The sequence below is a fragment of the Pieris napi genome, chromosome 6 (genome assembly GCF_905475465.1).
Source record: "Pieris napi chromosome 6, ilPieNapi1.2, whole genome shotgun sequence".
NCBI lineage: Eukaryota > Metazoa > Arthropoda > Insecta > Lepidoptera > Pieridae > Pieris > Pieris napi.
In genome coordinates this window covers 4,491,566-4,779,923 of record NC_062239.1, presented here as the reverse complement: position 1 = coordinate 4,779,923, position 288,358 = coordinate 4,491,566, and the positions used below count along the sequence as shown (strand labels likewise).

General features: G+C 33.4%; 9 protein-coding genes across 15 annotated transcripts in view; 5 read left to right on the top strand and 4 right to left on the bottom strand.

Annotated features, from left to right (window-relative positions):
• Window positions 1-73,691, bottom strand: part of LOC125050257 — a 106,815-nt gene extending 33,124 nt beyond the window's left edge. Inside the window, exons 1-2 of the mRNA XM_047649985.1 lie at window positions 73,654-73,691; window positions 73,525-73,576 (exon numbers count right to left, since the gene is read on the bottom strand). Coding sequence (XP_047505941.1) covers window positions 73,525-73,576; window positions 73,654-73,691 — 90 coding nt within the window. The remainder of the gene's footprint in view (window positions 1-73,524; window positions 73,577-73,653) is intronic.
• A 25,074-nt stretch (window positions 73,692-98,765) lies between these two features.
• LOC125050575 (uncharacterized protein DDB_G0283357-like) lies at window positions 98,766-102,048 on the top strand. 2 transcript variants are annotated; one of them, XM_047650504.1, is made up of 5 exons: window positions 98,766-98,898; window positions 99,130-99,629; window positions 100,961-101,173; window positions 101,402-101,664; window positions 101,746-102,048. In XM_047650504.1, the coding sequence occupies exons 1-5, from the start codon at window positions 98,890-98,892 to the stop codon at window positions 101,817-101,819; spliced, it is 1,059 nt and encodes a 352-aa protein (XP_047506460.1). In that variant the 5' UTR covers window positions 98,766-98,889; the 3' UTR covers window positions 101,820-102,048. The 2 variants fall into 2 exon arrangements, with proteins under 2 accessions (XP_047506460.1, XP_047506458.1); XM_047650502.1 differs by having other exon boundaries at window positions 101,402-102,048.
• A 1,041-nt stretch (window positions 102,049-103,089) lies between these two features.
• LOC125050574 (putative uncharacterized protein DDB_G0282499) lies at window positions 103,090-106,797 on the top strand. Its single transcript, XM_047650501.1, has 4 exons — window positions 103,090-103,168; window positions 103,240-103,952; window positions 104,064-104,276; window positions 104,361-106,797. Exons 1-4 carry the CDS (start codon window positions 103,124-103,126, stop codon window positions 106,255-106,257), a joined length of 2,868 nt encoding a protein of 955 aa, XP_047506457.1. The 5' UTR covers window positions 103,090-103,123; the 3' UTR covers window positions 106,258-106,797.
• Window positions 106,798-126,444: 19,647 nt separating this feature from the next.
• LOC125050290 (tyrosine--tRNA ligase, cytoplasmic) lies at window positions 126,445-128,352 on the bottom strand. Its single transcript, XM_047650030.1, has 2 exons — window positions 128,177-128,352; window positions 126,445-128,093 (listed from the first exon to the last, which is right to left on the bottom strand). Exon 2 carries the CDS (start codon window positions 128,078-128,080, stop codon window positions 126,509-126,511), a length of 1,572 nt encoding a protein of 523 aa, XP_047505986.1. The 5' UTR covers window positions 128,081-128,093; window positions 128,177-128,352; the 3' UTR covers window positions 126,445-126,508.
• A 2,383-nt stretch (window positions 128,353-130,735) lies between these two features.
• Window positions 130,736-166,396, top strand: LOC125050321 (RNA polymerase II elongation factor ELL). 2 transcript variants are annotated; one of them, XM_047650072.1, is made up of 14 exons: window positions 130,736-131,103; window positions 138,405-138,452; window positions 152,000-152,098; window positions 153,027-153,184; window positions 153,458-153,874; window positions 156,346-156,416; window positions 156,544-156,700; window positions 157,886-158,112; window positions 159,309-159,425; window positions 159,963-160,059; window positions 160,547-160,718; window positions 161,178-161,315; window positions 162,318-162,353; window positions 164,009-166,396. In XM_047650072.1, the coding sequence occupies exons 1-14, from the start codon at window positions 130,969-130,971 to the stop codon at window positions 164,060-164,062; spliced, it is 1,926 nt and encodes a 641-aa protein (XP_047506028.1). In that variant the 5' UTR covers window positions 130,736-130,968; the 3' UTR covers window positions 164,063-166,396. The 2 variants fall into 2 exon arrangements, with proteins under 2 accessions (XP_047506028.1, XP_047506029.1); XM_047650073.1 differs by lacking the exon at window positions 162,318-162,353 and having other exon boundaries at window positions 130,737-131,103.
• Window positions 166,397-171,034: 4,638 nt separating this feature from the next.
• On the top strand, window positions 171,035-182,360 carry LOC125050320 (death-inducer obliterator 1-like). Of its 2 annotated transcripts, none has more exons than XR_007117128.1 (13): window positions 171,035-171,380; window positions 171,840-172,061; window positions 172,236-173,470; window positions 174,133-174,250; window positions 174,637-174,819; window positions 175,532-175,728; window positions 176,541-176,707; window positions 177,764-177,870; window positions 178,252-178,362; window positions 179,029-179,117; window positions 179,500-179,584; window positions 180,171-180,274; window positions 181,676-182,360. XR_007117128.1 is itself a non-coding variant. In XM_047650071.1 (13 exons), the coding sequence occupies exons 1-13, from the start codon at window positions 171,214-171,216 to the stop codon at window positions 181,700-181,702; spliced, it is 2,838 nt and encodes a 945-aa protein (XP_047506027.1). In that variant the 5' UTR covers window positions 171,035-171,213; the 3' UTR covers window positions 181,703-182,360. The 2 variants fall into 2 exon arrangements, 1 of the variants encoding a protein (XP_047506027.1); XM_047650071.1 differs by having other exon boundaries at window positions 180,145-180,274.
• Window positions 182,361-183,569: 1,209 nt separating this feature from the next.
• On the top strand, window positions 183,570-247,373 carry LOC125050099 (uncharacterized membrane protein C20F10.07-like). Of its 3 annotated transcripts, XM_047649701.1 has the most exons (12): window positions 183,570-183,734; window positions 184,711-184,832; window positions 185,485-185,575; window positions 189,181-189,291; window positions 226,032-226,142; window positions 236,822-236,979; window positions 240,184-240,287; window positions 241,089-241,286; window positions 243,414-243,534; window positions 244,189-244,349; window positions 245,790-245,918; window positions 246,582-247,373. In XM_047649701.1, the coding sequence occupies exons 1-12, from the start codon at window positions 183,616-183,618 to the stop codon at window positions 246,681-246,683; spliced, it is 1,527 nt and encodes a 508-aa protein (XP_047505657.1). In that variant the 5' UTR covers window positions 183,570-183,615; the 3' UTR covers window positions 246,684-247,373. The 3 variants fall into 3 exon arrangements, with proteins under 3 accessions (XP_047505657.1, XP_047505659.1, XP_047505658.1); XM_047649703.1 differs by lacking the exons at window positions 183,570-183,734; window positions 184,711-184,832; window positions 185,485-185,575; window positions 189,181-189,291 and adding an exon at window positions 202,702-203,052; XM_047649702.1 differs by lacking the exons at window positions 183,570-183,734; window positions 184,711-184,832; window positions 185,485-185,575; window positions 189,181-189,291 and adding an exon at window positions 206,461-207,401.
• LOC125050100 lies at window positions 216,894-221,057 on the bottom strand. Of its 2 annotated transcripts, XM_047649705.1 has the most exons (5): window positions 220,754-221,057; window positions 219,602-219,787; window positions 218,644-218,725; window positions 218,103-218,220; window positions 216,894-217,003 (listed from the first exon to the last, which is right to left on the bottom strand). In XM_047649705.1, exons 1-5 carry the CDS (start codon window positions 220,841-220,843, stop codon window positions 216,964-216,966), a joined length of 516 nt encoding a protein of 171 aa, XP_047505661.1. In that variant the 5' UTR covers window positions 220,844-221,057; the 3' UTR covers window positions 216,894-216,963. The 2 variants fall into 2 exon arrangements, with proteins under 2 accessions (XP_047505661.1, XP_047505662.1); XM_047649706.1 differs by lacking the exon at window positions 220,754-221,057 and having other exon boundaries at window positions 219,602-220,056.
• A 4,455-nt stretch (window positions 247,374-251,828) lies between the features above and the next one.
• Window positions 251,829-255,167, bottom strand: LOC125050451 (G-patch domain and KOW motifs-containing protein). Its single transcript, XM_047650314.1, has 6 exons — window positions 254,757-255,167; window positions 254,278-254,554; window positions 254,102-254,190; window positions 253,521-253,692; window positions 253,112-253,244; window positions 251,829-252,484 (listed from the first exon to the last, which is right to left on the bottom strand). The coding sequence occupies exons 1-6, from the start codon at window positions 254,873-254,875 to the stop codon at window positions 251,844-251,846; spliced, it is 1,431 nt and encodes a 476-aa protein (XP_047506270.1). The 5' UTR covers window positions 254,876-255,167; the 3' UTR covers window positions 251,829-251,843.
• Window positions 255,168-288,358: the final 33,191 nt, after the last annotated feature.

The following is a 288,358-nucleotide window of genomic DNA, read 5'->3' as shown; positions in this document are numbered from 1 at the left end:
GTGAATAGAAGAAAATGTGAAAAGCTGTCCGTGGCTGGCCTCAATTAGTTTAATTTTTCTTCAGAGATAATGCCATTGCGTGACTTTGTAATAAAAGAAAAGGATCGCCATTTGGCATAAGATAATTAACTTTTAATATATAAAATTCTCGCGTCACAATGTTCGTACCCATACTCCTTCGTAACGGCTCGACCGATTCTTATGATTTTTTTTGCATATTCAATAAGTCTGAGAATCCGCTACTATCTATATTTCAAACCCCTAAGTGATAAGGGGTGTAACCCTAAATTTTTATTTTTTAGATATTTTTTTTTATTCTTTTATGATACAGCATACAAAAATACCCCTCTACGATCAAACCCTATTTTTTATTATTGTAGTTATTTTTATTGATAAAAAAAAATGTTTCCTAGAAATAATATCCATGGCAAAACAAACGTTTGCCGGCTCAGCTAGTACTTTTATAAAATTTACTGATATAACCAGCCACCAATGAGCAAAATGTATCCATCTTAAAGGAAACTAAGAAAATTAAAAAGAACACAAAGTTTTCATAGTCCGGATATTAGCGTGAAACGTAAAAAAAACCTTCCTACATTGAAGTGCTTTGTTCCATAAAAATATTTATAAAACGCGTATCTCAAACGCATTAACCCCTCAAGCGCACATCAAAAGAAATTACGAGATAAACTATGAAAAATTATACGCATCACGAAGCTTAAAAGTACCGTGTATATATATTACGATATGGGGCTGTAAGGGGCTCGCGTACATGCATTTATCAAGTTGATGGCCCAGTAGTCGATAGCTGAAGCGTTGATTTATAAGTGTCAGTAATGCCCATTGCAAAGTGTTATGTCGTAAATATTTTACGTGTTGACAAAGAAGGTAAGCTTTCGAGTCGTATATCTAGTTATTATTAATAAACAAAGGAAGTTTATACCTCAATTAGTTATTCTGATTGAAGTGAAACTTCTTTAGGCGCATTAGGGTAAAATTTTGACGGAACGTCACGAAGATGTGCAGCGTTTTTGTCGAATAAAAGAGGGAGAGCGATTGAGACCGATTGAGAGACAGTGAGAAGGGTGAATTACCTTATAGAAATACTATTTTTAAAATTAAAATTTCGTAAAGAGAATTTATGATATACATAGTAGTATTTTATATTTTATGCAAAATAATTTATTGAAATCTCAAATGACGAATTGTAAATTAAAATGCTAAGTGTTTTTATTATCGAAGAAATAAATTTAAAAAAAATTTTTATATCTTAAAAAAAAATTTTTCCCTTCCTCTAAGTCTCGGAAACTTAAAGTTTTATATTTGTATAAATGTGAACAATAGTTGAAAATTAGTCTGCTAAAGAAGTTTCACTTCTGACATATTATGTATGTACTTTGTACGCACGCACTTTTTTTGTAAATTAGTAATTTTTTTCAGTATTTTATGCCTCAAATAAATACCTGACACACAAAGCGACGGAAACGATTATTATTCCATTTCCTTAAAACATTATACAAAAAATCTTTACATATTATAAAATGATGTCGCCCGCCCGTGTCTGACTGTATGCACACGATAAACTTAAGAACTACCCCATGGCTTTGTCCAATGAATAGTGTGATTCCTAAGGTGTATTCATTATGGTTTGCAGGGTTTAAATATTGTTTTATTATTATTTTTTTTATAGAACAGGGGGCAAACGGGCAGGAGGCTCACCTAATGTTAAGTGATACCGCCGCCCATGGACACTCTCAATGCCAGAGGGCTCGCGAGTGCGTTGCCGGCCTTTCAGGAATTGGTACGCTCTTTTCTTGAAGGACCCTAAGTCGAATTGGTTCGGAAATACTTCAGTGGGCAGCTGGTTCCACAAAGTATTAACTGAATTATAACGATTATTTTTGAAGAGGTCAGGAAATTCACGCGGCTGAAGCTGCGAGCGGAAGCTAAGAAGGTACTTACTAAAGTAGGTACTTTATATAATACTTAGGATTATATAAGCAAAACATATCAACACTTTTTTTCATATAGTTTATTATGAGAATTATTTTGAATATGCAACATTTATGTTTATTTATCTAGACGATTACCAGATACAAGCCACCAAATTATCACTTGGATGGTAAGTGGCGCGTGGGTTGCCTAATGGCATGTCCTATTTGGTATTTTCATAGGCAACGATAATCCAAGGTAGACGTGTCTTTTATACCGTGAAATAGTCAAATAAAGTCCCATGACGCAGAACTTGAATATTAGAGGGCTTTCAAAGTGACCTATTTTTATTTTTGGTCTGGTATAAAGGCTCGGATTACGTCTGTTAATAGAGACACCTACTTTTCATTTCAAAGACCAAAAGAATTCTTATGTCATCATGTGTTGTTATTGCAATAGAGGTGCCAAATGTTGGGCCCACGGTAATGATATAAGTAGAATCTTTTTGATAGAAATTTACTTTAATTTGGTACCGAATTATTTTTTGACTTTACAAATGAATGGTCTTTATTATCACTAACAGGAACAAATTAAAGTTTTTTTGCCGTTTTAATTTTTCAATCATTTTTGTAGAAATATCTGATAAAAGCCAGTAAAACTGAAATCGTGTATTCTGTATCTATGGCTCCGCAGGATCCGTCTCTTTCAATCACATCGTAAATACAACTTGAGAGAAAGAGATGAATGAGTAATATTTCTTTAATTTAAAAGATTAGTTGTGATAAACTAAAGTACTCATTCATCTCTTTTCCTCATTGACTCTATAATAATTATATATATTAAGGAATAAGGGGTTTAGTCATAAATACTTTTGCTCCTGTGGACAGGTTCAAAGAATAAGTAAAGTTTGTTTTTGTCTAGAAAAATATATTTTTTTAATTATGTTAATTTAAACGAGTGTAAGTCCTTTGTTTATTTTATAACTAAGAAAGTTGTAATTCCTTCTTGGTTCAAAAATTCGTGTTGATTTTATCGATTTGCGTGCTCTGCACGGCGCATGCCAACCATGATAAATTCTTGAGCTTTATAAACATGAAAAATAAAACAAGAAAATATTATAATATTGTATTAAGATTGCTATGTATATATTTCAAACTCATTTTCACTTATTTATTTAAGTGTTAGCAAGTGATTTTATTCAATGTTTACTTGGACCAATTGATAATTTTTTGTATGAACTTAATTATCGTAATTAAATTTCGTGTCAGGTATGTTGGTAATCATTTTTTGTTAGAGGTGCCTGATAGTGATCAGCCTGACACACGTAGCAAGAGTTGGAGTTCGCAAGTCACTTTTTACATTTTACTGTAAGGATTTTAGCTTGTGAAAGTTTTTCACCGTAGTTTTAGAGACATTTCAATAAAACAATTCGTAGAATTGTCAATATTCGATGTTCATACTTAAGTCAAATCCACTGTTGCACTTTCACAAACAAACAAATGCACGACTAAATGGAATTTCCTTTGTGATCGATGACAGAGGAAATCCGTCAACTTGTATCAAAGCATTAAAAGGAACGAAACAATTTGCGTCAAATTCACTTGTTTTTAACGTTTTTCGCTTTTTTATTTAAACCCCACGTGGGGTCTTTTTGAGTACCCCAAACGCAGCAGACTGTTAACCCTTCAATGTTTGCAAGCAGTATGTGTAGTTTATGCGTTTAATATTGCCATTCAGTTTTGTAGGTATCTTTTAATATTGAAGCTATGCTTTTAAGTTATTACAACGGGTTTATTATACGTTAGGGGCTAAAGCGTACTTTGTTAATTATTTAATTTTCAATATTAATTACTATGCTACTTAGTTATTAAAAAACGATAAGTTATTCCTTTATGATTACAAGAAAACAATTATACATCTGTATAATTATATAAGGATATTAAATCCAATTGTTTGTTATGGACTTAATATTGTACAAAAAACTAAACAACAACTTAAAAGGCCGGCAACGCACTCGCGAGCCCTCTGGCATTGAGAGTGTCCATGGGCGGCGGTATCATTTACCATCAGGTGAGCCTCCTGCCCGTTTGCCCCCAAAAACTATTATGCAAATATTTATAATCAGTTCTGTATTAAGGTAAATAAAAAAAATAGGAATTGATATTTTTAAGAATAAGTGATACTTTAGCACATGTGGAAATGTTTAAAAAAATAACTTTCAAGTTAAAATTAAATTACAAACTGTTTTGCGTGCAACAGATTAAAATATAGTAGGTACAGCTTAATCATGGCAAATAGACTTCCTAGAATTAGAAGTAAGCTAGACCGCAATATTCCACAATTCGCGAGGTAAGCCGGTTTTTAGATTAGCCCATTTAAATCATAATGAATAAGGATATACAGTATTATTAGAGTGAATTATACAAGTAAAATATTAATTGCTATTTAATTTATAGAAATACAAGCGTAGTTTTATAACGATTTTATTAATTTTTACCTCATTTAAGAAATCTATTCTAACTTTAAATATGTAGTTTTATTTAAGTAATAACCTATGTTATCATTGCAGCGTAAACAATAACATAGAGAAGACGAAGTTATTGTTAAGTTGTAAGTTCCAAGACTAATTTTTATTAAATAAAGTTTGAACCCAACAATGAATGCCAAACGCAAATACATAGCAGGGAACTGTTGAAACATCTGACAAAAGCTTAGTTCGAGTGTACTTGTAGACACTCCCTATGTCAGCGAAATGTCATCTATAAAAACACTTTGACAGTTTTAAGGACTTTTCTAATGTTTTAGATGTTTTGCGAGACAGAAGAACGATATTCTGTAGCCCGCTTTTAAATCGGTCTAAAGTCGCAACCCGACGACTCATTTAATGGATATAATACGTTAAATATGAATTTCAAAAATCGAACTCTGCTATTCCAAATTTAAAATTCATAGAGGTTACAAATATAGAACTTACTTGTTCACAACACAAAATAAAAAAATGGCCAGTTATACTTTCATACCTAAAATATGTGTTATTTTAATTATCTATCACTGATATCTTACAGTGCAATGCTGTTTGAACTTACTTCCAATTTAAAAATGGAATAGCTGTGTTCGATTTTTATACCTCACAGAGATTAGAAATAAATGAACTTTTCAACCAATATCATAGGAACATAAACTAGGTACGCAGCGGTGCTTGAGCAAAAATACCGATTTCAATTAACTCCCTTGTTCGACGACAGCACCAATTGCCTAGGACACGCCACCTAAATTGCTAGGAACCGAAATATATTTTATTTTCCCGTAAGCACGGTAACTAGCGCTGACATTGCAGCTTTTAGCGAGACCCCTTAATTGTAGTTTTTTTTTGCAAGCGTCGTCTATGTATTGCTTTAATTAATGCTATTATACTGTGTCAAGTGGGAATTGTCTGACGATTATACGATATATATGTGAGAATAGAGGTTCTTTATTATGCGCTTTCTTTAAAACACGATCTATGCAGTACTACCAATCTTAGGTTAAGATTCAGAATCAAGGCCAAGGGTAAAATTCCCGTATTGGATTTTGACATTCGAAAGTGAGACTCAAGTCTTGACTCTGAAATTTACCCTTTATGAATCATGGCCTTGAATTTCGGCATCTGTTTTATTTGCCAATTTGTAAGCACGTTATCATTCATTCTTTTTCTTTTTTTTAATCCATCTGCAATCAGCCTCATGGCTTTTATCAGATTTAGTTATCATCATGTCACTGACTTTTTTATCTCTTAATAATTTTACGGCTTTATTATATGGATTACAGTTAGTACCGCACCGTGTTAGTTACTTTCGTACGGTTACCATGCTACCAAATTCCGTCGTTTGACCTAGTCCTTAAAATTTAAAAATTCGAAAGGTCCTAAAGTTTTGATACGATAGTATCCTACGTAGAGTTGTAAGTTAAGAAATTATATTAATTATAATGGTCTATATGGCGTCTCATTTTATATTTTGTGCTTATAGGTCTGAGTCAAAGTTTGTCTATTAAAAAAGTTCTATACCTACATAACTACGAAACTATAGAGCAAAATGGTTACAAATGTATGAAATTGGGCTTCAGAATTCCCTACTTAAGTCGTAGTAATCGCTTCCTGAGCTTGTGTTAAAAATATGACGGTAGACGCAAAAAGTTCGTAATTGCTATAATGGTACTGCTTTAGCGTGCTATTATATTTTCACCCTTGACAATTGTGAAAATTGTCCCCTTTAAGGCTTGCTAAGGCTGTCTCTGTGGCTCAGTAGTCTAGCTCATGGGTTATTGGACCCCGCCTATCGAAATCGCGCCCATGCTGTTCTTTAAGGTAAAGGTAGATGATTATATAGATTCGTACGGTAAGATCTAATAGTTAATGTAATGGAGATATTTTCGTATGGAAAACATGTACAGCGATACGTGGGTATATTTGGAACTAAACGGAAACACATGTCGTTCGAATTGAATACGGGTACAAGTATGAAAATGCGATCGCTTTTAAAAACTGACATTATCGTAAGCTTAATAAAAAATGCTTAAACAAGTGCCTACTAATTCGAAACAATCATTTCGCCGGAAATCAAATTGGTATTTTCAGGTGCCGTTCTCCAGAAACGGAAGAAGAATATTGATATGAGCTTATTAACAAGCAAGTGACCTTACATGTGGTAAAAGTAAACCTATAAAAACAAGTCTAGATTATGTTCATTTAGCGTAATATACTTCCTGTTTGCTACTTCCTGATATTCACGCAGATTATATAAAATGTGTTATAAACATCTGAAATTACTTTAGGTACACTAAGCCTCTTCAAACCCGAACTTCGTGAGTTCGTATCCAAGGGAAGCCATATTTTTTTCGGATTGTTATGAACAGGCTAATAACGTACTAGTTTACCTTCCTTAAATCACTTAGAATTTTATTAGAAAAATCAGAAACACTTTTACACATAGATATATGGTATATAAATATTTGTCCCGAACCTTACGGGTTATTTATGTTCACTATATTATGAGTCTGCAATTATTATGACAAAGTCAGTATAAATATTTACAATACAGATAATACACAAACAGGGATTGTTTACGTCATTTAGTAAGATTGTGTCGTATTATCAAAACAAACATGGTAACGTTTTCGTTTGAAACGTTTCACGAACTCGTTTAGTAGTCTTGAACTAGTTTAGTAAATACTTATTTATAATAATACTAGCAGACCGGCCAAGCGTTGCTGTGGCTAATGTTTTAGTTATATTAGGTACATAGTAGTAACCTATTCAAGGGAAACGGAGAACACCAGTCATGGGGACCACCATGCTTTTATGGTGGTTATGCCGTTAAATTGTAGCTTATGTGAAACGTTAGTACTTTCTACACAGCGCCATCTGTTAGAGTTGTATCAAATAATAAACAAATGCAGTAGAACCTCGATAACGTAAACCTCGGTAACATAAAAACCTCTGTTACTTCAAAAAATACTATGTTCCCTTCCCATCAGAGCCCAAAACCTCTATAACTTAAAATACGCAACCTCTATAACGTAAATAAATAATCTCTGTATAGGCCCTCAGTAACTAAAAGAAATGTTTCCACAACCTCTATAACATAAAATTGTTTGTGAATGAGTCATTTTATAAGAGTGTCAAAACAAATGGTTTCGATATTTATTGCTTGCACGTGTTTACTAATGTATTGTTAACGTAAACAATACATAACCTATTGTTTGCTTTATCTAAATTCTTCAAAGCTTTGCGGCGGTTAGCTTTGTGACAACGACTTACTTGCATCATAAGTTAATGTGTTAATGTATTCTCCTCTCTATTTGTCATTGAAAATCAAATCGATTTAGAAACAGTGAATTTTTTAAAACAAAAGAAAATCACAGATTTTTTTAAGTAGACTAAACCGTTAGTTGTTGTTTTATTTTTATGTAATGTAAGTAATGTGAATAAATATGATTACATATTTAATTTTCCATCCTTCTGATGCATTCAAGTAAAAATGGGAGGAAGGGTACATAGAAACATGTACATACCTCTATATTAGCCTTTACCTGACATAGAACCTTGATAACTTAAAACCTCTATAACATAAAATATTTTGTGTTTCCCTTGGACTTTATCTTATCGAGGTTCTACTGTATTTGCAATAAAATAATATTGGGGGTATAAATTGAGATCCTATCTTTTAAGTTGGATCAAACTACACACGGTGTGCAAATTTGATTGATATCGGTTCGGTAGTTTAGGAGTCCATTGAGGACAAACATTGTGACACGAGATTTATATATATTAAGATTAAGATATTACTACTTAGAAATACATATATTATTTAAAGAACTTTTATAAATATAAACCGTTATAATGCACATAGGTGCATATGGAGGACCTGCTTTCACATGAAACCATTCTTCAGCTCTCTTTTGTTTATTATAAATAAACGAAGTTTTAAAATAAATTTTACGAAGTATATTTCGATACTTCTTAACTTTCTAGCCACTTAGATCTCAAATGTCTTGTAGACTATCAACAACAGATGAGAGTCCTACGATCCAGACGCACTCACTAGAAAATTGATATAAACCTGTTGTGGGGAGGCTCCGTTTACTCAGGTGACGATCTGACGTATGTACGAGGCCACCATACGACCAACACTAAACCTTATAACAACGGAAAAAAGTACAAAATACAATGACAACCGTGAAGCCAGGAAAATGCATTACAACACTTGAGTATAATGTTGTTCGCAAGTGGAAAACAAGTAGTGCAAAATAACCCGAGCCAGAACGTATCTCACTTCTTAAATATTTAAAGAGACTGTTCAGAACATCTATCAAGTGTCTGAAATTTATCAATGTTTAAGTAAATCGAAAACGTTTTTAATATTGAAGTTCTTATTTATGATATTAGATTTTCAAGTACATTTTTGTTTATACATAAATATCACATTCTAATCTAAAAATGTTTCGAAAGTTCGCGTGTTTTAATTGCAGGTAGTCAGTTTTATAAATCAAATTAGGTTTTAGTTTTAAATAAAATATATTTTTGAATAAGATTTTACTATACTAAACTGAGAAAATATTCCTTATATTTTATATTATATAAGAAATTATTATACCATATAAGAAAGTATAACTATTATTATTCTAACATGATTCACCTATTAAATGAAAAATAAGAAATATTAAAAACTTTTTGTTGTATTATATAATTTGTTAGAATTACTACTCCTCATACAGTCTATATTTTAGCAGATCCGTAGCTTTATATGAGTATACTTCAGCAACTCCATACACACAAAATGCGATACCAAAGCTATCATTTGAAGGTCATGATATAACTAAACACTGCGAAATACCGATAATTTATCAAACAATCACAGAGTCAATTTGTCAAAGTAATTGAATGTATTAATTCAAAATTCGAACGCACGAGAAATGTCATTGTAACGAAGACAAATCAAAGTGTCGCTGGCCTGACGGACCGTGGTCACAAGACAGAAAGCTATTAAGTTGAGATGGCGGTATTTGTCTTGCCCCCTGTATCCCCTAAAGGTGGTAAATAAATTCTTTCCCTAAACAACATTAGTAGAACGGTGTGTCTAGAGATGACTTGTCTTCGGGGATAAAAATATGAGAAGTAGGTTGTAGGAAAAAAAAATACGTATTATTTATGTGATTCTTCGGATTTAGGAGATTCTATTTTCAACTCCTAGATTTATTTTGAAAATATTGAATTAAGGTCTATATGCGAGCATACAAACTCCGAACAATACTATCTCCGCACTACGTCGTAGTAAGAGATGAACCTCAATACTTCTTAAAGATAAATCAGTCTGTTTACACTTTTTAATATACAGTATGAAAGAATAGGCGAATTGTGAATCGTGTGTTCTTGTGAATAGTTTAGTCTATATTATTATTTGTATTTTTAGTAGTTTTTTTTTTTTTTTTATAATATATCACTTTTCTACTCCCCTGCCATTTTGTCCAGGGACCTTTGCACATCACACGTCTCGCGAAAGACGCCCCGGCTACATCTGTAATATTTTTGTTAACAATATTCATGGGCGAGCCGGGACGCAATTCCTCGCGAGACCCGTTCTTGGGGTTTTATTTGCCGCCTTTATATATTCCACAATTTTTTCGCAGAACCGTTCCAGGCACGATCTGTGCTTTATTAACATGTCCTGTAGGCCGTTACGGTATACAGTCATCTGCATTTGTTGCTCCAGGTCGTGCCTGGACGATGCGAAAATAGGGCAATGTATGAGCACATGTTCTACTGTTTGTTCTTCATCGCCGCAGTCACATGCTGGGCTTGTCCTAATTTTAAACCTATGAAGGTAATGTGCAAAGGCTCCGTGCCCTGTAAGAATTTGCGCCATCTGGGGTGTGAAACGCTTCTCTTTTATTAATTTGTACGCAGTTCTAACATTTGCGATAAATAATTTTGTAGTTCCAGCTGTTTCACCCCCCAGGTAGCGTTCATTCCATACATCTAGAGTCTTTTGCCTTATCTGATGTTTTACATATGACAGGGGGTATGCGGCGTATTCAGGTTTTGACCTTAGTCTTTCCGCCGCTTCTTTTGCTAACGTGTCCGCCCTCTCGTTCCCTGGCGTACCAACGTGCGCCTTTACCCAGAAGAGGCTTATATGAGTTCCTCTTTTGCGGCACTCTTCCAGGCTCCGGCGGATCTCGGCTACCTGGGGATCGAGAGATCGTCCACTCACAATAGCATCTAATGCTGACCTAGAATCACTGTATATTTTAGCGTCACGCTTATTTTTATTTATGTGGCTAGTCGCGTTTCGTAGTGCCGTCAATTCAGCTTGAAAAACTGTGCAGTGGGGCGCCATCTTAATCATCTTGCTATTTATTTCCATTCCATCTTTCCATTCCGTCCAAGCGGCACCCACTCCTATACTTGTTTTGCTGCCGTCCGTATAGATTTGTGTGCCGCCGTGTCCTTCGATTTCTTCCGGATTGGTGAGCATCTTGTAGTCCAGTTTTGTTTGTTTCGCCGGGTGTGGGAGATCTACGTATTTCACTCTCCTCTCTAATTCTTCGCCCTCCAGTATTTCCGTGCTGACCCCCCTTCTTATCTCGTATAAGGCAGCGGCTTCTTGAATACGGAGGTCTAGTGGAAGTATCCCGGCCAGTAGGGTTGCTGCGTGTAATGATGTCGTCCTATAAGTTTTTGCTACTTTTTGAGCAAAGCCCCTTTGAAGATGATTTAGTTTTCTGCGTACACAGATTTTATTTGTCGCGGGAGCCCACACCGCGGCCGCATACATTACGATTGGTTCAATAACGGCAGTGTACGCGGTCGCGATAACTTGCTGGTTTAGTCCCCATTCGATCTTCGCGGCTTTGGCCAGCTGCTTATATATCTGGATGGCCTTCCGGCATACCCTCTCCACATGTCTGTTAAACGTGAGTCTAGCATCCACATCAACTCCGAGAATTCGAATGTGGTTATCCATCTGTATCGGTACATTATTCATATTTAGCCGTGGGGTATCATACTTCAGTTTGCGCGTCACCACCATGGCTTTGGTCTTGTGTGGCGCAAACTTCAGTTTGTTTAGGATACCCCATCTATGTATCCGGTTCAATGTTAGGTTGAGGTTCTGCTGGATCTCACTACCGGTCTCTCCTTCCGCTATCAAAACGACGTCATCCGCAAAAGCCTGGACGTACTCACCACCATTTCGCAAGTCCTGTAGGAGCGGGTCCAATATTAGATTCCACATTGTTGGTCCCCCTATTGAACCCTGAACGCAGCCTTTGTTAGTTACTTTTTCAACCGTTTGTCCAGCGTAGGTTAATTTTATTTGTCTTTCGTGTAAGTAACTATCCATTACTTTCCTTAGTTTTAATGGGCATTGTTCTTCTGCCAGTCGGACTCTAATTTGCGGCCACCAAGCGCTGTCAAATGCGCCCTCTATATCGAGTGATACGATTGTTAGTATCTTCTTTTGTTTCAGCTTTGCGCGTATATGTGTGACTGCGTCATATAGGGCGTCTTCAGTGCTCCGCTGGGGCATGAATCCGTATTGGATTTTCGAGGTTTTCGGGACTAGATGCCACTTTAGCCGAGCGATTATCATTTTTTCGTATACTTTGCCTAGAAGAGGTAGTAAGCCTATGGGTCTGTAAGACTTCGGGTTTGTATAATCTGTCTTACCAGGTTTGCGCAATACAATTATTGTAGCCTTTTTCCACAATTTGGGGAAGTACCCTAGCTCCAGGCATTTATTTAGGACGGTGAGGAATAAGTTAGGCGCCGCGTTTATCGCGTGCCAACTTATGTCCGCCGTTATGCCATCTTCTCCGGGGGCCTTCCTCGGGTTGAAACTGAGAGCGGCGGTTTCGAGTTCAGTCATTGTAAAAGGGGGATCATAGACTAAGTTATGTCCCTCTTTATTTACTGTGTTTGCTCTTCTTCTTATCAATTTGTGGTCTTCAGTTTCATCCTCACTAGTGTCTTCCGGGAAGAAGGTTCTTGCCAAGGTCTCCGCTGACTCCCTTTCGCTAATGTATCTACCGTCCCTGCGAAGTGGTAAATCTTGGACTCTGGTCTCTGTCCCTCTTATCACTCTATATATACCTTCCCACATTGTCTCTCTTTCCTGTTTCTCGCAGAACTTTTTCCAGCTCTCAGTTTGGGCTTGTTTGATCCGGTTTTCATACTCTTGTTTTAATGCAAGGTATTCACCTACAACCTCTTGCCTTCTGCGTGCTGCGGCACATCTTATCCTTCTCTTTCTAGTCTCAACCTGTTTCTTGAGCACCTGTAGTTCTTCGGTCCACCAAACCATTTTTGTTTTCTTCCCGGTTTTAATTTTTGGAATTGCTATTTCACTTGATTTAATTACTACATCTGTGAATTTTTCTACAATTTGTTCCAAGTCTTCAATTTTATCTGTCTTTGTTACGACGTCCTCTGTTAACTGAGAATTTTCTATATTTCCTAACATTTCTTCCTTGAATTTTACCCAATCAGCTTTTTTACTGTTGTAAATTTTTGTTTTACTCTTTCTCTGGATTCCTTGATGCATTTTTGCATTAATTTTGAATAATATGGCATTGTGATCCGATGAAACCATTCCTATGTCTACTCTCCAATCTTCAATCTTTCCCAGCAGGTCACTCGTGCACACTGTTACGTCTAAGTGGCTGACTATTCTGGTTCCTCTCCTTATAACCTCAAATGTTGGTTGCTTCCCATCATTCAGTATGTGCAGGCCAAGCTCTGTTACCAGACTTCCGAAGGCTTGTCCTCTATTGTCTATTTTTGGGCTTCCCCACCACGGACTTTTGGCGTTTGCATCACCCCCTAGCACTATTCTACTATTGAGCTCATTCACCGTCGTTTCCAGGTGCTTTAGATAGGGTTCTATACAGGCTGGGTCTGGTTCCATGTAGAATGAGATTAGTGCAATGCCAGTTTGTGCCGTGGTCTTCAGTTTGATAGGCACTACATTAGTTGTTGTTAGTGCGGGGTATTGGGTAATACCAATATCCTCGTCAAAAATTAACACTGCTGCCTTTATTACTTTACCCGCCGGAGGATTCTGGCACTGCACCACTCTCACTCCCCTATAGTCTTTCACCCTACCCAGGGCTCCAATGTATGGCTCCTGTACTAGAGCGACTGTTATTTTCCTCGATTGTGCTTCACAAATAAGTTCACTCATTGCGAGTCTTTTCCTTTGCAGGTTAATCTGCACTATTTTTATCGATTTTACCGTTGGCTGGCCCTTAGCAATAAGCTACTCTGCTTCTGGCCAGGCTATCCCACCTCTTCCTTACTGGACAATGAACGTCAAAGGCTCCGTGGTCTTGTCTCTCGAAACCCATCCTTTTGCAGTTTATACAGGTGGGTTTTTCAGCTGCTTTATATTTGAGGCACTTCTCCCGCATGTGGGTTCCTCCACAGTGGGCACAGGAACAGACCAGATCGTCCTCTTCTTTGCAGTGCTTTCGCCCATGGCCATAGCCCAGACATTTCATACACTGCACCAGAGGGGACTGATCTCCAACCCACACCCTTTGAAGGTCCACATGCACTTTTCCTGCGCTAGTCAACGCTTGCCATAATTTTGGTGAGACCTGAAGAATGACGTGACCCTCATATGGGTTCCTCGCTCTGCGACGGTATTTTTCTGTTATCCTCCAGTCTTCTTCTCTTATGTGTTCTACTATTTTCCTGTTTTGTGTTCGTATTGCCTGCTTTATATCCTCTTCTGTATTGTAATTCAGCAAATTCTTTAGGATGATTAGTGGGTCTTTGTTTTCGACTTCTTTTACTTCCAGGTGCTCATTTTCACTCACTAAGTTTTGCTTGAGTCTCTCCTTTTCTTCTAGATCTCTACATCCAATTATTACTTTTCCGTTTTTGATCTTTCTAATCCTATCCACTCTAATGCCTCCCTCTTTAACATTTGCGGCTTCCCTAATTCTATTTATTACTTGGTCTCCCGTTTCCTTTTCATTTCGTGGTGCTATTATCATGGAGTGCAGCTCTACACGTCTGTTTTCCATGATAACACCGTGTTTTGGGTTGGGTGGCCTATCTCTTCTTTGGCCGCTCGTTACCTTGGCATAGGTGCGTCTCCCCTCCAACACTTGTCTCATCATTGTTGTCTGTTCTTCTATTTTTTCTTCTAGTCTCTTTTCCTTTCCATTTTGCTCACTAATATTTTCTTGGAGTAGCTTGGTAATTTCTTCTAACTTTTTAGTCTCCTTCCCTAGTCTTATCAGCTGCTCCTCCATCCCGTTTGATTTCACCTGTCGTGTGTTATCTATTTTATCATTGTCTTTTCCTGTTTCTTCCTCGTTTCCTTTGTCATTCTTTTTCTCGTTTCCCTCCCTTGTCTGGGCCTCTGCTTCTTTAACTAGCTCACAGAGTCGCTTGATAGCAGTGGTCACAGCTATTTTAATTTCACCCTTTAAAGTACGGGCAGCGTCTAGATGAAGGAGGGCACTTTGTTGAACGGCTGTTGCCTCAGCAGCTTTGCTTCTATATGTTTTTGCGTTTGAGTAGGTTCTGACCTTCTTTTCCTCATTTGTTACCCCCTCCCACTGGTCAATGCTCTTCCTGACACCTGCGGCCACTACGGATGTCTGCACACTAAGCTTATCTTGTTTATTAGCCTCCACAATGGTCGCGGAGTGTGGTTTTGTCGGTGTGCGCAACCCAAACATTTCTTTTTTACTGCGGTGTGTCTTTTATGTTGCCAAAATTAAGCCCTATAGTAGTTTTTTTGTGTGTATATATGTATATAATTTAAACATTAAATGCAAAAACAGCAAAAGTTTGCTTTTGTTCCACGTATGGATTCTGGACTTCTACGAAATTCGAAATTTAAAAAAAATCCAAATTTTCCTCTCTTTAAGCATAAAAGGGCTTTAAAGCGCTGACTAAAGTGTACTATGCTAAACTTAGACGTATCGATCAAAGCTATGGAGAATCGCATGTTCAAGTGTTTTCATGTGATTGGTATGCAAATAGCTGTAGAATGAATACGAAATAACATGCACGTTTTATGGTTAGTATTACTACTAGAAATTTGTGGAGTCAATTTAAAAATCCGCTGAGAAAAACCATCATAAAACACCGCGTTCTATCTGAGTTTATATGAAGTTGACCGTAAAGTTTCGAAATTCAAAAATAGTGAGTTTTCATTCAATATCCAATTGCAATTCACTTCTATTTATTCAAATAAAAGAAGGACGATACGTGAAGGACATTTCAAGTTCATAGACTTGTAATCCGAATCTTCTAGCCACACTGTCTAGAAGTTATGACCCATAACAATAATAGAACATCATAAGTCGAGCTATAAACAACTAACGTTGCGTGTTCAACACAAAATTCTGAAATAAATGTGCTCCAATTTCCAAGTATGAGTCATCCTCGCGACCTTCCACATAATGACAGCCTTACATATCGACCGCACAGTTAATTTAGTTGCCTTTATATAGAAATGAATCAGATTCTATTCGTTTATACACAAAAATAGAAATTAATACACAATTTTGCCGCACTACGTCTGGCCGGATCCTTGAACGGAAGTATAAAATTAATTACGCTGTGGCGAGATCTTGTTTATACTAACAATTTTTACTATTTATATTTTGAATATGGAAAACAAAAAACACATTACATCACTCAGATCACACATGGTCAGTCAATTCCGCGAACTTTGTATGACCAAATCTTTATTCTGTTTTTATCTAGGGGCGCGCTATTTCTATTGTCTATGGCATAAACATTTTATACCTTGTGATCATACGTTACGTCACATGTAGCTTTATATCCCATAGATAAAATTATGAAAGAATAACCAGTGGCGCAACAACCTTTTAGGTGTGGGATTTGGTTACCTGTCTCGCAATCATTTGTTTTTTATAGTCAAGTAGGTTATGAGAAAACTTTGAAACTTAGGTAATTAAAAACAAGTTTTTATAATCCTTAAGAGCTTCATAAACTATTATTTGCGACCATAATTCGCATAGTAAAATATTTTATTGCTACTATAAGCAACCTAATTGGTAGTATAACATCGTTACTTGAAAACTAATAAAAAAATTAAAGTCATTTATATTTTTTACTTGCAAGTAAGCTTTCTAAGCACCCCTTAGTTTATGGTGAAATATTTCATTTTATATTCATTTTTATGACCTTCCTTGATGAATTAAATAATAGTGTCAAACAAAGAGCATTCAAAAACATCGCACATCATTTTTGTTTGAGCTTTTGTGATTCAGCTTACATGATCTCACGCTAGTTTTAAGTAACAACGTAAATAGCTTGTTCTATGTAAAGTGAATCACGAACAACCTTCGAGCCAAAAATGGTATAATTATAACATCCCCTGACTCAGAACTATATGCAGGTTTTATCGTGTCGTAAACTTGCAGTATATGGCAAAACTAAATCGCATGTACATAATAACTGGCTTCACATACCGGGGTATGTAAGAAAAAACAAAAAAAGCCTTTTTTTATATTGTTCTATACCTATTTGTTGAAAGAAGTAATCGAAATCTCAATTAAGAAAAGGTTTTGCATTCCAAGATGGAGTTGGAGTCTTCAACGGATGTGAGCAACCGATAACCAGCCTTGTAGTGCTGAACCCCAATATTTGTTAATGAGCTATCGGAGACGTTTCAAAACAGTGTATAAATGTAATGTTTAAACTAATGAATAAAGCTTTTTATAAATTTGACGAATATTTAAATGATCCTAATCCTTGGGATTGATTTGCTCCAGTTCAAACAATTTGTATAATTAAAAACTTAGCGATTAAAAAGAGTGGCGGAGAGTTTCTTGCCAGTTCTTCTCGGCCGCTCTACGCCCTTGACTTGCGAACTGGTAGTCAATGTAAATTTAGAATTAATTTGACTTATTTTCTGACGTTCATAAGTGTACTTGTTTACCTATATGAATAAAGTTTTTTTGACTTTGAGTTTATACGATCTAATAATCACTAAAGCTTTATTGAGATAGACCCTCGCTTTATTATAATCATAAATCTATTTTATTCTACCTTTTAAGAAAAGTTCTCTCTAGCGAAAATTTACTCCGAAAAAGTTACTTGTGTGTGTGTGGTCTAATGTCGGGGTAGTGCACTATTAATTTATTAAATCTGGCCAGACGACTGCGGCAGATGTCTATGGTCAGCAAACCATGATGGAAAAGCTAGCTGCCAAACAACCAAGGCATCGCGCTAGGCCACTGCTGCTTCACGACAACGCTAGACCATACACTGTACAACAGACTGCTACCAAATTAGAGAAGCTTTAATTGGAATGTCTAAGACATCCACCGTACTACCCGGACCTTGTTCGAACAAATTACAATTTTTTTCGAAATTTGGATAACTTTTTGCAGGGAAAAAATTCAACTTTGATGGGGCAGTCAAAACCGCCTTCAAAGATTTTATTGATTCCTGTCCGAATGGTTTTTTTAATAAAGGGATCAATGAACTACCTATAAGATGGCACAAGTGCATACTTTGATTAATTAAATATATTATAATTAAAAAAAAATCTACTTTTTGTTCATCCCATACAAAACGCCAATTTCATATGTAAGGCCCAAATATTTAAGAACTACAAAGTTAATAATTTAGAACGACGCCATATCAGTGAAACAGTTTCCGTAGAACCCTTTTAGTTCTAAGAACTTTTTCATCACCACTGTTTCTAAAAACTACATCCGTGAGTATGATTCAAAATTCAAAAACAATCATAGCTTAAAAATCTCCATCCGACATGTGTCATAAATTCCTCGAATATTAAATTAATACATGACAAATATATTACTGACGTCTGTTATTAAATTACTTATTAATATTATTAATTATTTAAATAATACGCGTATCAGAATCTAGTAGAAACATTATTTTTCTTGTTGTAATCATGAATGATATTCAATACCACGCCTTTAGATTTTTAATTAGCTGCGTACATCGTTTCGCCTTAATATGATTTTTTATTTAGCCTACCTTTTTGGTAGCTATTTTTTAGCAGCATGAAGACTTCTCATTCCGGAAAATACGTAAGTACTAAATAAAAACCTTCCTCAAAGCTCAAATAATAAAGTTAAAAAATACTTGAATTGTTATAGCCTTATTCGAGATTTGCGTTTTGCAACACATTTTGCGATTCATTTTTATTTACATACTAAATTAATACTACATAACAACTAAATAACTATACAGTTGTGTACGCTATTGTCGTCAATTCGTTTGGTTCATTTTACTCTTTTTTTGTGTTGTGGCTATTAATGATATAATAGAAATACCGGTCAACAATTACTACCAAGGAGAAAAGTTTTTATGTTTTACTTAAGCAACTGTATTATTCATGTCTCTTGGAAATACATAGACATATAAAAAACTCCTACATCAATTTTGCTCAAATATAAACCTCCCTAAGTAAGAACAATGTATATGCTTTAAATCACATAATCATTTTAATCTGACTTATAGTTTTCGAGAATTGTGAACCAACATACACACATAAAGAAATTCAACAAACGTGCTAAATTATACTCGAATATTACATATCAGACACGGTTCAAACTGATAAACTCCTTTTTTAATTTGGTTAAAACGAAAGGTATTCAAAAATCACATAATTATTATTGTTCACAAATTATTTATAAACCTTTGAGTGTCATTGACCTAGGTAGGTTACAAATTAAAGTGCCTAGAAACCAGTATGAAAAGGTAAATATGTTTTGTTTACATTGGAAACAAAGCTTTAAATTACTGAAGTCTGGTTATACAAACAATAGCGTACATTATGCCGCAGACAAAATAACGTGAGTAATTTCTTCAGGAAAAATATTTATAAAAACATTCTTTGCAAGTATTCATATAAGTGGAGCGGACATTTTTCATTTTCTGTAGTAAAACGGTATTCGTCATGATGCGAACTGATCTCTTTGGATTACGAAGATTTATTTTTCTGCATGAATTTTACACAAAATATAACGCATCTCGTGTAAAGATTGCCGAAATTATGCTCAGGGAGGTTTTCCATGACCGAGAAAAATGGTTATAATTTGTAATGTACCGACATTACATTAAAATCATTCACGTACATACATAGCCATAAACAAGTTATTAGGGGCATCATAGCCTAGCGGTCTTATTAAGTGGCAGCTTGGTGAGGGGTACCGGGTTCGATTCCCGGTTCGAGGGCAAGTTTTAATTTAATTTAAATTTGTTCTCGGCCTTTGGGAGGGTTGTGCGGTACCGGGCGAGTGCCTAAACCGTACATGGAGGACATGGTCGAATTTCTCAGGCAAAAAGCACGAATTATAAAAATCTTATACAGTAGAACCTCGATAACTTAAACCTCGGTAACATAAAAACCTCGGTTACTTCAAAAAATACTATGTTCCCTTCCCATCAGAGCCCAAAACCTCTATAACTTAAAATACGCAACCTCTATAACTTAAATAAATAATCTCTGTATAGGCCCTCAGTAACTAAAAGAAATGTTTCCACAACCTCTATAACATAAAATTGTTTGTGAATGAGTCATTTTGAAAGAGTGTCAAAACAAATGGTTTCGGTATTTATTGCTTGCGCGTGTTTACTATGTATTGTTAACGTAAACAATACATTACCTATTGTTTGCTTTATCTAAATTCTTCAAAGCTTTGCGGCGGTTAGCTTTGTGACAACGACTTACTTGCATCATAAGTTTTTTGATCGTTGTCCTGGAAACATCGCTTTACTTACTGTGTGATAAAACTGTCTTAAAATGAGTACAAAAAGAAAACTAACAACCCTCACCTACGCTGATAAATTAGAAGCTATAGAAGCAGTGAAAAATGGATTGAAAAGGAAAGAAGTTGCGGCTCAGTTTGGAATACATGAGATTACATTGTCTATCATCATTAAAAAAGAAGCTGAAATCTTGAAGAAACAAGAATCAGGAGAAAGTCTTCAATGTAAAAGACGAAAAATTGCCGAATTCCCTAATTTAGAACAATGTTTGTTTACGTGGTTCAAACAGTGTCGAAACAAAAACATCAGTGTTAGTGGACCCATACTGAAAGAAAAAGCTGAAGAGTTCGCTAATTCTCTGAAAATCAAAAATTTTAAAGCCAGCAATGGCTGGTTACAGAATTTTAAGAAACGGCATGATTTAGCCTTTAAATATGCGGCGAAAGTGCGAGCGTTAGCAAATCAGTCTGCCAAGAATGGAAACCTTGATAACTTAAAACCTCTATAACTTAAAATATTTTGTGTTTCCCTTGGACTTTAGCTTATCGAGGTTCTACTGTACTTGACGCTGGCTAATGCACATACCGTGCCAGATCCATAAAAAAAAACAAGTAATTGTCTTTGGTATAATGAAAAGAAAATTTGCTCGTAATATTCAAGGTCAATACAGAGTATAAAACTTTATTGATATTAAAATTCGTATCAGTGTGACGCAAATTGCGACCGGAATTGACCTTACAAAAATATTATGCAAATGCAAAACAAACCGACTGGATTACGAATAAAATTAATGTTGTGTTTTATTTATCGTCATAAATTCCATTTACTTGAATATAGCTTAGTACTTCGTGTTATTTCCATAAAGAATAGACGATAGACAGTAAAGCATTATTAGCGCAACAGTTTATAAACTTGTCTATGTTCATCTGTAAAATATCTATGGATAGAGTTTCTTATGATCTGTGACATTGGTGGCAAAATCAGAAACGATAGCCGTTGGAAGAAATGTTACATTCTTTCAACTATATCTAATTTATTATTACATCTGGAAACCCACGAGCACAAACTCTATTAGGTAGATTACTTACTTTAGCTGTCTTTTAACGTCGCTTTCTAGTCAATGTATCAATATAATAGGCATATCTGCATCTGTTCCATAAAAAATACTACTATAAAAAAAAATGTGTGCGTGTACTAGGTGTAACGTAAGTACACGTAAGAAGTGAAACTTCTTTATGACCTTATTTTTCGAAAAATGGTCTACTATATGCAACTTAACGAAATTGGTTAAATAAAGTTTAACAAAAGGCTTTTATTATCATAGTCTCATAGACATGAATACAAATACAATTATTTCATTTTACCTTATTACTACTAAGATTATTACAGAATTTCATTAATTGTAATAGACTTATTACTATCATTGTTATCGTTATTATATATTTTTTTTATTAATGGCTTCGAATCTCTTCGGATCAACCGTGGTAGGGACAAGAAAAAGATGGCGCGTAACCGAATAACGTGACGCGTAACGAAAAAATGTTACACTAAATTTTTTTCCAACCCCGATAAAGAAGTTTCACTTCAATAATACTGTCTCCATTCCTAAAAAAACTTAAAAAAAAGCGTTGCGTTGGAAACGAATACTTTGAAATATCATGGTTAGTCTGCCAAAATCTAATTTCGAAATGGTCAAAGGCAAGGTCCCAGAAGACTTAAGTTTTTTTCTCCTAGAACTTAATTGGATTATTTTAGACTTAGGCATCACGACATCTTGCATGTCGAATCTGAACTTGTAATTCTTATTAGGCCCCATGGGGTGGGCATCACTAGTATTAGGATAAACACGCAACTATTAAATCAGAGTAACTTTGATTACAACTAACTCTGGCTAAGTACAAAAAAATGCTTATTTGAAATGAAGGGTTTTGACAGGAATCTAATAAATATTGGAGCAAGGTCAGATCAGCCTTCGGTTTTGGTTCGCGTCACTTAGTCAATACTAAATTTTAATAAAGACCTGCCACCTAGTAACCACGTACACGTTTTACACTTCGTATAATGTACGTGTGAAGTACCTGATTTAGATTGTATTTAAACCTGTACATATCGACTGACTTTACAGCATCAATTAAATAATTGTGATAAAGTGAGAGCTGTTTTTTTTTTATAAAGACAATTCACACCAATTGACCTAGTCCCATGCTAAGCTAGTGAAGCTTGTGTTATGGGTACTAGGCAACGGATATACATACATATTATAGATAGATAGACATATAAATACATATTTAAACACCCAAGACCTAAGCACAACACCAAATGCTCATCACATCGATGTTCGTCTCAGCCGGGGATCGAACCCGGGACCCATGGATTCGATGTCGGGATTCGATTCGGGATGGATTCGTAGTCAGGGGTACTAACCACTAGACCAATGAGTCGTCAAAAGGCTCCAGAAGGTTATAACCTCTATCAATCAAATACATAGAATATGATTTATTTATTGCTATATCAAACTTTGTATAAGATTCTAGGACGGAAGAAGTTCATTCCTAGTATCCTTTCTAGTAAGGTATTTATATACAAGGGTACCTATATTAATATACAATCTAGTATTGGAGCAGCTTTTGTGTTTATCAAATGTCATATACACACAATTTTGTTTTATTTATTACTATTAAAACAGTTCAACGAATTCAAAAAAAGAATGTGACCGTAAAATCCACCATAGGTACACAACAAAACCTATTGATCATGTATAGATTTATGTTACACGAATGTGTGCGAAAGTGATAAGAGCCCAAGATGAAGAGCCTTAATAAAACAGTTTCTGCTCACTCCACCCTTAATTAGTCCACTATTGTATAAGCAACCTCTCTTTGCTCAAAGGGAAGCACGTAACATGCGCTAGAAATAAAAAGCACGTTAAGAAAATAGCTAACACAAAAAAGGTTGACGCATTTTATTTCGATTTGATTTATTTGACACTGTATGGCAATTAGTTAGATGTCCTGTTCCTATTATGTTTTAATAAGTTAGGTAGGTAAGGAAACAAGAATATACAATTAATTATTTCAGAAAAAAAATTCCAATAGGGGTTTGTTGAAAGACTTTAAAGGTAGTGTGATTTTGTTATTTATTTTACAGAATAATACAATCTAAATCAAGGTATATATAACATTTGAAAACCACTATGTAACAATAGCAGTCAGTTAGGAGCGCGACAAATGCATATAAAAATAATTCTTTAACTTGTTTTTTATGTTGGTTACGTTAAGATATCTAATAACTGTTTACTATATCTATAATAGACAATTAAAATATATACTTCCTGTTCCTGAGTGTAAATATATGTTTTCATACCTTATTTACAACTAAGTAGAAACTACTTTTGTATTTCCTGAAATCGAATGCAGAGACTTCGTGTTAAATACATTAAATTAACTAAGTACTTGCCCGCTAGAAATTTAAATGGTTTAAGTGGAAAGATGAAAAATTTACGTCGGATTAAATTGGATTGAGATAAGATTTTTTCCAGTCTCATAATTTTTATGTTTTTTCATACATTCATAGTTTCATTGCATAGTATATGTACGTAACACTACCTTAAAAACCTTTGTCTGCTTTTTAATTTTAGTGGCTATAAATTTTACAAATAAATTTAATCTGCAATTTTTGTTTAACAAGTATATATAGTAGCTAACAAAAGAAAATTCGAAAAGTTTTAGCATTTGAAACAAAATTTACTTTTTTTCCATAAAAATGTTATTAAGATTGTATATATAATATATATAAACATATATTATTTTAATTGTGTGATAATTGCTTCAATAATTATTAGCAATCGATAAAACATTAAACTCTGAAAGGAATTACTAAAATCTAGGAAGATTTTTCGAAGTTTACCTCAATAATTCTTTTTACCCTAAATGAAGACCACTTAATCTGCAGACGGATATTGCCTAAAATAAGATCGCGTGAGTTGTAACCATTATTCTAAGCCACCTTGCACTTTGGCCGACAGTCTAAGTACTGAGATCTGTGATGTCTTTAGCAAAAATTTACCCCACGATACGAATATCGTAATTCATACTTGAAAAAGTTGGTTATATATATGTAGCGGCACCTATAATCTACAGCGACAATCTTCTTTTCTGAGTGCTAAGGATATATAGGAGGTGTGACAGACATTCCCACTGAGATAGACCAAATGAAATGGAGATAGACGGGTAATATGTGGTCATATATGGTCATGAAAAATGGAGCAAAATATTGACGGAATGGTACCCTAGAGACGGAAAATGAAGAGGGGGTCGACCACACAAGAGATGGGAGGACGATCTAACAGCAGGCTACAACTGGAGGAGAGTCGCAAAAGATAGAGAACAGTGGAAAGGGTAAGAGGAGGCCTTTGCCAAGAGGCACACCGAACTCCGAGATATACTAGAGTGAAAATATATTTAAGTTCATATATAAAATTACAGAGTTTCGGAATTTAAAGGCTTAATTATTATTATATTATAAGGATATATACAACTTCCCGACCTTAGCCACTGAGGTCTTTGGGCATGCCGGTGCTTAGACTGGTTAAGGACCTTCCTTGGTCCTCGTATAAAAAAAACATTTTCCACTTTATAATGGACAAACAAAGATTTATATTAGCCCGAATTAGATTATGACTGCAGTACTGATTTACTGCCATACACAACTACTACTGTACAAATAAATAATAATATATTTTTGTATTCGATGGCCCCTTTATCTAGGAAGCATATAATATGAGGGTGAAAACACGGGGAACAGGTTGTTAACAATATCTATCCATACGTTTTTGTACTGACCAAATTGCAAGTTCATACTTGATATTAGGTCTATACATCATCCGTAACAAAGTTGTAAGGTATCGGTAAATTAAGAGGGAGATAAATCACTCTGTTGAATATTATAGGGCGAATGAAACAATATGATACTTTTTAGTAAACAAAGAGAATGGAAAATTTATATGTATTTTTTTTAAATACGTTCCAACAATTATACCAATACCATTCTGATTTTTTATAAAGAATAGTATCGTATAGTATGATAAGTAGAGGGAAAGAAATTTATAAAATCACAATGCCCAAGTATTCGTATTTACAATCAATCGAATCAAAATAAAGAATGTAAAACAGAACATTAATTTTTTCATTCATTTGAATACAGGCAAAAATATGTTAATATTATTTCTACGTTTAAACCAGCACTATACCTCCAATTCTGCTGAAAGATCATAAAGAGGCAGACATATTTTTGTGTCTGTATCAATGATTATTATGCCAGTATATTGCCAGAAATCGTCTAAAAATTACACGCTACGAGGAGTGTGTACCCTCTCAAAAACTCTAAGCCTAAAATAATAATTTATATTATTATCACTTTTCTTTTAACCTTGATAATATTTTTGCAAAAAATTTCGAAGCGCAGTCCACATATAATCGAAAGGTCAAACACAAAAACACGGATGAGTCATTGTCTTATCTTCTGTTTGTAATACTCGTGTTGTTACTAACAGAGAAGTGAATGAACCTAAATGGTCTTTTAAATTTTTACGTCAAGAAATAGTGGAAACAATGATTGAACTATTCTGGCCTTAATTCTAAGTGCATCAAAATCAAATAGAACCAACTAGAATATTCCTACGTTTGAGTGTTTCTTGTATTTGGAATAAAATTGGATTATTTTTGTACTAGGACGTTTAAATGTTAGTACCAATCTAGGACGCCTCCTAGAACTGTTTATTATTAAGTAAGACTATGCACTATAATTACTATGAATAACTAATAGAACAGAAGAAGAAATCAGGTCCTATAATAGATCATAACGGCGACTAATAATTTGACGGCTCATTGGTCTAGTGGTCAGTACCGCTGACTGCGAATCCATGGGTCCCGGATTCGATCCCCGGCTGAGACAAACATCGATGTGATGAGCATTTGGTGTTGTGCTTAGGTCTTGGGTGTTTAAATATGTATTTATATGTCTATCTATCTATAATATGTATGTATATCCGTTGCCTAGTACCCATAACACAAGCTTCACCAGCTTAGCATGGGACTAGGTCAATTGGTGTGAATTGTCCAATAATAAAAAAATAAATAAAAAAAACTAATAAAAAACAGTTACATACTTCCATAATTTATACTAGCAGGAAATAATTTTCAAACCAACAAGGGCACTGTCATGATTCCATACGTAAATACATTTATTTTTATTTAAATATCGTACATCTTAATCTTAAGTCTGTGAATCATCGCTTTGTCCGAGTATTTTTATTTTGTTTAATCTCATTTGCATAATAAAATTCCAATGTCAATGTGTCGTATGCGCACTCAGACGTCATACGCGAGTCACGTGATACGCTGAAGAGTTTTCCATGTGTCTGAATCATACTTGGTGTGGTACAAGTCATAGGTTTTAGCAATTTTTTGTTTAGTATAACGGGGTTAAATGGACAGGAGGCTTAACTGATAAGTGATGCCGCCGCCCATGGATATTCATATTGCCGGAAAGCACGCAAGTGCGTTGCCGGCCTATTTAAAATTGGTACGCTCTTTTCGTGAAGGACCCCTTATACCAATATTTAACGGAAACTGTTTTAATAATATATTCTTTAATTATTACCTAGCTTGAATATATGGCAAATGGTATCTAATCTATGGAACACGTGCGAGTAATATTTTTTATCTGTATACTGTATAAACACATATAAAATATAAATTAAAGAAACAAATACTAATTATTATTATTAATTATAAATCTCAGTTTGGAAATTACGGTCACTAACAGAAGGTAGTTCGCGTGAGGGTATATATCTTAAAGAGAAATATTTATGTATAATCAACATAATTTTAAATAGTATGTATTCGTTTCGCCTAAAAGTAGATAATTGCCTATGGAGTAACTAAAGTAGATAATTGCTTGAGATTGAAAAGTAAACAGAAGGTGGCCTTGAACCCTGTAGTTTTCCAACTAACAACGTTGTTACATAACCACACTTACGTAGCATTGTTACACCCGTTTTAACACATCATAAGGGCGTACTATTCTAGGACAGGTTCTAACGTAAATATTATATATTAGTATAGCTTAAGTCGAACATGCCTTGTAGTTGAGAGCGATACATATATACCTACCTACGTATACTAATCTGTGTAACTTGGTGTCGCTGTCAACGTATTTAATAATTTTTATAATCACGTTTTTATCTCTACATTTGTTTCTTTTTCTCTTTGTTTTACCACCGTTTACACGTCACGCATGTTATTTTTTGCCTTACTTAACCTTGTTAATAATGTTACTAATATACACTATTCCGTGTTATTCTTTTTCACCGCCTTACTCATAGAGGTGAAGCGTTTGATTTTCTTATTTATTTATTGATTATTTTTTTCAATTACAATAATAGAAACTGATGAGGATGAGGTGATGAGGAGCATTATGTAATGGTCACCTGCAGCCCATACCTCACAAAGGATTTGAAAAAAACCTTGGTGATTTAAAAGAGTGAAGAAGAGTTTATTACCAGTTCGTCTCATCCGATCTAAGCCCTTGATTTGAGAACTGGCAGTAAATGTAAACTTAGAACCATTTCTTTTTACGTTCTTTCGTGTTACACTAGGTAACCTACATGGATAAATGATTCTGATGATGTTCAAGAGTGCGCCCTGAGAAGAACAAGCCAAGAAACATGATATTTCCGATCATGCTTATAGTTAGGTTTAAAGACTTTTTTTCTCAAAAATAAAAAATAGTTAATTATTATTATAGTTAATTATTTTGCACATATTAGCATCAGTCAATTCCAATATTATATTACATTATAAACAAATATATTGTATGCTAATCATGATTTAAATTGATTCACGGACGTTGTACGTCACTGGAAATTGAAAAAAATATTCCAGTGACGTACAGCGTACAACAAATTAAAATGTTTATAATATTTGTAGTGGATTTTTATTACAAGTGTACGAATATGAAAGCTAACTTTATATATGTCACGAAATACGCTACAACCTTTTAGGTCTTGGCCTCAAATTTCTGAATATGTTTCGTGATCATTTCTCCTAATGGGCAGCACCGTCGACTTTTTGAGTCTAAGGCATGCCGGTTTCTTCACGATTGTTTCGTTGACCGTACGAGCGACTGTTCGATGCGCACAAAGGCAGAAAGTTCATATGTGCACAGCTGGAGATTAGAAGCTACCTAAGGGATGAGATTCGCACGCCGAAGCCACTACTACTACCGATTAAATAAGTTTAATTATTTTTCAGTCATATCTATGATGTGCCTAAGTTGACTAACAAATCTTAAAGCATTTAAACACCGAAATCCTACCCATTTATCAATCCGGTAAACAGGATACAAATCGAACGAATTAGACAATCCTTTAAGTCCTTAAAAATTTATGCCGACCCAAAACACTTAAGTGCCTCAACTTTCGATAAAATACAAATCCATTCCCTTTCGAAACTTGTTCGATACAGTCTGTTGCTTCCCACAGGAAAGTTCATAAAATACTGGGATGATTTACACCCTTATCCGGAGGTACCATTAAGATTAGCTATTCATGTTAAGAACACCTGATACTTTGAAAGCATTTGACAATGTGGAATCGAACGCATCTCTCGGGGCTTAGAGAACGTGACTAATACTGGTCAGGACACGACTAAAAGAAACACGCTCATTAATGATAAATATTCACAGATTGAATGGAAGAACTTGTGCTATCGTTTTAGATTTAATCAAACTAACAAAAGATTTTGTTAACCTGTGTGTTTAAATTACTTGAAAAACTCTTTACCTTTGACCCACATGTTTACATATTTACCATTTCGCGTCTATTTAAACATTATTAACATTTAAAATAAATATCTAAAATACTATGAGGTTAAACCAGCTTAAACATGCAAACTTCTACTATAAAGCTCGTTGAGACGCTTGGCTCCATAAAGATTTAACAAGATAAAACTTTCTACATCTGTTAGGGCAAGACCAGAACATGTAAAATTGATTTCAAGAACTAGTCAATACAGACAGATTCTCAAGAGAGTTTGTCTATGTCTAGTTGCCAAATCAAAAATATATTTTATTCAAATTGTACTTGGAAAGTTCTGTGAACTTCAACAGCAATAAGACACATGTTTTATATATTTTAACGAACGTATAAAAAATACATTGCATAATGAAATAATAAAAAACGTATTATTAGGTTATTACCATTGTTTGCTTGAGTACTTTACAGCAGTCGTCAGCGGAACACGTTTAACCTGATGGAAAATAACTCAAAGAACGATTAGATGCGTTATAATGGTAAGGTAAGTAGACATTGGCCACTACAATCAATGTTTAATTTTAGTTTGAAACTTAATTATACTATTCCGTAGTCCGTTTAATTAAGCGACTATAATTTTCCTGGGCGCAGGGCTCGACCGCCATGTTGAAACACATGTGTTACGTCATTACACATGCTCGACGTGTACAAGTTATTGATGTGTGCTATTAGGTGCGTATGTACTTGATAGTTTGCCTATAACTTGATACAGATTAAGCTATTATATACATATTGGAATTATAGGCGACGCTGCTATGGTAATTTTGTTTAGTGTTTGCTATTGTAAATGTTTTTGCTTGCTTTAACTCATGGTTTTTTAGTGTTCAAGTTGATACTAAGGTGTACTACTAGAACCTAAAACGTCTAAACATTTGCATTTCTAATTGTTAGAACTATGTCTTTTGGAACAGAGTTTGAAATTCTTTCTGATACATATATCGGAATAGGAATTTGCTAAAAAAAAGGTTAGATCGAGAACGAAGTCCCCTGCAGTAGCAAGATAGACCAACTGAACAAATTATGTTGTTTAGAATTTATTTTAATTAACATTGATTTTCTCAGCAGCGCTTTGAACTTACTATCAACTTTATGATTATGAGTCATCTGTATTAAACATTTTAGTCTTTCATTTTATGGACCCATGTAATCAAAACACAAAGCTATAAACAATAAACTTTTTTACACAGTAAGACAATAAAGATTAAAATACAGCAATGTTAGTCATTTTATTTCATAGTAGCAAAAAAACAAAATCAAATATGTAATAGCGTAGCCGATATAATAGGGTTACCACATTTAACATTTAAATGTTCATAAAAATTACAGTTATTTTTCTAAATTACAGTGTGTTCTATGTAATATTAAAGTGAAAAGATTGCGACGTTAGCAATATTTATTTGTATATTTTTATTTATATTGTATTTTGATAATGTATTTCACGATGTTATCGGCAACCCTAGCCAATGTCCACACTCCAGCCTCCGTGATCGCAATAAATATATCGTAACACGCATTTGCAGTAACAAAAAATAACGAGACACTTTTTGTTGTGCAACGACCCGAGAAAGTTTCGCAATCAACAGAAGAGGAACATGCCATTTTTTACCAATTTCTATTTGAATGGACATCCAGTATAGTATTCTGCTTTAAGAATAAGTATACTTGTTTCGTGAACTAACAATATAAACCTATTATGCATAGAAATAACTTTTTCTAGTATTTATTCTACTCGTAGTGTCTATTCTAGTAGTAACGTCAGCATAGATTATTTTAAATAAAATATAATAACTGGTATTATTATGAAAAAGCGTGGGGCGCTCTGTGCCACATTTTTCGTCTATCGAGCAACCCACGCTTTTTCACAATAATACCAGTATTTTTTGTTCATTACCATTTTCAGCATAAATTAGGAATTATTTTTCACTTTTTAGTTTGATGTGCTTTAAAAGCGTGTTTTTTAGTTTTTTTTAAATATTTTTTAGTTTAATTTTTTTTTCGGATTATTGCATTGTCATCGATCTTTGACAGGTGCGCAAAATTTGAATAAAATCTGTAAGTGGGTCAAAATCTACGGGGGTTATATGTATTATTAATGTTCAACAATTCTTTGCTCTTCTCTCTCTATTAATAAAAACAAAATAGTCTATGTCAAATTTTATTCACGCTATGGTGGCGCTTTAGTTAAAACTGATAACTGAAACGGAAGAAAAAGAAAGGAGGAAGAAAATCGAACATGTCGTATTGCTAATTTCAGTGTTTTTAGTTAAATAATAATTTTGAAATTTAAATATAATAGAATTCGATCACAAAGAATGGTGTGTACAAGGTAAATGAAATCTCTCGAGTTTACGGTCCAACGTGGAGAACATTAAACACGAAGTGAGGGTATAATGTGATTTAAGGCACAGGACAGACGTGCCACCTTAATCTTGGCTCTCCCTTGGGCGTGATTACCGATTCCTTAACACTACGTGATTTCCTGAGTTTAAAAAAAAACACAGAAATTATAATTCCACTCCGAAGATTGATTTTAGAAGAGGCTTTGTTAAAAAAATAATTCATTACTTCAATATTTTGTGATATCTCTCTTACTAAAAATATAGGTTAGCAAAAGACTTACTTTGTTTAGTACCTCAAATAAAATACTATAAAATAATTATTTTTATTAAAAAGTACTAATAAAAAAATATAAATTTTGTGTTTCATACGGAAGATTTTAATTGGTTATCCCTTTCAACGTAACTTTAAGCTCATCAAATTACATGACATTAATTTTCATAATTAGGTCAGAGGTTGTTGGACACGGGATCTCACCTGTCAACGTCATACTAATTATTTTGATATGACTTAAACATGATATTTATCATGCTCGGTATAAAATGTTGGTAGCCTGGACCAATTAATTTGTTAAGTAATACCTACTATCAGTATCAGATCGCTTAGGGGTAAGTTTAAGTATTATTTAAATAAAAACCGCCGAAACGTATGTGAGCCAACATCTAGGACGTTCGGAATTCGAATTCTAGTACACAACCGTTTCAGATCAAAAAGAAAAAAAAATATGACAGCGTTTTTTGGTAAGTCAACGTTCTTGTTTTCTCACGATGTCTCCTTCGCCGTATAAGCAAGAATTATTATCCATGGAACTTTGAACTCAGGTCTGAGAATAGCATGCTTCTCCACTGGTCTAACACTTTATTTCGTATGAAAAGATAACTTAAAAACATTGTTAAATTGCGCTCAATATAATTAATTTAGTAACTTAGTGATACCTTAAGAATTTAAAGTAACCAAATGAATAAGGAACAATTTGTAAGAAACTACGAATTAAAAAAGTATTCAATTAATTCAGGGTAGAAAAAATACAAAGGAAACTTTTACCTTTGGAGCCGCAACACCGATTGAATTCGCTTACCTGAAACAAGACACTTCATGAATATTCTAAATAGCTTTTAGTTTAAAGTATATTGGAAAGACTTTTATTGAGGCGATTTCTTTGAGCTTATGTCTATTTAACCAACCTGTCTTCCAGAAATTTTCTCATAAATTTATATGCATTTTCAGCACACAAATATATAGAATTTACAATATTCTTAAAATAAAAACAAATTTAAATTCCCTTTGGCAGTATACCTTTAATGCTAGCAGCATTTTCTTTTTTCCTTATCACTATAGTTTATGAGACCTCTATATCTAGCTATTTTCAGAATAAATTTGTTCGCGTAGTAAAAAGGTAATTCGAACAAATATTAATGTAAGTGCTTAGATAAAGTAATTTGGGATTGCATTGCATGGCCGTCTGTGAGAGAGATATAATATTTTCATAGTTATATTAACAATTGCCTATATACAAGCAGAATCTGTGAGCAGAATCAAAAACATCACTCGCACTTCACTTTGGTAAGAGCATGTTTATGAAAGGTTTTGCTTTGATTATTTGTTGAACTTTGTTAAATTTTAACTCTTCTCCTATCAAAATGCCGTTGAGTATTAATTATGTAAAGAAATAATATTCATACAATATGTCTATTTAAAAATTCAGATATGTGTACGACGTACGTATGATATTTATACTTAGTAAAAATAATAAATAATACTAAATTAGGATTTTTAAAAGTATATGATTTAAATAATATAAATAATACATTATCAAATATATAGTAAAATAATATGGTCAAAATTATAAATCTTTGGTTAAATTTTTGATAGTTAAGACATTTAAATGTCAAAATTAAGCTTCGAACGGTTTAAAATAGCTTACGTAGAGGTGCTACGTTAAGTTTGCTAAAATATGCTAATGCAGTTTGTTTAGACCTTAATTATTTGCATAATTTGAATTGGAAATGCGACCACTTTTTTAGCTTTGAAAGCTTTTACATTATTAGATTGTTACAGTTATTTTTTTTTGTTCATCATTTTGAAAACCTTTTAGGTGAAATTAAATTTTAAATTTATTAATTTCAATGTTTATATTTTGAAGGTTAAAAATTTAATATTATAATACCTCTTCAGACCAAACTATTAATAGATAGTTGTATGTAAAGTAACTGTGATATTAAACAGAAGTACGAACACACTTCGTTCGAATTATGTACATTACATGCATAGAGCGGGTTGAATCGTCGGCGACCAGTCACTTTCCGAGCGGCTTGATCCCTTGGCGTTGCGTAGAGATGTGGGGTGACTCTGCATCTTCCACCGCATTGAGCACATAGAGTGTTCAGAGGTGTTGTTCGGATTAATCCCTGCAGCTGAGTTTCATCATCGGACGTCGCGGCAGAATACGATATTCCATCTGTATCACCTCGACGACATTTTTAAGGCAGTTTTTGCCTCGCACCACCACTATGAGGAACCAGCTGCCCCCCAATGTATTTCCGAACCAATTTGACTTACGGTCCTTCAATAAAAGAGCGTACCAATTCCTAAAAGGCCGGCAACGCACTTAAAATGAATATCTTCTCGGGCTGTTACTAACTGACATTCTCATACATCTTCGCATTCTATTGACGATGAATGTAAATAATTTTATCTTGACATTGTCAAGTAACAGAAATATTATTAGGAACATTGCCGCCCCCATCTAATCATTATCTTAATTAATAATATTGTATAATTGCGCAAAGTAACGATGACACGAAGCTGAAACCAGATACGTGATTAATTACGCCTTCCATCGATTATGACGTTGACATAATCCGCTGATATACCTATTAGTAACTCGTCAGCTGCCTCATTGTTGTGTATTTCGTCTTTCTCTTTAGTTGTCGACCACATTAGATCTGAAGATAAGATAAGGGTTAATAATGTTCTTACTTTTAATATCAGTAAGAGCAGAGGATACATTTGTTTTCTGAATTATTTTTTTCTCAAATATTTAAGGCTAAATAGCCTTTTTGTTTATTAAGATAATTCTAGTAATGTTTAATTAATAGATACAATCTGTACCATATGGGGAGACGAGATTCCTTCCAAATATATAAATGATAGTTTTCGTAGATACTCGAACAAAACCCTTATTTGGAACTGTGCAACCTCGTAAGTTTACATCGGGACCCGGAAACCTGTCATCAGCGATACAATATAATGTAATATCCTGGGATATTAATTACACACAAATTTGCATCACTTTGTATGAATCAGGCGATGACTCGCACTTTTCGTGTCCTTAAAGCAAAGGATTCAAGACCTTTGAAGACTTCTCAAGATATCTTGAGTCACATGCAAGTCATGCATGAGGAATTCTTGGATAGTACGTTGGGTAATACACTGTTCTACATTATGAATTAGTAAAATCATCATTTTTTATTCATGTATGCATATGAATTTACATTTAAATGAATATCTAAAAGTGAATTTTCGAGTGTCTTCCCTATATAAAAGTCTAGTGATAGCGATATATAAGAACGTAACGACCGTCATCTGTTTATAATTGCGCTTTTCCGCTGAAAAAAGTCGCTTAATTGTTCCACTCGGCCACGTACAACCATCTACTACTAATATACAGTAATGACGCCTGCTAACGATTACTTGATGGATTTTAAATGCATTTTCACACGACGACAGTTAAACTGCTAAAGCAAATGTTTTACGACATTTGGTCTTAGAAAATATTAACCATACAAAAATCCCAAAGGTTTAATATAACATTAAATACTATTATTACATACAATACGTATTAAATACTTTTTGCGTGGACCAAACTCTCAATTGTTGAGGTTGTTGTTTGAGAATCAAATGATTTCGCCCAGCTGCAACAAAACTTAGCATTATGGAGGTTAATAGGCTCTTGTATAACTTATAAATGTTTATTATATTTAATTACAGTTTAAATGTAAAATTCAATGACATTCTTGCGTTTTGAACTGGCAAAATATTTTTAGCCTGGACAGCATTCTGGCATGTGTACCGTGGCCCGCCCAACATGAATTGGTTGGCCGTTTTAGGAAATGAGTGGGCAGACCATGCCGTCCTTGATTTTACGATCTGGCCACAACATATACATATATTTGCACACCATACTCGTATTTGATGATATTAGTTGGCGAGTGAAGCCAGGAACAACTAGTTATAAATTAGCTTAGCATCATGCTTTACAAATGCTTCATTTTAATAATGGTTTTACTATTCATTGTACAAGCATTGTCTAGAACAAAGCCTCCACTTTTCAATTAACTAAGCCGAACAATAGTTTAAAAAACCATTTCCATATCTTTTATATCTCTCATTATGTCTTTTTAGATGGTAACTCTTGTCAAATCTGGCAAAAGATGAAAAAAAAACGTTATATTTTAAAGCGCCGATTTCTGTCATGATTTTTTAGTAAATAACGCAAAGTCACACGTACCAACATTCACATAATTTGCAATTTACTTTTAATATGGAAGATATATACTTGGCAAAAGTATAACCATTACTTAAAATGGTTCCTAAGCCAATAAGTAATTATTACTATCATTGCTTCTGAATAAATAAAATAAATTTTTATTTAATACTAGATGACCCGGTGAACTTGATATCACCTACATAATATTTGTGTCAAATTTTAATACAAAATTTTTAAAACTGATTAACGGCCAAAATTAATAACGTATCCTCAAACTATGATTATAACCAATCTTGGACTGATTCATATCTAAAGACCGATCTCCAATCTGCATGCCAATAAACATTTCTGCTATCCGATTGTTTATTTGACAAAAGATTGACAGCAATCTTTTGCGTGATCCTTGCCTCTCGACCGCGTTTCGTTCAATGCAATATGTTGTGTTCAAGCATACCAAAAGTTTGCTGTTTTTGGAACGAAATAAAATAAGTAAGACTAATAGGGTCTGTTTCACAATGTATGGATAAAGTAGCAAATAGCTATGCAACGTTTTGTTTGTTTTTTTGTTACGAACAAATAAAGTTACAAAATTCTATAGAAAAACATAGAACCTTAACCTTTTTGTTGGTCATTTAATATTACTTGTAACGAAACGGGCTGTCATTTTCATATGGTATTTTTGTTTGTTAGGTTATTGAGTATTTTAGTACATATTATTACACATATAAATTTTCTCTGAGTAGTTTGTGTATCTTGTTTTTGTGATTCGAGGTTGGTTCTTTAACTTAAAAAAATGTCTACGCAAAAACGTGAAAGAAGCGTCAATTTCAGCCGGGAAGAAGTTGACCTTCTAACTTCGCTTGTTGCTGACCATAAAAATATATTAGAAAATAAAAAGAGTGACTCAGTCACCTGGCAGGAGAAAGAGCAGTGCTGGAAGACGCTGGAGGCGCTGTTTAATAGCACAAGTGGGGTAAACTTTCGCAGTGCTAAAGCTTAAAGAGGGCTACAAGAAAAAAGTCTGCCTTGATACATGCTGAAACATATCGTACAGGAGGTGGCCCTAGTGCTGCTACTCCTCTTACCCCGATCTCTATCGAGGAAAAAGTCAAAGACATGATATTGTTGTCTGTCGAAGGAAATGAAAGTCAATTGAAAGGAAGAGCTTCTAAATAAGAGAAAGCAATGGGCATTTGAAGAGGAAGAAAGAGAGCATAAAAGATAATTATGGGCCATAGAAAAAAATATATTGTTAAATAAATTAGAAAAATAATAGATTTTGTGCCTGGAGCGAGGATGTATTGTATTAAAAATTTGTATTTTTATTTAAATAAAAGCATTGAATTTTTATTTAATTTATCTCAAAAATGTTGTAATTTATAAAATATTATAGTAATAAAGCAATATAATTACTTATAAGATTACTTCGCACACTTGCATTTCCCACGTTGTCAATTGCGCTTTGATCAATATCATCAGCTTGTTCATCTACTTGTTGCAGTAGTTCAAAATGTTCATCTCGCATATCAATAGCAATATTGTGCAACACTGCACATGCCACTATCACGGCTTGTACACGAGATACTTGAAGCAAAACCTTTTTTGACAAACCGATTTTGGGGAACCGATTTTTTCCAAACACCATATTATGTCCTTTCCACCACATTTCTGCTTCGTATTTGAGATTCGTTATAAAGATGTTCTGCTGGAGTCTTGAGGTTTTGAAGTGGATTTAGTAGGTTTTTTTTTTACAAAAGTTGATGAAAAGATGAAACCTGCAAGAAGTCATATATGATAGACATCACTTTGTGTAAAAGTGTCTCCAAAGCTTCTTTTGTTAAATGTGAATTCGGCGTCATTCAGGCCCTGGATATAATAAATTCTTGTCTTCTTATGTCTTCGCACAGAAGTACGTTGTCTTCTTCCAGCTTCAGAATTACTATCCCAATCGGATAATTGCATTTAAACTTCCAAATCACTATCACTAGAACTGGAAGATGACGAAGATGAATAAATTTTCCCAATGAATATTAAGTTAGGTCGCAATCCCAAACCCAAATCATACGAGTTTCACCGATAGCAATCCGAGATTGATTTGGCCAATCGAAGCACTGTCAAAATGGACAGATAGGTTGTTGGCATGAGTAAACATTCATTTTCATACAGAGGGCAATCTTCAATCTCTTATCCGCCCTCTGAACGATTGGTTGAATAATTAGATTGGTATCTCAGTCCATGTATTGAATATTGGCATGCTTTTCTTTAGAAATGGATTGAATTGTCAGTCTATGACAGCTAAAATTGGATTGAGATTGCATATTGGTTTTGGCCGAAAGAGATCAAACTTCATTTAACAGCTTTGAAATAGGAATTTCTGACGGCATCTACGTATAACAGAAGGCATAAATACCAAGTGACACCATTTTATTTCTAACAAGACAAAAGACATCAAATATTTCCCACCTAGGAACAGTTTTATTGGAAAATTCAATCGGCGTTTTTAGTTATTATTTACATTTCCTATCGTTTAAACATTCCTTGAACTTCCACAGATATTTCAAGATCATAATTAGCCAAAACGGTCCAGACATTCCAGCTATAACTCCAGCTAAGACCAGCCTCGAGTTTCAGCGACAGGTCACTATTGCACAAAATAAAATTACACACAGAACAAATTTCAAATTTGCACAGTAATAAAACCGTAGGCACTTTTCGGCTAACTGAAAAAATTAAGAATTGCAAAATATCAAGATAAATCTAAAATTAATTTACTGTATATTTTGCTGTATAAGCTAACGTTATCACGGTTGCAAATGTTTACAAATCCAGCTTATATTTTCATTTGGGGGAAATTTATTTCATACTTTATCGTTGCTGACCGGACATTTTCCGACAATGACCGCTGAAAATACCTTTGCGGGAGATGTGCCTTTATAATAAACTGAGATGACCGCATGTTTTTGTGATGTACTTTCAAAAGAACGCCTTTTTTGATCCCATTGAGATTTATAACGAACTCCAAAATTGTATAGCAGTGTATTTATTTTTTTAGAATTAATGGAAAATCACTAAATTCTTATTTTTGATAATTCATAATAAAATTATGTTTTAAAACTCACCAATTTCAGGTACATTTGTATAATTATTTAGGTTCCTAGGTACCTAAATTCTACATGTCTCCAGAAATGCGTGGAAACTCAAAAACTACTGAACCGATTTTGATGAAACTTGGGCTGTTCCCTAAGTCAAAACTACGTAGTTAAATTTTTATTCTCATATTTTATTTATTACTATATATTTTATTGATCGTTTACATTCGGTATATAAAAAATCACGCTACGACCGTATTTAGCTGGACTAAACACGACTAGTAATATTGTTAAAACTTTAGCTCATTAAAGGTCCAAAGGTGGGGCTTAATCACTAAATGTTTAGTTAAAGCAGGCTGCAAGATAAAAGTAATAACCATTTCATTTAATTTGAACGTTTTGCGGTTAAATAATTGTTTAACGCTCTGGATTAGTACGGTTTGAAAACCATTAGAATTGTGTAAGCGTTTTCTGTGTATGTCGTTTCTAATGGAGAATAATTAAATGTATGAGGGATTGACAATATAATACTGTTTGCATAAAATAAGCTTATTGGCTTATTTATCTTTAATATCGAAGAAAAATAAAAAAAAACAAATTTAGTAAATTTCTAAATTAAAAGGTTTTTTTTTTCATGTGGAAAATCAGTAAAAACAAACTTCTTAGCCTGTATTTCTTCATCTAACGTTCAACAGTCACCATGACCACGCACGCTGTAAAGCACGCGAAACGTCGGATAAATTTAAAATTTATCTAACATTTCAATCTTGCGCGTTATTTTCTACCACTGAATAAACACTAGATAAATCAAGAAAACACTATTCGATTAACCAAAGAAACTTGCTAAGCAGCAGGAGATATAATAAATAAAAAATAATAAGAAAACTTTCCCTATTCCAGTGTTCAGACATCACGTCGAGAGACGGCAATTTAACAATTTTGGTTCATAACTTGCATCACAGCCAAACGATAACAGTCTTTAAGTTTAAGACATTAGGGTATTCTTTTGTATATCATGTTTCCAAGTGTGGCACATAAATCGTTATATGCAACCGCCTTAACATTCACTTTCCACAAGCACCACAACTTTAGAAAAAGCAATCACTCAGCGTGTAATCTCTTAGGATTTCCTGAGGAGCGTGTGCACCTTGGCACCCTAGAGATGAAGTGCGCATGGAGCTCTTTGTTTTTTAAACTGTGTTATAAACTGATAAAGTGTGAACCCCAAAGCTATCGTAATCTTGAAACCCCCTACATTCCACTAGTACATAAAGTGATGCCAAAATGTTTTCACTTTTGACACCGCGCTGTTGAACGCAACAAAGAAAGAAAGCAAAATTATAATCTTCAAGTTTCTAACTATCAACACCCCGTCAAAGGCGTAATATTGTCCTCACACTGCGTGAAAAATGGCAACACCCCAAGCCGCCATCTTGGTATTTTGTTTTGACACTTCACTTTAATCACTGTGTGAAAACATAACAGTCGCGTTTTCATTTCGAAAAGAGCAATGTTTTACAACAATCGGGAAAGGTGTAAAATATGTGTTGCCTTTGTTAAAAATGTGTTCTTTTCATACGTCCCAATCACAAATATTTCAAAAAATAATATTCAAATATATAAACTATAAAACTACAGGTCCGATATTCAATTATTGCTTCATAGCCATAATTCAAAATTGTATCATTGAATGGGAGATTTATGTTACATTTTCCGGTTAGGAGGATTCGAAATTAAAACGAGTGGACGATTATTATCGAGTTTCAATGCTAATGGATCCGATGATTGAATCACGTACGATATGAAATGAATACAGTTGAATTCAGTCTGGCCGTCGGCTAGTGTACTCTATGGACTGTGGTCTATAATCACTATTGTTTTAGGGTTTTAACACGCATCACAAGCGCTGATTAATTAAAATGAGCTGCATAATTTATACTGATATATATTTTATGCCTTTTTATCTCCTCGTTGATATATTGTTTAATATTTAATATTCTACGGATATGAAATATTTGTAGGGTAAGATCACATTTAGTTGAGTTATGTAATCACACAAGGCAAAGTGGCAGGTAGAAGGAGACCTGGCCGCAGACGCACGTCCTGGTTGAAAAACTTGAGACAATGGTTTGGTCAAAGCACCAAGTCATTGTTTAGAAGCGCGGCATCCAAAATTAAAATAGCCATGATGATCGCCAACCTTCGCAAGGAGATGGCACTATAAGAAGAAGAAGAATCTGATCAAATTGATGTAAATTTTTTATAACCGCCCCGTTAAATTTTGCTTCACAGCGTAACCACAAGTTTCAATATAAATTAATTATTGAAACACATCTTTAGTAGATTTTAGAGGGTCCATAAGATAAACAGCCATTAGTTAATCCAAGGGCGGGCCCGCAGTAATTCAACCGGCTGTAATGCGTATAGCCTACCGTTTTAATGAAATAAAATTTGCATATTATCAAGATTTATGTACGTAAGGATGGAAGAAATTGGAAAACAATGATGTTTCCCAATTAACCTTATTTGTATATGGGCCAATATTGTAAAGAAACATGAATTGTAGAACAAAAAGGGGTTTAGTATCTATTTATTGACGGAAAGAGAAAAGAAGCACAGCCTACCTTTGTACGATATCATAATTTAAGCAAGCAAGTTACTTCCCGCCATATGTACACTTAGATCTTTCAATATTCGTAATAGATTTTAATTCAGTTTTCATCAATAGACAGAATAGTAAAACAAAGCTTTCTTATACAAATATCTTTATGACAACACTTTACGCGAACAAAGTATTACGGGCGATAGCTAGTTGATCAATAATTTTGAAAATTTCTTCAATACTATATTATTTGCTTTGAACGATCAGATGCATTTATTAATTTATTTGCTCTGAAGAAGAAACCTAACAACTCAAATGAGACTAGTCGCATTACAAAAGTGTCTGATTGCATCATCAGACATTTTTTTGAAGCCTAAGTCACTTTTGCACTTGAAACTTCCGTCTCGAAGTAATGAACCAATTTAACTTCCGTACAGATTTTACATCTTGAAAGAGAGCTTCGGACAAATGAGTAAATAGAATGTAAAATGCAAAGCCACCCTCATCAGTTGTATTCAGTATTCAATTTGTGCAGCGTCTACGACGAAATTATATTAAGGCCAACTTGATCATTAGCTTCTTGATCTTTTATTAAATTAAGAGACAAATCTTAAGCCTGCTATGAGAGTACGATTGTACAAGTTTTAAAGTTATAAAAGACTATAAAATCCATCTTCACAGCTAGTTTTTATAACCATAAATATTGAAAGCACATTTTAAACAGAATATCTTTTGTAAGCTGTAAGCACCCCAATTCAATTGTTCGTAAAATCGAAAATTATGACCAATTCATGGCAAAAATGTCTGTTACACAAGTCATAAGTCGAATTTATGATATCTTTATACTAACAGGTTAGTTAACGTTAGCCTAAAGAAGGCTAGTTCTAATATATGGAAAATATTATGGGGATGTTACTATGTAACATATTATGTATTCATAGGCTAACTAGACCACTAGACTTTGGCTATATTTGTGCAATTTTTTTGCTATTTAATTAAAAATCCCGCGAAACGATATTTGAACACGATTTCTAAAAAAATTAGATGTTCGGAAAGTCGAAAAATGTTTAACAAAGTTATGCATTTTTTAATGGTAAAATAGACAATGATGTCTATTAGCAGATTCTATCCTCACAATATCGAACTTCTTCTGTGGCTCAATCGAAACAATATTTCACCTACTTTTACTTTGATTACAATTTAACAAATATAGTCCTATTAATACATTCATCTGCAAACAGGAAATATAATGAACATGAATAACGTATTGTTATGACAAATACATTTTGAATTTCATGGAGTATGTTTGCAGCTACGGTAATGATACGAAATTAGCAAAATATATTAGCATAACAAAAAGCGTCCCGCCACTGAAATATCTAATAAATTGTTGACATTCTGCAGATTTTGAAATCTCAAGTATTTGACGCGTTCAGTTCGAGCCTCATACAAAAGCTTAATTGGACGATTAAACTATTGTTCTTGGCCCCTTAAATCATGGGGATAAGTTAGGAGGGGCGCCAGTTAAGCTCGCCTTTCATTTTGAATTTAATTTCATTTTCACCCTCTCGTCTTAAGAAAAGAATGACCGAAAGACTCCGTAGACTTAAGGGATATGACAATAAAGGTTTAATAAAAACGTCTTTTTTTGACAGTCGGCTTTTATTGTTGGAGTATATTTAGAATGGTTCTTTTTATGTTCTGTGATATTATTGAGCGTGGGAGCTTGTTTTATATTAAACATATTTCAGTTATATCCGCATGATTCGTGGTCGTTTTCAAGTGTGGTTTGAGCTTATGCAAGCAAGAGTAAATTTAATAAAATATATTTTGTATCTAGCAAAATGTTGAATAATAATCACAAAATGGGTCGGATTAGTTTTGGATCGATCTCTCCGCTCTTATATAAATTACATTCATTCTCATACTATCCCCATTGAGCAATATTACACCTGCGTCGGATGAGTCTAGATAATTTCATGGTTTATGTATGAAACCTATGCTAGTGTATTCAAACTTTCGAACTGAAATCATATATTCATACGATGCGTCGTTTATTCATAAAATACTGTCTGCATTCCATTTCATGGAAAGGAATAATATTTCATTTGATTATTATGAATATTTCTTACACTTTTGTTTTCATTAATAATTTATTATTGAACAAAATTATATTTTAGTTTAGCGTACATAAACATGGGGTTACTTAAATTATAAGAAAGACATCCGCGGCCATATCGTAAACGGGCGATCTCTTCCAGGCAACAAACTTAGCTTTTAGTTAACAAATATACTTAAAAATAAAAACATAGAATTGAAATAAATAAATCAACCAGTCATTTTTAGATATATTATAGTAATCATAGACATAATATTAATTTTCTGTTCCTTACAAGTGATTCCTAAACTTAAGATAAAAAAAAACGAGCCATTCTTAATCGGTTCAGGTGGAACGTTTGAATCCCGACTGTGTCCCAATGGTATGTGTGCAATTGACATTTGTATATGGAGAAGACCATGTCTTAGACCAAAAGTGGAAAAAAAAAATTAGGTACATAAGCAAAAAATCATCTATGAAACAGTTATCATGTCAGTCTCAGCTCAAAGCCCCGTTGAGTTACGAAATTTAATTCGTATTATTTATCCTATAAAGAGAACGTGCCTTTATATTCAAGGCTTTGTGAGATAAAGCTATAGATAATTATCGTATAGTTTCAATCCCCATTCATAGTAATAGTTTAATTTGCGAAAGTTATACCGAAGTACGAACTGAGACGCCTCAACCTAATTTAATCACATGTCTATCTGAGTACTTATCGGTTCTTGAAATACTCCATTAAACTGAGGTAGAGCGAAAGCTCTAATGAAGCTTTCACGAGCTTTTTACTTACGGGCTTTAATTCAATTACCAAACTATATTTATCAAGTTTGTAATTTTTAATATGGTTTTTCTTATATATAGATATATCGGGTATAAGACGATTTTATCTATTTACATTTTCCATCGACACTAAAATTATACAAATACTTGACTTATTTACACATAAATCAAAAATAATTAATAAAATATATTTCTCAACACGCCACATTACTACTAAACGATCTCTTTCAGGCAATCATAATAAAAGGAAAACCGTGATAAAAAATTAAATCTATGGTTATACACCATGGTTATCAAAATTTTAATCATCTCCTTTTATATAATTTCCTTAAATAAATACTTTTCATTAAATTCTTTAAAGGAATTACTCGTCTTGATTTATAATACAAAATTAATCTTATCGTACGTATAACATTGTTGGTACTTTATTTAAATTACCGTTTCCATATTGTTTTCAAAAAATCATATTATAATTATAAATTGATTTCAGATTTACTCTGATTTTATCTATCCCTCATTAAATCGTACCAGAGAGTACAGCAGTGTATACACTATAGAAATGTGTAGAGTACTTCGATCTCATTGTATAGTTCTAATGAACACCAGTCCACAATCGGCGTTGGTTTGTTAACACAAGATCAAGCAATCGTCGGGTGTAATCCAATCGCACAGAAAGATCGAATTGCTCACAGCCTTATTGCCACTAAATCTTCCTCGGAATTCGTAAGCTTCCAAACACCCAGAGGCTATTGCTCTAGGCTTTTTAGGCGTAAAGTATACAATATTATGTCCTCTCACGCATGTAATGTGAGATTGAATAAGTTTTGTCATGGATTTTGTTGGGACCTATTCAGATTGCATTTAACCTGGGTCTATTTTAAATTTACCTAATGGGTATTTCTACGTTGGGTTAATACTTCTGTATGTATTACTTCGTAGAATAATAAAATAAATCTTAGATATATGGTTACACAAGTAGGTAATAAATGTAAATAAGTTTTACATATCTATGATATAGAAATTTTAAAGTCCATAAGTATTTCAATTTATATTATTATGTATATTTTTTTATAAACAAGCAGGCCAGTCAGATAAAAGTGCTGAGCGTCGGAGATTTGTAGTATCGCGAGACTTGTAAATGCAACTGTGGTAAATATTCAATTTCAACTTACTTTTAGCGAAGTGTATGCGTACTTTCAACTACATTTGTTCTTTTCCTCGCTTAAGAAGGCACGGACAAGTGTAAACAGGCAGAACTTTTCTGAAGTTTTCACTTTAGATCATCTTTTTTATTTAGTACTAGCAAACTCGGCGAACTCCGTTTCGCCACCAGATGGCTTCGTTTTATGTAACATTTCGTTTGGTGATCCCGCTTTTCTGTTGATATTTTTCCTGAATTTTCTTTGCTATAAACCTCACGGAGCCCGAGACCTTTCCAACGAATGCAAAACCGTGGAAATCGGTTCGTGCGTTCTGGAGTTATTGAGTCAGGAAGGAAAACCCGACTTATTTTTATATAGTAGATTTCAAGTTATTTCCTATTATTTATAATTGCGTGTTAAAAAACCTAAAAACGATAAATTGACTTCGTCAAAACCTCAGAGGTATCTTTTAATCAATTGATCCAGTTCTATACGTAAGTTATATGTTAACAGGCTTTGAGGGTATAAATCTACCGCGCCAATAACCTTAACATGAAATGGAAGAAAATGTAAATAAGGGAAATTGTAAGGATCGTTGTAATAGAGTTTCAGTTTATCGCGATGGTCTCGGTCGAAAAGCGTCCCAATCGATGCCTTTAGGCCCCGGGACATTTCCGAACAAATATTTATCTTATTGAACCTTTCGCGTTCTTATTGCGGTGTTAACAAATAGCGCTGTTTGTTTCGTAAGCGCTTTATTTATTATATTACAAAATATTATGCAAAATATTATACAAAATGTATACAATAGCGTAGAACAGCTGATGCGCTTGGCGAAAAATAAGAAGGACCGAGCTGACCGCCAACCTCCAGTAGTGGAGAGGCACTTCAAGAAGAAGAAGATACAAATAGGTGACATAGAAAAACACAAAGAAAGACACATTAATGTATACAAGAGCTAAAAGACGGCGTGACATCTCTGCCTGTGTTTTACTCATATAAGCCATGTCTTATAGACGGAACATTTGCATAAAATAGTTTTAGTTGACTTTTATAGTATAACATAGATCTCGATCTTCTACGCTACGGTGCCACAGGCAGACAAACAGATACACAGACACGTCAAACTTATAGCTCAATTTAATGTTTTATTCTATCTTTACAGTTATAACTATTACACAGTTACACACAAATTGGTCTAGATAAAAAGCATTAAAAAATATAAGTAAATACCTAAATCTCATAACTAATAATATAGAAAGCAACTTAGGTTAGATGTTAGTGAAGACACATGTAGAACTTTTTTTAAAACTTATAATTAATATTGTATAACATCATAACGAAGTGAATGCTATTGAAACCAACATATTGTCAAACTAAAATATTGGAATGTCAAATTTTAATACATCTCCATTTGACGAAGAAAATTCGCACCCACAGTTATTCTATACACGTACCGACGAATTTGTCATATTGGATTTTAGAGACGCCCATCATACGTTCCCTTCCTGTCAATGCGAGAATGAAAAACTGCTGTTTGCACGAAAAAAACACCCTTACATAAAGCAGGTTTAGGGTTAAAGTCCCGTGACATTTCAGTATAAAATTTAAAACTTCAATAATGGAATTTGTTTTTGCTATTACGATAACTGGCGAAGTATAAAATTAGTTAATGTTACCATTCGTATTATAGAAATAATTCTGGCACGTAATAACTTTATTTTTAATTATAAACTTTTAAGTTGAATTTATAACCAGCCAGTTTTAAAGCACCAATATACCCACGTCAAAAAAAACAAATACTTGGATCCTTACATAGACAAAAAAAGTAATTGCCAAATGTTCTAAGTTGTTCTATGTGCTTTTTAATAACCTACAAACTAAACGCAATAAAAACAAATGAATAAAGTTTTTTCCTTAAAGAATCTACAGAAAAATAAACTCACACAAAAACATAAAAAATTAATACCACGTTAATTTTGTACAATTAATCGTTTATTGAGATTAATTGTACGGGCTCATAATCCACCTGTTTGTAACGCTGAGTCAGTGTTCTTAGTCAGGATGACATCAATGAATTCACCCCAATACAAATCGACATATTATCCGCTTTCGGAGTCGCTTTCACAATGTTTTAAAGCGTGGACTCCTATTTAATAAGAAAAAGAGAATGCAACAAAACATTTGTTCTTAATTCAAATTTCGAAATAACGAATCTGGACTAATATGATCCTCTTTTTTCAAAACGCAAACTTCTTTGTTAAATAAAAAATATTAAGGGAGTCGTAGTCGTGAGAGACGTGGTCTCTCACCAATAAGCTAAATTTTTATTTCTATCTCGATCTTCGATTGTATATCTAGATCACGTTTAGAAACTCTAATCTCTCTCTAGCAAAAAGAAAATAATATACGGTCAGTAGGGATCGTTATTAATAGTTAGTCGACGTTAGGAGTCAATCTAACTCCAAGCCAAACTTTACCGCCTCTTGTACTTCAAGTTGCATTAGTTTATGAACTAATGAATTAAAATAGACTTATGGCTTCAAGGTTTATCAAAATAGCGAGAGGGCATTTTAAACTCAATCAATGGAAAATCAAAATGCGGAAAATGTGAGGGACTCAAACGGAGGGTTAAATTCGCGATATCGATTCGTTTTTATATCTGCTGACGTTTTTCTTTGACAGATTGACGACATGCTTCGGTTGGTATCTCGTATTATATAGTCGTAAATTCCCACAGATTCACGAATTTATCGGCTCCAAAATATATGTTGTGACGTTTTCCATAAAGCTTAAAATTTCCATCAAATATTTCGTATGAATGTATCTGAATTATGTAAAAATAAAATCAAGCTTCTTGTATTGTTGTAAGATTTTTTTACTTAATATATGTTCTCACTTTAATAATACAATAGAATAGAAAAATTATCATCTTTATCTTCGCTACCTATATATATGTAAATGAACACAGAACATTTGTCTACTTAGCTTTCGTCACAGTACCAAAGACAAGTTGCTTTTAGGGGCTTCGCGAAATAAAAAAAACAAAAGCGCAACGGCCTAAGAGTAAGCTCTACGTGATACAACCTCATTAGATTGCAGAACCGCAGTTAATGTAATTAAGGCGGATATGCCTAATCAAGAGAAGTGCAATCTTCAGAGCTGAAAACAAAACGTCTATTTTCAGTACATAGTCCAGTAGCACAAGCCACTCACCATACACAATGGCAGATGACTCGTAGAGCCACAATCAGGCCGCGGTGACAAAGATGAAAAACCAACTAGTCGTTCAACATATCTAGCGACTAGTTTGACGTCAACTGAAAGAATTATTACGATTTTTTGGTAATTTGATAGATACAGTGATGGCAATATACTCGTATGTAGAAGAGTTTAAGAGTTTACTTACCTGTAAAGTTAACTAGAATTCAGCTATTTTAGAATATCTCTGAGACAAAAGCTATATTTTACGCGCAAACTGAAAGATATACATCTTACGGTGGTGATTGTATATAATTGTTTTAGGTAGAAGGGGAAATAAAGGTGGTTTTGAATGTTTTATTTACCTGTGATGTTAGTGACATTGAGGCATTTTACATAGATAACTTTTGAACTTTAATTATTTAAGAAAGTTTATATCTTTTTAAAACAAAATGACAGATGAAACAGATGCAGAAATGTGACACCAAAATCTCTGGATGAAATCATTTACAACTAAAATGATTCGCTTCCTTCCCAACAAAATGGCGACACATTAATGAAGTGCAATATGTATTGTGGATTTTGGTTATCTATTCCCAATACTCATTATTAAGAGTATTTTTTCGCATGCTCACCCTTGATGAATTCCGTTGAGGGGAGATTGAGGAGATAACGGGACATTATCGAAATACCGATGTCCTCGTATTAAAGCGGGAACACTGAGAGTTAAATGGCGATTTATTATCTTTGGGGCCGCGTAAACTTGCTCATTTGAATATTTTGTTCATGATCATACTAATACTAATTCCTAATAGATAAAGTGGTTCTTATGTGCCGTGGATTGTAATGGTATTTTACCTAAACAATAATTAGTAACGTAATTTTCGGGCTCTATAAATTTCTGCTCACGAACACATTGCTATTTTTATAAGCGCCGTGATTATCACTATGGAGTTATAGCACGGTTCTCTTTTTAGTATTTTTTTAAACAGGACTCAAACGGGCAGGATGCTCATCTGATGTTAAGTGATACCGCCGCCCATGGACACTCTCATTGCCAGCTCACGAGTGCGTTGCCGGCATTTTAATTGGAATGCATTTTTGACATACATAAATTGAGTCTTCCATGATCTTATAACGCTCACTTAAGTCATAATGGAAATATTTCCCAACGATAATATTTCCATTCCAAATAAATAAATTAAATTTTTAATATGTATATGAACGATAAGTCCTTTTATTATTCGTCTTACTTTGAATTGAACGTGTAGCTTTGAAAATATTAAGAAACTCCGTTACAAAAATCAAGTACGAAGAATTTTTCTCATTCACTTGGGTAAGCTTGTGTTTAGTGAATAGGAAAATATTTATGTATTAAATTTCTAACGTACGAAGAATGTTTAATATAATATCTTATTCATATCTATAAGTCTTTTAAAAAAGTTCAATGACCGGTTGATATATTTTATTACTAGTCTAGCTCCAAAAAACATGATCCAAGTTACACCTAAACTAAGTAGTGAATACTATAATATAAGAGATAATTTTAAATTCTCCCGATACATTATAGGTAGCATTAAGGTAATGTTATTAAGAAAAATCACATTTACCCAATAGATGATCGTACTTTGTCCAATAACAGGGTAAGTGCCGTATCTATTTCCGAAAATTATGACGCTATTAAATAAACATATTGCGTACCGCGAATTTCTCATAAAACCAACATATTGGGCCTTTATTACTCTTTAGTTTCTATACAAGTAGGGCGGCCAAGTATTTTATTAATATGAGACACTATTGTTATTAATATTGTTTCTTCTAAGTGATTTATAGGTGTGATGTTGAATACTAAACGTAAAGTTGATTACGATTCGAAATATTGTAATAGGTTTAATTTAATCACAAATCAACGCAGGCGAGCAAGCCTTTCAAATATTTCCAAAATAGATATGAATACAAATAATTTCCCATGTCCAAATTGGATTTCAGATTTGTCTCAAATGTGTTTGTGTATCAGTTTATTAAATAAAATTAATCTACTGACATAGGTAACTAGGTACAGTTATGAACATCAGTATAAAAAAACTGGCGACCCGTCTTGCTTCAGTTACCAAAATGTGCTTCTTTGAACATATAGCACGCAGAAATCCTGATAACTTGGAGAAGCTTACGTTGACCGGTAGTAGAAGGTACAAGACCCTGAGACCAAACCCCTGTTCGCTGGACCAAGTCCTTACAGGCCATAGGCTTAGGCTTTCCGAAGAGACAGGGGAATGGAGGAAGATATGCAACACTAACACGACCTACAATAATGAAAAACGCTACTAAAGAAAAGAATATAAAAAACTTTAATGATTCCAATTTTATATATAGTAGATAATATATTAACTAGTCTATAATTAGAAACCTTATTTATCAGTTATCCATGTAATATCTCAGCATGGTGACCCTACTATCATGAAACTCAATGTCGATATTTCTTTGGGGCCTTTATTGAAATTCTGCGCTCGTGACAAAGTTTCCGATCACTTGGGCGGATTCCGCAGTGCCACTGAGTGACTCTTTGTAGATTTAATCTGATTTTTTGACTCATCACTTCGGACTCGAACTGAATATTGATACAGAGCCAAAAAAAATGAATCAATCATTGATTAGATTTTTTATATTAAGATAAGATATCAAGGGAGACGTACAACAGGTAGTTTTAACAATGAGTTACTTTTATCTGTACCTATAGTTTTTAACTTCGAAATACATAATCTAAAGATCTTGGGTAGTGTCAAAGTGAAAGTCATTTATTCATATAGGTATGTACACTTATGAACGTCAAAGAAAAATACCTATTAAATGCTTCTGATTTTACATTTACTGCCAGTTCTCAAATCAAGGGCGTAGAACGGAAGAGAAGAACTGGCAATAAGCTCTCCGCTACTCTTTTTAATCGCCAAGTTTTTTGTTTTACACAATGTTTGTAAGGAGCTGCAACCATTACACCATGTTCCACATGACTTCTTATCTACTACTATCAGCAGGAGGAATGGTGAACTAGGAGCACGTATTACTGGTGGAGATTACATTCTCGTAGGAACAACACGAAAATCATAGTCGAAATATTGAGTAAGGTTCACCTCCATACTATGATATACTTCTTGTAAACTACCAGCTCTACACTGAAATAAATGAAAAGCAACAGCTTACCAAAACATTCATCAAGGAATACCACAAAATAGGCTCTTTAACATGTAAACGCCATGAATATAAAACGAATCGTTCCATTTTTAAATCGACAGGAAATCCATTATGTTCAATATTAGACCCTTATTAGGAAAGTTTTCAAACGCGTGTGCATGTAAGGGTACAGTGCCCTTAGCAATTGTACAACTCCCATGGCGAAGGGACCTCGGGCCCTTGTGGGTTATTGAAATTCTTAAGTGTTGAAATGGCTTGTTACTTCCAACCTAACATCAATAAATAATACGTAGTTGTTCTACGATGTGCTTAAAATATTTATAGCTATTTGTTTACGCTTCCTCCCTGCCCTGCGATTCTGTAACTCACTTTTCGAACTCACACAGCGGTTTTCGCATCGGCGGTCGCTCTCAAATCAGTTGTGAAGCAGTCATTTTATGATTTGGCATTCTGGTAAACAATAAACTACAAGCTCCCACCTTTTCAAACCGCTGTGTGAGTTCGGAAAGTGAGTTACAGAATCGCAAGGCTGATCTTAAAACGATATATAGAATTAGAAAACAATTATATTTTTATAAAATCAATAGTAGTATATGCTACTCAATTTGCTTATTACTTGACACCTCTTACGTCGAAATCAGTCTAACCACGGCCGTAAATCTTGACAGGATTACTATTTATACATAGTAAAATGCACCTTAATATCAAGAAATAAAGAATATACCAGAATTCAAAGTAATAATGAATCGTGGTAGCTATCACGGTATAAATTCTATTCAAGAAGAAACCAGGCAGAGTAAATGGATTTTTGATAATAATCATTTAAGTGTGTAATTTTAAATTAGGGTTAAATAATTAAGCAGTGGTACAAAATAAAGAAAATGTTTATTATAAGTTAGAGACACATTGGCGAGAGCACAAAATAACAGAACAGTAAAACCTCGAACCTTCCTCTTATCAAGACAGTGTTGCCTTACAAAAATACAATCAATTATTGTAGAATTGAACACTAACATGTAATAATAATAAAAGTAGAGAATCAAATCCTCGACTTCAAGTCGCGTTCTGAATATACCTACATATCTTCATGGAATTTCCACCACTACTTCAAGGCGGTTATGTTTTGGAAACAGTAGTTTGAATTTTTGTAGAAGCTCAGTAAAAACCAGATGCATAAATTATTAGAGAAGTTTAAAAGAAAGTAAAACTTTTTTGTCATAAGTAATCAAAAAGTCTGAATGAAAACTCCTGGCCCTTTCAAGATTGACGATGAAAATTAATTGGATATTTTAATTCGCCACCAATAAACGGGTCAACGGATTTTTCAGTTCAATGAGCTAAGCTGTTCCGCTAACAAGTTGATCTAAATTAATTAGAGCTTTGAACTATCGCAAAAGCGCAGCTGCATATTAGCTGAAGTGATTATTGTAGTGTGTAAATTATAATTAAGGATTGTAAAAATTCCTTTACAAGGCCTTTATTGTATTTTAAGTGATTCAAAATGAAACAAAAAACATACATATGTATATGGAATAATAAAAATATAAAAATTAATCGCAAAATCAGTTGCTCAGCGCAACACTCGAAGACGTCTGGATCAATTCGAGTAATGTTTATTCGCGTATTCCTTAAACTCTGACGGAGGTTTTTGTAGAGAGAAAAATTGGAAAAATTGCACGGAAAGTCCTATGGGGTAGCGTAGTAAAATGTACTATAAAAATCATATTAAGGCGAAACCAGGTTCGCAGAGGAAGCTAGTACTTAATATTAATATGATTAGATACTTTTTAAATAATACTTATTATGTGTCTTTTGAAAGAAGGTTATTATCAAGTTACGTTCAAGCAATAAGTTCGACAAAGATTCAAGTTTTTCATTTTCATATAAAAGAACACCTGTTCTCTAATCTTTCGATGAAACCGCAATTCATAATTTTCTGAAAGAATTCATAATTTTATGAAGTAATACATAATATTGCGTCTCTCGAAATTTTCCTTTTAAAAATATATTACATTTAACAAAAGTTTTAAGCATTGTTGTCCGAACTGGCCAGACCAAAGTATTTTACAAACTTCCTTAATTACCACAATTTAACAAGACTGAACTACCTAACTTTGCAAAACACTCTGAACAACTTTACATGATTTTTAAGCAAAATATGTTTAATGTTTATATTTTATTTACAAATACAGTCAACATGGTATATCATTCAAGATTTGATGTCTGACTTCATCACAACTAGATAGAATGAAACGGGGAATCTGTAGATGCAACAGAGTAATTTGACCTTTTTTTTATGTAATAGGAGGCAAACGGGCAGGGGGCTCATCTGATGTTAAGTGATACCGCCGCCCATGGACACTCACATTGCCAGAAGGCTCGCAAGTGCGTTGCCGGCCTTTCAAGAATTGGTACGCTCTTTTCTTGAAGGACCCTAAGTCGAATTGGTTCAGAAATAATTCAGTGGACAGCTAAATTCATAAGTAAAGGGTACGACACAAAATAGGTTTTTGGCATACGGGAATCATGCCTAGCGCTAAGTCTTGAAGTCATAAATTTAAAGTAAGCTTTATGTTCGGGAAAATTGAAAAAAAAAATTGTTTTAATGTTATACTTTACCACATCGTTGCTTGAGTTGTCATAATGAATATTATTATTTAAATAAAAAATCCCTGTGTCAAACGACCTCAAAGTTGGAAGAACTCAATTTAGCTCACGAATTTCCGCAGGGGCAAAAAACTACATAGAAAATGAAGCTTTGACTCGTGATTGTAGTCTAACAGTACAAATGTTATTCGGATCAAAGTGCATCTCAAACACTAACGAACTAACAACAAAGGTTTAAATCAACTTACTTGAAATGTAACAAAGTTCGTCAGCTACTAATTGCTACGTAAATTTCGCTTCGTTTTCGGCTTACCTGTAACAATTATATAATAAAATAATGAAATATATTAACAAAAACAAAAATATACCAGTACACGTTAAGTATATAATTGTTTAAGGTTCTAAACAACTCAATGGAGCATGGGGTATAGGGCAGAGACATATCTGCGTCTATTGGAAGCAAATATTCTGTGCCAACCTGAAACATTTATCATTTCACCGTCATCAAACCCGATTCTCACAACGTTCCTATAATGAGCGTGATCAACCAAAAGAAAATTTTGCAATTGAATTTATGATTCCTAGACTTAAATCTTTGAGATAAGAACAGCTTACGAAATTGCAAACATTTAATATATAGAAGACAAGACAAATATACACATTTAATTTGACTAGAAAATATTAAATCATAAAATAAACTTGGCACATTTTTTATAATTAAAATGGATTATTGATTTATTAATTCTCATTGACCTGCAAATACCAAACAACGCGTCGTCTTCAATAAAAAACCTTTAAGTATGAATAAGTTATTATAGTAGACCTGTATTATAGTCTAATATTTTCTTTTTACGAACTTTATTTTATAATTACTGTTAACTGTTTCATGTTTGTCTTTAAATGTGTATTCTGTTTTTAGCTATTATTGTGTATTATGATATTTAGAAATCAAATAAATATTTCAAAATTTGAAGCTGAAATCGATAGAATGCATGACATTAACTTGGTAATGTTCTTCGTATTAGATTTCACGGTCACCATGAATTTACAAGAAGCTCCTACATTACCGCTGAGAGCAGCCGACAGTAGAAATTAGAGTTGGCGTTCATGAAAACCCTTAAAACGCGATCCAGGATTGTACCCGAGGGAAATTATGGACTTCGCACCTGACAGAGGCAAATTTTAATGTTACAGTCGCCCCACGCTAAGCTTACGAATAAATTAACACGTTGCTGCATTTCTATTGAAACTTTGTTTCGTTTACGACCTTCCGGAGTTAGTGGTAACTAAATGTCTATTTTAAAACCTCTTTGCCAAATTTTGCCTGGTAGCATAGAAATACGAGTCAAACTATCGAGATTTTTACTTAAGGCTGGTTGAGAAGTGACTTCATTCTGATACATATAGATTTGAATTGTTATTATATATTTATTTTTCATGTGAAATACAATAAATATATCATATAAAAAAAGGTGTTTGAAACAATAAAACAAAATTCAAGTCCACAAAATTATAAAAGCATGACTGATGGCAAAGTGGTAAACGACTTGCTGGATCACCTAAAGTTACAGTCGCTCATGGACACTTACTCTGCCAGAAGGCTCGCGATTGCGTCGCCGGGCCTTTAAGGGAGACTCAAAAACACACGTTGCATGATCACATGATTCAGAATAATTTATTTACACTTGTATTAATTTCAAGTTATTATCACATTTATAAGGACGTAAAGATTCATCTGGCATCTATTTTTCTCCAGTGGCATTTCTTCCAAAGAGCTGCCAACATAAGAAACATGATTAGAGCAGTCTAAGATGTTGTCATTGGAGAGTGGTAGAAATATAAAATATTGTTTGCGCTTAAGATGTTTAAAAATAATAAATCTTTTAAATAAATTTAAATTTCGTGTACCCTCTGGATTATCCCATTTGTCCCTCCTATCAGAAGAACGTGTTTTGGCTAAAACCAATAACCAGATTTAGGATTTTCATTAACGAGCTACGTTTGGATATTTACACATATCCGTGTTTGTTATGTTCGCTTATAAGTACTCAAGTCACAGTAATTCTTGTATTACTCTTTATGTACTAATTCAAGTGTTCGTAAGATTTTGTAAATAAATAAGTAAAAATCTTAACCGGTTAATAAGTTTTACTTTATACTAACTTGGAATAAAATTCTAATCGGTTTAAACTTTTTCTGTTCTGAAGCACAAATGATGTACAATTTTAAGTAAACTCAAGGCAACAACTGTCTCACTACATATACATATATGTACTCCTAGTACATATAATCCAGCCATACTTGGGAAGTGGTTAGGACTTAACTTCAAAGAGCGAGTAAGACAATTTTCTCGAGAAATGAAGCGTTGAATATGAAAGTTAGTTGCAAATGACCGTCGCTTCATCCGGCGACAGCTTTAATAACAATAATACTCGTAGTTTAGACAAGGGTATGAAGTTATGTTTGAAAATGCCATGCACAGGATTTAGAAAAAAAATAACCATATCTAGATTAAAGTCGATTGTATAAATTATTTAAATGAGTTTATATATTCAGAATGTTTTTTTGACAAAACTAATTTTAATTAAGTAAATAATATCTTCTACAGTCCCTAGAGCTCCGATTAAAATAATTAGGAAAATTCACAGAGCGGAAAGCGACTTGTTAACTATAAAAAATATGTATAAATTATATTCATCACGTTAATTAATGTCTGTTTCAAAAAGGATTCTACGTATTAACAACCATAACTCATGCATAAAAATTAACAAAAACAATTAAAATTCTTTAATTAATTTTATAATATGGCAATAAAAGGACCTCAATAACATTGCTATTCACCACAACGCCTAAGCTTTATTCGCGGCAATAACACGCACATTGCTCATAACGAATTTTTAGGCGCTGTGTCGATATATTTCACTCTCATACGAATATGAAAGTCATACACATTTTAGGATTTTTAATTAACATTTTTAATATAGCATATTGTTCTATAGTCGTGGCTTAGACGTAATATGAAAGGCAGAATAAGAAAAGTATATTCAGTTTAATTAAACTTAAATCACCTGTTCAGGCAGACAATATTTTTTGACAAGATTTTAATTTAAGGAATATATTTGTTATGTTGGTCAAGTAGCTTCAGCGTGTGACTCTCATCCCAGTGGTCATAGGTTAGGTATATTCCTACGGAAGTGCACCAATGGGCTTTCTTTCTATGCGGCTGATCACCTACTTGCCTATTAGTTTGATCATGATACAAATACAGAAATCTGAGGCCCAGATCTTATTAGGTTGTAGCGCCACAGATTTTTTAGTTAATAATTGGAGATTCAAAAATATTTGTAATGTAAATAATATAAAGGTCTTGTACATTTAAATGACCGCTCAAAATATTATCATAAATATAAAGTAGGTATTAAACAAATTTCAAATCAACCCGACAGTCTCCTAGACAATTTGCAAATGCTTTCCTGTCACGTCTTGCGGATAAGTCGACGAAACTATCTGAATATTTACAAAGTTGGAAGGACCTTTAGTTTGTGATGGACAAACTCGGTTACACCCCGTTTATTGAGTTTTCTTTGATACTTTATTGTGCCTTAATGTTAACAAAACATTGTTGTTTGTAACGATTGAAAACGTCATACCAGCTTTATAATGTATTATTATATATTTTGTATTAGTTTAATCTAATAGGTACTTTTACGTAGAACATATATAGGGAGGCTCTTAATCTAAACAGTTTACTTTTGATTTTGATCATTGTGTACGTTGGTACATACTTTACAAAGGACTAACGTGAAGTTGCGACCCGAAAAATAACTCCTTACCTACATACATAGCAATATAAGTGCAGCTGTGAGGTAGTATTTTTTAACCCCTGATATTATCAATACACAATGTATTTCTATGTAATGTAATATTCTTAAATGCACAGTTTGGTAATACTTGCTGAAAAGGTGACGTAAGTTAGTATGTTTTAAACCAATAAATCTATGTCATAAAAAAGTTGATCTATTGAATAAAAATTAATGAAATAGATACAGAAATAAGGCGATGGCCCATACATCATAGTAGTGCCGATGTTTCATCAGCCCACATTATAACACTCACTTTAAATTATTTATGTTGTTGCTAAGCCAAAGCCTACGCCTCAATAAAGCTTATATGCTTTTAATGCATAAGGGAAAAGAACTGCTATATATAGTAATTACAAAAAGTTGGCTATTTAATAAATTGTATGTTTAAAAGCCTAGCACTAATTTCACTTGTAATCAATCAGCTTGTGTACGAGCTTGACGGTATCCATCAGAAGAAAATAATATCTATATTCTGGCACGTTTTTGGCTATCTTTATGAAATGTTTACTAAGTTTATATTAAAATACTATTCAATATATAGCTTAATACTAATAATATCGATGTAAAGAATGAATGACAAATGATTTATTTATTGTTAACCTACTTAGAACTTTATATTATATCAAGTATATCGAGTGTTTGAAAGCCGTTTTTCACCTAATTTTAAAACCACGCTATGTTTTACTTGCAATTGATAGCTAGGGTGTTTATTTACAATATTTACAATTGGTTGAATGATTATTTAAGAAAATAAACGCCTACATACATCGTATATCTATAATTAAGCTATAAAATTATGAATAACATGGTATCAAACATTGCTTCAGAGCTATTTAAAATCAGTTTACCCTCTATAAAAAGTCCAATATTATGATTGCAATCTGTACTGACCACAGACAATACAGGAGCGACCCCGTGCTGAATAAAATATTATATCAACACATGTCGCAGTCTGCCAAAATGTGGGGATCTTGTTTACCGAATACTAAGTACTAGAAGTTTGTTTTATTTTTAACTCCAAAACCAGCCGGTAGTAAACAAAGAAACTATGAAAGCTTTAAGACTGCTTTAGTCTATGGTTAATCAATGTTGACCGGCCATTTACACAGATTATATTATAGTGTTCTAAATTAAAAACTCTACGTGAGCATAGATTCAACCCTCTCCACTTTGTAACTCTAACAGCCCTTTGGGATGTGTTTGATATGACAGGAGTTCCTTTGTGATTGTTAAAAAAAACGAAATGGTATTTTTGTATTTTCGTCCCCTCCAAAATGAGCCAACTAAACTAACTTTTAACGTATAAATGTATAAAAACCCTTAATTTGACACATTTCAATTTATTTTCTGTAGAAAACCCATCTTAAGATAATCCCAAATGAGATCCCATTGACATCATCTGGTGTCTGCACGAGACCCCACAACTACAGATTAACCTTCAAAAGGGTGCTTCTTTATAACCTACTAGCTGACCTGGCTAACTTCGTTCCGCCCTACAACCTTATAATATCGTTGTTACTTTAATTTAACTTATTTTAGGATTTTATTAATGTTAAGTATTACATTAATACAACTTTTTTGCAAATACAGAAATGTTTTATTGCTTGCCATTGCGAAAGAAGAATGGCAGTTTTACACATTAGGCATCTTCTCTCTAGCGTCAATATGGCGATACTGCATGTTAAGCACTTTCTGATATCCAACATCTTTTGATCAGGATCAAAGCATGGTTATGCATCTCCTCATTCACCTCAAGATCGGAATTTCTTGAACTGACACGAATTCGACGTAAAATGATGCGTAGTTTTGTCAACAGATGGTTTTTGCATTCGTAAAAATTTATTAATTAATTTATTGTTATTCGTTAACTTATCCGATATTTTATTGCTTATTCTGCTATTCGGGACGGAAACAAATCCAACAAATCAAAAACCATGGCAATCGGTCCAGCCGTTCTCGAGTTATAAGTGTTGTAACAAACACGACTTTCTTTTATATATATAGATATGTACCTAGCTAGCGGCCTGTTTCAGCTTTGCGCGTTGATAATAAGTATTTTAAATTAAGATGTGATATTTTAAAGGAAATATATTTAATACAAATAATAATATCTCGTCCCTAAATATTAATAAAATATTGTTAACAGCAACGCATTTATAAAATATATGTAGCATATCTCTCGCAAAATTGTTGTTCTTTATTAACAAATTATAATCGGGCGCAAACATTTGACAAGACTTGACCATTTTCAGTATAATTAAATTGTTAATTTGTTATAAAAAATATTCTTAATCTCAAAAACCTAATAAATACTTACCTGTTAGGTGATACATAATGTATAAAGAAAATGACCTACGAGTTTCATAAATACACTTACATAAATGACCAAAATTGTCAAACCCTGGATTTAAATTTCTATGAAATATTACCACGTACAACGCGAATTATAACGATTAAACGTATCATAATTTAAATTTGGTGACGTCACCTCTCGAGAAGGGTTTTGGGAAGCACCCTCCAGCAATGAGTGTACACCCCAAGCATTATACAAAATAGGCTGTGGGCCAGAGAAAAAAAATATCTGTTCTAAAGTTAATATTTGCTTTTTATGTACGACAGCGTATAAATATGAATTTATAAGAATATTTAGAGATTATACCCCCCTAACAATACTGTTTTCGCTGGTCTGAAATTTGTTATAAACGTGGTTAAAACGGAGCAATTAGATAATAAGAGTGTGACCTTCTTATTTATAAGTCTTCTCCACAGCGTAAACACAATTTGGTAAAAAGCGACAAACCTTTATATTAATTATATTATACTCTGTGTTATATTATAATCATAAAGTTATTTTGTTATTTTTACAACTTATTTCCTTTTTCTTCTTTCCCTTCTTAAGTGTGGCTTTGTTTGTGCTAAATAAATAGGCATGTGATTGTTCTGCGTCCAGAATGCGTCTATGGAGAAATAAAAGCTGCTAATAATTCATAGCCCCACGTAAGCGTTTAGTCATATTTAGTGGCCCACGGTGACGTGGATTTTTCAATCACATCTCGCTTGAAGCGAAAACGCCTTCAGTCTTCACCCTCAATCGCTGAATAAATTGGGAATGTTTAGTAATAATTTAGGTGATGGATTATAAATGTTACGTGGCTTAAGCGAACAAATTACTCATATGAAGTACCTTTCTTCGTTCCTTTCTTCCTTTTTGTGAAAGTACGCTTTTATTTTAAGGACCAAGTGTTTTTAAAATTTGATTTAATTATCAGTGTTCAACTCAAATTGATGTGTGTAGTGGTTAGAAGGACTTTCAACCCACAGTTCAAATATATATGTGAACGTAAAATTGTAAATAACGTTAGATTGTAATCTATCTCGCGAGATTATAAACTGTCGAAAGATTGTGAACCTCAGCGTACTGCTTACAATTTAACGTTTTACTCTAACGTATCACTTCGATAGATTACAATCTACCGAATAATAATACGTTAAATTGTAAGCAGTTCGTTGAGGTTCACAATCTTTCGACAGCTTACAATCTCGCGAGATAGATTACAATCTAACGGTGTTTACAATTTTACGGTGACATATACAACATTGTGAGGAATACGGCATATCTTAGACCCAATAATCGACTACTAGTGGCAAAGACCATTGATCACCTTCACGCCTAAGGCCAAAACATTCAATTATCAGTACAGTAAGACTGTTATTAAATATTAAAGAAGTATTTTTAAGCAAAATAATAGTAATTTCCTTAACGAGCGACGCATTTTTCAGACTTAATTTCCGAGACCCCGCTGTCACGGTTGAGACAAAAGATTGATACACTCATTTCATTAGTGATAAATAATTTTATGTTCGTCGCTTAGTCATTTACGTCTTAACTGTTTAAAAAGGAATATTAATTTATATTGCAATCAGCGACGGCAAGGTGTATATGAAGGCGGATAAAAAATTGCACGATTCTTATTTATTTAAGCTTTTTATAGAACAGGGGAAAAAGGGCCGGAGGCTCACCTGATGCTAAGTGATACCGCCGCCCATGGACACTCCCAATGCCAGATGGCTCGCGAATGCGTTGCCGGTCTTTTAAGAATTGGTACGCCTTTTCTTGAAGAACCCTAAGTCAAATTACTTCGGAAATACTTCAGTGGTAACTAAAATGTTTAAACACACTATATAGATATTTAATTCAACTTTCTTCGTATACGGCGCATCATTTATGATTCACACTATGAATTATTTGTCGTGAAAGCAAATATTTACAGTATGTAAAGGATACGTAATTAAATAAAAAAAGACAATCAAACTTTACAAACAATAATATAAAAGCCATAATGTAGTGCTGAATTCCTTTTTAGTTTACAAAAAGTGTGTAACTAGAAGCTGAGGACTTTTAGGAAAAAAGTCTGGCCCGCCTCTGTGGTAAATAAAAAGTTTGGTTTAATGTTTAATCAAGAGGTCCTGAGTTCGACGTTTAGAACCAATAATTTAATTTTACGACGAATAGGCTAAGAATTTTTTAAACTATCAAATATGGCCTAATATAGTTATTTAGGGGTTAGTAAATCCGCACTTAATAGCTAATAAAATACAATGTTATAAGTATTAAAGTTGTGTTTAATCCTCTGTAAAATTGTATATTTAAAAATATATAATTTAGAATGAACGCATCATTTGCAGTTGAAAACATTTTAAGGTTATACATAAATTTATTTCACCTGACACGGGTAAATTAGTGGTAAATTTATATAAATTGCGTTTATTCACGCATAATATATTCCGTGGAATTCCCTACTAGTCATTCCTTTGCCCAAATCATTACAAGCTTACGAACCTTTTTCAATAATATACTTTGAAGATTATTTTCCTTATCATATAATATTTTTAATACCATTAAAGAATACCAATCCTCTCATAAGATTTTTTCTAAACAGCCAGTCTTTTTTAAGTCGTACTGGCTGAAAATCTGTTCAAAATAAAAAGAAAACTTTTTAATAGTTTTATTCTGTGGAAAGTTAATATGTGTAATGAGTATACTTAGTACTTGGCGCATTTTGAAAAGGTAAATTTTTAATCTTTGCCTTCATAATGATAATGTAGTTCTATATTTAGGTAATCGTATATAAAAGAAAGTAATTCTCACTCCACGGAGCTTTCTGATGAGTGCAAACAAGCTGAGTGGTTTCTCTTGTATCTTTTAAGGGAAAGAAATTGCTATCAATGAACGATGCACATAGGTATATCAATCTTTATTAAATGCGTCAATTTAAGGTTATTGCGGTAATATAGGTTAATGTTTCTGTTTTATTGATTTTAAAGTGAGGTATTTTATGATATAATTAAAAGTTATTTGGTTAATTTTCAATTATTTATTTTCGCACGACTGTTTTTTTTTTTATATTTTGAAATAATGTATGTAACGAATAAATGATTAATATGACATGGAGTGATTTTTAGAATCACTCCATGTGCATTTTCTTTACATGGATACAGACAATAGTACAAATATAATTTGTATAGAAGTGCTACAATACAAAGGAAAATTCATAGACCACGGCTTATGTTTGAATTACAAACCATAGAACAGAGTTCGAAATTTGAAATATTGCTTGATAGCATTCTGTACAATACAGAACACGGTGGTTTACATTCGAATGATGCATAGCTGTGATAAAATTCGAAATTTGAAATCACTGTTTGTGCACTTTATTATTTTAGAGAAAAGTTAGCTTATCGATAATATTCTAGTACGATACGATAGCCGAGAGAAGTAAAATATATATAAACTGAAGTACGAAATGCACAAGTCGTTGGCAGATGCTCAAGAGGCAATCAAATTAGGTGTGATTATCCCAAACTGTCGATAGAGGACAGGATGGCAATCTACGGATTAAATTCTTCTTGGGGAACGGCATCGTTTCACGCAGATAGCAATACACAGGAATGGTTTTTACCCAGTTAGTAGTGCAAACATTTACACGTCGAATTGGGTTAATTTACAGTTGCAACGTTTCACTTTGCTGTATATAGTATAGGTATAATGCAAAGAGGATTTATGGTGAATATTTAATACTTTTTTCATGAATTGGTTTTATAACTCAGTATTATATTATTTACACGGCGGTTGTGGATCGGTCAGTATATTCAAATTGTATATATAACAAAATGTTAGACGATGTTTCGAAGAATAGTGGGTAACTTTTCCTAACACTGAATTTCTTTATAGCAATACTCACAATGCTGGCACATGTTTGAAACAAACTAACTTGAATAAGAGATAACTGTTCTGTGAATAGTATTGGAAATTCTACATTTTTAATACTTTTCATAGAAGCTGCATATGGTCGGTCCTACCATATGCAGCTTCTATGAAAAGTATTAAAAATATACAAGTTAGTTAACACCGTTTCAATGATTTTTGTTGTTTCAATGAATTTAGATTTGTCTTCTTTCAACATAACCTTACAACAATTAGACAGAAAGAGAGAGGTTTAATAAAAAATGTTTTTTTATTATTAACTAGCTGGCCTGGCGAACATCGTACCGCCTAACAGTCGATTCTTTATTTTTTTTAATACTTATTCTGCTATTCGGGACACCGGTCAAGCTAAGATATAAAAAAGAAACAGAATGTATTTGTTGATAAGACAACAAATACATTATGTCAAAAAATAAAAATTTACCTTTCAAATTGACTTATAAGTCAATTTGAACTTTAAAGAAGTTTGAAGTCTCTCCGTAAGAACCATCCTCGTACTTCAAAGAATATTATAAAAAAATGAATTGGCCAAATCGGTCAAGCCGTTTTCATGTTATGTCGTGACAACGGAATACGGGTTTCATTTTTATATATATAGATGAACCACGATCACGTGCAAAACACTGTAAGAAAAAGTCTCTTCTAGTTCTAAGTTCTTTGTTTTATTAGTCGTAACATTGGTATTCTGTGCGCATATGTTTTCTGTAATTACCTTTCTATGTACCACGTAAATCCTATTTGATCGATTACATGATTTATTTCATTTTAAGACCATTATGATAATGAATCATACATTTAATTCCTCGTGTCTCACGTTAATTAGTTATTGATTTATTTATTACGCTTTTAAAGTTCTAACATACCACAGAAAATGTTTAAAATATTGTAATTTAAATTAATATAATTATAACGGATAAGACACATTTAATTATTACTTATACTAATTTTGAGTTTAGTAGTCTTTTATTTTAATTATTTTTTTGAATAATTATACAATTATTACCTTACTGAATTCCTGTAATAATGTATGTAAAACCTGAAGCTCCATATTTGTTCACACCACAAAATAATACCAGTTACCAAATAAAATATGTCAGGGACACCGCTATTGACCCGACTTTCAAGGCAACAGAGATTAAAGAAATGTTTAAAGAAATACAAAAGAAAAATAAAAACTCATTTTACTCGCAGTTAAAACCTTATTCAGGTCACAATATGTATTAAGGCTTTCTTCCGCAAAGTACTTACGAGCGGCGATTACGTTTTCAGTACATTTAAAAGTATGCAGGTAATTTAACTTCAAATATTTTCAATTAAAAAGAAATTTGTTCGATTTTTAAATACAATATACTTTCACAACTGCTGAGCGTAGTTGAAATATAAAATAACATAGGCAAAATAATAAAACCTCCTTACTTTATGTTTATAGTTTATGAATGTTTTTGTTGATGACAATATACCAGGGAGCTGGTCCCGCTACGCTGGTCCTACGCTAATGTTATATAGAGTAAAGATTTGTTTGCATTACGCTCCAAAACTACTGGACCGATTTGAATAAAACTTTCACCAGATACCTACATTACCGCTTATAAATATAGAATATTTAAAAACAAAAACAAACAAGTAATGCAGTAAAAATAATAATATAAACTCCGATATCCAATACGGAAACTATTGACAATAGAGGAAGGTGATGTACTCCAGCTTTATAAAAGACACCAAGCTGGGACTGACCGCCAGTCTATTCTAATTAAATACAATAAATTAGCAGTATAACACTAAGCTACCAATTCTCTCAATACATTTTAAAATAATAAATAAAGACGCTCCAGCCCTTAAAAGTGTTTAGCTTCACATTTATAGTCAAGTCAGAGATCAGCCTTCATAGACGTCGTCACGTATGAGCTAATGTTAATTTACAAAGAATAATTCATTGGTGTGATATGCACGGCTGGAAGTCACACCTAACTAGTAACTCTAAAATATGTTCTATTAAAAAAATATCTAAATATTGCAATACCTTGAATAGAATTTATATAAGATTACTAGCTGACCGGGCAAACGTCGTTTTGCCATGTATATCATTTATAATAAAAAAATAGTTGATCTTATAGTACGGGAGGTAGCAACGTTTGAAAAAAAAGAATTTTAGGTCAGCTGATTTTGTGATATGTCTTCCTTCTTGCACTTCCGGTTAGAGTCTGGGCAATCTGGCTGGCGGTAGTGGTTGCGTTCATTAGTGCGCATCCTATCTGTCCAGGTAAAAATCCTGGATTTTAAAAGCATTTTAAGAAGCGTAATTTTTAATTTTTCGTTTTTAAATACGTCTACCTGACATACTTTTTTTATTGCCAGACATTTTTCACGTTGCTAACTATGTGCCAGACGCGATTTTAAGTTTTATTTTTATAAAAATTTCAAAGCATTTTAGAATGTCTGTAATTTTAATATTATGTTATTTAAATATAAGAAAAACTGAAAATGAATTTGCCAGACATTAATTCGGTTGTTAAGTCTTGAATTAAAATGATAAAGTTTTGCAGTATGATGAAGCATTGCATTTTAAGAAGCGTAATTTTTGATTTTTCCTTTTTAAATACGTCTACCTGACATACTTTTTTTATTGCCAGACATTTTTCACGTTGCTAACTATGTGCCAGACGCGATTTTAAGTTTTATTTTTATGAAAATTTCAAAGCATTTTAGAATGTCTGTAATTTTAATATTATGTTATTTAAATATAAGGAAAACTGAAAATGAATTTGCCAGACATTAATTCGGTTGTTAAGTCTTGAATTAAAATGATAAAGTTTTGCAGTATGATGAAGCATTGCATTTTAAGAAGCGTAATTTTTGATTTTTCCTTTTTAAATACGTCTACCTGACATACTTTTTTTATTGCCAGACATTGTTCACGTTGCTAACTATGTGACAGACGCGATTTTAAGTTTTATTTTTATAAAAATTTCAAAGCATTTTAGAATGTCTGTAATTTTAATATTATGTTATTTAAATATAAGGAAAACTGAAAATGAATTTGCCAGACATTAATTCGGTTGTTAAGTCTTGAATTAAAATGATAAAGTTTTGCAGTATGATGAAGCATTGCATTTTAAGAAGCGTAATTTTTGATTTTTCCTTTTTAAATACGTCTACCTGACATACTTTTTTTATTGCCAGACATTTTTCACGTTGCTAACTATGTGACAGACGCGATTTTAAGTTTTATTTTTATGAAAATTTCAAAGCATTTTAGAATGTCTGTAATTTTAATATTATGTTATTTAAATATAAGGAAAACTGAAAATGAATTTGCCAGACATTAATTCGGTTGTTAAGTCTTGAATTAAAATGATAAAGTTTTGCAGTATGATGAAGCATTGCATTTTAAGAAGCGTAATTTTTGATTTTTCCTTTTTTAAATACGTCTACCTGACATACTTTTTTTATTGCCAGACATTTTTCACGTTGCTAACTATGTGCCAGACGTGATTTTAAGTTTTATTTTTATGAAAATTTCAAAGCATTTTAGAATGTCTGTAATTTTAATATTAAGTTATTTAAATATAAGGAAAACTGAAAATGAATTTGCCAGACATTAATTCGGTTGTTAAGTCTTGAATTAAAATGATAAAGTTTTGCAGTATGATGAAGCATTGCATTTTAAGAAGCGTAATTTTTGATTTTTCCTTTTAAATACGTCTACCTGACATACTTTTTTTATTGCCAGACATTTTTCACGTTGCTAACTATGTGACAGACGCGATTTTAAGTTTTATTTTTATAAAAATTTCAAAGCATTTTAGAATGTCTGTAATTTTAATATTATGTTATTTAAATATAAGGAAAACTGAAAATGAATTTGCCAGACATTAATTCGGTTGTTAAGTCTTGAATTAAAATGATAAAGTTTTGCAGTATGATGAAGCATTGCATTTTAAGAAGCGTAATTTTTGATTTTTCCTTTTTAAATACGTCTACCTGACATACTTTTTTTATTGCCAGACATTTTTCACGTTGCTAACTATGTGACAGACGCGATTTTAAGTTTTATTTTTATGAAAATTTCAAAGCATTTTAGAATGTCTGTAATTTTAATATTATGTTATTTAAATATAAGGAAAACTGAAAATGAATTTGCCAGACATTAATTCGGTTGTTAAGTCTTGAATTAAAATGATAAAGTTTTGCAGTATGATGAAGCATTGCATTTTAAGAAGCGTAATTTTTGATTTTTCCTTTTTTAAATACGTCTACCTGACATACTTTTTTTATTGCCAGACATTTTTCACGTTGCTAACTATGTGCCAGACGTGATTTTAAGTTTTATTTTTATGAAAATTTCAAAGCATTTTAGAATGTCTGTAATTTTAATATTAAGTTATTTAAATATAAGGAAAACTGAAAATGAATTTGCCAGACATTAATTCGGTTGTTAAGTCTTGAATTAAAATGATAAAGTTTTGCAGTATGATGAAGCATTGCATTTTAAGAAGCGTAATTTTTGATTTTTCCTTTTAAATACGTCTACCTGACATACTTTTTTTATTGCCAGACATTTTTCACGTTGCTAACTATGTGACAGACGCGATTTTAAGTTTTATTTTTATAAAAATTTCAAAGCATTTTAGAATGTCTGTAATTTTAATATTATGTTATTTAAATATAAGGAAAACTGAAAATGAATTTGCCAGACATTAATTCGGTTGTTAAGTCTTGAATTAAAATGATAAAGTTTTGCAGTATGATGAAGCATTGCATTTTAAGAAGCGTAATTTTTGATTTTTCCTTTTTAAATACGTCTACCTGACATACTTTTTTTATTGCCAGACATTTTTCACGTTGCTAACTATGTGACAGACGCGATTTTAAGTTTTATTTTTATGAAAATTTCAAAGCATTTTAGAATGTCTGTAATTTTAATATTATGTTATTTAAATATAAGGAAAACTGAAAATGAATTTGCCAGACATTAATTCGGTTGTTAAGTCTTGAATTAAAATGATAAAGTTTTGCAGTATGATGAAGCATTGCATTTTAAGAAGCGTAATTTTTGATTTTTCCTTTTTTAAATACGTCTACCTGACATACTTTTTTTATTGCCAGACATTTTTCACGTTGCTAACTATGTGCCAGACGCGATTTTAAGTTTTATTTTTATGAAAATTTCAAAGCATTTTAGAATGTCTGTAATTTTAATATTATGTTATTTAAATATAAGGAAAACTGAAAATGAATTTGCCAGACATTAATTCGGTTGTTAAGTCTTGAATTAAAATGATAAAGTTTTGCAGTATGATGAAGCATTGCATTTTAAGAAGCGTAATTTTTGATTTTTCCTTTTTAAATACGTCAACCTGACATACTTTTTTTATTGCCAGACAATTTTTACGTTGCTAACTATGTGCCAGACGCGATTTTAAGTTTTATTTTTATAAAAATTTCAAAGTATTTTAGAATGTCTGTAATTTTAATATTATGTTATTTAAATATAAGAAAAACTGAAAATGAATTTGCCAGACATTAATTCGATTGCTAAGCCTTGAATTAAAATGAAAAAGTATTGCAGTATAATGCTTGTAGTACGAGCATAAAAAGGAATATAAAATTAGATTAAAATTAATTATCAACACTTTATTTAAATTGTCCTAATTACTAAATGTAAGTTATGAATAATTCATGCAACGTAAAAATGTCTGGCAATAAAAAAAGTATGTCAGGTAGACGTATTTAAAAAGGAAAAATCAAAAATTACGCTTCTTAAAATGCTATGCTTCATCATACTGCAATACTTTATCATTTTAATTCAAGACTTAACAATCGAATTAATGTCTGGCAAATTCATTTTCAGTTTTTCTTATATTTAAATAACATAATATTAAAATTACAGACATTCTAAAATGCTTTGAAATTTTTATAAAAATAAAACTTAAAATCGCGTCTGTCACATAGTTAGCAACGTGAAAAATGTCTGGCAATAAAAAAAGTATGTCAAGTAGACGTATTTAAAAAGGAAAAATCAAAAATTACGCTTCTTAAAATGCAATGCTTCATCATACTGCAAAACTTTATCATTTTAATTCAAGACTTAACAACCGAATTAATGTCTGGCAAATTCATTTTCAGTTTTTCTTATATTTAAATAACATAATATTAAAATTACAGACATTCTAAAATGCTTTGAAATTTTTATAAAAATAAAACTTAAAATCGCGTCTGTCACATAGTTAGCAACGTGAAAAATGTCTGGCAATAAAAAAAGTATGTCAAGTAGACGTATTTAAAAAGGAAAAATCAAAAATTACGCTTCTTAAAATGCAATGCTTCATCATACTGCAAAACTTTATCATTTTAATTCAAGACTTAACAACCGAATTAATGTCTGGCAAATTCATTTTCAGTTTTCCTTATATTTAAATAACATAATATTAAAATTACAGACATTCTAAAATGCTTTGAAATTTTCATAAAAATAAAACTTTAAAATCGCGTCTGGCACATAGTTAGCAACGTGAAAAATGTCTGGCAATAAAAAAAGTATGTCAGGTAGACGTATTTAAAAAGGAAAAATCAAAAATTACGCTTCTTAAAATGCAATGCTTCATCATACTGCAAAACTTTATCATTTTAATTCAAGACTTAACAACCGAATTAATGTCTGGCAAATTCATTTTCAGTTTTCCTTATATTTAAATAACATAATATTAAAATTACAGACATTCTAAAATGCTTTGAAATTTTTATAAAAATAAAACTTAAAATCGCGTCTGGCACATAGTTAGCAACGTGAAAAATGTCTGGCAATAAAAAAAGTATGTCAGGTAGACGTATTTAAAAACGAAAAATTAAAAATTACGCTTCTTAAAATGCTTTTAAAATCCAGGATTATTACCTGGACAGATAGGATGCGCACTAATGAACGCAACCGCTACCGCCAGCCAGATTGCCCAGACTCTAACCGGAAGTGCAAGAAGGAAGACATATCACAAAATCAGCTGACCTGAAATTCTTTCTCGAAAACGTTGCTACCTCCCGTACTATTAGAGGGGTGAAAGTTAGGGGCTGTATGTATTTTTTAATGCTGTATCATAAAAAATATATATAAAAAATTAGGGGTGGACTACCCTTAACATTTAGGGGGATGAAAAACAGATGTTGTCCGATCCTCAGATATACCCAATATGCACACAAAATTTCATGAGAATCGGTCAAGTCGTTTCGGAGGAGTTTAACCACAAACACCGCGACACGATAATTTTATATATGTACTATAGCTTACCGGGCAAACGTCGTTTTGCCATGTATATCATTTATAATAAAAAAATAGGGGTTGATCGTAGAGGGGTGAAAATTTGGGGTTATATGTATTTTTTAATGCTGTATCATAAAAAATATTAAAAAAATATATATAAAAAATTAGGGGTGGACTACCCTTAACATTTAGGGGGACGAAAAATAGATGTTGTCCGATCCTCAGACATACCCAAGATGCACACAAAATTTCATGAGAATCGGTCGAGCCGTTTCGGAGGAGTTTAACTACAAACACCGCGACACGAGAATTTTATATATTAGATTACGTCGATAAAGACCCCTTTACCACATTGAAATTCATTGTACCTAAATTTCAATACCTGAACCTCTGAATATTCAAATATTTTGTCGAGTGCCGGTAGTGGTTTGTTAACACAGCATTCGTTTGGCACCGCAATTAAATGTTTTTACTTGGCTTTTACACAGTTTCTTAATGATTATTATAGTTAATTGATTTAATTAAAGTTGAAAGTAATAAATAAATTCAACCATATGGGGGTCGGCCCTTTCGGAAATTTGTTTATTTGAATTGTTTTGTATGTAAATGGGTAATTTTTATTAAATATACTCAATTATAGTAGAAATTATAGAAAGGTACAGAAAATAATTTTTACTATTCTAAAGCCGTTTAAACGTTTTTTTGGTGTCATAATCACGGATTGACTTGATAAATATGTTTTATCTTCAAGAAGGACATTAATTAAATTAAAAAGCGTTTGCGCAACGATACGAAACAATTTTGTTTTTAACAACACAGCAGCGACTACATTAGTAGTCTTCAGGTCCCTCAAACTTGAAAATATTCAAGTTTTCATGATATGTTATACATTCTCTATAAACTATACCCCAAGGTAAGGACAATTTATTTATTTTATATATTCTTCCAGTAATTTAATATACACGGAGTCAGGGTGAATGCAATTCAAATGTTGGAAATAATAATACCGTTAAGAATTGAATTTTCAAATTTTCATGCAAAGTCGTATAGAAGGCCGTGTCTGTCGTTTATAACATGAAAATATCCTACAATATTATTAAAAGCAATGCGCCTACTTCACTACAAGCTTTACATCAAATAAAGTCGGAGTTTTTACGTGGCTACGCATTTTATATTCCCGTTCAACAAGCTGTTTACTAAGTACAACGTAATACGCCTGAATACTTTTGCTATATTTATATATTCTCAACAATAAAAAAATGCACGTGCAAATATAAGTACCTGAGTACCTTTAGCATAATAAAATCTACCACACAATATTTTGAACTTTTTTAAAATGCTTTAGTTTATTTACATTCGAAATTCGTCGAAACAATAACGGTACTTAACCTCTTTTAGCCCCTATTTTAAAAGAATTCAGCTTCAAAAATACTTTACGTCTCAACCGAGAAATTTCTCCAAAACATGAATACAAACAAGAACTAAAAACATTTGTACAGCTTTCGCTTCGAATTACGAACATTCATTACCTTTAAAGAGTTCCCGTTAATAGCTCCACTTTTGCCACACACGACTTCACCACTTTTGATTGTTTATCACCGATATCTAATGTCCAGTATCCGATTGTTTTGTTATCGTCACTGGATTCAGGAGATAACCCTCCGACTGCCGCGGGGTGACTGTTAGTGACACTCATAGCTACGGTTTCACCCCGATGACGTCACCCTAGACCAATAGGGGGAGGTTTTCCACGCATGCGTGGCATACCAGCCGTCGCGGCGCCTATAAAATCTCAGAACGGTAAGAATCCTAGCATCGAATAATGCATCATACATTGCCGGGGTGCCGTACTGATTTCAAAGTTTATGCTAAAGACGCGGCAGTGAATAGCAAAGGCGGGATAGGAAAAATTTTGTTCAAAGCTTCTGGGAGTGACAGCTTTGTCCGCCCCCGTTGGGCATTTCAAAGGCTAACATTCTTTTTGCGTCTGTGGACGTGGCGCGCTTTTCAAATAATTGAGACGTATATATGATTTAATTTGCCCTTTGCGGGGCTTAACATTTTACACTGGGGGAAATGCATAGTAAATATGGCGATGAAAGGATTTAGAGAAGGGGAGCGAAAACAAAATAAAAAAGAAACGATCGAACCTTTTCTCGTATTGCTTTTAACATATTATGGACAATTTGCCATAACAAGAGGCCAATTAACATGTCGGACGCGAAGGTAATTCACGTTCAATAAAGCTTTAAAAGTTTATACATATTCAGTATATGTAATGCTCATTTACAAAAAACACAACAATGTATAAAAAGGGAAAAATTACATAACTAAGTTAAAAATATCCATCTCATCCGATCCATCCATCCAATTAGCTCGAATATTAAAAATAAATATTAGAGACCGGAACTTCCTTTATTCTCCGCAAATATGGAACAACCACTAATAATTGAATTCTTCTTATCTTTTTAGAGTTTCTAAAAACATAAGAAATGTTTAATGCATATGCAGTAAGTCTGAGAATCGGCTACTATCTATCTTTCAAACCCCTAAGTGATAAGGGGTGTCCACCCCCACAAAAAAAATATTTTAGACAAAAAATATTGTTTTTATTTTTTTATGATACATACAGCATACAAAAATACATACAACCCTTAATTTTCGTCCACCCTCTTCCATCAACCCCTATTTTTTATGTGTTAATTAAAAACTTATAACTTGAATTCTGAGGTATAGAGAAAATCACAGAAAAACCTAAAAAGTTTTCATTCCGGAAAACCGAACAGTTTCTGGGGTAGCACAACAAAAAATTCCATGTTGGTATGTACTAAAATGGTATGCTAAGTAAAATCACATTAAGGACAAACGAAGTCCGCGGGGCAGCTAGTTTACTATAAAATTAAAGATAATTCATGAAATGCTACAATTTCTAAACCACGCCCCACTGACTTTTAATTCAAGCGCCAAATTATATATAGTTATATACACATAATTCTAACGACCTTTCCAACTGCAATCGAAAAATAATCGGACAGACGGCTTTCCATGGATTTAAAAGTAATCCAAGTGCTTTTTCACACTCAATCACTACGAGCAAACTATACGTAAGGTTTTAATTTGCCATCCGTCTTTCAACAATGGACCAGTAGACGGTGGAAGGCAATCTGAGCTCTTTTATGTTCACAACATAGATGACGTGTTATTTCTGTACGGCTTTGATACATTTTTATGTTTTGAAATAAAAGCATTGCAGTTTTTTTGTTTTAAATTAGAATAGCTGTGTGGTTGCAATGGTCTGTGAAACAACAGAGGTTTCTAGAACTTTTTTAAAATAAGATATTTGATATGAAAACTTGTGTAAATCTAAATACGTTTTTATAAATAAATATGTCGTATGTGATATTATAAGTCATATAAAAGCTATAATGATATATAAGAATCATGTCAGTACATACTTATTAAACAATGAGCCAGATAAGGTTTAAAAGAGGATAAAGTTTTAAAAAAATATATAAAATATGTTTGAATTAATAACACTATTGTCTTAATATGTTTAAAGACATAATTGGTACTTTCGTAGTAATAATTTCAGCTGTCCTTATAATTAAGGAAATTAAGGCTTCAAAGTAGAGAGATATTATAGAACAATAGATTTGTTAAATTAAAAGTTTCGATCAATCTTGTCATATATGGTGAAATATTCTAATACAGAGAATGCAATTAATTTTATCTACTACAAGCTCCCACCTTTTCAGAATGCCAAATCATAAAATGACTGCTTCACGACTGATTTGAGAGCAACCGCCGATGCGAAAACCGCTGTGTAGTTGTCTTAAAAGTAAAAGTATTTTAAAGGATAAATTGGCGTAACATATTGCAATGCAATAATAGACTTCCTTAGAAAACCATAGACTTCCTAATACCTGAACATTTAGTACTTTCTTGTCATTGTTTAGGTATTTTCTCTGTAAGTTTTAGAGCCATCTCGCAACACTTATTTCTAAACTCGCTTTAATTAATATATATACCAACTTGTACCTATTATTTTTACATTCCTAAGTCTCACTTTCTTACATTTAAATATAGTCTCTTTTAATAATTTCTATTAGTCGTGAGAAAATTCAATCACCTTAAGTCCTATACATACATTGAATGATATAGAATATAGAACTTTGTTTTATTCATAGAAACACAAATATATGTACTATAAAATATTACTAAACAAGTGCAGAATACAGCTTGTGTGAAGTAGAAGTGAACACACAAACACAAAAAGTTATCATATTACATATCTGTGTCTCATGTTCTAACTTCAATATTTTTATATAATATACATATAAGAATAAGTAAAGTTATGTAATAAATTTATATTACATAACTTAATAATAATATAAAGCCTGCACAACTTTGCAACAAAAATTTGTTGTATTTTTTTTCTTTGCTCTGGATTTGCACGGTTGCAAGATACCTATGTAGTTTCAATGTTGACGTTTAACCTTTGGATTACCATTGTTTTACTTGAGAATTGAACCCAGTCCAGCGGCCTAAACTCATAAAATAAACGATTGAACTAAAATGAGATTTAAAGTTTGTATTTACTGAAACGCTACAGATCCACCGCTTCAATGAACAATTCTACAATTTATTTTTTATAAATAAGGTAGTGAGCCTTTTGAATATAAAAAAATATAAATTGACAAAGAAACTATTTGAGCTTTATTATTATTATCATCCGCGGGTTCAACGCATTGATGTTAAAATGGTTATCCTGAATAAATCACATATCAAGACAAAAACAATTTTTAAATTTAAGCTAGTAGTTTAATTTGTAGTTTTTAATGTTTGAGTAACATTCGATATATAAATATAAGACCACGATTATGCTAAGCGTTTTTAACACTAAAACTCGTGGAAATTGCCGGGAAGTGATTTATCGTCAAAATAGCTGACGTTAACGTCATAACTCACCTACGACAAAAACCCGGCGAGACGGACTAAAGAGGCATAATTGTTTCCTTGGGGATAAACGAAACTACGTCAAATTTACTCAACTTTACTACCCGATCCCTTTATTCAACGATCAACTGAGCGTTAGTTGGCATCATATACAACATTTGTACGACACACACTAATGTCATCGATACTTAAGTAAGGCATGTCCTTACGACGTTCTTTCGTCGTGCAAGTACCTCCGAACAAGCGTTACACACATATAAGGAAAATTCTGTAGGTGCACAGTCGTGATTTTATAGTGTCCTATCGCTAGCCATTTCGATACCAAAATGTATATGATAACTTTGATATGTATTTTACTAACCCAAGGTTTATATCATATTTAAAAAGAGTTTCATAGGATAATAATCGAACAGTGTAAATTTGTGTAGTTTTAAAATCGCTCATGAAGCGGAGCAAATTTTTTAATATTGTTCTGTCCATTGTACATAAAGTTAAAATTAAAGTAGGCTAAAGTCGAATTGACGTAATTTTTTACATCTTCTAAATTGCCGAATGTGTTACCCTATATCGTCAACAGATTAATCAAATGCAAATAAAAAGTGAGTTGTATGGGGAGCGTAGTTCTCGACAGCTAATCCTAGCGACAGGTAAGCTGAGCTAATTTATCATCGCCGAAACAATGGGGTGTTGAGCGAATATATAATCTATGTAGTCGAGGGTTCGATAATGATATAACTCTTCATGCTATAGTATTAAATACAACAATACAGTTGTAAGATGAATGTGCGTTGAATAAATGTAATTCGAAACGATTTGAGGCAGTAGAAAGGAAATTCACAGATTTTATAAGACATTTAAATTCTCCTATACGTAAAACTATCCACAAGAATACAACCAGCAACTCCTTCTATCTGACGATTTTTTGAAGTTATACTTCTTCAGGCGCGTTATGAAAAATTTGATGAGAGTGAAATTTTACGATGCGCGCGCAACGTGACACAAAATTAACAGAATGAAGTTGCCCACGGAAGATGCTAAGGCATTGGACATAATTTAAAAACAACATTCGAATAATAATAGAATTTATGTTGCACCTAATCTAAGAGAATAATAATAAATATTTATTAATTTAATTTTTCAAACGTAAACTGAACTTTATTGACTATAATGACTCCTTTTCCAGTCTTTGATTATTTAATTGTAAATAATTATTTGCATGCAATCAAAAACTATTTTTAATAATGCCAAAGAAGTATAACTTCTTACGCGCGTACATAAGTACACGCACCCTTTTTTATTTAATATCTCAAGACAGAAGAGAAGTGTAGGTACATGTAGTTATTGACCTTGTATGATTTTTTTTTTGTGTTACGCGTGACCTCCATGGGCACTGTTTTTCATAACATTTTTGTTTCTCAACTTCATAGTTAAAGTACATTTATAATATCTATATCTCATTATGCTTTGGTACTTTGTGAACAAAGGGTGGGTTTAGCCAGCAGAGCCCTCTAGGGCTTACTCGTTTCAGAAATCTGAGTAAGCCTATTTATTGATCTGATTTTAGCCTAAGGCTATGTACAATGTTCTCATTTAATATGCACCATGTATTTTTGATACGTATAGTTAATGACGTAATCTGTTGTCTTTGGTACACAAAAATTTTCTTTAAAGCTATGTATTTTTGCTATTTTGCCTGTAGGTCATGTTTGTAGTATATAAATGTATTGTGATTGTAATTAATATATTTCTTAATATGTAATCTAAACTATTATATATTTAACTAGCTGGCTTGGCGAACATCGTACCGCCTAACAGTAGATTCTTTATTTTTTTTAATACTTATTCTACTATTCGGGACACCGGTCTAGCTAGTAAGATAAAAAAAAGAAAGTTGATAATACAACAAATACATTATGTCAAAAAATAAAAATTTACCTTCCCGGAACCCCTCCACTAACACTTGAACTTTATGATAAGGTATTAAAGTTCAAATTGCCTTTAAATATTATTACAAATATTTTGTATGGGAATATTGAAAAGTGTTGTTTTTAGACTTTTTCACTCATTTTTTTTAATTTTTCTCTCCGTAAGAACCATCCTCGTATTTCAAGGAATATTATAAAAAAAGAATCAGACAAATCGGTCAAGCCGTTTTCATGTTATGTCGTGACAACGGAAAACGGGTTTCATTTTTATATATATAGATTAAACCTTAGACAACATATATTCTAGCGTGGTAATGAATTAAGAAACATAACGAATTTAAGCCCGGCAACGCACTTGCGAGCCTTCTGGCAATGTGTCCATGGGCATCGGTATCACTTTACATCAGATGAGCCTCCTGCCCGTGTGCCATTTTTTATATTAAAAAAAGGACGAACGGGAATAATGATATTTATAACAAACCTAGAGATGCTGCCCGCATTGGAAAATAAGATGTATTTTATAAATTATGGATATTCAGCATCTTATAAAAAAAATTGAGGTAAACTATACCGTCATTTTTTATATTATTTTATGGTCATCTAAATTTTGAGCTTACCCATGATTTCTCTCGCCTGTGTAGGTTCAAGACCTCATAAATAACTTTTTCACCAAAAAGAAATATGATACTGTTGAGAATTTTTTGTAATAAATCACCGAGGTATGCGAATAAAATTGTTAACAGAATACTAATGCGTTATGGCCGTTTTAATTACCTGAGAACTATAAAATCTTACACAGTGTGTATAAAAACAATTTATACCTTTAAAAAGACTTAATTTTTTAATTACCTACTTTAATATACCTGATACTCATCTTAGATTTCTTACGTATAGATGGCCGTTTCAAAAATTCAGTGGTGAATCTGAAATATACTTCTTCGACTTTAAAAAGCTAAGGATAGAGAAGGTTAATTCCAATTTTAAGTTATTAGTTTTTATGTTAATATTTAGGATTATTTACACTCATTACCTTATGTAGATAATAATAATCTAATTAAAATGTAATAAAATATTCATTGTAATACATAATTACTTAAAACACGATTACGTTTTTTTAGGAATTACTGTGGAGATCCACGAGATGTTAATAATAAAGTAAGCAACGCTTTCAAAAGTTGGTATTTTAAAAGACATTTTGATAGTCTAAAGTAACATATATCAGATATAGTTCCACATTAATAATTTACTCTTCCTTTACGTTACGTTTGCTGGGGCACTTTGAAGCATGGATCAAGACCGGGCAGTTAAGGAACCATCGACAGAGTGGAGAGGATCTGCTGGACCACAGGAGCGTTGGTAATTTCTCGTTTCGGAGGCCAATACACATTTTAAATTGTTAAGAGCCAGCGCTGTGAGACTACTTCCGTATAGTTCTAAATAAAACATTACGTACTACTCGTACGTAAGTTAAGTACAGTCACATTACTATAGATATAAGTGTTGGATCAATGTAAGACTGATGAAGTCCATATTAGTTACGTCCTACCTGACTTACTTTATTAAAAAATCATTGTATAAATATATATCATTTGTTACGAGCGATAAGTACACTGGTTGGATCTAGACTGGCGAACATGAATACATTACAAACAAGGCAAATGGTTATAACTGATACACACAAGTGCAATATTATTGTATTAGTGATTATGGTGTCACTACATAAGTATTACGTTACAAGTTATTTCTGCCTTTTGTTGAACTCAATTCGAAGCTAAATTAACTTTGAACCAAAATCAATATTAAATATAAAACTTCCTTAAAATTATTACAGCTATTATTGTATTATTAACATAACTTAAAGCAATCGCGGTCAGTATGACAATGTGACATCAAGTTAATAATTATACATAACTAGCCATCTATTGCTACGAGTATGTCTTTTCTCTAAATAAAAAATGTACTAGTTCATTATTCTTAATTATTTAATAAAGTAGAATTCTCGTCTTCTTAATCGTTCTCAAAACTCAACATGTATAATCGACAATTTTTTCTATGAAAATTAATACGTAAAACGACTATCATTGAGAATGTTGAAATTTGATATGAAAATACAGTTGTCTTAACGTCTTTTTGAGTGGAACTATATTTAATAATTCTTGAATATATTAAAGAAAGTGTGATTGTAATAAATTATCAGACGCCAGCATATAAATCTATTTGGACGTCATTACAAATGTTCTGTCTTATAACCGCCACTGATCCACTAAAGCTTACCTCATAACTTTAATTGCGATTACCATTTTAATATTGAGTTTCTATATCATCTAATACAATGCAGGATATTAAAAGAATTTCTTAATCGGCGTTAGATGACGTCATAATTTTATATTTTTGTAATATATTAGATAATGCACTCTTTACAGTACAACCAATTATTACGCAAATATTCGCACGTATAATATTCCGGATGGCGTTAAATTTAATTTAATTTATAAAAAGGGGACGATGCTTAATTGTGATTGGTTATCGTCAATAGACCAATTGTAATCAAGCTTTCCAGTTAAAATTTAATTGTGCAGCTTAGTTTAAACGTGAATGACAAGTCTAAGCGTGAATGAACACCCAATCTGTCAAAATTCTATCAACGTTATTGACGGAACTGTTCATCTAAGGTTTACAATTAAACTTGCCCCAGAATCGCAGGCTCAAGGAATAAATATTTAAATAATATTCCAAGTATCCTAAACATAAAGTTTTAAAAAATAATTTATATTAAAAGTTGACTGGCAGTATTAAAATAGGTCGATATTTTTTTGCAAAGTAATATTTCCTGACTGACGTGAATACGTATGAAGATTAAAAAATCTGATCCATTACCTCTGGTCAATTACACTTAATAACACTGTAAAACTATATCTTTTATAGTCGTTTATTAAAATCGTTTCGATTCAGCAATCAACTCGCTGATTCCAATTGAGACCGTGTTCCTGTTATGAACAGTTAGGTCTTTTGAAGGCTTATGAATTTTAGTGATTGTCAGTTTGCTTCGGCAATTTGTTCTGAACGATGTAATTTCATACGACGTGCTAATGGAGATATTTAATCATACTTTTATCGTACAAAGAGAAAGTTTATTATTAACGTTTAGCAAAGGCCCATAAGTATCATAAGGTGAATTCAATAACGACATATAGCACTTTTATTTTCTAATTGTATGGGCTCATTTTAGCGACTGAATTAAAAGTAGTTTAGAAAGTAGAACAACGGCCAGTTTTAATCAAACTGACAGACAGACAATTTTTGTAGCCAGAAAAGACAAAAAGAGACCAAAGAAGAACCTAAGAGACCAGTGCTAAAAGAATGCTTTGTCTATGCAGAAGGGTGGTCCGAAAAAATAACCAGATAGTTCGGGTCCTGTATTACAGCACATTCTAGAGATTATATAGTCTTGCGTTAGTTTTGCTTTTTAAATATACTAAAAGAGTGCGTTGCACTTCTAATGTTACTTTATATTGCAGGGCCCGAACTATCTGGCTATTTTTTCGGACCACCCATCTGATTATAGCCAAGGCATTCTTTAGCACTTTACTCTTAGGTTCTTCTTTGGTCTCTTTTTGACATTTTTCATCGTGAAATATCGTATGTAAATTTATCATAAGCATTTTGTTTGTGCACGCCGTCCGCACCACACTTTAGTTCCAATTTGAGTAACTTGTTACTTTTTTTTTCTTATGTGTGGCCTTGTTGGTGCGACTATAAATAAATAAGATTAATTTAATCATATTCTTGTATCAATGCATTGAATCAAACGTCAATATGGATTTGGGGTTGCTACATATGTTAGCTGTATATAAAACAGAGTTTAGAGTTCAATCTTTCCTTCTGAATGGAAATAAAATCAAACATAAATCGAATGACGACTATAGCGAGCATTCTAATTACTAGCGACATGTTTTGACTTCGCACGGCAGGATTTTTTTTATATTTTAGAAATAAATTTGATCTATTTTACTCCGAGATAACGTAGCATAGTAGTTATTTATTTATTTGTTTTAAAAAGCACAATATAATAATGTAAGAAAATAGTAAGACAGAAAATATTGAAGTAAAGAAAGCTTTAAACTTTTTACTGAGTGTTTAAAAATAACCATTTAATGCCATATATTCGGAGAGCAACACCAACAGCCTGTAATTTCCATCCAAGATATTTAAAGATATACAAAAATAACAGAAAAAGCTCCACTTCCAATATAATGTCTCCTAATCTAGGTCTGAAGATTATCCTTATTAGTCTTACTAGTTACTACGGAGGTGTTTTTCATTTTACCTTTCTATATATTAAGAAAAGCATGATTCTCAAGTTTTTGACTGATAAAGCAATTGCAATGTCAAGTGAACCAAGATAACATCTATAGGCAAGGCATTGTACTAAACACGCTATAGTATTCAGTTTTTTGCAAGTCACTAAGTAGAAAAAACGACCAGAGCACATGATAGCACTTACCTGTACATTACTTGAGATGATTGATGACGGTTTGATACAATCAGAATTTGAACTAGAATTACTGCTTTTGACTTTGTTACATAAAGCAGTTTATTATTTTCGTTTCATATCCCGTTAATATTTTTTATATCTGGCAGAGCAGCGGCAACTGATAAACACCCAAACATACTTACCAACATTTGGCCACAACGCTTTGGGTGTTACGAAGAAATGAAATTATAAAATCACAGTTTGACATAATGTTTTTTTTTTTTTTTTTTTTTTTTTTTTAGAACGGGGGGCAAACGGGCAGGAGGCTCACCTGATGTTAAGTGATACCGCCGCCCATGGACACTCTCAATGCCAGAGGGCTCGCGAGTGCGTTGCCGGCCTTTTAAGAATAGGTACGCTCTTTTCTTGAAGGACCCTAAGTCGAATTGGTTCGGAAATACTTCAGTGGGCAGCTGGTTCCACATAGTGGTTGTGCGCGGCAAAAACTGCCTTGAAAAACGCTCAGTTGTGGAACGGCGGACGTCGAGGTGATACGGGTGGAATTTCGTATTCTGTCTCGACGTCCGATGATGAAATTCAGCTGCAGGTATTAATCCGAACAACTCCTCTGAACACTCTCCATGGTAAATGCGGTAGAAGATGCAGAGTGACCCCACATCTCTACGCAACGCCAAAGGATCAAGCCGCTCGGAGAGGGATTGGTCGTCGACAATTCGAACCGCTCTGCGTTGTATACGGTCAAGTGGAAGGAGCTGGTACTGGGGAGCCCCCGCCCAGAGGTGAGAGCAGTACTCCATGTGGGGCCGAATTTGCGCTTTATATAGTTGCATGCGGTGGCCCGGAGTGAAGTACCGCCTCGCCTTGCTGAGCACACCAAGCTTTTTGGAGGCTAATTTAGCCTTTCCCTCCAAGTGACCGCGAAACTGAACGTCGTTCGATATGTCAACGCCAAGTATTCCAATGCTGGCTGTGGCTTTAAGAAGAGTGTTTTCGAAAAGAGGAGTAGCGACAAAGGGTGTTTTTTTAGCGGAAAACGCGCAAACTTGTGTCTTCTTGGGGTTAAATTGGACTAGGTTTTGTCTGCCCCAGTCTGAGACTCCACGTAGTAGAGTTTCGACTTCAGACACAAGTTTGTTCCGGTACTCATCAACAACTGCCCGAGAAATACCTGCCCGGCCAGTGTAAAGAATATCCCCAGTGCTGTCATCCGCATAGCAGTGAATGTTGCTAAGTTGCAACATATCATTGATATGCAGAAGAAATAGGGTCGGGGATAGAACACAGCCTTGTGGGACCCCAGCGTTCACGGGTTTAAGGTCGGAACATGCTCCGTCGATGACGACCTTGATGCTCCGATCGGCCAGAAAGCTGGAGATCCAATCGCATAATTTCTCGGGAAGCCCATAGGCTGGAAGCTTCGAGAGCAGTGCTCTGTGCCACACCCGATCGAAGGCTTTCGCTATGTCCAAACTTACCGCCAACGCCTCCCCCTTGGACTCAATTGCTTCCGCCCACCTATGGGTAAGGTATACAAGGAGGTCACCAGCTGAGCGACCACGACGAAAGCCGTACTGAGAATCGCTAATCAACTGGTGACCTTCTAGATAACTCAAGAGCTGGCAATTAATAATGGTTTCCATTATTTTGGAGAACAAGGAGGTTATAGCTATTGGGCGATAGTTGGACGGATCAGAGCGATCGCCTTTTTTTGGGATCGGATGTATCGAAGCGGTCTTCCAGCACTTCGGGACAGTGCCGAGCGAGTACAGGTACCGGAAAAGGCGCGTTAAGACCGGAGCCAACTCAGGAGCACAAGTACGCAGCACAATTGGGGGGATACCATCCGGCCCGCTCGACTTATGAATGTCCAAGGAAGATAGTGCTTTGCGGACAGCACGTTGCCGGAATGTGATTTCCGGCATCGAGGAATCACACCGCGAAATGGTCGGTGGTGATCTCCCTCGGTCATCCAAAGTCGAGTTGGACGCGAAGAGACAGCCCAAAAGGTCGGCCTTCTCCTTCGCAGTGTGGGCCAGAGAGTCATCCTCCCTGTGCAGTGGCGGAATGGAGGGCTGACAAAAATTCCCCTGGACAGCTTTGGCGAGAGACCAGAAGGCTCGAGTCCCTGAAGGGAGTTGGGCCAATCTCTCGCCAAATCTGGCAATGTGCTCTGACTTTGCCTTAGTGATTTCTCGTTTGAAGGACCTGGAGGCTGAGTTATATGCTGTTTTAAGTTCGCTGGTATTGGCATCACGAGATTTCGCCGCTTCCGCCCATGCCTTAAAGCATTCTCGCTTTCGACGCGAGGCCGCCTTGCAAGAACGTTTAAACCAGGGCTGAGACTTGCCACCGATCGGCACCGCAGAAAATGGAATAAAGAGTTCCATGCCCTGCAGAACCACTTCGGCGACAGAGGCGGCGACGGAATCTGGAGCTTCCGGCGAAAAGCACATAGGCCCCCAAGGGTAGGACGCAAAGAAAGACCGCATCCCGTCCCAATCTGCTGACTTATAGTGCCAAATACGGCGACAACCCATAAAGCGGGGCCGTGAAGGGCGCGTAGATGGCACAGTACTCCGGACCACACAATGATCTGATGAACCCAATGGCGGGTCAACAGAGACTTGATAGTTCTCCGGATGTGAAGTCAGCAGAAGGTCCAACAAAGAGGGTTTATGACCATCCACATCTGGTATTCGCGTAATCGCAGGGACCATTTGTGTCAGGTCGTAGGCTAAAGCAAAGTCGTGAAAGGATCTTCCCGCGTGATCGGTAGTTTCAGAGCCGAGCCAGTCGGCATGGTGGGCGTTAAAATCGCCAAGTATCACGATTTCAGCGGTAGGAACCCTTTCGAGCAGGGAATCTGTAGCCATTTGGATGTGCTCAATGAGTCGGTCAGTTTCGATATTTCCGCTATGGGACCTATACAGGCATGCGTAGAATCGCGGATGGTCATCGCAGTCTACGCGCAGCCAGAGGTTAGATAGGTCCCTTCCTTCAAGCGTCCCGAGGCGACGAGAACAGATATCCTCTCTGACGTACACGCAAACTCCCGCCCGCGGCACAAATGAATGTTCCAATTTGTACCCCGGGTAGGAGAGGTAGGAAGTATCAGCCGGGGAGGAAATCTGAGTCTCGGTAAGAAAGAGCAAGGCCGGCTTCGCAGTCTCTAAATGGTAGTGGACTGCGTTGATATTGGTATTGAGCCCCCTAATATTTGTGAAGTCCACGGCGAGTGTGGACGGGGGTGCCTTTGTAGGTTTGCTCCGTTTGCCCCGAGAACGAATTATGTTATTTTTTCCGAGCGCAGAATTGCCCCCCCCAGAATACGAAGGGCAGCCTGTGCGTCCACCACCGGGCGCAGAGTGTCCCGGTGTTGGACGCCCAGAGGGGGATTCTCCACCGCGAGCGCGTGTGGTACCCCCCTGGGGTAGATTCTGTCTTTTTTTCTGCACCTTCATATTTCTTGTAGAGGGGGGGGGGGGGGGAAATGGGCTCCGGGAGTCTCTCTCACCGCACGAAACGCGAGTACAATAAGGCAAACTTATTGCATCACTTCACGCCGGTTTTCTGAGAGACAGTGGTACTGCCCCGGTCGTGCCTGCCCATTTGGCTGAAGCCCGAAGGCAACAGCATGGCACTCCCACTAGGAGCATGGCACTCCCACTAGGTTAAATGTCCCATATTACCTATGGCATATTGAATGATAAATAGCAATAAAATTAGTAAATTTGGTACTATGAAAATGTCAATATTGTGAATACCTAACCACTTTAATAAACTTAATTTACTAAAAATATATTTTCTTTAAAATCTTAAAACCTCCTTTAAAACATGAGGTTTCGAAGAAATATTATATTTTAGCCGCTTTTCTGTACTTTTAGTCACTTTTTCTGGATCATAACAAGGATATACTATTGTGTCTTACGAGAGAACTGTTAGCAGTAATCGAAATGAAAATATTGATAAGGTTAATACGTTTTAACTTCGATATTCTTGAATTACTAAAAACAGGTTTTCTTAATAGTAGGGATTTACTAGTGATTCACAGTTACGAATCTCACCAAAAGATAAATGTTTTTGTATTCGCTCCAGAGCAATCGATCTTCACAAGTCATGAAACATTGAAACGCTTTTTGAGCTCTCTGTACATATCAGTTTAAAGATCTATTTACTATCGGCATTTTATTATGTTTTATAAAAGGCTCTTTGAATCTATTAATATTAAAACGTTCTTAATTTTCTGTTTCTATCTACCTACCTATCTTTTTATAGCAATCCTTTTCTTATGTTTCATAACTAAAAACCGCTTGAATTTATATATTTTTCCTCAATAGGGTTTGAATGTTCCAGGTAAATAAATCTTTGATAAAAATGTCAAAACTCAAAATAACTTTATTCATATACGTAAACAAGTACACTTATGAACGTCAGAAAAAAATAATAAACTGAAGCAGAACTGGCACAACTCTCCGCCGCCAATCGCTAAGTTTTGAGTCATACAAATTGTTTGAACTGATACAAAACAATCCCAAGGATTAGGATCATTTAAATTTTCGCCAATTTATAAAAAAATTTATTAAGGTTATTCAGTGTTAGAAGTTGATTAAATCTTTTTTAAAGCGAATTTGAAATAAAAGAAAATAAACGAGCACGTTGTTAATAAATTGGAAGGGTAATAATATTAATAAATATTTATATTATGAAAGCCAGGTCAACTGGGGTCAGTTATTCATCCTAAATTTTGAATCCGTCGGTCATGCTACGTCAGGTATATTTTATACAATTCCCTTGTACATTGCTCCTTATTTTATTGAATGGCAATTTATCACAACCTTTAATGATATGACTTGCAGTAAAATTTATTGCAACGCTAAAAAAAGGCTACGTTCATCAAGTTTTGAGCTATATGGCAAAAATAAACGCATCTTTATTTTTATTATCTTCTTTAAATTATATATCAAATTATAAAAGCAGTGGAATTGTACGGACATAGAAACACGTCATGTTACTCACCAGCGACATATTTTTAAACGATTTTGTTTTATTTTTTGTTATTTTAGTTAAATCTTCTTTATAACGCTGAATGTTTTCTATCTGCGATGAATGGTTGATCTGTGGTCCAGGATTTCTATAGCCCTATTATTTATTACAAAGGTAGTTTACATACCTATATTATGTAAACTTATTAAGAACTTGTGAATAATTACGGACTTAACTATGTATATTGTATACACTTCCTCCATGCCAAATTTCAGCTTTGTGTATAATGCGGTTTTCGATATATCACCATGTTCTTTTTTTAATGGAATTTCGCTGTTATTAGGCTAAGGGCGCAAAGGGCCTTTACAGATATCATCATGGCCTTTTGCTTTTATATATATAGATAAATATATTAACCAAAAACAAGAAATAATTATGTTAATAATTTTTATTAATGAAGGTTCATTTGAAAAAACTTAATTTTGCACATAATTTTATATTATGAAAAACGTAGCATCTATAAACAGACAATTCACATTTTTATAAGAAAAGTTTCAAATTAAACTAATAAAAATGAGCATTCCTGTTGTTTACGCGTTCGTGTTGTTATTACGTGTAGATTTCGTCAATTTTCTAAATAAAACTTACAAATGTTGAGGGTCTACCAGCATATCATATTACTGTGTATTATTTACCTCAATAAGTTACTTGAACGTGCCTTGAATAAATGATGTATCTAGTAGTTAAATGTAGATATGTATATAGACGGTATTTCCTAAAAGATTCTTGAGAATAATTAGGGTTTTATCATCGGACGTCGAGGCGGAATACAAAATTCCACCCGTATCATCTCAAGGTCCATCGTTCCACAGCTGACCGGTTTTTAGTCAGTTTTATCCGCGAACCACTATGTATGGAACCAGCTGCAGCAGCGGAAATAGTTACAATTCTTAAAAAGCCGGCAAAGCACTCGCGAGACCTCTGGCATTGAGCGTGTCCATGGGCGGCGGTACCACACAACGAGTCTCCTGCCCGTTTGCTCAATGTACTATAAAAGAAATGCTGGTTTAAGATGTTCAAATATCACGCTATCATAAAGCGAAACTATACTTAAAGGAAAATAGATTTACAATTAAGATTTGATACTTGACGATATATTTTGAATCCGTCCGTTACTCAACAATAGTGTATGAGATTTTTTCTAATATATGCATTATTGAATTCCGGGACTCAAACTTAGAAACATCCTGCTTTCAATGTTTGGTGCATTTTCCAACTTTATTATACGATCACAATATTGCATAAAGACCTTGAGGTCAAACGGAGGTTGTAAAAAAGTGCTAAGGTTAGTAAATTGTTAACTAATTATTGTGATTAATGGCTATTTTAAATGCATGGTAAGCTTGCAGGACAGTTGTACTCAAACAAAAAAGTTACTTCCGTTCCGTTCTAAATGAGTGGGCAATTTTGTTCCACCCAAACTCAGTTTATGCAGGTTTTTTCCTTACCTCATTTAAAATACAAAAAAGGAATGCTTACTCGAACATTATGAGCTCATTTGTGTAATTTATAGAAAGGTTTCTCCACGACCAAGATTTTAAATGCAGTTACCGAATAACACTTTATAGACTAATTAGTATTATCCTTAGACGCATCAAGTACCAACATTTTAAGATTTTTTATTTACGCTCCCGCGGCAATGGACTTTAGTTAATAGAGTATTTGTTACAAATTTTTCGAAATAACATTGTCAATGTAACATTTTGAAAATAATTAATAGATATGTTTAGATAAAATAATATCAAAAATATACATATAGTGTTTCTGATTGGTGTGACTAAACTAAAATGCTAAGTTTGAAACTGCTCAAATTTAAAATTGAAGAAAAACACTATGCCAATAAGAACAGATTCACGCTCATACTTTCTGTTCGTCGTTATTGAAAATATGAATACAATATCTCAATGGCGAAACATATCTTCATTACTGATAAAACCATAAACAAGCTTGCTCATTCATAATTTAAAAAAAAACTTTCAAAAATTAAAATAAAACTAAACTCCAATAAAATCCTACAATGATCACATTAATCAATCAATTAGCATTCTATCTACTAGTAAAACCAATATTTCCATTTTTAATGTGACTGAACTATCAAAAAATATCAAGTAAACGAAATTAATCAGTTTTAATATAACTAGTGTTAACATTTTGTATACATGATTCACAGTTCATTGACACGAAACTGGTTCCTAAATTACTATACTTTGCGTATATTTTGGCGGTCATCAAAATATATGGCAGTCTTCGCCGAAGTGCGTATAAAGTCGCGGACAGCAAAATAGGTCAAAACTGTACATGTGATTAATCAACCGGATTCCTTTCCAATATTATCATTTTTATTAAAATCAATATTTTATTAACGGCTTGCGTGGTGCGGTTATGAGGATGACTTTAGCGCGGATTGGATAAAAACCAATCTCTCCCTGTATATATAAAATAAAAACTACAATCAAAACTTTTCTACACGAATCAGAGAGTAAAATTCTATTGACACCGGATATGTATATTAACATTTACTTTTACATAATTTTCGTGTAATAATAGCGTATAGTTCATATCATTAGAAAAATTCCGTGACCGTCTATCTTCGCTATAATGGAAGAGACGGAACGCCTTATATACGAACTATATATCTAAAGTAATACGTACGAACTTAATTCGTCAATGGGTTTTAGCTAACTACATTACACACGTAAAATTTAAGAAGATGTTGACTTTTCACCTTACCAATATGAAATATAAATATAATTGAGGAAATATTTTAGTAAGCGTGAAGACTTTGACTTTATTTAGCAGTAGTAACAATTTATTTTTTCTTTATAACAATAAATTGTAGTTTGTTTGTTTAATTTCTGTTATCTCTTATTTATTAATGTACTTCATTGACTTATGTTTTCTGTTTCGTATATTTGTATATTTTGCTTAACAATGTAATCTGTTTTTGCTTGGTATATTGTCTAAGTGTTTCCTTTTTTAATATATATATTACTTATAAATAAATAAATGAAAAAACTGATTTGTAATCTCTCTGTGTCAACATCTGAACTTACTACTGTAAAAACGGATTGAGTTTCACTGCAATAATCTATATTCAAATATCTTTTTACGAAATTAATACACACGACATAACATAAAGAACATTTATATACTAATTCTATCGACGAGTCGAAGTTGTCTGGCCCATTATTATACGTCATTCTATTCGCACACATTCTATCAGCTATTTTTGAGACCCCAAATTTAATTGGTCCTGAAATCATATCGGCCCCCTGTCAGTTTCCTTATGAGTAAGGACAGGTAGTTGCTATCTCAACCCATACATTACTCCACAACAGATAATGATATCAAATTGCATTCGTGTCACGTTTTGACTGCTATAATAAATGATTATTAGTGTTAATGCATCTTTTAATAAAACCAGAAAGGGTTACATTTTCGGTTATAGCTCGGTTTAAACAATTTTGTTTAAAATCTTTTCATCATTAGTCGAAGTGCTAGATATATTTAAGGATTTAGCCAGACCTAATAAGCCGTGTAGGAAACTAAAGCTGTCGTTTTGCTCGCATAGCGCGTAAATATGCAACCAACATTAAGAACTTTTACTCAGACCCAAAGGATTTTGTTTTGTTTTTAAATGCAAAGAAAATGAACGCATTGTCGAAATTTGTCGTGGCTTACGCTTTCAATCTATTCGTATCGTTGATTTCGTTTAAGTTCAGCAGAATTGAAAGTAATAAACGTTTTCAGGAGCTTTCAATTGCATAGCACAGTAAGAGTGTTCTTGAAGTGTGTGCCAAAGCATAGATCCCGAATAACGCAAAACAAAATAAAACTTCGCTTTAACTGACTAAATTATTTCTATTGTCGATTCCCACACGTTGTGGTTAGGAAAAATTGATTAGTTCAGCAATTTTGTGTTGCATAATAATTAACGATAATTAATTATTTACGATAAGTGATAAACGGCATTTATATTGTTTTTATTAGCGTAAACACGGTTAGATGAGATTAAAATAGGCATAATTTAATAATAATTTCTTAGAACAACAGCAAAAAGAGGTTTTATAAGGATTACCTGTCATTTTTACTATACTTTTGGCCTTGGTACGCATATAAACGTTTTATGTGAGTAGTTTTTATTAAAACGGGTTAGTTATATTATATCGGTTGTAAGGGTATTAAGAGTCGAGACATAGCACTAAATATGACTCCATCAGAAATATATTTAATTAGACATATGGAAGTCATAATTAACACTACGCTTTGACTCTGAATTTTAGGCTTGGATGCTATGATAATTAATGAATAAAAAAATATATAAATCAATGGTTTTTAACGCCATTTGCATTGAATTTTCATAGGATTGTAACGACAAGTATAAACTTTTAGGTGTTGCTATTTGTATTTCAAATGATCACAGTTAATCATTCTCAGTAAAACCTTACAATTTTTTTTACAATAGACTGCTTTCTTGAAGACATCTTTATAAATCTGCTAACCACTGAGGTTTCATATATCAAAGGACACTTAACTTTTAGGGCTTCTGTCTGGATTCTGGAGAGTTTATATGGGATGCGAGACATGACTATGGGCAAAAAATAACCAGCACTGCTACCCTTGGTCTTCGCCTCAGATTTTGTATATAATTTGATCATTATCAATTGTCGTACTGGTTTCCTTAATCCTATAAGGTAGTATTATTTACTCGGATAGAAAATCTATTGTTGTAAAAAGGAGGTCATTATCTCTACAGTTTGACTTGTAATGTATAGGGAAATTGAGAACATCTTTATTATAATAAATTTTATTTAAAGCCTTTCTATATAAAGACGTTTTGACACTTCTCAAAACGAGATACGTTAAATAAAATATATTAATATTCCATATTTTTTTAATAAATGATTTGTTTGTACAGGACTAATTTTTATTGACAGTTTAAAAATACCTCGTTACTTGCACGTATTTACTCAGTACAGTAGCCCTTACCGTTGAATAAATAAAGAATAATCGAGCCCAAGCAAACACCTCGTTTCTTAAATGTGTCAAAACGACCGTTATAATGAAAGACAGAATGAGAACTTGCTTTAAAAACCCACAAAATTATAAATATCAACTTTCTGCTGTATCTTAATCAATTAAGTGAGATATCAAGATCTTTAATCTCTCTTAAGTGATTAATTAATGTATAAATAGGTTTAAAATAACAATTTACGTCGTTCATAATAAGCATTCGTTCAATTACTTTACAATCAATACTTAAACAACTTCTTTAATAGTTAAGATTCAGAAAGGAAACTTAGCGCAAACTATCACTTACATACGTATCCAATACTTTTTGACGTTTGGGAGTGAGACTTAGCGTAAGTGTGACTCCTGAATGTCAACATCGTATTGGTTATGCTCAGACTCAGCTCCCAAAGTAGTATTTGCTCTAAATTACAATAGGTTATTAATAGGTTTCTTAGAATAAAATATATTCATTGAAACATTCAGGAGTTTAGTTTAATTTATTTACATTATACAAAGCAGCAGGAGTTAAATACTGTACTATGTAATAGATGTAGTTAAAATTTCTATGTTGTTTGATGTGAATACTTATATATAATTTATCAATTGAATTCCAAAGTATCATTAAATAAAAATCCTATACGTTACAGATTAATAAACTCGGGTTCTTATATTCGATACCGTATAATTTTATTTGCCAATTAAATGATCACAATGATATCATCATCGTCTACTTATAAGTTTATTAGACTGTAAGTGATAAAAATTCCTTTATATGATTATTAACTTTCAGTTCTTTATAGTACTAGATCGTGTATTTGCATGTTTGCCAATATCAAAATGGACTATATGTAGGGTTTAAGATATTTATTTCTCATTAATAATACAACAACATTCACTTACAAGAGAAAATCTACTAGTAAACTAGTGGACAAAGTACAGAAGTCTTAAGAAACACATTTTTTTTAAATTAAGATTATATAAGATTATATAGGTATGAGAATTAAGAAAATAATAAGAGATGTTTTTTTTACAGAACAGGGGGCTAATGGGCATGAGGCTCGCCTAATGTTAAGTGATACCGCCGCCCATGGACACTCTCATTGCCAGAGGGCTCGCGAGTGCGTTGCCGGTCTTTTATGAATTGGTACGGTATTTTCTTGAAGGATGGTATTTTTTTTTATTTTATGCGACCATGGGACATTGCTCAGTACGTTTATAGATCACAGTTATATATATGCCCAGTATGTATTGTCACGCAAGAGTGAACCTAAGACTTAAAGGATAAAAACCACCTGTTGCCAAATACATTCATTACAAGTTTCATGTTCATTATCCTCATCATTGTTGATCTCATCAATCTAATATATAAAATTTTCGTGTCACAATGTTAGTTCCCATACTCCTCCGAAACGGCTCGAACCATTCTAATGAATTTTTTTATGCATGTTCAGTAAGTCTGAGAATCGGCTACTATCTACATTTCAAACCCCTAAGTGATAAGGGATGTCCACCCCAAAATTTTATTTTTTAGACAATTTTTTTTTGTTTTTATTTTTTTATGATACAGCTTACAAAAATGCATACAACCCCTAATTTTCACCCCCATTTTTTATTGTAGTAGATAGTTATTTTTATTGAACTAAAAAAATGTTTCCTAGAAATATTATAAATGGCAAAACAACGTTTGCCGGGTCAGCTAGTATACATACCATATTAAGAAAAAGTTTAGGCAGTCATCTACCGTTAGTTCAATGTGACATATAATTAAAATATGATTAATTTATAAGCTATAAAAATATGAAGACCACGTCCATGAACACGAAATGCATTCTTTTTCTAATAAAAAAAATCTCGAAAAGAGGAGTACAACTTAGTCTTAGGATTCAAACAAGTACCTACATAGTCAAAATTCAATTAGCATTTAACAGCTGGAAATATTTTTATTTGTCTCTGAATCTATAATAAGTATATCTGAGCAAAGAAAGAGTTCTATCGCATTTGGTAACTAGTGTCTTTTTGCAGCAACAGGTGTTAGGTTAAGTTTAATACTTCTCATGTAAGTGACTATTGTCTGTTATGAGAATAAATGTCTTTAAACCTAATGCTTAGTTGTCGCTGACCTAATATTATATAAGACAAGCTTAAAGATGAGACTGACAATTAAAGGAAGTTGTTCGATAATTAGCATCCTTAAACAAATGCTCGGCGGAGCATGTTACTGAACATTTAGATATATTTTATTATGGATTAGGCAAAAATTTTAGAACGAGAAGGTCGTGGGAATGTTTTTTTTATAAACTAAGGCGTCTACTAAGTACTATGCAAATCACGGTACCAAAAAGATACCCGATAATTTATTACCGATTCATTAATTTTACCACAAACATTTGAATGATGATAGTATTAGCATACCCTGCCATTAAAACAGCGATAGGAGGTTGAAATAAGTGCAATAAATAACCCCATACAAGGATTTATATAATTCAATAATTTTAAGAGCTCTTATATTTTTTATATATAAAGCGAATTCAGCCGCAAATACATTCCAAGATATCCCAGTAACTCAATAATGTTTCATGAAGATTCCGCCCAATACATTATGGGACAAAGGCTGAGCAATAAACTTGGGGATTGGCCCTTATCGAGGGGCAAAATACTCATGTTTTCGAAGCCTTAAATTTTAGGTAATGAACTTGAAGATATTTCTAAGGTTTATTAGTTTCCAGGAATAAAGCATCGAATGAGTACATCTTCTGATTTAGGCTCTGTGCGTATCTTTATAATTGTATTGTTTTCTTTATTTAAAAGTAATTAATTAATAGTAATACATACTTCAATAAATATTAATAATTTAAAATTTGAATTTAGAATATTGCGATAAGATTAACGTGAGAACTCTAGTTTTTTAATCACTTAATTCATAATTAGAACACCGAAAACAAAATATAAGAAGTTTAAATCTTGGATTGCAAAGTGTTTATTTAGCGATGCATTTAACGCAGTCCCTGGTTCCATTTATACTGACGGGCCGACGAATTAGGGGACATCTCAGCATATATTAATGCATTCCATCCTTGATATGACTTTTATTTTATTGTCAAGATATAAATCCACTTAGGACAGGACGATAAGCCTAAAATCAAATTATGTGCTTCATTACAACATTAGTCGAAGATTCTTTATAAATTACTAACAATGTTGAATCTTAAAATTAAACGCACAATAAAATGAATTATGATTCATACCGAAAACTTTGTTACTAATCCATTGAAAAATAACAAAATTTACCACAATTTTGTCTTCGAATCTGACTCATTTCTAATTCCAATTTTTCCTGTATTTTTGGGTAAGCTTAGCTTAAATTTGAAAATGATAAACCATAAATTACCCTATGGATGGCATGAATTTAATTTTTTTCAATGTAAATTGCTGAATTTATTTTAATCAGAAAACCTTTTTTTTAATTAAAAAGGCACAAAGCTCCCTTTGAGGTGGAAACTTGCAGATTCGATGGCATGGTTAGGAATTTATATATTTATTAGACTGTTAAATTACTCCAAGTTCTCAACATACATTTGTATCTACAATTTTTCTTTTAACGGAACTTAAAACTTGCTAAACGCGTAAAATAAGCCGAATAGTATAAGAGGCTTTTAAATTTTTTTTCATGTTATTGAGATTCCAATAAGGTATTATGTTATGAAAGCTTACACATCGTTGATTTCACTTTGTGTTTTTCATTTTCGATGCGGAAAAACGAACAAATATGTTCTAACGATATCAAGTTATTGATTTTCATAAACCAATAACAAGGTGTTCTGTGTGTAAACACAATCACATAATCAAAATTAAATGACGGTTTGAAATAATCTTTGATCTCAGGTATAACTTGGATCGCTTACATATGTTTAGGAAAACACTTCAAGAAATCCATTTAGTGTTCTGTTTGTTAATGTGATAACTAAGTTTAAGCAAGTCTAGATTAGTCTAGACTTTTAAACTAGATTAAGGCATTAAATATTACAGAAAAAATAATTTGTTAAATAATCAGTTGATTTGAAGTTGATGAAGTATCTATGGATAGTCTATGGATCCGGGTATAGAAGTACTCACTTATCACGAAACTTAGGTAGAATTTATATTAGTAGGAATATTTAGTTTGGCTAAAACACTCCTCCACACAACGTAGATTTTTATTTTATTTTATTTATTGCTAAAGCTTGCTAACGCATCGCACACTGATACATTGGAACAAGAAATTAAAGTAGGTACTAAATAAATAAACATATAAAAAGATGTATCTAGAACGTTATCACGCCTGAAATAATAAAAGGTAAACTTCGGTTTAAATATCACACATAGATTAAAGCCTGAAGAAGCAAAAGCGTTTATAATGAGACTAGTTAAAAACGCACCATTCGTGTCAATTTGCAAATTAAAGGACCAAACATTCCCATGTTGTTTATGAAAAAGATCGTCTATCAGACAAGTTATTTATACGCAGCAAGTTTAGCGTTTTTTTATTATAATAAATCTTCATTTCAAGACCCGGTTAAGCTTATCAACCCACATTGCTGTAAATAACAAGATGAGAAGTCTGTTCACGTATTTTGAGGGCTTGAAGTACCGACGACGAAGCCTGATTAACCGATAACTTAATTTGTTCTACAATACTACTTTATGTCAAGACTGACGATGCTTTAAGCAGTTTAAAAAGCTTTTTTGCGGCGATATCTACTGTGGAAGTAATTATAAGCTGTCAAAGTGCTGTCAAACCAAAAAGCTCGTTTGTAGCTGGTAAATTAGATTACTACTTTGTTTTGTTTTTTCCAATTTTTACATTACTACATTTCTTATGGAGTTTATTGTCAATCTAAATAAGATGGTCACAATGTTCACCTAAAAGTGATCGATTATCCTCTATCTTTAATAGCTTCTCAATTACTAAAACGTTCAACATTAATTATGTCTAGTGTAATATTTTCTCACCGCGTGTTTCTCTTGGTTAAAAGTACAACTAACTCTGAGACAACAGATCATATTTTTTAGTTAAACCTAGCATATGTCCTTTATAGCAATTAGTTTGATTCACATATATTATCACATTACCTAACCCACTTACTTACTCCTACGATATTTTATGAATGACTGTACTAACCTTGCAACTCATTGATACTAGCGAAATTATTTAAAATTTTATTGGAAATGTTCACAATTCCAACAATAAGCTCATAATATAAAAACTGCTGTGTAAATTTAATTCGCTAAAATAAATCATGATGTCATATCTTTAGAACTAAATGCGTTTCCCTAACTCCAAAATTTAGGTATCAGTGAGGTCAATGTGTCGTGAGGCCCATGAGATGAGCAGCGAGGACGAAGGATGATTTTCCTATAAAAATCTCGGAGGACCCCAAACAGACACAGTTTCGAACACGACGCGGACTCGGAAGGACATCAAGATGAAACTGGTGAGTCCTTGGCGTTCAGTGAACAGTGCTTAGTGAATTTATTCGTGTCTTAAAATTTAAATATTTAGTTAAAAGTGCGAGTGAACAAACTAATTCTTAAATTAACATAAAATAATTTATAACACAGACTTTAATGAGATGCTGTTTTACAACGACTGTTACCTTGTTAGCAATTAATTAGAAATCTTTTATTTTGCCTATCCTTACTATTTTTTATTTCTATTGTTACAGCTTTGCATATTCGCCGTACTTCTTGCTATTTCGTTAGCGGACGAAATAAAGCCTGAAGAAAATATAGAGAGCCTGCTTGGATTGCCATCAACGGAAGTCGACCCTAAACCAATCGTCATAAGCGAGACGCCAAGAAGAAAAATAAAACGCCGCGTTGTGCGACCAAGGTTCTACGGTTCAAACACTCATCAGAACAACTACAACCAACCACAGAACAATTACAACAACCCCCAGAACAATTGGTCAAACAATCAGGATACCTGGAACAAACCAGACCCTCAGAACAACTGGTCAAACAACCAGGATTCAATGAACAACGGTTATCCTTCAAACAACTGGGAAAAGCCCACCAGTGCGCCAGTCCAACCTGCTTGGACCACAAGTGCTCCGGTACAGTCCACATGGCCTCAGGCTCCAGCATCCACTTCTTCAACCACTACGCCTATCCCAGTTATAAAGAACGAACACACGATTGGTGATAATGGCAGCTACAAATACGAGTAAGTAAACGCATGTTTATTTTTTAAACGCTTACCCAAAAAGCTAATTATACTTACCGTGAGAACCAAATTAGATTTCATGTTATAGATATATTTTAATTTGATTCAGGTGTTTGAGTTAAAAACTCACGATTGTTTTATGAAAAATCAATAAAAAACGTTTATCAAGCATAAATTATATGAGAGGTTTTGTTTTAATAAAGTTGCGTTAAATCATGTTATTTGTTTATACTAAAATGAAAAGAGAGAAATATTTCAATTTAAACTTTTTGTTACAGTCAATTATAGAATTAGTAGTTATTTTCGTAATTGTGTCGTAAAATTCGGACCGACTTGAATAAATCCAGACTGAGCTTTTTACCTGAACTTTCCTGTTCAAGGTTATTCGTGGTAGCTTTATTTTGGCAAAGGAAATAAACGCGTGGTCGTAACGACCAAAGCCTTTCTCGGGTTTATTTATGCCGACCGCGCCATAAATTAAGGGGTTTAAAGAATATGAGTGTGAAATTGATTTTAAAGTATAACCAAATAAAATTTATTTATTTTTAAACAGGGGTTCAAAAACACGAATATTTTTTAAGATTTTTTTGGGCAATGTAAATATATTATGTTAATAACATAGAAGATAACTTAAACACAAGGTGTACACGAAGATAACATTGTTTTTCTTATATTTAATCAGGTTATACCGTCACGTTATTTGACTCCTTTGCGGATTTTTAAAACATTTTATTACATACCGTTAGTAAATAATTTAAAAGAAATTTCACACTTGTAAATTACAAAAATCTATAAAAAGCAATACTAGTAACGGTTTTCGCTATTGTATACATTTGCCATAAATATCCGCAGACAGCCGGTTTTTTTATAACTAATTTAACTGTATTCGCAAGCTTAATTAGCATAAAACGTAAATAAATGTAGCCAAATCCTTTTAAAAACTATAACTGTATAATCTAATACCTTTTTCTTTATGCAAAGTTCGACGTCAAAATATTTACATACCACTTAAGGTGTAATTATAATAAAAATGCCCGCATTCTTAATATCTTTCGCATGTATTATCAATCTTTAAGTGTACGTGAAATTGTACTGAGCCAATTTAATAATTGCTTTTCCCTCTCATATATCATGTAGCTTTAATTAAATTATTGTAGCTTGTATATGTAAACAGCTATTTATCTAAAAAAATATCAAATAATAAACTTTGTGATCATCTTTGCGAAAGTTGAAAATGCCGGGTGTATTTTTTTGGATCGTGCATTTGCATGCACTATAATTATTATTTTATTATATAGCGAAACAGTACTTATATTATTATTTTTATTCAGATATGAAATCGCTGACGGCACTCACGTTATGGAGGAAGGTTATGTGTTAAACCCCAACACTGAGAATGAAATTGTAGTGAAAAAGGGCATGTACTCATTCAAAGCTGCTGATGGCAAAATATACACAGTTACCTACTGGGCTGACGATACTGGTTACCACGCAACTGGTGCCCACTTACCAACACCCCATCCTATTCCAGCAGCGATTCAGGAGTAAGTACTTAAGAATTATTATTATTTAGAAAGGTCAGAGACATTAAGACATTACAACTATCATGTATAATATAATTATAATTAGGAACACGAAAGTTAAAGTTAAAGTCATACCATAAACAATATAAGAACTATAAACCAAAATCAATGTTATGATTTGTGGTACTTATAGATATATATCTAAGTCTTGTGTTTTATTGATTACTTATTTTTTTATTGTTTTCACAGATCCCTTGACGCCCAAGCTGAAGCTGAGAAAAACAAAGAGCAAGCGCTTAACCCACCTAAGCCAATCAAACCACCAACCCAAATGAAACCCCAGCCCCAACCTCAGCCAAAGCCACAACCCCCACAGAAATACCCCAATCAAGAATCTACCTACCCCGGACAACAGCAAAACTGGCAACAAGGCTATCCTAACCAACAACAAAACCAAGGTTATCCTAGCCAACAGCAAAACCAAGGATATCCTAGCCAACAACAAAACCAAGGCTATCCTAGCCAACAACAAAACCAAGGCTATCCTAGCCAACAACAAAACCAAGGTTATCCTAGCCAACAGCAAAACCAAGGCTATCCTAGCCAACAACAGACCTACCCTCAAGAACAACCAAACTTCTACCCTCCTCAATCATACGGAAAGTAGTTACCAGATGTTAAGTAGGTTACGAGTCGCAAATTAAATGTTACCTCAGTTAGTTATCTTGGTCTAAATTAGGCCTTTTTATGAGATAATCTATAATTAAGGAATAGCAGATATCTTGATCACGATATGAATTGTGAACTCGATGTCTGCATGCGACGAAACCATTTGTGATATTGATTTTCGATGCCAGTTCTAGATTTAATTTACTTTTAATAAATGATTCATATAACATACTCCTTTTATTTATCTAGCTTGAAAGGTCAGTAACTTGTCAATTGCCTTTGGTTTAAGCTCTGATTCTTTTCACACCTGAGAAAAAGGAAAACTTTCTTAATAAAACATTCAGTCTCCAAGTACAACCGACCGAGCTACCTATTCATCAAAAAGTTTAAATGAATTCAATAAATATTCTTATTCTTAGTACCTTTAATACTAAATAGTATTTAATGTCCATAACAAACATTATTAAAGGGTTAATAAATAAGTTGCGAAAACAGTTCGAAACTAATTTTGTAAAAATAAAAGAACAGATTACTAATTTATCAAAATCGAGGCCGCCCTTTGAATATAAATATTTTAAAAAACCAGTCTTGCGGGTCATTGACATTGGTCGTTATAAGAACTGCATCATTTACACTTTCAGAATCACGCTTTGAAATAAATCGGATTCTGTTTAGAATGTCCAATTTATCGAAACATTTATCGGGATGTCCCTTTCAAATAAACTTTGCTGCGGTTGTACCCTTTTTTAATTAATAAAACAGCAAGGGCCACAAAAAGACGATCGTATGTCATTTTGTTTGCAGTGTTTTGTTTTTGCAATATCTAAATATTTATCAAAGCTAATTCTGCATTTCTTTAAAATAATTATGCGCTTTTATATAAATAAAATATGCACTATAGTGTGGATTGTTTATTTATATTACACGGGAATGACAATGCTATGAGACTGATGATTGACTGAATTCTAAACCTCCTCCTTCAGGATTTTTGCACTCGGTTATAAACTATATTCGAGTTTTTTAAACCGGTAGTGGCCACTTGGAAAGTATTGTACGTTACCAATTACCATATATTATTTGAGCAGCATCATGCTTACAAGTAAAAATTATATTACCTTCACAAAATTAGAGAATAGTAGGATAAGTATTTATTATCTCAGTTCCGCTGATACATCTAACGCTCTATGGAGAAAACAATCCGCACGAGATTTTCACGAATGCCTGGACATCGCGTGCATATAAATATATTAGGAATTCATTTTCATTATCAGTCTATTTTCTACTAGGGTTTCAGTGTGACGTATGCTTTATTGTAAAATAATAACAGCTTCAATTAAAATGAAGCTGGTAAGTGGAAGTGTTTGTGTTTGAATAAATATGCAAATCAAGTGGATACTGAATTTATTATATCATTTCAGGTAACACATTTTTTTATAATAACAAGTCTGGCAGTGCTAACAAAATGTCAACGAACACAGGATCAATTTCCATTTCCACCGCAATTTCAAACACCTAGTTCAGGCATAATGGTTTCAGACAGTTCAATTTATTTGCCACCTGAGCCCCATACGCCAATGCCGTATTTTGCTGTCAATGACATGAACAAACTACCATACCAATTTTTGCCACCCAGTGCCACAAAAGCACCATCGGTTTACCCGTCGTCACACCAAGTTGTATTTTCTTCTACAATGAGACCAAACTTTGATGATGAGGACGATGATGATGACGATGAACACCAAATACTAATTTCGTCACCAAAACCTGTATTAAGACAAAATCAAGGATCATCACCAAAAAATGTAACTGAACAGATGCATGAAAGGAGAGACATAAGAACTCTTCCTAAAATGTTCAGTTTTGAACAACATCCTCAAAATAAAATTAACGGAAATCAGCCAGCATTATTTCAACACGTTACAACGCAACAATCACTCAATCAAAACACAGCTTCTAGACGCATGATACTAACAAGTGAACTGCAGAGAAACGATGTTAATGACCATTCAAAATCATATAACTCACAATTTTCTCAACTCCCCAATATATTCTTTTCATCGACAATAGAGCCATCTATTCCTATACTACGTCTCTCCAACGAAATGGACTTAGATGGTAGCTTCAGTTACGAGTAAGTACATTGAGACATTGTTTATAAATAGTTTTTATTTTCAATACAGCTTAATTCATAACTCGAAGTTTCAATATATTTTAAATATAAATCAAAATTATTTTACTACAGAGCGTTAGGTGCAGATCAGACCCATTACGTGCAACATAGTCGCATGGAAAATATGGGCTCTGGCAAGGAAGAACAAGTAGTAGAAGGCTCATACTCTTATGTCGGCGATAATGGACAAACTTATACAGTCCATTACATAGCAGATTCTAACGGATATCGAGCCAGTGGAGATCATCTACCATCACCACCACCAATACCGGAGATCATACAGAGGTAATAAATATTAATATATACAAAATTTATATATATATAGTTTTGTTTCCAACTGAAGACGACCAAAACCTATTTCTTTTACAGAGCTGTTCAGTATAACTTAGCTGAAGAGGCAAGAAGACCTCCGAACATGAGATCTTCTTGGGAGGACAATGATTCAGACAACGAAAATAACGTAGCAGATAAGGATTCACGTTATGCACCTACTCGGGGATTATTTACGGGAAAAACTCCAGAAGCGTTTTCATTTGGATTTGCACAAAATTCTAACTTACAAAATAATCAAATTGTAACTGCAGCAACTTCTCACATACCAAAAACAAACTTTGATATTGCTGTGGAATTAAGTAAAGCCAAATCAAACCCAATATCGCCACAAATAACATTTTCAGCTTCACAGGGTACTCGGAATCCCTCTTCATCGTCACTATCGCAACAATCACCATCAAGGACAATATCAGTAGAAAAACAAACATTGCCACAAATAATGAACTATGAGGCTAACTCAAGAGATATGGATCAAGAAAACAAACCGTTTTGGAGGTGGCAATACGGTATGAATGTTAATAACGCTGAGCAAAATCCAAACAAAAATACAATATCACGATCATTTGCTGAGGGAGATGACGTTATTATAAACTTTAATGACATGACTCCGCAACAATATACAGATATGATTCAAAGACAATTTTTAGGTCAAAATGAAGGTCCAGTATATGATAATAGTTTAAAAACCTTTCCATCATCTACTCCAAGTTCAATAGTGACTCAAGTTCCTAATTTTGTTACAAGTACAATGAAAAATTATAATGAAAACGAACACCAGCAAATCAAATATTCGACTCCAAAGAGCAATATGTATTCATATACAAATAATAACCAGGATTTTAAAAACATGAATAATATACAAACTCCACCGGACATCAGCAATGGCTATTCTACCTTGAGAACTGAACATGTTTACTCTACATCAACCGAGAGCATTAACAATAATAACAAATATAATGAAGAAATAAAAATTCAGCCAAAAAATCCAACGCCAAATTCATATCCAGGCTTAATTCGACAGCAACATTTTTTACCACCAAATCAAATTGTAACACGGTCCTACGATTATGAAGAACTGGCATATGAACCCGAAAAGGTTACGAAATCGATTGACTTACATTTCAATAATAATGAAAGACACAACACAAATCAGCAAAATTTAAGCATACCACCGAGTAATTATTGGCAGACATTTAATGATATCAGCAGAACCACAACGGCAACTCCTTTTCAATATAGCACTTTCAATAACATACAACAATCCACCGACATAACAAAAACTGAAGAAAAGAGTAGCTTCAGACCAATAACTTTCACAAAAGATCAATCAACCACAACAACAGAAAAGAGCATGGAAGAATTACTTCAAGGGAACATATTTTTAAAGAATATTATTCGTAGTAAAAAAGAAGAAAACGTCGAAAAATTTGAGGCTGAACCTAAGGAAGAGAAAAATAGTTTTAAAAATGAAGTTAAGATTGAAAAACCTAAACACATTCAATCTCTTATCAAGCCGCAAAAAGAGTTAAAAACTTTACAGAAAAAACTAGACATGAACGATGTACTCAATTACATCGCGATGAAAAATCATTTCGAACTTGCAAAGACGAAGCCCAAATCTCTAAATAGCAATAATTATCAGAACAAACCCTCACCCAACTTCATTCCATTACGGGAAGATAAACGGGAAAGCGGTGAAAGGATTGAACAAGAAAGTAATACTCATAGAGCAGTGAATCAACAACAAGAAGAACTACAAGGTATGATAAAGAATTACAAAGTTCTTCAACGACAAAGGAATGCCGGTCAAAATCTGAATCATTACACGGAAACCCAGCAAAGACACGTAAAGACTTTTCAGTCTGACAGTTTACCCCCCTTGGGACGGGCAGGCCCTTCGATGAAAAGCTATTTGCCTCCAGCATATTTATAAATTAGATGGAATGTGATTAGTTTTGTAAATAGTTTTCCAAAATGCATTTACTAATGTAAGTATTAATTAGTGTATAAATGTTCATGGAATTATAACGTTTAACTTATGATAAATTAAACGGTTGTTTAGTTTAATATTTTGATGTGAAAATTGACTGACCTAAATATCATTTTAAAAATAATTCAATCATATTTACTCGCCTAATTGTTGAGTATCAAGAATGAACCGTGTCAACAACAGTCATTTTGAATGAACAGTTGAAAGATAATTAAGTTTATATTGAAATTTCTACAGAAATCATATTATTTCGATTTCAACTTTTACTATATTTTCAAGAAGAAAACTATAAGATACAGATACGTACAGCACGCAGTAATTTCACTATCAAAGTCGAAAGCGTGTAGCAGTTGCATTCCTCGGACTCAGCCACAGTTGCCCTATTAAATATAATTGTGATACATTCTACTGATAAAACCATATACAGTAACTCTGAATCCTTGAATTTGTTTACCAATTCATATTAAATACATTCTTTTGAAATATTTGAGTTTTTATACACATTTTTAATTCCTATATGAATTTTATTATTTTCGTATTTTATCACGAGTCATATTGTACGTGTAGAAAAATAACAATAATTTTATCAAAATTTGTAATACTACCAGTATTACTACTATCATCCAATATAAATCCCTAATACTACCAACATCTATTAGGTGTTTCTTGATGATAGATGTGTAAGCGAATCAACGTAAATATAAAACATCGTAGATGAGATAATAAGTAATTTTAAATTTTATCTAACCACCCATGTGTTGCTGAGGCAATCGACAGTACATAATAGAACAATTTTTGTATTTTCGTAGATTCCATTCAAGGGGAAAATAGGTATATTCTATTTTAAATCGAGACTACGATACAACCTTACAAACGATACAAACATTCATTCGAACCACTGCATAAAAAGCCGGCAAAACAGCTGTAGGTAACCCCACCGGAGTTGCAGGTGCCACAGTGCCTGCTCGTTTACATATACTTTTACTTATATAAGACAAAAGCCAATAAAACACTAATGACATCAAAGCACTTTAATACGTTTAAAATATTGTTTATTGTATTCAGAAAATTAATTACAAAAATCCAATTCGCAGCGTCTGAATCAAACAAAGAGTTAGAAACAAAAATTGTGCCTAATCAAAAACTTAACTCAAACTCGTCCACAGACAGTGAACCTTGTTATTCAAATTGCATGTTTTTTATTTGATGCTTAATTAAGCCGAAATCTACCTCCTCATTAAGCATTCACGAATTCCTAAACAACGGTATTGTTTACGTAGACAATTTGCACTCTATCGAATAGATACAGTTACTTTCTATATTCGGTTTGTCTCAAATATTCTTTAATATTTTTATTATGACGTGAATTGCATTTGACTGTCTCTAGAAGTTTTCTTTAAAGACAAAACAATAAATAAAAATGTACTATGTCGAGCAAAATATGTCTAATTTTTAAGTTAGAGTCTTCAAATTTACTTATATAGAACTGAATGGGACCATAGTTTGATTAGCTTAAATATTTTACATCACAAATTTTATCTACTTTTTCACTTACAACCCTCTTATTTTTTTAATGGACTTATATAGACTTTAAGTCACGTGATGATGCAAACAGTACTACGATTAAACCTATGTTTATCAGATATATGAGCAGGGTTGAACTAGTGGCTTCAGCGTGCGACTCTCATTCACCCGAGGTTGTAGGTTCGATCCCCGGCTGTGCACCAAAGGACTTTCTTTCTATGTGCGCATTTAACATTTGCACGAACCGTGAAGGAAAACATCGTGAACTGAAAATTGAAACTGTCTTAGAACCAAAAAGTCGACGGCGTATGTCAGGCACTGGAGGCTGATCACCTACTTGCCTATAAGATTTTAAAATTATCATGAAACAGATTCAGAAATCTGAGGCCAAGACCTAAAGATGTTGTAGCGCCACTGATTTTTTTTTTTATTATTTTATCAGATATATAATTTAAGTGTCTGAAGTTATTAATTACACTTTTTTCTGACATAAAAAAAAATTGACGCCTCGCAATTCGTATCACGATTCTTTCTATCACATTAACTTTCACCCTTCCCTGAATAATCAGAAACGCTTCGGGATATTTCACACCCCAATTCTAATAACATTCCTAGAAAAAACTCAATTACTTAAGGTATCATTAACCAGCACTCTCATTAATTTCTGAAAAATCTGTTTTGGAATAGTTTGAAGGAATATTTAATTAAAACATCTCCGCAGAGTATTAGGGATTTTGTCTATGAATTTTTAAGTAAGAAGTTCTTTCGGCTAATGCATTTCGCCAATAAGGGTTTTTTTTATAAAATTATACGTACGAAATCGTTCACCCGTTTTTCCGCGAAACAAACATATGTACACATTTATAATTATAAGAGTTAAATGCACCTTCAAGAGTGCTTTATGGTAAAAAATCTCCAGAGATCAATGGCCTTAGAATGAAGTAATATAAACCCTAACCTTGTAAGATAAAGCAAATGTTTTAGTCACGCGGTCCTTCTAATATGAAGGAATGTTTTCACATTTAAAAATATTTTTTATAGTGCAGCTTAGCTAATATACATGCCGAATGTACCTACATACAGACCCAAAACAAATTAGTAGCTATATGTGGCCCATGGCCCACTCACACACCCCAAGAAAATATTGTGTTCATTTAGAAAGAAGCTTTCTCTACACAAGTATGCATTGATTACTTTTTAGAAGCCTCGACAATTGACCAGCAACGATTTGATGTCATAATGATATTTGTATTTTATTTAGTTTTAGTTAATATCTAAGATGTCCCAGTTTAAAAATATCGAACTTAACATATACACCAGAAGTTAAAGACATCTCTCCAATACAACAAATACTCAATATAACATATAAATAAAACGGAATATTAGAAAGCGTATCACCGCATATATCATATTCCGAATAGAATATTAACCTGTCACAGGCAGGCTCCACTAAAGCCTCTTTCAGCCACTATAATAAATCCGTCATTAAAAAGAACAATAAACTACAAAGTCAAAAACAGACATTAATTCCCTTGACTGCGTAAATCCGTTGTTATAAAGGGGTCTTATTTATTACTGCAAAGTAATAAAGCATACTAAAATGTTAATGATTATTTTCTTATTGGCTTTATGTATGCCGTATGACATGCTGGAAGCAGATGACCAAATTAGTTCAGCTAAAGTCTAAGTACTATTTTTTATTAAATATATCCAAGTGGTTGCTTGCATACTTCTTGTTCAAATATCTTAATGACCTTGTTGGACTGGCTGCCTTGAGTGGGTAAGTTCGAACTGTCAATAAATCATTTTGGAAACAACGATCGGCCGCCTGGTTGTAACTATCTTTCTGGTAATTAGATGCTATGGAGCAAGCTCAAGGGTCGACTGGTAAGCAACAGTGCGATATCGATGAAGGTGGAAGTCTTTTCTTCACGCAATTTACGTCACAGCCACATTGGTGTAAAAAAGAATAAAACAGTTATGACAAGGAAGTTATAAAAATATACGTTTAGTGTAGACTCGTTGGCATCTTAAGCGGGCCATAGACGGACCGCATGTTGCAGTCAAGACCGACGGCAACACGCGGTCGCCGCACGGCGATCTGCAGTTTCCATACTAAATTCATATTCGCAATACACGGACCGCTCGAGCAGCTCCTGAGCAAACTGAGGTCCGTCTATGGCCCGCTTTAGGTTTATTTATTTGTACAGTGATTTGAGAGTAATATGGACAAACAATTAAAAAATGTTCCGGGTTTTGTATGATATATACAGATTGAATTCTAGAGGATGTTTGTGAAATTGATAATGGCTACAAAAAAATCAGCGTCACAATCACTTTTATATTATAAAATAAAAATGGAATTGTTTGCGGTTTTCTCCAATATCTAGACTAACTCATAAGGAAGGCTTACGAAAATTTTGAAGGATTACGAGTCAGGGTTGTCCTTGTAAGGGCGAGTCGCAAGTTTGTTATAAAGGGGATGATATCTAAACTAAAATAAGGTGGTAGTGGTTAGTATTAAGCATTATATTTTACTAAGCTGGTTTCACTGTAAAGTACATTGAAGCTCTAAATTCGATTCAAAACTTTCTACAATATCATCCCATTAAGAAGTAAGAGAAACTCAAAGCCACAAACTCAGTTATGTTTAGCATAAACAAGTTAGACCGATCGATTCCCTCAAAGTCAGAAGCCACGTTGAAAAGGACATCAAAGTGGGAAACGAAATAAACAGAAAGTATGTAAATTTTAATGCAACCGATGCTTGGATCAAAGTGAAACCGCATTTTGATTTTCTTTTCATTTCTCAAAAGCAAGTGACTGTTTTCTTATATCTTAGGATATATAATAAGTCCTAAAACAACATGTATGTTTAAATGAGAACATTATAAAATTACAAATTGCAACCATGTTACTTGCAAAATACTTAAAAACATATTTATTTATTTTATTTATAATAGCACGCCATTTTCGAGAGACCACGAATCTCCACTTGCTACGATCTTGACACACCTCTCGCTTCATCCACTTTTATGATATTCACTATGCATGCTCGTCAATAATGCGTGCTATAAAAATATTGACTTATTCAAAGTAGTACGTACATATTGTGTTTCACGAAAATACATTTTTTTGTAGATGTAAGCCTCGTTCTCTTTATTTAATTGTTATCAAAATTATTTTAGCTGTTAATGCGTGCACTGTGCATCCTTGTTTACAACATGCATATTTTAATTACGATTTAAATTGATATTAACATACAACCCAAACGATCTATAAATAAATATTAACTATTTTAGATAAAAATATTTTTTAGCATTCGACAAAACACATGATAGAAAAATCATTAACATACATATTTCAGACATTTAACTATATCACTTATTAACATGACAGACCACTTGATTAGACAGTTCTTTAAAGACTAATAAAGAAAGAAAGAAAAGAAAAATCTTTATTATACAAAAAGAAATTTTGTTAAAAAGGAAAGTGTGTTGTTGTCTCTTCCATTTGACCTTTTAACGGTTCTTGACATAAAGGCCGATTTACATTATCTTAGTGTTTAGGAGAGTATTTTAGTACAAGTTGAAAGGCCAGTTCTTTAGTGCTTTAGTGCGTTGCGAGTGAACGTTTACATATCTTCCAGTAGAGTATCACTACAGCGCCACAATGAACGCGCAGCGACGTCGGCAAATACGCTCTATTCTACGCAAAATACTAACTGTAGTTATGGAACAAATAGAAGACCAGATTTTATTCGAAATAAATAAACTAAATATGAATAATAAATAAAATAGCTTCTTTTAAGGCAGTGTATGCCGAATGCCTAGCCTGTTTGTTTTTGTATAAATTGTTTTTAACGTTCCACAAACATTCGTGAACAACATATTCAGACACAAATTTGATAGTTGTATCTTCCGACCATTTAGCCATCTTTAAAAATCAAAAAACACGCACGCGTTTCACGGTACTTGTGCACTCTCCTAAAGATTGTACTAAATTACGTGTTTACACTTTACACACAACGAGGGAAGATCTCGGGGGTTGCGCGGGCGCGGGAGGGGTATCACTTGAAACAAAAATAAAAAGCGATTCTATTTTGATTCAACTTGAAAGTCAAGTAGAACCGTACTAAAGCAAGTAGCGTTTACATGTTTCAACTAAATTACTATCCTAAAGCACTCTCCTAAACACTAAGATAATGTAAATCGGCCTTAATAGTTTCTAGATAACACTTACAGTTTTGTAATGTTGTTGCACGATAAGAATACTTTCCGTTTCAGCATAAGACCGGTTGAGAAGATTTTGTTGAAAATTAATTCACTAACAATCTTATACAACATATAAAGTTTTGAATCCTTAGTGAAACTCATTTGTATTGTACATATAAGAATATAAACAGGTAAAGTTTGTGAGGTTATAGAGGGTTATATCTGGATCAACTTTACCAATATAAAGCCACGTTATTTGTAAATTTAATAGGCTATATAATAAAAATGAAAAGACTTTATCGGCGAACGAAAATATTGGTTACGAACGGTACTTTAACGATGAGAGATTTAGTTCTAAAGAAAAGTTGTATAGCTTGTAAAAGTTGTATACAAAAAGCGGCAGTATGTAGTAGCATTTATATTATACGAGTACTAGCAGACCGGCCAAGCGTTGCTGTGGCTAAGGTTTAATATTACATAGTAGAAAGCTATTCAAGGGAAACGGTAGGAGAACACCAGTCATGGGGACCACCATGCTTTTTTGATGGTTATGCCATTAAATTGTAGCTTATGTGAAACGTTGGTACTTTCAACACAGCGCCATCTGTTAGAATTGTGACTATCAAATAATTAACAAATAATTTGCAATTAAATAATATTGCGGGTATAAATTGAGAGCTATCCTATCTTTTAAGTTAGATCAAACCGCACACGGTGTGCAAATTTGATTGAAATCGGTTCAGTAGTTTAGGAGTCCATAGCGGACAAACAACGTGACACGTAATTTATGTATATTAAGATAAAAAAAATCCTCCGCCGCGTCTATCTATTCTCAAAAACTTTTCGAGTGATCCAATAGAATGGTTTAAGTGTACTGTGCGAAGCCGAGGCGCTATTGTTAGAACAAAACTGTTAATGAAATAGGCTGGCAATCCAGTAGATTTAAAGTTAAAGAACCTATATTACTTCAAACTGATAAAACTACAACGTCAAATAATAACTTATATTGCATCGCAAAAGTTTCACAGCGTAAACATTAAACTTTATCCTTCCCATTTTATGTGGAAGTTTTATTTATCAAGTCTATAAACAAAAGATAATCATTTATGAGCGGTTTTGCGGAGTGTTTGAAGTGTTATATGGATACGATTAGCCCTAACTACCTTAACGATCAAAGTTGGGCTGTAAAGAGTCCTATAATTATTTCGATACGAATACTTTTGTTTACGAATTTAGACACGCAACAGCGTTATAACAACTGCCAAAAAACAGAAGTGTTTCCGTGGGACTCCAGATGTGGTTCTTTGAGCACCATTATTGCACGGTAATGGAGGCTATATGAACCCTAAATACGCTTAATTTAATAACACGTGTCAAATTGGATATGTATATCTGTTTTTATAATATACTAGTGGACCCCACAGACGTTGTCCTGCATGATATTTCAAGCTATTAGGATATTAAAGTATGAAAGTACCGACTGCAGCGCCACCTGCCGGGCTGATTTGTGAATCTAAACCATTACCAGATCCCCTTGAACACACACAAAAAATTTCATCAAAATCGGTCCAGTCGTTTGAGAGAAGTTCAGTGACATACACACTCACAGAAGAATTATATATATAAAGATAACTTATATGATATCATTCTTATCTTATCGTACTGGTTCAGGTGTGGTTAAATAAAGCGTTTGTTTTTATAGGATACAAAAATTACCTTTATTTTATTCAGCTAAATTACTCGTAGCAATAAAGGCTGCCAACTAACTTTACTCGCCGCCGTAGTAGGAAACTTTGTCAATATCGTAGAACGTAATTTACACGGATTTTCATAGGACACAGTCGGATTAAGCTTAGGGATTTCTAGACGTGAACCATGTGTTTGTATAAGTTGCCATTGCTGTGACCGTATTTACATTGTTAAAAGAAATACGTACCATATAACAAAAAGTATATGTATATCTATATATATAAAAGAAAGTCGTGTTTGTTACAACACTTATAACTCGAGATCGGCTGGACCGATGTTAGTTATGTCTTTTTTGATGGATTTTTCTCCACTCCGAATAGCAGAATAAGTAATAAAATATCGGATAAGTTATCGAATAACAATAAATAAATTAATTAATTTTACGAATGCACACGGCATGTGGTGACATTTGTTGACAAAACTACGCATCATTTTACGTCGAATTCGTGTCACTTCAAGAAATTCCGAACTTGAGGTAAATGAGGAGATGCATAACCAGGCTTTGATCTTGATCGAAAACATGTGTTACCTCATCAAAAAATGTTGTAAAGCAGAAAGTGCTTTAACATGCAGTATCGCAATATTGGCGATAGAGAGAAGAGGCCTAATGTGTAAAACTGCCATTCTTCTTTTGCAATGGCAAGCAATAAAACATTTCTCTATTTGCAAAAAAAGTTATCACCTCAATGAAATCCTAAAATAAGTTTAACTAAAGTAACAACGATATTATTATTAAGGCGGAACGAAGTTAGCCGGGTCAGCTAGTGTTATATAAATGAAACTTTATTTGGTATATTACGTAGAAATTATCATAGTTTCTTAAAAATATATTCTCAAAAATTAATTAAATAATCTCAATCTAATATTTTCTCGCTTGACAAATACTCTACGAGTATTTAGCGACTTAGTGTTAGGTACGACTCACGAATGTCAAGTCGTACTTAGCGCTAAGCCTAAACTCCGAAAAAAGAAAAAAAATAGAGAAAAATCTATAAAAAAATCATATTCATAGACTCAACTCTCGAAAGTCGTCTAAACACTGATTAAAATTAAAATTACATCTCAATTTTTAAACGTCCTTCAACATAGTTTGAGAAATACCTACGTATTAAAATGACTAAAACTCGTAGAGATTAATAAAGAGGCCAACAAACCTTTGAGTGAATTCCGGGAAAGGGTTTCGCCGCGTTTTTTGATTATTAAATCATATTCCGAGCTCTTATTATTTAAGTTAAACCACGTCAAACGCATCCCAAGTTACTTATAACGACACTTTAGAATCAATATTGGATTTAAGTTATTGTCGTAGTATACGGTTACATGTGTTTTTTTTTATATAATAGGGGGTCAAACGAGCTTGCGGGACGACCAAAAAGGGCAGTCTTCGCAGCCCATAGACACCCATTTTTAGTGGGTGCGTTGCCGGCCTTTGAGGGAGGGGTACACTCGCTTTTTAAACATTAGGAGGTCGTATCTCTGAGGGAAGACCCCCACCGGGAGTATTTGAAAGTTTTTTTACGTAACGTACGTAAAAAGCAGTAACGTTATAAGAAGTGATTAGATTTTTAAAGACACAGAGTTTCTATGTTATGAGGCAGTTCTAAGTTTATAAGTTTTGTAATACTAACATACAACATGACATAACAAATAATTTTATTGCTTTTAATTATAATTTGCAAGCTAGTTTGATAACTAATTGTGCAGTTTTTCTTAATTCATACAAAATATGTACCACTCACAAGGATAATTTGATTTATGTATTCTTTAGTTGTAAAAAATATTATAAATTTAACATAAACGAACATTTAAATCAGTAGCTTAGTAACGCACAGTTTGGCGTGTAGGGGAGAGTTGAAGTATTACGTAACGAATTTTTTTCTATTTGTAAAACGTTACGATGCGGGGCGGGGATTAAATTACGCGTTAGTGTTAATATTATTTTCGACTTTCCAGTACTTTACACTACATAATGGTAACTTTTAGGTATAAAGAGTCACTGGGTGGTCAAGAAGAGTTTTACTATTGGGTACAGAAAAACGTTACGGCACGTTACATGGGGGGAGGGGGGGGGGTGTCCAATAATCTCAAGAATTGCGTTACGTAATACTTGAACGCTCCCTAGGTCCGAAATTCGATTTACGGCTTGTTTATAATAGGTTTGGGTTGGTGAACATAGAAGGCTGAATTATTTAGACTTAATGAAACAATGTCCTCATGTCCTGTTATATCCAAATTTATAAACATGTAGTGCGTAGTTGAAAAATATTATACCCAATTTATTTATTTCAAAATGTCACAAGGGTGATAATAACAAAACATTCCGTGGATGTTTGAGGTTTATAGTACAATTATCAAGAAGGTTTTCAAAGGTTCTGTGCTCAAAGAGGTCTCTGAACTGTGCCTTTGTGATATGTTCTAAAAAAGCTGTAGGTAATAGTCGTATTTATATAACGAATTGTTATTAATGTGTTGGTGCTTTTCGATTAAGTATTTTATTTTATTAGCCAATCTTAGATTAATTAATTAAAATGATACATGTCATAAAGCATGATTTTTACCTTTTCGGTTAAAAATAAGAAGCGGTAGACTACGCAAACTTTTTATACGTAAATTTGACAAAAAATTCAAAGCTTGCGTTGTACCCCTAACCTTATAAAATCTAAATTTACACTGCCACGGCCACCGTCTTCATGTAAAATTGTTGTTACATTATGAATCTATCATCAGATCGTAGCAAATATTTTGACGAATTAAAAAAAAAAAATTCTAACTTTGTTCGAAAAGGCTATAGATAGGTACATCTAGACTAATAAATATATCTGTGGAGGGGACACAGACGGCAAGCCCAGGGGTTGCAATGTCATCAGGACGATTAATTAGTGGAAAATGAACATCACACCGTTCGACATTTTCAATTACAGCTATCCGGAAACGGAACTTGATTACCGCACGGCCGAAGGGATCATTAAATCTAATTAAAAACGAAATATGTTTTTATTTACTTTGCTTGAATAGTGTATGGTTAAAAGGTTTATGTATTTTATATAATCATAGTGGCTTGGAGTAGTGTTAGACTAGTGGGTTCAGCGAGCGACTCATCATGAGGTTGTAGATTCCATCCACGGCTGTGCACCAATTGATATTCTGCCGCGCATGTAACACTGGCTTGTACGGTGAAGAAAAACATCGTGAGGAAACCAACAAATCAAACCCAGAACAGAAGGATGATCATGAGGCCAATACAGGGTTGTAGCGCCAATGAATTATTATTATTAAAGTGGTGTATATAGCTGGATTTTAAGATGGATCTTTACTACTATATGGAAACTTATTTTATCGCAACAAGAGATTTAATTATAGTCGATATTTCAGAATTAATATAGAAATGTATCACAATAATATCAACAGTACACAGTTGTCCGTAGGTACGAAAAAATTTTCATATAACCTATGATACAAAGAGTCTATGCAACAAAAGTTTGAAAGCAGTTTTATTCTTGAATTTTGAAATCTTGTGTTACATACATAGAAAATTATAAATAACACATGTACATTCGTCGTAAACTTCCTTAAAGCTGAAATATATGATATTTCCGAATGGGTAAGGTTACGTTAAACAGTGACATATTGCAAAACTACAAGACTTAAATACTGCCAAAAGATCAAAACTTTGTTGCTCCAATGATAAATCTTGCAGAAAATGTATTGTAACTTCCACAGCAAACTTGGAGCCAAACAATAAAATAACAATTCTGACTGCTCACCAAATATTTCAATGTATGATCATTTGTCTGATTTTCTTTGTAAAATGGTTTTTCTAACATCACTTGCGCTTAAGGTGAAAAAGTCCTGAGGACGAAATCAAGAAGATGAAAGCCCCATATCTTACAGCCCAAAGTGTTGTGTACTTCCGTATTACATACGGGAGTCTTGACTTTGAATTGTGCCAGTGAGCCCAAAACCAGATGACATATGGTCAGGATCAGATGGATTTTTTAATAGGACAGGAGGCAAACGAGCAGACCCTTTGTGTGAGTGTCTACCGCCGCCCATGGACACCTTCAACACCAGGAGGTTTGCAACTGCGTCGCGACCTTTAAGGTAGTGGTACGCTCTTCTCTTGAAGGCTCCTAAGTCGTATCGGTTCGGAAATACCTGGAATGGCAGCTGGTTCCATCAAGTGGTCAAGTTGTGGCAAGAAGATCCTGATCTAATAGGGTTTTTAATTTTTTTTAATACAGTACTGGACCGACCTATGGGCACAATCCCTGATGTAAATGATGGCACACTTGTCCAGGAGATGCCTATTAAATCGCCGCTAAAATGAACCCATATTAAACTAGGACGATGGAAGGTGGCAAGGAGTTCCACTCCTTTGCTGTTTTTATAAGAAAGGACAAACCAAATCGTGCAGTGCGGCACCTGGGGATGTCAACAACAAAGAGGCGAAACTCCAGCGTGCTTCTAGATGAGCGTTGTTTGAAAGGGGATTAAATAAATAAGATCGGGTATTAAAAACAGGAATGTGTCCGCGCGATGCTCTCTTCAGAGTTACAGGACTTGCATACGATTGATGAGTGTTGTAAAATCTTCTTAGACATCTAGGTATATTATTAAGTCGATAATTGGATTTGTTTCAGTCTGGCCGTACATCTGCTACACATTAGTATGTTGATGAGCCAATCACAGCAGTAACGAGGATAAAATGATACATTAGATACGTAATTGAATTAGGGTGTCCAGCGTTGTATTAATAGAACGCTGAAATATTTCAGTTAAACATATGTATGGAATAAAGTTTTCCTGTGTCTGAGCTGTGTAAATTTTTGTAATTTATTGCAAAAATAATCATTTAAAATTTAACGAAAGATGAGAGACGCAAGCTGTTAGTTTGAAAAAAGTGGCGCTACAACCCTGTGTACAAGTCTTAACTTAGCTTTAGATTGTAGTTTAAGTTGATCATGTTTCTTTATAGGCAAGAATCGTCGATTTTGAGTTCTTCACCGATCAGTCTGCATGAAGTATTCGTTTCACAAAGACGTTCTAAAAATTACAATGTGTATCTTCATAATTTCTTCTCTGATTTTAGTGAGAGTATATTAAGAACATAAAAAATAAAAATGTAAACTTAGAAAATATAACATTTTTACTGTCCAATTATGCTTCTTTACAATTTTCATATTTATTCCATTAGAAAATAGGCAATAGTATTATACAAATAATGCATAAAGTAACATTAGTAAGACTTGATGCAATTAATGACCCCCTGAACGCGTGCCCATTATTTATGTCCCAATCCCACAAAATATGGGGATAATATCGGATAACAGCTTCAACGCCCCAACTGGGAATTAGAAATACTAGTTTGCTGTGATAATATTTTGATTTGATTGTCTAGAAAGGTTTTATAACAATCAAAATGAAAAAAAAACAATAGTTTGTAGTTAAAGTAGTGATAGCACTATCAGTGACCGAAACAGCAAGGCTAAAACTATGATATTTTAAAACTTTTGTTCATTACAAAATTATGTACATTAAACCACTAAATAAAATAACGAATATAAAAAAATACAATTATATACGTCTTTAAATTCTAAAATAGCGCCATCTGTGATATACATTCTCAAACAGTGTGGTTATTTAGCAAGATGGATTATACTGCAACTTACATAACGTGGTTTCAATACAGACACATAGATGTCGCTTAATAAAGCTTTTAAAATTAAATACAGAATTTCAGTTTTTTAAATACAAGTGATAATATAACATTATAAGAATCTTGACAGTTTACCATGTACTATTATTAAGTATAGGAAATTAAAAATATCTTATTAAAAACTCAATTATTTCAAACGAGTTTATGTCTATTTCGTGTCCCCATAATCTATTGTAAGGCCATTCATATCGCAAAACAATTACGATACAAAAGAAAACATTTATTGAAGTATTTTCTGGTACATAAATATTGTGAAACTTTTTTCGAAATGTTTTAATGATTTTCTGAAACTAGAAACTATAATAATCAAATAGTTATCCGTTGTTAATACGATACACGAAAGCAAAAAATATTTATATTCAGTTTTGATTTAAAAATAAGATTTGTAAGCTATCTGGCTAGTACTAAAAATAAATTTTAATTAAGTAATGAGATTGCCTGCGAAATTTTCATTTTCTATTCGTGCAAAGTTTTTATATAAAATGCACAGAACTAGGAAACAGGAAGTTCCTGTAAAAGCGAGCGGTATGTAAACATAGCCTTTTCACTGATAGTTCATCTAGATAAGTAGGTGAGGCTTTCATACTGGAGTGAAAAAGTGAGGCTAGTCTAGAAAAACTGGCCAATGGCCGCATAAAATAAACCTTTAATTATTTAGGAACTCTCACAAATGATACAAAGATTTTTTTATTTTATTAAACAATAAGTTCTAGAACCTGACTGGGGCAGCGATAATTCTGTCTCTGATTTGTTAATTTTTTGTAAAAGGTAGTAACAAATTCAATATGTCTACCTACCTACCATGAATACCTACTTTACATAATGACGGCTATAAGGGGTTATCTTTTGATGAAAAATACACTCAACCGAATTCAAACGCCTTGTGCCTTTGGTACACGGTTTTTATTATTATAAAAATATATTTGTAAAACTATGATATATAAACAAGCTTTAATTTATTAGAGCTTTATTAATGAATACAAAATGTGGTTAGTTAACATTTCTTAATATAAGTATTAGTTGTGTAAGTATAAGTTGTAAAAAATTAAGTTAGTTCTAAAAGCCTCCTCCATATTTTCCATTTCTCTTTTTTTTCTCAATGCATTGTTCAGATCTAATTGTTTTGTTCTGGGTAATAGGGATCTTACGTTAAAAGTGCATAATTTTAATTTTTGTGCACGCCACAACAACGTGGAGCGGCTTTTTTTAGTTTTATGATGGTCCTGTTTATCGTTTTTCATATGTAACGTAGGGTGGGTTACCACAAACAAGCTTTAGTATCTTTTAAATCTAAGGTAGTCTCGTAAACAGAAGACAACATTGACATTTCACTTTAGGGACTGTAAAGTTTTTGAAATACCCTGGTAATGTTTTGATTTTTATTCAAAATAGTACTTAAATAAGCATAAAATAAAGTCATTAATATTTATGTTTGGGTATGAAACCATACAGACCTACGACCTCTTTTTAAGAGCTTTTCTGTTGCAAAATCATCTCATAAAACGTTGGCGATTACGTGCTGTTTAAACCGAAGGTGTTAATAAAATTATATTGTATTTTATTACCTTGTTTAGATTATACGTATATTGTTTTGCACACCGCCTTATATTATCATAGTAGCGCCTATATACATAATTTTTGAAAATAAAGTTATAATTATAAATAGCAGCAACTCTACCTGTGAGCTAGTTGTGAACTCGTCTGCGGGTGGTTCCCGAGCAAACCTCTCGAACTTAAAGCTGTTGGAACGGTAAAGTTCGTTGTCCTCCCGCGAGCGCCGACCGCGGCAAAACCGACGAGCGATTGAAGTGTGCCTGCAATATAGCGATTCCAATAAAATCGTTTGACCCTTATAAATAAACGGAGTGCTATGCTTTTGTTTCTTTCCAAATGACATATATATAACTATGAAGTATCCAACTGAGAACTATAAATATATATTTACGCGAGCTTGACTTAATAGATAGGTATTGAATTTGAATAACCTCTCAAACCTACTCAGGGGGTGGGGGGAATGTAATACGAGAGACAAAACGATTGTGCTCTCCGTTCCGTTGTGATTGACCACTGCATCTAGTCATATTATTTGGTCCTTTTGACTAACCACAATGAAACGCAATGTTGTATTACTTTCTCACACCCCTACAGTTTTTCAATTTTATATATTTAAAAAATTGTAGTTAATTATATGATTATCGAGATAGATTGTATTTTTATTTATATTAAAAAATATATTACGGTTTGCGCCACAGAAACCATGTTACTGCTAGACTGCTGCGAGATATGTGGCATACAGGCAGTAAGTATATATCCCGTAAAAAACTTTTGTGAGACCAATAGTATTCTTGTAAAATTTTAACCAAAATGATTATGATTTATTAAAAAAAACATATATTCTATTAGCCTACAGGATTATATATATATGTGGTGCGATAAGTTTTATGAAAATATTCGATTGTGGGACTATTTATGAAAGAGTGAATACATATAATATGTTAAGAACTGAATTCTGTGGATAACTTAATTTACGAATATTAAAAAAAGTTAAATAAATAATATTGACACCAAACAGAATATACATCAAGTAGTCTTTGTCTTTCGATAATTAAAACATTCTTAATTTAAATTTGATTACTCACCTCGAATCACTCGAATGTAAAGGCCATTGAATTCCGAAAATTTTCAACTTTGCAGGAGGGCGCCGCTTTTGTTCTGTGCGAGTATTTGTCTCCTCGACGGGTGGCGTATGATGTCTTCCTCCAGATGAGGCTCTAGTACCACTTCTGCGTCGTCTACGGCGTCTTCTCTCTACGAGAATAAAGTTATCCCCGTTTCTGATAATGTACGACGACCGCAAAGTCGACTTTTCCTCTCCCTGCCTCTGACGTATCAAATCAGCTGTTCGTAGCGTATGGATATTCTGATACTCGGCCTCCGGCGGGGCGGATGACGTCACTTCTGTGCTGGTTCCACTTCCATCCCTTTTCTTGCGGGAGGAATGGAGACCAACTCGACGCCAAACCTTTTCCATGAATCTGTATTTCCTGTCATCCCATTATATTTTCGCCGTCACACCGCACGGCACTGAACACTTCAATAGTTAAACACAATAGTTCTTTACATACTTACAATAGTTCAAGAACACTTGAATGAATGCACTCCTCATGTCTTTATGAATAGAAATAACGTCACAAGCCACTGAATGATCAGACACTCATTGTTCGGGAGTCGCGGTTTTCGCGGACAGCAAGCTACCGATTGCGGATATTGCACAGTAACGTGCAAATCTGGGCGTTAGTAATTAATACCTTATTAAGACGTACTAGGTTAATGGAATGAGGGGAAAGAATAACTTGTTTTTTGACATCACATAAGGTCCCGGCCCTACAGACAGGGTGCGGGTGCAGTGTGCGCATGCGTGGTCCCCCTCGGTTACCTATACTTGAGCCCTCGGCGAAACAAAGTCGAAAATGGCGGATCTTTCACCCCCTTCCCAAGCGGTTATTGAATATCTAATTTTATTCTGCATCTGCTATGCAATAGCACTTAATAAAAAACGTTTCCTTTAGAATCCTGGATACATCATTAGGATTTATTAGCTTCATGTTATTATTATTTAATCCAACTTGACAAATATTAGCACCGATAATTTTTCACGCGACCACATTGTGTCTTTTGAATGACTGGAGGACAACACCGATATATCTCACTGCACTAAGCTGTGAATTTAAATTAAATTTTTAGACTAGAAAACCTGGTGCTTAATAAAACCTGACGATTGTTTCCATGGACTCTTTCGAACTCCATGGTGCGAGACAAATACTGGTTTTTAAAACAAGGCTATTTTACTAGATAAAATCGTCAGCAGAGAATTTACTAGCAGTCTGAAACGCTGAAAATTTTAGGGGAGCGGTAAATTTTTGTCTAATAGAAATAGAAACAAACTTATGTTATAGGTATTTAGAGTGGACTGGAAGTTTCTCTTTATTAAAATTAATTTGAGAACATTTTGTGGCATATCCGTAATTAACAGATCAATTATTATTTATACATATAAAGCAAATAGTATCTTATTGCAAGAAATGTGATCACTCAAATGATAATGCTCCGAATGTCTGCAATGGCAGGCAAATATTCAAAATCCAGCACATACATATTGTGCTGTCCATTCTTTAAATTTTGTGGTAACTGCGGCTGCTAAATCTTGTACGGAAGGTTCTGCTTTTTTCATGATGCTACAGGAAAACGCAAAACTGAAACAGATAGTGATTATGACATGTTGGTAATTTTTTTGTACTTTATAGTACAGGGGGAAATCGGGCAGGAGGCTCATCTGATGTTAAGTAATATCGCCGCCCATGGACGGATGAAGGCTTTAGCTATGTCCAAACTTACCGCCAGCGCCTCTGAACAGTTGGGGAAGTGCCATAAGGCTCGCTTGACTTATGAATGTCCAAGGAGGAAAACTTTGCGGATAGCACACTACTGGAATATAATTTCCGGCATTGAAGTATCGGTGGATATTGTTGGTGGTGAATCCTTTTTGTTGCAAGGTCGAGCTGGATGCGAAGAGACAGCCTAAAATGTAGGCTTTTTACTTCGCGGAATGAGCCAACGAGTCATCTTTCTTGTTCAGTAGTAAAACAATCTCGATTTCGTCGGAAGACCGCCTTGCAAGAGCGTTTTAACCAGGGCTGGCACTGGCCACCGATCGGCATGGAATTAACAGTTCCATACCGCAGGACCACCTCGGGAACAGTCAGCAATGGCATCCGGTCGGAGCACCCAACGAAAAGCAAATAGGCCCCCAAGGGTAGAACGCAAAGAAGATCCGCATGCTCAATATGCTGACCTGTAGTGCGCTGTGGACGGCACAGTGCTCGAATCATGCAATGATCCGACGAACCCAACGACGAAGACTTAGTAGTTCTCCGGATGCCAGGTCTGCAGAAGATCGAACAAAAAAGGTTTATGACCATCCATCTGATATTGGTGTAAGCTTTGGGACCATTTATGTATAGCAAAATCGTGAAAGGATCTCCCCGCATTGTCGGTGGTTTTAGAGCCATCAGCCTAGCCATTCGGCGTGATCGGCGTTAAAATCTGTAGCCGTTTGGATGTGCTGGAGGAGTCGGTCGACATTACGACAGGAGCAACATCCCTGAGCTCGAAGGTTCGATCCCCGGCTGTGCTAAGTGCACGAATGAACCTATCGGTCTATATGCGCATGTAATACGGGGACATCATTAGAAAACTGGCACATCTCAAATCCCAACAGAAGGATGATCTACTTGTCTATGAAACAAAAATGATCAAAGAATCGGATGCAATTGAGGCCAATATCCATATACTTAGTATTGTCTTTGATTAACATAACTTATGTTCATTTGAATAAAACACTATTTTGACCGTGGTCCACGCACGCTGTAAAGCACGCGAAACGTCGGATAAATTTAAAATTATGTTAAATAGTTTTAAATTTATAATAATACATAACTTCAATCCGGTCAAAATAGTGTTTTATTCAAATCCATATACTTATTCTATATGTCGGGCCACTGGATTATTATTATTGTGTTGCCATTGAGTAAGTTTGAAGGCATACCTTACCTCAGCTTATAAGTAGTACACGAAGTTTCTTAGCTCGGAAATACTACAAAGATTATTTCTTGAGTAAAATTTCATCCCCTAGTTCACAATCATACCTCACAATCATCGTCATAATGATGACGATAAAGTACAAATCATAAAATGCAATTTAATTGACAATAAAATGGAAACTATGATTGTAACTTATGTATTATTATTATAATTGAAGAGTTTGCACTAAAAATTGAATAGCCTACTGGCGGCAAGATTCGAGATTTGTTGAGCTATTGTTTTGGTATAGGATGAAGACTACGTATTAATTAAGAACTTCGAGTTTTGTGCGCGACTACGATTTTAGCAATTAATACTTTTTCGTTTAATACATTGCTAATTCCAATAAAAATGCTGTAAATATAACAAGAGACGTCACAATTTAACCAAACCTCAATAATTGTAGGTAGGTATATAAGCTAGCTACAGAACAACGAAATAAAACATCAACTCTGTTTCAATTTCTTTTTAAACGTCGGACACAATCACAAAGGCTTTGAGAGCTTTGAATGAGGAGAAATTACTATGTTTAAAAATCCAACGCTTGCCTTTAATTAAACAGATAAAAGTCCTTGTCTAGCTCTACTGTGCTTCTTCAGTGCACTTAAACGTGTACTTGCATAATGCGGCTTACGTAACGTGACTAACTGAAACCCGAATGTCTGTTAAGTAGGTCTGAGTCGAACCTATAATTTACTATTATACTTATCTATTACATTTCTATAAGAAACTGAAAAAATGGGTTTTTCTAATTAATTATAAAAACAGCCATTTATTTCTAGACAAATTAGATTTGTCTAAATTCTATCGAGAAGTATAAAAAGCTGAAAAAGCTTTTTAAAAAAGTTCTTATGACAAGATGTAATGGAGGGATATATCCCTCTTTTTTGTCTACATAAACGTCTGCATGTCGTAGAGTACCTACTTTAGACTATAATTGGTTGGACGAACCGTTAATATAAACTTTGTAAAATGTAATATATTGATCCTAATTTTTTCTGCTTAGTATATAGTATTTAATTTGGCTTTTATTTCATATCATCCTTTACATATTCTACATGAATATAGTTGTAGAGAAGAACTGCTTACATAGTCCGTCTGTCTGTGACGTCATAAATTGTCAGCAAAGGCTTTTTATAAATTTTTAATGCAAGTTAGAGGCTTTACTTACTTTAACGCAAAAGTCGTTAAATTGTGCAAAATCTAACAGATAACAATCATATTAAACAAACAAATTTTTTATAATTTATTATTGAAACAGACATAAAAATAAATAGAATATGCTTGAAGAAAAAATAATAAATTCAAAATAAATGCATAACAAAATACACTGTTTCCTTATTAAACAAAATTATTTGATAGGGGCATTTTTCATGGATTTAGTAGTAACTGTATTTCCATTCAATTTACTAATAAGCTTATTTCCTTGCCATACAGCGAAAAGGCTGTCATTTGTTTTTAAATCTGGTTGTAATTTCTCCCAAATCTTTTTCTTGGGATTAAGCACTTCATCAGGTTGACCATTTTCATAGCCTTCAACAACAACACGGTCTCCAGGCTTACTGCCTTGAGGTGGTAATAATGGCTCGACTTGTTTAGGATCATCAATAGATGCACACAAGACCATTCCTTTAGATTCCACACCACGCATTTTAGCAGGTTTCAAGTTGCACAAAACTACAACGTCACGGTTTTGCATCTCCTCAATTGGTACAAAATTTACTAATCCTGACACAACTGTTCTTGGTTCTCCCTCATTTAGATCAATTTTCTCCACATAAAGAGCATCTGCATCTGGATGTCTTGAAACTTCAACAATCCTGCCAACTCTAATATCTAATCTGCTAGGTGTAACCTCGTCAGTACTTGCAACATTTCCCTTGACTTTTACTGGGGGTGGGTAAGCTTTTTTAGCCAGTTCTTGCAACTTGGGATCTTTAAATATCTCTTGAATAGGTGCTAAAAGACTATTCATAGCTAATTCAACAGATGCTTTTAAATCACCAGGATGAATGTCTTGGTTGGCAAAAGCTAATTCAAGATCTTCAAATTTTGTGTATTCTACATTGCCACCATGATCTGGTGATCTGCAAATCTTAAAACTTTCTCCTTCCTTCATTAAAGAAAACAATACATGTTTAGTGAAGGAAAGTAGTCCGTTTTCAGCTACATTACCTGGTTCACAGAAAGCTTTTTTAAGCTTCTTCTTAACATTTGCTGGATTATCTAATAAATCTATTTTACTATCTTCTTCAGAAGAAGACATTTTAGCACCAGTTAATCCTGGTACCATGGGATTCATAAAATGAATACGTTTTGCATACCCCAACTGAGGTAGGTACTTTTCTGACATTGTAAAAATTTTTCTTTGATCAACACCTCCGAATTGGGCATCTACTTTTAAATATTCTTCATCTAAAGCTTGTAGACAAGGGTAGAGAAGTCCACTAAGCAATGGATGGTCTACTTGCTTTACAACTTCTGCCCCAGCCTTTTTAGCATCATGTTCAGTAATCACAGATGACATACGGTAAACATCTAATGTATATTCTTTACTGAGCTGATATTCAGTCCCCCTGACAAATTTAAGTTTCTCTAAAGGAACTCCTATAGATGTTAACATTGCTTTAATAGCAGCTTCATAGTATTGGGTACGTAGAACAAGAAGTTCCCATGGAGCTTTCATGTTGTCTAAGTATGCATGTAAGTCGGCAAACAATATTGTGACTTCACAGCCTGCTTTGAGAAAGTCAGCTATTTTTGACATGGGTACAAAGTAAGCCACATGAGGTCTGCCTGTAGTGGCTGTACCCCAGTAAATTTTTAAGTCTCGCTCTTTTAAAATTTCAGTAAGTTTTTCATCACCCAACACCTCTTGCAGGTTTCGGGTAATTAAATGTTTCTTATTTTCCCAATCAGCCATTTCTACGGTAAAACTGGAAATTAATAAAGTAGAGGTTAAACCATGTTTAAAGAAAAGGTGAAGGTGTAAAAGTGAAGTTATAATTTTACGTATTACCTTTTATAACAACTACAACAAGAGGGTTGAATCCGATTTATTTATTTTAATCAAATAAAAACTACTATCTATGAGTATGTTAGGAACTCTCCGATTTTGATTTCATCATAATTTTATAATTTCGTATTCGTGGTGATTGCTAAGTACGACACTTTGACTTTAGAGCTACGGCATGCGATTTGAAGTTTTAAAATTTGACATTGACGGTACAGATACAGTGTAATGTTTTTGGTTATAGCATTCTGACAATTGCAATTATACTTTATGCAGTAGACATAATAATATATAGACAGCTTTAAAAACACTAAATACACACATTAATTTTTATAAAAATGCACGTAGCCTATAACAACGTCACTGGTTTTAGTCATTTGAAATCAGTTGTAGCGTCATGTTTTATTTTATAGCCTTCTTCTATAAATTAACTATTGAACAATATAGTAATTTTTCAATTAGACCGTCTGACAAAGCTCGCTCAAACAAATAAACCAAATTACTAATACAACGCTAAACAACTTCAGCGTTATAAGAAGCAAGCCATTTTTATTATACCTATATGATAAAACTGGAGAGTTTGCCTGCCCGCCTTAATCTCGAAATGTAAATTGTTTGTCTGTTGGTAAGTCCGTTTATCAAAAATTGAAAGACCTAGATAACAGCAATTACCAACAAATAGATGTAGGGCAGCAAATATATAAACATGTTGCAAATATAGGATATTATTTATATGGGATATTTCATATTGAAAGATACCATAACTTGTGATAAACTAAACGTCATACATCATTTTTTGGACAAGTTAAATGTGAAAGTAGTTAATCACAGTTAACTTCGTTTTCAATACATCATGTACACAAAAAGTGTATTTTATTAGTAAGGGCTGTAACCGTGATGAAATATATGATGCACCTTTAATGTATAACGGTTTAAAGTGCCCTGTAAACGATCAAATTTGCTTGACAAACTTGTTTGTCAAACTTCACGTTTTCATCAAACAATAGCTTAGACGATCAAACCAAATATCTATCAAATTTGTTAAATTTCTAGTAGATTCTCCTTTCGTGACGTGACGTCGCCGTGCCGAGCGATTCAGATGACGCATTTTTGGCATTGACTCTAGCACTGTGTATCAAGACAAAAAAAAAAAGACGATGGAGTCGAGAATGGTTGAAATTAAGAGATAAATATACCCACGAGAATTTGCTACGGGAAATATTGCGTACAGAACCTGAAGACTACGCAAACTTCCTGCGCATGGACCATAAAACTTTTGAAGATTTACTGACTATACTCCATACGGTTTTATGTAATAAATAAAATAAAAAGCCTTTTATTTCTTGCTAAAAGATATACAAAATAACATAGGTTTACTAAAAAGAAATAGGTTTACAAAAAATCAGGATAAACAGATATGAAATGCAACATAAATTCTTTGTTAGTAATATTGACACTCATATTGTCACTGAGCGTAGCGTCCTCCTTGATGTCAATATAACGAGTGAGATCTTGTTTCAAACTCGACATCAATCCAGATTTTCATCAAACACGACAAACACGTAGAATGTTTGACAAACGCGTCAAACACAGCAGTACACTATCAAATAATTTGACAAACACGTAAAATTTGACAAACAATTTGATCGTTTACAGGGCACTTAAGAAAATTCCACGGTGACAGATACAAGATTTGTTTTTTTCCATAGATATTATAATGCTATGGTACTGAATTCTATTCACACAAGAAATCATAGAGATTGAATAAAGCTATGATAAAAAACTGTACGGATAAAAATGGAAATTATTATCTGTTAAAGCGATTTAGTTTTTACCACAGAATATTACACTATTATTTTTAATAGCGACAGGCAAACAATTTAAACCATGATATTCAACTACCTATTCATTCATCATTTTTAATGAATTGTTAAACCATTTTTGGTTTTGCTGTTAAAGATGTAAATATGTTAGATTATTATATATATATTATTTATTGTTATGTAATTGAAGAATTCGCATCAGACTGGAACATTTGAATAACGATATCCAAACCCACTTTAATATATTGTAAAGGGGTTGATTATTTTTGTAATCTAGACTTATAGATTAAAATAATGTTTAAAAATCCTTCCACTTTAAAAACGCTTTTCGAGCTTTTAAATTTTTTTTTGTATATAAACAATAAACTATTTTTGGTAAACAATTGCTAAATAAATTATTTCCTGCCTTGCCTTATTTAAAAAAAAATTTTTTTTTTTTGCTTACTTATAAATTATTGTATGAAATGAAAACAAAAGATGTTTTTCGTCAAATCACATTCATCTTTTAATTTCATAATACAATATATTAAGAGACTTACAATGTTAAGAAAACTTTAGTGCTGTTTTGTATTGGAAATATTAAAACCATTACAATTGCCCTGCAATTAACTTAAAAATGTTATTATATTATTAAGTATTATATTTAATATGGATAAAATAAACTATCCATAAACAAAATTTAAAAAATTTGAATCCGAGCGCCATTGTTGCAGTGAATGCTTGAATTTCCTGTCAAAAGCGCCATTGCGCATGACAGTCAGTGCGGCCTTGCAGACTGAGAGCGCTGCCAACAAAGGCCGAGTCGATGGGGTTAAAAAAAAATATTATTTGATCATCTAAAACCCTTTTGTTATTGTAATTATAATTTTAAATAGGTTGTGAATCTGTGATTACGTTAAGAAATGTGTGAATGATATGAATCGTGACGACTAGCAAAGGAGTCAGCTGGTCAAAAGTGCGAATAGTGAATAAGAAATGGCGGCCTTGCCAGCAGGTGTTCAGTATGCGTTATCATCAGAGTCTAGTTATAAAGAAAACAAGGAACTAGTGTTTGTGAAATTAACGGATTCAGCATTAAAAGCTATAGAAGACTTCATTAGAAATAATAGGGTAAGTACCTACGCCATATTGTTAACACCAAAACAGGCCAGCAATGTCAGGCGCCATACTTATATTTCAAGTAATCAAAATGAAACTGCAAATTGTAATGTTTTTGCAAATGAGGTATTTTACAAGTATTCATATTTACGACAAGATAATAGATTTTATAGTGTAGTCTTGCAATAGCTATCTTCTCTACAATGTCACGCCACGTCAACATGAAGAAATTTGCTCTGTTATTTTCTCACATTTACATTTCGTGTCTATATTTAGAGGCTTGTAACTTATTGTCGGATAAATTCAAAACATATAGAGTGGTGTAGATGGTAGATGTCATAAATTTGCATCATTACAATGTTAGAAAGTAACTAGGTATCGTCGTGTCGTGATAAAAACAATTGGCTGATAATTTCTTCACGACAAAAATATTACAGTTAAAATTTCAAATAAATAAAACGTTGATATATAACAGTCAGTACGTTAAGTGCACTAATTTATTTATTTTACAAATTAATTTGGGCTCTCAGTTTGCCTGATCTAACACCTTAATAAACTAATTTAGTACTCAAAAATCCAATAATGATATTAATCACATAAAGTCTTAAAGAAAAACCTAATCTGGGGCCCAAAACGCAAAGTCATTAAATATAGTTAGATTATGTAATTATAATGTTCAGTTTAATTGAATTTTAAAATAAATGTAAATAGAAAAGTGTATATATATATTACATAAAATTTACAAATTTTAATTTATGGACTGAACTTCTGTATTAAGAAAAGCCAGTTTTGTATACTTATGTATTATTTATAAGTGTCATATTAATAATTTCTTTTGAAAAGTGCATTAAATGCATAATTTCTATGAAAAAGTATTTATTTAGAAAAAAAAATATTCTTATATAATAACTGTAGCACAAACTTATTTTAAAGAGCACTGGCTCTCAAAAATTAAAAGAGCCAATTCAAGACATTCATTCTTTATTAAAATATTATCACAATTATATTTAGATTATAAAATAGGTTTTATAACCTACTTATTAGGGAAGTTGTGGTGAAAACCTGAAAGGCTTATTATTAGATTTGATTAGCATCTTGGAAAACAGAAATCTTACTAAAATATATAACAGTATTTTGGTACTCTATACTTTCAGTACTGATAGATGTTAAACAGCCTTCTTAAGGTTTTGAAAGCTATAATAAGCGTCTCTATATTACTCTTTAATACCTGTTAATAGGATATCTGTATTACATAAATAGTTCTAGAAACATAAGTATCAATTTACTCAGCTAAAAATCATCACTACAAATTAAAAGAACAAAATGTCAGCTTAGGTCTTTTTGTGCTGGAAGAGTCTCTTATTTTAGAGGCCAAGACATATTTTGGGTCGTAAGCAAGCAGAATGTGACTTTGTTGTGCAAATTTTAATTTTCGAAGTTAAGCTAAGCTTCATTTTCATTTTACCTTAATACTACAAAATATTTATTAACATTCTATCAAAAAAAAATTTTGTTTGAATCAAATCCACCAATGTGTGTTGTGTGTGCACCAATGGTATTTACTTTCTATGTGCACAATTAAACTTCCTTGTTTGTAGAAAATTAACATCATAAGAAATCAAGTGATTTCTCTGACCCAAAAATTGATAAATGACATATGTCAAGCACAGAAGGGCGAACAAACATAAAGGAATAGATCCCAACTGAGGCTAACATATCTGTGGCACCACTGTTATTATAGTTACAACGATTATAATACATATTTTTTTAACTTGTATTTTTGCATTAAACATATAACATTAATTAATCATTTAAATATTAGTATTTAACAAGAATTGAAAATTGAATAATCTGTGGTTGAAATTGGATTAGTCAATGATTACCAATTTCAAAATAAGGTTTTCATTTTACATTAAATATTTAATATTTTTCAATTTTAATAATTTAGGTAGGAGACATTTAAACATAATTTAGCTATATATTATTTATAGTATTTGTTTTTATGGTATTTTTTATTAAAACAATAAAATTTAATTTAATTGAACAATCTCATAATACTTATGGCATGATAAGAAATTTGTGTTACACTTTTTGTTGGTTTTATGTTGCCAACTATAACCACTTGTTGACCATATAATGGTCTGCTAATCAGTACTTGTGGTAAAAGCTAGTAACTTATTAATAAAAAGACTAAGATGATTAGTATTAAACAAAACTATAGAATCTTATTAATAAATGCTTAATGAAACCACTAAGGATAAAGTCTGATCATGTAATGATTGATTCTTAATAAACTCACAATCAATTTGGTTAAGAAACAAAATTGGCACAATAGGTTAGTTGGTCAAATACTGGTTTGTCAATAGGTTTAACACTTATGAAATTAATCCTTAAATCAATAAAATGAAATATATGTTTTAGTTAAAATAACAAAGAAGATGTCTGGATTGTTACAAAGCTTTTCATTGCTGTCTCTTAATTTAAATTGATATATAAAACTTGAATTCATTTCTCAAGATAATATAACATCTAATACAGACAATGCTTAGTATTTAAAATATTACTTCACTATGAAACATTTAATAGGATCTGTAGTAGTTTTACATTTTAAGTAATTTGTGATGAATAGATTTTCTTTGAGCAATTTATTTCACTACAACATTGATAATGTAATAATATATAGATAAAATCACATAATAAAATATGCACACAAAAGAGTAAAACGGTTTTACTTTTGTCTCTCTCAGAGAGGAGAGCAGGGAGGAGATTTATTTTCCTTTCTGTTGCAATACGAAAAAGTATTAGTATATTCTGGATGAACAGTAGAAATTTCTAGATTGGCTTGGTGTTCAATTATAACTTACACAATAATTTTAATGCTAATTATTATTCTTCTATTGTATTTTAAAATAGGTCGTAAACTTAGCTAATCATAAAATTAATATGTTAGAGGCACAAATATTTTGATTAATGTCAACATCGTTGGACGCCGTTAACGAGGCCCCCAGGAAATCGTTAACTGGCATGGCGCTCGATGGTTCTAGGCCATTTCACTCAAATGCTTTTTAATTTGCGAATCACTTATATACTTACCATATATAATTAAAGCGACAACGTTCAACCTTAGTTCGAAATATTTGTAGAATAATTAAACTACTTCCGCATTTTATGACATTGTGGTAAGATTGTTCAAAGTTAAATCCCCGTTTTGGCATGTACCTGAAAGAAGCAGATGCTGTCGCAAAATAGTCAAGTTGCGAACATTCGATTTGGTCGTAGCACAAGTCTACTAAGCTGGTTCACCACCTGACAGATTTCGATGCACGTGTTTTCAAAACGATAGGGCATACTGCGTTTAGATTAGGGGCACCTTAGCGGTCTTGCATGGCAAATTTGAAGGCAGTTTATATACCGGTAAGATTCATTTTTCAATGGTCCCTTTGCAAAGAATTGACGTTAGTTTTTTTCGTTGATGTCGTGAACGTGCCACCTGGCCTTTTTTTCTGACCATAGCGCCCATTGAAAGTTATTGTGATTCTCTATTGTTATATTGAATTATGTCCAGTATTTTTAGTTATTTATGTACTAAGCCTATATGAATGGCAGATTACAAGATGGTTTGAAACGTTTTAGATGCTATTTCTTGAAACGTTTAGATGATTTTTTTATCATAAGTCACAAATCAATAAAAAATGTAAGGCAATTAGAACTTAAATATGATCTTAATTACAAAGTGACTACACAATGGCTTATAAATAAATGTGGTGCCATTTAAAAAAAACCTATAAATTATATGTTATTCTAACGCGTTAAATAAAAATATAATAAACGAAACATTAAATTTTAATAAGTTACAGTAACCGTTGGATAAAAACTTCAGTGGGGTCGGTGTACCCTCCTTCCCCTCTTAATTCTTGCCACCTGGTTGTCCCTCCTTAACAGATGTGGAATCTTTTTAAACGGTAATTGTTATCGCTATTGACGATATAAGTAAGTTGATGTTAATGAGTGATAAATTAACAGGCAAACTGTATTTATTCATATTCATGTATACGTTATTTTCATACGTTTAAATGATTGATTCACATTTTATTTTGTTTTGTGACTACTTGTTATATTTTTTATGATAGGTGGGTTTGTGAAGTCCCAAACAGTTTATCTTTTACTGTGTCTTGTATGGTTACGTTGTGGAAATCTAAAGACAAAACATTCGGGTAGACATTTTTTTTAAAAATGTAAGTTTAGAAAGAGATAGATTACTAATTAGAAGTAAGAAGGTTACGGGACACCGACCTTATGTTAATAGTTTAACGTATAAGCCACGGTATTGAGCACGATGTCCTAGCATTCATTGTATGGATAATAAATTTAAAAAAGTTATTTACTATTTAAGTATAGGCTATCGGTAGTTTAAAGATAGAGGCTCACTTCTACTAGTGCGAGCCCACAATTTTTTTTGACATAACTTACAATATATAACGTAATTAATTTTCGAATTTTTATATTACGATGACGATCACATGAATGATTTTTAAAATTATATTGAAAAACTTAAGGATCCTCGAAAAAATCTGGGGTAAATACATACGATAGGTATTTGTAACACGGTCAACGCTAAGTGTATAATAAAGAAATACGATTATAAATTAATTGACATTGACTTGATTGAAGAATTTAATATGTACCGACACATGCTAGAGGCGAGGACGACAACTTAAGATTTCTTCAATAACAGCAGGTAAATCAAGCATTTTGATATTTGGGTAATGATATTTCAATCATACATTATTTGAAAGAAACAAAGGGCGTAATAATAATAAAAATACAATATAAAACTTAAGATTTTCTCTGTAGAATTGACGTCATCTAGGTCTCAGGATCGTTTGAAGGTTGGCATTTTTCGTGGCGTAATACTGATCGTCGTTCACTTTCTCTGGTTTAAAAACATTTGTGAAGTCGAGAGTGGGATACCTGGTTAAATATTCACTTATTGGACAAATGAATTTCGTTGTACGATTTAAATGACTTGGAAATCCCTGAAAATAGCTATCGTGTGGGTTTTCACGTATGCACATATTACATCTTTACCTTTATGACTCAAAAACAAACAATTTAGTTTTAGAACATTATAGATTTACTGGTACTACCATAAGGCTTCAAAATAAATCGTATACATATCTTATCTGTTGTAAAATACTTTTCCAAAAGGTCACTTGTATTTCGCTAAGGTCAATTTGTCTTATTTTATTGCTTCACCGTACCACGTAGCAATTCCAACCAAGGCTAAAATTAGTTTATTTTAAAAATACATAATGACTTTTAGATAACGTAACTTAATTAGGAACTAAATTTAATCGAAAACATTGGTGTGTCATTATAAAATATTTCACACAATTTGCAATTTACTTTTACATGACATGACGCTTGATAGCTAAATGATTATATTACACGTTTCCTTTATCAATATTTTCTATTAGCAATAAAATTACTTTTTTTTTTGTTTTTTTTTGTGATCACAGTGAAGTAATTATCACTTTGCTTCTAAAACAATTAATGTATTGTGACAATTTAAGATTTTTGAATAATTGAATATCATTAAGTATGTGTACCGACCTTGCCAATACGACCGGTTCGGCATTCGACTGGTTTCTTATAAAATGTTTTAAGATCACGATTTAGTATGGACATATTGTATGTATGTGTATTATTTTCATATTTTATTGTAAACACCCTAAAGGCAAGTGTAGTGTTTTATAAGACAAGTAATAGGTAGATAGCGTGGCCATGAATGCTAGTTCCGGGTCATCCCCTCTTGCATGGGCGCGATGCAACTAAATTTCACATTGAGCTCGCTTGTTAAGTAAGTAACTAAAGCAATTTTTAAGTTTACATCATCGTCGTTGCCCAGCCTAGTTATGATTCTCACATTCGACCGTCGCCGGTTGCGCAATTACTTGCAGACTTTGTTGGCTCTACACCTTTTTTGTTCGTATACGATCGAATTTCTAATTCGTATAATAATTATACTAAAGAGGAAAGATTTTACAGTTACAGTTTTTAATACAGTAAATTACAAGCTACAACCGAATGATGTTTTAACAAAGTACAACTGAACATCACGATAATATGTTAAGTAGTTATTATCAATTTTATTTCAATGTCGCAATAATCAACGATTCTAATGTTGCAATTTTTTTCATATATTAATGTAGTAGTTTATGATAGCGCTATACCTTTCCTATTACATAATGCAGCCTATGTATTAATGATTGTTTATTCTCACTAGATTTTTCTATACTTTATAAGACCTTCTGTCGATCCGAAGTGGTGGGGGCCTGATGACCTGTAACACAGGTACTCTTAACTTTAGCAGGCATCAGTCTCACACAAACTAGCATTTTCCCTAAACAGAAGTAAGACAATTATTTATTTATAATAGTATATATCTGTCTCTTGTTTATGTACTAAGTTTTTGTGAGAAATGAATAAAGATTATTATTATTACAAATTACAATTATCATATTTTAATTCAAGACAAAACGGTAAATACCGAACTAATAAGCAATTAATTACGTACGACACATAAAATTTACTTAGATGCGGTGATTCCTTAGATACTGTGGGTACCATAGATAAAAAAGATATTCAAGTAATATATAAAAAAATAAAATGAAGTTATTGTTGGGTCTTTCTTTATATGGTATGCTCGTCACGCAAACACTGAATGCATTAAGATGTAGAAGACAGCACCGGGCCTATGTTAGTGCAGGTCGCATATTTGCTGGTATCATCATAGTTGGTGTTAATAGTGGCGCTCTTGTAATTGATTCCTTTGTATATTAGTAGTATTAGTGGTTTTCCCACTTCATTAAGCCAATTTATCATGTTAACCATACTCTAGATGTTGCCTGGACGACTGTCTTCATAGCTTTACTTGTGAAAGAGCTATATAAATCAATTAACACCTTTTAATTTAATTATTCCAATCTTACTTACTATTACCATAGGGTTCACGTGAACCCCAAGAAAAAAGAAATAGTTAATTACTTAATCACTGAGGAACCAATATAACTTACTAGTGGTGAAATAATATTCAAAATCAGTTGTGTAGTTCCAGAGTTTACTATAGACTTGCAATATATATCTCTTTATCATATTAGTAAAGATAGGAGAAAATTTCCTTATCTAAGTATAAAAATCACTAATGCACATGACTCTGTGGTAAGATATTTTGCGTATGTTTTCCACTAGTTGTGATAGTTAATGCTATGATTATTTTCTATTAGTGTATTTATTTTGGTTTTTTCTTTCAGGACCGATTTGCAACACCTAAAATACAGTTCCTGCCCGGAAATGAGGGGGTAAGTGACCTTTATCGTTAATACGTAGGTATATAAGGTTAATTTTTGTGAATACAATATAAAAAGTATTCGTGTTTTACACATTCTCCATACTATGACGCCTGTATGTCATAATCAAATACATTTCGTCATACTTACCGTTCAAGAAACAAGTCTCGAACTTTAGAATATAATCACTGAAATAGTAGGTACATTGCAATATAATACTTTTCACTAAGAATTTTTCCGATATAAGTAGGCACGTACACCTTTACATAATGTCATGACAATCATGTACTATTAGGAAATAGAAATTGAGAAATACTATTAATAATTGGATTGAAAGTATGTTGCTCGAAAATAATATAGTACTGTCATGACTCGTTTAGACGTCATGATTGTACTTTGAACATATTTCAATTTGATTAAGTAGTATTTGACAAGAGTATTTAATTATTTAAACTGATTATTTTTCCGACCCAAATATCGGCCAATAGAATTGCACCATGAGACGAAGAATTTCATAATTCTTCGTCTCTAGGTGCCCTGCAAACAAATATAGTCGTCATGACGACTTTATAGTCGTCATGACGACTATATTTGTTTGCAACGAACCTATCGGGAAATACCCGATAATTTTGAAGCTCTTGTGGTATTATAACTGAATATTGTTTTCACTACATTGCATGCATATTTGTATTGCTTTCCGCAATCGCATGGTAGTACAGGAGTATCTGGTATCTATTTAATATCTAAATTTAATCTACAACTTATAAGGATAGAATTATTACAAGCCATTTAACTCGGTAGTTAGGTATGCAGTCTCCCTATTATATAGGCCTAAAAGCACCTTACGGTGAGGTAGGAGACGCAGACGTCGCCGCCAAGCCTTGACTTGCCTCAGGCTCGTACCAGTTAACGCTTGCGGCACTCGATACGCTTGCGAAATTATATGATGACCCACTTTACCGATTTCGTTTTGCTGCTTGGCGTTGCGGTTGCTCTATAAAGTCTCTGTTTTTATCTAAAATTTCGAAAATGATTTAATCCCAACTAAAAGTTGATTTCATTAATTCTGTCCCAATTCAGTTTGTATTTTTTATTAGTCCGTTTTATATCGACACGCCGGTTGTGACACTTCAATAACTATTTAGATGGATCAAGTGTGTAGTTCTTGCTGCCATAATAATGCTAAGTCCGCATGTAATACGCTGATTAAGTGATCATATAAAAACGTAACTAATGCAATATTGTTTACACGGCGATAATCCTCGCTATCCCCTGTCCGGCGGGCACAAGCGGCGCCTTCGACCGGTTTAGTTGCCACCGTCTCTCGCCCGCCGGTTTGACGTGATCACCTCTCTTACTCGTCGCCACTTGTCCGCAACATATGTAAATGACCCTCAACAAACCTTTCAATTCAAAACGCTATTCTTTCACATTATCATACGATCGTACTCGAGTTTAACAATCCGCCCTACATCCTTGACTTTGTAAGTTGTGAAAAAGTTCACAAAAGATCATTTTCCGCGAACCACTTGAGATAATATCATTCCTCGAATATCTCGCGATCGGTGTGTTAGGTCCGAGTCGCTGGCTCGTATCCAACTTGCACATAATAACCACGATTCAATGAGTCGCGGGACCAGAATAGTAAATAAGATACGAGTGGACGGTGTAAAAATAGCAACAGTTCCAGTCGCTTAGCGAGCATACGATTGCACCTCTCAGGTGATACGGCCGTTGTCCCCTAGTCCACAGTTAAGGTACCTGACGTAAAAACCCATATGTCGATTTAGCTGTAATGAAGCTCGCGACTGATTTACGATTTGAACAAAGTAACGATTTCCTCTACTAATTTTAATGGGTATTAAAGTACACATGGTTACTTCATACAGGCACAAACATAAAATTTATCATTCAATACAACACTACCATGATTGACGTTGATTAATCTTTAGTAGCACATCTATTTTGTAATTCTGCGTAGCATTGACATTTCCCGTTTATTTTTATAAAGTTTCGTGTCGTGCGATTGCAATCTTTGCAATCTATCTATAAACCATAATTGTAATGTAAATGATTTGCTTGTGTGAACTGTTCTTAGAAGTTTGCAATTTGTTAGCTAAGAAGTTTGTATTTTGATTCGAGAACATTAATAGATTAGATTAATAGACTAAATTTAAACAACATAGATAGTTTTTTAAAATTTCCTATAAAAAAAAATTAAAAAGGATATTTCTTCTGTCATCTTAATCACACAGTTATTTTGTTCGTTATTAAATAACTTGGTTACAATTTGATATACAGGTCGATGTCCTGCGCTTTATTTACACCATCACTTTACGGGCCCGTTATTGCAAACCTTGAAAACTGGCTCCATTTTATTATGCGCAAGAACACTTATTTGAATTTACTGCTACCCGCATAATTTTGGATTAAAACTACAAAAAGTACTTTACACTAATTACACTTGGTCCTTGAAACAATGTATTCAATATGTAATCTATTGCAAAAACAATTTCATGTTTATGAAATATTAACTTACACAAAACTTAAATAAGGCTTAAGGTACTTTCATAAAAGCTTTAAACATTGTTCCTTCATAGGTAAAGTGAACCCCGCTTTTAATGACTTTGTTAGTGAAGTCCAAATCGAACAAAGGTGGTTTTAAATCCCATTATAAAGTTGCACGTGATCAAACAAAAGTGTTTACGTTACTATCAAGGACGTTAAGTTAATCACTTACCATAGCCCATTGTACATTGATTTCTATAAAGTGAATTAGGTAATACAGATATTTCGACGGATCACATACAGTTTTTAGATCTTTAATAAACGGAATTGACTAATGAAGCAAAGTTTTACGATGTAATTAATTAACTACTGTGATATTCTAGTTAAGTAGATGTACTTAACAACTAGTAAATAATAAAAAAGTTAACATCATTTTAACATACAGGACGTGATAAGAGGTAAAATATTTTCTATTGCAGTTTCGGTATAACTCTAAAATAATGGAATTTTAGATGGAATGCCTGCTGTCAGATAGCTAGAAATTAGCGAGCAAATATTAAGGCATAGATTCTAGTATAGGTCTTGTCTTTTGTTTTGAGTGTATCCCGAGACTATCTAGACTACCAAGAATTTAAATAAAAGGTTTTACCAGAATAAAGTGCTTGTTTTAAAATTTTAACAAATGCATTTAATAAAAGTATTGTATTCAAATTTTAGTGTATCCCAAATATTCCTGTGTTGTTGTATTGTGCATTCATTTGTTTATAATGAAAAATAATGTGTCAAAGGCCAAATAACTTTTAGTAGTGCGAATCTGTAGATGGTGTATCAAAGTATATGAAACAATTGTAGATGTAAATAAGGCCACCTCCATTAGTTACGTATAGAGAAGTATATTACGAGTCGTGTTCGCGAGGGTGCTGGGAGCAGCGGAACCGTTTTGATTTCCTCGTGGTAATTGCTGAGGTATGCGGACAGCCGCGGCGACCGACTCGTCTTATTGGGACTTCGAACGTGCTCGCTATTTACTTTCACTTTGCACCGCGCACAGTAGCGCTCATATTACTAACCAATAACCTATGGATTACACCTCAAACTAACATTTCATGATTCATTCGGATAAAGGTCGCATATTATTATAAGTTTTTCATTATTGAGTAAATATAATAATAAAAATGTTGAACTTAGAAGGCCGTTTACCTTTTAGACAATGCAATGATAGGTGATACTTCGAAATACTGATAACTTATATAGATTAGTCAAAGATTAAAAGTGCGCCCCTAGTATTTATTGATACTAAGCAATTTCTACTACGCATTTGGGCCAGTAATACTGTTCAAACGACTCGAAAGCGATACGAGATTTTCCGCCGTCTTGATGTTGTTCTTCCTTTAAAGAAGCGAAAGTGCGTAAGAACTCATCACTACTTTCAATAAGTTACAGGAAGTAATTCTATTTGTTTCCTTTGTCGGCCTAAAGCCCTTATTAACCGATTTATCAAAGAAATAGGATTTTGACATTTTTTGACATTCTTTTGCCATGACATTGTAATATTCGCAAATGACATTAAAAATATGAAAATCATATTGGATAGTATAAAAATATAAATCAAAGGTAACAAAAACTACTAATGAACTTCAGCGGTGTTTTTTGATAAGCTTTTTTGATATCGCTGACGTGCGGTAACCCAATTGACACATTCGAAGCCCTGATAAGCGGTTTGTTGTCAATTATTGATAAAACAATAATATTTGCACAATCCGTTGCAATGACACTTTGTCCGTTGCTATACTTTTACAATGTATTGCAAAACAAAAGATGTAGGTACAGGTTTTCTATCATTTATTGATATGCATATAGTACACCAACGCATGAGATACTGAAATAGTTTGTATAAAAATTTAATTAAATTGTAATTAATGGCTATTAAGATTTAAATAAGTTCACCATAGATGCAATGGAAATGAATAAGATTTTTACGGCTGTTTACTGGCCTTAGGGATAAATTGATGGGCGTCTCAGTTTGTTTGGTTGGTCAGTGTAATTAAGCGGCTGAGTAACAATTGTCTTTTAAAAAAACTACATATGACAACTAATTTCCAAGTAAGTAACGTTTTAGATGAATGCATTTATAACTGATACAATCATCAGCCAAGATGTGATTACATTTATTCGTTTTATATTAATTAGTTTTTCAAAAGTAGGTACCTCACAAATTGATTATTAATTTTTTGTCATTTATTTACATCATAATAATAATTTCAACTTTCTAATTAATACTTTGGTAGTAAGTAATGATTCAGTAATAAATTATCTAGTATGAATGCTATATAACTAGGATTATTATTTCTTATAATTTATATTACACCTTAGTCAATCTATTTTATTAATTAAAAAAGCCTTTCTCTTATTTGAATTTTATTTAAAGTTTCACGATTTCTCAGATAACCTTTAAAGTGCCAACCTCGCTATGTGTCTTGTGATATTTAGTTAGCTAAGTTTGTTATCATATTTGCAACTATATTGAGACAAAGCAGTACTAGGCTCTACTTAGGCATATTACGAAAGCTCAACTTGCGCCGATACTAAATTACACTTGGCAGGGAACATTACGTAACTTTGGTAAAAGTAACCGCTCTCTTACGCCTATATTCTGAACTTTATTTACGAAAATTGATTTCGCCAGATATCGATTCATTGGTCTACATCTATTGTCATGCAACTCTTATTTACCCTTAACCTAAAAACACATTTTAGGTCGTAACGCACACGTTGACAAATGTAACGGTGTCTAATTGACACGTTTCCGGTAATTACAGGAGCAATTAAGGCTGGCCATTAAAAACTAGGGAAATCTGTCTCATCTGCCCAAAATGTTAGTTCGTAACCTAATTTAAAAAAATAACATCTTCAAATCACAGCATAAAACTCAACTAAAATTATACTATGATGGCCTACGCGGTAGGATTTCAATAATATTTAGCTTAAAACATTACTATATCAACACTATATATTATATACTTAAAACAATATAAATATAGAAAGTGAAATTATAATATATATATATGTGTAAGTTGATTAATATAGGTCAAAATACAGACAAATTTATGTTAAACTTGTGAATGAAGCCTTCTTTAAAATGAAAAGTCAACTTGCCTTAAATGGCTGTCTTTAAATTACGATCGAATTGTTTTCAGGAGCGTCTCCATTTCTGTCAAGTGAGAACCGCGTAATAAAAAGGAACCGGTCTTCCACAATGGTTTTGCCAAGCTGGCCGACCGCGTAATACCCGTTATACAACAAATCTTTTTAGCTGAACTCTAAGTACTAAGTTACGTGGTTGTGGTTAATTTCCTAGACATAACTAATTGCACCACTCAATTTCTTTTGTCTAATTTGTATAACTGACTTGACCTGCATCGGCGTACTGTAGTATGATTGGGAAGATTTGATTTCGAGCTTGAATTACCATTTACTTCGGTATCTAAGAAGATTATTTCTATCGCCTAAATCGGAACGTGTTTTACGAAAGTGAAATTTTTTACAGCTTGCCGCAAATTGGGTAAACGGTGACATTCGTGTTCATTGGCTTAGCAAATATAGTGTGTATACTTGTTTTCATACAGACCGTTGTAAATGTAATAATTTGTTAGGATTTTCATATAAAAAATACGAAACGTTGGTTTTTCTTTACAAAGGGGCGATGTAAAATCTTGTTGCCATTTCGACTATTGACTATGGATAAAATATTGTTTTGGTATAAATTATTCCGTTGCTTCCAATCAGAAGGGTTTCGAAGCATAAACGGCACATAAAAAAATTACCTTCCAATATCACTAGTACATTAATTTGAGTATTTTAATTGTAGGGTACATATTTGGTTAATGTTTGCTGGGCTTGTTTTTCCGCAATTACATAGAACATGTCTCTATTGTCGTCAAGAATTTTAGCCAGCGGTCTTCTCCGTCTGGATCAGGTTATTTAAGTCAGCCAAAAATGTAACCCAATTTATACCTAATTTGTATTTCACTCGCGGTCTGTGCCAATGCTAAACAGGCCCTAATAAATCCGTACAGTTTAGTATGTAACTGTATCCGCATAGTGACAATAAAAAGGTGCGTCTTGTGGTAGTCATACGATTTATTGAATTGAACCACGAAGCTGTTTCGAAGTCAATTTGTCTGCTTTATACTGTGTACTGATCGCTACTTGTTTACTTTGCCTTTTCAATATTACATGTAACTTGCATGCGATACATGCGTCATTTTGTTAGAAAAATAAGGCAATTAGAGAATTCTAGAGATAGAGATAAAGGATTATATCCGAACACTGTTATTAAAACTATGTATGAATGAAAATCAGAACCCAAAACTAACCGGTAAAACATGGTTCAGAGATGCTTAGTTAGGTTACGATAGCTTTGTATTTAAAAATATGTTATTTTTTTGCGTATGCGTAACGTTACCATAATGTACATATAGTGTTATCAGAGTATTTACGCGCGTGGATATAGTATGACCGAGGAGGCGTGGTGCCCGTCAGGCCGCGTCGGCGCCGCGTCTACGTGATTGTTCTAGATACAATTTCACACCCATCCTCTGTAGGAAATCTGCGTAGAACAATTAAAACTGTAATCTTGAACTAATACTTGAAAGATTTGGGTTGTTTTATTTATATTCAATATAATTTGTATATTGTGCTTGCTAAGTACAGGCTCAACTCATTGTATTTTCTTAACGTTGTATACTTTTGCTTATGACTAAATGTTTATTTCTGAATGTCATATTTTAATGAATGTATTTGCAATATATATTTTCGGGAAAATCAACAATGAGGTAATATAATCGTACTATTATTCTTTAAACATCGACACATAAAAAGCCCTCACACAACTCGGCTCTCTAATACGCGATTCGCACCTTGATCTAAATACTTGCGACATTGTCTAGATGCGACGCTTTGCTCGTTTTTAAACTTTTAAACTGACTATCACTCTATTGTATTCAATTAACCGTAATTAAATAAGAACAATAAATAATTAATATACAGGATATGTGAAATAGATTCGGGTCAGCTAAATTAAATTATCTTGTGCCCCTAAAAACATCTCGACTATTTTTGGGAAGCGAGTTAAGATAACATAATACGGACTAAAATATGTATCGTGTCTATTTCGAGATTCACAGTTCAGATTGTAATTATTATTGTTGGTGAGGTATTTTAGAATGAAAAGTGAAAAGTAGGCCAGTGTGTAACACCACGGGTTGATGTTTGTTTGTCGTTTAGTAAAAGTAAATGTTCGCACAATGACGTCGAACATCTCACGTTGAGAATGCCCATGCCTTTTACTTGCCATTGTTTTCGATTTTTTATCTGCTAAATAATCATCATCACAACCTAATAAACTTTCAAGAATTTTGTATTCTAAAAGCATAACTACGCTCAGTGAGCTGAAGTGAATGTCTATAGCATATTTTTTTCTTTTATATCAAAGAGTCGGCTACTTATTGCGCAAGGTGTAGGTAAAGTGTTCACGTGATCAGTGGCTGCAGGTTATAATTTTATCGACTATCCTATCGTTGGGTAACCAGTGGAAAGAGCTTCGTTACGTAGAGGTTTCGATACAGCCTCGATGTAAGGCCGTGGTTGCAGTCACGTCGGCGGTGAGAGGCGCCCCTCCTCCTACGGAAGGTCGAGCAGATATCGTGAAGAGAACGGCACTATAAAATGAATCCTTACAAAGGCACTCCCCTCAATCGATATGTTTTATTATATGTATAAATTATTTCAACCTCGGAACAGGTAATATACTGAATGTTGTCTCAAAGTTCACGTTAAAACAACAATTTTTAAATAATTTGCTCGAAATATTCAGGAAATAAAACTTGATAAGAAACTACTTGTTTTTGTAGATTTGGGCAGACATTAGCCGTATTAATCTAATCAGTAAGCACGCGCATGACAATTAACAAGTAAATAGTTCATTAACCGTAATGGAAAATACTGAAATGTTTGTTAGCACTTTATTGACAGGAATTTTTGCGAGTGCATATAAATCCAGTGATTAGAAACAATGCAGCGCTAATAATTATGTTGCTTGGCGAGCGTGAGTACATTCCGTGGTTCAGTAGTCTGGTAAAAACTATAATAAGATTCAAATTCAAATTCAAAAATCATTTATTCATGTAGGTAACACAATGTACACTTGTGATTCGTCATTAAAGATATAAATATTAATGCTTCTAATTTTACATTTACTGCCAGTTCTCAAATCAAGGGCGTAGAACGGAAGAGAAGAACTGGCAATAAACTCTCCGCCACTCTTTTTAATCGCCATGTTTTTTTTTTTTTTTTTTTTTTTTTACACAACGGTTGTAAGGAGCTGCAACCATTACACCATGTTCCACATGACATTTTAAGTAATTAATAATAAGAACATAAATAAAAACAAAGACTTGTCCCTTGACCCCTATCAGCAGGAGGCATGGTGAAATAGGAGCACGCACTTACATTCTCGTGGGAACAACACGCAAACACATAGTCGAAATAATTAACATCACCGCATACACGAATTCAAGTACGACCAGTCACCACAAGCAGCACCCGTTCACGAGTATGACGCATGGCCAGCCATCGGCCCCCTCGCCATATTTTAGGGAGAGAGACAACCCGACGCATGGACGCCGCCACAAGCAATGACATTTAAGCGAGCATGACGATCCTTGAAATGTGGACTTGGCTACATAAGAAAATAATAATAATACTGAAATAATTGGATACCACATGGATCACGGTTTGTTCCCACTTTACATTAAAACAGTCGTGGATGTTGACGATCGCCCCAGAGTCTGGAAATGCAGCCGAGAGATTCAGTCGTGTTACCTATAATATATACTGGAGCAACTCATATCCAAGCACTAGGATCGTTTAAATATTCATTTATATTATAATAAGCCTTAGTAAGCAGTTTTACTTTAATGTACGATTTAAATTTATTTATTGACAACGCTTGTATCTCACTAGGGATTTTGTTGAAAAAACGTATACAATTGCCTTGGAAAGAATTACTCGTTTTATGCAGCCTTCTGGTTGGTGCGCTAATTTTGTCTTTATTACGAGTACTATAATTATGGAAGCTACTATTCTTTTTAAAGATATCTATATTTTTCCGCACATACAAAATATTCTCATAAATGTATTGACTTGCCAGAGTCAAAATATGTAATTCCTTAAATTTGCTTCGGACCGACTCCCGTGGGGACAACCCACAGATCGCTCTTATAGCCCGCTTTTGCACTACAAATATCGATTTAATGTCAGCTGCATTACCCCACAAAATAACACCATATGACATTATACTATGAAAATAGCTGAAATAAACAAGCTTTGCTGTGTTCTCATCCGTAAGATCGCGTATCTTTTTAACTGCGAACGCTGCGGAACTTAGCCTATTCGAAAGACCTTCTATGTGTCGGCCCCACTGGAGTTTACTATCTAAAGTAATTCCCAAGAACACCGCATTATCAACAAAGTCTATTTCCTCGTCTTTAATTATTATTTGAGAATGACTACTTTTTACATTTGTAGTTACAAATTTAACACATTTTGTCTTCTTTTCGTTTAACTTAAGATTATTTGTATTAAACCAGTGAACTACACTGGAGATGGCACTGTTTACGTTATCAAGTGATGGATTTTGTCGTTTCACTTTAAATAAAAGCGAAGTGTCATCAGCAAACAGTACTATCTCGTGAAGCTCCTTTACAAGAAATGGCAGGTCATTTATATAGACAAGGAATAAGAAGGGACCAAGTATGGAGCCCTGCGGTACTCCCATAGTAACAGAGGATCCCTGTGATATAGCTAGAGAATCGTAAAGCAAAGTAATAGCGTTAATACATTAATGTAATATCAAACTGCAGACGGTGAAGAGCTATAGGTAATTTGCAAACAAAGCGTGCAGGTAGAATACATTTTCTGTATTACAGGAACATAATATAATTAAATGTAGTGTTACCTCACCACGATTGCGACAAGAGGGCCGTATCGTCCATTAGAAAGTCGGTGAATATGCAAATAGTATAGTAGAAACCTCACGAATAACTGGCCACTCACTTCGCGTCTAAATGTGTCTGCGATGAAAGTGACGGCCGCTGTTAGTAATTGTGTTAGTTCGCGGATGTTTTATATAAAATAAAATTTCCTGTATCAGAAAGTAATTAGTCGCCTTACCCACTAACAATATTTTCAAACTGAAAACATCTTGTTTAAACAGGGCATTTTGTTTATCAACGTGTCGGCTGGACGTATACCATTCATTCTGTTGTTTATTTATAATTACTAGAGTTTCTCACGATTGTTCGCAGATTGAATTGATTCGATATTACTTTTCTAAATCTTTTTATATTTTAAATTAACTTTTATATGATCAGTTTACTATGCTGATTTTACGACATATTTAGAATACACCGCTTAGTTTGATCTAATTAGAGTTATTAGGTATTACATTAAAGTGAACGTCAATCCTTCGACAAGTATGATTATGTAAACTTGTTATCTAATGGCAACAATAATGTTTTCATTAAACTGGCCTCTTTACATTACGTAATGCATAAACAAAATTAATAAAACAGAATATATCAGCTGAGCACTGTCTTCAGTAAGAGGGAGTTTCATATGAAACCTTATAATCGACATTCTTTTGAAAAAATACGCATTCAATATTTTAAACATGCCGCTTATATAAAAGTTATTTTGGTTTCGTAGTAGAAGTGAATTTAAAACAATTGTAGCGACATTGATACAACAAACGACTAGGAATGTTGAAAAAAATTTGAAGTGAATTAAGAAATTTAGTGTGACTAAAAATAAACAGACAACCGACATGATAATTAATATTGTTTTCAAATCCGTTTTCTCTTTGTCCTCAAATCAGTCGTCGACAATGAAGGTCATACATAAACAAGTTCACATTGTTGTAATGAATGTGTACAGATATTCTGTTTATATAGAAAATAAGATAATAAAGAGCCGGTAAGCAATTAACGTGGTTGCCGACTGCCGATCACAGCTCGCCTGCGTGGATTTGCCGCTACGATGCGTGTTGAGGAGAACTATTTATTATCGTTTACTGCTGACGTGTGGTGCTATCAGACCGAATTACAATATACCTTATGCCTCTGTGTTACGATTGGATTTCTATCGAACGACCCGTGCCACCTCCACGACGTTACGTCAATAAGATACAACACGTTAACTAGCTAGGTTGGGGCGTACGGGCTTGTTTTGCGTCCGGGTTTGTCGCGTAGAATCCGTCATAGAATATTTATCGAAACGCTCGCTGGCTAGAATCAAAACTAGTTCATGCCCATTTAGCTAGCAGTTTTATCGAACGTTGACAAGAGTCTATAAAATGAATTTATAGAAACCAACAGCTTTCGGTTGAATAAACCAAACCGGTTGCACTGGCCTCTCACTTCGCAACTTTGTGTGCCGCTCGCTGCTCGCTGTGAAATTAGGTAACCAACAAAAGCCACGGTCGTTGCGCACGGCAGGCGAAACAATAAAGAAATCCTTCCTACAATAGATAATCATTTCATGTGAAATTATTGCCTGTAAGTAGCAATGACGTAACCGTCACAGAGATACTTGCAGAGCATTAAAGTATTAATTGACCAAACAACATTCGAGAAGTGCCTTGAAAAACGGATGATGAATTTCCTCGTATTTTCCGGTCCAACCGAGGCGTACAGTCGAATGACCTTCGCTAAAAGACAAACAATGAAACTTACGACCTTGACTTATTACAATTTGCAGCTCATGTATCGCTCTCATTATCAACAAATGCTAGTCTAATCTTATGGGTTGTTATTGCGTTAATGGGTGTGCCTTTAAATAAAGCTACAAGACAATCATGAATAAGACAATGAAATGACATAATGTACACAAATGTAGCGGGCGAGACGGCTGTTCACCGAATGCCGAAGTATTCCATCGCGACGCGCTCTTTATATCGCGCGGCCGCGAGCCGCAGAGAAAGCCGCGCCCCGCACTACACCGCTTGCCTGCGTGCTCCTCTAGCGGGTTTTTTCCTCATCAACAATATAATTGAGCACAATATATCTGTATCTCACCTAGGGTTCATCAAACGCTACTTTGGGTTACGAACATATGTATAGGCTTCAATGAAGCTTGGTATTTTAGGCATCAAGAAAAGGTTTAAGATTAGTTATAACACCTATTCAATTTAAAACTTTCCATTAACAATGCAGAAAGATTCAAGTCAATATGTATCCAATGTTGGGTTATTGCTCCACACAGCAGATTTTTAATAGGTTAATTGCCTGGCATTGTGGTACTGGCAGACATCTTTAGCCGCGACCTTAAAAGCAGCTCGGGGCCACGTATAAAGATGTCACCCGTGTATCTCGCTATAATCGATAACGAATTAAACTTGACTTCTAATAATTAACAAAAATAAATAATTACAATATCTGTTAATAATGATAACATTGATAAGGAAATTGTGTTACGATATTAATGTTTCTAGAATATATCGAGTGCTTATATTTTTTGATTCGGGCGGACAAGTTTGAGTTTTTTGTGAATGTTGCGTGTTATGCCAACACGGTGAAACGGTACGATGCGCCCGCGTCGCTTACTCGTATTGCAGAGTCGCGTTGCCATTCTTGGCGATGAAAGTAGTCACAAACCATTGGTACTAGCGTATCCCCCCCAAATGTATTGCGTGCCTATTCGTCCCCTACTTCCACTATACGGTTAACTTTTTGCCATGGGCGTCAACTGATTAGAACGCAGGTGCAAACACTACAATGGAACTTTTGTGACATACTCTTTGTGATCCGATGATTGCAATCTATGAATCATGTAAACGAATTGCTTTACGTGAACGATATACCTTACATTACGTTTTAAAATTTTATCGACATACTTAGGCATTAGATTTATAAATCTTGAAATTGTAGAGTCACAAATAAATACATAAATATTTGCAAAAAACATATGGCTCATTACTTTTTTAATAATTCCAGAAAATCTCGATTCCGGCACCGTCCAGCGGAAATGGATCGGCGGGCGAATCCACGTTTCACTTCAACCTTAATAGCAATGCTGAGATGGAGGGTCCACAGGTAACACCATCGATTAGCATAATTTCGACTAATATTTCAGAGTAAGAATTATTCCGTCCGATCAGATAATAGTAGAACTAATATATCTTAATTAACATATTTAGGAGGCAGTATCTGACACAAGCAATTATTTATTAGACTCTGCCCTTGAATTATTTATGGTTTTGACTTATTCAATATTCGTGTCAAAGATAGGAAAAAAGCGTAGAAAAACATATTTTTTAGTATTTGAAGTAGAAGTACAAGGAATACTTAACTCTTATATCCTGTATATAATTATCGGAATCTTAAATATTCTGTCGATAAATGTAATCCATATACCTGCCTACTGGTTAATGCAACAATTAATATCCACTTGATTAAATTCCAAGGTTGCATAAAAAATAAATGTTCAAGAATATACTATATATTGTCTGTACATTCAGTTTCCCTTTAGTTTCAAAATTGTATTGTACGTCAATATAATAATTGTGATGTTTCATAATTATTTCTAAAGAATTAGAATTACGCCGTTATATTGCGTATGACGTACGTATTTTATCATATTTTCCTTAACTTGCAACACTTGGCATTATGGAACAATTAATTTTGCATTACTGACTGCTATTTAATTGTCTTGATAACGGTACATTCCCGTGTCATTACGAGTCCTATTTCTCCCACCGTTTTGTTTGTTTACATCGGGTTACTAGAAAAAGGATACAAGCTAGGCTTGTAACTTATTTGCCTCGTAATTAAAAGTGTTATCTCCTACACCGAGGTAAAAGGGTAGGTAACCTTAATCCAATTCAGATTAATAACACATAATTTATGTAAATATTTATAAAATGTTAAGTGGTTAAAGTTTTAAGTAATAATACAGTTGGCTTAAACCGTCCAACAATTTCCTTGGAATGTTAGGTAATGACTTTAACCGTATGTGTTCCAGGGTTCATTTGAATGTGTGCGGAATGCAGTCGGCGGCACGAAGAGGCTGGAGTCGTGCGGGCCGCTGCCCAGAAGGATGCGGGTGCAGGCCAACGATGACTCGTATGAGGCCACAAAAGACCGAATGTCGAGGACCATAGCTGCGGAACAGAGCAAATGGTAAGCTACGTGTGAGATGCAGCTTATAGCATATCATATTGAGATCTCGCATGTCAGAGTTCAATCAAGTCAAGAGACGAAAGGGAAATTAATGATAGAAATTCTGTAGACCTTCCACTAACCTTAGATATAAAATAATAACAATGTTATTACTACTTATAACCTATGTACACACTACAATCTTGCACAATCAGACCTTGATTCAATAACATCTATGTCAACATTTCCTCGGATGTTTTGATTACCTAAAGAAAACCACCTAAATAATTTCAGCACCCGCGTGATAAAGCCTAATCAAACGGACATTGGAAGGCGTGTTAAAGTGCGTGCAACGCATTCTATGTACTCAAATGGGCCGGTTGCGGAACGGCTCGAACGGCAAGAGCGGCTTGAACGGGCCGAACGCCCCGATAGGCCTGAACGGGCCGAACGTCCCGATAGGCCAGAACGGGCCGATCGCCCCGAAAGACCGGAACGGGCAGAACGTCCTGAAAGGCCGGAACGGGCCGAGAAACCGGAACGTCCCGAAAGGCCAGAGAGGGCAGATCGCCTGGAAAAGCCCGAGCGGTTAGAACGGCCTGCTGCCGTAGTTCCTCCCACAAGTCGTCCACAACCTCAGCAGCAGCCGCAGCCGCATCCCAACCCTCAACGGCCTCCATCCAACCCTGACCTTACGAGGCGACCTATTAAGTGAGTAGTACCCTCCTAACTTATAAACCTATCCTACAATATAAACGGGGCTTAAATCAACATTTATGTACATAACTTTAATCTATTACTCAATATTTTCTTGACAACACAGAACCGGAAATTTAATTTATTATTTTTGTTAATACGTCATAAACATTCTTTGGTAATGTTACTTTTGCAATATCTCTGATTTGACTATGATGAAATATTTGGTACAAACAAATCACATAGTTAAGTATTATTACAACTTGAAAATGAAAGCTACTTAAATATTTTAAAACGTACTAATTATAAAATGGCGTTTAAATTATCACGCAGTTTCGACAACGGCTTATTAACAATTGCTGCCGTAAGTCATTAGTGTTTTCCATTCTCGCGTGAAATCGCGTGTTTTATTTTATCGTCACACTATGATAAGGCATATGGTAGCGTAAATGCTAAATTATTATTTAATATTCACGTTGATTCAATTGTACCATGAACTATTAAAAGTAACAGATATTTTAAATCGATTATACTCTGTTGTTGTTGACTATACGGCTTCACAACTTTTACGTGAACGACGTGTTATTGTATAGAATTCTGTCAATTTTTTTTTATAAATAAGAAAAACAAAAGAAAAAGGTCTGCTCTGAATTGTGATAATTGGAGGTCTTATGTCGTATCTCAAGGGGGATCTTTAACTGAGTGAGCTAAAATCGAATCGTTCAATTAATACTAAAAGTAGCGCTCACGTCAAAACAAATAATACATGATAACAATAGCTTGCGATTTGCATACATTATATTTATCGGCTCACGAATTTTTCCAACTTTGAAATTATCACGTACAGTGATAAATCGCAATCATTATTATGTAATACTGTAATGTAATACTTAGAAAGTATTCGCTTTCCTTGGTGCTTTGTGAATGCCCTCTCACCAAAGACACCTTTTCGAGTTCAGATTCCTATTTATGAATTTAAAATTTCAATATGAATGGTTTCGATAGACGTTTCGAGATATATTTTTAGTATCGTTATCGCAACGATAACTTGCGGCTTGTTTGTGGTAACAAACATTTCCATAAACAAGCAAACAGTTTTTATAAATGAAATTTGTTTTTAATTACATTTCAAATATAAAATAGGTAATTTATGAGCTTTATCTTCAAATTACTTTCACCAAGGATATTATAGTAAAAATTAACCTAAGAAATGATAACACAATGTAGAATTAATTTCTTTAGATAGAAAAGTTATCAAAATAGGGCAAATTACTCAATGATTTATTATTCAGTACTTTCCACCGTCATGGAATTCATTTGGTAACAATAAGTAACTTTTCATAGTAGCTTTAAAATCGTTTGTGCCAATTTATACAAATGAAAATGCCTTGGTTCAGTTGTCAAGACTATAGCAAGTAGTATATCAGGTTTCCGTGGATTTTTTGTTTTATTTCTCCAATCAAACCTAAAAAAATAATGCATAATATGACTTCATAAACTAACCTTTGCGACAAACTTAGTAATCTTTGTATCGAACAATCCCCAAGGCGGGCGATTAGTACCAACTGAGTCATACATAGTCAAGGTTATGCAGAAATTATTGTATAGCGAAAACGGCTCAAGGTAATAAATCAAAATTGCCTTGCATACCGCTGAATATTTAAGTGAAATATTCATTGGTTCATTAAAATAATCGTAATACATATGGGTACCATAATTACGAGTATTTGATCATGTCCATACCGTGAAAATAAACAAATGTAGTAAAAATAAAACACTAATCCATAAACAAATGACAGTCTGAAAAAGAACCAAACATTAATTCTTTAGAATGGCAACATCAAAGACGTAATACTTGTTAGGAAGCCCCGGAAAGTTTAATAAATACTGTGGGAATTCCAAGTTCTGTGTTGGTGATTAGCGTAATTTATATAATGTAAAATTCTTAAAATAATGTTAATAGCGTATTAATATGTTCAAGCTAATGATCCATTTTATAAAAAACAGATTAGAACTTTTTATTTTTTTATAAAAGAATCCAAACTATATATACATCTAATATATAAAATTCTCGTGTCACAGTTTTCGTTGCCATACTCCTCCGAAACGGCTTGACCGATTTTGATGAAATTTATTGTGCTTATCCGGTATCTATGAGAATCGGCCAACATCTATTTTTCATCCCCCTAAATGTTAGGGGTAGTCCATCCCTAAATTGTTTTTTTTTAACCAAAATTTTTAATTTCTATTTTTTTATGATACAGCATTAAAAAATACATACAACCTCTAATTTTCACCCCTCTACGATCAACCCCTATTTTTTATTATAAATGATATACATGGCAAAACGACGTTTGCCGGGTCAGCTAGTAATTTATAATTAATTAAGTTATGTTATATAGATATTACTCTAGAATATATACTTAATATGATGTCTTACTTGAATGTCGAATAACCATCTAATAAACATGTTTTTCCCCTTTCAGAGAAAGACTTATACAATTATTAGCACTGAAACCCTTCAAGAAGCCGGAACTGTTCACCCGACTTTGTTGTGGTAAGCGTTTGGCTCTCAAATATTTTCATTCAGATATGGTATTGATTCAGTAATAACTTGATGTATTTAGCCTAACCAGTATTGTATTAGCGCCTTATAACTCTTCAATAATACAATATCATTTTAGAGGGTATCAAAGAAAAGGAACGTAGTATGGTGACAAAGATTTTGACAGAGATTACGGTGGCGAAAGACAATTGTTACCACTTACGTAGGCACATTTGGAACGATGTCAATGAAGATTGGCCATTTTATACGGAAGAGGAGAAACGTATGCTCAAGAGGTATGATGGATTTTCAATATTACTATACTTTATTTGTACTTACCTTAATTTTTCTACGAGGTCTTTAATTTTTTTAGTATTACCTATATACGTAATGAATTATGTGAAACAATAACAATTACTATTTGTTATTTTATAAATGCTTGCTTAGCTAGCGCTGTTTATATTAGATATTGTGATTTCACAAAAGATGTGGGAATGTTTTTGTTTTATTTTATTAAAACGTATTTAAAAAATGTTTATAATAAAGTTCTCTTTTTTGTACCTCTGTCCTTGTATTTTAATTATTCGTGATTATCTAATGTTATGATTTTAAAGGGGGAAGCCTATTGGAAGTCTTTATGAGGTTTCTTTATCTGATAATACAAATTAAAATCGATATCAGTATAATGCTTATATTTAAAATAGCTGAGTAATGTTAAAAATAAAGTAGTTATAAATTGTAAGTATGACTTTCGATTTAAAGTTTCATGTTTATAGAAAATAATTAATCGCGATAAATTTTTTTCGGATTAAAATTATCGAACCTTGAATCAATTATAAGTTCTATAAAATGTACGATATTACGATTCTTTAACATAATATTTCTTTTATGTCGGTCTTTACTGATTTATGAATGCAGATAAGTTGGACATATACATTTTACAGTAAAAGTGCTTCTGGAAGCTTCATTTTAAAGCTTGCTTTAATAATAGCGAGCGAAGCCACCAACAAAAGCTAGCTAGTCTGTTAGTTATTGTCTCTTTGTCATTGATGAATTTTACTAGATATTAAATGATTCAATATTGTTAATAAGGGAGCGTTCAAATATTACGTAACGATTTTTCCTTTTGTACAACGTTTCGATGCAGGGCGGGGATTGAATTATGCGTTATTGTTAATATTATTTTCGACTTTCCAGTACCTTACACCACATAACGGTAACTTTTAGGTATAAAGAGTCACTAGGTGATCACGAAACGTTTTACTATTGGGTACAGAATATAATATAATCAGATAAATCAATCAATCAGAATATATTTATAATCAATAATCTCCAAAAATTGCGTGACGTAATACTTGAACGCTCCCTAAGATAATTTGAGATTTAACGCCAGTGCGAGTTAGAGGCCTGATATAGATTTTTCCTTTGGAATTTGTATTAAAACTATGTAGGTAAATCTAAAAAATCATCTTAATTTTCAGGCGGAAACCTCAAAATCTAACACCGCCGTTAAGCAGCGATTCGGCAAACTCGCTATCCCCGCGGGCTTCGCCGGCGAACAAGCGTAGCGGCGCAGGCGCAGAGGAGCCCCCGGCAGCTAAGAAGCAACGCATCTCGCACTACCGCCGCCCTTCGCCCCCTTCCTCAGGTTACGCCACCACTTCCTCTGGGGAACGGCATGCGTCGGACAACGAGGATGATAGAACCGGTGAGCATATCTTATTACATCCTGCTATCCTTTCCTCCTTATATATTATATCTTAATATATATAAATTACATGTCACGATGTTTGTCTGCTATGGACTCCTAAACTACCGAACCGATATCAATCAAATTTGCACACCGTGTGTAGTCTGATCCAACTTAAAAGATAGGATACCTTACATCTCAATTTATACCCGCAATATTATTTAATTGCACAATATTTGTTTATTATTTGATAGTCACAATTCTAACAGATGGCGCTGTGTTGCAAGAACCAAAGTTTCACATAAGCAACAATTTAATGGCATAACCACCAAAAAACTGACTGGTGTTCTCCTACCGTTCCCCTTGAATAGTTTGCTACTATGTAATATAACAAAAACCATAGCAACAGCAACGCTTGGCCGGTCTGCTAGTAATATATAAGTTCATATCATTTTGTGATATGTATAGTGATACACAAGACAGAAATGAGTATTCCATATTTTTTTTAGATATTTTAGGACTGCACTAAACACTACAACCTTAATGGAACTATATATCCGTTTTAGTACTATGTTCCGCTATTTCTGAATTACTGATAAATTTTCCCAGAATTATTTTATATTCTAAAATCAACTCGGGACCACAACTAACACAGACATATTTATGTCTACGATCACTAAAACAGATATTGAAATATCAAGACAGTCTTAAAAACAACAAATGCTTATCAAACATTACCTAATATGTATATTATCCTGTAATACAAGGAAGATTTAAGTTATGAAATTTCTTACCCACTGCAATTTTATGTAGGACAAATGTGTTTAGTAATCATTTCCTTGAACATCGAGAACAAATTGTGACCTTAATCTACTTTGAATGAATTTCTTTAAAATGTTGCAACAATGGCTAATGATATATCAGAAATTCATAGGCTATGAATTTTTTCCTTTTTTTTTACACTGACATTTATCAAGTCAGTCAGTTCAAATATTTGTGACAATTACTAAACAATTGACAGTTGATCTTTTATGTAGTAAAAACCTTATATTGACTAAGAAACTCCATAGTAAATGTCTAATCTCCGGATGTCCGGAAAGAATTTTTTTAAATAACCACAGAATAATTATATAATAAATAATTTTAAAAAAGCTGTTATGTAATAATTTGGATCATTTGTATGTGCATTTATTTTATATTTAAAAAAATTACAGTGAAAAAGGACAACGGCTATACCCTTAACTTCACAACTGTGAAGGACATCTGCCCGAGTCCTGTGAAACCCAACGGTTTTAGAAATAGTCCGCCCGTAGAGCAAACTAGTATCACAGGTATTTATTATTTAATTAACTCATAAAGTGTCAAATCTCTGCTTCAGTTCAAAGTTATAAGTTGAATTATTAAAGAATTTAGATTCCACAAATAAATGAATGGTGCTGGTTTATATGCTGTTGCTGTAGTTTAAACTTGACCAAATATTAGTAAGCTTCGAATTTGTGACTTAGTGCTGTCAAAAACGTACTACATTTGACATTCGGTTGTCATACTTAGTGCTAAGGTCGATATTCTAATTCGTATCTCAAGTAGCAATCTCGTCCTGTGCCCTGTCAAATACGTCAAACATTATCCAGACATAATGGTTTGACAGTTCTTGAAACTTTATTTAAGTTTGATACGGGTTTAATCTCGACTATCTCTACCTCTCTTGGTGTAAATATCAGCAATTCGAATTGACCTGATAGCTAACAGCTAGCTTTAACAGTTATTTGATGAGAATATTGACAGTCCTTCCAGAAACTATAGTTTTTAACTGATATATTTAAGCACAATTTGATTATTATTTTATTTTGAAAATATGTGTATTTCAGTAAAAGACATCACAAATACAGAACCATTAGTAGAAAATACAGCTTTAACGTCTGTCCCTGAAGAGAATACGACGAATGACCTCGTAGAAATTGAAAGGTAATATTTTTATTATCATTTCTAAGTATTAAATTTATGGCATATTAAATTAAATCTCATACAGCCTTTATATATAACATGGTTTTTTATTGGCTCTCAGATGCACATATGTGTCTGATCCTGGCCTGTAAAAGGTTACGACCGAGCTATGCTTACTAATACCAAGACCGGCTTTATATAGTTATAATAGTGTCTTGCTTAGTTATTTTTTACTGACTTAGTGACTAAGTATGTAATAATGCCATAAGTAATGTAATAAGTTAATGAGGGTTAGATTTTTGACTATACAAAAATTATTTAAGCTTAAAAACCTGATAATAGTAACACGAATATCTTCCTCATGCTTCATTGGAGTTCGGCAAGTCAATAAGTAATGGTGTAACAACGTGAAATAGTTTAAAAATCGGTTCAGTAGTTATAAATTTATCCATTACAAATATCTAGGTATATCAATTCGATTAAGATACTAATAAATTATAAATTGCAGGCAATACCCGCCCATAACGAGTTCGAGCACGCGCCGCGCGTACAAGAACGAGTTCGCGGCGCTGTACACGGAGTACCGGGCGCTGTACGCACGAGTCGCGCAGGTCGCCGCGCTCTTCACGCGCCTAGAGCAGCAGCTCAAGCGAGCCGAGCCCAAGTCGCCCCACCATCGGGTATTTTTTTTTAATAATATTTTTACATACAAGTAATTTTTTTTATTTTTTTTATTGGACTATTCACACCAATTGACCTAGTCCCATGCTAAGCTGGTAAAGCTTGTGTTATGGGTACTAGGCAACGGATATACATACATATTATAGATAGATAGACATAAATACATATTTAAAAACCCAAGACCTAAGCACAACACCAAATGCTCATCACATCGATGGTTGTCTCAGCCGGGGATCGAACCCGGGACCCATGGATTCGCAGTCAGGGGTACTAACCACTAGACCAATGAGCCGTTGAAGTTATGTATAGTAAAAATTGGTACAAAGACAAAAAATCATTATTTACTCTTTCATATAACATCTTAAGCCTAAGTTTTGCAAGCGATTCAAAATGCAATACGATTATGACATACATGAGTCATACTTATGAAATATTGACCCCATTAACGATCCTTACAGAGCATAGAGCAGCGTATAGTTGAAGAATACCAGCGCGCGCGCAACGACGCCGATTACCAAAAGGAAAGGCGGCGAGTCAACTACCTGCATCGGAAGCTCAACCATATCAAGAGAATGGTGCTTCAATACGATCAGCTGGTAAGAAATAATGCTGAATCATATAATTACGTAAACTTAATTTCATAGTATGCTACTAAGCCGGTATAAAGTAGTTTCATAGAATCATTGTTTGATATGTCTAAGTAGTAGTTTTGGCCTAGTGGCTTCAGCGTGCGATTATCCCTGAAGTCGTAGGTTCGATCCCCAGCCGTCGTGCACCAATGGACTTTGTCTATGTGCGCATTTTAACCCTCGAACGGTGAAGGAAAACACCGGCATGTCAAATACAAAAATCGACATGTGTCGGATAGAAGGCTGATCTTTTTGACTATGACAAGGCCAAGACCAATATAGGGTTATAGCACTGGATTATTACTATTAACGCCCGAACCCAATAACCTGTCTCAATCCATAATCCACCATCTGAGATAGTAATCTTAATCCAAAAAATTTAACAAAAAGTGTGCCAATAACCAATCGACGGATTGTAATAGCCATCTGTCGATACAAGTAATCCATGGGAGGTCGTATCGGTGTCTGTGGATAGACCCTTGTATGAAAATGACAGTTGATGAAAGCTCGATTTCAACAGTTAATTATTTTTACAGATTTTAACTTCCACCAGTTTTTTAAATAATTAAAAAAACTGTTTGTTATGTTTTAAACATACTCATGTATATTTTAATGTTATTTGTACGGTTTTATTTACTTAACATTGTTTATCAAATATGAGTGAAAACTCGGTAAAATGGAACGGCGAAGAGCATTTTATCCGTCGCTAAAAATTGATTGTCTTCGTAGGGTTTGGTTATTGGGATCGATCGAATGTCACCGTCTGAGATTGTGGATTGATTATTGGGTTTGGGCGTAAAGGATTAGTTCAGTAAAAATTCACTCGCGCTAATTCTGAAATTACTCACAAGTTAAGTTTTTATCTGAAGAGAAGTTTTAAATTGCATTTATTTGCAAAAACTGTATTTAGTGAATTATATTTGGCTAATGGTATTGCTAGCTCTGTATCGCTCATTCTTGCTTTTCAAGTCTCTAACGCATATAAAGGACTACGGGGAACTACCTGTGAGTATATAGAAATGTGTAGTTAGGCATGAGAAAATATTTTTATGTACCTATTGTATTTTACTCTAAAATATATTACTTGTTAAAAAAATGTGATGAATATTTACTAGAATAGCAATAAATAAACAATCCCAATAGATTTTTTAAATAAACTTACTATAATGTTCAGTTTAAGAGAAGTGGCCCATATAATAGGGAGCGTTCTAGTAAAACGTAACGATTTGGGGGGGGGGGTCCTTTTGTAAAACGTTACGATGGGGGGCGGGGATTGAATTACGCGTTATTGTTAATATTATATTCGACTTTTCAATACTTTACACCACATAATGGTAACTTTTAGGTATAAAGAGTAACTGGGCGGTCACAAAACGTTTTACTATTGGGTACAGAAAAACGTTACGGCGCGTTACATGGGGGGGTCAATAATCTCCAAAAATTGCGTGACGTAATACTTGAACGCTCCCATACTCATCTTAGTTGGATATTAAATTATCAGTTTAGTTAGAAATATATAATTTACATCTCATTATTTGATAGCTTTTATTTCAATAACAATAGTGAGGTTTACGTTATCATTTAATTTTCAAAAATTATTATTTTCATATCTACATTACTCAGTAGCAAAAATTCTGGAATATCCATTAAATAATCGTTAATGTTTGATAAAACGACAGCTAATAGCAATGATATGACGTTCATTTATTAATTCACGTGAATTCATATGTAAACAAAATGATAAGCAAATCTATCACGTCAAATGTTGATACATATGGTATATAAGTGGTTTATGTACGCAGGTGTATTAAATATGTATTTATTTTTTACTTTATTAAGGCACAATGTAGGCATGTTAGCACTATGTTTTTAATAATATTTCTATGTAATTGTCTTCTATATTTCTTTAGGAATGACTTTGAAAGTAATGTAGAATGGTATAGATAATCAAACTTAATAAAAATATAGTCTTTTATTGACATAACTTTCACACATTTGATAATATTATTTTTTTTACCAGATTGAAGTTATGTATTTACAATTATTTTTCATAATTTTAAATTGAACCGACGTTTCGCGTGCTTCACAGCGCGCGTGGTCACGGTGACTGAAGACAAAAGGTGTTGAATGTCAAAATGTCGGTTAAATTTAAAATTATGACAAATAATGGTAAATACAAACTTCAATCCGGTAAAAAATTGTTTTATTATTAATAAAAATATTTTCTGAAGTTAAAGGAGAAAAGGGTCTCGCTATCTATATAGACGTCCGTTTGTCTAAAATGTATTGAATTTTGACATCGTTCGCGCTAAGTCTCGTTTCTAAATCTTATCTTAAGTATTAACAAATTTCATAAAGCTTTTCTGCAATTAGACAAAAGATTGCAAACAGAAATTGTAATTCTCAGTTAGTGTTGGCCTTATTACACAATAGACTTTTCGGAGACCTAGTCCTGTCAGTCACACCTTTTGTGTCAGACACCCATCGTAGAAAAACATTTGCACGTTATCCGCGGCCATGGAATTTATGCATTTTGTGAAGCCTTAATAACGAATAAACACATAATAGTGAACCCATTTTAGAAATGGTTTGACCATAAGAATTCCCTTCCTGAATAAAATTGGCTATATTTATAGTTAATAAATAAAATATTGTTTCAGCGAAACCTTAAGCCCGAGCGAGTGTCCGCCGCGAGTACGACGCAAGCGTACTGACACTCGGGCAAGCCGCCGCCCGCCCGCTGCATATAGTCGAGCAGCTATGGACTCAGAACTCCCGAGTGGCAGAATATACCCGGTTTATACAAGAAAATCCAAGGCAAGGGTCGTGGCAGAATTCCCCGATTTAATACTATGCGAGAATCGTGACGTTTGGTATAATAGGTACTGTAAATGATAGGCTAAGGGCATGAAATTAACTATACTAAGTCTGTGATAATTAACACCTTAGGTCATACAATTTGTATGGATTATCTTATAATTAAATTATGAAAGATTCTAACTTTAGTATAAATTAGATTTTGGAGATATGGGCTTAGTGACCAAATTATCTTTATCCAATTCACATCTTTGCAGTTAATTATTTTACTTAACTTCACGATTCTTGTTATCCGTGCACGTGCACTTAGGAGGGATCAATGTATAGCTGACTCGTTTGACTAGGGAAGAGAAAGAGACGGCTATATGTTGTGTCACGAATTTGCTAGTCGGGTTTGTACGCGCTGACTACCTTGCTACTAATGTTGGAAGTGTCAAAGAGTACTAATATATTTATTGTAATTTTAGCTGAATATCATTTATATTGAATACTTATTTTAACGTATATATTTATGAATTTTAGACAATTTGTTATGCATAATTTCGTGATTCCATATATGGGTGACCTTTGTGCTTGCCAACATTGGTCGAGGTCAATACGATCAGTGCAGGCCAAATTGCAGTATTGTAAATGTGTGTATAATTGGTTGTATGTTTCCTAAACGACGCTGCCTTAATGTACGAATTGTACGGACCTTATTCTCTATTAGTAATTTCGTAGTGACCATAGACCTCACAAAAGTCTAGGTGTGAGTCTGTGGAGCGGTAAAATTTCTATCAGAAATTATTGGAGAATGAGAGTATCAAAATTGAAACACACATGCACCTGCCGATTTGGAACGAGATGTATATATTGCGGCATATTATTTTAAGTTGAAGAGTTCTTCCATTATGTTATCTGATGTAAAATATTGATTTGGAATATATTGGAACACGAGCGACGTGTTACCGCTGTATACCGGACATGAGGGCCCATTACGAATTTTATAATAAAAACATTTATAAGAAAACTTAGCTTAATTAATATTACATATTTTCGGACATTAACTGTATTTCATATATATGGAGCATTATTTTCGTTAGCTTTTATCTTTCTACTTAGTCATAAGACTTAGTGAGCGAGTGGAAATATAAAGGAAGGTATCGATGTTATTTGCTCTTGTTAGTGTAGTTTGACAATTGCAAGAAACATTTTATTGCCTTGAGAAGTCTCGGTAGTACTCTTATAGTAGAACTTAAGACGCTGCTCAGAAATGTTGCGGCTGTATATATGGTGTTTTAAGTTGCAACTGTGGGAAACTATCGAGACAATGTTTAGGTGATATATTTCATTTTTAATCTCATTTGATTTTTTTTTAAATGTAAATACTGAAAATACTATAATTAAGTACATAATAGTCCAATAGTAGTTTGTTCGTCCAAGTTTAATTCCATTGAAATATTGCCGTCTTGTTATCGTTGTCCAAAATTCAACTATTATTTGCCAATTATTGGTGATGAATGTTTGTACTGGTTTTATCATTTAAGGAATTGGATGGATACTAAATTTCAATTGTAAATGTCAATTTAAAGGACGAAATGCCTTTAAAACAATTATAATTATTGCCGTACAACGCGTCGTCCCTCGCTTACCATCCAATGTTCGTATTGGACGTTTAATATACGCGTCTTGCCCCGCTTGCTTGTTGTATATAGTACATTATGAAGATTTATCATGTTCTTGTTAAATTTGACTATGGGTAGTGTAATATTTCAATTTTTCTTTAATAAAATAATATATTATATTTGCTCCTTCGAGGGAGTCGCGTCGTGATCGTGCCGGAATCGCGAGCGTGCCCGTTGAGATGATTTGTTGAAAAGCGTACCTAAGCAGACCTTTAGTTAATTCACTATGAATTAGAATATCCCCTTCCACTTTTCAATGGCTTAAATCATATTTTTATAATTGGAAAAAAATAATAATAATTATATCTCAACGGACACTCGTAAGTGAAAAACTCGTGAACGTCACAAAAATTACTCGTGTATATAAATCGGACCGAAAAGTATTAGAATGGCGGTGCGGCCACGACGCGAGCTCTCTATGTTACGTGGTCATATATTTGCCAAATTATAAATACATTTTACATAATAAATTAGTTTTTAATTACAAACGTCTCGCAAGTTAGCAACCGGCCAGTGTTGAACATCCACTAGAGTTAAGTCTGGTCCTTTTCGCGTAACCCTCCAAAATACAAAACTTAGTTTTTTTAGTCCTCGCTCTGGGTCATTTGAGATCTGTTCTGTAAGAACTTGACAACGCCTACCGGATATTGCCGTTGTCAATATTGACAATTGGCAAGAGCATATCTCATTGAATTGTCTTTCTATACGATTAATCGTAAACATAAATAATCATGCATCATAAAACAACATACAATGACCCGAGTGTTAGTCGGAAACCGTCTTTACTATGTCCTGATTCTAACGTCCATATTTGAAAATGATTTAGTATTAAGTAATTATTTGACCCGCAAAGTATTTGATGCCACGTATTCTTAAATTTCATTATTGATGGCTTTTTGTGTTAAGGACGCGCCAATCTTATCATATATATCAGATAACTATCAAGGGAAATACTTTTTAGTAACTTCATTTTTTAACCACGATTAAAGTAATTTAAGTATGATCGCTTAAAGTCGTCATTAAAGTGCAATTATGTCCAGAACTGTTTCCATATATATGTTTATTTGCATTATTATTGAAATATATATTTATAGAGTAATGGAAACAGCAGTATATATGTTGGTTTCAGTTAATTTGTCAATTATCAAACGGCGTTGCTATTTCATTTTCACTGTAGCTCAAACATGCATGTACAGACTTAAATTCCATTTAACATTATATTCATACTAGCAGAAATATATGCGGCCTTATTTAGTTTAAAAGCATGCACATAGGGTAAGATTCCGAGTCGAGGCTTAACGCTAAATATGTCATCTATGTCAGAAAGGTCGTACGGGATAATAGTTCGTGCTAAGTCTCGTTTCTGAATGTTCGTAATGTCAGATACAATTTTTTTTGCAATACAGTTCGTAGTATTAACTTTATATTAACGGTCAATTGTTTCGTAATTAATATGTGAACATGCGTCAAGTTTTCTGGTCAATTCTCGCGTAAGTGCCACATATTTTGCTCACGTTTGATTTTCTTTTACTCATAAAAAATGCTCAATACATCATGATATTAGATGATAATTTGGAAATTTTAATTTATTGTCACTTTATTTATTACATTGTAGTTAACGATAAAATTGATCTGTCCCGCACTTTCTCTTTGCTTTCCTTTCTCTGAACATCACATTTTCATTTATTTTGTAGACACTTCATTTCGACCATTTCTAAGAACACCGTTTAGAATGTTATTGTTACCAGTAGTATAAGCAGTGTCGTTTGTTTTATTATATTATAGATATTGATTATTACAAATAATAAATATAGTAGTACATTTTGTTTGACGTGGAGATGTCTCTAGTATGTTGACTTGTTATGAATGAAGTGGATGTAGTGGTTATGCATTCCAGTTGGCCGTCGACCCTAGCACTGTTCGTTGATGCACCTCGAGTTAATGTCCATACATCGTAATCCCCTCTATTTGTATGTACTTGTAGCGACACGTCATAGCATAGCATTTATGCAGACCAGAAATACAAATTTTATGAGAGAAATCCCTTTCTACATGAATTTAATACTAAGCTGTCACAAAGGGAGTATAAAGTGTGAAATTCACTCGATTGTTACCTATTAAGTTATTAGAAAGGTTGGGCAGATATATTTGTATTTTGTCATGTTTATACCAATTGAATATCTATGAAATATCATAGTCCATTGTACAGAGTAGGCGATATTTAGTCTAGTGACGTCATCATTTTATTAAATCCTAGTTAGTGATCAATTAAAGGTAATAATTCCCAAACATGTATCGTTCTTTGCGGCATGACAAACTCGCCACATGTATTTTAAATGTTACTTTATTATATTACGTTCTCTAATTGATTAAGTAGACCGCGTAGTCAAGGTTGTGTTAACCCCACTTTCGATGATTACAATGAAAATGGCCTATTTTATTTATGGTTATTGTATGTATATTATGTATTCGTATTTAGTACAGAATCGCGCGATCGTGGCATCTTTGTCATGTGCAAACTTAACATTGTTATACTTAACACAGCTGATAATATAGCGGCTTAATGGCGGGCGATGCGTGAATATTACATAATTCATTTAGATGTAGATGATTGAGTTTGCGTTTTCTGATCAAACGTTATTGTAAATTTGCTGTACAGTAAAAGAGAGACAGGCCGCCGTCGAGACAGGCCGAGTGAATTTTCGGAAGACTGCCGATTTACCGAACAATTTAAATACTGTGTATTATGTCAGTGTAAATAGAGTACGAATTAGACATTTAGCATTGTTAAGGGATGTAATCGTAGCGTTTATTTTTAATAATAACTATATAGTATATGGACGGGCAGACACGAATACTGGGAACCGGGTCTCGACGGCGGCTGTGTCGTAACAATGCTGCGATATTCCTTGTGCCCCTTGAGATATCAGTGCATTATATGAGTCAAGATGTATAGACGATGTGGTAGTGTTATTGTGTATAGATGTGTTTATACAAGCTCGAGTCAGGCGGGACCGACGCTTGCCAGCCGGTTCGAGCGAACGACGACAAGCTATGAAATCCTGACATCGGCTCACGTTAATTAGCTTTTAAATATTTCATCAAAATATAAAATACACAAAAAAAAAATGGATATAAATTTCTCGACCAAGTGCTGGTTGTTTTTTTAAATTATTAAAATGTAAAAAAAATTAGATTATAAACAAAGTATAGGTACAATTTATGAATTATACTTTTTTTTCTTTTCGGCATTTCATGTAACAGTGGAAGGGACTCGGCTTCTTCGCTACTCGGAAATCATTGTATTGTACTCATTATTTCGAGAACATTCGTGAAGCTAACGCATCGGATGTTCCTTTTGTATTGTGTGATTTCTTTGCTCATGTTCTCTTCCATTGCTTTATTATTTGTTTCGCCAACTGTCTATTTGTATAATATAATTTTGTTAAGGCAGGGTAATGCAGAAATGAGAAGAGGTACTTTTTTATTTTTAAATAAATTGATGAATTGTTTGAAATTTGAATGTATAAATTGAGTTGATTTAATCCATTCAATGGAGTTTGAATTGTTATGAAAGGAACAAGAGTTTGTTGTTTTTTTTTTAATTAAGTCATTTTGAATTTCGAATATAATGAGGCAGCGATAAGTTTGTCAAGTTACCACAAAATCAATAGTCAGATGTAGGCTCTCTTTAGCGGTGTCCTTTTAGAGTGGCTTGACCTACAAGCATACGCAACGGTCCATATTAAGATCTCGAAGGACATTCGTGCAAATAGCTGAAGGGAAATGTTAGAGTATTGTTATAAAAGGTACCTATTCCAAATCTGGGGAAACAGACTAACTATCAGATGCTAAAAGTCGGATAGTGTTGCTGCAATGTGCATTTACGCCATCTTCATTTTAATTTCAATTATTATGGGATCAGTGCCAAACTTTCTCTTTATTGTTTAGCTCAAAACGATGCAATTGTTAGCATGCTTGAAAAAACAGCTGAGTTAAATAATTAGTTAGTCTGCCATTTTGTGAATATTTTGTTTTGATAGTAATATGTAAATCTTTTATAATATATTTGTTTACAATAAATAAATGACAACATTATAAATAAAATGAAATTGTATTTTCCATTTAAACTGATGAAAAAAAAATATAAAAAGAATAATATGCAATGATTTCGGCTGTTTCATTTAACTTATAAATTTCTATAGTAAAAGTATACAGTATAACAAGTCACACTTAGTGCTTATCGGAAACAGAGGACAAACTTAAAATCAACATTGTCTATGTATGCTGGATGCAAACAGATAGAATCCCAACAAAATATCAAGTATATTATGTTTAGCAAACTTGTTATCTATTATAAATTCCTATTTACTTTGATTATTGCTCATCTATCTAATACATACTGTAAAGAGGTATAGCTTGTAAGGTTGGAGGGGGTAGTCTGGATCTATTGAACCGATTTTGAAAATTATTTTACCAATAGAAAAGACAATATTTTGAGTATATATAAAACCGAAAAATTCAAATACTTTTTCGTAGTAGTCGGAGAAATACTGTCGAACGCTGCCTTAACGATGAGAGATCGGTTTGAGTTCTAGAGCTTGATATGCCTACTAAAAGTAGACAGACTAGCCGGCAGTATATTTTTAAGTTCAGTCTAATCTGTCTCTCTGTTCACAATAAACTCAAATTCACGGAACTTATTGCGGTTTTCTTGAACATCTAAGTAGAATGATTTATGAGGGAGGTTTAAGAAAGGGTAAATTTTTAAGGTTTACGCGTTACGGTTGACCGGGACAAGTAGCAAGTTATTGATACCACCGAAGAAGCAAAATGTAAGTAAGTCTGTAGTGATCTCTTATCTCAAATGTTATCTGTAGAGTCAGATATTGTTTTATATTCGATCATAAAGTTGATAAATTATAATCAAAAGCTTTCTCAAATATTTTGGCGAAAATTTTGTTTTCTACTATGTATTTTATTTTTAGACTAACGTTTTAACTATTACAGCAGATCTACTAAATGAAGAGATTGATAATATTTTCTATTAGTAATTATTCAGTAAATGGTAAACTATTGCTATCTCAAGAATCATCGAGTTTCTGCGGTCTAAAAGTACATCATCTATGGTCATACTGATTGTTATTTGAAAGTTGTTGACACCTAGTGTCAATTGACATTTACTCCTACTCTAGAGTCTAGACAGAGTCTCTAGTACAACACTTGACACTTGACAGTTTAAGAAGCAAGAAGCTATCGAAAATATTGGAAAATAAAACGATTTAAGCATAAAAACTAAAGATTTATTAAAATATTTATAAAACCAATTATCGTTGGTATTGTAATGTTTTTAATGCCCTTGGGAAGTTTGTAATAACATAACAATGTTACACTTTAAAGACGGTAAGAATAAGTCTTCAGCGTTAACAACAAGATGGGCGCAAATGTCGAAACAGGAACAAATTATAGAAAGAAAGAAGATGGAAATACAGGCAAAGTTAGAAGCTCAAAAGCAAGCTGCAGCATTAGCAGCTCAAGCTAAACTTATCAAGTAAGTGCTTGGAGTTTTAGTAACCGTTAGTGGTAGAAGGTACTGGGTACCAATTTTGGCAAGGCAAATAAATTTAGACAAAAAAGCTTAAGGCTTTAGAAACAGATAGTCTCGATTAATACAATCTGTTTATAATGTTACAAACAGACTTTATGTGTACAAAAGATTTAATTGCTTATTTGTAACATATATATAATCAGTCTTAAAACACCAAATGATTTGAAAAAAAATTGACTTTAACACTTTGACATTCATGGCTTCTTCTTTAAAGCACTTTCTTTCATTTCTTCTATAGCCTAGTCCTGTGTCTGTGTTGTAATTGTCGTCATATTATTTTTTGTTTTCTGGTATTATTAGGTTATTAATTAAACACTTATTAATTATATCACTGTTTTCCTTCATTTGTACAGATGTAAAAATATGTCAGCCATAGATTAACAGCTTCTCTGTCATTTTCAGTAATAGCATAAAAGAAGAAAGCGATTCTCCTAATATTTTTTCTAATGATGGTAGTTTTATGAATCAATATAAAAAACTCTTAGAGCAAAACAAGGAAAAAGAAGAAAAGGAAGAAATAGAAAGGCAAAAAGCTCTTGAAGATGAAAAAAAAAATGTAATAATTAAACTAGAAACTCAGGATACTGGATCAAATGAAGCCCATTCTAATGAAAGGAAGGCAAGGTAAGAAAAATTTCTCAATGTTCTTTTCAAAATAAGAGATTATATCTACTGTAATTGCTGACTATGTTACATGATCTTTATCACCAACCAAATTTTTTTAAATTAATAAAACATTTAAGTACTTGCAGTAGGTAACTGAACTTATTTAATTTTAAATAACTTTTTGGTTTACAGAGACAGACAAAACCGTTGGTCTGACAGAGGAAGAAACAACACAAATAGCCCACCAATGCCTGGTTTAGAAGATAGACAAAAATTATCTGATCAAAAAAATATACCACCTTTAATGCAAATTCCTATCATGCCCCCAGAGCCTACCTCTCCATTACCGTTTAGTAAAGAACTATGGAAACAAGATGAATCTGGTCCACATTCAGATTCTGTAGATCAATTGGGCAATTTGGAATCTAATCTATTGCCATTTGGGCCTATGGGCGGATCTCCAATGGGTCCTATGGGCGGACCTCCAATGGGTCCTATGGGCGGACCTCCAATGGGTCCTATGGGCGGACCGCCAATGGGTCCTATGGGCCCAGGTCTTGGACCGATGGGCCCTGGTCCTGGTCCAATGGGCTCAGGTCCTGGCCCTAACTGTTCAGGCCCGAGTGGTGCTGTGGGATCAGGCCCTGGTGGTCGTATAGGTTCAATGGGTTCAGGTCCAATGAGTATAGGTCCTGGCCCTATGGGATCAGGTCCCGGTCCTATGGGATCAGGACCCGGTCCTATGAGTTCTGGTCCTGGACCAATGGGGCCAGGTATGGGTCCTGGCTTAGGATCTATGCGACCCAATGCCGGCCCAATGGGTCCTGGTCATATGAGACCATGGGGTCCAGGCGGTAATGGGCCAATGAATAACTCTTCTAATATGGGTCCTGGACCCATGATGGGGCCAGGAGGTCGTATGCCACCTTTTATGGGAGGCCCAAATTTTCCCATGCCACCAAACTTTATGGGTCCAAATGGACCAAATGGTCCACGTGGGCCTTGTGGACCTGGTCCTATGCCGCCAAACATGTGTGGCCCAAATATGCGTGGGCCGGGCCCAAATGGCCCTATGCCTCCCTTTTTTCCACCATTTGCTAATCCTCAAATGATGAGACCGAATGGACCGCCAAATCAAATGATGCCCCCGAATTGTAATGAAAATGTAAATAGTTCTAATAGGCCTTTTATGGGGCCTCGACCTCCATTCCCTCCTAACTTTGGACCTAACGGTCCACCACCACCACCATTTATGCCACCTGGTATACGTCCTAATAGTATTCCAAACCCCTTACAAAATTCCGATCCAAAGCAAGAATCAAGTTCTATTCCTCCAGTAGATAAATCTCAAAATGTACCATCATCATTGCCACACCTTAACCGCATACCACCGCTAAATGATATAGGCCCAGGAAATATGTCACAAGGTAAGAAGCATTTTCACAATGACAATGTTGTTGTAAACTCAACTCAAATTCGTAAAAATATTAAAATGGAAGTGAGAAACATCATGACATGTAATATGATTGTATCTAATGAAACTCATCTGTGCACTGAAAACTTCGAATGTGCATTTTAGTTCAATTATTATATTTGTTTTACCTGTCATAAGTAAAAGGCATTTCTAGAAATTATTATTTTCTATTTTTTAATCTGTTCCACCGAGCAGATCACGTGTTAACACCATAACTACTGTAACAATATCTCTTCTGTAAATTGTTTAACAGTCTGAGAAATCTTATTTCTAACGGGCTAAGGTTATGTAATGAACCTCTTTAGTTAAAAGTATTTTAATAATGGGTTTGGATATTCTTTACTGTTACTTTATCTCATAAATAAGAGTGCTTTACTAGTGTCATCCATGAATATGCACTGGTTCTATTCATCTGAATTTTATTCGTTCAAGTCAAAATATGCAATTATAAAAACAAAAATATCTTTATGGATGGCATTGTTTACGCCGCTCGCACTGTGGAGGTCAAACAGCTTTTTAAACGGGCCTTAAGCATAATAAGAAAATCGTTAAAAATTGAATTAGTCCCGCGTTTTGAGCGTGCGGCTAAAGAGCGTTTGTTGACGTGGTGTGCAGTTTTCTCTGCAGATCGGATGCCTCCCGTGGTCCAGCGAGCTGCCGCCGAAGTCGCGTCTAACGGCGACCAATGGGAAAATGTCCTGAAAGCCATTCACTCCCAAGACCAAAATATGTGGTAATGCCACTCTTAACAGTTTTCCCCGACAGGAGGATACGGGCTGTATTCATTTTTATATTAACTTAATAAAACATATGTGAAATACTGTTGGGATTATAAAGACTCGGTTGAGTAAACTTGTGACGGATTTTCAAGCATTGAAAATCTTATTCTCTTAAAATTTCTCTATTCCTTATATTAGCAGTGTTCTTAAAAAAGTTCTACTAATTACTCAATTGTAATACTCGAAATGAAAATAAAAAAATCTAGCATACCTTACCATCTGTCACACAGTGAACACTTTCCTAATCTCAACAGTTTTTCATAGCGCATTTGCAGGTTTATATTTAAAATCCAATAATTTAGTTTCTATCAACAGTTATGACTTTGAGTGCGTTTTTCAGGTTCCTCCACAACCCTAATTCAAACGAGTATAAGTCGTTTCGTGACCTCGTTACCAAAATTCGCGCGGAAGGCTCCAAACCAGTTAAACCAGAGGTGAAACCTGAGGACAAATATGAGCCTGAATTCAGTCTTGAAGATGATGACAGTAACGATGCAAAACCAATTAAGCAGGAGACAAACAGGTAAAAAAAATGTTTAATTTATAAATGGCTGGTTTCATTTTTAATTTAATTTCATGTTTATTCATTTATCTTGCCAACACATGACTTGACATTTTTGTAGTTATTATATTTTGTCAAGATTTAATAACACACAATATTATCCATATAGTCATATTTTTAATTAGATGAAGCCAACTGACAGTAGCTAATGTCACTTTGTAAAATAATGTTGCCATATTTAAAGTAATAGTTATATGTTTAGTTCTTGTTCAATCAGATGAATGAACAATGAGTGTGAATAGTTAATCAATTCAAACTATAAAATAATATTATTTCTATTTTAAAATTGTATAAAAGTGCTCTGATATAAGTTAGGTACTAGTAGTATGTAACTACAATCAGTTTTTTGACGGCTTATTACAAAGCACGGCGTGGTGACTAGTGCCATCACCGATCATTAATTCAGGAGCTTTTTAATCATTCACTTTGTCATAACACTATTTTTATTTCATTAAAAACTGACAACACCGTAAACGTCAGTTGACTTCGTCTAATTAAAAATACGACTATAGTTATAATAATAACAATTAAAAATGGATCAATAGTTAACTTCAATACATTTAAAAAGTTTGGATAGAGAGTACTGAGAGTGGCAGCTGTGTTAAAATTTAATTAAATTGCTTTTTGTATCATGTTTATTACTATAACCAATGTTTAAATCGAAAATTTTCAGCCACATTTATGACTGGAAAGCCAACAACCCATACATGTCGAATGTAAAAGCAGAGCAAACTAGTTCACAAAGTGATGAGGATTCAGATGTAAGGAAGGAGCGACGCAAGCGCAAGAAAAGTAGATGGGGTAATGACCCCCCGATAGCTGACATAAAACCTCCGGGCGTTATGATTTCCCTGCCAACGGGTCTTCCTGGTAATTTTTAATACAGACTATATTTAATACAATTCGGAATAATGATTTAATTTATATTTAATACAATTCGGAATAATGATTTAATTTATATTTAATACATTTCGGAATAATGAAAGTTTAATTTATATTTAATACAATTCTGAATAATGAACGTTTAATTCCGTATTGATTTATGCTGTTCTTGAATCAAGATGCTTTAATAGAGAATATCTTAATATATATAAATTACGTGTCTCGTTGTTTGTCCGCTATGGACTCCTAAACTACCGAACCGATAACAATCAAATTTGCACACCGTGTGTAGTTTGATCCAACTTAAAAGATAGGATAGCTTACATGTCAATCTATACCATTGCAAAATATTTGTTTATTATTTGATAGTCACAATTCTAACAGATGGCGCTGTGTTGAAAGTACTAACGTTACACATAAGCTACAATTTAATGGCATAACCATAAAAAAAAGCATGGTGGATTTTTGTTCTCCTGCCGTTTCTCTTGAATATGTTACTACTATAACAAAAACCTTAGCAACAGCAACGCTTGGCCGAGTCTGCTAGTATATTATAATAATCACTTAAATAATAGATTATGTAATGCTAATAAATGCTTAAATCAATAAATTAAATTAAATAATTGAACCCAGGTGTTCAACCTAAAGACTGAGCAAAACTAATTTTGCATCAATAGATTTATCACAAAAATGAAGCTTTACATTATTTAATAGTTTTTTAATAATTCAATAGATTCAAACAAAGTCGAGGTATTAGTTATAAAATCGTATAATAAATAGTGTGTATCTAACACTTTCAGGAGCAAAGCTGTCTAAACTAGATGAAGATGGTTTAAAACTTACCAGCTTGAACCAAAATAACCCAGCTCTTATGCAGTATGCGATGACTAACTATGGCACAACAAATCTTAATATTGACGACTGGAAAAAGTGTGAAGACAACTTCAAATTGAATTTATTATATCAGGTATAAATAACGTGCCCTCCATGGCTCTTTATTGAGACTGGCCATTTATGTAATTAAGAGTATTTATTTATGAAATAGGTAAGCATGGTTGTAATGTAACACATCTGTCTCTTTCCATCACAGCGTAAACACATGATGACAGAAAGAGACGAATTACTACTGAGTGCAATTAGACTATTAGTTTTTGGGCTTATTGAACAACTTAATGATTGTCAGAAATCAATTGATACAAACGTGGGAAGATGACAATTAATGTAAAGTTATCTAATGCTAGGCATAGATGGCGCTATTTGCATAAGAAATTAATAATTTTATACTATAATTGAAAAGGTTAACAAATAATAAAGTTAATATAAGTTAATACATAACCAAGAGGTTGAAATACGCTGCGGTCATAGTCATTATAAAAAAACTATAACATAAATAATGCGGTCATTATAAAAAAACTATAACATATTAATGCGGTCATTATAAAAAAACTATAAAATAAATAATGCGGTGTTTATAAAAAAACTATAACATATTATTAATGCGGTCATTATAAAAAAACTATAAAGTAAATAATGCGGTCATTATAAAAAAACTAGCGGACCCGACAGATCTCCTGTCCAGCAGTCTTAATTTTAAAAAAATGGAAATGTAAATAATTTTCGAATCCACTTTAACACAAAACAACTCATCAAAATCGGTCCAGCTGTTTTGGACAAACAAAGACATACATGTCTTTGCCAAAATGAACATTTATATAAATATGTTTTGTCTTGGAGATATACATACTTGTTTATGGCGCATGGCTGAACGTAATCAAAAATATAGACTTACTAATAGTAGTTTTAAATATGAAAAAAAAATTGATTATGTATTTTGATTGAATCTTTCAATTGGAGAATGCTTATGTTATTGCTTGACAAAGTACTATGTTACAGCCTGTTACAACTTAAAAATACTGTAACATTTAAAACTTTTGGGTCTCTACTCTCTATATACACGGGGTGGAACAGCAGAGCTGTAGATTTTGTCTATGTACATTCAATAAATTTTAAATAAATATTATAGGACATGTTAAAAAAGAGGCAAGAAGTGGAGCGTATGAATGCTGCGGGGAAACACAAATATGAATATGACAGTGATGAAGACACCTCCACTGGTACTTGGGAACACAGGTATGGATTCCAACATTTATATTTTTCTAAGAGCTTCTTAATATAATAATTAAGATTTCTTTTACAAAATTTTTTTAAATATTTGTATCAGTTGAAATCAGATATATCTATTGTTGTCCAATATCATAAACAAACTGAACAAATTTTTTTTAAAGATAAATGCGGCAACAACTTAACTAGATTTTTTGTAGCATTAGATGCATAAAGTTACTCCCTTGACCTATATAACTCTGATAATTAATTGCAATCATTAGCATTCTTTTATTAATAATAATGTTGAAAGTTTAAAATATAAGTTATAAGTTTAAAAAAAATCTAGAGCTTTAATAAAAATATAAGATAAAATAGTTTAAACTTAAAACATTTATCATGCCTTTACAGACTGCGTGCCAAAGAAATGTTTGCCACTGAAAAATGGGCAGATGAGTTAACTAAGCAAGCGGCTGGGAAACACCATATTGGCGACTTTTTGCCTCCGGAAGAACTGAGAAAGTAAGTTTTAATAAATGTTCATGTTAATAGAATATGTTTGTATATATATATATAGTAGAAAAGGTGTATATTGTAGGAAAGATTTTTATATTAAGAATGAAATCAATGGCCATTCCATTTCAAAACTTTCAATAAAATATCGGCGGCCAGACTCGCGAGAAAACCTAGAAATTACTTCAAGTAAATGCAATTAATGAAATTCTGTAATAATCTTATTAGTAATAAGGTAAAATGTAATAATTGCATTATTTGAATTCATGTCTCTGATAATAAAAGCCTTTTGTTAAACTTTATCTAATTTAACAAATTTCTGTAAAGTTGCATAATATAGTAGATCATTTTTCGAAAAATAAGGTCATAAAGAAGTTTCACTTCTTACGTGTGTACACTAGTACACGCACAATTTTTTTAATTCAAACTATAGTGTGTTGAAAAGAATGTTTATACATCAGATATTTAGGCAGATTTTTATTCGATATTTCCAGTAATTGTTTAATATTACATTTTCATTACAACAAAATCCTAAATTTTACATGAAAAATATTAACACATGTGAAAAAAAAGAAAAAAATTACAGTGTCCAAAGATTACCTAGCATTACATTTACTTAGTATAATTAATTAAAAGATTTTATGTTTATTCTAAGTTAAATGCTATTATTTATAGGTTTATGGAACAATACTCAGGCGCCCGTGGTGGCAAAGAACCTGATTTATCCGACTATAAGGAGTACAAACTGAAGGAGGACAATATTGGTAAGTTCAATATAAATACAGCTTACGTAAATATAAATACGTTACTTTTGAGTTAATTCTATTAATATTTAATTTAACTTAAATTATTTTATGACTTTCTATAAAAACTGATATTTATTTAAATACAAAATAACTTTTTTTAATTTGATTATGAATAGTAAAAACAATTACATTCAATTTATATGAGTGCGATTATTTTTTGTAATTACAGTTAACTCTTTATAACGAATTTTAAGGGACCGAGAATTTTTATTCGTTATAGGGAGGGAAGCATTAATGTATGGGTATTGTGTTAAACGGATTGACTGATTTTTACGTTATAAAGAGTTTATACAGTATCTTAAAATTTAAATGCAAATATTTTGTAATCCAATATTTTTAGGATTTAAAATGCTTCAAAAGTTGGGATGGAATGAAGGGCAGGGGCTTGGGGCTGAAGGAACGGGAATTATTGACCCTATAAATAAGTATGTATAAATTTACTTGTATTGGCTATAAAAATACAAATTCGTTCAAATCGATCCAGTGGTTTAGCAATTGACAAAATTTCTTACAAAACATTAAAATCACAAAATAATAATTTGTTATTAATGTGTAATTTATGGTTTATACTTTGTAGCAAAAAAAATGGCGCTACAACCCATTTTTGACGTCAGATATCTGTATCTTTATTTTTTCCTTTTTTTTCTTTACTGTTTTTTTACTTTATCTTTTTTTTTCTTATAAGAAATTAGGTGATCAGCCTTCGGTGCCTGACCAACGATTGTTAGGTTTAATTCTAGATTGCTACGTTTTCTTGAATAAGAGAGTGTTTGAAGAAAGACCAGTCCATTGGTACAGCCGTGATTCGAACGCATGACCTCAGAGTTCAAAGACGCACGCTTTTAATGACTATTACACTATTATATTTAATACCAATTTAAAGAATTAAGTTTTACATTTATTTATATAAGTTTAAATCGCTGAATGTTTTTTAATGAAACTAAAAGTAAATTAGGATAATTAAAAAAATAATTTGTATTTTAAGAGCCAACCAGCCATTATCCAACTTAGGCTTAGGAGCGGCTCAGTCTGAGCACGTCTCACCGAATGACGACGAATTCGACGCGTACCGGAAACGGATGATGCTCGCTTACCGCTTCCGGCCGAACCCATTGGTATTTACTATATTATTTTCAGTACATAATACTATTTAATAAACTAGCGGACACGATAGTCGTTGTCACGCACACGAAAAAAATCATCTAAATCAAAACCATTATCGAATCCATTTGAACACACACATAATTTATCACAATTGATCCACCCGTTTAGTAGGAGTTTAATGACACACACGTAGAAGTTTTATGTATATGAATGGCGTGACGTGACGGAGGAAAATATTTTTATATGGACCGTGGACGTGGATATAATATATAAGTGTCTACTCACCCGTTATTATTAATTATTTCTAGAGATTTCAATAGTTTTTTTTCTATTTAACAATAAATAATAAACTAAACAAATTTAATAACTATTATTGAGTTCTTAAAATGCAAAAAATGTTAATAGTGTTATTCCTAGTGAAAGAGAATACTTTTAGAATTTATTATTAAACTATTCGAATACATGCAATAGTATGTATATTTTATAATGTATATGTCACCGTAAAATTGTAAACACCGTTAAATTGTAATCTATCTCGCGAGATTGTAAACTGCCGAAATATTGTGAACCTCAACGAACTGCTTACAATTTAACGTATTATTATTCGGTAGATTGTAATCTAAGTCTAAGTAATGAAATTTTCTTTCATTTCATTTCCAACACTAAGTTATCATTCAAACTTCTTTGGCCAATCACAGATTAATTTTACTTCCCAACAATTTCATATAACTAATTCTAAAGCTGTGAGTTACTTTCAACACAACATCAATTTACATTCATCAAAACAATCAATTTACATTCGACAACAAACGAATTAACAAACAAATATGGTGGCGCGGGGCATATTCCGTTCAACCAATCAGCGCGCGAGGCGCGACCGTTTCACAATTTGACGGTTTCACTTCGATAGATTACAATCTACCGAATAATAATACGTTAAATTGTAAGCAGTATGCTGAGGTTCACAATCTTTCGACAATTTATAATCTCGCGAGATAGATTACAATCTAACGGTGTTTACAATTTTACGTTAACATATATACAGTCTAAATCTGTTATAACATCGAAGTGACTACTCATATTTCATCGTAAAAAACGATGGTCGTAACAGTCAACAGGTGATGACGTTGTTATTAAGTACCTAATACAATAGAATTCAGCTGGGACCTTTGATTTTGCTCAATAAAACCGGTATTCTAAACGATGTCGTCGTAAACGGTTTTGACTGTAGCCGTATGGATGATTTTCATGCAATTGTGTAATTGGCCTTGTGCCTACCAACCAGAAACATTTGTTGCCAAGAATCAAACCCAGCACCTTCGGCATGTCGTTAATTAAGTCAGCTTACTGACTTTTATAGATATTCTATAAGATTTATTAATAATATTTAATGTATTTTTTTTATTTTTTAGAACAATCCTCGCCGGCCATATTATTAAAGAAACGGCGGAACTTCTGTGAATAATTTGGATTTTAGATTTAAATTCTCTGTATAAAGAATTATTACAAATTAATGTCGTGATGAATATAATTATTACTCACAATTTTCTTTAAAATTAAATTTACTCGTGCGTCGTTTTTAATATTGTCTTTTATTAAGTGTTATTTGAAAGAAACTTTACCTGTTTTAAAATCATTAGTGGCGTGCCGTTAGAAATACAGTTTCTTTAATTTTCCAATTATGTTTATATTTCTTTCGATCCAGAACTCGTACAACTAATCTTTAAAAATATATTAATGTATTATATAATATAGCTTAAATAAGTTTTAATAATATACATTATTAGATTAAAACGTGTTTATCATACTTTAATAAATTTAATATTTTTAATTACGATTTGACTGTTGCTCTAGAAATTAAATTCATCAAAAATTGTTCCAAAATACTGGTATAAAAACCTCCATAGAATGCATTATTTTAATATTTGTATGGTACAAGAATATGTATTTTTCGTATACTCTGTGGTAGCTTTGTTTTAACTTGTATACTAGAAGTAAGTTCGTATTAAACATACGTCTCCGAGTACACAACCAATTTTTGTATTATATGTGTTCTGTGTTTTGTTAAGAAACATAATAAATAGTTTTATAACTGTATTTTGTATATTAATTTCCAAATCCGTTTGCCCGTTTTCTATCCAAGGTCACAATCTGTCAACCTTCATATAGAAAAATTTGACAGTTTGACATTCTATAATACTAGTAAATTGTGCCCGCATCTCTCTCTGTAGCATGCCGAGAGATGTAATATTAAAGAGGCCCCTAAATATATGAAAAATCAATCTGACGTAGTCTCACTGGATCTATGTATTATAATATTTAGACAATTATTTAGATAAATATAAAATACCTTATATGGGGCGCCTGACAAGAGCATTTCGTAAAAAATTGATAAAAGTCACTACCGAATCGCAGCTATGAGATGGTTAAAGAAAAAGATAGACGGGTCAGGTGATAGTGGAATGATCTGGAGAGCACAAGGCACAGCAGTGGCTGTGTGGCCCAGAGTTCCTCGGGTTAGAAACAGCTCGAAGAGGCCTACGTGTCCCAGGACATGATATAGACCAAATATTTTGTTTTGCGTTGTACTATGTTATAATAATTAACAATACCTTATATGAAATCTAATTTTATTAAATGATGTTGTCATGTCTGTTTTTACCTTTGTATTTAAAATGTACTAAACGTATTTTTCTCTTGGATTCTCGTGATTTATGATCATATTTTTCTAAGTTTATAAAGGGATATAAAAATAAGCAACGTATCGGAATAATCATTATTTAGATTTTATTAAGAACATGTCATTAAAATGACCTTTACGATACCCATAAACACGGAAGGTCGTAATCAGAACATATTCAAGATCAACTTTAGCGCCTTGGTCTCATATCTTACGTATAGCGATTGCGTAATATTTTAAAATGGAAATATACCTTTTATCTAATATTACTCATAAAAGAAGCTCCAATAGGTATCAACGTAGATTACTTTAGTTTGTAGTTTCAAAATTTCCTTTCATATAAATTCTACAAGCGAAAATAGTAATTTTGTTTTTTTTTGAGTATTATTTAATAATCAGCTTCTATTTTTAGCCCATGAAGTTTGAATAAATTTCGTATGTAGTTGACCTTTTATTATCAAGTAGGTAGTTCCTTATCGATATTATGCAAAATAGACAACAAAACCTTGTACAATCTGAGGAATTTATCTAAACTCAATTCAATCAACGGCAGACGAAAAGTGCGAGTCGACCCACAAACTAATTATAGATTCGCCTGACAAATTTCAACTAGTGTTGTGATCATTTTAGTATGATGTTAACGGTCTAACAAACGCATTACGTGTTTATAAAATGAGAATAAAAGTTCGTAAAAGTGCAAGTTTCCAAGAATGCCGACATTTAAGTTCAGCTACCAGCGATGTCTCTACGTCATCAAGCACGTCAGAGGGTTCAGACACACCATTGAGGAAGTAAGTATATTATGACAGAACAAAAAGCTTTTTAACACATATTCCTTGAAATGTAAGCAGAGACGCGTGAATCAGAATTTTCCGGGAGATTTTAGAGTTTTTAGAATTGTATACTTATTTAACAAAGAGAATAAGTTTTTGAGGAATGGGTGTTATCCTGCTTATCGTTTTATTATAGCTGAACTATTATGAGATGAAAGATCAACACAGTTGTAATATAATGCATATTCAATAAACATGATAAATAGTCTACATAGTTCATAGAATTTCTTTAATAGCTAGAAATTTCGCTTTTTAAACGTGATGTTTTTCAATAAAATGCCTGTTATGTCAAATGATGATGAAACAATATGCCTAAATCAACAATGTTTATTTAATATTGCTCTTTATTAGTCACGAATTAATATACAATCTGAACCTAAGCTGTACATAATCATAATAAAGAGATCACAAAAATAAATCTAAAAAGTTTGGTTCCTGTGGGCGTCTACCATTAATGCAGCATTTCCTGACTTTATTATGATATTTATTCCTTGAGCGAGGAAAGCACCAGCTCTGGGGTCTCCGGTACTGTCTACCAGGCACCAACTAGCTCTCTCTCTTTAACTTGCGCATGCACTTGGACCCGACGGCAGGGTAACATGCGTAAATTATTTTCTACTTTTATAACAAAATTTCATGAATTGTTATAATTATTCAGGCCAGGGTATTTCCAAATCAATTAGTTTAAATGGTCTGTAATTTATTTCGACTTCTCAAATAAATCAAACTTCATGTAGAAAAAATTGTTTGACTGTTCCTTTGCCGGTACAATGTAACTTCCAACAATGATCCTGATTAATATTGAGTTTTTGTAATGCGTGATCCCAAATTTACGACATCAGCGTTATTATATAAAAGTTACAGAGTACCGCTGCTGATACTTTTAAGTTTGATTACCGAAACGACTTCAAATTTGTCTCTCTCTTGGACTTAGATTTAACCGCTTGCTTCGGAGTGCCGTAGCTGGGCGATGGTCAGTCTTCAAAAAGCAAGCAGGTCTTAAGACCAGGGGTCGATCAGTCAGCATTGCCGGACTCTGTACCATCGGTGATAAAGGTAAGTAAGAAGGACGGTATTACAAAAAGAAGTAAGCAGCATTTAGGTATAGGTACCTGGTGATATACCTATCTCCTGGTATTAAGGTCTTATGGAGTATTGGTTGCAGCTCCTTACAAACGTTGTGTAAAAAAAAACATGGCGATTAAAAAGAGTGGCGGAGAGTTTATTGCCAGTTCTTCTCTTCCGTTCTACGCTCTTGGTTTGAGAACTGACACTAAATGTAAAGTTCATGTAGCATTTCATATACATTTCTTTTTTGACGTTCATAAGTCTACATTGTGTTATTGTGTCTACCTATAGGATTAAATGATTTTTGACTTTTATAATAAAAGCATTTTCCCTTACCTCAACTCTTGGCAAGTTGGTGCCGATAACTAAATTTTCTTTGATTATTTTAATGTTCCAGTTTGTTTAATCACGTAGGGACGAAGGTCTTTTGTTTTGTGCGTTTCGAAATTAGTGTTAATTATTGCAATAAACATTTTACTTTCTTAGGTTATTGATGGTTGACGGCCGGAAATTTCCTCACTTTTCATATTAAGTTATGCCAGAAGTATAACGTATTCAGTGGTTTACTTAATTAGGGGGGTTTTGTGACCGAAAAATGCTGAAGAAGGAGATTGTCACCTTAACGTGTAATTTTTTTTAGATATCGGCTACATAGATTTTCCTGAACTAAGCCAACGGAGTTCGTTAATTCATAGCAGATCTTTTCAGTGTGTACCATCTCTATCTTTTACGTAAGTTTATGTTACTTAATGATGTATTTGGCATGCAAGTTTTAAAAACATATTATTTTTATTTTTTACTTTTAAGTTTGGGTGAAGTGACTTTTGCTTACTTAACATTACTAACGTTTAAGAAATTAAACTTAAGTGGCAACATAAAATTCAAATAAAACTTGACTTGCCGCCATTTCCAAATTGTACATATGATTCCAATCAATAATATGCGCAATGCACCACTGCGCATGTATCTCTAGGATTTGAAAGTATTTATTCCAATATAGTTTTTAAATATATCGGGGTTAGAGGTATTATATAATGCATCCTCTACGCCCAGATGACGGCCACGATTTGTTAGGGATTGGTACAGTGTGGTGCGTGTATTGTGAATAAAAATATATAATAAATCGTATTTTAAAACAGTAATGTGGAATATTAATAAATAAGTGTTTATAAACGTTTATCTCTTTTGGGTGATAGTAAATAATATGATTTTTAAGTTATAAAAATATTATTAGAAAATGTGCGCGTATTGCTGTAATAACACGATCGTATATTAAATTTAATTACATAATTTAGGCAAACCAAAGTTCCTTCTTTTAGTTCGAAATTCAATGTCACGAAGAAAACATAAATGCATATTACAAGTTTCGAAATAAACGTAGGCGTATAATCCCTTTGTTACACGATAGACGCAAGAATATCATAATAAAACCTTCTTAAAATTTATATTTTGCAGTGTTAGAATAGCGTCTATATTGGTAATAATCCTATAAACTTGTAGGGGTGCCGGTGCGTAATAGCAGACTCCAATTTACTTCGCACCTTCGATTGGAGTACCCCTATACCAGTTGAATGTTATTTATAATTAAAACAAAATCATATGAAATGAAAAATTTTAATACTCAGTGGCGATAAACAGTTTAAATCATTAAATTTCGTGCTGTAAAAGTGTATATAAAATATCACGTCATTAGTCGCTTGAAGAGAATATTTCGGTAAGTTTATTTAAACAAACCAATAGCGTCATTTAATTATTGATAACGTCCGCCCATCCGAGATATTAATAATATCTTCTACCCACAAATAAAGAGTATTTACAATATTCTTAACGTAGTAATAATAATAATTAAATAAAAGAAAACTAAAATACATTTTAAAAGTTTGATCCCTGCGGCAGTGTACCTTTAATACAGCTTTCCCTCGCTGTAAATTAATAATTAACGATATTATATTTACATATATATAATATACCCAAAATACATAATTATTATGTATATAAGGATTATATCTGTTTATATTGATACGTTAAATTGTAAGGAAACTCTTTATACATACAAATGTGGTCAGACTTAATTAAATTTAAAAATTGTTTAAATCAACTTATAAATTTGAGATTAAAACTAATTATAACAACCTTGATTAGACCTTCTAACGCAGCCACAAAAATGCGAACGATTTTAATCACTCGTGTATCAAACATTGCATAGCTTAGATCGCATACATTATTTTTAGGTAACAGCATGGCGAGGTCCTCCATATATCATCTAGAATTCCAGAATTAACCTGCTTGCAGCTTGAAAGCTTATAATGCCAAGGTACAAGCAAGCACAAAATTATTTACATTACCTTATTTTTCCTTCCAAGTTACTGCTTATTGGCTTAATATTTCCTTGCAATTTAAACTAATCATGTCTTTAGTAAGCAGAGGTAAGATATGTGTAGCAAATATTGTACCTAAGCTTGAGCAAATTGCTGTATCTTTTGTTTATTTGTATACGTGCTAAATGTCTATGTGTGTTTCGGTGTTTTTATAATACAGTTAAGGTAATAGATTATAGAACACAATTTGAAGTCGTATTTTCGTCAATATTGACGCAATTTTTTGCAATGACTTCAGAACATACTTTCTTTATAAAAGGTATCAAATATTTACAGCGAAATTCAATTACAGCTGATCTAAATTTTACACATAGCATGAAATGATGTATATAAAGGGTTTTTCAACAAGAACTTTGTTTTCTAAAACAAAGAATTTAGAGGAAAATGAATAAAATTTTTATTGTATTACAAAGAGAAAAGTTTGGCAATTATGAATGAAAAATGATATCTGGCAAATGTCCACCACGACCACGCTGACAGATGTTGATTCTTTCATCAAAATTTTTAATCACTTTTTGGCAAAATGGAGGGTCTATTTCGTTAATGACATCACGGATTTTGAGTTTTAAGGCTGCAATCGATTCGATTGGCTCCGTATAGACTCTGTCTTTAACATAGCCCCACAAAAAATAATCCAGTGGTGTTACATCACACGATCTGGCTGGCCACTTAACAGCTGAATTTCGCGAAATTATGCGCTCGGGAAATTTGGTTTGCAATAAATTGATCGTTTCATTGGCTGTGTGACATGTGGCACCGTCCTGTTGAAACCACATTTCAGTGATATCCATGTCATCAATAATAGGCCAAAATTTAGTGGTTAACATCTCGCGATACCGTGATCCATTGACTGTTACCGCATTTCCAGCCTCATCTTCGAAAAAAAACGGCCCAATCACGCCTCCAGACCACATAGTGCACCACACAGTAACACGTTGAGTATGCAAAGCCCAATAATTGCTTCACAATAATTGCTTTAGGATTTTCAGAAGCCCAAATGCGACAATTTTGCTTGTTGACGTACCCTGACAAATGAAAATGGGCTTCGTCTGAAAAAATGTTTTTTTCAGAAAAACCAGCAGGTTGTTCCTGAATGAACTGAGCGAATCTGCGGCGATTTGAATGGTCGATCAGCTTTAATTCCTGCACCAGTTCAATCTTGTAAGGCTTCAAAGCCAAATCCTTTCGCAAAATTCGCCATGTTGTGCTTTTGGATAACCCCAATTGTTGAGAACGTCGTGAAATTGACAAATTTTGATCTTCTTCAACACTGTGGCTCACGGCGGCGATGTTTTCTGTTGAACGACCCGGTCGAACACGTGTTGGTGTTGGCACATTTTGTACCGAGCCTGTCGACTCAAATTTCGCGACCAAATTCTTAACAGCGGTCTCAGAAGGACGATTATGCTGGCCGAAAATATCACGAATTTTACGAAATGTAACTTTAACAGAACCACCATTTTTATAGTGGATTTGAATTATTTTAATGCGATTTTCGAGCGAAATTGAATTCATTGTAATAATTGCCAAAGCACCTGCTACGAATACCGCCAAAAACTAAATGTCAAAACTATCACGTTCTCGGTGTTGCCACAATTGAAAAACAAACTTCTTGTTGAAATACCCTTTATATGTAGGAGTGTTTGCTTTAATTTAAAATTCTATCTGTGGGAGACGTTTTCTAATAATATGTCTACGCCAATAGATTTTATACTGTTATAACGTATATTAAAGTTATCTGATTGGCTCTGTCCTGTATTCATGTTTATTTACAATACCAGTATACATATGTATATCTTACGATGGCCTATATTTGCTTCACAGGTGCAAAAGTATGTTCTTTTAGTTCAACTTCATTAGACAGTCTCTTTAGAAATTGCTGCACTTATTTTTGGTATAAAACTTCATTGCCATGTGCGGATCAGCAGTATAACTTAATTATGGTTTTATTTTAAAAGGTCGGCAGGTGGGTCGAGCAGTTCGCACGGGCTTGAAGAAGCCAGCGACGGCAGCGACGCCGACCGTCCACGCAGGCACCTACGAGTTCCGTCTACTGTATATCCGGGGCAGTGAGTAGCTTTTAAAATAAAACTTTTACATAGACTGTAAGTTTATTTGCGCAAATGACGCGCAATATTATAATAATCATTTCATCTATATATATAAAAAGAAAATGGTGTTCGTTTGAGGCTCTTTCACGCTTAAACCACTGATCGTATCGACATGAAACTACCACCATTCGATGCGAAATTTTTCCTAGATGGTTCCGTTCCTTCATTTTTTTATTTCTGTTTTACTTTTATAAAAAATTTTCCCGCTAATAAAAACAAAAGAGGCTTCCTAGAACCTCTAAACGTCAACATCTGTTAAAATAGTACGGGAGGTAGCAACGTTTGAAAAAAAAGAATTTTAGGTCAGCTGATTTTGTGATATGTCTTCCTTCTTGCACTTTCGGTTAGAGTCTGGGCAATCTGGCTGGCGGTAGTGGTTGCGTTCATTAGTGCGCATCCTATCTGTCCAGGTAAAAATCCTGGATTTTAAAAGCATTTTAAGAAGCGTAATTTTTAATTTTTCATTTTTAAATACGTCTACCTGACATACTTTTTTTATTGCTAGACATTTTTCACGTTGCTAACTATGTGCCAGACGCGATTTTAAGTTTTATTTTTATGAAAATTTCAAAGCATTTTAGAATGTCTGTAATTTTAATATTATGTTATTTAAATATAAGGAAAATTGAAAATGAATTTGCCAGACATTAATTCGGTTGTTAAGTCTTGAATTAAAATGATAAAGTTTTGCAGTATGATGAAGCATTGCATTTTAAGAAGCGTAATTTTTGATTTTTCCTTTTTAAATACGTCTACCTGACATACTTTTTTTATTGCCAGACATTTTTCACGTTGCTAACTATGTGCCAGACGCGATTTTAAGTTTTATTTTTATAAAAATTTCAAAGCATTTTAGAATGTCTGTAATTTTAATATTATGTTATTTAAATATAAGAAAAACTGAAAATGAATTTGCCAGACATTAATTCGATTGTTAAGTCTTGAATTAAAATGATAAAGTATTGCAGTATGATGAAGCATTGCATTTTAAGAAGCGTAATTTTTGATTTTTCCTTTTAAATTACGTCTACCTGACATACTTTTTTTATTGCCAGACATTTTTCACGTTGCTAACTATGTGCCAGACGCGATTTTAAGTTTTATTTATATAAAAATTTCAAAGCATTTTAGAATGTCTGTAATTTTAATATTATGTTATTTAAATATAATAAAAACTGAAAATGAATTTGCCAGACATTAATTCGATTGTTAAGTCTTGAATTAAAATGATAAAGTATTGCAGTATGATGAAGCATTGCATTTTAAGAAGCGTAATTTTTGATTTTTCCTTTTAAATTACGTCTACCTGACATACTTTTTTTATTGCCAGACATTTTTCACGTTGCTAACTATGTGCCAGACGCGATTTTAAGTTTTATTTTTATAAAAATTTCAAAGCATTTTAGAATGTCTGTAATTTTAATATTATGTTATTTAAATATAATAAAAACTGAAAATGAATTTGCCAGACATTAATTCGATTGCTAAGCCTTGAATTAAAATGAAAAAATATTGCAGTATAATGCTTGTAGTACGAGCATAAAAAGGAATATAAAATTAGATTAAAATTAATAATCAACACTTTATTTAAATTGTCTTAATTTCTAAATGTAAGTTATGAATAATTCATGCAACGTGAAAAATGTCTGGCAATAAAAAAAGTATGTCAGGTAGACGTATTTAAAAAGGAAAAATCAAAAATTACGCTTCTTAAAATGCAATGCTTCATCATACTGCAATAATTTATCATTTTAATTCAAGACTTAACAACCGAATTAATGTCTGGCAAATTCATTTTCAGTTTTCCTTATATTTAAATAACATAATATTAAAATTACAGACATTCTAAAATCCTTTGAAATTTTTATAAAAATAAAACTTAAAATCGCGTCTGGCACATAGTTAGCAACGTGAAAAATGTCTGGCAATAAAAAAAGTATGTCAGGTAGACGTATTTAAAAAGGAAAAATCAAAAATTACGCTTCTTAAAATGCAATGCTTCATCATACTGCAAAACTTTATCATTTTAATTCAAGACTTAACAACCGAATTAATGTCTGGCAAATTCATTTTCAATTTTCCTTATATTTAAATAACATAATATTAAAATTACAGACATTCTAAAATGCTTTGAAATTTTCATAAAAATAAAACTTAAAATCGCGTCTGGCACATAGTTAGCAACGTGAAAAATGTCTGGCAATAAAAAAAGTATGTCAGGTAGACGTATTTAAAAAGGAAAAATCAAAAATTACGCTTCTTAAAATGCAATGCTTCATCATACTGCAAAACTTTATCATTTTAATTCAAGACTTAACCACCGAATTAATGTCTGGCAAATTCATTTTCAGTTTTCCTTATATTTAAATAACATAATATTAAAATTACAGACATTCTAAAATCCTTTGAAATTTTTATAAAAATAAAACTTAAAATCGCGTCTGGCACATAGTTAGCAACGTGAAAAATGTCTGGCAATAAAAAAAGTATGTCAGGTAGACGTATTTAAAAAGGAAAAATCAAAAATTACGCTTCTTAAAATGCAATGCTTCATCATACTGCAAAACTTTATCATTTTAATTCAAGACTTAACAACCGAATTAATGTCTGGCAAATTCATTTTCAATTTTCCTTATATTTAAATAACATAATATTAAAATTACAGACATTCTAAAATGCTTTGAAATTTTCATAAAAATAAAACTTAAAATCGCGTCTGGCACATAGTTAGCAACGTGAAAAATGTCTGGCAATAAAAAAAGTATGTCAGGTAGACGTATTTAAAAAGGAAAAATCAAAAATTACGCTTCTTAAAATGCAATGCTTCATCATACTGCAAAACTTTATCATTTTAATTCAAGACTTAACCACCGAATTAATGTCTGGCAAATTCATTTTCAGTTTTCCTTATATTTAAATAACATAATATTAAAATTACAGACATTCTAAAATCCTTTGAAATTTTTATAAAAATAAAACTTAAAATCGCGTCTGGCACATAGTTAGCAACGTGAAAAATGTCTGGCAATAAAAAAAGTATGTCAGGTAGACGTATTTAAAAAGGAAAAATCAAAAATTACGCTTCTTAAAATGCAATGCTTCATCATACTGCAAAACTTTATCATTTTAATTCAAGACTTAACAACCGAATTAATGTCTGGCAAATTCATTTTCAGTTTTCCTTATATTTAAATAACATAATATTAAAATTACAGACATTCTAAAATGCTTTGAAATTTTTATAAAAATAAAACTTAAAATCGCGTCTGGCACATAGTTAGCAACGTGAAAAATGTCTGGCAATAAAAAAAGTATGTCAGGTAGACGTATTTAAAAAGGAAAAATCAAAAATTACGCTTCTTAAAATGCAATGCTTCATCATACTGCAAAACTTTATCATTTTAATTCAAGACTTAACCACCGAATTAATGTCTGGCAAATTCATTTTCAGTTTTCCTTATATTTAAATAACATAATATTAAAATTACAGACATTCTAAAATCCTTTGAAATTTTTATAAAAATAAAACTTAAAATCGCGTCTGGCACATAGTTAGCAACGTGAAAAATGTCTGGCAATAAAAAAAGTATGTCAGGTAGACGTATTTAAAAAGGAAAAATCAAAAATTACGCTTCTTAAAATGCAATGCTTCATCATACTGCAAAACTTTATCATTTTAATTCAAGACTTAACAACCGAATTAATGTCTGGCAAATTCATTTTCAGTTTTCCTTATATTTAAATAACATAATATTAAAATTACAGACATTCTAAAATGCTTTGAAATTTTTATAAAAATAAAACTTAAAATCGCGTCTGGCACATAGTTAGCAACGTGAAAAATGTCTGGCAATAAAAAAAGTATGTCAGGTAGACGTATTTAAAAAGGAAAAATAAAAAATTACGCTTCTTAAAATGCAATGCTTCATCATACTGCAAAACTTTATCATTTTAATTCAAGACTTAACAACCGAATTAATGTCTGGCAAATTCATTTTCAGTTTTCCTTATATTTAAATAACATAATATTAAAATTACAGACATTCTAAAATGCTTTGAAATTTTCATAAAAATAAAACTTAAAATCGCGTCTGGCACATAGTTAGCAACGTGAAAAATGTCTGGCAATAAAAAAAGTATGTCAGGTAGACGTATTTAAAAACGAAAAATTAAAAATTACGCTTCTTAAAATGCTTTTAAAATCCAGGATTTTTACCTGGACAGATAGGATGCGCACTAATGAACGCAACCACTACCGCCAGCCAGATTGCCCAGACTCTAACCGGAAGTGCAAGAAGGAAGACATATCACAAAATCAGCTGACCTGAAATTCTTTCTCGAAAACGTTGCTACCTCCCGTACTAAAAACTCGATTTTCGAAATATTTCAATTTTCTTAGCTTAGTTATATGAAATTGTTGGGAAGTAAAATTAATCTGTAATTGACCAAAGAAGTTTGAATGATAACTAACTTAGTGTAGTACAATCTACCGAATAATAATACGTTAAATTGTAAGCAGTACGCTGAGGTTCACAATCTTTCGACAGTTTATAATCTCGCGAGATAGATTACAATCTAACGGTGTTTACAATTTTACGTTAACATATATATATATATATATATTCGACGTCCTGGTGGACAGAAAAACTGTTCTAATCTACGTTTCCACCACACCATTGGAAACTAATTTTTTCTGATAAAACGACGGTAAATTTTCGTAAACACATGTTATGCAACTACGTAAGTCATTTTTTTCGTCGTCAATTTGACCTTGTTAAGATAAAACATTCTCGTCTTTAAAATGATACGTTTATAGATTTAAAAAAAAAATCCTTTCGCATGTGTGTAGTATGACTGTTGTTGTAGCACGCGTAGCACGCAGTGTAGACATGCGTAGGTGGCATATTTTGGGAAAGAATAGAAATATCATATTGTAATGAATTTGTGATTACTTATTATTATTTTACAAATTTATTATTCAAATCACGTTTATTTTTAATTAATGCCATTGTCATTATATTAAATGAATAACGTCAAGTCAAATTAGTGTAAAACCGTTAATAGGAATGGTTAATTTCGAAATGACTATTCAATGGTCGATAATAATAATGACTCCATAGTCATTATTATTATTAAACGTTATTTATCATAATTTTAAATATTAAATCAATGACTATAAATATTAAAGTAATCTTTGACACTCGTTCCTATGACTGCCGTTCGACTCTGTGGTCGATTCGGGTTCGGTCGTGGAACGAGTACACGAAATGTCACGAAACTGGAATTACAAATGCTGGTTGCTAAAATACAGGAACTGGTTGGTGTGGCCCTCAGTTCGATTGAGCGGTCTAACTAAGCAGAAGCCTTTAAACAGTAGACTCTCAATGTCGATATTAAATGGCTGATGCCAACAAACCAATCTATGACAATAAGGAGAAGTATTTGTATAATATAAATAGTCGAATATTGAGGATTCATAACAATTCAGAAGTGGGATAAGGACCCAATCTAAGGTGCGTACAAGTGTTTTATACGATTATTAATGTTATTGCTATAAATAAATAGAAATCGAACGCCCCACGTTTTCTTTGGCTACTAGAAGTTATGTACGCCTATAGAGCCAAGTGTGCTTTACATACTGAAAGGCTATGTATGCCTAACGAGCCATGTGTACGTAGTAGGTTATGTGTGCCTACAATAGGAAGCCAAGCGTGCTTCAGCTACTAGAGGCTATGTATGCCTATCGAGCCATGTGCGCTTAATGGGTGATGTGTGCCTATTAGCCATGTGTGTTTAGTAGGTTATGTGTGCCTACATTAGGAAGCCAAGTGTGCTTCAGCTGCTAGAGGCTATGTATGCCTGCCGAGCCATGTGTGCTTGGTCGATAGGGGGTTATGTGTGCCCACAATAGGAAGCCAAGTGTGCTTCAGCTACTAGAGGCTATGTATGCCTACTGAGCCATGTGTGCTTGGTCGTTAGAGGGTTATGTGTGCCCACAATAGGAAGCCAAGTGTGCTTCAGCTACTAGAGGCTATGTATGCCTAGCGAGCCATGTGTGCTTGGTCGTTAGAGGGTTATGTGTGCCCACAATAGGAAGCCAAGTGTGCTTCAGCTACCAGAGGCTATGTATGCCTATCATGAGTCATGTGAGTATCCTAGAGGTCATGTGTCTAGAAAAAAAAAAAAAAAAAAAAAAAAGAGAACATTAAGAGTTACTCATTTTTTGTTACTAAAGTGAACCATTGTAATATTCATATAATCATAAATAAATATTCATGGATTTATTTAAAATAAAAATAAGAAAATTTAGTAACATTATAATATTTTAGATTTTGTTATTTCCTGAATTTGGTTTACTTCTATCTATGCTTGTATTGTAGATTCTAAATGTGGATATCAGAATGTTTTTGGTGTCCATGTTTTCTCAGAATTGGGTGAACTTTAAAGAATTCACTCATTTAATAGGAATGTGCTTATTAAGATAGATTTTATTCTGTTAGTTATTTGTGACATCATGAACTTAAATAAAGCTTATAATGAAATGAAATAGAAATGAAATGAAATGAAATGAAATAAAATGCAGATATGTCACAGACTGATATAAAATATCTTGTGCAGTGTGTTATTAAGATGTTTGCAGTTGGTCCAGGCCAGAGTCATCTTTAACAATTTAATTTGAACAGAATAAAGGATCCCTAGAAATGAAGCAGGACTAGGTAGAATAGACATTGACATTTATCAAGTTCATCTCAGGTATGGTGCAACTTACAAGCTAGAAATAACATGGTTAAGTCTACGGGGCATATTAAATTATCTGAACACAGTTTATACTGTCAAATATTATATTTTCCTTATGTACTTGAACAATATTTTGAGATTTGATTAGGCACTTTTCTTTATGTTATTGTCCCTTTCATTGTCTACAAAATGTTTTGATTGCTTAGTTTTGTTCCATTCTTTGCCTAAGTAATTGTATATTTTATGTAGTTTTGCACTTCTTGCACTTACCTTATTTAATGTAATTTTTATCCTCATGGAGCCTAGGAAAGTGCATTATTTGCACCAGGGAGTTTATAGTGTTGTTGATGGAAAGTGCTATTTGCCCATGACAAATTTATCTTGTCAAAATCTTACATTATCCAAGAAATGCCCTATTGCTAAAGGAACTTGTTTTGTTGAAAAAGATAGTACCTATGTAAATAAAGTAACCAAAAATAATTCGGAATATGAGCCCCTACTAATATCTGACATAAATGTTGGTCCCCAAATTGACAAAGAGGCATTAGGTAGATCATTCACTTTTACTCAATTATCTGCTTTGCATTTAATCTAGGAGAAAATTGTTGTAACAACTCAACTAAAATGAGAATAGACTTATTGGATGAGAAACCTGTAGTTTACCGACCATATAGATTATCCTTTTCGGAAAGAGGTCGGGTTAAGGAGATAATAAATTACTTGTTGCAAAATGACATTATACAAGAGTCCAATTCAGGAATTATGCCAGTCCTATTTTATTGGTAAGGAAGAAAACAGGAGAACAGCGCTTATCCGTTGATTATAGGGCTCTCAATAACAAAACGAGGAAGGATTGTTTTCCGTTGCCGATAATCGATGATCACTTAATTAATGATCAATTAACTAACCTTAGTGGCAATAGATTCTTTACATCTTTAGATGTGATTTCTGGGTAATAAACTTGATGAGTTAGCATTGGCTTATTTGGATGACATTCTTGTGCCATCGGTTACCCTGGAGGAGGGATTTGAGAGGTTAGAGAATGCTTTGAAGTTGTTACGGCAAAATGGGCTCACTTTAAAATTATCTAAATGCCGATTCTTCAGTAATACCCTTGACTATCTAGGCTATGAGATTTCTGCAGAAGGCATACGTCCTAACGAAAGTAAGATTCTAGCTGTAAAAGAGTTTCCTATTCCTCAGAACGTACATGAAGTCCGTCAGTTTTTGGGACTAGCAGGCTATTTTAGAAAATTTATCAAAAGTTTCGGTGAAACAGCTAGGCCTCTAACCAACTTTCTCAAGAAGGGAAATGTTTTAAATGGACAGATAAAGAATTTCGTTCGTTTACTACCTTAAAGGATAAATTAATTGGCCGACCAATTTTAGCTATATACAATCCTAATTTTGAAACTGAGTTGCATACGGATGCAAGTTCTTTAGGCGTGGGTGGGATATTGATGCTATAGCGGCCGGAGTCGCGTGCTCTTAAGCCAATAGCTTACTTTAGCCAGTAAACCGCCCCGGAGGAGCGTCACTTGCACTTTTATGAACTCGAGACCCTTGCAATTGTATGTTCGTTAAAGAAATTTAGGGTATATTTTTTGGGGATTGAGTTCAAAACTGTAACAGACTGTAACGCTATTCGAACTACATTAACGAAACGCGACTTAATACCCTGAATAGCTAGGCGGTGGCTTTTAACAAATGAATTCAATTTTAGTTTTTAGACACGAAATTAACACCCGAGGTTATCGATAATTCTACAGTTACAGTCTATAGTATCGACACTGATAATTGGCTCTTGACTTTACAAATGTCAGATCCTGAGATATCCCGAATATATAAAATTCTTAAGCCTTAGTCTGATAGAGAAGCTAAAGATATTAGGAGAAACTATTTAGTTAAGAACTATTTAGTTAGAGTGTTTAGGAGAGTTGATGATAAGATCTGTTTAGTAATTCCTCGCAGTGCTCGATGGCAAATGTGTAAATCTAACCACGATGACGCAGGTCATCTAGGAATATCAAAGACTACCGAGAAGATTCAATCTGTTTTCTAGTTTCCTAAGTTACGTAGAATTGTTAAAAAGTATGATAAGTCTTGCATTAAGTGTGCCTATAGGCACGCAAAAGGCATAAGGATAACGCGTCTCGACATATGAATGGTCAGTTGTATCCGATAGAGAGGGTAAGCATTCCGGTCCACACCATTCACATTGACCACTTGGGTCTATTTGTCAAAAGCAAGAACGGCAATATTTACATTCTCACCATAGTGGACGGATTTACCAAGTATTTGTTTGTAAGAGCTGCTAAGGATACAAAGACTAAAACAACTGTTAAGGTATTGCTAAATATTTTTATGACTTCGGTTTACCATCTCGAATTATATCAGATCGAGGTACCTCTTTCACTTCAGCAGCTTTTAAATCTTTTTGCGATACTCATGGTATTAAACATGTTTTGAATGTTGTTGTGTGTCTCAGAGCCAACGGCCAAGCCGGAGGATATAATTAAACGATCTTAAGCTCACTTGTAAAGTTTTCTGACGGTGAGGACGAACGGAACTGCGACATGTGTGTGTAGGAAAAATTCAGTGAGGAATTAATAATGCAACTAACTCCACCACTCAAAAGACAGCTACGGAAGCATTATTTGGAACCAGATTGGAAGATAGCCTAAGTAATATGTTAGATATAAATAATGAGTCTAATCCAAACTGTACAGAAGTGAGGCAAGAAGTTCGTATAAATATCCGGTCTTACTAATAAAAAATCACTATACATGCGTTATAACAAGGTGATAGTAATTCAGTGAATAGAGCTTGTACAGGGCATAAACACCTCTTTGACCAATAATCGATGTGTATTGGTTAAATAACGAAACGACCCTTATTTATTGTTACCCTGGCAACCCGACGTGTTTGATTGACGTTTGATTTAATAATTCTGTTACAACTCATAATTCTAATCTAATAGAAACTCCAAAAAAATCAGACAAAGAGGACTAGAATTTTACATAAAAAGCCGCGTTCTGCAGTAGGTACAAAGGTTAGAAGAGGCATCTCAAATAGTGGAAAGTAGTAACGGATTGCACCGAGTTTGTAGACAGGATTCGCCGTGGATCAATATAAATGTGTCCGAACATAATGATAATTTAGAAGCAGTAGCTAGCAGCAGTAGTACGTCTGATAGCGAAAGTAACAAAAGTGACAATGAACTATCACAAAATCAATCTGAATCCAAATAATAGCCGAATGTAATGAATAATTGATTAAAACCAAATGTATAGATACGTTACAATTAGTTCACATGAAACTAAAATATTTTGTTAGTGTACTTATTTGAATTTATAAAACCTTTCCGTGATTAAATACCGTGCGTCGGGAGATCGCACGTAGTCGGACGGCCGAATGTAATGAATTTGTGATTACTTATTATTATTTTACAAATTTATTATTCAAATCACGTTTATTTTTAATTAATGCCATTGTCATTATATTAAATGAATAACGTCAAGTCAAATTAGTGTAAAACCGTTAATAGGAATGGTTAATTTCGAAATGACTATTCAATGGTCGATAATAATAATGACTCCATAGTCATTATTATTATTAAACGTTATTTATCATAATTTTAAATATTAAATCAATGACTATAAATATTAAAGTAATCTTTGACACTCGTTCCTATGACTGCCGTTCGACTCTGTGGTCGATTCGGGTTCGGTCGTGGAACGAGTACACGAAATGTCACGAAACTGGAATTACAAATGCTGGTTGCTAAAATACAGGAACTGGTTGGTGTGGCCCTCAGTTCGATTGAGCGGTCTAACTAAGCAGAAGCCTTTAAACAGTAGACTCTCAATGTCGATATTAAATGGCTGATGCCAACAAACCAATCTATGACAATAAGGAGAAGTATTTGTATAATATAAATAGTCGAATATTGAGGATTCATAACAATATTAATGTGAAAATGACGCGAGATATGCGCAGAAAGTTGTTGTTCTGGTAATATTTACAATTATTATCTATACTTTAGCGACAATAAATCACGATAAAATTTGCATATAACATTTTAGTAAGAGTGTTCGTAAATACTGAAAAGTCGTTTGACTTTCGTCCTTACAAACCACAAAATATTTAATAAATAAGAGTACCTATTACAAATAATAACTTTTAAACTAGGAAAAATATCCTTATTGTACTTACTCAATAAACAATATCTTTTTTCTCAACATATGTTATATATTAAATAATATTTCCATAATAATAAATTCATTTGCCAACTTTAAACTGATATCTTTTAAACTTAAGTTCAGATTTTAATCTATAGTAAGAAGTTCATCAATATATAGTAAGAAGGCTTTAACATACTATTCTTCCACAGTCTCTACGCTTAGAAAAATTCTCTATTCCCACGATCCGATTCGATAAAACGCCGAAGAAAACAGTATTTCACATATTGTGTTCAAACAATGTTTATAGCGAGTTCTATGACGTATATCAAGCTACGAATAACATTTGTTATTCGGGTGTTCCAAGGTTGTTAGGTATATTATAAAATATAGCAAAAATAAGTTGTTATGCATGCTGTATGGTAATTAAGCCAGTGCTGTGGCAAACACCACATTACATTTTTGGATTATCTTTTTTGTACAACGGTATTTTTTCCGTTGAATAAATAAAATAGGTATGTTTAAGGCATATTCAGACATAAAATTTATTTACGCATAAAATTAAACATTAATGCAAACACGAACACGAAAGCAATAAAAATACACTTATAACTATTATTGAATGTATTCGATAACCTTTAAATGTTGGTATAAAATGTACATTTCTGTAACTCCTACAAGCCAAGAAATAAAATTAAAAGAAGGAAGAAATTACATCTATATCAAAAGCAGTACAGTCTATTATAAAGAATCCAAGTTTTCAATCAAGTTTCGCAACGCAGTTCTTCTACCACATAAAGTTGTAAGATCCATGCAATACCAAGTTGGTTAATTTATTCAACTGGTCCCTTCTTAAGAGACCTTCTGTCTTAAGTTATTACGTAATTAGCTAACCTAACCACATCGAATACTGTCCATATCAAAATTACAAATTTTTTAAATAAATATATTGACTTGTCCATCCAACATCCAAATTTTTTCTCGACTCGGCAGGCATACTACTACCTTGCGCCCAGATGTAGTCTGTTTATGTTCTACATTTCAGCTGGGTTTGCTAAGCCATTCTAACAAATATTTTTTTCAAACTTTACCTTAATTATGAAGGATGCTTAGTCCAATAAAAACTTTTGCCTCAAACGTCATAATTAATATACTTGAAGCTGAAAGCTATGTACCATAAAACGAAATAAATTTTATCCAGTCGAGTTTCAAAAAAACTCGGATATTCTCATAATATTTATATTAGTTTCAAAGTTACTTTTATCATAATTTGATTAGGTTATCTTGCACTATGCAGTTTCAAAATTTCTTGGCGTTTCGCCAATATAAATTTCGTCTTTCAAAAGCAATTAATTGTGTCTAGCCTGAACTAGCACGTACTTAGATTTAATAATACCCACTTGTGATTACGTAACTATAATTAAGACAAGGATGAAATGAACTTTTTATTGTGTTTTGTATAATTTTAGGTCTGTTTCAATAAAGGACGCAGTTTAATAACAAAAGCGAATAATGTCATATAGGTACCTAATCTAACTAACGAAGCAGCAGTAATCATTTACTTTGATCAGATTTATAAATATTGCCTCGAAATCGATCAATCTATGTTCCTGTTGTGTTATCACAGAGGCAGATACCAGTTTTTGTTGGTAAAAACTGTTATTTATATCATTAACAACTTTCGGGATGTCATAGCGAAGAGTAGTAGAGTATTTGAGTGAGATAAGGAAATAGCAATGCTTTTAGAGCTTACTATCTAATGTAGCCTTCCTTGGCTTTAGCGTGCGTCTGTCATCCCTTAGGACGTAGGTCCAATACACAACTGTGCACCAATGTAGGTGTCGCGAATCGCAGATACGCACTAAAATCTACATACTCTTTTGTGTAGTATTTTCTATAAGATTTTGATGTACGTGTTAACATAAAGATAGGACACTAAGAAAATAAGAAAGCGGATATCACTCAGAACAGACTTTTAAGACGAGCGATATTCATGTTTTTTCCCTTGAGCGTTTCTATGTGAATATAAAATTAATTACTGTTGTTTGTGAAGAATAAACTAATTAACAAAGTTTAAAATGGAATGTGATTTATAACAAGTTAGAGCATCCCATACAGTTTTATATAGTGTTAAAGGAAACCGACATGCCTTAGACCCAAATAGTCAACGGCGTGTGTCAGGTGTAGGAAAAACAAATGATCAAGACCTAAAAGCTTGTAGCGCTATTGGTTTTTTCTATATTTAACCCTACCTTCTTGATGTTTCGATTATCATATCTACGTCACGTCGTATTATTTCAATTAAAATGAACACGTAAACAACTTGTGCTCGAAATTCATAATACTTTAAGTGAAAAGACAACGGGGTATTATTTACCGCTATAATATCTTTGAACAAATAAGAAACGAATGTATGCGTGATAAGCACTAACAGTGTTAGTGTTTTACCGACATTGCGCTGTTTTTATCGTATCTTAAATTTAGAATATTTTTGTCTTACTTTAAAATTTCACCGACTTTAATTATTATTACTACAATCCTCATTCCTAAGTGTAAAAGTTAAGGCAGTGTAATTAGACTAATTTAGTTTTTATGGTTGAGGAAATAAGTCTGTAAGTTATAGATGTGATGTAAAGGAAAATCCAAAAATGGAAAGTGATGTTATCATGTACCCTATGACTTTACCATCAAGTGGGAAGGTAAAATGGTCTTTGCGAAGAGATAGCCTGCCTGTTGTTAACTTGAGAAAGGCTTGGCTCAGGAGTCGAAGAAATAATTCCCCTGGAGATTGTCGTAGAGGGTAGGTAATAGAAATACAAATAATTGCATTTGGCCAAACGTGTATAGACATTAAAATATCACTGCACAGATCTCCAGTGTAAATATCACCTCACTAAATCCTCTAATAAAAACTTTACAGTTGTCCTAAAAGTCGTGTTTTTACTTATTAATAATTAATCATAATTACACTCACATTGCCAAAAGGCCCGCAAGTGCGTTGCCGGCTTTTTAAGGTACGCTCTTTTCTTGAAGGACCCTGAGTCGAATTGGTTCGAAATACTTCAGTGGGCAGCTGGTATAATATATAATCGATACATCTAGGTTTCAATAAAAATGTACATTAGAAGATAAAAATGGCACATCAAAATTACAAAAATTCGCCCGATGTAAGCTTATAACTCTTTGAGCTACAGATTAGATATAGGGTCGTGGGGTTAATCTAATTTTTTTAAGTAACCGTTAACACTTAATGAAAGATTCTAAGAACGGCTAAGCTGACCAAATGTGGACTGAGAATAGAGATATATAAAATAATGTGTCATATGTTTTATTTATTTATTTATGCTTTATTACCTTATTCACAAACATGTTAACAAAAATAAAAAGCAGGTTACCAAAGTTATAAGGCAACGGGCGGCCTTATCGCTAACAAGCGACCCTAATGTGGAACAATGAAAAAGAAACATCTACAGAGGGTAGAGTACAAGAAATGCAAAAATTATTTACAAAAACAAACTCAAAATAACACGTTACTATAACTAAAATAAAATAAAGTCTAAAGAAATGTTTTATTTTATATTAGGAGCTTAGTAATAATACTTTATTATAATTTCTTAGTTCCACTTAGCGACTGATGAAGTTCGCGTTTTCAGTGAACCATCTACTGACCTTTACCATTATCATCGTTATTATTATATTATTATACTGTTTTATCAGTTCATATACATTGTTTTATAGTTAGCTGAAATATTTAAAAAACCTTTGACCTAATACGTTGGAATTTTTTCTTACGATTAACATAAAATAAATTTACTTATTCATTTTTAATTATTTTGCATATAAAATATGTTTTAATAAAATAATAATTGTATTGTAATACAATAATGTACTCATTCATTAAATGCACTTATTGAATTTTGATTAATTGAAGAGGTGTATGAGAACGGTATGAAGTAAATGAGTACAATCAATATCCGGCGATCCGTAAACTTTCTGAGATTCAGTAGAGCGTTTGAATTGGCCAAGTTGTAATTAACATGTGACAGTCGCTCGCTAAAGAAAAACCTTAGAAATTAGACACACACATGTTCATTCACTGAGGCACATAAATTGAACCAAACATAAATGAATTTTTAATAAAAGTAAATTTAATTGCCTTTGATTTAGTGCCAGTTTTGATTTTGGTATTACTTTTTTAAGTAATTTTATATTAAGTTACAAAATAGAAATCTATCGTTTTGGCTTTAGCACGATTTATGTGTCACGACGTACCTGTTAATATATAGCATTATAATCGTTATCATAAAAAGATTAAACAAAAACACAATAGTATAACTAAAAAACCATGTGGCGTATAACCTTTTAGGTCTGGGCTTTAGGGTTGTTTCTGTTTGTTATCTGATCTTTTGATGTACATACCGGCCTTAGGCACAGATGCCTGATATTTTGGGTCTAAGGCCGGTATCCTCACGATGATTTACATCACCATACGAGCGAGTGTTAAATGCGCATATAGAGAGTTCATTTGGTATAGATTTTTTAATCAAATACCATCTTTTAATTTTAGATCTTATAATATTACGTAATAATACAAAATAATATATATTTAAACAAATGAACCCAGTAAAGGAACTTATCGTACCTATCACTTAAATAAGCTTAAACGAAAAAAAATTAAAGAAATGGAAAGAATGTTGGAAACATTACGTTTTTGAATGAATTTTGTATCATTTGCAAACACTAAAATTGTTCAACGGGAACAAACACCGTGAGCACAAAATTAGGTTACATCTGTAGACTAGGTCATTGCCTGGTTGCAATTGTATGTGTAACATAGGTAGGCCAAATGAAAATAGGCTAAAACAACATTACCACTAAAGTTTGAAGCCAAACAAAATCAAACTTGTACTTACTTGTAGTTACTTTTCGTAGGTAGTTTCACTGGAATTAGATGATATGGGGAATACTTTCCGACCCAATAATACAAAACAGCTAACAAGTTATATATCATTATTTTAATATGTACTTATTACGATATTTAGTACGATAGGATCACTTTACAATGATTTTATTCCTCCAAGCTACTTCGAAAATCGTTCCAAATGTTTTTTGTTTGAATAACCAGATAATACGGAATTTGTCAAATTGAATATGCATAGTCGTATTCAATAGGTTTTTGTTTAAGTTATTAGAAACAAAAAGTACAAAGTACTTTCCGTGCGGCTTGATCCCTTGGCTTTGCGTAGTGATGTGGGGTCTCTCTGTATCTTCTACCGCATTTACCATGGAGAGTGTTCAGAGAGTTCAAAAATATAAATAAAAAGGCTTATAAAACTTGTAAATTTTGGGCTGGTACTTCTCAAGATTTTATTAATGTGTTTATTTTAGAAGTGAACAAACTTTTCCTGGCAGATACGCTTAACATCACGGTTGACTCATGATGTAGTTGACAGTCAACAATTTATATGAGTTTCATGAAGGCGATTACCCAATCGTTTGATCTAAGTTTGCACAAGGAAGAAAAATTCATCTTATGTTCATGGATAAACAATTAGGCAATTGTTTATTAGTTAAATAACGTGAAAATTTTCTATTACGTACTCAACGATAATTTAGAACGCTGTCATAACTGAGACATCATCCTCGTAATTAAAACATGAACCTATCGCACAATTTTGTCTGAATGATGAATATTATCTTAATAGTATGTAGGAAGTCTCTTTACCAATGTTGAATGGGACCGATAAATTTATGTAGGTACCTCTTTGATTGATAAGTAGGTATTCATATACAACTACGACAGCCAAAAAAAACAGAAAGGCAAAGAAATCGTAGAAAGCATGTTGCTCAATGAAATCACTAGAGGTTGTGGTTCTCGGTAACCCTGGTGATCCCACTTCTTGGCGTATTTCCCTGTCATAACTAAGGTATTGATTTCTATTCCTGTCGGCAAGAGCATTTAGGTACGTGTAGTTGTTTGACAACGTGCAGTTTAGGTTTATTACTACTCCCTACATAATATATATGAATAACTAATAATGTACAGATAAAAAGTACCGATAAATACTGAAAGGTAATCGGGGATATTGTTAATGTAAAAAAAATTAACAAACGCGTTATTCTCTGTCGCGAATCATCACTTAGGTAGTGTAATCTGCTTCTATACAACATAATTTCGCGTTTAACTCGCGGTAGTTGTGCGAGTTCCACAATCCACTACAGTATTAGTCAACAGCTGTTTCGAGTGGCTGTCGGTTGATCGGCGCTTACTGTCGATATTTCGATAGTCGATACATCGCGGTCGTGTGATCATCTTAGTAATCGTGGTTAAATGGCGGTAATTCTTTTGAAAATAATAAAAAATAAACAGATCATTGACTTGAAAGTTGAAAGTATCGGAGAATCAATTTAATCTGTGAATTCATAATTTCTTCGTCCTAAATTCTACGTCAAATCTGAAGTGTCAAAAATGTTTTTGTAGGTTATATTTACCAAATAACTAAACAGTGTTTACAAATTGCAAAACTTTACGTTCTAATAAGATAGATACGTGTCCACCTTAGCAGAAAAATGATTCGTGAATTGTGAATGGTTAAGTGTACCAAGTAGTTCACTTGGACTTCTTGTAACAGATTCCTCTATGTTGTAACAAAATATATGATACTGTACTAAATTAAATTTAGACTGAAATCAAAAAAGGAACTAGGGAATGAACTTGATAATCCTTTGAAAAGTAGGTAAGCCTACTAGTGTATTCAATACAAGCTATGGATGAATTCTTTTCGGTAAATCAATGAAGGATATTTCTGATGAAATTATGTTGTGTTTCGTACAAGCCACTCGTGATCGTGATAATCGTGATGTGTATAATAAAAATATCGATACCGAAAACGAAAATACAAGGGGCAAAAGCAAAACAAGAATTAAGCGTGCTGCTGTAGTAAATGACTTGTCTGAAGCAATTGACAGTGAGGTTGAATTAAGGGACAGACCGCTAAGCAAAGGCAGGTCCTTAAGGCTATCTTCTGGAGAAAAGATTCTCAAAAAAATTCCGGACGTCAAGCGGAGTTTTAGCGACCGATTCTCAGTCATATCAGACACTAGTGGAAAAAAGGCTGGAAAAGGAATATTGACTATAAGAAAAACATGGTAACTATATTATTTCTCATAGCATCTTATATTTGAGTTTGTAATACATATTATGTTCTCCATTCTTATAAAAATTTTAAACTTTTCTACTGCAAACTTTGATTATTATCTACTTTATTAATTTAAAGAATGTAAGCTATAAGTATTATCCATTTTTGTTACTACAAACCTTATTTTAATGTTTTTACATACACATTTATGAATTTAAAATAAATACAATAAAATCATTAAATAAAATTATCCTTTAGTTTTCTGCTACTTCGTGTATTTGTTTTACAATATAGGATTTTAAAATTTAATAATTTTTCTTAATTGGAGTTTGATAAATTTATGTTTATTATCACCTATATGTAGCTGATACTTGTGTTGTACCTATATTTATTTATCAGTGATAAGATAACCAGGTGCAAAATTATCATATTTGACTTAAATCTTTATGGAATATTTCATAAACAAGTTTTAGAGTATGATTAATGTATTGCTCTTTGTGTTCTTAAATTATTTTGTTATGTTTCATTCATTTTTCATACACACAAAGCAAGTCTAATTAGTTGAGACCTGTTAAATTGAAAACTTTAAATTGGTTGGTTCAAATTTTCTTTTCAAAATATTAGTTCTCTTACATTATAAAATAAATGTTATCAAGAAAAACCTATATGGAACTTACCTGATAGATTTGATTAGTAAGATAGATTGAGACAAAATTTTTTGAACATTTTATACCAGATATCCTTAGAAAGGTAAAGTTTTATCAACCTTATATTTAAATATTACTTAAATGGCTTTATAACAACTGACCTTAACATTTGTAGTGACATATATTGAGAAATTGAAAAGGCAGGCAAAAAAATTAATGCGCAGGTCCCAAATACAATTTTATTATCATTTATAAATTCATTTTGGCTATCATTTGACCTAGTGTCAGAAGTCAATTGCGAAGATGATTGGCCACCTACGCTATAAAGATAATTCTGTAGTATTTTAATAAATAATATTGTTATGAGATAAAGTGGTCATGCTTTTATTTAAATTAGTAACCATAGAGTAGGAAAAAAAGGAACCTCCTCAATCAAAGTAAAATTACTTTGTGTATTCAAAATTTATTGACTAGTAGTTATTACACCAATAACTTGTTTTCTAGAATTATTTTAATATTACATAAAATAGTATAAAAGAAAATAATTGTGCCCTCACTACCGCAACATGTAAAAGTTGTACAAAAGTTTCCTTCATATTAACTGTTCTAATTTTTCTGTGGCTACCAAAATAACATATTAGTTTATTAAATTGATTATACTAATATATATTTACAGCACTAAGGTACCTATACTTTAGTAAAGAACTCCCAACAGGGCCAGGTATAAATAATAGAGGGACATACATGTCAATCTTTTTGCTTGGGAGTCTTACTTGTTCCCATTTAAAAAAAAAACACCATATACATGCTAACTAAGATACCCTTAATTTAAGTTTGTAAGGCCATATTTCTATAATACAATATAAAAAGAACGTTCAATTTGACTCTCAATTTTCTAATACATTATACATACGACATTACCTAGATACCTGACTACTCACTGCTATTAATAGTTACCTATATACGCATAACCCCTATTATAAAAAAATCGGGACCAAAGCAATAGATTCGTATGCAGTTAACGAATAGTAATAGCCGTGTATTATTATATACACCTTAAAGTACTTATAGCGTTTGTAACAAATGAAAAATGGTTATTTATTTTATTTTTTATTTTCTTGTCTATTAAAAATTGCAAAATTAAACGGTAAATAGGAATAGAAAGGATATACGCGTTGTAGACTGATTCGTAATGACCTTAATAATTCACAGTTCCACTTTTAATTATATTAACGAGGTTAAATTGTTAATTATGTTTATTAATTTTTTGTCATAGAATATATAAATTTATGTAATGATATTGTTTTGGAATTTTAAATTGTAAACCTTAAAATATTTGATCTTGATTTATGTAATTAAAAATACAAAACAAAACTTGTAGGAGGATACGGCAAAAATAATCTTAATACTACCAGGAAAAATTAAGAAAGGCCAAAGTATGTCAAAAACATAGTAATGTATAGCTAAATCCAGCTTATCCTGATCCAATTAATTAAATTTACTTAAACATCAATCCTTATAAAATGTTTCGGTTATTGTAAGATTTATGTCAAGCCAAGGTGTAAAGGAAAATGCTTACTACTTGAGATGTAGGCTATGTTAGTGTGAGTCGTCATCTCAATAATTAGCATCTGTCCATGACCTTAGAGTCTGCAATTCTGCATCGCCCACGTGGATACGTGCCTTGGCAACGTGAGCCGAGGTTTTCATGCTGTTTTATGAAATCCAATATGTCTGCATCTATGTTATTATGTAATTATTATATTAAGTATATAATAATTGTACCAGAATTAAATAATATTACCAAGAAACTTATAAAAACGGTGCGACGGGCGGCCTTATACTAAGCTATCTCGTCTAGGCAATTAAAAGCAAACAGTAAAAAAAGTAATTTGTGAACAAGTGCAATATTGCAAAACCAAATTTATAATACAAAAATAATAATAATATATACATAAAGACAACATACAAAAAATCAAACATTCTAATACTGATAAAGACAACTACATATTAACTTATAAACTTACCAAAACTGATCAAAGAAAAATCAAATGTGAAGATTAAAACATGAATATTAAAAGAAGATTAAAACATGATTATTAAAATTCATATATTGTCACTTAAAATTTTTATTCAATTTTAACTGTACTATATTATTTCTACATACATAAGTAGATACAAGCACTTAAGAGCTTGTGTTAGTCTCATTTATATGTATTTTTTCTCATAAGAGAACTATATAAACCATGTTCTGTATATACAGTTACAAGCTTTATTTTTCTACCTTATTAATTGCTCTCAAATAGCATTCTGTCAGTACGTATTGAAGCAGTTTATGAAACGGCATGTTATTAACAGCATCTATCGATCGTGTTTTGTGCGGTTTAAGCAACTGACTATTCACATATTCTAATAGTTAATAGACGCACGACTATAGCAAGGTCAACGCGTTATGGTGTGACTAAATAAGCTGTTGAATTAAACATTGTGTTGGTTTGAGAATAGTAACATTGGAGTCTTGCGACGATTTTCAAATGAGGTTTCGAAGCGATTTTCAACAAGAATTTCGAAGTTCCATAACAATTTTTCGCAAGCGATTTTTCAACTGATGAATACCAATTGAAGTATAAATTAGTCTAGTTTTGTTTTTTGGTAATAAGACTATCTGCTACTTGCAGCAGTCAATTTTGTGTGTATTCATCTGAGTAATTTGATCAGATTTTGCGTGGTGGGTGAGACATTAAAATTGCATAGTTTCGTTAGAAAAAAACAAAAAATGTCTTGCGCTAGGTATGTAACCTAACCTAAGATAAGTTACATAAAACTATTTTAGTTAATAATTACTAGGGTAAACAAAATGTAAACAATTATCACACACTTGAAGCCAATATTGAGCCCTTTAGTTTTTACCACACTCATAAATTGTATTTTGACATTCTCGTTTCCGACAATGTCCAATAACATGAGTGTAGTTTAGATTTGTTAACCCTTAGGTAAGCCAAGGTAGTTTTTGTTACCGTCGCAACGCCACTACCCGTTATTTTGTGTAATACACTTATATTTAAAACCATTAAAGGCAGTTGTTACCAAGCTTCAAACAAAGTGCTTCTTATGATAAATTAACTTAGCCGAACTATATGATTAAATAAATTACAACACGATTTTTGGACGCTTCATTAGAGTTAGCTCCTTGCAATGTCCTGCTCATTGCATGAGGATTTAAAAAGGACAAAACATAAGACATAGCGTCCTAAAATTGCTCAGCAAGTCCCATAATAGAAGTTCATCTTTTATGGACGTTGGCAATGTGCCATCACCGTACATCTTTGTATCACGAGCTATAGGCTGAGTTTTATTACATTCTATTGATCTTTACTCATTGCCTATTTCACTTATTAAAACGGTTCTCTATTGCAATCATTTATTATCTCTAGACTTATGTGGAAAATTAATGTGTTCTCATACATCTGAACACAAAAAGGCTTTGTTACTTTAAAAATTAATAAATGGATTGTAAGAAACATGTTTTATTTTTTGTTTATTGACGTATAAAATGACGCACTCAGTTCTAAATTTAAAAGTTTGTTAAATAACCTCTAACCGGTTTTCGTTGACTTTTTGACAGCAATATTTAGGATTTTCCTATTACATGATAAGCTTAGGGTTAAGAGAAATGTGATGATTTAGCCTTTGCAAAGATTACACAAGTCAACAAAAAAAATATTTTTCTTTGAGTCTGTTATTTAGTGAATATTTTCTGATTGTATACATCGAAAAAGAAGCAGAAACTCTATTTATAATAAATAAAGTTTACTTTTGTACCTTTACACAATGTAAAACGAATATTATAGTGTTTTAGCAGTTTTTTTAGGAGCCGTTGCATAGAAGATACAGGAGAGGGGCAGGGGGGGCTGTAGGTGTGTAGCGGGAGTGACAAACTGTTAAAGGCAGTTCTGCTTCACAATGGAAATAAATTTCCATCTCTTCCCCTTGCTCATTCTGTAATGCTTAAAGAAAATTACGAGAGCGTTAAAATGTTGCTACAAGTTTTAAAATATGAAGAGTACGCCTGGCCTAGTGATAGGAGATTTCAAAATGGTTGGATTTCTGATGGGAATGCAAGGCGGGTACACTAAATATCCGTGTTACATTTGTTTATGGGACAGTAGAGCCGATGCACTTCACTACCAGCAGCACTCATGGCCACAACGGAGCGAGTTTCAAATAGGACAACATAATGTCAAAAATGAACCGATTGTGAAGCCCGATCATATTTTAATGCCTCCATTGCACATTAAATTAGGTCTGATGAAGCAGTTCGTAAAGGCTCTGCGTCAAGACTCTGAGGCCTTTCAATATTTAAAATCATTTTTCCCGAAATTCTCAGAGGCTAAAATTAAAGCTGGTATTTTCATTGGTCCACAAATAAAGAAAATAATGGCCAGTGAACAATTCCTACAGCTCCTCAGTACCCACGAAAAACAAGCGTGGCTCAGCCTTAAAGCAGTGATTAATGGCTTTCTTGGCAACAGAAGGGCAGAGAATTACACGGAGCTTATTACTGATATGCTTCACAACTTCAAACTTATGGGTTGCAGAATGTCATTGAAAGTCCACATGATACATGCTCATTTGGATAACTTTAAAGACAACTTAGGTGCATATTCGGAAGAGCAAGGGGAACGTTTCCACCAAGATGTAATAAACTTTGAAAAGCGTTATCAAGGACAATATAATGAAAACATGATGGGTGACTACATTTGGACTTCATACGAAAAAGTTCCAACTTACACAGAAGAAATACCAAGTCTGTTCATTTTTAAAGTCTTATTTGTATTATTTTTTGTATTTGTGGGTTTATATATGCCGTCTTGTATAATTAAAGTCAATAAAAAAATGTGAATTCAAAACTGTTTTCCTTTTACATGTAATAATTGAAATTAAAAAATAGAGCTCTTTCATAAAAAATAAATTTCGTTGTAGTAACTACAAAAGCAAACTTTAATAGATAAAAATATTTTTTCTTTAATTAGTTAGGCATAAGTAATCAAAATCAGAGGTACAGAACGCAGACTCAAAATTCGTGTTGACCCGTGTTATTTATGGAATGGGAAAATACAGATAACAATAGTTTAAAACAGTTGAATATATAATTTTTTCGAAATTGTGATAGAAGGTCTATATGTACTTAGCGATTTTTTTACTATATTTTAGTATTGTGTTTGCATAATTTATTTGATTCAAAACACAACCAATACGTTCACTCTAATGCTGATATTGATTTTTTTCTATATACAAACTATAAAATATGTAACAGGAACAAATTTCTTAATATTTTCATAAGCAAAGTACTATTCCGAGAATTTGAGTGTATAGATTAAAAATTTATGAAGTTTTCCCGCTTACTGTCGCAGTATTTTCACGTTTACGCCAGTACACATGTTACATGAACGATAACTAATCTTGTTTGTTAGAAACTGGTTTGTTTGCTTTAGTAGGGTAAACGGCGGAGGACGCATGGAATACTTTAAACTAAATTATCTCAGTGGCCTATTTTATTACAAGTACTTGGTATTATTTCAATAATAACGAATATGAAATCGAAAGTTTATTATAACAACGAGTTGATTTGGTTCAAAGATTCGAGAGATAACTAACAAGCGGCCTCGATAGGAATTTGTTCTTTTAATAACAATTTATTGATAATTTTAAAGATCTTGTTTGTAGTTAGAGGAATTTCCTGCCGAAAAATTCTGAGAAAGTGTCATACATTTAATATTAATAATTTCGAGAACCAAAAGTACGGATCATTAAATTTTGTTATTACAGCGGATTTAACGCTAACTGCCGTTCTACTAATGTACAGTCATTTGCGAAACATATTTTTATGTCTATTATTATGTAGGAATTCTTGATTCTTGCATTATCCTTTTAATTATTTTGTATTGAAAGGATTACAGATTGAGATATTGGTGACATTTCTATAGGTTTAAAAACTACTTGAGGATCCTTGTTAGAAAATCTTCCTTTAAGTACTTATAGCATTTCCGGGATTAAAACTAATTAAGAATAATTACGATGTTAACTTAATTGTTACTAGTCAGTTTTACTCTTTGCTAAACATTTTCAATTGTCTGGTCTCCATTTATCTCTCTCATCCCTGACGTCGTTGGTTCGAAATCCGGCTATGTACTTACTAGTGGACTTTCTTCTGTTTGTATGGTGAAGGAAAACTTTGCTAGGTAACTGGCATGGCTTAAATCCAAACACCGTAACATCCGGCGTGCGTAAAGTTGGCTGATTACCTTCTTGCCTATTAGAAAAAACAAATGACAGAAAATACTGAAATCCGAGGCTTTAAAAGGCTGCGCCCCTTTTTTTATACGATGATTTCAGTTAAAATATTTAATTAATTTAAACTTAATCTTAAAAGCTTTGAGGTCATAAAGTAAGGAAATAACCTTGACTAGATAAATTAAGAACACTTAATACAACCTTGTCTTTCGTAGTTTTCCAATGAACTGGTGCTTTCTCACTACGTTTACTTATTCAAGTCGTGAGAAACATTTGGTTAAATCAAACTTGTATTAAAGAACGTCAGTAAAAGTGAAATGTTGTTAGGCCATTTATGTGCAGTTTAACAAATTTGACAGTCACAGGCAAGATTGTGATATGACGGCCTGTCTACAACCAGTTCTTTTTAAACACATATTTAAATTGTATTTTTTCTCACACGAGACTTGACAATTCTATGAGGATTTATCCGTCGCAGAATTGATGAGATGAAATGCAATATAAGTAAAGACCTGTTAGTTCTCTAGTGTCGGCTGTCGACAATAATTTAATGGACTAATTGCCCACATTTAAATATAATTATTGGAGTTTTCCATATCCATAGAATATAATTCATAGTTTTACCCCGCCTGTATAGCCCCGCTGGGAATTTTTAAATATATCCCTAAACTAAAAAGAAAAAAAGTTTTTCAAATAATTTTAACTTTACGTTTTTAAATTAAAAACCTGTTTTTTCCAACCCTGATCGTTAAAGACTACTTGTATATGTATATACATTATACATATTTATGTTTTATTATACATACATTGTATATGCACTCGTTTGATTCGATTGTGAGAATGAAATATATGAATTTATGTTTATGTCCAATTGAACATTGCCTGAAGACACCTTTTTCTATCTTGATGGAGTCATCCTAACTAAATAAATACTGTTATTATAATATTTTTAAATGGCTTATTATTTACACATTATAAATTTGAAAAATACCTATGTTTTTTTAAACAACAAAAAGCAGAGGATAATCATACAATTCACGAACATGATGAGGAAAAATTTAATTATAATAAATATCTACTACTGATATGGCATGCTTATTTATTATAAAATATAATACATTGGGGACTTATGTTTTTATTAGACATGCCTAATTAATTTATTGAATATTATTGAACATAGTTTGTGCAATTATTAGTAGGTACACTAAAATCGAATCAAATTCGTTAATCTATAGCTAATAAGAAACTCGATATCTACGAAGTCGGTGGAAGGGCATTACCATCTTGTTTATCATCTCCGTCGATATTTTAATAATTTATTTATAATCACACTTTCTAAACTCAAAATACCTCAAAATGTCCGAAACATAGACTTAGTAGATACATATTGAATTTTATAGGTTCTAAACTATTATTTGGACATTTCGAGACAAAAAAGATGAACAAAAAGTAACTTTTTTTAGATTCGCTTATTCTGTCATAAGTTGGAAGGCGAAGGCCCCCAGGATTTTTTTTTTACTTGGAGTAATGCATTGCGCATACCCTACCGCGGTGCGACTGCTTAGTGCGGGAGGGTTATGTGGGACTCGCGAATGTGCATACCCACTAAAACCCCAAGGCGCCACCAACAATCGCCTTAGGCGGGATGCGGTAACAGCAGAGCCTTATCCGCTTCCCCAGGAGTTACAATAACCGTCAAAGCTAGACTGATTACTTTCAATTTGTGTAAATCATACACCTTCAAAGACGACGTTCACAGTGATAAATGTAGCTCTTGGCTCTATCCACAAGTATTTCATTTACGCGAGTACGACGCATTTAAATACAACTTTACGGGTATAAACGCAAATATATTAATTATAATTAATTAAATCATTATTTGACGCGAAATTATAACCCCAGATAAAACAGTGCAAAACAACATGACAATATTTTATTACATGTCAATGTCAGCTTAATGTGGTAGGTAGTCTGTAAAAAATAAAAAACGCTGGTTTCAAGTTTATTCGTCTTATGTACGTAGAGTATAGAACTAGATGAGCTTCTAAAATAGCAATAATAACTAAAGAGAGAAGGCATTAATGTGAAATACTTAAGTGCGAGCGAAACAGAGTATCAGTTTTTCTGTCTCTATTTGCGTATCGGGTTTTATGTGTTTACCACCGAGCCCTAGGTGGTAAACAAGTTTTCACCGCTTACTGATAAATCTGTGAAACCCAAGTCAAACCAATATTTTAAGACTTTATCCTTATAAGAGGTGTATTTAAAGTGTCAGTCATTGTGAATTGTTGCATAATTGGCTGTAAAAGATATAGTGAACGTAAAGAACCAAACATAACCTTTCATGTTCAAGAATTATTCATTCGAATGTGTATTTTGGTCAATAATAAGCAATCTTCAATGAATTAAAACTGCAAATACGACATATGTCGATCATTCGCTATCTCACACGCTGTACGCTGATGCCTGGTCTATATCATAGTCCGTCTACGGTCTTACACTAAATACAAAATTATATGTCAATGTAGACTTAATGTGGTGGTTTGTAAAAAAAAAACAAATTGAGATTTCAAGTTTATTCATCCTATACTAAATACAAAATGGGTTTTATAACGATAATTATTGTATCATTTACCAAGCTTGCGGAATCGGCGGCACTTCCTTATAATATCTGAAATGTTAGGAATTCGTTTGCAATATAAACATAGTTATGGAAATAATTTGCCTATATACTATATAATTAATGCAATGTGATGATTCTTTTTATGGAAAAATACTATGCAATTTCTTACAACGTAGGTACTTCAATAATGTATGCGCACATTTCTGCTTCTATTTCATGTAATATTTATCTTTATAGGCCTGGCCTGTTTGTACTTCCCTTACTCATATATTCATATATTCATTGCGTAAAGCTAAGCCCGCGCCGGTACTTTGTACTTCTGCCTTAATCTTGCGATCGCGCGGTACAAAAACTTATATTAAACTCGGAATGGCCTATTTGTCAAGAATTAAAAATAATTTCAAATTATTTATTAGTGATTTTTCGATTCTGTTGGCTTTAAATATTCACAATTTCTTGCACCCGTCACGAAATATTCCTGATTCTACGTCAATGTCTGGCCTATGTCGATTCGAGTTATTGGTGACCATTTTGAGTCACGTGATTGCCGTATAAAAATAAATATTTGCTAAATTAATAATTATTTACAAGTTATTCTACTTCATATCGCTTTTTAAAGCTATTCTATACAGACAACTCTCAATAACACTTTTTTTCATACAGTCAAATAGCTTATTGCGATTGTTATGGGCAGTTAAAAAGTACCATGGATTCGAAAGTGCCCCAGGGATTAATATTTCTCACTTATCTAGGCTAAATCAGCTGAATAAATAATCCAAGTTATCAGTACATTTCTGGTTCTCTTGAGTTGGAAGAAATCTTATTCTAGGTACTTTATCCTCATACTGAGTCTCGGACTGTTTATTTAAAAAAATTAAATCATTTTATAATGCCATTCAAAGTGGGCGTTCTGCCAGACACCAGAGATTGATAAATGCACATATTTTGAAATTCAATGCTTGAGATAAAAACTAGCGCAATGTTATGAAATGTTTGACTTTCATTGTCTTCTATTGACACTATCATACACGATTTTTTAAGTGAATTAAGACAAAAGATTTGTATTGAAGATACCAAGCCACAGAACATCATCCAAATCAGGCCCGTATTCTAAGGAAAGGTAAGCTAAATTTAACAATAGGAATACCTTACGAAACTGCCCAGTGGTGAATACGACTTATCGTTTAACGGCACTAGGAGCGGTGAGGACTTTAAACCTTGTGGCATCTTGATGAAGTACTTCACGCTACTCGGTATCAGGATGCCTGTTGATGATGAATATGACTTAAAGACGAAACATATTAATTCGGTTTAGTAGTTACTGAGATTAGTGCTTTCAACTGAATAAGAAATTAGTATATAAGAATGTAAAGAATTAATTAATAGAATAATTTCGCAATTTAAATCATAATTGCTCGTGTTATTAATAGAGTATAAGATAGATTATATCCTTATATATGCTTCAAATGACTGTTTGATGTTTCATCCTTGTCTTTTCATTTTACAAATTGCTAGAAAACATTATTTTATTTATTAACGTGCCTTTGTTTTACATAGAAAAGACCAATTTTAGCCTAATTTAGGTAGTATTGGTATTTATGAAGTTCATGAAGTGGCGTTTTGCTGAAGGTATACTTCGCATTCTCATGACTTAATCAATTGCATAATTTATGGATTATCAACTTTACCATTTGCATCGTATCGATACTTTCTCAATAATGACTGCAAACTCGGGTTTTGGATGTGAGATAACACCACCATGGAGCATGGCTGTAAAATAAAATTTTAAAGTCAAAAGGCAGCTTCATATGGCACCTCAAAACCCTCAGTCTGTTGAAATCGTTCTTATGAATGTTTTCTCAAAGTGCGCAGTTAAAAGATAAAGACTATTATATCAAGAGTGTGTAAATAAATATATATACTGTTTATAGACTACAGATTGCACATTGTTATAACAACGAACATTGACAAGTTACAGACGGAGAAATGTGTCAGTTCCATACAATGATGGAGATACCTTTTTATAGAACAGGGGGCAAACTGGCAGCAGGCTTAATGTTAAGTGATATATACACTCACTGCCAGAAGGCTCGCAAGTGCCTTGCCTTTGTAGCTTTGTTAAGCTAAGATTTGTTGTAACTAATTATTAAAAAATTAACCACTAAATAATTTAAAAAAAATATTAGTAAGTAATCTTCGTTAATAGTATAATCATTCTGAACGACTTGAATAAGTTTTATCTTAAATGCGTAAAGCTTAAATAATAAGGCCTCTAAAGCTTTTATTACTTTTTAACATGATAAAGTAATAAGTGGCAATAATATTATATGCGTTATAAATTTTCTATGTTAAATCGTATTCCATAATTATGGGCTTTCAAATTTCGACTTTTAACAGACTTCTCTGATGGCCAATTAAATATTATAAGTTTCCTGGTAATCGACAATTGGAGTCATAATTATCTAATTTTTAGTGTTTTCTACCGGAAAAGCGAACAGTCCTATAGGGTAGCATAGCAAAAATGTAAACTAAGTAAAAAAATCATTAAGGCGAAACGAGTTTGCAGGGGCAGCTACTATTTAAATAATTATTTACCTTTTCTATCAATCCGGAAAAATACAATACTATTTGAGGTTATTAATTTACCTTTTTTATTTTCTCATCCGTTTTCCTGTCGTACTCAGTTTCGTAAGAACTATCGTTTTCCTCACGGTCCAATGATTTGAATTCTGTAAATCTTTCCTGTGATTTATCGAAATTTGTCATCGACAGAGGATTTGATTCTTGATCAATCGTTGATGCTTCCGCCTCGTACTTAGTCAGTATCATTCTCTGCAAGATTACACGTTTTTCGCTTTCATATATGGAATTTGAAATCGTTGAATCCCACAGCAGACAAAGACGAAAGTAAAAATTATGTAGCATCTTACGGCCAGATCTATATCTTAATGCTTTCCATGAATCAAGCTGGATATGAAACATTCTTGAGACACTTAATAAAAAACACTTAAAATACAAAATTACGCCACGATTGTCGTAACGGATGTGCCTACGTAGTATTGCAAAAGTTTTATTTGTACTCCGCCCTTGACCGGTTAATGTCCGGATATCCTTTTAAAAGAATGTTCAAATAAAACCCTTATCAGGCCACAAGGAGTTCATCCACGTTGGAATCAAATTAGTGATAATTAATACTGATATTGTAATGGGTTATTAAAATAAAAATATTTTCACTGGCTTTGTGAATTCAACGGTATTTTCTTACATGTATGTCAACGTAAAATTGTAAAAACCGTTAGATTGTAATCTATCTCGCGAGATTGTAAACTGTCGAAAAATTGTGAACTCAACGTACTGCTTACAATTTAACGTGTTATTATTCAGTAGATAATAATCTATCGAAGTGAAATCGTCATATTGTGAAACGGTACGCACCTCGCGCGCTGATTTATAATAATACATAACTTCAATCCGGTTAAACAGTTTTTTCTTTAATACGTTAAATTGTAAGCAGTACCTTGAGTTCACAATCTTTCGACAGTTTATAATCTCGCGAGATAGATTACAATCTAACGGTATTTACAATTTTACGTTAACATATATAACTAGCAAACAACCGAGTTAATTCAGTCGTGGTGTGCTGCTATATTCCTTGATAAATGGACTATGCAATACAAATAATTCGAATTCCTGGAATTATCGCGTTGAAACAAATGAACTCGATTTTATTTGATTTTTCGTTAACATTTTAAAAACCATATTGCACCAAAGGAACTTCTAAATCTACGAAAAGCTTACCCCTTCAATAAGTAGAATATTGATGACAAAAATTATAACTCCAGTCTGCATTGTGAATGTAATGAAAGTACTGTGGCGACTAATTAACATTATATATGTAACTTACCTATTTTATAAACACCGAGTCAAATATCTTAAATCGTCTTTCCCAAAACAAAAAGTATTTTTAAACAAATCCAATATCATTCGCCCATTTTCAGTAATAAAGTTAAGTAAAGCACTCGCAGTTTTTGTTGTATTTTTCCCTTGATGATATCGGCATTTAAGGTATTTCTCTTAAACATTCATTATTGTAATCAGTGTTAGTAATGTTAAAATTTTTATAATAACAATCTCATGGCGCTACAACCCTAAGGCCCTTTCTCCACTGCTCCTGTCCGGCAAACGTTAATTAAATCCGATTTAGAAACTCACAACAGTACTTATGTACTTCTCCACTACTCCGGCATCCGGTTTTTAACAATCCGATAACTTGCTAGATCGGAACACGGTGTTTTATCGGTCAAAGTATATCCAGATTATAATATTTTAAGATAGACAATATAAAAAAAGTAATAAACTTGCCAGAGCAATAAAATATTCAGAATTTAGAACGTTTTATTAATAAAATAAAGTATATGGGTTTTAGTTAATATAAGTGTTGCATGATAAATATACAAATATCGATTATTATCGGATCGGATATAGTGGAGAAGCGCAGTCCGGCCTTTCGATATTTTTCTCATGACTCATTCCGGTATCCGACGCCGGACCGGAGCAGTGGAGAAAGGGCCTAAGTGGGTCTGGATTCAGATTACATCCGTTTCTCGGTAATTTTTGATTTTATACACAAGTAGGTGATCCTTAGGTGTCTGACACGTGTTATCGATATTTGATTTAGAGACATGCCGGTTGTTAAATTTTGCCTTCAGCTTTGGAGCAAGTTAATTGCGCACATAGAAAGAAAATCTCATTATTGCACAGCCGTGATTCGAATGCGATTAGGGTCGCACGCTGAAGCCGCTGCCAACACTGCTCATTCGGTTGTATGATTGTGATAAATTAAAAAAATATATCGATAGACGAAAAATATAGCACAGAGCGCCACACGCTTTTTGACAATAATACCAGTCTTTTTTGTTCATTACCATGTTCAGCCTAAATTAGGAATTATTTTTAACTTTTTAGTTTGATGTGCTTTAAAAGCGTGTTTTTTTTAGTTTTTTTAAACTATTATTTATTTTTTAGTTTTTTAGTTAAAATCGAGTCTGAAGGTGTCGGTTACATACATACATACATACATACAGGTGAAGCTAATATAAAGCGTGTAAAATAGTATATTTTTTAACTAATTTTAATATTTAAACTGTCAAACTAAACTATTGCTTTGTAATATTTATTTAATTTATTGTTCAAGCGAGAAATAAGTTTCTGTATAATGGTTGAAATCAAATAGTTTTTATATGCAAAACTTTCCCGAGTATTGCGAAGAAAAAGTGGGTCCGTAAAAATCTTCTTGGATCAAGGACAATAAACCGCGGTGTTTTACGGTGCTGCCTTCTTTATGATTTTCTTAGTTCATAAAGTAGGCTAATGTTTTGTGGAACAACTCGAATAGTTTCTGTGAGCTTTCGGTAAAACAATGAACAGTGTTTAGTACGAGATACGTGTGATTTAGAGAATATTTACGAGAATAAGTACTGTCCTATATCTATAAACAGATATGCTAATTTAATGATCGTTTAATATGCTTCTGGATTCTAAGTTACTGCGAGCAGACACACGTCAATACAGCTGCACAATCTACGTTACGATTTACTGTGATTGGTCCACAGAATTTCTCACGTGTCACGATTTTTTAATTCGAAATGTGTATTGGAAAGTTCACCTTAACATAGACTATTAAAGTCGTTATTACAGTGAAACAAAACTTTAACGCTTAAACAACTATACTTAATAGCAACATGCAGACTTTCTTGGAAACAAACACCAACCACACCACATCACACACTACGCAAACCTACATATAAGCTACCTAAAAAACGCACTTTCTTCGCCCAACCCTTTTCCTTTTCTTTCATGTTTAACCACTTCGACAACGTCTTATAATTCAATGGAGCCGGCTGCACGCACGAAAAAACATGACGCATACGGCGTTACCTCGATCTGAGGCGTTCCATTTAAGGCTTGAAGTGCAAGCGAGAGCGCGGAACGAGCGACAAAGAGGCACAATCGGTCTCCGCGTTCGACATCTTTATTGTATATAAAGTATATACCGTATTATATCGATTATATTGTAATCGATCAATTCAATTGTGATTTCCATTTACCTCCTCTATATCCATACAAAATAGCTATCAAAAATAAAATTAAAATTTTCTTTTGAAAAATGCAACCATTCCATCAGTATTTTCTTATGACGTTGTCACGTTCAACTATCGTCAGTTAACCGACTTTACAACCAACGGATATTTATCCATCTGCAATCAGCCTCTTGGCTTATATCAGATTTTATGAAATGATGGCAATTAGGGAACGAAAATACAATATTTTTTTATTTCTCTCCGTAATTCGCAAACTATCAGACTGCGGCTTGCGAATTACGGAGGAACCACTTTCTTAGAAACAAAATTTTCACTAACGATTCAAAACTTGTATAAAGTTTTACAATTTACTAACAATCTTAAACAACATTTTCTCAATCTCTATGCTGAAACAGAAATATTGTTATTGTGCAACAGTAGTTTAATTGTAGTAGTAGTTTGTAGTTTAAATGTAAGTGTAAAGCGGGCCATAGATGGGCGACCCATAGATCGCCGCACGGCGCGGCGATCTGCAGTTTTCATACTAAATTCATATTCGCAATACACGGACCGCTCGAGCAGTTCCTGACCAAACCGCATATTGCAGTCGGTCTTGACTGCGGTCTGCAACATGCGGTCCGTCTATGGCCCGCTTTATGTAGAAATTATTATGTCAAATAAAGTTGGCATGTCAAATGAAAGAGACGAGCTGCCCACGACACAGGGAATCCTAGTCTGGGGGCGAGTGCACTTTGTATAATAAAGTTTTTTTCTTTCATTCAATGTTTGCATAAATAAAAATAAATTTAATGATTATTTTTAATGTCAATAAAAGTATATTGATACAGTTTCATAGTATTTTCACACAAAATCTCTAAGATGGAAACGTACATATAAATCTTAATATTTCTGCCAAAGCCATTGTATGAATTTTCCGGTAATTTGACGGCATCTGAAACAAGGTCGTACGGTACTTCGGGATAATTAATTTTCGCAGGAAAATTATACGCCACAATATAGTTATGTCTGTTCCTGTAATGGCACTAGTTGAGTGATGCTTTTGAGGAAAATGTTGTGTTAAGTATACTACAGGTATTTTATATGGATATTAGTGTTTCTAAATGATTAGCATTAAGAGCTTCGTGGTCGCTGGCCTGCTTCGATTGAAGGTTGTTATATAAGGATCACCTAATAGCGTATAAAGTTATCACAGAAACACCCCTAACACCCCACCGAAACTTCGATATTCCTAAACATTGAACTATTATACCTTACTAAATCTTACTAAGAAATATTTTGTTACAAATATACATTCCATAAAGTATTATGACACATTCAAGAGCAATTATTATTTAATAGTAATAATATTTTTATCCAATCCTAGTCAGCCACTACTCGGTTTGGGAAAAAGTTCTTAAGGGAATTTGATTATTGTATTGAGAGGTCTTCAGTTTTAAAGAACTCAAATGTTTGTTCTCACTTAAAATAGTGAAAAATGTAAATATAAATAAGTTTACATTCCTAAATTAATAAAGTAATTTATTAGCTTATAATAATAATAAGAATCTTTGATTGTGTGACTTAACTTGGATATAGTCTCTTCTAGAAAAAAATAAACCGACTTAAATAATTGTCAACATTTACCTATATTATACAAGTCAGAAACCACTAAAGGATTCTAAGTTATAATAAATTATCAAATTCATTATAAGTGCATACATTACACTTCCAAAATGTATACGTTAAAGAAGCTTAAAAAGATTATCTCATTCAATTCTAACAATATCACATACATAGAGATCATTGATAACAAATTTCAAAGTCAAAAATCATTTATTCATATGGGTAACACAATGTACACTTATGAACGTCCAAAAAGAAATATACATTTAATGCTTCTAGTTTTACATTTACTGCCAACCTAAGTTCTCAACCTTCTTGCTTGTCTGTTTATTTACGCGTACGGTCCAACAACTTAAATCGGTTATCAAAACTGACTACTGGGTCGGTTGTTGCACGCAAATATCAGAAATGTCTGATTAAATTCCTATCAAAAAATAATATTTACTTTAAGTGTACAATGACCTATACTGTTTTCCGTCACAGCGTAAACATTGACATTTGGGATAAGAAAAATAATTTTGAAACGTAAAAACGATTTTGACTTCTCTTCTCTCGTCATCCTAAAGGAAAGATGTAAAACTTAGAGCTAGGTACGACTCCCGTAGGTCCAAATTCAATACATTTTAGACGTATAGAAGTCAGAAAAAAGACATAAAATACATAGTATTTGTACTTTTTTACTTACTGTAGTGCTTAGTTTGACTTTTGAATTCATGTTTTTATCTGTATATATGTAAAACAGTACAACAATGCGTTTTAAATTTCAGTGATATCCTAATTAAGAAATGACCGTGGACATTAATATAGGTCGTATTTGATTACCATATAATCATTATTTTATGACGAACATATTCAGGATTATTTGTTGCTACAACGTAACGTTTAAATAATGTGTTCATAGCACTGAAGTATTTCCTTATCAATCCGACTTAGGGTCCTTCAAGTAAACAGGCTAATTTTAAGGCCGACAACCTCACGCTAGGTCTGTGGTATTTTGTGTATTGTGGTTCATGGGCACTTATCACTTACCATCAGATGAGTCTCCTGTTCTATAAATAAAAAATAACATATTGTAATAATAAAATTATAGTATGTAATTTCGATATTATATTTTTCTACAAAATTGGGAAAATGTGCTATATTTTTCTTGGTTCAATGTTTTTTTTTTCAAGATCTGAACTAACCTCTCAGCGTTTTGATTTGCGACATTTTTTCGTCTTAGAAAGTAGATCTATTTTATTAAAATGAACTATAATACTATTTCATCTCGTCACGACAAAATATGGTCGTCTGAAATATAGGAATATATTATTATATGTTTTTAGGTTATAAGTTCTGTATTGTGTATTTTTCTAAACGACTGCTTGTTTCAGGTCAACCGGGAACTTCTCGCCGGGTGCGGGGGGCGGGGGAGGGGCGCCTCGCTCCGCCCCCGCCACCCCGATTCAGCTTGAGCCTCAAGCCAGGGCCTCTAAACATGATAAGTGAGTACTTTTTTTAATTAGTGTAATTTTTTGCTGCAAAATATTTAAGGTTCCCATATGACCGACAGGAAAATTGTAGGGCACCTTCTATGACGCTTTTGACATAACATAGTTTCTAGGCGGTAATTTCAGAAATATTATGGTATGTCTCTGTATACTAGACAGATGTATGTGATAGAAGTGACAATTTCATTAAATTTAATCGGCTGTGAACAAATTACGAACTCCGTTATTATTTGTGATTCGACAGGGAATCGAACCCGACACCTCAGCCGTCACGGTCCCTTTACGTTTTATGTACAATTTCAATATAGACATAACATTTATTACTAACAAAAACACACGCACATAAAAACAAAAAATAACAATAATCAAAGAAAAAAATAAAGTAATATTATATGAGATAAATGAAAAAAAAATCTCTTTTCCCATTCGGTTCGTTCACAAGTGTGTAATGCGTGTGTGCTGTGGCTGTAATTAGCCCTGGCTCAGCATTATGCTGGGGAGCAGAATGTTCCACAGCGCTGGTCATTCTGCCAGAGACCATAGCAGCTAGATTGCGCCTCAGTCGCAAAAAAATTTTTAATGCGTCTATCTCCAAGTAGTTAAGAAACAGCGCTTATCCTCAAACTCCGCGATGTGACCTAGTTTGTGTTTCTCAATTTGTCTTAGCTAAAAAAGATAGTTAATAATATTCTTTATTTAAAAATACACAGGAACTTCACCTCAATATTATTGCGTAGAAACGTAATGTTCATAAGCAAAAAATATTTTTATAGCCGATACTTTGTGAACATGTTTATGTCGGTTAAAATTAGCGTATAATGGAATGTATGTAATCTAACTTTGATGTACAAGATCAGATAAAACACAGCTGAAACGATAAAAACATTAAAAAGGTAGCATTAGCCGGACTCAACCCTCGGGTTGTTCATACCCCGGGTATGCTTGGTAGTTTGCTATTAAGAGAAGAGCGTACCACTACCTCTAAAGCCGGCAGCGAAATTGCAAACCTCTTGGTGTTGGGGGCGCCTGCTCTATTTGACAGAACAGAAATCTGAGGTCAAGGGTGACAGGGTTACTAGATTTTTACATAAAAAAACAAGTTTGTTGAACCTTTGTTCTAGAACTTTCAGAACCTAATCAAACACTTGTTCCTAACTTTCCTAACTTTCGGCTAGAAGTTTATGGTTTCTAGACTTAGTTAGGAATAAGTTAGAGCTAGAATAATGCATGTAATGCCCTGATGTACTAACCTATTAGGCCTTATCGAGATCACTTATCAGGCCGTCAATATAAAAGCAATATTGGTGATTACCGGCGATTAGCAATATTAAGGTACCTCCAGTAGTAGTTCAGTTACGCTTCCAACACGATGTCGGCTAATCGTGTTTACTCGCGAAATTATATATTCCGTTTTTTAATGATTTTTTAAATGGCGCCATACTCTGATGAATCTGTGAAAATCAAAAGAGTTTTGTATTACGCGTATGATGGATTAAGGTTTGTTGTGTAAACATTATTATTATAATATGTGAAGCTATAATAAATAAGCTATGTGCTATAACTGAGACATCATAGAACATAGGTTACGTTAACATACATTATTTAAGTGTTACTTAATTTACTGATAAGGATATTTAACATAAGAAAGTGTCCTATAACACTAGTTACAGTCTATATTAAGGGGAAGATCCTCTGTTCTTGTGTTCTATTTCACTTACCACTGTTCAGCTTAAGTGTGCATTTACACTAATTCAAATGGTTTAGTCCTTTTCTATCTTATCACTAGGCCAAGAGGGTTAAGAAGTTAAATAGCCTAGACATTTACGTAATGGTGGAGCCTTTGTTCGTGGGCTCCAGCAATCTTTTGGATTATTGTGGCGTCGTCCCCTACATCCTTAATGTAATGTTTAAAGAACTTTATTTCTCATTACAAAAATTATTTTTTATTTACATGAGAAATTTAATATTAAGTATATACGAACGAGATACACGTCGTCATCAGCTAACCCAATTTTATTCTAATGGGCCCATTCTGATGTGTGTCTTTAATGCCCTTTTGAACTGATCAAACACGCTAATGTTACGAACCTTAGACTGTTAATGTATCCCTGAGAGAGCCTAAATTAACTTAAATAATTTTAATTATACTCACTGTATCAGTATCACGTGCGTGCGTCAAAGCATGTATAGTCTTCCTCCAAACATGTATGATATAATACAGATAAGAATTCTTCAGCGCGATCCACTCCGCTATAAACCAATTTCTTAATATTAGATGTGTAGATTTATTATTTAGTATTTGATTCTAGGTAGTGCTTGAAGCAGTTGATAAATAATAAAATAAAAAGTTTGATCTTAGGCAACAAGAATTCATTTATGAATTTCGACGACTCATTGGTCTAGTGACCCTGACTGCGAATCCATGGGTCCCGGGTTCGATCCCCGGCTAAGACGAACATCGATGTGATGAGCATTTGGTGTTGTGCTTAGGTCTTGGGTGTTTAAATATGTCTATCTATCTATAATATGTATGTATATCCGTTGCCTAGTACCCATAACACAAGCTTCACCAGCTTAGCATGGGACTAGGTCAATTGGTGTGAATTGTCTTTAAAAAAAAAATGAAAGCTAATTTGCCAAGTTTCAAAATCGCTACAATTATAACTCACATTATTCTATTGTGCTGGTTTTGTTATCGCATTTCTTGTTCTACGGTTAATGGAGCAAATAAATTTAAATTTAATGAATACTTTGCGTAGAGTAATTACTTGCTAGTCCTAAGCGTAACATCGTGAGCTAGGCGCAGGCAAAAATTTGGTGTCGCTTATTTAATTAGTCAAGATGCAATACATTTTTAATGTACAAAGATTTAATCAAATATAATGTCTATTGAGACTAGTACATTTTCGTTTGTTGTAAACTTGTTAAATGCGTCATTAGTACTGATATTAACAGGAAAAAAGCTTTGAATGGCTAATGGTAAGTCTATGGACGTAGATGAAATAATAATAGTTAAGATGATATCAATAATTAAAATTAATGGTAAACTTGTTAAATGCGTCATTAGTACTGATATTAAGAGGAAAAAAAGCTTTGAATGTCCAATGGTAATTCTATGGACGTAGATGAAATAATAATAGTTAAGATGATATCAATAAGTACAATTAATGCCTTCATATCTGAGATAAGAAGAAATACTAGAAAATTATACACCATTTTAAAGTTTATAAATACATTTAATACAGAAAAAAAATAACTGCGACTGTTTCATAATGGTGTTATTAGTCAATATTTTATAGTTTTAATATTGTTCTATGGTTCAAGACTATATATTAAATAGTAATTTGGTTGCAAATAGCTTTTGTGCCTAGTGTAATCGTTTCTTACACGCAAATTTAATCTGTTGCGGTGGGTAATAAATTTGGTTAATTACATCTGTTCTGTATGGTGTTTTAATGTTATTACTGAACTAGATCCGCTAATAAATCATGACAAACCAGTGTTTATATTATGGTTGGTCTGGTTTGTGTTGTGCCCAATTAATGTAACAGCTGTTGGATATAATCTGTAGTATAAGATGTGTCGTTTAGCAATCAGATTAAGTTAGACATATCATTATCTAGATCTGAAGCTGTCACATGAGTTTCAAAAGAGCGTCAATTGTCACAATGAAAAGCCGAATCTAATTTGTGCTTATGACAAAGTTTAGAGAGTTTGTGCTTGAAAACGAAAAGCATTTTCGAGGATGCCAACAAAAGATTAATACGTTTATGTACTTTTACTTTTGCTGACAAGGGGGGAGGGAATAGCCCCTATAAGGAACGGCCCCTTAAAACACACAAAATAATCGGTGGGCTAAAAAGTTCGTATGCTAATACATAGATGGCGCTACTAGTATTAAATTTATATGATTTTTAGTTAACACTAACCATTAAAAGACACGTGTATAAATGTCACACTGTCGTACTACTTATTCGTTTGTGAGATATAGTATTTTAAGTCAAACTTTTGTTTGTTTAAAAAAAATTATAAAAAAGAAATTTCGTGCGCAAAAAAAAATGCATTGCTTTTTGCAAAAAACATTTGAAGCCAAAGCTTGGCTTGATACATTATTCGGACTCTGCACCAGGAAAATCAACCGTTGTTGTTTACTAAGTTTAAACGACGCAAAATGAGCACCGAGGACGATGATCGCAGTGAGCCTGCCCCATCCGACAAAAACATAAAAAAGACCACAAAATAATTTTGGATAACCGAAAAGTGAAGTTGATTAATACAGCTGAGACCCTAAAGAAATCAAAGGAACGTGTTGGACATATCCTAGATGAATATGAGCGCGCGAGCTCACAATCGATGAGTAATTAATAATGATAAATCCGAATTTTTATGGAAAGATTTGGCGCTGCGACGTTTTCTTGTTCTCAGTCCTGAAGAGAATGCTCGCCGGACAGAAATTTTGCGCTGATGAAGAGGTAATCCCCGAAACTGAAGCCTATTTTGAAGCTAAAAACAAATCGTACTATAAAAATGGTATTGAAAAATAGTTGTATCGATCTCGAATATTGAATAATCAAATCAAATAATTTTCTATGTTATCCCACGATCTTTTTAGACATATTTAATGCAAAAAGCATTACGCGGTAATATTTCTATCAAGGCTGAGTTCCAATGTAATCGAGAAGGTCCCAGATTGGTGTCTATAATACCTGAAGTCATAGGTGTGAAATATATAATAGGTAGGAACCCTGTGCTGTGGCTAGGTAATTTAAGTATTTATTCGTAAAAGATTGGTGAATGAAGTTTTAATGTTGCAATCTTGTCACGTGTTGAGAGCGAGTTGCGCGTGAGTACCCATTTGTTCAATCAATGTAGATAATGTTGATGTTCCCGATTTGCCCTCGATTCATACCAATATGTACCGTCAGCACATGTATGACTCTAACATAGTTTAGATATTACATTGTAGGTCAAACGTTATTCTACAACATAATGTGTTTTTAGTACTGATTTATTCATTTAAGAAAATACTACTAAGACAACATAGCATCTGAATAAATAAATGATGGCGCGATTCATTTGATTGTGATTGGTCAACATCTCTAGTTTATTTACACGTGATACGATTCCGCTACGTTCGACCAATGACGATGGAAAGACACGCGCTGTCCTTTAATCTTTCGTATTATCATATTGTTTTAATACTTGTACAATTGTGGTACATAAACGCATTGTAATTAAAACTGTATATTTCTTTTACTACAAATTATATTTAACGCGCCTATTTATAATTATGATTCATTATATATGATAATACAATCACAATATATGACGTAAATAGGATAAAAATATGTCCTAGTAGGTAGTAACATAATTCATTTTTTTATCGTTTACATGCAAAACAATAGATTATGCAATTATCTGACGGTACTTATAAACGATCGGTCATTATTGCATGTGCAAATGCAGTATTAGCTATGAAGCGGTACCGTTGCGTCGTGGTTTGTTGACTCAGGTGTCTTGTCTCACTCACACCAACTATTTCGGAGTACTATCACGCGTGGTAGACAAAACAATACTTTATGCGTTACATTACAAAGTTTGAATTGCTTTAAGCAAACTGGAAAAGCGTAGACGCGAACAAGTTCGACGAACCGTTTGGAAGCAATGTGATTCACTTGCCTAAGTTATGTTATCTTTGATAAATTAATTTCGATATATCAATATGAAGGTATTGTGAGTGGTGTGTGAACGTGTTTAGTCGAATAGATATTACTTAGACTGCAAGCTGAACGCGCGTTTCATACCGATAGTGGCACGTGGAACAGTGCTGTGTAAGTGTAGTGTTAAATATCGTAAAATGTGATTGATACCGTGATATGTTATCAATCGATGATGGATAACGCTAGTTTTGAATATTCAGACGATTCAAGCAACGAAGATAGTTTTACCGGCCAAGATGACAGGTATTGCATTGATGATATTTGTTTAACACAAAAGTTGTGGCGATGGGTTTGTATCGATTCGCAAATACTACTTAATTCTAAATACATTGAGAGAGTTAGGTATATATGCCAGAGGGCCCGCGAGTGCGTTGCCGGAATTTTAAGAGTTAGTACGCACTTTTCTTGAAGGATTCTAAGTCAAATTGGTTCGGAAATACTTCAGTGGGAAGCCGGTTCCAAATAGTGGTGATACAAAGTTAATTGAGAAAAACTATTAAAGCAAAGCAATGGAGATTTGAGCATTATACATGCGTTGCTATAAATCGATTTAAATTGTTATTTCACAATAATATTGAAGAAACTGTTATAATCAATACTTTGTTGTTACTGTTGGTTATCTGAAGTGTTATCAGTAAGGTCGAGGAAACTGTCATTAATATAATCGTTACAATATTGAAACAATTTTTAAATATTCTTTACCCCACTATCCGAGGGGATAACCCTAAAACCATACAGGTGGGGGGAAATTTAGTTATTTTGTTAAACTTGATATTTCTATGAGAAGACTTATTTTTTTTGTTTTGACTTATTAGAATTAGGAAGAAAGACTGAATATTAGAATAAAAGTTCCTACATTGTGCAATTAAAATCTGGGGGTTTTATTTGTGATATACGTTAGAGTCCCCATCTTACCCTACCTTCCCCTATAATATAATTCTAATATTTAAAATATGTATGTGTTTTTTCTCCTTCGGAGGCAGATATTTATTAGTTTCTGGACAGTTTCGTTGACACTTTTTTTATAAAGGTATCTCTCGACCCACCAATAACCTGAAACAATTATTATTAAGGGGAAAATTAAACTCGCAAATGTAAAACATGTTCATGATGTGCTTACAATCTTAAAAGACGTCGATTCTGTCAGGCTTACAAAAGTACGTCCCTTTTAAATGTCGAAGTCATGAATAACTTAACCGACACAATGTATTATTTATATTTTGACTTCAATTCTCTTCGAAAAAAAAATCATACTGTCAACAAACTAAACTAACTAACAAACTAAACTAAAACTAAATTTATTATTAATTATACTTATTCAATCATTTACCCTTTTTAATATTTACCTAGGCTGCAGTGACTGTTAATTATTCTTTAAGTAGTATAATATTACAAAACCTTAATTACAAGACTTCGCGGGCTCCTGCTTATTATCCAGTTATTGATATTTTGCGAGAAACAAAAGAAAGTCGAAACAAGTACACTGGCTTCTCGCGTCCGGGAAATGAATCGCGGATGTGAAATCTAAACTTTAATCTTTACGTTGATAAACACAAAATATAGAGCACCGTACTGCATTTAGAACAGTTATAAATATTTGATGATGACACATACACTACAGGTATTTTGTAAGAAACGTCTTTAGCTACCTGTATTTTTTTTTAATGTAAATAATAACTTTAGTTCAATTCAGAGCAACGGTAAAATACGAAAATATAATAAATTTTAATTTCTATGATTTTTCGAAGTTCACGCATTCGATTTTTAAAAATGGAACGCTGAACTCTCGTTCAAATGTTAATTCGGAACATATTTTTAAATTTATAACCAATATATTTACCGTAACCATAGACTTCCATGTGTTTAGGTTTTTCAGTCTGTGGAAGTTCTAACAATTGACAAAGAAATTAAATATAGAATGAAATTCCCGCCTATTTATTTTAAAATCCATAAGTACTCTAGTGTGATATTGATGAGTTGGCTAAAAAAGACTTACCAGCAATTACAAACTGTTACTCCATGTTTGTTATTGTGGGCCAGGTAAATTATTATTTTATTTATTCTATAGATTTTCTGAAACAACACTATTTAAAATCATGTCATATTAAAATTCAATGACGTACGTCACATATGATTTATGTATTAAGATCGCTACAGCTTGGGGGAATAAGAAATGATCTTGAAAAGTCGGTCGGTTTATGCTGAATTTTAAATTCCTAACAAATATAAACTTGGTGTTGTAAGGATTTCAATCAGTTGATCTTGGTCCTGTTTAGTGTACTGTTTTGAAATGGGCGTTATTGTTTTGACGAAGTACGTAATACAGTTATACAAGTAAGCTATTTTTACATAAACCTTCATAAAATTTTAAAGGCGCTGAATTTAATTATTTTAAATAAGTTTGTTTTTGAAACCCCATCTTGCTTATGGCCTCTTGGGCCTTTGTAGCTCAGCACGGGCTGCTTAGGGAGCTTAGCCACAGACAGAAGTTAGCATTTTGATGCTATGCACATTATTACTTGTTTTTCTTTTTGGTTTATAATCAAATTACATTGCTTACATAGATACTTTAAAATTAATCACGTGGTATTTCGGATATGGAATATGGTTGTTAAATTGTACTTTACCACAGATGAATGTAGAATATATTGTAGTTACCATAGATAAGTATACTGTAGACTAATTGCGGTTGAAATTATATACTCTATCGCTTCTAGGCTTACTGTGGCTTGTTACCCTAAGCATTTATCGTCTGTTACTACTGGAATTACGTTTAAAATAAGAACGTTACTTAGATAATATAAAAAACCTGGGTTTAACAGAAGTGTGTAAGATTTCTACTGAGATAAAAGAGAAACAACATTTTGTAATTTTACGGTTTATAATTAAGATGTTGATACCACACATAAGGAAAATTGTTTGCGCATTCAAGGCATTTGAGGTAACGTCACAAAAACATAAAACTTCCGGAAAAACTTAGGAATAATAATTTAATAACCTTAATTATAATTTTTTAGCTGTTTACAGTTTTAAAGGTTTTTATCTACCCATACGATGATGTCTGTGTGCCAAATGATTTAAATCGCTATTAATAATTCTTAAATCGCAATTAATAATTCTTGTTTAAACTTATTTTAAATATATGACGCTATAATAACAACACAAGTATCAGTGTGACCACGTTTCGTACAGTATTATCAACTGATTTTCACGACTATCAAAGGCCATAGATAACCTAATCTCGCAAAGTGCTGTAAACGTCCAGTGGTACCCTATTAGATTCAGGAACGAGAATTAGCACGAACTATCACTTTCGTATGTCAAAAGCCAATACATTTTTGACGTACTAGATTACACTTAAGGCTCATGCCCACGAGACGGTTTTTTCGCCGAACTTAGCTCCGGCGTCAGTTTTGTATGGGACACTATGACACCAACCACACGACGCCGGCGCTAGCCCCGGCGCGGTGAACCGGTAGCCGCCGAACTTAGCTCCGGCGAAAAACCGTCTCGTGGGCATGAGCCGTTAGTGTTTTCGTTACGTAACTTTCAATAAGTATACAAAATCCTGGCTTTTTGTATGGGATTTTGATGTATGTGGTGCTGATCCAAGCTTCGCTGTCGAGCTACTGTCTAACAGCAGTAGTCAAGTGCGAACTCCATAGTGTAATCGCAATTCGTGTATTTGTTAGATAAGGGAAAAGAACAAAACATATTTTCAAATCATTTAGTATTCCATATTTTACCTTTGAATGTATTTTTGATGTAAAACAGGGTTTGGGTAAAACTGATTATTGGCGTGGGGACACCTGCCGTACCTGTCTATACGATTGTAGGTACATATAATATACATCATATATGTCATCGTCATATCAGTCAACATAGAATATAGCTATTACTGAGGTCATATAATTTTTTGAGTTTTGTATTTGATAATGAAAACAAATGTTTTTTAAATACACACACACAATTTTTGTTAAAATTTGTGATATTTTATTTTTTGATTATGCCATATTTAGTTCCCGTAATCTGTTCTTTTATCCTTATTACTTATTCAAAATAATTTCGATGTTTCACATCTGCCAGGCGTCCCATGACGGCCTACAATTTTTGTTATTGAACCATGTTAGATAAATATAAAATTTGATAACATTACTTGGCATAATAGTTAGATTATATACAATTTCAATATTTGACGATTTAATAAACACGTCAAGCAAATGCTAAGTGGTATTAAATATGTTCTAATTTCAAATAACCTACATAACACTGCAGAATCAGATTGTTAACGCACCGTAATTGAATTTTTGTCACACACATTTATAATATTTTTTTATTGACATCTTCTAAAAATTATGACCGCGTGCCAAGTGCTGTGATTCGTATAAATTGCGTTGATTAATCTACAATATTTCATATATATTTTTTATATAATGTTTTATGTGCGACATAACTGACCAGAACTGTAAAGTAGGCAATATGAGATTATAAAATTAATGTAAGTAGTTACCACGTTGTTCACTTTAAATACTACGCTACAGCCCATCGCGGCTAGGTCTATTCCAGAAAGAATATCCAGCCTGTACTATTGTTTACATAGTATAGGCTGTGTTACATAAAATTAATCAACAAAGCTTTTTATAAATTTGAGGACTACTTAAATGATCCTAATCCTTGGGATTGAATTGCTCCAGTTCAAACAATTTGTACGACAATACTTGGCGATTAAAAAGAGTGGCGGAAAGTTTCTTGCCAGTTCTTCTTACCCGCTCTACGCCCTTGACTTGCGAACTGGTAGTAAATGTAAATTTATGATTAATTTAACTTGACGATTCAAAAGTGTACTTGGTTACCCACTTGAATAAAGATATTTTGAGTTTGAGTTTGAGTTTAGTTTAAAAAGAAATAATGTTTCAAAAATTGTTAATAAATACTTAATATCCCGTCTTTCAGACATGTAGTGAAGCCACTGTCGGGCTCTGCGCCGTCGGTGCGAGTGGGCATAGCAGGCTCGGATGATACGACGGAGTGCAAGCAGCCCAGCAAGTCGAGGCAGAAGAAGTTCCAGCGGCACTTCCCGCAGGTCGGGCCCGAGGAACGGGTGCTTAACTGTAAGTATATTGTGTCCATAATAATTTTATAAATAGCTTTCAAAGCGCAAATTTTTACGGTGTCAAGGCCGATTTGATAGTGTTTTAGTAGTAGTACCCTCTGAAAGTACATACTTTCATACATTTCGTTATAAATACATATTTAAATTCCAAAAACACGAATATTACAATTTTCAAACTTAACAGGGCATTTGGCCCTTGGTTTAATAAACAACTATCGTTGTAGGACTCATGTCAATGTCTTAGCTAAATATATAGTGAACATTGGCTGTTAAAGACATTAACGCATTGCTAATTTTAGCGAATGGTTCGGCAGAAAGCTGTGAATCAGTACCTACTAATACGTAATTTTGTAACTGTTAATTGCGGTGTCTACGTGTCAAATAATGTTTATTCGTATTTGATAGTAAATTTCACATTTAAAAAATAGTTAGCGCTAATTCTCGTTTCTGTATCTTTCTATTAGCTCTAATTCTCGTTTCTGTATCTTTCTCTTAGCGCTAATTCTCGTTTCTGTATCTTTCTCTTAGCTCTAATTCTCGTTTCTGTATCTTTCTCTTAGCGCTAATTCTCGTTTCTATATGGGTGATTCTCTTATAAGAGGTAACTATGGTGGCAATCTATTTAAAAGTGGTTTTTTAATCTATATGTTGCTATTTTGTGCAATGAATCACTTCTCTTAAATGTCCTTTATTAAATAACATTATAATTAAATGTCTCATTAAAGCATATTTTTGTAAAACTCGTTATATAGTCTAAAAAAGTCTCTACCCTGGCCTGTCCCCTTACCGGTTTCAGCTTAACTAGCATACAATACATACAATATTTGTATTATTTGCTAAAACAAACTATGTTTACCACAAACTTAATTAAATATACTTAAATATTATTAAAGAAAAATTGAAAAATATTTGCTTATTTTCAATAATTTTTAAAACTTAATTGTTGTCCCGCTTTTTTTGTGTATCTACCCTGGCAATATTCGCACGCTGCTAGAATATAAAATATAAGACGGCCACATTACCGAACTCGCTCATTGACAATTAACAACGTGAAGTTCGCAATACTAAGCACAGAAGCGGTTAGATCGACGCAATTTGCCAGTTTTTGTGTCACGTCCGTGCGATGTAACGGTTTCGCAAGGTCATTGTGTCTCTCCACTGGTAAGTAATAAAAGTTATAATAATCATTTTATTTATTTGCAATTCCTGTCCTAATTGAGTAATACTGTAATAGTCAAAGCTTGCTTTATTATTCATTGAAAACTTTCTTGGATAAACCAAAATAATGTATTATGTTATGAAAACGTCTTTCCCCTGGCGTCTTTCCCCTGATAAGATTACTATCAGGGGAGATACTTGCTGACCAGGGGAGATATGTATCATAGTAATTGTGCCACCTATTTAATGTCTGTGTGTTGCACACGCCAATGTGGATCTGATTCTTACGGCACTATTCCAAGCCAAAGTTACATCAATATCAAACCATCAAAATCTTCTTCTTCAAATTTGTTGCAATAGGTGTAACGAACAGTGTCTATCGCGAGAATGCATTGTAAAAATAAAGGACTTCTATACAAAGAATTTTATATTAGTAAGCAAATTTTTGCAGAAAGTGGGAATCCAAGACTACCAATATAACTGATCCTAAAAGGCATAAGACCAGAAAGGTGACTAAATATTTGAAAAAGGTGATTCAATTTTATCTACGTGATTTGATTATACAGTTAGAAGACAACTTGGAGTATTTTCTTCACCATGAACTGAATATAGTCCACCAACATTCTGCTTTTAAAATTAATAAGACAAATTTGACAGTAAGAGAAGCTGTGATTCACGTGAACCTTAGTGACTTTAAACAAAATACGCAGAAGAAATTCAAGCATTCCATTTTGGAGGTGCACGTCAACAGATAAGTCTGTACACAGTTGTAACTTACACGAAAGAAGAGGCATCAGGTGAAGTAAAGACAACAGATTTTGTTACATACGCCTCCAGCTATATGGGCACACTTACAGCCAATTTTGAACAGCTTGCCACCAGAAGTAGAGATCCTCCATTTTTGGAGCGATGGACACAATATCGCAACAAATACATGTTTTATTTTCTTGTCACTCGTTTAATAGAAGTTTACCCACCTCTTAGAGACTTTACCTGGAATTACCATAAAGCTGGACACGGTAAGGGAGCTCCAGATGGTGTTGATGCTGTTTGCAAAAGATCAGCCGACCTATTGGTAGCTAGTAGCAAAGATATAGCATGTCTGAGCGATTTGTCAGATGCTATTCAGAAAAACTGTCCTGGCATTAATGTTTTCGTTATGACAAAGATATTTTAGACAAAGACGCTTTGCTTGCTAGTGCTAAAACACTCATAAAGACTTTTGCTGGTACTTTGTGCGTCCATCAGGTGTCATGGAACATTGAAGATCCGACAACATTGAAAATGAAGTCTTTAAGCTGCTTTTGCAATGAAGATATACATTGCGATCATTTTAAGCTTGGTTTCATGACATACTCGTCTAATAAAAAATCTCGTCTCCGAGTCGAGGATGTTAACGTCCCTGATTAATAATAAATATGATAAAAAAAATGTTGCCTGATTATAAATTTCAAGAACAATCTTTGATAAAAGTTGATTATTTCAATTGTATTCTTTGTTTTATTGCTTCTAATTATCTCCCCTGGTCAAATATGGTTCTACCCTTATCTTCATGTCTCTACCCTGCCTGATGTATTTACCCTGGCCCTCTAAAAAGTGACAAAATATGTTTTAAGTAACTTGCCCTTACGTGAGTAGATACACAAACGAGCCAAAAATCATAATATATATGTATAATGGATAAACTCCAACTTTTCTCCTTGGCCGTCTCCTCCATAGACGAAATACCTCTTATATAAGAACTACCCATATCTTTCTCTTAGCGCTAATTCTCGTTTCTGTATCTTTCCCTTAGCGCACATTTTTGACGTACGGAAGTCATACTTACAGATATTGAGAGAACTCCTTCATACTTTGTATAACTCTTATATTGATAGCAAAGTTACAGAGTACCAAGTTTTAATCGCAATGTCGCAATGAAATGAATCGCAAGCCTAACAATTAGGTCAATACTGCTCCTTGTTCTTTTATTCTTATGTTTATGTAAGATGGTATTTTCCTTCAAACAATTATTGTATTACAACAAAGTAATGTACGGTTTCAGATTATTCCTGTGCACTGGTAGGCGACATACTTCTGCAAGGGCATTTATATATAACGAAGAATTATTTCGCATTTTATTCCAATGTATTTGGATATGTGACTAAAGTAAGTAATTTATATACAAATAATACACTATTTATATTAGTTTGGTGCCGTGGAAAAGGTCGCTTGATAGCGATAATGCCAGATCATAGAGATAATAGAGTGTTGAACAAATAAATAAAGGGTCTTTTAAAAAAAGAGCGTACCAATTCTTAAAAGGCCGGCAATGTACTCGCGATCCCTTTGGCATTGAGAGTGTCCATGGGCGGCGGGCACTTAACATCAAGCCGTCCGTTTGCCCACTGTTCTATATTTAAAAAATCAAATAAAGATACGCCAACACGTAAATTACGAGGAAAAGGTTTTACTAAAACCCTATTTTAAATGTTTAATATTTTTGTCTTTAATTAATTTAAACTACTGAACGGGTTTATAACCAAAGCTTATACTTTATACAAATTTTGATATAAACTTAAACATCAGCGTTTCTAAGAAAGTCTTCAATTTGGAGAAACCATACAAATTTGCGTGAATTTCTCACGATCGTGGGAGTGAATTTCTCATTACAGTTACTAGATTGAAGTCTATGGTCTGGTTTACAAAAAAACTGTTTAAAAAATATTGAAAATTAAATATTAACACACATTCACGAAATGCGTATGATTAAGAATCATCGTAACATAATCATAATCAACATATAACACATAACATTAATTACAATATTACATATTGTATATATAAAAAGGTTATGTTTTTATACCCTAATTCTCACAAAACTATTTCCTTTAAACTATACAGTATTTTGTATGTTTTTGCATATTTTATTGTATTGTTATTTAAGTACTATATTTTATTTTATTCCAGTTATTAATACCGACGTCGTCCGTTCTTCGGATAACGAAGGAGAAGGTGGCGCGAATCATCCCTAATGCGGTAGGGGTGTGCACGAGAGATGAGAGACATGTGTTTGGCTCCTTGCTCTCGAGGGACGCCACCTACAAGTTGATGACCCTGATCTGGAAGTCGTCCAAGGCTCCGGAGCTTGCGGTACCGAAATCACAGGTAAGCAGTTTTAATGGCTATCATGAAGGTGGCCTAGTGGTTGGAACCTGCTCTCACTCTCTGGTTCGAATCCCGGCGCATTCACCACTTATGTACGGTGAAGGAAAACAGTTTGGAAACCGGCACGCCTTTGACCCCAAAAGGCCAAGTGTTAAGCATTGAAGGCTGATCACCTATGAATGATCACGAAAGCACAAAAAATCTGGAGCCAAGACCTAAAGGTTGTAGCGCCACTAGTTTATCTTTATCACAGAAATATTTTAAACAAAACAGTCTAATAGATTTCTTCACAGTGTAGATAAAATGAAACGAAAAACTCATTATTTTTTAGTTTCAGTTCATATTATTTAAGATTTTTAATTTATAAATCATCAAAGCGACAAACTTTTTTGTTTCATTCGCAAGTAGTTTTCACAATTGTGCAATGTAAAATACACTTTAGGCGACGCAATAAAGACAACAATGCTTCATATGTAACGTGATTAATTATTATAAAAAGTCAATTTCAAAGAAGCTAGAGGTCATATAAACCCAAAGTAATTTTTGTTTTAATGTTAATGAAGCCGTTTAGTTTCCGTAATTAATTTAGCGGATAAAAACATGTAATGCAAATTGTTTTTCTCCGTTAGTCAATTTACGTCATATTCATATGCAATGACCTTTTTTACGTTGATACTGATTAAGATGTTATTGACAAAAACGCTGCACATCTTCGTGACGCTAATATTATTATTATTGCGTTTCATTTCATCAAATTTTACCCTCATGCGCCTAAAGAAGTTTCACTTCAAAAATTAAATTAGTGCATTCTGAAATTACAATATTGGCCAAAATAATTTTTATTTTCACTATAATTTTTATATGCGTTTTATGATATCTTAATTTTTGGTTTGTACCTTCTTTTCTGTGTAACGCGTGGTTGAAAATTTGAAAGAAAACAGCTCACAAGTAAAATGTTCTTAATAAAAATTCAATTGGTCTTGTCATGTGATGTCGCACGATGAAACCGTATCAAATCGTTTAACTTCAGCGTCACGTTTTGCAATTTTACTGTTGCTCAGCTAATATTATTAGATTAGTTGTTATCTCGTAATGTAATGAAACTCAAGTTTACATAGAAGGCTTATGTATTGAAAACCCTTGTTTATGGAATAGTTACTTTAGGCCATACTATTTATGCGTAGAAGTCCTAAATGATGAATGAGATGGTCTGTGTCATTTAGATTCACAATATTATTTATATTCAGACCAATAACTTACTTACTCGGCCCCTTTCTATACCAAAACTATTTTTTACTACTAGAGGTTGATATTTCAATCCATTTCTCATAAACTTCTTTTGAATAACCCATCTATGGATCGATAGTCAATCAGTTTTGTTTGTGTTCTTTGGCAGTACTTTTGGATTGACCGATCGGTATTATTGGATTGGTATATGTATGAAAACGATAGATTTATGGTTCCTATAAAGTATCTATGAATTCGACAGATCAAATTTTGACATTTATCAATCTAAATTTGCGATCTTCTCACTTTCACCGATTCACGATTGTTGCGGAATGTGTATACAAACAATTTTCAGCGAATAAACTTTCTGGTGACTCTAAACAACTTAGAATTCATATTAATCATGTATTCAAGTAGTAATATAGTTTCTAATAAATAAGGGTTGCACATGAGGGACGCTAATTTACCACCAATACTTTTTTTACAAGTATTTCAAAGCAGCGATTGTCATATTGAAATGCAGATTCTATATTATATATTATATTCTATATATATTTATGATATTTTTAGATTATATATCGAGTATAGAAAGCAACCGCTGTCAAAAAAGGAGAGTTGGCAATTATTTAATCTTAATTCTTAATTTTATCATGGATTTCTGACAATATTGATGGTTATGTAGTTTCTAGTTTCTCTCGCTTTATTCAATTATATCGTTTTCTAAATAAAAAAGTTATATTGCCGGCAATTCATAACGCTAAAGTTAACGTAAAGTAAAACGTTTTTGAAAGCGTACAGAATGACTCCGTATTGGATTTGACATACAGAAGTTATACATAACGCTTAGTCCCGACTCTGAATCTTAGCCTTAGTAGTACTTTATACTGTATTATTCAACAGGATCTGAGAACGCCGGAAGTATCGGAGTATTCCCCGGAGGACGACAGCAGTTCTGGCGGTGCTGACCACGTCGACTCCACGCAGCCCGCCCGACCGGAGCCCGAGGCCATTATGGCAGCCGGTAACTTGAAAATACTTACTCGATTTCTGTATAAGTATCAACGATTTGCTGCTATATGTGTATATTCTTCTTTTGTATGTACGCATTTTGAGGATACTTCTTAACTATACTTATTTGACTTTTATGTATTAAATATATACAAAAAAATATTTCGTCTCTTTCGGCCTATTTGTGTTTACGTTGTAATAAAAAGAGACAAATAAAATCGGTGCAACCATAAATACTTCAACAAACTTCAAAACATTGAGGGAAAGTTCGAGCATGTACTTTTGTTAAGAGGACTTCTGAGCGTGACTCTACATCTTACTCAATAAAAAAGATTTATTTATACACACATTACAAATGGATTACGACACAAAAAGAAATAAAGTTAGAAATTCTAATTCTATATATATATATGTGAAATATTGACAAATCGTACTATAAAAATGGTATCGAAAAATTGTATGACCACTATAATCGTTGTATCGGTCTGGAAGGCAGTTGATTAATGAAATCTAACTAGAAAAAAAAATACAATCATTTTTTTTCTAGTTAGCCCCCAAACTTTTCAGCCCACCTAATATAGACTAACGGTTAGACGCTCTTACAAGCCTAAGTTAGAAGTGGGTTTTAAACTTTGTATAGTCAATACGTCGTCTTTTGTTTTCTTAGCGAGTGCTGCAGTGATCCAACCAGCGCTTCTGACGGGCACAACAGTACTGAAACGAGACAACTCGTTCTGGCACATGGCTCTCCTGGCGTTGGCGGCTTTACTCACCTGCTCAGCGATGTTCCTCTCATATAGGCTTTATTGCGTCACGTATAGACCCCACGTGAGTATTCCATTCTACTGATTGTACTATATCGAGTCGTTATTGACTATGACTTTGCTTGTTTCTAGTAAGTGTTAAGGGAGCGTTCAAGTATTACGTAACGCAATTTTTGGAGATTATTGACCCCCCATGTAACTCGCCGTAACGTTTTTCAGTACCCTAGTACAGTACAGTACTCAAGTAAAACGTTTCGTGACCACCTTGTGTCTCTTTAGTTACTATTATGTGGTGTAAGTCTAAAATAATATTAACAATCACGCGTAATTCATCCCCACCCCGCATCGTAACGTTTTACAAAAGGAACCCCCCCCCCCTCCCCTCCCCTCGCAAAACTCGTTACGTAATACGCTCCCTACGTAAAAAGATTGGAAGTTCAGTGTTATATGTATTACCTTTTTTATTTTGACAACTGTTTCGTCATTATACTTGGTTATCATGGTACTTGGTAAAGAATGGGGTAGTTTCTTGCCAGTTCTTCTCGCCCACTCTACGGCTTTGTGAACTGACAGTAAATAGATGCATTTTGGAAATTCCATCTCCATTAGCTCTTCCTTCCTTAGGTCTTCTAGGATCTAGTCTAGTCTTTTAAGATGTCCATCATAACGTTATGGAATAAGCTTCCCGATTCCATACGATTACTAACTAACGTCCTGCAATACTCTTCTATATAAACACCTCTTAATCATATCCTTTCCATTTGTTTTATCGTGACTTTTGTAATTATATATTTTTTTGTAATTCTATATAAATTATTTGTTTGTATTTGAACCTAGCATTGTGATTCTCTCAAGTGACTCTTAAGATTAGCTTTTAGTTTTGTAATTCTATAAGTCTACAATGTTACCTATAATTTTTAAAGTGATAACTTCCTTTGGGAGGGTAAACCGATTCGTTACGTTACGTGTTACGACGCCATTCTGTCTAGCTTCCCTTTCTCTCACGCATACGGCAGTGGCAGACAGGCTCCTCCCCTCTCGCTCTCACTCGCAGCGCTAGTCGTATTTCAGACAGATGCTTTCCCCTCTCTCTACTCAGTGTTTAGTGTGCGCTAGACATTTACTGTTGACAGTATATCTCAAACTATCACCGTTTTTGAAAGTGATAATAAGAAATATCATGAATGAAGTAGAAGATGATCCTTGGAACATTACAGAATTAAATAGTTCAACTTATCACTTTTATCGGGCGTTCCGAGACGCACACATTTTTTTTATTTAGTAGTACGCGGAGCAAATAGGAACGATTACTATTTACAATTACATTCCGCAGTCTAGTTACTTTTAAACTTTGTGGCTGAGGTAGTAGTCGTAGTCGGTTTGATTTAACCATTTAAATCAAACCGACTACTACTAGCTTATTTTAGCCACCATATAGCAGCCTGTACAAAGTAGGTACATATATTAATTATTATTTTTAAAATAAATATAAATCATATACCAGGAGTGGGCTACGAGCGTGTCCAGCGAAGAGTTGTACTCGGAGCTGGTCAGATGGCGCACCCGTCTCCATGGACGAGCTGCTAACGAGCTACACGCCTTCCTCTCTACCAATCTGCTGCTGCTCACTAAGGTATTTTTTGTTAAGATTTGTTTAGTAATGTTTAGTAGTAAATATGTATGAAATATTTTTTGTATTAATTTACTGAGATTGACTACTTGCACTATACAATTTCGGATTGACTTAATTTATAGGACTTATTTAAAAATTGATTCAATATTACAGCGTTCCTTAACAGTAATTTTAACTTAAACGTGCCCGTGTTAAGTTGTATGTATACATCCAAAATCATGTTTTGACTAAGGGAGCGTTCAAGTATAACGTCACGCAATTTTTGGAGATTATTGACCCCCCCCCCCCCCCTCCCCCCCCCCCCCGACCATGTAACGTGCCATAACGTTTTTCTGTGCCCAATAGTAAAACGTTTCGTGACCTCCCAGTGACTCTTTATACCTAACAGTTACCATTATGTGGTGTAAAGTACTGGAAAGTCAAAAATAATATTAACTATAACGCGTAATTCAATCCTCGCCCCGCATCGTAACGTTTTACAAAAGGAACCCCCCCCCCCCCAAAATTAATTACGTAATACTTGAACACTCCCTAACTCAATTTACACTTAACTTTTCAAGAACTGGGCGTAAGACAACTACTACTCTTCTACTACTACTCTCTTCTCTTCTCACTACTCTTACCTAGCTAGACTACAATTTTCTATAGCAAAGAATTTTTCAGGTGCGACAGTCTTTGGAAGCGCTTTCGGGTGTGATACTAACAGACATGGCAGAGCAAGGCCACAGATACGCGGACGTGCCCAATGACACGCTCTTCAGTTAGCGTAGACCAGTGACTGACACGTGATATTCAGTGATATTAGTTCGTGAAGCTGCTGATACCTCTATTCCTCCCTAGATGGCGCTTTAGACAATTTTATTGGGTTGTACTCTACAGAAGTAATAGAATAACTTAAATATAGCCGAAACAAATGTAAAATTGATATCAAAAATAGTTTTGATTTTGTATTAGAGGAGATTTATTAGATTTGGTTTTGCACTTTTTTTTTTTTTAATTAATTTTAAGAAAATCTTACATGTTTTTAAATTCGTTCATGTTAACAAATTATGATGTAATAGTTATTTGAACATTGTATTGTTAATTTATAAATTAACTTTTGTCTTCATTATTTTATTGTATTTGAGGTATTGGCGCTTTTCAGAACATGTGATTGTGTTACATAAGGTTTGTGTGTAAGAATTTGTTTTCTAAATGTATCCAAAGATCACCATTATTTAATTTGTATACCAGTCGATTTCGCCTAAAAGGCTAAAGCAAGTGTCAGACACGCGCTACTTATATCCATTGAGGGATGATCTATAAAACGTGTTATATTGTTATCAGACTTATTTTCTCATACAAATATCAAAATTATTTTTTCTCAATCCTTTACTTTGGAAATTGAAAAACGGGGATCGGCTGTCTTTATCTAACGTATAAGATTAAAGTAGGAGGCCTCTAAGGCGGATATTTACATCCCTTAATCTAGTTTGAGTTTAGGTTTAAAACTGTCATCGCTTGACAATTCTAAAACCCCTAAACTTTGACTCGAAATATGCAATAGCCGATAAATTAAGAATAACGCCATCTTAAGAAAGATTTAAAGCTTTCTTAGCTGAAATATGTTAAATTTTACAATATTAATAAAAGTAACCCCCATTGCGTATGAAAACGTAACATAATACAGTATTTAAAACTATATTTTTCCATTTTATATTAATGGTTGTATTTTCCATCAAATAATTTAAGTAGTTTCAGTAATTGGGTATGCATAATTTAAAGTCGGTGCTAGAAATTATAAATACTAACATTCCTTAGTTGTATTCATTCCTTTTGTTAGGCTTATTTTGACGAATTATTTCAATCCTTTACTATTGCCGTCTTGCTCACAACAATCAAGTGTGAAAGGGATGGCAACACAGGTTTTAGAAATACTGTAATCTGTGTCCAAAATATTATGAGGTCAACTTTAACAGAACCAAAGTAAACTTTTACCGAATTTGTAATTTTTTTTAAAGATATTGCATGAGAAAAGCTGTGTATATTTATATTTTAACACATTATTGATCACACAGTAAAAGTAATTCTTGCCAGTTATTCATATATATATGTTAACGTAAAATTGTAAACACCGTTAGATTGTAATCTATCTCGCGAGATTATAAACTGTCGAAAGATTGTGAACCTCAGCTTACTGCTTACAATTTAACGTATTATTATTCGGTAGATTGTACTACACTAACTTAGTTATCATTCAAACTTCTTTGGTCAATTACAGATTAATTTTACTTTCCAACAATTTCATATAACTACCGAATAATAATACGTTAAATTGTAAGCAGTTCGTTGAGGTTCACAATCTTTCGACAGTTTATAATCTCGCGAGATAGATTACAATCTAACGGTTTTTACAATTTTACGGTGACATATATAATATATTTAGTTTGTTGTAATTTATTGTTCTAGTCTTTAGTCAAGCTCAAGTCAATATGTTTACGTACTTATATTTAGTGAATTAATGTGCGAAACTAAATATAAAAAAAATGGATTTTAATAGTTTCGCAATTCTATTAGCAAAGGTTATATTACCTAATCAAAAATATTTTAAGATTATTTTCGTTGATTTTGTTGCGTATAAATATATATTTTGTTATGTGTTTTCAAAAGTTGCGATGTACGAAATAAGCATTTAGATAAATTATTCCAGTTGTTATATTCATTTTAATAAGATTTTAGTTTATGTAGCGCTAAATAACAAGAGTTGTCAGCTGTATGCTTGAATGGGGATTAATAGTAAATATTGTTCACTTTAGAGGGCAACACTGTTAGGCAAATTTGTAACTATTATTTCGACTTAACTCTAAAGGATTGTATCCACGGTCATGAAACAAATGAACGAAATAATTTCATAAATTCAATTCCATTTAACATAACAAAAATATAAATTGTGTGCAAAAAATACAGAATTGTATGTTATATACAATTTAAATAAGCAAATGTTTTAAAAGCAAAAGCCCTTATAAATAAAGCTTATTAAAACAATATGTCTGATTTTTGACACTTAACAGTGGTGCCATCTGATGAGATTTTAGATTAAACCCATTTGCGCGGTAAAATTTAAATTTTATAATACGTTTTTAAATGCTTTTTAATTTCGTATATATTTTACTGCAGCTGTCAATTTAATCGCTAACTTTACATGTCTTTAGTTAGCAGATTATAACGAGAATTGTCTATTTTTATATGGTAGGCTCAATAAATAATATATTCTATAGTAAATCTGCTTTATTTTTAAGTATATATTTACCTAAATCAATATCATGTTAATGTGACCACTCCGCTATAATACACCAAGTTACCACTAATTAGTGCCAAAGTGGTATATTTAGCTAGGCTGTGTATATTTCCTATGAAAACTAATATTATTGCCAAAGACACCTAGACTAGTACTGTCATACTAGCGGGTAGGGTTCATCTTACACTAGTTGGAACAATTGTGAAATATGGTTGAATGTACTAAGTTGTTTTCAATCATTATGTATTATGTTTGTATCTAATGTTATCTATATGCGAAAATGGTATAACAAGGACCATTAAAAAAACAGCCATTAGTACAATAAGGAATGCATTAAAATTTGCTATTCTGACAAATATTTGATATTACTTTTTCTTGTTTTAAAGTGTATATTGGTTAGACTTTTTTTACTAATTGTTATGGGTTTATGTAAAATTGGTCATTTGTATATATGATTCGAATGGTTTGTTATCTGATTGATGTAAATATAGATAGTGATTTTACTGAGATTTGTTTTTTATTTCGAAGAAATTTCCCATTTTCATGATGATTAACTTTCACTTCAAAAAAATATATATTCCAAACGTCAGCGTTTATACGGTCAGACCGTGGAAGACCCTCTAAATCGCTTACATGCTATATTTTTTGTATAGTCAGGATGCACTCTAGATCTGAATGTTTGTTTCATTAGGACTAATCGGTGGGCTGAAAAGTTCTTAGACTGACACATAGATGGCGCTAATAGTATTAAATTAATATGATTGATGATTCTGCGCAGTATTTGAAGCTGTTTATTTTTTTATTGTAATTCGGCCCCCAGCGACTTTTTCGTTTTCTCAGACCTCAAGAGAATGCTTGCTGGACAGAAATTCTGCGCTGATGAAGGGGTAATCGCCAAAACTGAAGCCTATTTTGAGGCTAAAGACAAGTACTTACTATAAAAATGGTATCGAAAAATTGTATGACCGCTATAATAATCGTTGTATCGCAAAGGCAACTAAATTGAATAATCAAATAAAATTCTATAAAAAAGAACTAGTTTTTCTATGTTAGCCTACGTAATTTTCAGCTCACCTTTTTTAGTTTAGTTTCCTAAAAATGGATTCCAACAACGAAGTTAATAGTTTCGGGGACCTAGTCATCTGGCTTAACCCCTTTCAATATTTTAAACGGTTCACCTTTGTCCAGAGTATGTGGAAAACTATATCTATCTTCACACAACAAAGCATTTTCCGAACTAACATCATGCGATGTTGAAAGGCGGATAACTAAGGCGTAGGGCAAATACTGGTCCCCTTCAGCAGTATTCAAATTTAGTCCACCAATTAAACGAAAAGCTGGACTGTGTTGTGATGCCAACTTTGCTGTATGCCTGCCAAACTTGGACTTTTACCAGAGACACAGTTAAAAAAAAAAATGTTTTCCAAAGAGCTACAGCGAGAGCTATGCTTTGCCAGAGCTAAATACAATCGGTAGAGTGACCAAGTTGGCATCCACGCGACGGAACGAGAGGACGACGGCAGGTGGACCCGGCAAGCCCAAGAAGGGAACTTTGAAAGGGGTTGGAGGAAGCCTACGCCCTATAATTCCTATACTTTATCCCCTCTTATCACTCATAGAATACAAAATATTATATCCTATATATTTTAAAAAATCAAGTCTGATTCTTCTCTTGTTTTATTGAAGTTATACTTCTTTAGGCGCGTTATGAAAAATTGATGAGAGTGAAATTTTACGATGCGCGCGCACTGTGACACAAAATTATCAGTATGAAGTTGCCCACTTACGAATTCTTTTTAAACCAGCCCGGCGCCGAGCGTGCACGAGCGAGATGGGAATAAGACAATCTACAAGTAAAAAGAAATAGAGTATGCGTGAAGTTAGCAGCTATGCCAAGAATTTAGAATGACTATAATGACCTTTGTAGTACCTTTTAAACAAATAAAGGAGTTTTAATTATTTTTTCAAAGAAATTTAGCAATGCTTTTTCACAAAGACCTATTGTTACTTAGTTAAAAGGTTATGAAACATACCTAGTTATTAAATTGAATGAATAATATAATAAAATAATAAATAATAATTATTATTAATTAATAATTGAATATTATACTAAATATTATTAAATTATTAACGTTAAATATTTATTATTAATTATTTAATATTTAAAAAAAATAAAGAAAGCCAAAGAAGTATAACTTCTTACGCGCGTACACGCACCCTTTTTTTATACTCAAGACGTAAATAGCGACAGTCTGAACAAATCAAACTTCTAAATACATATCAAGATGATATCATTCTGACAGTGAAGATTGGTGAACTAAAATTGTAACATTTGAATTTAAAACAAGTGAAATGTTTTATTGTTATTAAGAGTTTTGTAACTATACATGAAAATATGCGAAATGTGTATTATAAGTATTTATATTCTGAGGAATAATAAAAGTAAATGTTTTTTATCCTTTGGGAGTAAAATATGAATATTTTAGATGTCAAAATAACAAAAATCATGTAATTATTAATATATAATCTTAGAATTTTATGAAAATTTATGTTCTTAATGAAAAATAAAAATGTAAAACCCTAACATTGTTATTTTGAATGACAAAAACACTTGAGTTTCAGAAATGTCATTTAATAAAAATTATATCTTACTTTCTACATTTTTTATAATATGGTGATCTATCTCTATCTCTTTTCTTCTTTTTACCTTTCCTTTTCTTATCTATATCTTTCTTATCTTTTGAGGTCTTGCTACTTTTTTTATGTCTCCTCGGTTCACTACTGGAACTCCTGCCTTTGTGGTCTGATTCAGAAGTGAGTGATTCATTACTGCTGTATTTTGCCTTATTTCTTTTATCTATATCTTTGTTTCTTCTTTCTTTTGAATTTTTGATTTCTCTTTCTCTTCTATATTTATATCCACTGCTAGGGCTTCGTCTCCCGCTATCAGGTTCTGAAGAGTGAAGAGAATCACTACTACTGTACTTTCTAGATGGTTTTTTTCTTTTCTCTTCGTCATGGTATTTATCCCTTCTTTCTTTTGAAGGTTTGCCTTTTTCATTTCTGGCTCGGCTAGGACTATCTCTTCTAGCCCTTTCAGACTCTAAAGAGTTTAGATCTTCATTACTACTGTACTTTTTTGAAGATTTTGTTCTATCTCTACTTCCATTCGATTCTTCTTTATCATGTTTTCTATCACTTACATACTTCTGCCTAGACTCTTTTTCAACATTTTTGCGGGAATTCTGATTGTTTTCCTTTTTTTTATATTCTTCATAAGAGTCAGCATCTGAAATTAAATTATTGAAACATGTGAAATTATAGATATAACCATTTATTAATTTTTTTGTCTGAATCCAATATGTACATTAAATAACTAAATATGATTAATTAACTAATTCAATCTCATTCACTAAATGAATAATTTTTTTTTAACATTAAGGGTCTGTTTCACAATGTACGGATAAGTTATACATAAGTTCCAAATTAGCTATTTATTACTTATTGGTAGGATAAACGCTATTGTTGTGTTTCACGACTGTCAGATAACGCTATTCTTCACATAAAGTCCATCATAAGTTATGAGTCCGATGAACTGTCACATAGCACAGTTTATCTTCCAAATAATTTATGTGTTGGTACTTTATCCATACATTGTGAAACAGGCCCTAAGGTATGTATGTATAGACACCCACTATAGATTCATAGTTTTAGAAAAGGGCTGCTACAAGGGCATTACATAATTTGATATGTTATTTTATTTATGCTCTCAAATTTCCGCATTATCAATGAGCACAAACATGAGACAGGCTTATTTCTAGTCATGCCAACACAGACAGACATTTCAAATTAAATAAATAATTAGAACTTTAGCAAGACAAAACCATTAAAAGGAACTAGCCAAAACAAAACTTACTAATGACTTTTGACTGTTTGTCATACTCTGACTTGGAGACAGGTTGCATCATAAATTCACTGAGACTGACAGTTTCCTTCTTAATTGGAATATCCACCATTGCACGGCCATTTTCTTCATCTAAACTCACTACCTGAAATTGGGTATGTATTTTTTAATGGTGATTTATCCCAAAAAGTTCCTATATATCTAACGAAGCAATAAAAAGATGCCTCTACCAAAGATTTTTGTTTAGATGTTTTAATATTGTTTTCAATTTAAGATCACTGTTTTAATTTTGGCTAATTAATTTTGTGCTCATGTAAAATATTTTTAATACAAATGTGACACCAATGTTTCTATTCTATTCGTCTTGTGTATTGAAATCTATCTCTAAACTTATTTTTCTCATTAATAAATAAAAGTTTACCTGTCCGTAAAAGCCACCATATTTCCCCATTGTTATTTTTACAAAGGCTTTCTTTACTATGGCAAGGTCTTCATCATTTTCTCTTGTTGATTTTTTTTGATTTTCTTTAACAACTTTATCTGCTCCTAAACCAAGGCCTTTGGGACGGAGTTGGGGTAGTTTATATGTTGACCTTAAAAATTATTACTGATGATATACCTGTTGTCACACCATTTAAGTCTTTTTCTATTTTTTAACTATCAGGATAAGGGTCTGTTTCACAATGTGTGGATAAGTTCTACATAAGTTCTTCTTATTACTTATTGGTAGGATAAACACAAGAACAAGTACAAGAACAAGAAGTGACAAATAGCACTTTTTATCTTCCAAATAATTTGTGTTGCATAGCTATTTGGTACTTTATCCATACATTTTGTAACAGACCCTTAGTATAAGATATAGACAATTTTTTTGTGACAGTGTGGTATATAGTATATTGACATTTTCTAGATTAAAACACTATTAGTTACTATAACATTTTTCGTTTTTTTAATGGTGACCAACTCCTTATACTATAAATTATCAAAAACAACCTGACTTACAATTCTTTTCCTGGTGTCCAGCCCATACCACGAAGCATTGCTATACCAAAGTCTTGAATTGGTATAGATTCATAATCATCCAATGTTGACTGAAATATTACAAATGTTAAAAAATTTATAAACTTTATTTCTAGGCAGCAACTTACAACATAATATACAATAATAAAACAACTTACTTCCTTTTTCCCTTCAAGAACTGGCTGTGCTGGTATTGGTACAACTAACTTTGAAGCATCAACCACTTCTATCTTGTTTGCTTCTTCTAAGAGCTCCCGAGCAGCCATTTGTTCTAGAGTCTCATTTTCAGGTGTTTTAGTCCGAGTGTTGTCTACTTCTGGATTCTCATCATCAAAGTTTTCAACTTTTGCAGCAATTTGCTTTAGCCTTTCTGCAGTTATAAGTGTGTTTGGTTTCATCTGTATTACCAAAGGTGCTCTTTCTTCAATTTCTCCCCTAGAATTAAGGGTAAGTATTTAACAAAAATTCAATACAAAGATCAAAATAAATAATAAATAATCAAAGGCATATCATTCTGTTTTATTCATAATGTTATGTGTTTTCTTTTCACTGTGCAAATAGTACAATCGTGAAAAGATGTTTGCAACAGTCTGAAAGAAACATATTTTTTAGTATAATGTAATCACAAAATACTAACCCAACAACTTTTATAGACTTCTCTTCCACACATTCAATGTAGTCTTTTTTCTCAGCTAAAATAGGCTTATCTTGCTTTTTAGTTTTCATAAAGCCAAATGATATTTTCTTAGGCTCCATTGTAAGGCTTGCACAATGAATAAAAATCTACTTAGGATTATAGCCCTATTATAATTTAAATAATGCAATATTAACATTCGCAACTGAAAGTAGACATAAACACATTCCAGGCTAAAAAAACCTTTGAATCATGATTAATACTTAGATGGATATTTTGTTGTTGCCCTATTGGTCTTTTTAAATTTCACATTTTACAAAAATAATTCTATAAAACTTTAAGCTGTAAGATTAAACAAATTGCTATAAATTAGCAAGGCAGAAGGATACGTGAAATGTAAATTCTGAATTGGCACTTGCTTTGGGTTGTCAAATGCCAAGTATGAAATGTTGGATTACCATAGGGCATAGGTGAGAGAGGCCACAGGGCACAGATGAACTATTATTTAATACTTCTGTGTATAGTTGACGCATATCTATAGATGTAGACAAATATGTTCTCTCGTTGGCCTAAAGGTCTAGATACCAGGCCATAAACTCCAAAAAAAAAAAAAAAAAAATGTTCTCTCGTTTAGAAAAATTTGTCTACCCAGTTTGCAAGAACAGTACTCAATAATAATAATAAGCTCCCAGGGTACTGGGCAACATGTGGTGACCTCGCGGACGCTTAAGCCGCCGACTGACTACTGTTATATTTATGTACTGCTACGTTTGGCTGGTGCTCTGCCCATCAAAAGTGGTTTAGCCATGTCAAAGTGGTTATTAAAAGTCTCGAAAAACCTTCATTTTGTAGTGACCCATGAATCTCAATCCATGATGGATAAAAATAATAGTTTTGTTTTCAGGAAAGAAAAACATTAAGTGCTAAGCCTCGTTTGTCAATATATCCCTAACTCTCGCAAACTATAACTAGACTTAGAGAAAACACCATTTCAAAAACTATATTGTATTTTTTTGTAAATGGGATAAGATGAGTATGATACTCAATAGCGAAAAAATAAACATAATTCGCAATTGAATCTTCGTGTTACACCTGAGAAGTTATTGCTTCAAGGGTACTTTGAAAGGGCTTATATAACGGCTCGTATTTCTATAGACTGTAGCGAATCCTAATGACTTTAGTACTTTAGAAACCGATTGGTAATTTTTTAAAATAAATTATGTATTTTGCGGGGTCGTAAAACGCAACTACAGCAAAAATATTTTTGATGGCTAATTTAATCTTAATAATTTTTTAAAAATATTAGAGAAAATAATGCACAGTATTAGGAGAGCGTTAGTCCGTGATTATTATCTAATAGCAATTTCCTGTGGTCCCAAGAGTAAATAGCAATTCGGGTCGGTCGTGTTGAAGTCCCAAGATGGGTTAATCCAGGCACCTATCGCGCCAAAATTATTCATAGATTCAAAGTTACTTACTTGAACGTTTGTTTATAAGTTATTCATTTGTTTGTGAAAAAAACATGTTTCAAAATTAGCATCATAGTTTAAGATTTTGAAACATTAAAGGCGGAAACATACTACTAAAACGCGACGCGACGTGTCGTGTCGACACCCGATGTCCATCGTGCACATTACCAACACGCGACACCACGACACGCTTGCAAATTCAGAAGTCATTTAGCTGATTTATTCCCCGCGCAATGTGCCAGCAAGTTTTTACCAATTTGAGGTTCAGATTCGAGGAATGTTTGCAGCGCAATCAGATGTCTATTTTAATTGAAATAAAAAATTGTATGTGTATTGTATTTAGTTTTTTACTGAATTGATTAGCAGGTTATTTGTATTAAACTACCAACATCCTAAGTCCCTGATTTTGTCCTTGTATTGAGGTAATCTCATGTCATATAAAACAGAATATTGTTTCACCAACTCAATTAATTGTTTGTCGTTCATTTTGCCAAATAAATCCAAAAATATCTAAGTATATAAATTGACATTCGTGTCAAAAACTCGAAAGACTGACGCATGATGTCATCATCACAACATCCACAACACGCCGATCCAAATCGATTGGATGTTACCGCGTGTGATCACATGGCGTGTTGTCTATGTGCATCTGACCATATTAAATATATGGGATTGATAAGTACTGACATGCGTCGGATGGCGTGGTGTAGCGTCGCGTTTTGGTAGTATGTTTCCGCCTTAATACTGATATGAATCCATTATAAACCTACTTACATATTATATAAAAAAAAACAATTAAAAAAACTTGAATTGTAGGCGTAACTCAGAAAAAAAAAATTGGTTGTTTGTAAAGTACTTAGGTTTACGATCGAGATGTTTACGTGATAACGTCTTATTGGTGATATAAGTTTTTGGGAAGTAAGGAATTAATGAAGATAACAATTTTTTCAAATTTTAAATTACATCTATCGTTTTATTCACACTTTTGATGATAACTTTCGGGTGTAAAATGACAAGTTTACTTATTCGACTATGATATACATTTTTCTTCATACATTCACGGAATGACTGGCAGCGCTCGAGATGAGACGGGAGATCGGTCCGTCTCTCTCTCGTTATACCTGCGATCGCGCTCGTGAGGTTTTGGTGTGACACAAGTTTCTGAACATGTCACCCGACTAAAACGATTTTAAAGACGTTATCACGTCAATATAAAGTTTGCTCTCGAATATTATAGGTACGTATTAAATATAAATATCTGTACAACCGGCCCAAACTTCCAAGTTTATTAAGTTCACTTAGGAATATATTTTAAGTACTCGATAACCAATTCATAAAGGTCTATACCGATTTGGAAAATTCTTATTTCAGATCTGATTATGGGATGAATTTGTTTCTGAGACTGGCCGATTTCTGAAAATGTATGAAGGGCGTAAGTCAAGTGTAACTGTTTATTAATTGATATTGTATCATAATTGTAAGTAGTGTTGAAAATTTGTCAGGGTTATACAGAGTCCTTATAAAAATGATCCAAATCAGTCTTTCTAAACAAACAAACTTCTGTATACGATAGACTGTACAGAAACATGGTATAAGTGTAGGTACGTATACGTCACCAAATTAAAACTTTGACTGTGTGAACCCCCTGACGCGAATTCTGATTCCGTCCGTGGTGTAAATACGAGAGACATCAAAGTACACGCGATCCAATACTTCGTTAGGAAGTTCTTTTCAATTCAAAATAGATCATTACTCCCTAAGGTCAGTATTTAAAATCGGTTCAATATATGAAATTCACTATTACATAAAATAGAAACGAACTCCTCTTTACAATAAATAGCGCAATCATTAATTTAGCTGACAATACAAGCCTATTGAATTAGTAACATAATATGGAGATTATTAATTTACTAGTATTAAACAGTTCAAACTAATATGATAAGCAACTTATATATAGGTACACTCACATGAAAGTAATGGGTAATTAAGCTGAAGTTTCTTGTTCGAAGTGTTTCCAGCACAACTGGACTCTAATCAAATTTTCCGCCTTGCTGCGGATTCTATATGTATTAAGTAATTAAATAGTGAGTGAGCCGTTTATAATTATTAGCTTTAAACGAGTACACCAATCATCCATTCAGTTTAAAAAGTCTTTCACTGTCTATATTTTTTTTTAATCAGTCGTAAGCTAATTAAATTTATCGTGCTCAGTAGCGCTCTTTAGATATATATTTTTAAAATAATCAATTTTCTAGAAGAGATAATATAATTTACAAATTAAAGAACCGCTAACAAAAATGCTAGTAAATCAAATATGTCCTTGGGGCAAATAGGTATAGAAAACACAATCATACGGAAAAACAAAGCTTGTTTGGCTGAAAAGAAATGTGGTCTATCTGTTCCATGCAAACACATTTCTGTGTCTTTTGTACTGAGACAATCAAAAGATTTCACGAATATCACTATTGGCAGCCAATTGGTTAGTTCATTTGGGACATACTCGTAATTCCTCGATTTGGGCTCCCCATGAAACTAAGTATAAGATGATGTTGGAGCGGTACAAAAGAAATTTTTGAGGCACATATATTGTAGGATGTACGGTATGTATTTTTTTTACCCACTCATGTATCCGACCTTATTTATTCTTGGTTCTGTGGGCTACAACGACCTTAGACTACGCCGAGAATTCACGCTTGCGATGTACTTGATAAAATTGTTACATGGGATCAGATATTATTGGTTATGCATTATTGTTGATTTAGTGTCACCTGTTAGGACATTATTGTGTTATATTTAAATAAATAAATAAATTTGTAGTCTTCTGCGCTTACCAACCTCAATTATTGCTTCACCAGGATTCGAAAATTGTGGCGTCACGTGCGTTAACACGCTTTCAACACTTTGCAGGCTAAAATGTATATAAAACGGTTAAGTAAATAGCTTTTTCACAATACTTCGGTAAAATTATACATACGAAGAAGCTAAATAGTAGTAAAGCTGCGATGTTAAGAATTTCACGAAGATTTTATTTAAGCCGTCAAGGTTATTTTATTATTCGGAACGTTTTGTTCAAGGTAAGTGAGAGTAAATATAATATTAGGTATTGCAATTTTCAGACGACATTGGATTTATGACGTAATCATAACTGTAACGAACCCATTTCATGTTTGATATTATCACTGAAGAGATGTACCTGGTATAATTTGTATTGTTTGTTTTATATATTATATAATGTGTATATTTCTTCAGTCGCGCTCCTCATTACTGGAGGTCGTGTAAGTGTCTTCTGTCTTCGGCAAGCCTCAGCGCCGGGTTGATGAAAATACCTGTAAGAACCTTTACTTAATCAGTCAAACTAGTGCATACAGTTTCCGGCAATTATCATTAAGTTACGCACCGAAACTAATACATTACAATTAAGATGGTTATTTTTGCAATAAAGTATTAACTCTTCACTCTAAAGCGACAAAGCACATAAGTGAACAATTGAATAAAATATAATATTACTAATATATGAATTTTTATTAATTCAACATTTTCCGTTTAAAAATGTTTTGTCACAATAGTTTGTTTGCAGTAAAATATTTGTAGTTTCATTGTTTTCATTTAATATTTAGACTTATTTTGTTTTTTCCGCTAGTAGTTTAGTTCAGAGTTATATAAATCGTTTGATATCCCTTTTGTGTTTGCTTTAATTGCCATATTCGGGATATATGTATTTGAAATTTGTTGATACAATTACATAAATAAAAAAAACAATCATATTTTATTATTATTAAGCCTTTATTGCTGACACCCAGTATAATTTATATAAACACATGTTTAAGTTACATACCCTAACTTATTCAAATACATCAGATGTGCCGGTGATTAGCGTGACACATAGGCCTCTTCCTTTCAATTCTTTTCGAATATTAGCTCTTCTTGTCCAAGTAGTGCCTCCAAGTTTCTTTATATCGTCTGCCCATCTCTTTCTCTGTCTACCGCTTTTCCTTTTTCCATCTCGTGGTTGCTATTCTGTAATAACTTTTGTCCATTTCAAGCTGCTTTCAATCTGTATCTCACATCATTTAAATATTAATATAGGAATCTTCAATCGTGGGCGTAATGAGTTCACTTCTATATATAATAACATTATAGCAAGCAGTTACTTGATATGGATATTTAATAATACTGAAATGGCTAAGGCTAGTCTAGAAGGGCAGACTCTCCTGGGGTCTGGACAGTCTCGTATTTTCATAAAATGATAAAATACAAAACATATTACAAAAGGACTTCGAATACGAAACCCTTATTAATGAAAATTTTATAAAGTCAAAGTCAAAAATCATTTATTCATATACTAGTAACACAATGTACACTTATGACCGTCAAAAAAGAAATATACATTAAATGCTTCTAATTTTACATTTACTGCCAGTTCTCAAATCAAGGGCGTAGAACGGAAGAGAACTAGAAGAACGGGCAATAAACTCTCCGCCACTGTTTTTAATTGCCAAGTTTTTTGTTTTACACAACGTTTGCAAGGAGCTGCAACCATTACACCATGTTCCACATGACATCTAAAGCTATAAATAATAATAAAATTAAATTAAAAACAAAGATTTGTCCTCTATCAGTAGGAGGCATGGTGAAATAGGAGCACGCACTTACATTCTCGTGGGAACAACACGCAAATACATTGTCGAAATAACTGTCATCACCGCATACACAAATTCAAGTACGACCAGTCACCACAAGTAGCACCCGTTCACGAGTATGACGCATGGCCAGATATAGATATTATATACCACTAAATGATCCTAATTATTAAAATTATACATTTGTATATATGCGATCCCCGATGCGAATGCTAGATCCGTCCCTGAAGAGCCGTTTTTCTAGCGGAAAAAGCGGAAATAGTTCCCATGTTACTCTTAAATGTTCGTCGAGTCGTCGTCGAGCACAGACCCTTGACGGCATAAGGTCGCTAAGAAGCTAGCGATCACTCCAGGAGTTTTGCTAGCCGAAATATACAATGAAATTCACTAGACATCAACAACTTGTATTTTACTTTTTTGTTTGTTACATTATTCGAAAAATTTTGGACTAAAAACATAATTACTCAAACTGAAAACAACCTATTTATTTTTATCTGTCTTTAATAGTCAGAACGAGGCTGCGAAGTAATAAGTTTCTATCTGAGAGAAACAGAAGTCGGATAGCCGACAGTCTTGAGTAACAACATTAAGGATTTAAACTGATTTTACGGCGCTTAAAATCCCCGTAGCGCAAAGTAGTTGCTTCGTAATATCTGAGGCAAATAGCGTCTTCATAATATTCATTAATATAATCTTGTTATATGTAAACGACTACAAAATCGTTTTAAATGCATGTTCCTTTTTTGAAGTTATAAAGTTTGTTTTAATATATTTTTTAGGTTTACTATATGATTAAAGTTCGTTCGTTCGTTCATTTCAGCCTGTTGATGTCCAGTGGTGGATATAGGCCTCTCTCCTAAATTTCCTATACGGCCGGCTTTTAGCATTCAACGCCGTTCATCCACCCTCACCATCTCACAGGTCATCTGTCTAGTGGGAGGCCATAGAACGCTTCGCCGTCCTTCAACGTCCTCGGCCCGATATATGATTAAGGTTACGTATATTTAATATTAGTTATAAAAATGTTCTGTCTCATGGGCCAATGCAAATCGATGTTCAAAATAAGAGAAGGTTTTATTATTAAACAGTTGTGAACTAAAGTTATTATAATCATTACTTTTTGCTAAATATTAAAATATGCACGTGTGATTACGGCCACCAAATTTCTATGTTTGTGAGATATTTTTACAGTAAGAGAGTCTAAAATCCTACTCAATTTTTCAATTCATTTGTGTCATAGAAACAATTAAAACCAAATTAAAGCTACCAGCTGTATAATATATAGAATCCAGAATAATAATTCTTAATATTGCATTCCTACTGATTAATGCGAAACCCAATTTATTTTCAAGTGAAACGAGTGAATATTAATATAATCTTTATGAATTATTTATGTATATTGGGAATTGGATTCAATTTTAGCGCAAACAGGGAAGTTCTACTAATTTCTTATGCGCATTTTGATTGCTAACGAATCGTTTTATGGTAGCGAAAGAAATGGTTTTTGGATTAGGGAAATTGTAAATTTCATGCCTAGATATGCATTGACTAATTCTAAGGCACTCAGATTTCCGCGTGAACTATAATTGTGTGTTCATTCGTTACCTTTGAATGTGTTTTATATCTCTATCTCTCTATAAATAAGGTATTATTTTCAACGAAAACAGTTCTACTGGTTATTTGGCATTTTAGCACTTCATTTGTTTATAATTTTAGTACCTAAATTTTTTGATTTAAGTAATTCTTCAAGTACCCCACGCATATATCGCACGCAACTTAACATCAGATGAGCCTCCTGCCCGTTTGCCTCCTATTGCATTTGTATTAAAAAACAAGTTAATATATTTTTTACTCTTAAAAACATATAATCTATTTTAAAGGATTAATATATAATCCTATTAGATATAAAAGTTTTTTAGCAGCAAGCTCAATTCTTTGTTATGAATCAAGAAAAAGTATGGAACAGAGCGGGTTTCTCAAAGCGTTACTTGCATTTTTTTAATATGGCGTACATGTTTTCACATTCAGTGATACTCGTATTCATGCCGAGACGAGAGGTTAGTTCGCGACCCACTTTGCTACCTATTCTTAGACTAACCGTGTAACGTTTTAATATCTTAGACAATACTAATCACTGTGCATTCATTAACTCAACTGTGGGTTCTTAACTTTAACGTGTAATTACAACTTAGATTAAAGAATGACTATGTTTATTGTTTTTAATTTTATTACATTATACTTACGTCCGCGAGGAATTCGTGCATTTTGGCAAGAATGTATTGTGACCTTTTAATAATAATAATCGTTATACTTCAGCCAATTGACATAAAAATATCGTGCCCTACACCTACCTTAGGATTAACTCTATTCATGGCACTGAATAGAGTTATAATATTTTAATAAATGTATGGATATGCTCAAAGTGTAATTTAGGTTTGTGTTTGTACTATAGTACGACTTTGGTAGACACCTTACATGATACATTATACATAGCTAGCGTATGGAATCTGTTTTTCTAACATCGTCTAGGTTATGTCCTATTATAAATAAATATTAAAATAAAATAGTTGTGTATGTCTATTATTCATTCATACCTTATATTATTGAAATGTTCAGGAATCAGAATGGGCATTAAAGAGATAAGGTAGCAAGACGAGTATATATTATATATATTTATTGGTTTTATACACAACAAAATTATATGTATCAGCCACAACTGGCACTACAGAGTGATCTACCAGAACTACTGACTACAGAGATAGAGCCCATTTATAACTAAAATAAATGCAATGTATACAATTAAGACAAAAACAAAAACGTTACTAATAGACTCTAATCTATTGTTGATCAATGATATTAACTTACATAATTATAATTTCGTCGAAAATTACACTGTAAATAAAACCAGCCAAATTTATTTATCAAAATTCATTATCGTCTTATAAACAATTTTCCAAGAATACTGAATACGATTTGCAAACAGCGAAGTACTAAGGATTATTCAAATCGCTCTGAAATATTAAAGAGGCAGTCAGAAGTTTACAGCCACAGAACATAATATTATTATACAGAGGTATAATGTCACACCTTCATATTTGCAAGCATATTGGATTCTCGACTTTAGGTAAAGCTTATACCGCACTTTGGTACGCCAACAAAATTGTTATTGCGCGGAAATGCCGCATCTTTGAAGTTTCTGTATATTTTTACAGAATGGGGCTAAACGTATGTATAATTCATTGTTTCAATTTGTTACAAATCGATTTGAAAATTATTTATATTAAATACAACAAACTTTAACTTATTTATGAGTAGTTGTGTTTTGTTTTTGAATTCCAAAGCTTAACAAATTTCAATACATTTGATATTTTCTAACGTCATAAGCATAATAGGGTTGTTGCAATAGGATTCTATAATATTCTCTACGCTGCCAAAACGTAAACTTAATTCATTAATTTGTTAATAGAGTGTGTAATTAAAGCCATAACACTATCAACCATGGCACGAATTCACTTACGAGCTCGTCAATAAGACCTAAAGCAATAAATGGCAGCGATAATTCCTCGCGCCAGGAATGAATCCAATTTACACCCTTTGCACGGGATGTTAAATCTCCTCGGCCATTGCTCGTGAAAATCGTCACACCAATTGATACACTTTGAAGTTAATGCTGAAATTTTAAGCAATTACATAAATAGCACATTCAAATTTTGTTTCTTTGAACGCATTAAGTCTTGGTCGGCTTAAATTATGTTTTGTATAGTGTATTTATTGGGAAAGACTTTTAAGCTATATACCATCATGCAACCACCTAATTAAGGCACGCCATTTTGTTGTGTTTATTTTTTGTGATAGCGAAGCCAGATTTTGGCCGTGTTGTGCTGGCTTATACAATCGCACCACCCTATCTCTACCCGTGGGTCTCATAAAAGGCGACTAAGGGTTATTAAGGCGTAGGGAGGTGATGACCCCTTCACCCTTCAGTGTGATAATTGAGCGACATCTATACATCCACATCAGTCAGTTAGTCTAACTAGTGGGAGTGTCACGCGGTATTGAATGAGCCGGTATCAGGAAAATACCGCTTTCCTACTGAAAACAAAGGGTGCCTGGACTTCTGGTGCTGGAGGGCCCATCCCTGGGTGTGCTCACTCACCCTTGGAACACGTGGGAGAGCTGAAATAGACCGCTCATGGCAAAAAATTTTAACACAAACTTTACTAACATGGATGGCCTTATTGTTTCTAGAGGTGACCATGATACTTCCCTCGTCTGTTGAACATTTACGCTATCCAGCCTTTGAGCATAATATTAAACCACAAGCCAGTGTATAATATGTAAAAATTTGAGAGGACACACATTTTCATCGCCATTTGAAAGTTTCCGATCTTTCTACCTTGTGGTTTCCGTGTTTCTGTGTTCTCAATCTGAAGGTGGTCTCCATAGAACATCACAAGGCCTCAGTATACTTGGAGTCAGCACATCGAAAAAAGTCCAACTCTCCAATCATCAGGAAGAAAAGTCAAACTGGCGTCCAGAAAGCTGGTTGTTTTGGGTAGGGCCAAGCAGTATGTCATTGAGGTACAACATATGCAATCTAAGAGGCTCAAGTACGATGTCACATGGAATACTGCTCATATTTCTGGGCCAGTGCTCCCAAATACCAGCTTCTTCCTTTTAACCAATATCAACATTACGTAATCTCTAATATATTTCTGATCAGCTTGATTGGTTGATCCCTCCTGACTCGTTTCATCACCGCACGAGCCGTAATAATTCCATAGCGGTGGCTGATGGCTGGAAGTCTTCCACAGTCCGCTTTACTAAACATTATCTTTTGAGAACTAGCGAACTGTGCAATCGGCTCCCAGTGAATTTCACCGGAAGATACGACCTCAAATTATTGAAAAAGAGAGTCTTACCCTTCCTCAAAGGCAGGGAACTAAAATGGGTGTCCGAGCGTTGCGATGAGTGCGCGTTATGGCCTTCCCCTTAGCTCGTTTGCCCCCAACTAATAAAAAAAAAGACAAAACATTTAAGGGACGGTTTAGGATAGGATAGGATAGGAGTGAGGATAATATATTTGTACCGTAATTATTTATCTCAGATTTTATTTAATATTTTATTTTATTTTCATTTTTATTTTTGTAATAATTATCCTTTTGTACAATTTTATTGCCGTACATTTATATGGGGAATAAAATTGCAATACTATATAATACTATACTATAAAACTACCTTCGGTAACAATAGGACATTGCTATAACATTCCGTTGATTCTCTCTTGTCATAGCTGTCTTTTTTTTTGTGTTTAAGTCAAATCAGCCAGCGCGTGTGAAGTCATAATATTCAGTTCTTTTTAGTATTAAAAAACCAGTTTGTAAATCATATTTTTCTAAAGGGCTGGCAACGCAACCACCTATCGATTCTTTCTTTGTATGGAGTGCGGACTCGCAGGCTGGTTTGCGACTAAACCAAACATCGTACATATCCTTTATTTGATTTATACATTCTTCTTTTGGATAAAAGATTTCATGTACCCTAAAGCATAAAGGTCGAGTGGGGTATTTTCTCATTTTCTTCTAATATAAATATTAATATTCTTACATAAAGTGAGTATATGATTTAATATAAAGCTTAGACGAATAGATTACAATAAAATGTTTCATATACTGAAGCCTTTTAAAGAAAATGTATACCCAGCTGAGATTTAGGTGCCCTATACTTTTATGGCCTATAAAAGTCCTAGGGTAAAATGTCAAGTGAGTATTAATATAATTTTAGCATTTATATGTGAGAATGATGCTCATTTTTCTGCTAAGTCAAGGCGTTCCAAAAATTATCCGAAATTGATGAATTTATGAAGTTATTGTAACGTAGCCATAGGCTATTAATGTCTCTTCTATTTGTTATTTTGGTGATGGTCGAAATCACTGTCAATGACTATATTCGAGATTTCACAGACTATTTAAAAAAAAACTAATATTGTCCCTTATTAACATAATTGCAAAACATATTAGTAATGGCGACATTGTGATGAATTAAATATGTTTTTTTTAGAACAGGCAGTACAAAAACCGCTTCTGAAGCTGTTTTTTTTTCAATATGATGTTATTTTTCTGAAATAATGGTATAAAACCTATTGTAAAAGAAAACATTGAAAAGGTGGGCTGTTAACAACTTGAATTGCTATGTATCTTGCGCTAGTTTAAAAAGCTCATCGGCGCATGTGGTGTCGGTCCACTCTCGTACATTCCGCAACCACGACTTCTTCCTTCTACCAGAAGAAAAAGAAAAGATGGCGGGGGTATATTTGTGAATTAAGAAATAATAATAGTAGCAAAGCACGCGTAACAGTTTTTTTTCGGATTCGAAGCGAACGGTGGGAAAAGGTCTTAATATAATAAATTGGTGGTCCGAAGTAGGCAAAGAATTATCTTCATTATCAAACATCAATTAGACGGGGAAAAATTCCAGCGCTCGTAGGGATTAATTAAGAAAATTATCTTCGTTAAGCAAAAATATATTTTGGAATTATCGCTGTAAAAATTATAATGTACGCAAGTTCGGGGTAATATTGTAAGAATTTCGTCTGATAATATGGGAGCAGTTTTGATCTAGTGATTAAGAGCGCGATTTCCTATCTGGTTGTGTATTTGCCTAGCTGTCCACCAATTATCGCTCTATGTGTGCCTTAACCTGCTTGCTAAAAATTGACTTCAAGAAGAATATAAAAAAATATGTAAGACATAAAAATTGGTCTACCCTACCAGTAACCAGTTATAGACTTTGCAAATATAGTTACTAAATAAATATAATATGTAATATGGAATTCTTTTATTTGTTTAAGACATTGCTATTTCTATCTCTAGTTATAAGTATGGAGAGTACGTTGAAGTAACTAAAAAAACTAGCCCTCTATAGGGTTAAAAATATTTAACGGCTAAATAGCCACATCACACTCAATTCACTTGGCAAAAATAAATGAACGTGATGAAATATTTTACCTAAACTAACACAAAGTTGAATCGCACATTTGATGTTGTATAAATTCCATTCTAGAAAGCTCATAACATTACATATTAAAAGCTGATTACACATATAATTGCAATACACCGGCAATAATACCCCAATATCAATTCAGGCTATGTTATGTATAAACAGCAATCAGGATCCATCTATATTAATGTAATACGATTAATACCTGTTTCTCTTATATATCGACAACTATTGGTAATCAAATATTAAATTTCAGTTATAACCTGTATCGAATTTGATTGAACCAAACATGCTTCGTAATATTAATATCGTCTTTGTGTTATGATATTGTTTAAACCTCTATTTAATTCGAATATATGTTATATTTTCTTTCAAAGGATGGGTTCATTGATACGATCTTATTCAGACACGAAATAAGTCTAAATTAGTCAAATAATATTTAAAAACATACGACGGTTAAATCGTAATTGGTTAAAACTATGTTTTCTTTAAGACATCAATTTAATATTCTAAATAAACCTTTTTTTATTTGTTTGTTATTATTTTTATCAGTATAAATACTTTTGGATGCTAAGGGAGGGGCTTGTAGATCTGCTCGACTGTTTTTGGCTATTCAGAATGAACTTGAAAATGGGCAGGTCAAAAGCCCCAAATCGCTGTGTTTTAATGGTAATTATTATTAAGAGGAAGCGAAAGGATGTAAAAACTGTAGATAGACAAGGCGCCTTTGAGATTGAGCCGACACTGTTGTATACGAGTAATACAGTATACAAATAAATACTTTTATGTTCCCGAAAAGTGTTTAGTGATTTTAAAATATGTTTATTTAAAGAGTATGAAAAGTTTAAATAAAGGTAAAAAAACTCATTGATACAAATGTTCCGCAAAGTTGTGAAATAAGGTTGCGAGGGAACGATAAGGAACCTTTGATGTCGAACGTACAGGAAGAAACTTTTACAAAACGTCAATGAAAAAACACATTAAAAAAGGGAGATTTGGAAAGTTTAGAATGACCAATTTTGAAGATTGAATTGAATTGTAAATTACACATGGAAATAGCAGTTTTTTTTTATTTTTTTTTTTTAATGTAATAGGAGGCAAACGGGCAGGAGGCTCACCTGATGTTAAGTGATACCGCCGCCCATGGACACTCACAATGCCAGAAGGCTCGCAAGTGCGTTGCCGGCCTTTCAGGAATTGGTACGCTCTTTTCTTGAAGGACCCTAAGTCGAATTGGTTCGGAAATACTTCTGTGGGCAGCTGGTTCCACATAGTGGTGGTGCGCGGCAAAAACTGCCTTAGAAAACGCTCTGTTGTGGAACGACGGACGTCGAGGTGATACGGATGGTATTTTGTATTTTGCCTTGACGTCCGATGATGAAACTCAGCTGCAGGTATTAGACCGAACAACTCCTCTGAACACTCTCCATGGTAAATGCGGTAGAAGATGCAGAGAGATCCCACATCTCTACGCAACGCCAAGGGATCAAGCCGCTCTGAAAGTGACTGGTCGTCGACGATTCGAACCGCTCTTCGTTGAATACGGTCAAGTGGAAGGAGCTGGTACTGGGGAGCTCCCGCCCAGAGGTGAGAGCAGTACTCCATATGGGGCCGAATTTGAGCTTTATATAGTTGCAAGCGGTGGCCCGGAGTGAAGTACCGTCTCGCCTTGCTGAGCACACCAAGCTTTTTGGAGGCTAATTTAGCCTTTCCTTCCAGATGACCGCGAAACTGAACGTTATTCTATATGTCAACGCCCAGTATTCCGATGCTAGCTGAGGCTTTAAGGAGAGTGTCTTCAAAGAGGGGAGTAGCGACAAAGGGAGTTTTTTTAGCGGAAAACGCGCATACTTGTGTCTTCTTGGGGTTAAATTGGACTAGATTTATTCTACCCCAGTCCGAGACTCCACGTAGAAGAGTTTCGACTTCAGACACAAGTTTGTTCCGGTACTCATCGACAACAGCCCGAGAAATACCTGCCCGGCCAGTGTAAAAAGTATCACCAGTGCTGTCGTCCGCATAGCAATGAATGTTGCTAAGCTGCAACATATCATTGATATGCAGAATAAACAGGGTCGGGGATAGGACACAGCCTTGTGGGACACCAGCATTCACAGGTTTCAGGTCGGAGCATGCTCCGTCGATGACGACTTTGATGCTCCGATCAGCGAGAAAGCTGGAAATCCAGTTGCATAATTTCTCAGGGAGCCCGTAGGCTGGAAGCTTCGAGAGCAGTGCTCTGTGCCACACCCGATCGAAGGCTTTCGCTATGTCCAAACTTACCGCCAGCGCCTCCCCCTTGGACTCAATTGCCTCTGCCCACCTATGTGTAAGGTATACAAGGAGGTCACCAGCTGAGCGACCACGACGAAAGCCGTACTGAGAATCGCTAATCAGCTGGTGGCCCTCTAGATACCTCAGGAGCTGGCTGTTAATAATGGTTTCCATTATTTTGGAGAACAAGGAGGTTATAGCTATTGGGCGATAGTTGGACGGATCAGAGCGATCGCCTTTTTTAGGGATCGGATGTATCGAAGCGATCTTCCAGCACTTCGGAACAGTGCCGAGCGTGTAAAGGTACCGGAAAAGGCGCGTTAGGACCGGAGCCAACTCAGGAGCACAAGTACGCAGCACAATTGGAGGGATGCCATCGGGTCCGCTCGACTTATGGATGTCCAAGGAAGACAAAGCTTTACGGATAGCACGTTGCCGGAATATAACTTCGGGCATCGTAGTATCACACCGCAATAATGTCGGTGGTTCCTTCCCTTGATCATCCAAAGTGGAGTTCGACGCAAAGAGACAGCCTAGAAGATCGGCCTTCTCTTTCGCGGTATGGGCCAGTGAGTCATCCTCCCTATGCAGTGGTGGAATTGAGGGCAGACAGAAATTCCCTTGGACAGCTTTGGCAAGAGACCAGAAGGCTCGAGTACCCGAAGGGAGGTGGGCCAATTTCTCACCAAATCTGGCAATGTGCTCTGACTTTGCTTTAGCGATTTCTCGCTTGAAGGACCTGGAGGCTGAATTGTATGCTTTTTTACGTTCGCCGATAGTCACATCACAGGATGTCACCGCTTCTGCCCAGGCTTTAAAGCATTCACGCTTACGGCGCAAAGCCGCTTTGCAAGAACGCCTAAACCAAGGCTGGGACTTGCCACCGACCGGCACCGCAGAGAATGGAATAAAGAGTTCCATACCCTGCAGGACCACCTCGGCGACAGAGTCAGCGACGGCATCTGGAGTACTCGACGAAAAGCAAATGGGCCCCCAAGGGTAGGACGCAAAAAAAGACCGCATCCCATCCCAATCTGCTGACTTATAGTGCCACACGCGGCGACAGCCAGTGAAGCTAGGCCGAAGAGGGCGCGTGAACGGCACAATGCTCCGGACCACACAATGATCTGATGAACCCAATGGCGGTTCAACAGAGACTTGGTAGTTCTCCGGATGTGAAGTCAGCAGAAGGTCCAACAAAGAGGGTTTATGACCATCCACATCTGGTATTCGCGTAATCGCAGGGACCATTTGCGTCAAGTCGTAAGCCAAAGCAAAGTCGTGAAAGGATCTTCCCGCATGATCGGTGGTTTCTGAGCCGAGCCAATCGGCATGGTGGGCGTTAAAATCGCCAAGTATCACGATTTCAGCGGTAGGGACCCTTTCGAGCAGGGAATCTGTAGCCATTTGGATGTGCTCAATGAGTCGGTCAGTTTCGGTATTTCCGCTATGGGACCTATACAGGCATGCGTAGAATCGCGGATGGTCATCGCAGTCTACGCGCAGCCAGAGGTTAGATAGGTCCCTTCCTTCAAGCGTCCCGAGGCGACGAGAACAGATATCCTCTCTGACGTACACGCAAACTCCCGCCCGCGGCACAAATGAATGTTCCAATTTGTACCCCGGGTAGGAGAGGTAGGAAGTATCAGCCGGGGGGGATATCTGAGTCTCGGTAAGAAAAAGCAAGGCCGGCTTCGCAGTCTCTAAGTGGTAGTGGACAGCGTTGATGTTGGAATTGAGCCCCCTAACATTAGTGAAGTCCACGGCGAGTGTGGACGGGGGTGCCTTTGTTAAATTGCTCCGTTTGCCCCGAGAACGATTAATGTTTTTACCGAGCGCAGAATTGCCCCCCCCCAGAATACGAAGGGCAGCCTGTGCGTCCACCACCGGGCGCAGAGTGTCCCGGTGTTGGACGCCCAGAGGGGGATTCTCCACCGCGAGCGCGTGTGGTACCCCCCTGGGGTAGATTCTCTTTTTTCTGCACCTTCATATTTCATGGGGGGGGGGGGGGAATGGGCTCCGGGAGTCTCTCTCACCGCACGAAACGCGAGTACAATAAGGTGAACTTATTGCATCACTTCACGCCGGTTTTCTGAGAGACAGTGGTACTGCCCCGGTCGTGCCTGCCCATTTGGCTGAAGCCCGAAGGCAACAGCATGGCACTCCCACTAGAGAAAGCATGGCACTCCCACTAGAGTACAGTTTTCAGGTACATTCATGTAAAGAATTATATTTCTACATTTTCTTCGATTAAAATAGTTAATATTTATATTACAGAACAACCTAACACGGATTTCTAAGTAGAAAAATAATAGCCCTTAGAACACTATTTTAACAATCTAAGGATCGAGGTTTCGTACCACTTAAATCTCAAAGATATTTAAATTTACACATTTATAGTAAACGTGTATGTATTTAGAAGAACAATGTATGTTTTTCCTTTTAATCAGACAGACACGGCCATCTTCATTGTCATATAATTGGATTTAATAATATAATGTTGAAAGAAAATAAGCCTAAGGCGGTTCTTTTTTTTAAACATCGCTTCTGTGAGACAAAAAAAAATGTTCTTGTTTCGGTGATACTTCGCTTTCTTCGGAAATAAAATTATATTTAATTACCTTCCTTCTTTAGGAATCCAATAACAATGTTAAATTTAGAACACACTGTTTGTATTACAGTACAAAGCTTTAAATATTTGGAAGAATATTATTAAAATAACATTGACCTTAATTATATTAAAATGTGTCAAGACAATTGATAGTATTTCTAAGTCTATTATTTCAAACAAATCTCTTATTTTTAGTATTGAATATTTTTTTGTCTCGTTTAGTTATTTTTAGATCACTTGACAGTGAAAGGGACAAAACGTTTTAGATTAATGACAATGCTAAAAACCTTGTTCTGCAAGTACTTGAGGCAAAGTTGTATGCCAAATTCGTATGCATATTATCTGTATTTTTTAGAATATACGTGAATAAATCCGACCGTGATGATTACATATTGGATTCACCTGTTTTAATAAAAAACCCTAGATGCGGCTTAGTAGGTACGTGATAAATTTAACACAATGTACCAACACTATAACAAAACTCTTATACATATAAGCTGTATTTCCTAGAATATACGTGAATTAATCGTACCGAGATGAATACGTTTTGAGTGTAAAGGAACATGTAGACAATTTGAGTAATTTCTAGGGGTTGGAGCGTGCTTTTGAACTTTGCCCCGACACAGAGAGCTAGTTGCAAATAATTTTATTCATAGCTTCCAAGTAGAGACGTAGTTATTTTGGCAGATTTTAGAGGGTCTTTGAACTAAATATGAGGCGTAGACGTTCTATTTAAAAGTCAAACCATTTTTATTTAAGCTAATACATTTGGACATACGGGATTCAACTATGGGGTTCGGCGTGATGTGTGATGATACTTATGTGACTCTAACATAAGTATCATACAGAGGGTTCAAAATTACATCTTGAAACAAATATCCAACTGTCCGTGGTTTATAAAAACATCGGAGATTCATGAACACCTCAAAATCAGGACTGTCAAAGAGGAGATCAAGACCTGGAGTATGAAATACAGAAAAAGGCTAGAAATGCACCCTACTAAGCTTGCCACGCAACTAACCATACTGGACCTAATAAATAGGCTTAAAAGGCGACAAATCCTAAGTCTTGATCGACACGGTTGAAAGAGAGAAGCAGTCTCGATGGAGATTTTGCTCGGAACGCCTAACAGCTCTCAACACATCTGCTCATAGTCTAGCTGACTGATTGCAAGATAAAGACTAATATAAAAAAAAAGCTTATACAAGACACATCTTAATAGGAATAATTATGGACTCAAAAACACACACTATTCTTACAGTACTAGGCCCATATAGTCAAGTCGAAATTAAGAATAAAATATAATAAAACACATAGGATACACAACATCGCTACTGTGAACTAACTACGCAGACGTGTAAAGATGTCGATTGTGTCGAAGACAGCATTCAATAGGCGCCATGAGCTTTCTTAAAACAATCCACTTGAAATGCTGATTAGTTTTTATAAAATTTTTAAATAATTATGGTTTAAATTCTTTAATTTATAAATATGATGGGGTAGGTATTGTTCACAAATTTGTTTTCCAAAAATTAATAAATACCTATATCGAAGTGAATTCTTGATAATCCTTTAATATAAAAATAAATTCCTTTTAATTGTAAAAAATTCATTCATACGTTAACTATTTCATACTATATAAATAATTATATTTTTTCTACTCCTTAAACTTGACAAACTGAATTATTATGAATATATGTTTATACCCAATTGAACATTGTCTGAAGACATCTTTTTCTATCGATATGATGGTAGATTTTTTAATAATTTCCATATAATCACACTTGCTTAACTCAAAATAACCTAAAATAAAACTCTTCAATATCCGAAATATAAAAATGATAAAGACTATTTTAGACATAACATCTTTTTATTTTTACTTTACGAAAAAGTTTTAATCATTAAAATATTGAATGTTATATGTTTAAACTATTATATGGACATGAACAATAAGATACTTTTTTAACAGTCGCTTATTCTGTCATAGTTTGTCAATAGTCAGTAGGCTCGCAATAAGAGCTAGACCCTTTGGTATCTCGAACAACCTTGGCCTTTGCCGTCGCACATTTCCCCTAGGTACAAAGATATCGGATTCTTGAAGAACACTTGGGTTGTTCACCACTCCCCGTAGGTATTTACTAGATAGCAGGCCAATTGTAAGTCCTGTCTTGTTCTTCTTTCAGTATCACGGATCACCCCTGAGACGAAGTTATACTGACGAGGTAATTACGCGGGACTAAATCTCAACATTTGCCAATTGAAGCTTATTTTGTTTTTAACATAAAACTACACATCGCCGTCTCTGTTGTCTGGCAGAAACGGCTTTTACACATTATGCATTTATTTATTTGCTCAACAGTATTCCTACAGCTACTCAATAAACAATATCCAAACAATTACATTGTACACAAAAGCCGAACACGATATACAAAACATAAACAAAGCACAGTTTCACCTATATATACAAAAAATATAACAAAGTAGTAAGTATTTATAATAAATTCTATATAATGGTACGGTCAATTCTTAAAGGACGACGTAATACCTCCGCGGGAAGTTGGTTACACATAGTGATGGTTCGCGCAAAAAGTGTGGTTAGAAACGCTCAGTTGTGGAACGAGGTGGAATTTCATATTCTGCCTCGACGTCCGATGATGAAACTCAGCTGCAGGTGAATGTTTTTACTGTAACATCATCAAACATTGTTTATATTATAACTCTACTACGAATCGTAAATTATTAATTTATCTTTCTAATAGGATTATATAAGGTTACGACGCTTTGCTTTGCATTGGTGTAAAAGAGATATTCTTTATTAAACGCAATATCTAAATGCCTGCCCTGCGATTCTGTAACTCACTTTTCGAACTCACACAGCGGTTTTCGCATCGGCGGTCGCTCTCAAATCCGTCGTGAAGTTGTTGTCGAAAGTGAGTTACAGAATCGCAGGGCTGAACTGAAAAATGCGTATTATGAGTAATATAGGCCACATTTAAGCCTCAATAATTAATATCTAGAAGGTATAAACTAAGCTACAAGTTTTTTGAACTCGCTTTATAGCAAGTTCAAGTTTCGAATTTCGATCTCAAGCTTAACTTAATGAACAAAGGCCTAACTATATAACTTTCTTAGGCTACGATATAGAGCCATATTACCTAATTTATACATGTACAAAATTAATTTCCAACATTCTAACGTGTAACAAACATAAAGGAAACTTGTAATGAGGGTCAGTGTTAATAGTGTTTGAAGGATATTATATTTTGGCTTTCCTTCCGTCAGTTCACGGACGACTTTCTAAATAAGACTATATATATGTATTAGGACAATAGAGGATATATCTACACAAAAACCGCCTTTTATATATACAGTGTAAACTCTTTATTCGTTATAACGAAAAACTCTGTATAACATAAAAAAAGTATCATTTGGTTAACTCAAAACCCATACATTATATACTTTATAACGCAACACCATTGACTATTAAGAAGAAATAATTTCTTATTTAGACATCAACAACATTCTTAAGTGTAATAGTTTTTACAATCAGATTACAAATTTAACGTATTGAAGTGCCGAAATTTCTAAAAAGGCATCTGAAGTCATAAACAACCGTCTCGCTTTTGTTATAGTTAATTGCATTAACACGTGTGTCATTATTCTTAGATTACATTGCTAGTACGAAATGTTGGTCTCAATTACTAAACACACCATTGTCACCTATCTATGTATTATATATGTATATATAAATTATTGTAATTAGTTAAATTTGGTATTTTATTACGTAGTTCATTTCACTAGATTGTTCAGGTTATTATTCCTGGATGAAACAATATTATAGTTTCGTAGAATCAAAAGGAAAGTTTTGAATGCAAAATATAAAAGGTAAAAACAGGTATGGCCTTATCTTTATTTTTTTTATTATTTCATAAAATCCGAAGTGGCCCATAGCATTTAGACGTTTTCCATCACAAATTTGCATATCCTCTCAAAATCAAAACTTTTGTTTCGTATACATAATTTATCATATCGTGTAACGTCGCGACGAAATTCGAATACAAGAAAAAGTTTAACACGCAAAAATAAATAACGTTTCAGGGCTAGAAATTCCGTAGAAGAAACATTATCAGAACAGGCATTAAAGCGATAAAGCGCTATTTACCGCTATGGGAGTTATAAATAATAAAATTCGCTTATCCGACCAAAACAAATATAAATCGGTAAACGCTTAGTCAATAAAAAAGGAATTCCAGCGTTATTGCTTTACGCGACACGCTTAACAATAGCCCACTGGCGCGTACCAGAAATCGAAAACATATTACTTGGATGAAAAAATTCAGGTATTCTCAGACACGTGGTAAGCCTTTGTTCGGTCCAATATACCTGGACGTCTACGAATGAAAAATATTTTCGCTCCCAACATATTCCCTAGCGTGTTTTTGGTAACAGATTGCAACAGCATTCCGAATGTTGGGACAAATGTTCCGTGGATAGTAAATGAGAATTTGAGCTCCAAATGCTAGATTATGAATGTAATAATGGACGTTTTTACCGAGCTATGACGTACAGCTGGCATTTAATAAAAACAACGTTTTCAAAATGACTCGCGATCCGCAAATGTTTATTGCAATAGTTTCGTCAACGTTTTACCAATTTAACACCTGACTTATCTTTTGTTTAAATCAAATCAAAATCATTTATTCATATGGGTAACACAATGTACACTTATGAACGTCAAAAAAAAACCTATATACTAAATGCTTCTAATTTTACATTTACTGCCAGTTCTCAAATCAAGGGCGTAGAACGGAAGATAAGAACTGACTGATTTGTTCTTTATTCAAATTTAAAGTCAAAAATCATTTATTCATATAGGTAACACAATGTACACTTATGAACGTCAAAAAAGAAATATATATTAAATGCTTCTAATTTTACATTTACTGCCAGTTCTCAAATCAAGGGCGTAGAACGGAAGAGAAGAACTGGCAATAAACTCTCCGCCGATCTCTTTAATCGCCAAGTTATTTATTTTACACACAGTTTTTCGTTTAAAGTAAATGAAAATCTGTTTAACATTATTCGAATCAACTCACATGTAATACTTAGATAAAAACGCTGGCTATAACGTGAATACACATTATGACATAATTATTCAACCATATTCAAATAAAAGGCGAGTCTAATAATAAGTTTACAAATCTGAGTTATGAGAGGATTCAGAATTTTGTCGTCGGCCGCTCGTGGACATATTAAAATGAGAACAAACTAAAAGGACCGAGGAATATAAATGTAGGATTGAGCACATGAGTGAAACTTGAACCTTTTCTGAGTACAATTTGATTGATGGTTCCTTCTACCATGGAATATTGCGGATGCTAGATGTGACAATTGACTGTCTAGTCCCTCAAATAATCATGATTCATTATATTTTATTTTTAGGGTCTTGATTGATTGATTTATTTATCTTAATATATATCTTTTTTCTTGTTGTTTGTCCGCTATGGACTCCTATACTACTTAACCGATTTCAATCAAATTTTACACATCGTGATCTTGAAAAGATAGGATACTTATTTTCAATTTTACGTTTCCATGTAAGCATCTCTTGTACTTCCCAAAGCATCTGTATTTATTTGTTTTGTTTATTGAATTTATCTTCTTGACTCAGGAAAAAATGGTTCAGAACAAGCTCCTGCATGCTTATACTTAAAAAGTTAATCATATTATATTAAATTTAAACATGCTTCTCTCTATGTGGTATGAGTTCAGATCTGATGAGTATTCCAATTTCGATAAGTATCTTCCATTGCACCAACTCGTAAATTAAAACGCACACTTACGCAATTACACATTCACTATCACACATTGCCACAAACGTCAACCAATAAATTATTAGTCTTCGTTTGTATGTAACAAAGTGTTGAAGTAATAATTTTTTTGTATGTTATCCGTTTTTGGTTAATTTTTTTAATTTAAAAAAGGCTGTGGATTATCAATCAAGTGTTAATTAAAAATAAATAAAACATACATAGCGTGGTTTTCTTTAAAAATTCAACGTTTATTTCAATTCAAAAAATATCTCTCAATTGAAAAGTCACTTCGTGTTTAAATAGAAAAGACGCACGAAATTAATAGAGAGCCTCTCTAATATCAGCATCTTCAGGGTTTAATCGCCACTTCAGGCTCCAGATAAATCGCTCCGGCGGGAATCCTATTTGATTATAATCGCATTTTATAAGCTTTTTCCGGCTTAGAATTAAAGTGCTCCTCGAGATATTCGCCATTCCACGCTCTATAGGTTTTCAAAGAAAAAGTGCGATTATATTATTGGTCCTTCGATTGGATATTGGTGAGCGATTTAATCTTGTCAAGGTTTCTTGGGTTCTGTGTCATTGTGTCCCTTTTTAGTATACAATTGTTAATATTGGTAAAATACTTCTTAACCAGCAGATTTTAAGTATGCATCCGAGCAATACTACTCTATCTTAATATATATAAATTACGTGTCACGTTGTTTGTCCGCTATGGACTCCAATACTACCGAACCGATATCAATCAAATTTGCACACCGTGTGTAGTTTGATCCAACTTAAAAGATAGGATAGCTTACATCTCAATTTATACCCGCAATATTATTTTATTGCAAAATATTTGTTTATTATTTGATAGTCACAGTTCTAACAGATGGCGCTGTGTTGAAAGTACCAACGTTTCACATAAGCTATCTACCTTTCACATAAGTTCTCCTACCGTTGCCCTTGAATAGTTTACTACTATGTAATATAACAAAAACCTTAGCCACAGCAACGCTTGGCCGGTCTGCTAGTAAATATATATTTCTTTAAATGGCTCAATTAGCATTTACTAAATATTGTATATACAAGAAGTTTAGTATCTCACCTTTCATTCATCGTGAATTGCCTAGAGCCATAATCCAATTATTCGTAGTTGTAATTCATGCGTAGCAAAACAACTGAAGTGTGGTATCGTAAGCTTTGACCTGCATTTACATCTGGGCGTCGTAGTCTGAACATAGTTAGAGATATTAAAGGACGAGCGTATTTTTAAAATTTAAAAATATTACTGACTCGAAATTACACTAAACTTTAAATAAAATTATTATACGTCAAATAGTAACTTACGAAATGTAAGTTATTATTATTGATATTGGTCTTATTGATGTCGCTAGATTCGACAATCATCTTCATTAATGTCGTAGAACGAGGCAGAACGTAATAATTAATAAAATGTCAATGTGATTAAATGTATAAATGGCGCCAAAACTGGCAATCATAGATAAGTGAAAATAAATGTCATTGACAATAGAATTGGCGCACGTCGTAATAAAAATAATATTGAAACTCCATAGTGATAAAAACTTCGTGGAAGTGACCTTCGATCTCTATCGTAATACCCCACTAAACGGACTATGTTGAACCTTTTTAATCTCGAATTCACAATAAAGTTTATAAAGTACCTCATTATAGAATTGCTTTGACGATTATAATTTGAATACTACAATAGGACCTTACAAGAATGAATTCCTTACTTTACTTATTACTTACCATTAGGTAAGACACAATATTGCACTGCCTAGTTCAGTATAAACTTCAAAAAGCTACGTAAGTTACGGGCAAAGTTCACTTTATGCGTCATATAATATTATGAAGAGAAGAAAGCCAGTGTTTGATATTCAAGAAACCAGAATGCATTTCGAGCGAAGATCTTTGTTCTAAGTTTTCTGCATTGTTTTCACGATGCAAAATCCTTGCTTATGCAAATATTATATACGATATTAGCAGAACAAAACGAGGTAGAAGTGGCCAGTTTGCAGTCGCGAATTCGCGTATTTTTCGAGCAACTTAAAACCAGAAACGGATAGTCGTTTGTGAATTAATAATGTAAATAAAATGCGAAGAATAAATAAACATTTTCAGTTAATCCGGGGATAAAAATATGATAAGCTGCTCGGTTAAAATATTTTGAAACGTTTATTTTTAGCTGTCTGGAAATTCGTGTTCAGTATCAACTACAATTTGATTTTATAAATAAATTTTTGTGTGTTGTGTAATGTGGCTTCAGTCAGCATACTGCTAGGCGCATTTGGTCACATATATACCTATATATATGACAACAAATAAAGTGGACTATCCAATCTGTTTATAAAAATAAAATAAAAAATATTTTTTATATTACATAAATTGCCTCTGTTACACGAATTACAAAATAAAATAGAAAGCATAAATATTTTTTTAAAAAACTTCCATATAACATTTGAAACATACATTACGATTACAATTAAGAACGTATTGGAAGATTGGTTTCCAAGCTAGGTAAGAACCTGTGATATGGATAACCAGGCTTCCATTCCATAGAATAGTCATACTGAGTCATAACTATAAAAGTACATTTATGAGTAAGCAATAAAATTTTAAGTTTCTAAAAAAGGAAAAACAAAAAAAAACTAATCAATAGTCAACTAGATTCCTACAGTAATAGAGTTGTATGGGTGTATGTGTGTTGTGTGTGTGCCTGTGTGACTGAGTGTGTGTGTGAGTGAGTATTTGGAAGGGGATGTGTGTGTTGAGATCAGGCACACGCTTGAGACCATGTTATGTGGAAATTATTTTAATACATCTAGCAGATTTTCCGTTTGCACAAACATTTATAGATTATTATATCGAATATAGTTAATTGAATCGTTCTTAGCCAGTCTGGTATCGTGGAGTATAAAACTCAAAAAAAAAGTAAATTATGATACATAAACCTAAGAAAAAGGTACAGCTACAGCACTGTGTCGAAAAGCAGCATATAAATAATATGCAATCATTGAATAATGAACAATATTATCGGATCTAAATAAAAATACGTGCTGTTCCGAATGAGCCGGAGTTTGTTGACTCTCCTAGCGAATGTTATTCAACCCTGACAGATCACATCTACGCCTCTATACTCGCTGATGCGCAGTACACGCTGACGTGTCAAAATATTTCAAGCATTTTTCATTTTTCGCAACAAGATAGCTCCCGAACGAGCTATTTTACAAATTCGACGTGTGGGATTTTAATTTTGTAGCTTAGCTGTGGATTATTCGGAATTCCTTGTGAGGAGGATCTTTGAACGTTATTTTATGTATGTGATAGTAATTGTTTTTCTTTCATTTGTAAACAACTATATGTATTTTTAAATGTTTATATTATTTATGATTGGGATTTCTGGAAGAAACTAGCACTAAGACCGCCCATATTTGTCTTCATTTGTTTTATTTTTCTCCTGGCTTGTGTTACTGTGATGTAAATAAATTGTTATTATTATTATTACATTCTGCAGACCAGTTTTAACTTAATTACAGCCTTTTGGTCAAGTGGTTATTGGCTTGCATGTCTGAGGTCTCGGATTCAATTCCGGGTAGGGTCATATGAAAAATAATTCTTGGAAAATCACTTTTGTCATTTCTTTCTATTTAGATTCAATGGTGGCCCTACGTACAGTACAGTACGTGGTGTTTGAACCCACCTAGGATACATGTGAAAAGTTGTCAGCCCTGCGCCTGAACTCACGACATTCTGGTCGTGGCAGACGTTCACCTGAATCACTTACGCTCTTCTTACAATACATTATATTGTATTACTTGAATACTAGACAAGGTTAAATTTTAAGTTTAACGGTAACTATACAAAATGACAGCTAATATTTTTGATAGTATATTAAATACTACTACTTAATATGTATATTAATTGTGCCTCAAATAGCCTTTGGATTAGCTTTTAAATTTTTGTTTAGACATATGTATTATTATTTTTTCTTTAGATATTACTTGATTGACATGTTATTTTGAGTTTTTTTTGTTTATTATCTATGCACTTCTTGTACCCTCTGTAGGTGATCCTTTTTCTACTGTTCCATATAAGGGTTGCCTGGAAGAAATCGCTTGTTAGCGATAAGGCCGCCCGTTGCCTAATAACTTATGTACCTACGAAGTGTAAATAAATAAATATATATTTAGATGTGTGACTAAAAGACACTAATGTAGGTAGGGCTTGTTTTACTTATCATTTGTCCTAACATATGATGCGCTGGATATCGAACATAGGCCCTTGCGTAAGATCTTCCATCGTATATATTATAGGGAGTTCCGAAGAACTCTTTCGAATAACACCTGCGCCTAAATTTCATCATCGGACGTCAGACTAAATGCAAAGATTTCCGCGTTTCACCTGGACATCTGGTGTTTCACGACGCAGCGCTTTTTATGACATTTCTTGCCGCGCACCACCAGTTTATGGAAGCAGCTGCAATTCCAGGTGTTTCCGAACTACTTATAGGCCGGCAACGCACTTGATAATCTCCTGGTGTTGCGGATGTCCGTGGGTGGCGTATAAAAACAGTAATTTAAATTCAAATGTAATAAAGTAATATCGCACATTGTACCTAAGAACTTCCTTACTAACATTTAAAAGTTTTGCTATCTCTTATAAGCATCCAAGTTGATGGTTTCATGTTAAAAGTTCTTAACTCATAATATGAGGTCAGTATACTAGAGCTTAACTATGGAAACTTTTAAAAAATTCAACTTCTTACACAACTTTATTAGCGCTGTTACTTTGAAAAGAATAAATAGGGTTGCTGCGTTCTATATATTATGTACTACAACTTTGGGTGTATAAAGAATCCCGTAATTAGACTTTGGGCAGGCATTTCTGCGTCTTGACCGATCGTTTTAAGACGTGTTGTTGTTTCGCCGGGAATAGAACCGAGAACCTCCAGGCCATGTTTACGAAATACTATGATGTCGACAAACGTCGATAACGTTTATTTCCAACATAGGAACGTTGATATTTAAGCGAGAATCGAACTCAACAACTTCGAACTTTAACAAACTGAGCCATGGCAACAGTTACCATTTACTTGAATTAGTTTATGTATTCAAATATATCTTATTATTTTTATTTACGAACATAAATTAATACAAAAAAATTACAATCAGAATATCCCTTTTGTTACTTTATTTATTTATTTACACTTTGTTGCATTACAATATATAAATTTAACATAATTAAATGTAAAGGAGGGCAACTGGCAGCCTTATCTGCTGTTGCCCTCCTTTATTAGCTTTCGAGCGATCTCTTCCAGGCAACCACTGTGAGAAAAGTAAAAAAAAATATTAAATTAGATAAGGTAGACAAGAAGTGCAAAAATACATATTACATAGGTATAGTTAGAAAAAAAGCAACTACTACTTTACTACTAAGAAACTACCTTATTTATTATAACTTCCACAGCCCAATTTCACATAATCCAGGCAGGTTTCTGCTTGATATTTTCCTGTCAGCCAACTATTGTTTTGCCGGGAATCGAACCCTAGCACTTCATACAAACCAACATCACTGTTATCTAACGACTACAATGTGTGGATATTGTGTAAAACATCCAGTAAATGGCTTACTTGTAAATGCCATATTGTCAAAATTAAGTTGGTTGTAAAATGTAAGAATAAATTGATGTAGTCAGTTTTAAGTTTAAATTTCACGCGGCATTACCACGGAAACCGCAGCATTACAAATGGTTTCTTGCGGGACATAATAACGACTACAGTTTGTGGTGTGCATTATTCAAGACATTTTTTAATTCTTTTTAATATAGGTCGTCTATCGTCGCTTCTATGGTTACAATTGTCGATTCATATATGTATAGGTATTCAGATACATCAATCAAATCAAAGATCACCTGGGAATACATTTGAAAACAGATGGCGACTCAAGTAGCTATTTTCCATAATGTTGAACATTACATTGTTCTTCAGCAGCACTTGGAGCAGGTAATGGTGTTAACAGGTAAGGTAAACAGAGGGCTCCCACTATCACCAGTAACTTTTCTGTTGTACTTCTTCTTCTTCTTCGCTATACTGTCTTCACTTTCTTGTACACTCTATGATTATATTTTTAATTTATGCTACTCATCTGTAGAATTCGGTCATGTTCATCGGTTCACGGTCATCTTGCTACTAAATCAGTAAAGTTAACAAGTAGGTCCACTAAATATGCTATGACTACAGGTAAATGTCAAAAATTGTATATGAGTGTTTAATTTTAATTAACATTAATTGATAGAAAAACAAATGATTTTCAATTTCTGTTAAAGTTTACAAAGTTGTAATACTGGGGTATTCACTATTTGTGTGCACTATCAATATTTCTGAGACAGTTATTGTTATGTATTCTTAGTTCACAAAACTCTCTTCTATATTCCTTTTTTTTGCTCATATTTAGAAATATTTGTGATTATGCAGTGCTTGTGGTTAGGATACTTTTAATATATTCTCACTGAAATCATGAAAATTGAATGAATCAATTCTTTATACATTTCTCAGTCCAATACCAGTTCTACAAATACCAATAATTATCAGACATTATCTGTAATATTAGATAAATAAAATATGTGTATAAATTGATGCAACTTTATGAAATTTAATGCCTAATTTTAATGAAATGATTTGGAAGTATAGGTCAGTGACCTTATTAGATTTCGGTTGGTCTATGTCCATATTCCTTGTGATTTTTTCCTGTTTTTAAATTTTCTAAATGACCTTAGTTACTATAGAATGCACGTCCCCAAGTGCGGCTGTACTTAAAATTCCATTTGACAGCTGTTAAGAGTTTCAGTTCGCTCAAAACATGATTAAAAAACTGTTATAATATTAAAAAATACGGTTTCTGACCAAGGACCTCAAATAGGATAACATTTACTTATACCATACTCAAAATCTTTTAAACATCCTTTTTTTGTTGAATTTTTACCGGTTCGATTTCCGGGATTCATCAAGCGATGATTTCCACGTAGCAAGAACTACAATTATAATATTTCCATAGAAAGCTTTAAACGTCCAAACATCGTTAAGGAAAGTATTTGCGCGAAGGCTGCATTTACAAAGTTTAATTTCCGCCTGTGAGTAGACAGGGCCATTCTTGTCGAAATAACGAAAAACTGTGATAAATCAATGTGTTAGTGACAGTATTTCCATAGAATGTCCTATTAATATTATGTAACTATAGCTCGACTCACCTAGGTTATAAACTGAATTAATCAGTGTAAAATAAATTAAAGCGAGAGATCATAAATTACTTAATTTGATGAAATTCTGCTGTATTATGGAGTCTATAACGTATGTAATTGTTATTCGTGATTTTAATAGCGTTAATGTTAGCAATTTAGTACAGCAATTGAAGGTACTGGATTTCTGTAAGTACCTACCCTAAAAGAACTTTAGCTATCTTAATAATCTTTTATATAAAATTCTCGTGTCACAATATTTTTTACCATACTCCTCCGAAACGGCTTGACCGATTTTTATCAAATTTTATATACATATTCAACCCCCTAAGTGATAAGGGGTGCCCACCCCAAATTTTTTTTTTTAATTCTTTAGAAAAAATAATTGTATTTTATTATGATACAACCCCTAATTTTCACCCCTCTACGATCAACCCTTATTTTTAATTATTGTAGATAGTTATTTTTATTATTGCTTATTATATAGATAATATTCCTTAGAAATAATATACATGGCAAAAGAAATGTTTGCCAGGTCAGCTAGTATTATATTAACATTTAAAGTTTCTATAATGTTTAAATGTCTGTTATTTGAGTTTCCTATAGTTTTTTAGTAACTACGAAATTTGCCTTCAGTGATTGTTACGTTTAAATGTGGTAGTTTCTTCGCGATGATTTCCTTCACCGTACAAGTATTAAAAAAGTCCATTTTTGCATACCCGGGTTCCAAATGTACGTGCATTGAAAGTGACTATATGTATTAAACATGTCTAACAATCTCATTCTCAATACTATTTCGCAATAATGCTCAATGTGTTATATTTATGCCTTCGCTATTTTTCATCCAAGACACCACGAAGAGAATGTATATCAAATGCTCTTGGGTATAGTAATCAGCCTTTAGCTACAACAATAGGCCTTACAATAATATTTTAGCTGTTTCCCACGTCTTTTAATCTTAACAATGGATTGTTTCTTAAAGGGTTATTGTATAACGATGTAATTAAAAAGAAATTCTATAAAGCAAAAGTCAAAAGAAATGGATCTAGTAATTAAAGTTTTTTCATTCGTTCAGTGAGCAAAGTACCGGAGGTTTCATTTATCTGCTATGAATCGTTAATCCCAAGAAATTGAAAACGCGAAAGTCCCCAAAGTTTGCCTGAATCTCATCAATACTGTGTCGCAAAGTTTGCTTAGTATAAGATCTATAAATTTTCCATAGAGTCACATCTTAATATTTAAAGTACGATTCTGATGGACTCAAGAGTTGTTAAATTATATCTACTCGTAAATTAATAATGACAAATTTAAAAAACTCAGCAATTTTTTTTTTGACAATTCACACCAATTGACCTAGTCCCATGCTAAGCTGGTGAAGCTTGTGTTATGGGTACTAGGCAACGGATATACATACGTATTATATATAGATAGACCTAACACATATAAATACATATTTAAAAACCCAAGACCTAAGCACAATACCAAATGCTCATCACATCGAAGTTTGTCTCAGCCGGGGATCGAACCCGGGACTCATGGATTCTCAGTCAGGGGTACTAACCACTAGACCAATGAGCCGTCATTTAGCTACGAAATACAAAATCCAATTAACGACGTATTTAAGGAATCATACGGCAGTAAAATACCCTTTTCCGCTTCCGGTTGGATCAATTGTATTTTATTAAAAAAGGTCTTTTTGAGTTTAACCACCGTTAACTCTAATATTAGACAGTTTAAAAGATAGAATTTGTAAGAAACAATATTAAATTCTTTAGTAAAGTTTTTTAATCCTATATTACGTAGGCAACGTTTGAAATATATCTTCCAAATCGTATTACATTTGCTAGTTCCCCATATTATTCAAGTATCCATAAAAGACACTTCGAAAACAAAATTGTACATTGAAAAAGCTTCCCTAAGATAAAAAATGAATTGTGTACCGAATGGGATGTTTGTAATCACAGTTTTGGTTTAAACGGTCTTTTATGTATTTCGATAGTGTTCACTTTGAAATCTAACAAAAGCTAAAATGTTATATGAAAATATTGATTTTCAATAATACTAACTAACTATATATATTACTTATGGTACAGCTTTAGCAACGCCTACAATGACTTGCCGGCATCTAAGCAATACGGTACTAAAGGCTACTAGGTCGCCACAAAGCAAATTTCCTGCGTAAATTTTAATTAATGAATTTAAGTCTGTTAAAAAACTGAACGCATACGTTTTTCAAAATTATATTCTCTTAATGTTCGTATAATACAATTATAAATAATTTATTACTTTAAAAATACATACAAAGAAGTAAATTCTGACTAATCATTAAATGTAACCATTAATTGAGACCTCCCTTTAAGCAAAATGTGTGCTTGTGATGGGAGATCCCACCCAATCCAGTTTGGCAGACATAAAGTTGAGAACAAAGAAGTTTCTGGAATTTAATAGGTGTGAAAACTATGTCACTACGATTCATTGTGTATATAAAGATGTAAAAATGTATGGACATAAGAACTGGTCAAACATAATATAAAAGACAAATGTTCGCGTGTATCATTC

Coding starts and splice junctions, on each gene's coding strand:
- LOC125050575 (XM_047650502.1), top strand. Junction 99,630..100,960: donor AATGGCAGCTACAAATACGA/GTAAGTAAACGC, acceptor ATTTTTATTCAG/ATATGAAATCGCTGACGGCA. Junction 101,174..101,401: donor ATTCCAGCAGCGATTCAGGA/GTAAGTACTTAA, acceptor TTGTTTTCACAG/ATCCCTTGACGCCCAAGCTG.
- LOC125050574 (XM_047650501.1), top strand. CDS start 103,124: ATGCTTTATTGTAAAATAATAACAGCTTCAATTAAAATGAAGCTG. Junction 103,953..104,063: donor GATGGTAGCTTCAGTTACGA/GTAAGTACATTG, acceptor ATTTTACTACAG/AGCGTTAGGTGCAGATCAGA. Junction 104,277..104,360: donor ATACCGGAGATCATACAGAG/GTAATAAATATT, acceptor TTTCTTTTACAG/AGCTGTTCAGTATAACTTAG.
- LOC125050290 (XM_047650030.1), bottom strand. CDS start 128,080: ATGGCTGATTGGGAAAATAAGAAACATTTAATTACCCGAAACCTGCAA.
- LOC125050321 (XM_047650072.1), top strand. CDS start 130,969: ATGGCGGCCTTGCCAGCAGGTGTTCAGTATGCGTTATCATCAGAGTCT. Junction 156,417..156,543: donor GTTCACCCGACTTTGTTGTG/GTAAGCGTTTGG, acceptor ATATCATTTTAG/AGGGTATCAAAGAAAAGGAA. Junction 160,060..160,546: donor GACCTCGTAGAAATTGAAAG/GTAATATTTTTA, acceptor TATAAATTGCAG/GCAATACCCGCCCATAACGA.
- LOC125050320 (XM_047650071.1), top strand. CDS start 171,214: ATGTTACACTTTAAAGACGGTAAGAATAAGTCTTCAGCGTTAACAACA. Junction 172,062..172,235: donor TCTAATGAAAGGAAGGCAAG/GTAAGAAAAATT, acceptor TTTGGTTTACAG/AGACAGACAAAACCGTTGGT. Junction 179,585..180,144: donor ATTATTGACCCTATAAATAA/GTATGTATAAAT, acceptor TTGTATTTTAAG/AGCCAACCAGCCATTATCCA.
- LOC125050099 (XM_047649701.1), top strand. CDS start 183,616: ATGAGAATAAAAGTTCGTAAAAGTGCAAGTTTCCAAGAATGCCGACAT. Junction 184,833..185,484: donor CTGTACCATCGGTGATAAAG/GTAAGTAAGAAG, acceptor AATTTTTTTTAG/ATATCGGCTACATAGATTTT. Junction 236,980..240,183: donor CGAGGAACGGGTGCTTAACT/GTAAGTATATTG, acceptor GTACGGTTTCAG/ATTATTCCTGTGCACTGGTA.
- LOC125050100 (XM_047649706.1), bottom strand. CDS start 219,937: ATGTTTCATATCCAGCTTGATTCATGGAAAGCATTAAGATATAGATCT. Junction 218,221..218,643: donor GTATCGATACGATGCAAATG/GTAAAGTTGATA, acceptor CATCATCAACAG/GCATCCTGATACCGAGTAGC. Junction 217,004..218,102: donor CCACTGGGCAGTTTCGTAAG/GTATTCCTATTG, acceptor CTAACATTTCAG/ATATTATAAGGAAGTGCCGC.
- LOC125050451 (XM_047650314.1), bottom strand. CDS start 254,875: ATGGAGCCTAAGAAAATATCATTTGGCTTTATGAAAACTAAAAAGCAA. Junction 254,191..254,277: donor TTCTTGAAGGGAAAAAGGAA/GTAAGTTGTTTT, acceptor GTAATATTTCAG/TCAACATTGGATGATTATGA. Junction 252,485..253,111: donor CAAACAGTCAAAAGTCATTA/GTAAGTTTTGTT, acceptor ATTTAATTTCAG/ATGCTGACTCTTATGAAGAA.